Here is a 288358-nt window from a genome sequence, read left to right as displayed (position 1 = left end):
CCTCATCTTCCACAGTTTCGGTGGTGGCACTGGATCAGGCTTCTCCTCCCTCTTGATGGAACGTCTCTCTGTTGACTATGGCAAGAAGTCTAAGCTTGAGTTCGCCATCTACCCTGCCCCCCAGATCTCTACTGCTGTGGTTGAACCATATAACGCTATCCTCACCACCCACACCACACTGGAGCACTCAGACTGCGCCTTCATGGTGGACAATGAAGCCATCTACGACATCTGCCGCAGAAACCTGGACATTGAGCGCCCAACATACACTAACCTGAACCGTCTGATCGGTCAGATCGTGTCCTCCATCACAGCCTCTCTCAGGTTTGATGGTGCTCTGAATGTGGACTTGACAGAGTTCCAGACCAATCTGGTGCCCTACCCCCGTATCCACTTCCCCCTGGCCACCTATGCCCCCGTCATCTCTGCGGAGAAAGCTTACCACGAGCAGCTCTCTGTGTCTGAGATCACCAACGCTTGCTTTGAGCCGGCCAACCAGATGGTGAAATGTGACCCCAGACACGGCAAATACATGGCTTGCTGCCTGCTGTATCGTGGTGATGTGGTCCCCAAGGATGTCAATGCTGCTATTGCCACCATCAAGACCAAGCGCACCATCCAGTTTGTGGACTGGTGCCCAACAGGGTTCAAAGTTGGTATCAATTACCAACCACCGACTGTGGTTCCCGGTGGAGACCTGGCCAAGGTGCAGCGCGCTGTGTGCATGTTGAGTAACACCACCGCCATTGCCGAGGCCTGGGCTCGCCTGGACCACAAGTTTGACCTGATGTATGCCAAGCGTGCCTTTGTGCACTGGTATGTGGGTGAGGGTATGGAGGAAGGAGAGTTCTCTGAGGCCCGAGAGGACATGGCCGCCCTGGAGAAGGATTATGAAGAGGTCGGCACCGACAGCGTGGAAGGAGAGGGAGAAGGAGAGGAGGGGGAAGAGTATTAAATGGCTCCATTATGTAGCAGATAAAATGTTCCTTTTTATACACCTTTTAAATTAAATATTTTTATTACAATTTCTGCTGTTTGTATTTTCCTTATATTTATATAACATTATTACAAAATCACAAAAAGCTAAATATTATCTGTGAATATATGTACGTTTTTTATTCTCTCAGCTGTACATACATTTCATTACACATGTTGTTCTGATCCTAAATTATATCCTGTATTATACTCCAGAGCTGTACTCACTATTCTGCTGGTGAGGTCACTGTGTACATACATTACATTACTTATCCTGTACTGATCCTGAGTTATACCCTGTATTATACTCCAGAGCTGTACTCACTATTCTGCTGGTGAGGTCACTGTGTACATAATTACATTACTTATCCTGTACTGATCCTGAGTTATATCCTGTATTATACTCCAAAGCTGTACTCACTATTCTGCTGGTGAGGTCACTGTGTACATACATTACATTACTTATCCTGTACTGATCCTGAGTTATATCCTATACTCCAGAGCTGTACTCACTATTCTGCTGGTGAGGTCACTGTGTGTATACATTACATTACTTATCCTGTACTGATCCTGAGTTATATCCTGTATTATACTCCAGAGCTGTACTCACTATTCTGCTGGTGAGGTCACTGTGTACATACATTACATTACTTATCCTGTACTGATCCTGAGTTATATCCTGTAGATCTTTTATTAAAAAATATAAAACATTACAAAAAGAATAAACATCACCATAACAATAATACAAACAACATACACCTGCATAATATATACAATAATGAGTCCATATTAGTCCAAAAATGTCCAACCAAGTATCTTCTGGTCCAGCCTCATTCTCACCAAACACACCGCTATAATAACAACAACTACTAAACACTCTACAATAATAATAATACTTACAGTAATAATAATAACAACAATAATAACTAAAAACTGGTCCGGTTGCATTTCACCACCCAAAATAATAAATATGTGTCAAACCACCAACAAACACCGCAAACAGAAAAACAGAATATACAATGTTTTTTTTTATTGTTTTTTTTTTTTTTTTTGGCCCTGAGCTGGTCCCGCATCCCATGCCTCCAGTACATGATAACAGACGTCCATGAACCAGTCCAGGATTTTACTTATTTATTTTTTAAAATAAAAAGTCCCACACGGAATCCCCCCTCCCCCCATCTACCCACCACCCAACCTAACACTAAACCCCAACACAACCCGTAGAAAAAAAATACAATATATATACATATATACACATATACATAAATGTACAAAAAAAACAAATATATACAAAATAATACAAACTATACAAACCAAACAACAAACAACAATAAGGCTTTTCAATCACACAAACTCCTAAAGCTCAAGTTCAGTGCCTGCAAGCCCTATATCACCATATATCTACAGTACAAAACAAAAAGACTAATGTGCCAGCATCAGCCCACCACCAGGGGGAGACAACAGGCTAAGGCACTTTAAAGGCAGAGCCCCTCCACAGACGAGAGGCCCTGCCAGCACCCAGCCTCTCGTACTCCAGAGAACGCACCTTCACCAGGTCACCGAGAATGTTCCTAACCACCTCACCCACAGGGAGGATTTTACGCTGCGTCGACACTGAACACCGTGTGTTCCACATGTAATACCTGACCACTGAGCTGACTAGGAATAAAGTTCACCGGTCCCAGCCTCCAAGGTTTCTGAATGCCCCATAGGCCCATTCCGCATAGGAGAGACTGGCCAGCCGAGGCCAACCAATGGAAGCGCCCACCCTGTTGTAAACCTCCGTGTTAAAGGGACAATGAAGCAGAAAATGCTCCATGCTTTCCAGCATGTCTCCACACTCTTCGCGGGGACATCCCTGGTCATCAGAGCTCCTGCACTTCAGATTGTCCCTCACACACAATTTCCCATGGAAGCAGCGCCAAGTCAAGTCCCAAAACTTCAAGGGGATCCTGATAGAATTCAAAAGCTCTAAACCCACCTCCAGATCCCGACTTGGGCAGTCCTTGAGCGCCAATGGCCTCTGGAAATGAGAAGACAGGACCCTCTTGTCAAGGAATTTCCTCGACAGAGTCCTAATCTCCCACATCCCCAGACCCCACCGACGAATAACCTTCAGAACCAGGGTAGCATAAGCCGGGAGATGTCCGTGTGGTGTGCGAAGATCCTTCACTTGCCCTCCTGTCTCCCATTCCTGGAAGAAAGGCCGAAACCATCCCCTACAGGAGGATACCCACGGAGGAGCCCTCTCTGACCAGAGGTTTGCTATATTGGTCTTAAGAAAGGTATTCACTAGGAACACCACAGGGTTGACCATACACAACCCCCCTAGTCTCCTCGTACGGTAAGTAACCTCCCTCTTCACTAGGTTCAGTCTATTCCCCCATAACATTTGGAAGAACACACTGTAGACCCGGGTCCAAAGAGGTTCTGGCAACATGCATACACTGCCCAGATATATCAGCAAAGGGAGCAGGAATGTTTTCATCAGGTTAACCCTTTCCCGGAGGGTCAAAGACCAACCCTTCCACTGATCCACCTTCTGAGCGGCGATCTTAAGCCTGCTGTCCCAGTTTTGTTTGGGGTAATCCCCTTGGCCAAATTCGATGCCGAGGACTTTTGCGGATTCCTGGGGCTCTGGAAGGGCGTCCGGGAGATTAAAATCAGGATCTCCCCCTCCCAGCCAGAGACTCTCACACTTATCCTGATTGATCTTGGACCCGGATACCTCCAAGTAGCGGTCCACCTCTGACATCACCCATCTGCCCTCCTCTTGTGAGGAGACAAACACGGTGATATCATCAGCGTACGCTACCGCCCTCAGAGCCGAATCCGGCACCGCCAGGTCCATTCTCACCCCCGCCAACGGTCCACAATCAATCCTTCTAAGGAAAGGATCGATTGCAAACACGTACAGCAAAGGGCTCAAAGGACAACCCTGACGGACACCAGACCCAACCTCAAAAGAGCGGCCAATCCAACCATTCACAAGCGGGAAACTCTCTGCCCCTACATACAAGGTCTTAAGCCAATCAACAAAACCCCCTGGCAGGCCATATCTCAGAAGGACAGACCAGAGGTACTCATGGTTAACCCGATCAAACGCTTTTGCCTGATCCAAGGACAGCAAGTACCCCTTCCAGTGGCCAGCCCTACCCTGCTCCACAGCCTCTTGGACACTGAGCACAGCACTGAATGTACTGCGGCCCGGAACAGAGCAATGCTGAGCCCCCGAAAGGAGCCGGGGTGCAAACTCCACCAGCCGGTTAAACAGCACTTTTGCCAGAATCTTTCTGTCCGCATTGAGAAGTGCTATGGGACGCCAATTCTCAATGTGGGACGGGTCTTTACCCTTTGACAGGATGATCAGCGCCGACCTCCTCATTGACTTTGGCAGAGTGCCCGAGGATAGACACTCATTAAAAACCGCAGTCAAGAGGGGAACCAAAGTGTCCTTAAAGGTCTTATAGAACTCAGATGTTAAGCCATCCGGACCGGGTGACTTCTTTAGGGCAAGCCCATCAATAGCCATCCTGACTTCCTCTTCCCGGATCATCTCTGTCAAAACGTCAAGAGAGGGGTCTACTCCTGGTTCAGGGATGGTTTCAGCCAAGAAAGCTGATACCTTATCTCGATCTAGATCCTTCCTTCCCAAGAGGTGCAAGTAGAAGGATCTGACGACCTCCACGATCCCTGATCTGGACCTTTTCAAGGATCCCGTACTATCAATCAGTCCTGAGACCACTTTACTACTCACTGACATCTTGCAGTTTCTGTAAGGGTCGGGCGAGCGGTACTTCCCGTAATCCCTCTCAAAAACCAAAGATGCGTGCCTATCGTACTGGCACTTCATCAGCAAGGACTTCACTCTGGAGTAATCCTCTCGGCTACGTCGAGACAAGGTTCTCAAGTTTCTTCCTCAGGCCCTGGTACAAGCGGTACTTGTTTAGGCTTCTGAGGCCCGAGAGCTGGCGGAAGAATCTCGCAACCCTTTCCTTGAAGATCTCCCACCACTCTGACTTACTGTTACAAAGGCCCAGCAATGGTACCTGGCTCTGAAGAAAATTCTCAAAGGACTGTCTTATCTCCGCTTCTTCCAAGAGAGACAAATTCAGCTTCCAATAGCCTCTGCCCATTCGGGGGGTCTCTGTGACATTCAGAGAAAACAAAATCATACAGTGATCGGAGAACTCCACCTCAACAACAGACACTGCTGAAGAGACGGCTTCCTCCTTTAAATAAAACCTGTCTATCCTAAACCTACAACTACCCCTATGATAGGTGAATCCCGCGTGGCCTGGGGTGTGCCGGATGTGGACATCCACCAGGCGAGCCTCACTCGCTATGCTATTAAGGGCGACGCTATCATAAGTCAGCTTGTCTCTGGCACCTCCCCTGTCTTGGGGCCTCGTGACAGCATTAAAGTCCCCTCCAAAGACCACCTGCCGACTTGTAAAAAGATAGGGCTTGATCCTCATAAAGAGGCACTTCCGGTCCCACTTAGACTGTGGGCCGTAGATGTTAATAAGGCGAAGTTCTTGTCCCCTCATGAGGACATCTAAGATCAGGCACCTCCCCATTTCTAACTCGATAACCCGTCGGCATTCTACCGCTGCGGTAAAAAGGACCGCCACTCCGCTATACGGCTCGGCCCCAAGAGACCAGTAGGAGGGCCCATTCCTCCACTCTCTTTTAGCCTTGTAGATAGATGACATATCTGTTAGCCTGGTCTCCTGCAAAAATAAAATATCAGCATTAATATGGGCAAAAAAATCATAGGCAGCAAAACGAGCTGTATCTGACTTAATGCTGGCGACATTAATGGACGCCAGCGTCAACGGAGAGGGTGCCGCCATCAAGGGTGATTGAGTTAAACAGCTTTCTTTTTCCCACTCCCCTTCTCACCCTCCACATCAGAAGAACTCTTCACCCTCTTTAGAAAAATAGAAGTGTCCATCTCACCAGACGTCGTTTTACTTTCCTCGTCTCCGGATTCTAGGCCAGTCCCTTCCCCCGAGGACATAACCTCCCCAGGGGAAGAGGACTCGGCGCCCCCTGGAAGCCCCTCTGCCACCTCCCCCTCATCCTCCCCTTCCGAAGAAGAGGAGGAGATGTCCCTGAGGGGTCGGAATCGATTGGAAAGGCCAACTAGAGGGGAGTCAGTTTTGCCTTCCTTTGGCACCTGGACCAGGGTGGGAGAAGATCTTAAATCTCCCTTTTTTTTTTTACTTGTACCCCGCTTTCGTGTCTCCTTCTGCCATCCCACATCATCCTCCTCCACGCTATCTGAGGAGATGGCATTCATTCAGCTCGCCATCCCTCAGGGTCAGCAACTGCAAAATCACCTTCTCCAATAACATTAACCTCCATCCGCTCCCCAGTCATACACCCCGTACCCCCGTTTACCTTCTCATTCACACTGGCTGGACCAGAAACAGATAATCCGGCAAACGATGACGATGATGACATTTTTTCCCGTTTTGCCTCAGCATCACGGGGCACTAGGGCTGGGACAACCTCCGCTGGCCCTTTAAGGGACCGGGCAGCATGCTTGCCCGGTCTAGAGGAGGCCCCAGCCCTGTTCTTATTAGTGCCCTCCGCCTCATCAGCATCATCTCCAGTCTTTTCATGGCGCTGCTGATCAATGGGATCAGCGGCACCAATACAAAACAAACGTTTTTCTTCACTTTTGGGAGTGTCCGTTATGCCCTTTACTACCTCCGGCACTGAGTCACCCCCCTCTCCCACAGGGGAGCGAACTACAGCACCGGAGTCTGCCTCTATGCCCACTGCTGGGCCGCCCTCACTGTACGGCCTTTCGGCCGATGCCTTCTCTGCTCCATCCCTGCTACTGCAAACAGGCATGGAGCTCTGCGCCCTTTTAGTATCTGTACTCTCCCCGCACCTTTGCACCGAGTCCACCACAGAACACGGGCTGGGCTGGGTAACGGGGCTTGCACAATGAGCTGACCCTGCGGCCGACTCAGGGTTTACAGGGAGGGGGGTGTAGATGTAACTCACCACTTCTTGCTGCTTTGGCTTGGTCTTCTTTTTCTTCTTACCCCCAGGTGCCTCATTTGGGAGCTCATCTCCAAACATCAGGTTCTGAGGACACACTGGGGATTCCAGCATGCGGATCTGGGCCATTAGCGCCCCTCCCTGGTAGCTGCTGTCACTGTCCTCCCCCGAGTCGGCAGGTGATACTGCTGGTTGCTGTGCAGGGGGCCCACTGTACGGGGCCTGCTGCTGTTGCCGCAGGCCACCAGGTGGATCTGGCTGTTGTTCTTCCTCCATCTCCTCCGCATCATCCACCTGGCTCTCAGGTTGCAGCCCCATCAACCTTTTATTTTTATCTTCTTCTGTCACCCTGAAGCGCTCCTCATTTTCCAGTTTCTCTTTAAATGGACCACTCTTCTCCAATAATTCGGCTCTACTCTCCTCCAAAACTTGTATTTCAGACATGAGTCTCTTTATCTGCCCCTGGATCTCTGTCTTTTTCCTTTTTGGAGTAATCTTGGCCTTGGCACGGGCACACCGCAGTTCCTCTCGGAGCCTCCTGATGGCCTTACAGGCGTCTTCATACTCACAGAGGTGACTTTTTACCCGGGAGGTATAGGTGGAAATAGACTCCCGGGTCCTCAGCATTCCCCAGCCTTCCTCACTGAGGTCGGCTTCACCTCCGTGAGTACTCTGCCTTCTGTGCAAAAAGATTATTAGGTATTCAGTAAAGGTTTTCCATCCTCAGCATACCTAGATAAAAAAGAAAAAAACTCATCTGCATTAGCAATCGATTCATATTTCACATACCGTATTTTTCGCCCTATAGGACGCACCGGCGTATAAGACGCACCCAATTTATAGGTGCAAAATAAAAAAAAAATAAAGATTTTGAACCCAATAGTGGTCTTCAAACTGCGGACCTCCAGATGTTGCAAAACTACAACTCCCAGCATGCCTGGACAGCCGTTGGCTGTCCGGGCATGCTGGGAGTTGTAGTTTTGCAACATCTGGAGGTCCGCAGATTGAAGACCACTACATAGGAGGTAATACTCACGTGTCCCCGCCGCTCCGGACCCGTCACCGCTGTCCTGGATGTCGCTCCATCGCTGTCGCCGTCGCTCCGGAACGTCTCTGCTGCCGGCCGGGTATCCTCACTCTCCGTCGCCGCCATCACGTCGTTACGCACGCCGACACACGTACGCGACGATGTGATGACGAGGAAGGAGAGCGCCGGCCATACAGGGGATCCCTGAACGGAGAAGACACCGAGGAGGCAGGTAAGGTCCCTCCCGGTGTCCTGTAAGCACTAACCCGGCTATTCAGTTGGGCTGTTCGGGACCGCCGCGGTGAAATCGCGGCGGTCCCGAACAGCCCGACTGAACAGCCGGGTTAGTGTCACTTTCCCTTCAGATGCGGCAGTCAGCTTTGATCGCCACGTCTGAAGGGTTAATACAGGGCATCACCGCGATCGGTGATGTCCTGTATTAGCCACTGGTCCCGGCCGTTGATGGCCACAAGGACCGCCGCGATAGGGGTGTATTCGCCGTAAAAGACGCACCGACTTTTCTTTTGGGGAAGACAAAGTGCGTCTTATACGGCGAAAAATACGGTACTTAAAGGGGTACTCCGCTGCTCAGAGTTTGGAACAAACTGTTCCGAATGTTGGAGCTGGTGCCGGGAGCTTGTGATGTAATAGCCCCACCCCCTCATGACATCACCCCCCCCCTCAATGCAAGTCTATGGGAGGGGGCGTGACATCATGAGGGAGTGGGGCTATGACGTTACAAGCTCCCGGCGCCGGCTCCAGTGTTCGGAACATTTTTTCCAAATACTGAGCAGTGGAGTACCCCTTTAACCCCTTAACGACGCAGGACGTAAATGCACGTCCTGGTGAGCTGGTACTTAACGCACCAGGACGTACATTTACGTCCCACACATAACCGCGAGCATCGGAGCGATGCCCGGATCATACGCGGCAGGTCCCGGCTGCTGATAGCAGCCAGGGACCCGCCGGTAATGGCGGACATCCACTATCGCGCGGATGTCCGCCATTAACCACTCAGATGCCGTGATCATTACAGATCACAGCATCTGCAGCATTGCGGACACTAAAATGGATGATCGGATCGCCGCTGCCTTCCACGGGTCTTCTGCTCTGGTCTGCGATCGAACAGACCAGAGCAGAAGATGACCGAGAACACTGATCAGTGCTATGTCCTATGCATAGCACTGAACAGTATTAGCAATCAAATGATTGTTATAAATAGTCCCCTATGGGGACTATGAAAGTGTAAAAATAAAAGTAAAAAAAAGTTTTAAAAAATTTGAAAAAACCCTCCCCCAATAAAAATGTAAATTGTCCCATTTTCCCTATTTCACCCCCAAAAAGTGTAAAAACAAAAAAATATTTTATATACATATTTGGTATCGCCGCGTTCTTAAATATCCAAACTATTAAAATAAAATGTTAATGATACCGTACGGTGACTGGCGTGAATGTAAAAAAAAAATTCCAAAATAGCTGCTTTTTTTTTTTATAACATTTTATAAAAAAAAAAAATTATACAAAAATTATTGAAAGTTTTATGTAAGCAAATATGGTATCAATAAAAAGTAGAGATCACGGTGCAAATAATGAGCCCTGATACCGCCACTTCTACGAAAAAATGAAAAAGTAATAGGTCTTCAATATAGGGTGATTTTAACCCCTTAAGGACCCAGCCCAAATATACCTTAAGGACCCGGCCATTTTTTGAACATCTGACCACTGTCACTTTAAACATTAATAACTCTGGGATGCTTTTACCTTTCATTCTGATTCCGAGATTGTTTTTTCGTGACATATTCTACTTTATGTTAGTGGTAAAATTTTGTCGATACTTGCATCATTTCTTGGTGAAAAATTCCAAAATTTGATGAAAAAATGGAAAATTTAGCATTTTTTTTTTAACTTTGAAGCTCTCTGCTTGTAAGGAAAATGGATATTCCAAATAAATTATACATTGATTCACATATACAATATGTCTACTTTATATTTGCATCATAAAATTGATGTGTTTTTACTTTTGGAAGACATCAGAGGACTTCAAAGTTCAGCAGCAATTTTCCAATTTTTCACAAAATTTTCAAAATCGGAATTTTTCAGGGACCAGTTCAGTTTTGAAGTGGATTTGAAGGGCCTTCATATTAGTAATACCCCACAAATGACCCCATTATAAAAACTGCACCCCTCAAAGTATTCAAAATGACATTCAGTAAGTGTGTTAACCCTTTAGGTGTTTCACAGGAATAGCAGCAAAGTGAAGGAGAAAATTCAAAATCTTCATTTTTTACACTCGCATGTTCTTGTAGACCCAGTTTTTGAATTTTTACAAGGGGTAATAGATGAAAAATCCCCCCAAAATTTGTAACCCAATTTCTCTCGAGTAAGGAAATAGCTCATATGTGTATGTCAAGTGTTCGGCGGGTGCACTAGAGGGCTCAGAAGGGAAGGAGCGACAATAGGATTTTGGAGAGGGAATTTTGCTGAAATGGTTTTTGGGGGGCATGTCACATTTAGGAAGCCCCTATGGTGCCAGAACAGCAGAAAACCCCAACATGGCATACCATTTTGGAAACTAGACCCCTCAAGGCACGTAACAAGGGGTCCAGTGAGCCTTAACACCCCACAGGTGTTTGACGACTTTTCATTAAAGTCGTATGTGTAAATGAAAAAAAAAATTTTTTCACTAAAGTGCAGTTTTTCCCCCAAATTTACCATTTTTACAAAGGGTAATAGGAGAAAATGCCCCCCCAAATTTGTAACCCCATCTCTTCTGAGTATGGAAATACCCCATGTTAGGATGTAAAATGCTTTGCGGGCAAACTACAATGCTCAGAAGAGAAGGAGTCACATTTGGCTTTTTGAAAGCAACTTTTGCTGAAATGGTTTTTTGGGGGCATGTCGCATTTAGGAAGCCCCTGTGGTGCCAGAACAGCAAAAAATACCCACATGGCATACTATTTTGGAAACTACACCCCTCAAGGAACGTAACAAGGGGTCCGCTGAGCCTTAACACCCCACAGGTGTTTGACGACTTTTCGTTAAAGTTGGATGTGTAAATGAAAATTTTTTTTTTTTTTTACTAAAATGCAGTTTTTCCCCAAAATTTTACATTTTTACAAGGGGTAATAGGAGAAAATGACCCCCAAAATGTGTAACCCCATTTCTTCTGAGTATGGAAATACCCCATGTTAGGACGTAAAATGCTCTGCTGGCGAACTACAATGCTCAGAAGAGGAGGAGCGCCATTGAGCTTTTGGAAAGAGAATTAGTTTGGAATGGTAGTCAGGGGCCATGTGCGTTTACAAAGCCCCCCGTGGTGCCAGAACAGTGGAACCCCCCACATGTGACCCCATTTTGGAAACTACACCCCTCACAGAATTTAATAAGGGGTGCAGTGAGTATTTACACCCCACAGAACTTTGGAACAGTGGGGTGTGCAAATGAAAAAGTTTATTTTTCATTTTTACGGACCACTGTTCCAAAAATCTGTCAGACATCTGTGGGGCGTAAATTCTCAATGTACCCCTTATTACATTACGTGAGGGGTGTAGTTTCCAAAATGGGGTCACATGTGTCGGGGGTCCATTGTTCTGGCGCTATGGGGGCTTTGTAAACACATGTGGCCTTCAATTCCGGACAAATTTTCTCTACAAAATCCCAATGGCGCTCCTTCTCTTCTGAGCATTGTAGTTCGCCCGCAGAGCACTTTAAATTGACATATGGGGTATGTTCTTACTCAGAGGAGATGGGTTTACAAATTTGGGGGGCTTTTTTCCTATTTCCCGATGTGAAAATGAAAAATTTAGGGTAACACCAGCATTTTAGTGAAAAAATATAATTTTTTTCATTTTCCCATCCAACTTTAATGAAAATTCGTCAAACACCTGTGGGGTGTTCAGGCTCACTATACCCCTTGTCACGTTCGGTGAGGGGTGTAGTTTCCAAAATGGGGTCACATGTGGGTATTTTTTTTTTTTGCGTTTGTCAGAACCGCTGTAAAATCAGCCACCCCTGTGCAAATCACCAATTTAGGCCTCAAATGTACATGGTGCGCTCTCACTCCTGAGCCTTGTTGTGTGCCCGCAGAGCATTTTACGCCCACATCTGGGGTATTTCTGTACTCAGGAGAAATTGCGTTACAAATTTTGGGGGTCTTTTTTTCCTTTTACCGCTTGTGGAAATAAAAAGTATGGGGCAACACCAGCATGTTAGTGTAAAAAAATAAAAAAAATTTACACTAACAGGCTGGTGTAGCCCCCAACTTTTCCTTTTCACAAGCGGTAAAAGGAAAAAAAGCCCCCCAAAATTTGTAGTGTAATTTCTCCCGAGTACTGAGATACCCCATATGTGGCCCTAAACTGTTGCCTTGAAATACGACAGGGCTCCGAAGTAAGAGAGCACCATGCGCATTTGAGGACTAAATTAGGGATTGCATAGGGGTGGACATAGGGGTATTCTACGCCAGTGATTCCCAAACAGGGTGCCTCCAGCTGTTGCTAAACTCCCAGCATGCCTGGACAGTCAGTGGCTGTCCAGAAATGCTGGGAGTTGTTGTTTTGCAACAGCTGGAGGCTCCGTTTTGGAAACCCTGCCGTGCAAGACGTTTTAAATTGTTTATTGGGGGGGGGGGGCAGTGTAAGGGGTGTATATGTAGTGTTTTACCCTTTATTAGGTGTTAGTGTAGTGTAGTGTTTTTAGGGTACATTCACACTGGCAGGTTACGGTGAATTTCCCGCTAGGAGTTTGCACTGCGGCAAAGAATTTGCCGCAGCCCAAACTTGAAGCAGGAAATTTACTGTAAACCCGCCTATGTGAATGTACCCTGTACGTTCACATGGGGGGGCAAACCTCCAGCTGTTTCAAAACTACCACTCCCAGCATGTACTGACAGACCGTGCATGCTGGGAGTTGTAGTTTTGCAACAGCTGGAGGCACACTGGTTGGAAAACCTTCAGTTAGGTTCTGTTACCTAACTCAATATTTTCCAACCAGTGTGCCTCCAGCTGTTGCAAAACTACAACTCCCAGCATGTACTAATCACCGAAGGGCATGCTGGGAGATGTAGTTATGCAATAGCTGGAGGTACCCAACTACAACTCCCAGCATGCCGAGACAGCTGTTTGCTTTCTGGGCATGCTGGGAATTGCAGTTTTGCAACATCTGGAGAGCTACAGTTTTTAGACCACTGTACAGTGATCTCCAAACTGTGGACCTCCAGATGTTGCAAAACTACAACTCCCAGCATGTCCAGACAACAAACAGCTATGTGGGCATGCTAGGAGTTGTAGTTTTGCAACATCTTGAGGGATATAGTTTAGAGACCACTGTATAGTGGTCTCAAACTGCAGCCCTCCAGCTGTTGCAAAACTACATATTCCAGCATGCCCAAACAGCTGTCTGGGCATGCTGGGAGTTGTAGTTTTGCAACATCTGGAGGGCTACAGTTAGAGACCACGGTCTCAGACTGTAGCCCTCCAGATCTACTTACCGCCTTCCGTAGGATCCCGGCAGCCGTCCTCTTCAGACGCACGTGACGCCGCCCGCCGATCAACGTCGCCGCAGCCTCCGGACGGGTAAGTGGACGTCGGCGCCCGGTCCCCTTCAGTTCCCCGTTTTGCCCCGCATATTGTGGGAGGGCAGGACGGGGAAAACGAAAGTTAACCCCCCCCCCCGCCCCCGGTCTGCTATTGGTCGTCGCCTCTGACGATCAATAGCAGACCAATAGGAGGGATAGGAGGGGTGGCAACCCTGCCACCTCACTCCTATGCCTACAGGGGGATCGTGGGTGTCTTAGACAACCGCGATCCCCCTTCTATTCCGGGTCACCGGGTCACAATAGACCCGTATGACCCGGAATCGGCGCAAATCGCAAGTGTGAATTCACTTGCGATTTGCACCGATCGCCGACAGGGGGGGGGGGGGGGGTCTGATGACCCCCCTGGGCATTTGCACGGGGTGCCTGCTGATTGATATCAGCAGTCACCCCGGCCCGGTCCCCGCCCGGCGCGCGGCGGGGACCGAAATTCCCACGGGCGTATGGATACGCCCTGGGTCCTTAAGTACCAGGACGTCAAGGCGTATCCATACGCCCTAGGTCCTTAAGTGGTTAAATGTACTAATTTGGTTAAAAAGTTTGCGATTTTTTTTAAGCGCAACAGTAATAGAAAAGTATGTTATCATTGGTATAATTTTTATGTTACTGACCCACAGAATAAAGAACACATTTCATTTTTACCGTAAATTGTATAGCGTGAAAGCGAAACCTTCCAAAATTTGCAAAATTGCAGTTTTCTTTTTTATTTCCCCACACAAATAGTATTTTTTTGGTTGCGCCATACATTTTATGGTAAAGTGAGTGATGTCATTACAACGGAAAACTGGTCGCGCAAAAAACGAGCCCTCATACTAGTCTGTGGATGAAAATATAAAAGAGTTATGATTTTTTGAAGGCGAGGAGCAAAAAACAAAAACGTAAAAATAAAATTGTCTTTAAGGCCCAAATGGGCTGCGTCCTTAAGAGGTTAAATCCTGCTTCATTGTCAATAAAAATGTGCTCAAATGGTTTGAAATCATCACGATCTGTATCATTACTGTGTATATCTTTTAAAGGGGGACTCCGGTGGGAAAAACAATTTTTCTAATCAACTGGTGCCAGAAAGTTAAACAGATTTGTAAATTACTTCTTTTTAAAAATCTTAATTCTTCCAGAACTTATCAGGCTCCAGAGGAAGTTGTGTAGTTCTTTTCTGTATGACCACAGTGCTCTCTGCTGCCGCCTCTCTCCGTGTCAGGATGGAACTGTCCAGAGCAGGAGAGGTTTGCTATAGGGATTTGTTCCTGCAATAGATAGTTCCTGACACGGACAGAGGTGTCAGCAGGGAGCGCTTCCTGTGGAACACAGTAGCCAGGAGCAGTTGTGTGTGAAGCAGCTTTGGGTGTGTCCCTTTTTGTGTTTCTCCAGAGTTCCAGAGGCAGAGCAGGTGATTCACCAACCTTTCCCAGGGGTGTGGCAGGCTCCTTGGGAGAGTTTTCCCTGCATGGAGCCCCTGGCCTCCACTCCCCGTTCTTCCAGGCTGGCGGGGGGTGGAGAGAAAACAGCGACAGCCATTTTTCCGGCCGGAGGAAGAAGATCTGGCAGAGTCTGCAGCAATGCAGGCTCGGCTCCTCCGGCAATGGGTGCCAGCCAGAGATCCAGTGGAAGGAAGGCGAGGAGGCAAAGTATTGAGTTGTGGGCTGAGAGAGGGCCCGAAGAGTCCAGCGAGACCTACTGCTCCCGCATGACCGCACGGTTTGCGGAATACGACCGCTGCGGTAGGGAGCTTAGGTTGATGAGAGAGGACCTGCGTGGAGCCCAGAATCTGGCATGCTCTGGGTCCAAAAAGAATAAACTGGAACTGAAAAAGAGGATTGCAGCCCTGAAGAAAGACATTGCAAAGATGGAGGAGAGGAGAGCAGAGATCCTGGAGGGAAGCGGTCTCTTCAGGGAGAAGATGGAGAACCGGGATCGGTTTGCCGCCATGAAATCCCCAGGTAAGGTGGAGGTGGATGATGGGGAGAGTAGTGGCGGTGAAGAAAGAGAGGATGGTGGTGTTGGTGTAAAGGAGGAGGAGGTGGAGGAGAAGAAGTTGGAGGAAAGTGTACAGGTTGTGGAGGATGATGTATTGCCTGACCCTACTCCCTGTGACACCCAGACCACTAAGACTCAGGACAGCTACATAGAGCCGGCTCAGGTGGCACTACCGCTAAGCGATAGTGAGGATGATGATGTGGAGAGTGAGGCTGGGGGATTGCTGAGGGCTATAGTGATGCAGGAGTCCCCAGCCCACCTCCAGAATTTTACATTTGGTGATGACCAGTGTGATGACACATTAGTAAAAAGAAAGGCAAAAAAACAGAAGACCCAGGAAACTGTGCATTATGTGTTCCGTCCTTTCCAGCAGTCTGGGCCAGCTGCAAAGCTGGTTCAGGCTGCTGGGTCCTCTAAACTGCCAGACTCCGTTTCTGTGGTGGAACGGAGCCAGCATGGGGGATACAGCATGGCGTCAGTAAAAGCTGCAGACGCAATAGATGTGAAGCCCACCCATCCTGCCGGTAGGGAGGGGCAGGATGGGCTCATGGTGGGCAGCGCGAGTTATGCCCCTGGGTGCTCGGGGGGCGGTTCCCCGAGTACTGTGGGCATTACCGGCACTGCAGGGCACTCCCCTGTGAGGGGGGGGAGTGTCCGGGCGCCGGGATTATCCACAGAGCCTGTGAAGTCGGGTGAAGCAGCTGCTGGCGCTGTGGGAGGAGCTGGGGTGCGCCCGGTGGGGCAGTCCCAGAATCAGGATGTGATAGCAGCCATGAAGGAGAAGCCATCGGCGTCGACCCCAGCAGCGGCTAAGCCAGCACAAAGGGCTTTACTAAAGCCAGCCATACTACAAGTCCCAGCCAGCCCAGAATTTGTTAGTCAGGACAAGAATGTAGGATGTGATATTGATGGGTGTAGTAGTGTTGTGGGTGAGAGGAGTGTATGTGGGAGTGTCAGTGGAGTGAATGTTGATGGGAGTGGTAATAGTATGGCTGGAAATAAAGAGGTTGAGAGTTGTGGTGTGAATGGTGTTGTAAGTGGTTCTGGCTCTGGGTCTGGTCCGGCTGCCCCCCCGGCAGTGACTGCTCCCAGGAGCTATGCTAATGTCGCTGCCGGGGGTTCAGGGGGGTCCCCGTCTCCGTCCGGCCCTGGGGGCCATTTGCAACAGCGCCTCCTGGAGGCTCTACGCAGGGGTGACAGGTCGATCCAGGTAGAGGGAAGGGGTGAGGTCGACCTGTCTTTCTGGATAGAGAGGCATGGTTTGGGGGCTTTTCGAGAGAGAAATGGGGAGGTGGTCTGGTCCCTCCCGACACCCGGGCAGGACAATAACCGTAGGAATGTGGTCCGTCTGATTTGGAGGGGCGAGGATGCGTGCCCACCTCGCGCAAAAGTGGTTGAGCTCCTCCTTCAGATGGAATTCAGGGCGAATGACATCTTTGCCCTGATTCACCCCTATGGTTCGTCTGAGTTTGACGTCAGTTTCGTTCGGCCAGAGGGTCTTGAACTCTTCTGGTCGAACTACGAAGTGGCGAAGAACGAGCCCGGCTGGCGGGATTTCGCCGTAAAGGCGATTTCCCGTCAGAACTCTGTCAAGAAAGTGACCGTTTTGACCCGTAACGAGTCGCTTTCTTGTTATGACATCATGACCTGGCTTGGTCGGTATGGGGATGTGACGGACATGCCCAAGAAAAACTTAGATGAGCACGGGATCTGGTCCGGGGCTTGGACGTTTTCCGTCAAACTCAAGCGTTCAGGGAGTACAGTTGCCCACATTCCGTCAGCCGCCTTCCTTGGACGTGATAGGATCCAGGTCTTCTACCAGGGGCAGCCTAAGGTCTGTCACAGGTGTGGCAGCCCCACCCACTTTAGCGCAGCCTGTACTGTGCAGGTCTGTGCTTTGTGTGGTGGGGTGGGTCATCTGGCAGCATCCTGTAGGCAGATCCGCTGCCATCTGTGTGGTGTCCTCGGACACCCTTTCAGCCGTTGTCCTAGCGCCTTCGCCCGTGCAGCGGCCGCTCCGGCTGGGGAGAGCTGTGAAGTTGCCTCAGCTGGGGAGGGCACGGGCAGGGATGGGGGCGCAACAGGGCTAGTGAGGAGGAAAAAGGGCCCCGCCAAACTAAGGCGGGAGGAAAATCGGAGGAGGAGTAGGGAGCTGGAGAGTGCCCAGGTGGCGGGGGTAGCTCCGGCCCCTGCTCCTGAAGCTGGCCCTGTAACCACTGAAGCCCTGGAGGAGGACGTGCTGGATGAGGAGGTCAGGAGACTGCGCAAAAAGGAGGGCAATATGGCCGACACTTCCGATTCCTCCCACTATGAAAGTGTGGATGAGGAGAGTGGAGAGAGGCCTAAAAAGAAAGACAAGGGCAAAAGGAAAGGGAGAAAGAAGAGGTCAGAGCCCTCTGTTCCCTGTACTACGGGCCAGGTCCAAAACGGAAGCCTGATTGCCCCCCCTCTGATTGACCTGTCAAACCCGTACCTCGTCCTCGATACCATCTCCTCCCCCTCCTTGGAGGGGGAAGGTGAGGGCGGGGTGCCTAGGGAGAAGGAGCCTCTGGGGGGAACTGGGCCCTGTCCTATTAAGGCTTCTTCCTTGGAGGGCAGGGCTAGACCAGGGCCAGACGTAGACGGGGATCAAATGGACCAAACTGAATCAAAAAAAAGAACTAAGAGTGGTCCGGCCCTCTCATCTTCTTCGGGGGATGAGGGGGCTAAAAAGAAGGGAAAGAAAAAGTAAAGGGTGTGGCCGTCTAATTTAATCACCCTGTATGGCGGCACTCACCCCATTGACGCTGGCATCTATTAACTGTGCCAGCATAAAGTCAGATACGGCTAAATTCGCAGCCTTTGATTTTCTCGGCCGTATTGAAGCCGATATTTTCTTTTTACAAGAGACCAGGTTGTCAGATCTAGCCTCTCTGGTAAAAGCCAGAAGAGAGTGGAGGCGCGGTCCCTCCCACTGGTCTCTTGCGGCTGAGCCGTATAGTGGGGTGGCGGTCCTTTTTACCGCTCCTGTTGAATGCCGACGGGTTATTGAATTAGAAATGGGGAGGTGCCTGATCTTAGATGTCTTCATGAAGGGACAAGAGCTTCGGCTCATTAACATCTACGCCCCGCAAACTAAGCGGGGCCGTAAAGATCTCTTTATGAGGATTAAGCCCTTTCTTTTTACAAGTCGGCAAGTGATCTTTGGAGGGGACTTCAATAATGTCACGAGGTCCCAAGATAGGAGAGGCTCCAATAGTCCGCTGACTTGTGATAGTGTGGCACTGATTAGCATAACTAGAGAAGCTCGCTTAGAGGACGCCCACATCCGGAGCCCCTCGGGCCACGCGGGTTTCACCTATCATCAAGGTAGTCGCAGGTCTAGGATAGATAGGTTTTATTTAAAGGAGGAAGCCGTTTCTTCCGCAGTGTCCGTGGTTGAGGTGGAGTTCTCCGATCACTGTATGATTTTGTTTTCCCTGAATGTTTCAGAGACCCCCCGGATGGGAAAAGGTTATTGGAAGCTGAATTCGTCCCTCCTGGAGGAAGCGGAGATAAGACAGTCCTTTGAGGATTTTCTTCAGAGTCAGGTACCTTTACTGGGCCTTTGTAGTAGTAAGTCAGAGTGGTGGGAGATATTCAAGAAGCGGGTTGCGAGGTTCTTCCGCCAGCTCTCGAGCCTCAGGTCCCTAAACAGGTACCGCCTGTATCAGGGTCTGAGGAGGAAACTCGAGCTCCTTGTCTCGACTGGAGGTAGCCGGGAGGATATCTCCAGAGTGAAATCCTTGCTGATGAGGTGTCAGTACGATAGGCACGCATCTTTGGTTTTTGAGAGGGATTTCGGGAAGTACCGCTCGCCCGACCCTTACAGAAACTGTAAGATGTCAGTGAGTAGTAAAGTCATTTCAGGACTGATTGATAGTACAGGATCTCTGAATCGGTCCAGATCAGGGATCTTGGAGGTCGTCAGATCCTTCTACTCGCACCTCTTGGGGGGGAAGGATCTAGATCGAGACAGGATGTCGGCTTTCCTGGCTGAAACCATTCCTGAGCCAGGGGTAGACCCTTCTCTTGATGTTTTGGCAGAAGAAATCAGGGAAGAGGAAGTGAGACTGGCGATCGAGGGGCTCGCCCCTAAGAAGTCGCCAGGTCCGGATGGCTTAACATCCGAGTGGTACAGGACCTTTAAGGAGTCTTTAGCTCCCCTCTTGACTGAGGTATTCAATGAGTGTTTCTCCTCGGGCACTCTGCCAAAGTCAATGAGGAGGTCATCCCTGATTCTTCTGTCAAAGGGTAAAGATCCTAGCCGTATTGAGAATTGGAGGCCCATAGCTCTTCTCAATGTGGACAGGAAGCTTCTGGCTAAGATAGTGTTTAATCGGCTGGTGAAGTTTGCACCCCGGCTCCTTTCGGGGGCCCAGCACTGCTCTGTTCCAGGCCGAAGCACCTTAAGTGCTGTCCTTAGTGTCAGGGAGGCAGTGGAGCGGAGTAGTGCAGGTCTTTGGAAGGGGTACTTGCTGTCCTTGGATCAGTCCAAAGCATTTGATCGGGTGAACCACGAGTACCTCTGGTCCGTCCTCCTGAGATATGGCTTACCAACTACTTTTGTTAATTGGCTTAAGATCTTGTATGCAGGGGCAGAGAGTTTCCCGCTGGTGAACGGGTGGTCTGGCCGCTCTTTTGAGGTGGGATCCGGAGTCCGTCAGGGTTGTCCTTTGAGCCCGCTTTTATACGTGTTTGCAATCGATCCCTTCGTCCGGAGGGTAGATTGTGGGCCGTTGGCGGGAGTCGGGATGAGTCTGGCGGAGCTGGATGTCGCCCAGAGAGTGGTGGCGTACGCTGATGATGTCACCATTTTCGTCTCCTCGAGAGAGGAGGTCGATGTGGTGATGTCGGAGGTGGACTGCTACTCGGAGGCATCCGGGTCTAAGATCAACCGGGATAAGTGTGAGAGTCTCTGGCTGGGAGGGGGGGATCCCACGTTTGATCTCCCGGACACCCTCTCAGGGCCCCAAGAATCAGCAAAAGTCTTAGGCATCACATTCGGCCAGGATGATTATCCCACCAAAAACTGGGATGGTAAGCTCCAGGATGCCGCTCAGAAGGTGGACCAGTGGAAGGGTTGGTCTATGACCCTCAGGGAAAGGGTACACCTGATCAAATCGTACCTGCTCCCCTTGTTTATCTATCTGGGCAGCGTATGTATCTTGCCAGAGGCTTACTACACTAGGATCTACAGCCTGTTTTTCCAACTGTTATGGGGGAACAGGATGAACCTAGTCAAGAGGGAGGTTACGTACCGCACGAGGAGACTAGGGGGTTTATCTATGGTAAACCCTGTGGTGTTCTTTACGAACACCTTCTTGAAAGCCAACATCGCAAACCTCTGGTCAGAGAGGGCTTCTCCGTGGGTACTCTCCTGCAGGGAATGGTTTCGGCCTTTCTTCCAGGAATGGGAGAGAGGAGGGCGAGTGAAGGACCTCCGTACGCCCCATGGATATCTTCCGGCTTACGCTACCCCGACTCTGAAGGCGATACGTCGGTGGGGTCTGGGAGTGTGGGAGATCAGGACCCAGTCAAGGCAGTTCCTTGACAAACGGGTTCTGTTGACCCACTTCCAGAAGCCTCTGGCGCTCAGGGACTGCCCAGGTCGGGATCTGAGGGTGGGGTTGTATCTTTTGAACATGAAAAGGATCCCCCAGAAGTTTTGGGACTTGGCCTGGCGCTGCTTTCAGGGGAAGCTATATGTAAGGGACAACCTGAAGTGTAGGAACTCTGATGACCGGGGATGTCCCCGAGAAGAGTGCGGGGATACGCTGGAAAGCATGGACCACTTCCTGCTTCATTGTCCCTTTAATATAGGGGTTTACAACCGGGTGGGCGCTTCCATTGGCTGGAGTCAACTTGCCGGCCTTACCTATCCGGAGTGGGCTTATGGGGCATTCAGGTCCCTGGGTGGCCGAGACCGGGGCACTTTATTCTTAGTTAGTTTAGTGGTTAGGTACTACACGTGGAACGCACGGTGTTTAGTGTCAACCCAACAGAAAATCCTCTCCGAGGTTGAGGTCTGTAGGAATATCACCGGTGACCTTGGGAAGATTAGGTCTTTGGAGTATGGCAGTCTTGGTACCAGTAGGGCTTCTCTCCTGTGGAGAGGGTTTTCTTTTGATGTGCCCTAGGTACTAGGCCCTTAAGGTGAAGTACCTTATTTTGGCCAGGGATAGTGTATATATCTTAGGGTGAGTATAGGGTCAGTTTCATGAAGGGATAGTGATAGGGTTAGAGGTTGAAAGGGAGAGAAATTTCAATTTAATTTTATCAGGATTGCCATCCTTCTTCCTGGTGGGGGGCTATGCATGTCACCTTAGCCTTTTGTTTTGTTTTCTATGGATGGATTGTAAAGGGCTTGCAGGCAACCAAACTTGGGCCTTGTGGTTTTTGTGTATTGTATTGTTAATATTGCTTTGTTGTAGAATATGTATATATTGTTTTGTATATATTGGTCTGTTTACATTAGGTGGGTAGGGGTGTATTTTAGGTTGGGTGGGGGGTTTTTGGGGGGTGGTGGTGGTGTGTACCCAGGACTGGACTGTTGCAGTGGGTACTATTTTGGGGGTCCGGTATGGGTCAGTTGTGGACAAAAACTGTGACCTATGGACTCTGACTCATGTCCAGAGGGAGTGGTGGGTGATGGGATAGTTTAGTATAGGTTGGTTGTTTTTCTGTGTTAAGTTGTTTGTTATGTATATTCTGTATGATTTTATGTATAATTTTTTTTTTTTTTTTTTTTTTTTTTTTTTTAATATAATGTCATAATTATTTTGTGAGAAAGGCAGTCGGACCAGTTTTCAGTTATTATAGCATTGTGTTAAGAGTACACTATATTTATGTCTGTGTTTATGTTTGTGTCCCAGTGTGGATTAGTTTTAGTTTGTGGGTATATGTATGTGTGTTTGGGTGGGGGTGGGGGGGTGGGGGGGGGGGGTTGGAGGGTAGGGGAAGTTAAAAAAACAAAAAAGGAAAAAAAAAGAAAAATGTGTGTATGTGTGTATGTGTATGTATGTGGATATGTGTATGTATGTATGTATATATATATATATATATGTATATATATATATATAGTATATAAAAAAAGGGGAAAAAAAATATAGATGTATAAAAAAAAAATAATATATATTTTGTTATCCAAGTTGGATTATTTTTGTTACGGCAGCTAGCCATTTTTTTTTTTTTTTTTTTTTTATTTTTTTTTTTTTATTTTTTTTTATTTTTTATTTTTTTTATTTTTTATTTTTTTTTGTCTTGTTATTAGGGGGGGGGGCAGTGTGGTTATGTTTCCTAGTTTGGATATTTTTAGTTTTTGATCCCAGCGAGGAAAGCTTTATTTATGTTCATTAGGTATGTGTGTGTGTGTGTGTGTGTTGGACTATAGTAGGTAATGATTTATTTATTTATTTTTGGTTTATCTGGGCTGGCCGGTTTAAGTTGTTATTTTGAGATGAATAGTTTGTTGTTATGTTCAGTTTTGTTAATTTTGTTACAGTGAAATGAACTTGTTTTGTGTTTTGTACTTTTATAATAAAAAAGAGTGTCAGCAGAGAGCACTGTGGTCAGAATGGAAAAAAACTACACAACTTCCTGTGGAGCATACAGCAGCTGATAAGGTGATCCTGATGAAAGGATTAGGATTTTTATATAGAAGTAATTTACAAATCTGTTTAACTTTTCGGCTCCAGTTGATTTAACACGTAAAATTTGCTTTTCAACAGAGTATCGTGATGTCACCACTCGCCCCTGTGTGATGTACCCCCCTGACCCCGCTATGCAGGTCTATGGGAGGGGGCGTGACACCCGTCACGCCCCCTCCCATAGACTTGCATAGCGGGGGCGGGGAGTGATGTCACATGGGGGCCGAGTCGTGACGTCATGTGGTCGGCACCTGGCAGTTTGTGAGCTGGCAGCGCGGCGTGCAGCTCAAAGTGGTGGGCGGGCAGGACCCCCACGGTCAGTAATCTTATCCCCTATGCTTTGGATAGGGGACAAGATGTCTTAGGGCCGGAGTACCACTTTAAGAATGATGATAGAAGATATAACAATACACATTGTATATGCAGGTGTCTGGCAGCACGTGTTTGGGTTGCATGTCCAGATATCTCCATGCAATGTACAGTGGTCCCTCAAGTTACAATATTAATTGGTTCCAATTGTATGTTGAGACCAGAACTCTATGGAAACCTGGTAATTGGTTCTTTAATTGAGGATTAAAGCGTACCTGTCATAGTGCAAAAAAAAAAAGAAAAAAATTGATATGTTACTCAGGGCCCAATCCTGATCATGTGCATATAATTTTTATGTGTCTAGGACCTATATATCCAGAGATATAAGCATTTATCTGCTGGTGAGTTACTTTTTCATTGTGCAGGCTGGAGGGGGCGTGTCAGTCTGTCTCCCTCACAGGAGCAAGCCTGGGCAGTCAGCCAATCAGTACTTTCTACTCTGTAACCCTTTCCTCTCTGGTTTTATGCTGTGTCATGTTACACAGAGGAAGATGCTTGTAGCTTGCCTGCAGTAATCAGAAGACATTATGGTGAATTCATAACAGGATAAAATGTATAAATATAAGAATAGATCTTTATAAAATCAGTGCAAGGATGTTTTAGATAAAAGAACAGCATTTTTATGAATACATGTTCTATCTGTTTTATCTTCTCCTAGTAAAGCTGGATGCTAATCAGCATAGCTGTCACTAGGTGTGTCATTCATCTTTCACAGACTCCTGAATGTTTGATCAACTTCTTTGTCATTCAGGAGTCCGAGAAAGCTTTGACTATTTCAGCATGCTGGGAGTTGTAGTTTAGTAACAACTGAAACTGCAATGTTTGTAAATAACTGTGTTAGAGCAGTGTTGCCTCCAGCTGTTGTAAAACTACAGCTCCCAGCATGTCCACACATCCTTTATCTGTAGTTTTGCATACACAATAGAAATCTCCTATACTGTATACCGGTATGCTTTAGGGCCAGTATCCAGTATGCTGTAAAATCTCGACTAGTCTGTCTGGCTAAAAGACAGGCGACCCCTAGTGGCAGCTATTTTGAGCTTGAATTTCAGGTGAAAATTAAAATTTTTTTAACAGGTGTATATTGTGAAATGTCATATTATAATGAGTCCTGCAATGTATGAAAAGTTTTTAACAATGACAGTGCCTCTTTAAAGAAAAATAAGTAGATAACTAATACAGATAAAACAAATCCTTACATATAAAAGTAAGAAAGATCTGCTGGGAGCTGTAAATCACTGTCTATGTCAGTGTTTCCCAACCAGGGTGCCTCCAGCTGTTGCAAAACTATAAGGCTAGGTTCAGACTACGGAATTTCCGCTTACAATTCCGCTTTGAAATTGCAGGCGGAAATTCCGCTTGCTAAAATGTATAGTGCAGTGAATGGGTTTCCGTTCACAAATTCCCACTTCGGAATTTGTGAAGCGGAATTTGTGAACGGAAAATCCGCTTGAAAATTTCCGCCTGAAGAATGACGTTGCTCTTTCTTCAGGCGGAAATCCACGCGGAACACATTGCAGTATATTGGATACTGCAGTATCCGTGCAGTCCTAGCGCCGACTGATTCAGTCAGCACTGGCCGCATTCGGAATCTCCGGGCGGAAATTATCTGCCCGGAGATTCCGTAGTTTTAACCTAGCCTAACTCCCAGCATGCATGCTGGGAGTTTTAGTTTTGCAACAGCTGGAGGCACCCTCTTTGGGAAACACTGGTCTATGTAGAGGACAGAAGTTTCTTCTGGGTCTTTTACAGAACACACAATGTCCTAAAAAAAAAAAAGGAAAATGGAGCCGCCCTCACCTGATGTCCAAAAAAGCAGGTAACCCTGGCACAGGTAAAGAGTACAGAACATGTTATACCTCCCTGTACTGTAGGGGGCGCTACCAGACACCAGTCAGTGCTAACACTTCAGTAATACAGGTAAAGAGTACAGAACATGTAATACCTCCCTGTACTGTAGGGGGCGCTACCAGACACCAGTCAGTGCTAACACTTCAGTGATACAGGTAAAGAGTACAGAACATGTAATACCTCCCTGTACTGTAGGGGGCGCTACCAGACACCAGTCAGTGCATGCACTTCAGTAATACAGGTAAAGAGTACAGGACATGTAATACCTCCCTGTACTGTAGGGGGCGCTACCAGACACCAGTCAGTGCATACACTTCAGTAATACAGGTAAAGCGTACAGTACATGTAATACCTCCCTGTACTGTAGGGGGCGCTACCAGACACCAGTCAGTGCATACACTTCAGTAATACAGGTAAAGAGTACAGAACATGTAATACCACCCTGTACTGTAGGGAGCGCTACCAGACACCAGTCAGTGCGTGCACTTTAGGAATACAGGTAAAGAGTAGAGAACATGTAATACCTCCCTGTACTGTAGGGGGCGCTACCAGACACCAGTCAGTGCGTGCACTTTAGGAATACAGGTAAAGAGTAGAGAACATGTAATACCTCCCTGTACTGTAGGGGGCGCTACCAGACACCAGTCAGTGCGTGCACTTTAGGAATACAGGTAAAGAGTAGAGAACATGTAATACCTTCCTGTACTGTAGGGGGCGCTACCAGTCAGTGCATGCACTTCAGGAATACAGGAGTTTTACCAGTGAAGTGTCCATTCTGATTGGTCGGTTCTTCCATACATTGACACCATTCGCAGATTCCATAGCATTGTATGTAGAGTCTGGTTTCAAGTTACCAGAAAAGACCATTGTATGTTGAAACTATTGTATGTTGAGGCCATTGTAAGTTGAGGGATCACTGTATAGAGAAGATGGCTATGGGAATCAGTCTGGGATTCCCATAGCCGAGGCAGACACTATTAGCACGTAATATTCTGTATGGCAGCCTTCATTTCATCCGTTGAATGTTTGATACAATGTATGTGCAGGAGACGATCTGTCAGATGGAGCACGAGCTCAGAGGAGAACACAGAACCTTCCACCATGATTCTCAGAAAATACAGAAAACTTATTTTGTCTATTGGCGATTACTATAATCAGCCCTATGGATCAATGGGAACATGCATAAACATACATGAGAAAGAATAACATGTATGTTCCACTCAGCTTTTCTGAGATCCTGAAAAGCAGTTAAAGGGGTACTCCGGTGGAAAACTTTTTTTTTTTTATCAACTGATGCCAGAAAGCTAAACAGATGTGTAAATTACTTCTATTAAAAAAAATCTTAATCCTTCCAGTACTTATTAGCTGCTGAATACTACAGAGGAAATTATTTTCTTTTTGGAACACAGAGCTCTCTGCTGGCATCATGAGCACAGTGCTCTCTGCTGACATCATGAGCACAGTGCTCTCTGCTGATATCTCTGTCAGCAGAGAGCACTGTGGTCATGATGTCAGCAGAGAGCTTTGTGTTCCAAAAAGAAAATAATTTCCTCTGTAGTATTCAGCAGCTAATAAGTACTGGAAGGATTAAGATTTTTTAATAGAAGTCATTTACAAATCTGTTTTAACTTTCTGGCACCAGTTGATTAAAAAAAAAAAAAAAGTTTTCCACTGGAGTACCCCTTTAAATCATATTGATTATATTAAATTCATAGATAGACTGCACTACTGGAGATCCTACAGAGTCATAGTATCATTTGATCATCAGACTGTTATATGCATTCAACTTTCTGGGGACTCTGAAAGGATGCTGTGAATACTTAGAGACAAATGGAGCTCATATAGATCTAATCTTGTAAAATCTTCCTAAATCCATTTATATATTTTATTTATCCAACTTTTTGTGGGACTGTTAAAGGTCTCCCAGAAATTAACTCCAATCACCTTGATATTTATCCTGTGTGTGCAGGCTGAAAGACTATCTAAAAATTAACCATTCACCCAGCTTTCCGGAAACCCTGAAAGGTCACCCAAGCTGAACAATTGGGAAACATCATAATTTTTGCATTCATGTATAATTTGTGACACTGTTATCTAGGAGGTTTGAACTGTTACTTATTTTGCATTCCTCTAAAAGCGGACTTTACAGATATCTCATTTATTCTAGTGAGACCGTCTCATATTAAGAATCTATCCTTTTATTTATACTTAATTTCGCTCCTAGTAAGTTACTCTGACCTGTTACACTAACAAGTAGCTTAGTCAATATGGTTTTTTAATCATATACATATTTTTTTATCATTTCCATTGTGACTGGAGTCTCAGCCGGGTTTTTCTCTTTCTCCTGCAGTGACATCCTGCAGAATTTCTGCTGTTTAGATTTCGTCCACTATCACTTCACAAAGGGAGGAATTTATCATTATTGTCTTTGGTGGTTACAGTCAATAATCTTTCGCTGTGAAAATGCTGAGGTGTGTCAAATTTATAAAATGGCGCAAGGCATATGATAAACTTGTGTAAGCAATACACAGCTAGGGGAAATTACCTCAGCAAAGGCAATTTAAAACTGAAAGGAAAAGTGGCTGTGTTAACAGAGTACTCCGAGATAGAAAAATGTATCCCCAATTCTTAGGATAGGAGATAAGTATCTAAGGATAGGGGATCACGTGGAGGGGGGTCCGATTGTTGGAACCCTCTACAGTCTCCCACCTGGCACCCCGACTCTCCTTCTGAATGGGGCGTGTTGGCAGCTGCACAAAGCTGTGCCCAACACGCCCCCTCCATGCATGTCTATTGGAGAGCCGGAGCACTGCACTCGGGTGTCTCCAGTTCTCCTATAGAGCTGCATGGAGGGGGGCGTGTCGGCCATGGCTTTGTGCGGTGATCAACACAGCTATTCTCATGCAGAGAGCCATGATGCCGTGTGGGCATTCCTATAGAAGAGAATGAAGGGGGCGTGGCAACTTGCATCACCAGTCATCGGGCATGACGGGGTGCCTCAGTGGAGATCGCAGGGGTCTCCAGCGACAGGACCCCCGCAATCTAACATCTTTTCCCCTATCTTTTGGATAGGGGATAAGATTTTTTTTTAACAGAGTACCCCTTTAAGTGCTGTGTGTTGCAGTATTGCGTTGCTGACCCTATGCTAACCCATATAACTTTCTTATTTTTTCATATACAGGGCTGTATGAGGGCTACTTTTTTGCGCCATGATCTGTAGTTTTAACGGTACCACTTTTGCACATATGTGATTCTTTGCTCACTTTTTTTTGTGTTTTTTGCGAAGCGATGTGACCAAAAATCTGCAATTTTGGTATTTTTTTTTATTTTTACGCAGTTCATTGCACAGGATCATTAGCATTTTATTTTAATAGTTCGGATATTTCTGCACGTCCTGATATCAAATATGTTTATTTATTTGTTTTACTTTTTTTTATTTGTAATATGGGAAAAGGGGTAACTTGTTTTTTTAGGGGAGGGGCTTATTTACATGTAATAAAACTCAGGGTGTGCTGGAACTTGTAGTTATGTACCAAAAAAAAAAAGAGACACATTGTGTTCAGAACGCTGGGTTTGGGCAGCTGTGGTCGTGACGTCATGCCACCCCCCCCTCCATTCATGTCTATGGGAGGGGGCGTGACTGCCGTCACGCCCCCTCCCATAGACATGAGTGGAGGGGGGTGTGACATCACAACGGGGCGTGGCATGACGTCACGACCACAGCCGCCCAAACCCAGCGTTCTGAACATTATGTTCAGAACGCTGGGTTCGGGCGGCTGTGGTCGTAACGTCACGCCACGCCCCCTTGGGATGTCAAGCCCCCCTCCACTCCTGTCTATGGGCACATCTTGTCTATCTTGGCACAGAAATCACGGGTGGAGGGTGGGGGGTCTCGGCGGCCGTACCTCCGCGATCAGACATCCTATCCCCTATTCTTTGGATAGGGGTTAAAATGTCTAGGGGTGGAGATCCCCTTTAAGTAGTTTATACTAAAAAGGAACAGAAGATTTATGTGAAAAGATTTCGGAATCACAATCCTCCATACCGGAACGTCCCATCATCTCCCGTAAACTTTCTTCAGCCAAACGGGCACGCCTACTCGCGTCCAGTATTGAACTTACATATTCTGGGTCAGCTGACTTCAGAATATTACCCATCTCATAACCTCTTACAAAAAATGTATTCCGGCAGACTACAGTACAATACCCCGGCAATAGGACCAGACTAAAGATCTAATGATACTCTATGGACAGGGACTTAACACTCTCCTGACAGTCAGATAACCTTCTCGGCTGATCTCTACCTAAGGAAAAATTGCCCAGTTGCCCATAGCAACCAATCAGATTGCTTCTTTCATTTTTAACAAAGCCTCTGTAAAATGAAAGAAGCGATCTGATTGGTTGCTATGGGCAACTGGGCAACGTTTCTCTGAACAGGTTTTGATAAATGATGCCCAGTTGCCCATAGCAACCAATCAGATCTCCTCTTTCATTTTGTAGAGGCCTTGTTAAAAATGAAAGAAGCGAGCTGATTGGTTGCTATGGGCAACATTTCTGAACTCCCGCCACTGAACAAGTTTCCTATACTTGCTCCTTATATTTCCACCTTTGTAAAGGAATTTTAACACCTGTACAGATCTGGGCCGAATCTCTTCACACCCCATACACAGGGATTTTAACCCCTTAAGGACCACTCCCATAGACATGAATTGAGGGGGCATGGCTGTGACGCCACGATCACGGCCTCCAGCTCCGAGCGTTCTGAACAAAAGCACTGTAGTACCCCTTTAGTACCCTAAAGTTGCGGTTTATATACATACAGTTGTATGTGACATCTGGAGCGACCTAATATATATCTGTATTTGAACATCTGGTCCTTATGGACCTTAGTCCGGTGAAAAAAAAATTTATTTTAATCAACTTGTGCCAGAAAGTTGTACAGATTTATAAATTACTTACAGTTAATTAAAAAAAAATAATAATGTTTTCCACCGAAGTACCCCTTTAACGTTGTACGTTAAACCCCATAAGGGAATGAGATAGACCCTGGTTGTACCCAGTGAAGATCTGCCCCCTTCCTGATTGTTTTATCAGAAGCGGTGCACGCGCTAAGAAAGACCACTCAGACATCTGTCAGCTGAGTTGATTCTTTCTTCACAATACGGTTTGTAATTACGGTTCCGTATCCGTGGTCGACCACGTTTTTGCCTGCGGTCGGGAAACCGCATACGGCCGAAAAAGCAGCCGACCGGAGGCTGCGGTTCACTCCGGTCGGCTCATAGACATACATTAACTACGGTTCCCTATACAGCTGAGTGCGGGCGCCGCGATTAAGCCCCGCCCCCCTCCTCCCAGCCGTATACGGGAACCGTAATTACAAACCGTAGTGTGAACCCAGCCTTACAGAGGAAGCGACTACAGTTTTTTTTTTATAAATACGGTTATACAATGCTGTGTGCAGGAGGTTACGTGAATTGGGTGTGAAAACCGCTAATTGGTTAAAACTCCTATGTATTCCTCTAGAAAGTAACATTTCTTATCTCTGCTACATTCCAATGCCATTTTGATTCTCCATGGGAGGGGGAAGGAGCATTTCAGGTGAAGGAGGAGGGAGCAGTTCAGCTGGAGATGGGTCTCTGTATGCAGTTTAGGAAAAACAGACATTTTAATATATGTATACGTTCGTACATACAGTCATGGCCATAAATGTTGGCACCCCTGAAATTTTTCTAGAAAATGAAGTATTCCTCACAGAAAAGGATTGCAGTAACACATGTTTTGCTATACACATATTTATTTCCTTTGTGTGTATTGGAACCAAACCAAAAAAGGGAGGAAAAAAAGCAAATTGGACATAATGTCACCAAACTCCAAAAATGGGCTGGACAAAATTATTGGCACCCTTAACGTAATATTTGGTTGCACACCCTTTGGGATAAATAACTGAAATCAGTGGCTTCCTATAACCATCAATAAGCTTCTTACACCTCTCAGCCGGAATGTTGGTCCACTCTTCCTTTACAAACTGCTCCAGGTCTCTCTTATTGGAAGGCGCCTTTTCCCAACAGCAATTTTAAGATCCCTCCACAGGTGATCAAGGGGATTTAGATCTGGACTCATTGCTGCCACTCCAGAACTCTCCAGCGCTTTGTCGTCATCCATTTCTGGGGCTTTTTGACGTATGTTTGGGGTCATTGTCCTGCTGGAAGACCCAAGGTCTCGGATGCAAACCCAGCTTTCTGACACTGGGCTGTACAGTGCGACCCAAAATCCATTGGTAATCCTCAGATTTCATGATGTCTTGTACACATTCAAGGCCCCCAGTGCCAGAGGCAACAAAACAACCCAAAACATCACTGACCTCCACCATATGTCACTGTAGGTTCTGTGTTCTTTTCTTTGTAGGCCTCATTCTATTTTTGGTAAACAGTAGAATGATGCGCTTTACGAAAAAGCTCTGTCTTGGTCTCATCTGTCCACAAGACGTTTTCCCAGAAGGATTTTGGCTTACTCAAGTTCATTTTGGCAAAATGTAGTCTTGCTTTTTTATGCCTCTGTGTCGACGGATAGTTTGCACTGAAACTGATGCTCCCTGAGCCTGCAGGACAGCTTGAATATCTTTGGAACTTGTTTGGGGCTGCTTATCCACGATCCGGACTATCCTGCGTTGACACCTTTTCATCAATTTTTCTCTTCTGTCCACGACCAGGGAGATTATCTACAGTGCCATGGGTTGCAAACTTCTTGATAATGTTGCGCAAATCTAGATCTCTGGAGATGGACTTGTAACCTTGAGATGGTTGATATTTTTCCCACAATTTTGGTTTTCAAGTCCTCAGACAGTTCTCTTCTCCTCCTTCTGTTGCCCATGCTTAGTGTGGCACACACAGAAACACAATGCAAAGACTAAGTGAACTTCTCTCCTTTTTATCTGCTTTCAGGTGTGATTTTTATATTGCCCACACCTGCTACTTGCCCCAGGTGAGTTTAAAGGAGCATCACATGCTTGAAACAATCTTATTTTTCCACAATTTTGAAAGGGTGCCAATAATTTTGTGCAGATATGAGTCCACTACAGGGAATATGTGCAATATATGAGAATGTAGTGCATGATGGACTTAATAAATCACAACTTGGGAGTAATTGTGAGGAATGTTACATATTATTATATTTTTACAATTGTTGTTGATTTTTGTATATTATTATTTTTGCATCAATAAAGATTATTATTTATTTTTCTAAAAAAAATTGTGTATTGTGGTACATTGTGTGGGATTGTAACATAACACGTTGGGTCATACATTTATTTTCCACCTGCACTGATACATTGTAGCAAACTCTCAGTAGTGGAGAGAGATTTGTGTATATTTCAAATGTATCTGCCTGTCCTAAGATGCCATAAAAATCAATCATAAATAGCAAAACAGGCTGGGACAGGAAGTCAAAAGACTAATAGTAACACTATGCCAAAATGCTTTAAAAAAATCATTGTTTCCCTCTGTTTTGGTTTCTTTTCCCTCCTTATTCGCCCTTTTCCCTCTCCTCCTCCCTCCATCCAGCCCTTTTGTTGTGGCTCCCAGCTCTCTGCACTAAGGTCGCATTATGCGGTATTGTACCTGGTAACTGTTGTGTTGTGATTTGCATTATACAGAGGGCAGGGCTCTGAGGGGGGTCACCTGCCCCAGGCTCCTCTCCCCTCCCTCCTGTTACTATGGACTCTCCTAACACTAACTCCTATATATACAGAGGACAAGAGCAGAGAGAGAACACAACTCCTCCACATCCGAAGACATAACCCATCGGAGCCAGGAGATCTACATCCAACACCATGGTGAGCGCCCAATCTCATCTATCTGATCTCATCTGTACAATCTCGTATATCTGATCTCATCTGCAATCTCATCTATCTGATATCTACAATCTCATATATCTGATATCTACAATATCATCTATCTGATCTCATCTACAATCTCATCTATCTGATCTCATCTACAATCTCATCTATCTGATCTCATCTACAATCTCATCTATCTGATCTCATCTACAATCTCATCTATTTGATCTCATCTACAATCTCATATATCTGATCTCATCTACAATCTCATATATCTGATCTCATCTACAATCTCATCTATCTGATCTCATCTACAATCTCATCTATTTGATCTCATCTACAATCTCATATATCTGATCTCATCTACAATTTCATATCTCTGATCTCATCTACAATCTCATATCTGATCTCATCTACAATCTCATCTATTTGATCTCATCTACAATCTCATATATCTGATCTCATCTACAATCTCATCTATCTGATCTCATCTACAATCTCATCTATTTGATCTCATCTACAATCTCATCTATCTGATCTCATCTACAATTTCATATATCTGATCTCATCTACAATCTCATATCTGATCTCATCTACAATCTCATCTATTTGATCTCATCTACAATCTCATATATCTGATCTCATCTACAATCTCATCTATCTGATCTCATCTACAATCTCATCTATTTGATCTCATCTACAATCTCATATATCTGATCTCATCTACAATCTCATATCTGATCTCATCTACAATCTCATCTATTTGATCTCATCTACAATCTCATATATCTGATCTCATCTACAATCGCATCTATCTGATCTCATCTACAATCTCATCTATCTGATCTCATCTACAATCGCATCTATCTGATCTCATCTACAATCTCATCTATCTGATCTCATCTACAATTTCATCTATCTGATCTCATCTACAATCTCATATATCTGATCTCATCTAAAAATCTCATCTATTTGATCTCATCTGTGCAATCTCTTTTACTTGATCTCAAGTATACATGTTATATATGTCATTTGCTATATATATAATCGTACATACATTATGTGTATTATATGTGTGATTGTACAATGTGTGTATTATGTGTGATTGTACAATGGGTTTATTATATGTGTGATTGTACAATATGTGTATTATATGTGTAATTGTACAATGTGTGTATTATATGTGTGATTGTACAATGTGTGTATTATGTGTGATTGTACAATGTGTGTATTATATGTGTGATTGTACAATGTGTGTATTATGTGTGATTGTACAATGTGTGGATTATATGTGTGGTTGTACAATGTGTGGATTATATGTGTGATTGTACAATGTGTGTATTATATGTGTGATTGTACAATGTGTGTATTATGTGTGATTGTACAATGTGTGTATTATATGTGTGATTGTACAATGTGTGGATTATATGTGTGGTTGTACAATGTGTGTATTATATGTGTGATTGTACAATGTGTGTATTATATGTGTGATTGTACAATGTGTGTATTATATGTGTGATTGTACAATGTGTGTATTATATGTGTGATTGTACAATGTGTGTATTATATGTGTGATTGTACAATGTGTGTATTATATGTGTGATTGTACAATGTGTGTATTATATGTGTGATTGTCCAATGTGTGTATTATATGTGTGATTGTACAATGTGTGTATTATATGTGTGATTGTACAATGTGTGTATTATATGTGTGATTGTACAATGTGTGTATTATATGTGTGATTTTCCAATGTGTGTATTATATGTGTGATTGTACAATGTGTGTATTATATGTGTGATTACACAATGTGTGTATTATATGTGTGATTGTACAATGTGTGTATTATATGTGTGATTGTACAATGTGTGTATTATATGTGTGATTGTACAATGTGTGTATTATATGTGTGATTGTACAATGTGTGTATTATATGTGTGACCTTGTAATGAAATCTTAATATTTTTCTGCTGTTTCCCGTTGGTTTGTGACAATGTATCAGTTTTATCCGATCTGTGTTACCTCTGTACTGTTCTACATACTTCATTTCTGACCAGGTATTGACTAATTCTGATAGTCTGACCCTAATCCTATCCACCTTCCCCCATACAGAGGGAGTGCATCTCAGTCCACGTTGGCCAGGCTGGAGTCCAGATCGGCAATGCCTGCTGGGAGTTGTACTGCTTGGAGCATGGTATCCAGCCAGACGGGCAGATGCCCAGTGATAAGACCATCGGTGGAGGAGATGATTCCTTCAACACCTTCTTCAGTGAGACGGGGGCTGGTAAACATGTCCCCCGCGCTGTGTTTGTGGACCTGGAGCCCACTGTGATAGGTGAGTACATCAGCTCTGACTATGGCTGTTGGGTAGAAGAGATGTGGGTGAAGTTCTGGAGAGATGATTGGGACAGACAGTTCTGGATCTCACATAGAAACCTCTATTATTTCTGTCCTACAGATGAGGTGAGGACTGGAACCTACAGACAACTGTTCCACCCGGAGCAGCTCATCACCGGCAAGGAAGACGCCGCCAATAACTACGCCCGAGGCCATTATACCATTGGCAAGGAGATCATTGACCTGGTGCTGGACAGGACCCGCAAGCTGGTGAGTTCATTGAGATATTCATATATTCAGAAATGGTTAAACCTTCACAAAAATGTGACGACCTTTATGGTAGAATTTACGATAGTCTTGGAGGACAACCAACCAGGGTGTCATTTTTATCCTTGGTCATATGGCTGCTATATGTTATGAGTAACACTTTACACACCAGCTCCATACTCCAATCTGATGTTTTTCTTCTTTACATAACTTATGAAATATAACTTTCTTTGGTGTCTCTTCCATTAGGCCGATCAGTGCACAGGTCTCCAGGGCTTCCTCATCTTCCACAGTTTCGGTGGTGGCACTGGGTCAGGCTTCACCTCCCTCTTGATGGAACGTCTCTCTGTTGACTATGGCAAGAAGTCCAAGCTTGAGTTCGCCATCTACCCTGCCCCCCAGATCTCTACTGCTGTGGTTGAACCATATAACGCTATCCTCACCACCCACACCACACTGGAGCACTCAGACTGCGCCTTCATGGTGGACAATGAAGCCATCTATGACATCTGCCGCAGGAACCTGGACATTGAGCGCCCAACCTACACTAACCTGAACCGTCTGATCGGTCAGATCGTGTCCTCCATCACAGCCTCTCTCAGGTTTGATGGTGCTCTGAATGTGGACTTGACAGAGTTCCAGACCAATCTGGTGCCCTACCCCCGTATCCACTTCCCTCTGGCCACCTATGCTCCCGTCATCTCTGCAGAGAAAGCTTACCATGAGCAGCTCTCTGTGTCTGAGATCACCAACGCTTGCTTTGAGCCAGCCAACCAGATGGTGAAATGTGACCCCAGACACGGCAAATACATGGCTTGCTGCCTGCTGTATCGTGGTGACGTTGTCCCCAAGGATGTCAATGCTGCTATTGCCACCATCAAGACCAAGCGCACCATCCAGTTTGTGGACTGGTGCCCAACAGGGTTCAAAGTTGGTATCAATTACCAACCACCGACTGTGGTCCCTGGTGGAGACCTGGCCAAGGTGCAGCGCGCTGTGTGTATGTTGAGTAACACCACCGCCATTGCCGAGGCCTGGGCTCGCCTGGACCACAAGTTTGACCTGATGTATGCCAAGCGTGCCTTTGTGCACTGGTATGTGGGTGAGGGTATGGAGGAAGGAGAGTTCTCTGAGGCCCGAGAGGACATGGCCGCCCTGGAGAAGGATTATGAAGAGGTCGGTACCGACAGCGTGGAAGGAGAGGGAGAAGGAGAGGAGGGCGAAGAGTATTAAATGGCTCCATTATGTAGCAGATAAATTGTTACTTTTTTACACCTTTTAAATAAATATTTTGACTACAATTTCTGCTGTTTGTATTTTCCTTATACAATCTTATATAAACTTGATACAAAATAACAAAACGCTAAATAATATCTGTAAATATATGTGCATATTTTACTCCAGAGCTGCACTCACTATTCTGCTGGTGGGGTCACTGTGTACATACATTACATTACTTATTCTGTACTGATCCTGAGTTATATCTTGTATTATATTCCAGAGCTGTACTCACTATTCTTCTGGCGAGGTCACTGTGTACATACATTACATTACTTATCCTGTACTGATCCTGAGTTATATCCTGTATTATACTCCAGAGCTGTACTCACTATTCTGCTGGTGAGGTCACTGTGTACATACTAGGACTGGGCGGTATGACCAAATATGTGTCTCACGGTATTTTTTAACTTATCGCGGTTCTACGGTATATAACGGTATTCCACCCCCCCAAAAAAAAATTAAAAAAATGTCATTAGCAGCCCAGCGCTGCGCTGTCCCCATCGGGGTAAATACTCACATATCACCCGCAAGCGTCCTCCTGTTTGTTGCGTGCCGCCAGCGCTGACACTTTATACTGTACGCTATATCCTTATGCCCGGGCTGCAAAAGGTAAACAAAATAAACTTTAACGCACGTTCCTACGTTGGCCTTTACGCTCTTCCTGGGGACGGGAACGTCGGAGAGCCGTCAGCCTATCACCGAGCGTAAGGCCGACGTAGGAACGTGCGTTAAAGTTTATTTTGTTTACCTTTTGCAGCCCGGGCATAGGGATACAGCGTACAGTAGATCAGCGCTTGGGGGTGATATGTGAGTATTTACCCCAATAGGGACAGCGCTGCGTGGAGCTGATAATTAATTGGGGGGGGGGGGGGGGGCAGAACAGAGCTCGCGGGTCACATATGATTAGCTCCCCGATGTGGGGACAGTGCAGCGCTGGGCTGATAATTCATTCATTCCCGAGGGGTAGGGGCCAAACCGGTATTACGGTATGGGGAAAAATTCATATCGTGCAGGACAAAAATTTCAGTATTCGGTATGAACCGGTATACCGCCCCGCCCTAGTACATACATTACATTACTTATCCTGTACTGATCCTGAGTTATATCCTGTATTATACTCCAGTTTCCAGCAGAATACAAAGAGACAACAAAACTTCTGTATATAGGGATGTTACATAGTATTGATGAACATCCCCTTGCACACCTACCATTAATGGATGGTTGATGCATAATATTGCAATTGCAGGCTTCTATAAGATGAGTGAGTTGAGATAGTGTAGTGCACCATACTAGCTAGTATTGGTCATGCCCATGCTATTCAACCACACATGCTCCCAGCCTCTTCAACGTGCGCTACACAAATCCCCGTTTTACTCCAACAACACTAGGATGGATGTTTTACTTGATAACAGTCCAGAACAGTTTCCCAAACCGGGTGCCTCCAGATGCTACAAAACTACAACAGCCGTTGGCTGTCCGGGCATACTGGGAGTTGTAGTCTTGCAACAGCTGGAGATACCCTTTTTAGGAAACACTGGTCTGGAATTTGCCTAGACTACAACAATTATGTGCAACACCATACGATACACAGGGTGACATAGCTAGGTATCCAGGTAGGTAGGTAGCTAGGTTGTCAAGTAACTAGGTAGGAAGCAAGGTAGATAGACAGCTAGGTAGGTGTATAGCCAGGTAGGTATGTAGCTAGGTAGGTAGCACTCACATCCCCTGCACACAATGCCCAGGCCCAGCTGCCATATGGGCTCAGTCCCAGTATTGACCTCTTCAGCTCCTGCAGATGATTGCCGCTGGCTGATGCCATCCTGCCTGTAGGGGATGGGGTTGGCTGTAGAGCAGGGAACGCTAGGTAGGCTCTGGTCCTTCCCTCCATGCTGCCGGCCATATGTATATATTTACAGGACCATATAGAGGTATTTACCAGCTGTACACAGGATCTGTATACTATATAAGGGATTATATACAGAACCATATAGAGGTATATACCAGGTGAACACAGGATCTGCATACCATATAGGTGATTATATACAGGACCATATAGAGGTAGATACCAGCTGTACACAGGATCTGTATACCATATAAGTGATTACAGTTACATCTAGGGACTCACACTCATCTTTTTTCTTTTTGTCTCTATATGGCTCAGATCGCCATGATAACCTCTTCCATCCAAAACTCATATCTTTGGCATCTGCCAGACAAACGTGTTGAACTCTGCATTTTTCCAGTGCCTTTCCTCACGTCTAAACCAGTGTTTCTCAAGCACGATCCTCAAGTACCCCAAAATGGCCATGTTTTCAGGATTTCCTTAGTATTTCACAGGTGATATAATATTGGTCAGTGAATCAGGCATCATCCCCAGTTATATTACCTGTGAAAGACTAAGGAAATCCAAAAAACATGATCTGTTGGGGGTACTTGAGGACCATGCTTGAGAAACACTGCTCTAGACAATCTTCCCATCTATAGGTCCCAAATTGAAATAATGCCCGGACCCCAATGTGTTGCACAGAAAAAGTGGATAAGTGTGTAGATAGGTGGGTAGGTAGGTTGATTGCTATGTAGCTAGCTAGGTAGTTAGGTAGCCAGGTAGGTAGCTAGCTAGCTAAGTAGATAAACAGTTAGGTATGTAGTTAGGTACATTGCCAAGTAGATTGATAGCTAGGTAGGTAGCTATCTAGGTAGGTTATTACCTTGCTAGGTAGGTAGTCAGGTAGGTATGTAGCTAGATAGGTTGCCAGGCAGGTTGCTAGCCAGGTAGGTAGATATCAAGGTAGGTTATTACAGGATATAACTCAGGATCAGTACAGGATACGTACAGGATAAGTAATGTCATGTGTGTAATGTCATACAGCAGAATAGTGAGTGCAGCTCTGGAGAATAACACAGGATATAACTCAGGATCAGTACAGGATAAGTAATGTAATGTATGTACACAGTGACCCCACCAGCAGAATAGTGACTACAGCTCTGGAGTACAATACAAGATATAACTCAGGATCAGTACAGGATAAGTAATGTAATGTATATACAGTGACCTCACCAGCAGAATAGTGAGTCGAGCTCTGGAGAGAGGTTGTGTTCTGCTGAGCTCCTGAGACTTCCACAGAAGCAGAGATCCCATCAGCCCCTCCCCAGAAACCGCCCAGATGAGTAAAGGTTATTGGAAGCGGAATTCGTCCCTCCTGGAGGAAGCAGAGGTAAGACCATCCTTTGAGGATTTTCTTCAGAGTCAGGTACCTTTACTGGACCTATGTAGTAGTAAGTGAGAGTGGTGGGAGATGTTCAAGAAGCGGGTTGCGGGGTTCTTCCGCCAGCTCTCGAGCCTCAGGTCCCTGAACAGGTATCACTTGTATCAGGGTCTGAGGAGGAAACTCGAGCTTCTTGTCTCGACTGGAGGTAGCCGAGAGGATATCTCCAGAGTGAAGTCCTTACTGATGAGGTGTCAGTACGATAGGCACGCATCTTTGGTTTTTGAGAGGGATTTCAGGAAGTACCGCTCGCCCGACCCTTACAGAAACTGTAAGATGTCAGTGAGTAGTAAGATCATCTCGGGACTGATTGATAGTACGGGATCTCTGAATCGGTCCAGATCAGTGATCTTGGAGGTCGTCAGATCCTTCTACTCACACCTCTTGGGAAGGAAGAATCTAGATCGAGACAGGATGTCGGCTTTCCTGGCTGAAAGAGAGTTTCCCTCTGGTGAATGGGTGGTCTGGCCACTCTTTTGAGGTGGGGTCCGGAGTCCGTCAGGGTTGTCCTATGAGCCTGCTTTTATACGTGTTCGCAATCGATCCCTTCGTCCGGAGGGTAGATTGTGGGCCATTGGCGGGAGTCGGGATGAGTCTGGCGGAGCTGGATATCGCCCAGAGAGTGGTAGCGTATGCTGATGATGTCACCATTTTCGTGTCCTCGAAAGAGGAGGTCGATGTGGTGATGTCAGAGGTGGAACGCTACTCGGAGGCTTCCGGGTCTAAGATTAACCGGGATAAGTGTGAAAGTCTCTGGGAGATCCCACGTTTGATCTCCCGGACACCATTCCAGGGCCCCAAGAGTCAGCAAAAATTCTGGACATCACATTCAGCCAGGATGATTATCCCACCAAAAACTGGGATGGTAAGCTCCAGGATGCCACTCAGAAGGTGGACCAATGGAAGGGTTGATCTATGACCCTCAGGGAAAGGGTACACCTGATCAAATCGTACCTGCTCCCCTTGTTTATCTATCTGGGCAGCATATGTATCTTGCCAGAGGCCTACTACACTAGGATCTACAGCCTGTTTTTCCAACTGTTATGGGGGAACAGGATGAACCTAGTCAAGAGGGAAGTTACGTATCGCACAAGGAGACTAGGGGGTTTATCTATGGTAAACGCGGTGGTGTTCTTAACGAACACCTTCTTGAAAGCCAACATCTCAAATCTCTGGTCAGAGAGGGCTTCTCCATGGGTACACTCCTGCAGGGAGTGGTTTCGGCCTTTCTTCCAGGAATGGGAAACAGGAGGGCAAGTGAAGGACCTCCGTACACCCCATCGACATCTTCCGGCTTACTCTACCCCGACTCTGAAGGCAAAACATTGGTGGGGTCTGGGAGTGTGGGAGATCAGGACCCAGTCAAGGCAGTTCCTTGACAAACGGGTTCTGTTGACCCACTTCCAGAAGCCTCTGGTGCTCAGGGACTGCCCAGGTCGGGATCTGATGGTGGGGTTGTATCTTTTAAACATGAAAAGGATCCCCCAGAAGTTTTGGGACTTGGCCTGGCGCCGCTTTCAGGGGAAGCTATATGTGAGGTACAATTTGAAGTGTAGGAGATCTGATGACCGGGGATGTCCCCGAGAAGAGTGCGGGGACATGCTGGAAAGCATGGACCATTTCCTGCTTCATTGTCCCTTTAATATAGGGGTTTACAACCGGGTGGGCGCTTCCATCGGCTGGAGTCAAAATTGAACTTTTTGGCTGGAATGAGCAAAGGTACGCTTGGAGAAAAAGGGGAACAGAATTTAATGAAAAGAACCTCTGTCCAACTGTTAAGCATGGGGGTGGCTTAATCATGCTTTGGGGTTGTATTGCAGCCAGTGGCACCTGAATTTAAAGTTAAAGAGAGGATGGCTTCTACAAATGGATAATGATCCTAAACACACCTCAAAATCCACGGGGGATTACATCAAGAAGCGTAAACTGAAGGTTTTGCCATGGCCTTCACAATCTCCTGACCTTAACATAATTGAAAATCTATGGATAGACCTTAAAAGAGCAGCGCGTGACAGACAGCCCAGAAATCTCAAAGAACTGGAAGAATGGGCAAAGACACCTCAAACAAGAATTGAAAGACTCTTGGCTGGCTACAAAAAGCGTTTACAAGCTGTGATACTTGCCAAAGGGGGCAGTACAAGATATTAACTCTGCAGGGTGCCCAAACTTTTGCAGATGGCATTTTTTTGTTTTCTGTTATTTTGAAAGTGTAAATCATGGAAATAAAATCTAACTTTTGTTGACATATTATAAGAATGTCTAATCTGTAATGTGATGCCTTTTGGAGATTTTTCCATCTTTTCTTGGCTTCTTTACGCACATTAATACAAATTTTTACCTGGGGTGCCCAAACTTTTGATCCCCACTGTAGGTTATATGTATATAGTATGCATAGTAAATATTATATTTTTGTTTATTTCATTTGATATCTTGGTTTGTGTATTATATAGTGTTTTATATAGTGTTTATAGTAGTGATAGATGGCAGTCGAACCATTTTTTTTTTTTTTTTTTTGGTAGTAAAGATATGTATGTGTGTGTATAGTATTATTAATGTTATAAAAAGAAGAGAGAAAAAAAATTGGTGTGCAGTGAGAATGCTTGTTGTGTTTTCTGTTTGTAATATGTGATTTTCCCAAGTTTGGGTGTTTTTGAGTTGTAGATTTAGTTTTTTAAATGGTTTTGTGTGTGCATGTGTGTAGTATGTGTGCAATATAGTATTATTATTGGAAAAAAAATTTTTTGATTTTTTTTTAAGTTTCAAAAATAGAAAAGAAATCGTGTGCCGTGGGAGTGCTTGTTGTGTTTTTGTTGTGTTTTTGTAATGTGTGATTTTCCCAAGTTTGGGTGTTTTTTAGTTAAAGCTAAATAGTGCTATTTTTTATTTTATTTTTTATTTAATTGTTTTATTTTTTGCACATTAGGTATGCATGCATGTGAGGGTGTTTAGTTATGTATGGTGTAGTACTAGTAATTTTAGGAAAATTTGGGCTGGCCGTTTAGGCAGGATTTTTATTCTTTTATTTAAATGAAAAGTATGGGTTTATGTTATTTCATGTCGTTGTTTTCCGTTATGGAAAAGTTGTGTTGGTTTTGTGTTTGTTATGATTTATATTTTTCTAATAAAAGATTCACAGGATATAATGTAATGTATGTACATAGTGACCTCGCCAGCAGAATAGTGAGTACAGCTCTGGAGTATAATACAGGATATAACTCAGGATCAGTACAGGATCAGTAATGTAATGTATATACACTGTGACCCCACCAGCAGAATAGTGAGTACAGCTCTGGAGTATAATATAGGATATAACTCAGGATCAGTACAGGATAAGTAATGTAATGTATGTACACAGTGACCTCACCAGCAGAATAGTGAGTACAGCTCTGGAGTATAATACAGGATATAACTCAGGATCCGTACAGGATAAGTGATGTAATGTATGTACACAGTGATCTCACCAGCAGAATAGTGTGTACAGCTCTGGAATATAATACAGGATATAACTCAGGATCAGTACAGGATAAGTAATGTAATGTATGTACACAGTGACCCCACATGCAGAATAGTGAGAACAGCTCTGGAGTATAATACAGGATATGACTCTGGATCAGTACAGGATAAGTAATGTAATGTATGTACACAGTGACCCCATCAGCAGAATAGTGAGTACAGCTCTGGAGTATAATACAGGATATAAATCTAGATTTTCCTAGCTTGTGACGGAAAATATTAGTTATATGAAGACAGGAGACGAGTATCTTATGCATTATTCTTTCTTTAATAATGCCCATAGCAGAACAATTCAGCAATCAATTGAATATAAAAGAAAAAACTACAACTCCCAGCAGTCCCAGGACCACAGCAGCCACTCCTCGCCTGTAGCCCCTACATAAGGACTGCCCACATATAGATCCTCCTCTTTCTTCATGCGAATCAGAGCCGCACAGGAACCCGAACTCCAGCCAGACGTCCCCACCGCTCCTTGAATCTTCGGCCGGCCGGCCCGGAACTCAGGAAAACAAGGCCAAACGAAGGCCTTACTTCGTCCCAACGGGGACTGTAGTGAACCCAAGCAGTGCGTAATCAACAGGTCATCCGTAGTCAGGAAAACAGCCAATGTACTCAGTATCCTGAAAATAGAACAAAAATAGTAACAGGGTGGGTAGGGAGGGAAGATACTTGCCTCCTGTCTTCATATAACTAATATTTTCCATCACAAGCTAGGAAAATCTAGATTTATATATCAGACAGGAGGCTCATATCTTATGCAAGTTCAAAGCTAACAAGTAGCGAGACAGAACAAAACAAAAACCAGATATAGCATTCTAAAACCGACATGGAAACATGGCCCTCCGGCCTGAAGTAGAACCGGCGAAAGGTGGTCTCTGAAGACCAATCAGCCGCCATGAGCAAGTCAAAAAGGGAGCCCCCTGCTGCGACTATTTTAGTAGCCATAGCACCCCTAGAAGAATGAGCTCCAAACAGGGAGACGTCTATGCCCGCCATATCCATGGCAGAAAGCACCCATCGCGCCAGAGTAGTGGAAGTCACCGGATGGTGAGGTCTGAGGTAAGAGAGAAGAAGTTGAGAGAAATCCGGAGAAAGCAGATCTGCAGTCTGCGATTCGTTCGCCTGCAGGCAGCGAACCACGCAAAGCCGAGGGTGCGCAGGAAAAAATGGGTAAAACACCAAGTGGATACCCGTCTTGGTCCGTCGGACCACCGAAAACCTGACTCCCTGAGGCGAAAATTGACGCCTAGAGATGTCCAAAGCCTTCACATCTGAGACGCGTTTGATAGACACCAAACATAAAAGGACAGTCAGTTTATATGACAACAGTTTTAATGAAAGTACGTCATTGTCCTCCCATGCCGCAAACATATTGAGCAACCTGGAGACATCCCAGGTCGACTGATATCTAGGCCGAGGGGGATGCTTGAACTTTATGCCGCGCAAAAGCCTACACACCAGCGGATGTTTGCCCACTGGCAAAGAGTCCACTGGGCAATGGTAAGCCGCAATAGCCGATCGGTATACGTTGATGGAACTATAAGATTTGCCAGATTCAAAAGAATCTGACAAGTAGTTCACCACTACAGACACAGGTGCATGTATGGGATAAATCTGTCGTTGATCACACCAACGAACCGAGAGTCTCCAGGCTGATCGATAAGCCGATCTAGTCCCAGGGGCCCAGGCCAGGGCGAGGAGATCCCTAGCTGATCTTGAAAAGTCGTGATCCGCATCCGGGACCCCGAAACCAACCACGCTAGGAGAGGTAGGTTGCCCTCCACTACCAGAGGGTGGAGACCCCCGGTCGGGTTGGAGAGGAGCTGTGGAAATTGGGGTAGAAGTCTGGGATAATCCACAGCCATCCCCAGAAGAAGAGGGAACCACGGCTGTGTCGGCCACCAAGGTGTGATCAGCACAATCGTCGCTCTCTGGTTCATCGTATGTAGGAGAACCCTGGAGATCATCTGGAATGGGGAAACGCATAATGCGTTCCCTTGGGCCAGATGAGACGGAAAGCGTTGACTGCCGACGCCTCCGGGTCCGGCCTCCAGCTGAAAAAGCGAGGTAGTTGGTGATTGAGGCGAGAAGCGAAAAGATACGTGCATAATGGACCCCAAAGCTGCCTCAACCGTAGGAAAACGGACCGATCCAGCCGCCAGTCGCTGGAATCTAGTAAATAGCGAGAATTCCAATCGGCCACCGTGTTGGAGACCCCCGGAATGTACTCCGCTACAGGGATAATGTTGCGGTCTAGGCAGAAATGCCAGAAGTCCTTGGCAAGATCCGCTAGGATCCTGGACCTGGTGCCCCCTAGGCGGTTGACGTACTGAACCGCCGCCACGTTGTCCATGAGTAACAATACACAACAATTGGACGCCTGTGGCATGATGCTCTTGACGGCAAAAAATGCAGCCAGAAGTTCTAAGGCATTGATGTGCAGGTCGACCTCCGTGGCGGACCAAGTCCCTCCTGTGGAAGCCTCCCCGCACCGAGCACCCCAGCCGAGGCGGCTCGCGTCCGACTCTATGATGATGTCCGGACAGGAGTTGAATATGGTTTTGCCGTTCCACTCGACGGCATGACGAAGCCACCATTGCAACTCCTCGATAGCTGCCGGACAAAGGGGCACCTCGTCCGTGTATCTGAGGCCCTGGCGCAGATGCATGATCTTGAGTCTCTGAAGGGCCCTGTAGTGTAAAGGGCCGGGAAGATAGCTTGGATAGAGGCCGCTAGAAGCCCCACCAAACATGCTAGTATCCTTAAGGATAAGCACCCTTTGCGCAAGACTGTCCTGATCTCTTTGCGGATCAGGGCCAGTTTGGATTTGGGGAGGCGGAGAACGCACGGTTGGTGTCCACCAAGAAGCCAATCTCCTGCCACCATCTCCTGCTTTGGGACCAAAACCGACTTTTCTCGGTTGACTATGAAGCCCAGACCCTGCAGCAACGATACCGTCCACGACATGTGGAGGGAGGCCTGAGCTTTGGAGCGAGCCATGATGAGGAGGTCGTCTAGATAAATGATCACACGTACCCCTCTGCTCCTCAAAGATGCCACCACCGGTTTCATCAGTTTGGTGAAACACCACGGGGTGGACGAAAGGCCGAACGGAAGGCAAGTAAACTGCCACATGCGGTCTTTCCAGAGGAAACGAAGAAAATGTTGCGACTCTTGGTGGATAGGGACGGTGAGGTAGGCATCCTTCAAGTCTACCTTCACTAGCCAGTCTCCTGGTTGCAACAGATCGCGAAGGGAGTGAATTCCCTCCATCTTGAAATGGCGATACGTGACATGTTGGTTTAGGTCCCGAAGGTTTATGACTGGACGGTAACCGCCCCCTTTTTTCTTCACAAGGAAAAGGTTGCTTACGAATCCTAGGGAAGATAGATCGATCTCCCGGATCGCCTGTTTGGATCGGAGATCTTGGATCTCGTTGTCTATGAGAACAACGCTTTGTTTTGAAAATCGGATAGGGAGTCGTCGCACACCTAGAACCGGTAAGGATTGGAGTTCTATGTGAAATCCCGCTACTGTCTGAAGAATCGACGCGTCTGCCGTAATCGCAGACCAGGCGTGGGAAAAATACATCAGACGCCCCCCCACAGGCATGTGAGAATGTGGGATACAAGGTGCACTTACCGGTAGGAGGACGGGAACGGGGGTCCCACGTCCGCCACGTCCGCGCCAGGGTCGGCCTCTAGGTGGGAAGAAAGGCGACGGTTGTGCCATTGGGACGGTGTAGGACGGAGGAGCCTGGTGATATTGGTATTGGGCAGAGGGTCTGCCCTGTGGCCTATAGGAGGAGGTGCGGCCGGCAGATCGGCCTCTACCTCTGCCGGCCCGGGGAAAAATCTTACTGGTCCCCGATTTTTTTATTGAAGTCTGGGCTTTATCCAAGCCCGTAAACAGGCCGACAAACCTGTTAATGTCTTTCATTAGGTTGTCCCCAAAAAGCATCCCTGCTGCTGCAGGACCAGACTCGGTCTCAGCCAGGTGGGACAGCTGCGGGTCGAGGCGCATAAGAATCGACCGTCGCCGCTCAACCGAGCAGGTGGTGTTGGCAGTACCCACTAGACATATGGCCCTCTGGGCCCACCCACGGAGTTGACGGGTATCAACGGGTTGATCCGTCGTTGCGGCCTGCTCAGACAGGTTGAGTATCTTAGTGAGAGGGCCCATTAACCCCTTAAGGACCAAGGACGTACCGGTACGTCATTGGTCCTGCTCTTCTGATATAACGCGGGGTTACACAGTAACCCCGCGTCATATCATGGCGGGCCCGGCGTCATAGTGAAGCCGGGACCCGCCTCTAATAGCGCGCAGTGCCGATCGCGGCGCCGCGCGCTATTAACCCTTTAGCCGCGCGCTCAAAGCTGAGCCGCGCGGCTAAAAGTGAAAGTGAAAGTTCCCGGCTAGCTCAGTCGGGCTGTTCGGGATAGCCGCGGCTAATCGTGGCATCCCGAACAGCTGACAGGACAGCGGGAGGGCCCCTTCCTGCCTCCTCGCTGTCCGATCGCCGAATGACTGCTCAGTGCCTGAGATCCAGGCATGAGCAGTCATCCGGCAGATTCGTCGATCACTGGTTTCCTATGAGAAACCAGTGATCAACATAGAAGATCAGTGTGTGCAGTGTTATAGGTCCCTATGGGACCTATAACACTGCAAAAAAAAAGTGAAAAAAAAAAGTGAATAAAGATCATTTAACTCCTCCCCTATTAAAAGTTTGAATCACCCCCCTTTTCCAATAATAAAAAAAACACAGTGTAAATAAAGATAAAAATAAACATATGTGGTATCACCGCGTGCGGAAATGTCCGAATTATAAAAATATATCATTAATTAAACCGCTCGGTCAATGGCGTGCGCGCAAAAAAATTCCAAAGTCCAAAATAGTGCATTTTTGGTCACTTTTTATATCATTTAAAAATGAATAAAAAGTGATCAATAAGTCCTATCAATACAAAAATGGTACCGTTAAAAACTTCAGATCACGGCGCAAAAAATGAGTGCTCACACCGCCCCATACACGGAAAAATAAAAAAGTTATAGGGGTCAGAAGATGACAATTTTAAACGTATTAATTTTCCTGCATGTAGTTATGATTTTTTCCAGAAGTCCCACAAAATCAAACCTATATAAGTAGGGTATCATTTTAATCGTATGGACCTACAGAATACATATCAGGTGTCATTTTTACCGAAAAATGTACTACGTAGAAACGGAAGCCCCCAAAAGTTACAAAACAGCGTTTTTTTTTTCAATTTTGTCGCACAATGATTTTTTTTCCCGCTTCACCATAGATTTTTGGGCAAAATGACTGACGTCATTACAAAGTAGAATTGGTGGCGCAAAAAATAAGCCATCATATGGATTTTTAGGTGTAAATTTGAAAGAGTTATGATTTTTTAAAGGCAAGGAGCAAAAAACGAAAATGCAAAAACGGAAAAACCTCCGGTCCTTAAGGGGTTAAGTCCAAAATACGCTCTTGAATGGTTTTAAAAGAGCGTTCTATTCCCTTTTTAGGGAATTTACCCGATTTCATCAGATATTTCGTCAAGATGGGATCCACCTCGGGGGTTGCCACCACCTTATTGGGAATAAAGGGTCTAGGACACTCAGCCCTCAGCTTGTTACGGCTGGTCCTGTCCAGGGATTTACGAGCCCAGAGCTCCACATACTGGGCCACGTGGGGGAGCGGGGACCATTCGCCCGATCTTGGATGAGAGATCGAATCAGGATGAAAAAGGGGTTCAGCTAAGGAGTCTAGGATTACATTGCCCTGCGTAGCAGGGTTGGCGTCAGTGTCAAACGCCGTATCCCCAGCATCCTCATTAGTAGGAGTGGACTCATAGTCGTCAGACTCGCTGGATGAACCCGACGAATCCTCATCAGAGGAATCTACGTACGAGTCGGGTTTGGTCCGCCTAGCGGACCTGTGCCTCTTCTCTTGTAACTCCCTGAGGCCCAAGGGTCGAGTGGAGTCTGATGGATGCTGGGGTTGGCAGACCGGGGTAGGAGCTGCCTGGAGCACATTATTATCTTCCCCTGCCGGGGAGTCAGATGTCGCCAAGGTATGCTTCCTTTTATGGGAAACCTTGCCTTTTTTAATTGGTGGTTCTCCGCCCTGAAATGGCGGGATAGACATACCGGACACCGCTTGTTGCGATCCGGAGGGCACCATGGCGGAGGCCAGAGCCGCCTGAACTGATTTATTAATTAAATCCTGTATTTGATTGGCGGTCATGAATTGGGCAGAATCTAAAGAGGAACTCTCCCCTCTGAGGGGAACGGATGAAGGCTCCTCAGCCATGGTGAATGACAGGTTAATAGTAAGTCTGTTTTGATAAAAATCTGGAATACAGGTGTATAGGGTTAAATAATGCTGAACCTGAAGTGAGGAGAAGGAATAAATTCCTGTCCTAACAAAAAAGGGGCAAGGATCTACCTACAGGCAAATGCTGACACTGCTAAGTTCAGGCTCCGTCCTCCACACCGCTAGCGTTGCACTGGCGCAGCGGTGGGAGGCGAGTCTGAGAGTCCCTGCACCCAGGGACGAAGTCTCGCGAGACTACGTCCGACTGGGCCCCGATTGGAGCGCCTCCCAGTGACGTGGGCAAAACCCCGCCCCTCTCCGAGCGTAGGCCGCGAATGAAGACGCGACCGACACCTCGGAGGATCCGCCCCTTTCCCGCGCGTGCAAAAACGCGAAGAAGAAGGATGAGGAGAAGACTGAGGCGCAGGTAAAATGGCGCCGGAAGGGGGGGGGGGGGGAAGGGGCAGAAGGATCAGAGCGGTGAGAAGGGGAAAAAGAGAGAGAGAATAGAGGAGTGGAATACCGGCGCAAGGGAAAAACTAGCACCGGAGATGCCGCTGTCCGACAACAGAGGAAAAGTAAAACAATATGTGAAGGGGAGAAAGAGAATCGCTCCCACAACGCAAAAGACCTCTATAAAGCTATTATACGAGAAATAAAGGAAAAAACTATGTAATCACAGAAGTACTTAGCTTGTATGCTCTGCTATGAGCAGAGAGAAAGAGGCGGATCTATATGTGGGCAGTCCTTATATAGGGGCTACAGGTGAGGAGTGGCCGCTGTGGTCCTGGGACTGCTGGGAGTTGTAGTTTTTTGTTTTACATTGAATTGATTACTGAATTGTTCTGCTATGGGCATTATTAAAGAAAGAATAATGCATAAGATATGAGCCTCCTGTCTGATATATAACTCAGGATCAGTACAGGATAAGTAATGTAATGTATGTACACAGTGACCTCACCAGCAGAATAGTGAGTACAGCTCTGGAGTATAATACAGGATATAACTCAGGATCAGTACAGGATAAGTGTCACGATGCCGGCTGGCAGGAGGTGGATCCTCTGTGCCAGAGAGGGATTGGCGTGGACCGTGCTAGTGGACCGGTTCTAAGTTACTACTGGTGTTCACCAGAGCCCGCCGCAAAGCGGGATGGTCTTGCTGCGGCGGTAGTAACCAGGTCGTATCCACTAGCAACGGCTCAACCTCTCTGACTGCTGAAGATAGGCGCGGTACAAGGGAGTAGACAAAAGCAAGGTCGGACGTAGCAGAAGGTCGGGGCAGGCAGCAAGGATCGTAGTCAGGGGCAACGGCAGGAGGTCTGGAACACAGGCTAGGAACACACAAGGGAACGCTTTCACTAGGCACAAGGGCAACAAGATCCGGCGAGGGAGTGCAGGGGAAGTGAGGTATACATAGGGAGTGCACAGGTGAAGACACTATTGGAACCACTGCGCCAATCAGTGGCGCAGTGGCCCTTTAAATCGCAGAGACCCGGCGCGCGCGCGCCCTAGGGAGCGGGGCCGCGCGCGCCGGGACAGGACCGAGGGAGAGCGAGTCAGGTACGGAAGCCGGGATGCGCATCGCGAGCGGGCGCCACCCGCATCGCGAATCGCATCCCGGCTGGAGGCGGTATCGCAGCGCACCCGGTCAGTGGATCTGACCGGGGCGCTGCCGTAGCGAGGATGTTGTGAGCGCTCCGGGGAGGAGCGGGGACCCGGAGCGCTCGGCGTAACAATAAGTAATGTAATGTATGTACACAGTGACCTCACCAGCAGAATAGTGAGTACAGCTCAGGAGTATAATACAGGATATAACTCAGGATCAGTACAGGATAAGTAATGTAATGTATGTACACAGTGACCTCACCAGCAGAATAGTGAGTGCAGCTCTGGAGTATAATACAGGATATAACTCAGGATCAGTACAGGATAAGTAATGTAATGTATATACACAGTGATCTCACCAGCAGAATAGTGAGTACAGCTCTGGAGTATAATACAGGATATAACTCAGGATCAGTACAGGATAAGTAATGTAATGTATGTACACAGTGATCCCACCAGCAGAATAGTGAGTACAGCTCTGGAGTATAATACAGTATATAATTCAAGTAATTTACGTGAGTCAACATTTTACGGTGATGAGAGGTGGACATATTCGTAGACGTTGAGCACATTATGAGAGCATGAGATGGTATTGTCCACAGTTCACACTTGCCTTACCCATTATGGCTGTATGGTTGTGTATGTAGTTGTACCTGGGCTGAGGCCTCATGGTAATTTCTTGCCTCTTATTGGTGCTCGGAGTTTTGTCCTTGAGGTTTTACATTTGTCATCTGATACAGAAGCTTTGTTGATTCCTATTGATACATTTGTTGATACACTGTGACCAGCGAGCTGTTTCTACAACTACCACCACTGATACATTGCATCAAGTTCTCATACTTTTATTCATCATTCTTATTCTTCACAATAATCAGTCGCTACATTTCATGAATTGGAATGATTTGATTGTTCGTGGCTGGGGACATTGTGTCCTGGAGACATTTCACCAGCGTTACCTGGACAGCTTTCCGATCAATATATCCGGTTACGGGGACACTCCTGCCTCCCACATTATATAAGGGTCCACGTAAGCGTCAGTCATGACAGCAGTAGCTTAAGGCTCAGACTATCAACATCATGGTGAGTGACCCTATATGTGGTGGGATGTGCTGGTCCATACCATCTAGGAAGATGGGGGGTGGGGGGGAGAGATAGTTGAAACTGATACAAGCAAAAATCTTAATCCTTCCAGTACTTACCAGCTGCTGAATGCTCTAAAGGAAGTTGTGTAGTTCTTTACAGTCTGACCAAAGTGCTCCATGCTGACACCTCTGTCCATGTCAGGAACTGTCCAGAGCAGGAGATATTTGCTATGGGGATTTGCTCCTGCTCTGGACAGTTCCTGACATAGACAGAGGTGTCAGCAGAGAGCACTGTGGAGAGACAGAAAAGAACAACTCAACTTCCTCTGGAGCATTAAGCAGCTGATAAATAGAAGTAATTTACAGGTCTGTATAACTTTCTGGCACCAGTTGATTTAGAAAAATAATTTTTCCACCCTTTAAGTGTATAACTAAAATGATTACATTCTCATAAGAATTTTTTTCCTAAGTATTGGTTCTCACTACATCCTTTTAACTTTACAGAGGGAGTGCATCTCAGTCCATGTTGGTCAGGCTGGAGTTCAGATGGGAAATGCCTGCTGGGAGTTGTACTGCTTGGAGCATGGTATCCAGCCAGACGGGCAGATGCCCAGTGATAAGACCATCGGTGGAGGAGACGATTCCTTCAACACCTTCTTCAGTGAGACGGGGGCTGGTAAACATGTCCCCCGCGCTGTGTTTGTGGACCTGGAGCCCACTGTGATAGGTGAGTACATCAGCTCTGACTATGGCTGTTGGGTAGAAGAGATGTGGGTGAAGTTCTGGAGAGATGATTGGGACAGACAGTTCTGGATCTCACATAGAAACCTCTATTATTTCTGTCCTACAGATGAGGTGAGGACTGGAACCTACAGACAACTGTTCCACCCGGAGCAGCTCATCACCGGCAAGGAAGACGCCGCCAATAACTACGCCCGAGGCCATTACACCATTGGCAAGGAGATCATTGACCTGGTGCTGGACAGGACCCGCAAGCTGGTGCGTTCTTTCCTCATATATCGTTCTTGTATCTCATCCACATATCCCGACCTCATATGCAGTCTTTAAATCCTGTCATCATATCACGTCCTCATATCCCGACCCGTCCTCATATCCCGTCCTCTTATCCCATCATCATATCCTGACCTCATATCCCATCCTCATATTCCACCATTATATCCCATCCTCATATCCCATCCTCTTATCCTGGCCTCATATCCCGTCCTCATGTCCCCACCTCATATCCCGTTCTCATAGCCCAACATCATATCCTTTTCTCATATTCTGACCTCATATCCTAACCTCATAACTCATCCTCATATCCAGACCTCATATCCTATTCTCATATCCCAACTATACATCTCATCCTCATATCCCATCCTCATTTACCAAAGTCATATCCCGTCCTTATATCTTGTCCTCATATGCTGACCTCATATCCTGCCCTCATATCTCGACATCAAATCCCATCCTCTTATCCCGATTTCACATTAAAGGAAGATTTATCAAAACCCGAGCCATGGACCCAGTTGCCCATAGCAACCAATCAGATCGCTTCTTTCATTTTTACTAAGGGTTCTGCAAAATTAAAGAAACAATCTGATTGGTTGCTATAGGCAGGTTTTGACAGGGGTCAAGTGCTGGGAAAAATAACTGTGGGAACTCACTCAAGTTTTCTAATGAAGGGCTGGTCCTGCTAATGGGAAAGGTGTTGATGATGTGAAAAAAGTACAGGAACTCAGTTCCCACACATTCCTGCAGGACTTGACCCTTGAGTTTTGATAAATCTCCCCCTATGACCTCATATCCTGTCCTAATATCCTGCCCCCACACACTAACTATTCTCTGCACTTGCGTGCTGGACAAGTGGCGGGATGTGTAAAAGTCCTGGGCAATCTCTGCAGCCCAATAGTAACACGATCAGGAGGACATGTACCGGAAGTTACATAGACTTCAGAGCAAAAACCCCGACCCTCACATAAGGAAGTAGATTAGGGTTGAGTTAAAGGGGTACTCCGCTGCTCAACGTTTGGAACAAAATGTTCCAAATGCTTAGAGCCGGCGTCGGGAGCTCGTGACGTCATTGTCCTGCCCCTCATGATGTCACGCCCCGCCCCCTCAATGCAAGTCTATAGGAGGGGGCGTGACGGCTGTCACGCCCCCTCCCATAGACTTGCATTGAGGGGTGGGGCGTGACATCATGAGGCGCAGGACAATGACATCACGAACTCCCGGTACTGGCTCTCAGCATTCGGAACATTTTGTTCCAAACGCTGAGCAGCGGAGTACCCCTTTAACTCTACTATGTTTTTAGTTGACATATAAGTAACATGTGTTGCAAAATTTCTCCAGTCACATATATACAAACATACACATATACATACATACACACAGACATATATATATATATATATATATATATATATATATACACATACACACACAGGTTACATTACTTGTCCTGTAATATACATACACTCACATGTGGGGGAGATTTATCAAAACCTGTGGAGAGTCAACGTTGCTGAGTTGCCCATAGCAACCAATCAGGTTCCTTCTCACATTCTTAACAAGGCCTATGAAAAATGAAAGAAGCGATCTGATTGGTTGCTATGGGCAACTGGGCAATTTTGCCTCTCCACAGATTTTGATAAATCTCCCCCTATAGGGTACATTACGTATCTTTTGTCTGTGTATATATATATATATATATATATATATATATATATATATATATATATATATGGGATCTGAGGCTCCTCCACAGTCAGGGTTTCGGGGCTGTGGTTTCCATGACAATGAGATAACAAGATGCTTGTCTGTGGTGCAGTAGTAGTAGTAGTAGTAGGCCTAATAGCCAGGTAATCTATTACAGTGAGAAAGTAACATGGTGTGTGAGGTGAAAACAGACACATACATCTATCGAGTTCTGCTTTATATCCTGCAATGTTTAGTTAAAGGGGTACTCCGGTGGAAAACTTTTATTTATTTATTTTAAATCAACTGGTGCCAGAAAGTTAAACAGATTTGTAAATGACTTCCATTAAAAAAAATCTAAATCTTAATCCTTCCAGTATTTATTAGCTGCTGAATACTACAGAGGAAATTCTTTTCTTTTTGGAACACAGAGCTCTCTGCTGACATTACGAGCACAGTGCTCTCTGCTGACATCTCTGTCCATTTTAGGAACTGTCCAGAGCAGCATATGTTTGCTAAGGGGATTTTCTCCTACACTGGACAGTTCTTAAAATGGACAGAGATGTCAGCAGAGAGCACTGTGCTCGTGATGTCAGCAGAGAGCTCTGTGTTCCAAAAAGAAAAGAATTTCCTCTGTAGTATTCAGCAGCTAATAAGTACTGGAAGGATTAAGATTTTTTTAATATAAGTAATTTACAAATCTGTTTAACTTTCTGGCACCAGTTGATATCTTTTTTTTTTTTTTTTTAAGTTTCCACCGTCGTACCACTCCAGGACTTGATCCCGGCCCCTCCTGATGTCCTGTAGTAAGTTCACTATGACCACTTCCTCTGACAGAGAGTTCCATAGTCTCACTGCTCTTACAGTAAAGAAAAACCTTCTGCAGTGGTCGGACCCCCATCATCTCCTGCCTGGCACCCAGTGTTCTGAAGCCTTGTTGTGAGAACGAACTGAAGGAAGGAAGGAAGAAAGGGAGCACCCACCTGGAGATCTTGCTGTGTAGATTTATTCAAGGTTCAGATCACGAACCTCAGTATCCCATCACCCCGTGATCCGAGCAGAGCTGGAACGGCAGGAGCTGGCCAGCTCCTGCCGTTCCAGCTCTGCTCGGATCACGGAGTGAAGGGATGCTGATGCTCGTGATCTGAACCTTGAATAAATCTACACAGCAAGATCTCCAGGTGGGTGCTCCCTTTCTTCCTTCTTTCAGTTCATTGTGCATATGCTTTTACCTTTCCGTGTAGCACCACCAGATTGCCTGTTTTGCATTGCATCCACCTCCGTTTGCACAAAGATCCACGACTGTGGGTATGAAAAGGCTCCAATCGGCGCTTCTCCCGGGAGTTTCAGGAATATTAGTATGGCAAGGAACACTCGGATACTCGAGTGATGAAAGGACAATAAAATGTATTCACATAAAAAAGCTCTAGGACTACGCGTTTCAAGGGGAGTGACCCTCTCTTCATCAGGTCCTGATGAAGAGGGGGTCACTCCCCTTGAAACGCGTAGTCCTAGCTCTTTTTTTATGTGAATAAATTTTATTGTCCTTTCATCACTCGAGTATCCGAGTGTTCCTTGCCATACTAATATTCCTGGAACTCCCGGGAGAAGCGCCGATTGGAGCCTTTTCATACCCACAGTCGTGGATCTTTGTCCATTCTACCTGACCGACCTGAGACCTACTTCGGACGGGAGAGCTCCTGGCTGCACCCCGGCTAACCACCCTGATAACGGGCGAGAGGCTACTAAAGGTGAGCAGACTGTGATTAACCCACATTGCTCCTCCATTCTACCAGAATAACGGCACATTGCTGCGCACTTTTGTCTGTCTTTTTTTCCTTCATATAGTATCCACCTCCGTTTGCCACACAGTCAGTCAGCCTTCATTTGCTCTAAGCGCAAGCAGTGCCCAGCTGTTTTTCTTTTGTTGTTAAGTAGTTTGTTGTGAGAACATCAGCTCTTCCTTCGCTTAGAACAGCTGTTGCCGTCACGCACCCTCCATGTATCTCTATGGGTGAGCTGGAGATACAGCATACAGGCTCTCCCATAAAGATACATGGAGGGAGTGTGCTGACCACAGCTGTGTACGGTGGTCACCGAGTGGAGGTCACTCCATGCATGAGCAGAGCCAGGCTGCCAGGCAGGAGATTCTTTAGATAGGGGATAAGGTGTAATGTACCCGATTTCTCCTTTTAAACATTAACTAGAATGGCTTATCATGTTACCCAACTTCACGGGGTGAATACGATCTGTACCTGGTAATTCAACTAGTTAGTCATGTTCTAAGCCTCATTGTACTTCTAGTATGTTTAGTTGGTGGCTGGATGGCCAAGGATGCATGTTTTCATTGTCTTCGGGAGAAGAAGATAAAGCTTGTTGATGTTTATGCTGTGGACTAAAATTTACTGTACAAATGCTGTGTAATCTCTGTATATATATCTCATAGGCCGATCAGTGCACAGGTCTCCAGGGCTTCCTCATCTTCCACAGTTTCGGTGGTGGCACTGGATCAGGCTTCACCTCCCTCTTGATGGAACGTCTCTCTGTTGACTATGGCAAGAAGTCCAAGCTCGAATTTGCCATCTACCCAGCCCCCCAGATCTCCACTGCTGTGGTTGAACCATATAACTCTGTCCTCACCACCCACACCACACTGGAGCACTCAGACTGCGCCTTCATGGTGGACAATGAAGCCATCTACGACATCTGCCGCAGGAACCTGGACATTGAGCGCCCAACATACACTAATCTGAACCGTCTGATCGGTCAGATCGTGTCCTCCATCACAGCCTCTCTCAGGTTTGATGGTGCTCTGAATGTGGACTTGACAGAGTTCCAGACCAATCTGGTGCCCTACCCCCGTATCCACTTCCCCCTGGCCACCTATGCCCCCGTCATCTCTGCGGAGAAAGCTTACCACGAGCAGATCTCCGTGGCTGAGATCACCAACGCTTGCTTCGAGCCGGCCAACCAGATGGTGAAATGTGACCCTAGACACGGTAAATACATGGCTTGCTGCCTGCTGTACCGTGGTGATGTGGTCCCCAAGGATGTCAATGCTGCTATTGCCACCATCAAGACCAAGCGCTCCATCCAGTTTGTGGACTGGTGCCCAACAGGGTTCAAAGTTGGTATCAATTACCAACCACCGACTGTGGTTCCTGGTGGAGACCTGGCCAAGGTGCAGCGCGCTGTGTGCATGTTGAGTAACACCACCGCCATTGCCGAGGCCTGGGCTCGCCTGGACCACAAGTTTGACCTGATGTATGCCAAGCGTGCCTTTGTGCACTGGTATGTGGGTGAGGGTATGGAGGAAGGAGAGTTCTCTGAGGCCCGAGAGGACATGGCCGCCCTGGAGAAGGATTATGAAGAGGTCGGCACCGACAGCGTGGAAGGAGAGGGAGAAGGAGAGGAGGGGGAAGAGTATTAAATATTTATGCAATGATCTGTTGTATATCTGTAACACATATTTCCAGTAAATACATTCGGCTGAAGCTGCCACATTCTGTAATTTACGTTTTTTTCTTCTTTGTCAGTAACAATCGTCACCTTTCAGTTTTGGTTGAATATAAATGAGGTGACACCGTAAACATGTCGGTGCCCGCACCGCGATACAGAATGATACATTATTTCCTTCCTCTATGGTTGGACTGTTTCCCTTGGTTCGCAGTGAAGAAAATGGAAGTGGAATGTAAAATTAAGAAAATCTTAAGAGTTATTGGGACCGCGGCCTCCAGACACACTTGGCTGGTGGCCATGATAAATATTCAGCGGATAGAATTAAAATTCCTTCTTATCTAGATTAAAGCGCAAGGTTTACGCCAAATGAGCCAAGTTATTAATCCAGACTACCGAGAAGAAGAAATCCGCAGGAATACCCGTATGCTGTCCAGGCATGCTGGGAGTTGTAGTTTTGTAACACCTGGAGGTTAACAGAGACATGTCGTAAACTTTAATAGGTTGGGGTCTGGGTGTTCAGACCCCGACCGATCGCTAGAACGAGGTACACTATCAACATTTTGCATCATAGATCAGTGTTCCCCAACCTGTGGCAATACTACAATTCCCAGCATGCCCTCCAGTTATAGTGTTGCAATAACTGGAGAGCACCAGGCCGGGGAACACTGTTATATATGGTGTAAAGAAAAGAAAAAGACAGCCTGCAGGGGTCACTGTTGTGTATGGACAGAAAAGAAGGTCCTAAGGAAAACTGGGAAAGGGTAACAGTGACGCCTTCAGACGGCAAGGTGGTACTGCACATCTCTGACATTTTTTAAACACTGTTCTCAAGAAATACCGTAGATACATTTCCTTCTATGTGCTATGGACTGATGCGGAAAATACATACATTCTAAACACAGCTACATAGTTTATAAGTTTGAAAAAAGACCATAGTCCATCAGGTTCAATCTATATCCCTATTGTGTCCCTACTATGCTGACCCAAAGATGTAGACAGAGCATGCATTCTATGCTGGACAGGTCCCATTCACATGGAAAAAAATTCAGTAGCATATGTTTGCTATGGGGATTCTCTCCTACTCTGGACAGTTCCTAAAATGGACAGCAGAGGTCAGCAGAGAGCACTGTGGTCATGACATCAGAGGAAATGCATTTATTTTTTGGATTTCTCTTTAGTATACAGCCCCTAAAAAGTACTGGAAGGATTAAGATTTTTTAATAGAAGTGATTTACAAATCTGTTCAACTTTCTGGCACCAGTTGATTAAAAAAAAAAAATAGGCTTCCAAGGGAGTACCCCTTTAACAATGATCTCTACAAAAAAAATGCAGAAAAAAAACCTTCAGGGTGCGTTCACACGCTCTTTGTGGGTTTTCCGCAGCGTATTTGAAAGGGGCGGGCTCTTCTCGGCTGTCCATAGCAGATTGTCCGTGGCGGAATTTACGCTGCGGAAAATCCGCCTCAATCCCTACTGACTTCAATGGGGCTTGCGGCGGATCTGCTATGGACAGCCGAGAAGAGCCCGCCCCTTTCAAATATGCTGCGGAAAACCCACAAAAACAAAGAGCGTGTGAACACACCCTCAACAAACATGCATACAAGCAGTATTTTTTCTGGCATTTTTTTTTATCACCTAGAAAAGTCTATGGGAAGTGAAATGCCTCAATTTGTGGGGAAAAAATAAAAAACATACCCAGAGAATAAAAACCCATGTGGGTACGATGGCCGCAGTGTTTTTTTTTTTACAGTGTTTTTTTTTTAGCCGTCAGATCCAACAACATTTTTTTTTATATATGACTCAGTACCTAATCCTGACCATGTACATCTAATGTTTATTTGTCTAGCACCTTTATTTATTTATTTTATTACACTTTTAATTTACCTCACTAGTCTGAATTCCTCTCAAAGGGAGGGGGCGTGGCCTCACTGTGCAGGTCTCCGCCCCCTCCCTCAGTATGCTGTCTGCTCACATCTCCCCTAGCATTAGCAAAACTACAACTCCCAGCTTGTCCTCACTGACAGTAGCGGGACACAAGATGACAGTGGGAGGAGCCCTGCACTCACAGCTGTCAATCAAGGAAGTGTGTCCATGACATAGGAGATGACGCCTGGACACAGCAGGACTAGTATGTGTCCAAGCAGGCAGGGGGGTAGTTTTTTAACTGTTTTTTTTTTTTCAATTTTCTAATGAAAGCAATTGCAAAACCTATTGGATTTTTTTTTTTTTCAAAAACGCCACAAATGCCACGCAGCATTTTTTATGTTGGAAAAAAAAAAAAAAAAAAGAGTCAATAGGGATTTATGAAACACCAAACCCACTTGGTATTTTTTCCTTTTTTTTCCACTCATCTTTGGCGTTATTCTGTGGTTTTAGGCTCAGTGACAGTTTTCCAAAATCGCAGCATGTTGAGACAATGCCGTTTATTTGGACAAAAATCTTAGAAGCACAGGGGGGAATGGCATAAAAAAAAAAAAAAAAGGCCAAAACTATGACCCACTTGAAAAAAATTAAATTAAAAAAAATAACGCCACAAAAACTAAAAACTGCATATTTTTATTGAACAATAACAGGGAGTTTTTTTTTGTGTGTGAAGGTGTGTTTTTTTTATTTTAGGAAAATATATATGGAAATACAACCTAAGGGTATGTTCACACATACCCATATTTAATGCACAGGATTTTCTGCTGCCAATTTCAATGTAAATTGAATGACTGAACACAACTTCTAATCGGCAGTTACAAATCCTGTGCATAAAATCTGCGCAGGAATGTGGTATAACAACTTGGCTCCTTTCGCTTTATTGGAACTTAGCTGCAATACCGCACACAATCCTGGATAATCTCTCTAAAAACTGATTAAAAATGGATGCAAAAAAGCGCAAGGTGATGTAAAATTCCCATTGATTCTCCAACCCTTTTACATTGTCCTACAATAGTACAGTGGGGCAAAAAAGTATTTAGTCAGCCACCAATTGTGCAAGTTCTCCCACTTAAAAAGATGAGAGAGGCTGTAATTTTCATCATAGGTTATACCTCAACTATGAGAGACATAATGAGAAAAAAAAAATCCATAAAATCACATTGTCTGATTTAAAGAATTTATCTGCAAATTATGGTAGAAAATAAGTATTTGGTCACCTACAAAGAAGCAAGATTTCTGGCTCTCACAGACCTGTAACTTCTTCTTTAAGAGTCTCCTCTGTCCTCCACTCGTTACCTGTATTAATGGCTCCTGTTTGAACTTGTTATCAGTATAAAAGACACCTGTCCACAACCTCAAACAGTCACACTCCAAACTCCACTATGGCCAAGACCAAAGAGCTGTCGAAGGACACCAGAAACAAAATTGTAGACCTGCACCTGGCTGGGAATACTGAATCTGCAATAGGCAAGCAGCTTGGTGTGAAGAAATCAACTGTGGGAGCAATTATTAGAAAATGGAAGACATACAAGACCACTGATAATCTCCCTCGATCTGGGGCTCCACGCAAGATCTCACCCCGTGGTGTCAAAATGATCGCAAGAACGGTAAGCAAAAATACCAGAACCACACGGGGGACCTAGTGAATGACCTGCAGAGAGCTGGGACCAAAGTAACAAAGGATACCATCAGTAACACACTATGCCGCCAGGGACTCAAATCATGCAGTGCCAGATGTGTCCCCCTGCTTAAGCCAGTACATGTCCGGACCCGTCTGAAGTTTGCTAGAGAGCATTTGGATGATCCAGAAGAGGATTGGGAGAATGTCATATGGTCAGATGAAACCAAAGTAGAAGTTTTTGGTAAAAACTCAACTCGTCGTGTTTGGAGGAGAAAAAATGCTGAGTTGCAGCCAAAGAACACCATACCTACTGTGAAGAATGGGGTGGAAACATCATGCTTTAGGGCTGTTTTTCTGCTAAGGGACCAGGACGACTGATCCGTGTAAAGGAAAGAATAAATAGGACCATGTATCATAAGATCTCGAGTGAAAACCTCCTTCCATTAGCAAGGGTATTGAAGATGAAATGTGGCTGTGTCTTTCAGCATGACAATGATCCCAAACACCCTGCCTGGGCAATGAAGGAGTTGCTTTGTAAGAAGCATTTCAGGGTCCTGGAGTGGCCTATCCTGTCTCCAGATCTCAACCCCATAGAAAACCTTTGGAGGGAGTTGAAAGTCCGTGTTGCCCAGCGACAGCCCCAAAACATCACTGCTCTAGAGGAGATCTGCATGGAGGAATGGGCCAAAATACCAGCAACAGTGTGTGAAAACCTTGTGAAGACTTACAGAAAACGTTTGACCTCTGTCATTGCCAACAAAGGGGAAATAACAAAGTATTGAGATGAACTTTTGTTATTGACCAAATACTTATTTTCCACCATAATTTGCAAATAAATTCTTTAAAAATCAGACAATGTGATTTTATGGATTTTTTTCCTCATTCTGTCTCTCATAGTTGAGGTTATAACCTATGATGACAATTACAGCCTCTCATCTTTATAAGTGGGAGAACTTGTACAATTGGTGGCTGACTAAATACTTTTTTTGTCCCACTGTATATCTGACCTCTTAGATATGATGAAGAAGCTTCAGGATGGCAGCGTCATTGCTTCTCTTTCCGTTTCTGATCTGTAATGCAAACAAGTGTCAGAATATCAGATTTTCTAGATTACCGAATGTTGGATTAAAGGAAACACATTGTACATACCGTATTTTTCGTCATATATGACGCTCTGGCATATAAGACGAAAATCTAGAAAATAAAGATTCTGAACCAAATACAATGTAACAGTGGCGTTGCTAGGGTTGGTGTCACCCGGTGCGGTAGAAAATGGTGTCACCCCCATACCTCCCCCCTCCCCCCAGTAAGTTTTTAGCCTATTGTGACAGACACCACTGTTGTAGCGCATTGTGAGAAATTCCAGTATAATAATCAGATATACCAGTTGCCACAGAATGGGAAAGTGTTAAAGAAGTTTTCACCATTTAAATATACAGCTCCCAGAATTACTTAAAGGGGTACTCCACTGGAAAACATTTACTTTTATATCAACTGGTGCCAGAAAGTTAAACAGATTTTTAAATTACTTCTATTTAAAATCTTAATACTTACAGTACTTATAAGCTGGTGTATGCTCCACAGGAAGTTGTGTAGTTCTTTCCAGTCTGACCACAGTGCTATTTGCTGACACCTCTGTCCATGTCAGGAACTGTCCAGAGCAGGATAGGTTTGCTATGGGGATTTGCTCCTACTATGGACAGTTCTTGACATGGACAGAGGTGTCAGCACAGAGCACTGTGGTCAGACAGAAAAGAAATTAAAAAAGAAAATAACTTCCTGTGAATCGCTTATACAGCAGCTAATAAGTACTGGAAGGATTAAGATTTTTAAATAGAAGTAATTTATAAATCTGTTTAACTTTGTAGCACCAGTTGATTAAAAAAAAATGTTTTCCAGTAGAGTACCCCTTTATGCAGTGGTGAGGTTATGCTGGGAGTTGTGGTTTCACTGACCATAACTGTAGAACTGACAAGTGACTACAGCTCTGATAGGACATAGAGAGGAGAATGTACAATGATATCAGTGACGTCTTCTCTATAGTCTTCCCTTATCTAATTCAGATGGTACATACCGCCAGGTCCAGCTAAAACTTCTGTCTGTAGAATGTGACGCCCAGACGTCTCCTCACTATGTCAGCGCATTCTCATCCTCTATATGAAAACAATTATTATTATAAACCTGCCAGACACTGTATCCTCTAAATATAATACTACTATACACTATTCTCTTTGATTATAAACCTTCCATACACCGTACCCACTGAATATAATACTACCACACACTGTACATTCTGAATATAATACCAACACATACTGTACACTCTGAATATAAATCTGCCACATACTATACCCCTGAATATAATACTATCACATACTGTACCCTCTGAATATAAATCTGCCACATACTGTACCCCTGAATATAATACTATCACATACTGTACCCCTGAATATAATACTATCACATACTGTACCCTCTGAATATAATACCAACACATACTATACACTCTGAATATATTACTACCACCCACTGCGCCCTCTGAATATAATACTTAGAGATGAGCAAACTACAGTAAATTCAACTCGTCACAAACTTCTCGGCTCGGCAGTTGATGACTTTTCCTGCATAAATTAGTTCAGCTTTCAGGTGCTCCCGTGGGCTGGAAAAGGTGGATACAGTCCTAGGAGAATCTTTCCTATGAATGTATCCACCTTTTCCAGCCCACCGGAGCACCTGAAGGCTGAACTAATTTACGCAGGATAAGTCATCAACTGCTGAGCCGACAAGTTCGTTACGAATCAAATTTACTGTAAGTTCGCTCATCTCTAATAATACTACCCAAACTGCGCCCTCTGAATATAATACTACCACCCACTGTGCCCTCTGAATATAACACTACCACAAACTGCGCCCTCTGAATATAACGTTGCCATACAGTGCACCCTCTGAATATAATACCACAACCGCAGTAACACCCCTCAACATCCGTTAGCTGATGCTATTACCACGGGAGGGGGGTATTGGTGGTGTTGCTAGTGGATGATCGGGGTGCTACTACTGGGGGGGGTGTTGCTGAAGGATGATGAGGGTGCTACTGGCCATCCCCCCTGGCAGTATCACCCCCATCATCCATCGGCAGGATCATCCTCCTGGCAGGAGCACCGCCATCATCCACCATCAGGATCTGCTGATGGAGGTGCTGCTGGGGGGGGGGGGGGGTAGTTGCTGGCGGATGATGAGGGTGCTACTGCCAGGGGGGGGAGCATTAGGTAGGCAGCAGTTCCCCCACATTAGGTAGGTAGCAGTTTCCCCACATTAGGCAGCATAGATTCCCCACATTTGGTACCAGTTTCCCCACATTAGGTAGGTACCAGTTACCCCACATTAGGTAGCAATTTCCCCATATTAGGTAGCACAGATTCCCCACATTAGGTAGCAGTTTCCTCACATTCGGTAGCACAGATTCCCCACATTAGCTAGCATAGACTCCCCACATTAGGTATCATAGACTCCGCACATTAGGTAGTATATACTCCGCACATTAGGTAGCATATACTCCGCACATTAGGTAGTATATACTCCGCACATTAGGTAGCATAGACTCCCCACATTAGGCCGCAGGTTCCCTTGCAGGTTCCCCACAATGCGTCAAAGTCTCCCCCCACACACACACACACACATGCACACACACACAAAAAAAACCACATACAACACAGAGAGACACACACACAAACACACACAGTCAGAGAGACACACACTCACAGACAGACACACAGAGTCACACACACACAGAGTCACACACACACAGAGTCACACACAGAGTCACACACACACACACAGAGTCACACAAACACACAGTCACACACAGAGTCACACAAATACACAGAGTCACACACACACACTCAGAGAGTCACACAAACACACACAGTCACACACAGACACACACACACACACAGTCACACACACAAACATAGATAGAGACAGACACACACACTCACCCATCCAGCGCAGCGATCCTTCTCACCGGGCGCAATGCGAGTGACGTAACTGACGTCCCCCTGCGCGGCCATGCGGTGTGACGTAAGGCCGGCGCAGACGTGGGAGCGGAGGCCGGGCACAGTACTGGTGAAGGTGAGGGGGGGGCGTGATGACGGACGGGCGCACTGAAAGGGGGGGGGGTTGCTAACGGACGGGCGCACCGCACACACAGCACAGGGGGTGTGTGCTGACGGATGGGAGGCCGGTCGGGCACATAGGGGGGTGTCAGTGTAGCTGGGGAGGGGGTGTGGGTGCTGCGGAGCGTCTTGGTGTCACCCCATTAGGTTGGTGTCACCCGGTGCGGGCCGCACCCCCCGCACCCGGGTCGCAACGCCACTGCAATGTAAAGTATAGGACAGTGATCTTCAACCTGCGGACCATCAGATGTTGCAAAACTACAACTCCCAGCATGCCTGGACAGCCGTTGGCTGTCCGGGCATGCTGGGAGTTGTAGTTTTGCAACATCTGGAGGTCTGCAGGTTAAAGACCACCGGTATAGGAGGTAATACTCACGTGTCCCCGCCGCTGCCCTGAATGTCGCCCTCCATCGTTGTCGCCGTGTCCCCATCGCTCCGGAACGTCTCTGCTGCCCGGTATCCTCGCTCTCCGTCGCCGCCATCACGTCGCTACACACGCCGCTACGCACGCCGCTCCTATTGGATGACGGGACGGCATGCGCGACGACGTGATGAACTAGAAGGAGAGCTCCGACGATGCACGGGATCCCGGCTAGGAGCAGACACCGAGGAGGCAGGTAAGGTCCCTCCCGGTGTCCTCTAAGCTGTTCGGGACGCCGCGATTTCACCGCGGCGGTCCCGAACAGCGCGACTGAGCAGCGGGGTTAGTGTCACTTTCGCTTCAGACGCGGCGGTCAGCTTTGATCGCCGCGTCTGAAGGGTTAATACAGGGCATCACCGCGATCGGTGATGTCCTGTATTAGCCGCGGGTCCCGGCCGTTGATGGCCGCAGGGACCGCCGGTTTTAATGTGTATTTGCCGTATAAGACGCACCAACTTTTCCCCCCCAAGAAAAAGTGCGTCTTATACGGTGAAAAATACGGTACTTCCCGTGTCTCCGCTTTATTCTAATGATTGGGGGATTGTTATACCTGTTTGTCCAGTCTGTTGCAGAACTATGGTTACGACCTGACAAACACCTCTCAGCCCTGTGATAATAGAGCTGGAGTCACTTACAGCAAAATGGGCATGCTGGGAGTTGTAGTTTTTCAACAGCTGAAGGCACACTGGTTGGGAAACACTGGACTAAGGTAATCACTCAATTTTGTTGCAATTTCAATTGTTCCCTATGGGTGAAAAAAAATTACCATTTCTGAATATGCCTGACATGCTGGGAGTTGTAGTGTTGTGTCAGCGGGGTGCAATGCAGGGTAGCTGTTATAACCCAAGAGGCAGATGTTATTAACCCCTTCTTGTCGTGACACCAGGGTGGGGTTTAGCCTTAACAACCCGAAGGTAATACCGCTGTATCCTGGGCTAGGCACGGGGGCAATGAATACACCAACGCCAAGTTACGGACAATGGTAGCTTTATTGAGGGTGGACAGATGACACAGTCTATGCAGAACAGCCAATATCCCAAGGAGGTGACCTTGCAGGCTTGCTGGGACTTGCAGTATGTAGAGACACTTTAGTGCAGGCCACGGTGACTATATAGAAGACTTGACTTGACTGACTTGACAATTGACATGAAGATGACTTTGAGCTTACCTTAACCCCTTAAGGACTCAGGAGTTTTCAGTTTTTGCACTTTAGTTTTTTCCTCCTTACCTTTTAAAAATCATAACCCTTTCAATTTTCCACCTAAAAATCCATATTATGGCTTATTTTTTGCGTCGCCAATTCTACTTTGCAGTGACATTAGTCATTTTACCTAAAAATGCACGTCGAAAGGGAAAAAGAAATCATTGTGCGACAAAATCGAAGAAAAAATGCCATTTTGTAACTTTTGGGGGCTTCCGTTTCTACGCAGTGCATATTTCGGTAAAAATTACACCTTATCATTATTCTGTAGGTCCATACGGTTAAAATGATCCCCTACTTATATAGTTTTGATTTTGTCGCACTTCTGGAAAAAGTCATAACTACATGCAGGAAAATGTATACGTTTAAAAATGTCATCTTCTGACCCCTATAACTTTTTTATTTTTCCACGTACGGGGCGGTATGAGGACACATTTTTTGCACCGTGATCTGAAGTTTTTATCGGTATGATTTGATCTGACTTTTTGATCACTTTTTATTCATTTTTTAATGGTATAAAAATTATTTCACCGCGGCGGTCCCGAACAGCCCGACTGAGCAGCCGGGTCACTTTCACTTTCGCTTTAGAAGCGGCGGTCAGCTTTGACCGCCGCTTCTAAAGGGTTAATACCGCACATCGCCGCGATCGGCGATGTGTGGTATTAGCCGCGGGTCCCGGCCGTTGATGAGCGCCGGGACCGACGCAATATGATGCGGGATCGCGGCGCGATCCCGCTTCATATCGCAGGAGCCGGCGCAGGACGTAAATATACGTCCTGTGTCGTTAAGGGGTTAAAGGGGTACTCCTGCGCTAAGACATCTTATCCTCTATCCTGATAAGATGTCTGATCGTGGGGGTCCCGTCGCTGGGGACACCCTTGATCTTGCACGCAACACCCCGTTACAATCAGTTCCCGGAGCACGTTCTCTCCGGGCCTGATTACTGGCGATCAGGGGCGTGGCAGCTGTTACGCCCCTCCCATAGGCTTGCATTGAGGGGGCGGAGCGTGATGTTACACGGGGGCGGGGCCGTGACGTCACAATGCTTCGGCCCCCGTGATCAGTCCCCGGAGCAAACGTGATTCGGGGACTGATTGTAAAGGGGTGCTGTGTGCAAGATCATGGGGGTCCCCAGCGGCGGGACCCCCGTGATCATGCATCTTATCCCCGATCCATTGGATAGGGGATAAGATGTCTTAGTGCCGGAGTACCCCTTTAAGGCTGCAGACTTTAGGCTTGAGGCCTCCAATGCTCCGGACACTCTCAGACGTCTGCACTGGACCTCAGCAGGAATAGCAATGAGCTAAGAGAGAGATTGCAGCCCCTCCACTGGTTTTATATGGGGGCTGTGCAAGGAGCCCATAGGTCACTTGGGAGGTCACCTGGTCACTAGTGCCTCCTGGGTAACAATCACATGGTAACAGCTATTAAAGAAACAGTACATTTCATTATACAACTTATGTACATAGGGGAGAACACATAATGGGGGCCCTGGGGACATGGAGAGACTCTGCCTGACAGGGCTGGAGAAGTAGGGGACACACCATACTGTACTGGGCCACCACAGTAGCTTTGCAATAGCTGGAGAGTAACAGGTCAATGATCACTGGTCTACAGTAACTATGAAGTGTCTGTGCCTCACTCCTTGTCTCTGTACAATTATGTTACAGAGGTCTCTGTGGACTCCATAGTATGCCATTGGCTATGTGGGCATGCTGAGAGTTGTAGTTTTGCAACAGATGGAGATCAACAGGTTGGAGGATGACCTACAGTAACCATGAAGTATCTGTACCATTATGCTGCGGTGTACCAAAATTACAATTCCCGGCATGTTCAAACAGCTGTCCGGGCATGCTGGGAGTTATAGTTTTGCATCAGCTGGGGAGCCACAGAACGGGGAACACTGGAAAGAGGCAGAAAGTTGACCGGTTGCCCATAGCAACCAGATCCCTTTTTTCATTTTACAGAGACCTATTTTAAAAATGAAAGAAGCGATCTGATCAACTTTTCCTCTGGACAGGTTTTGATGAATCTCCCCCAATGAGAACTTAAGAATTGACATATAAGGCAATAAAATAAAAGTTGACTGTTCCTTTAAATTACCCCTGCAATGATAATAACTATCGTATTTTTCGCCGTATAAGACGCACTTTTTCTTCCCCAAAACAGGGGGGTAAAATTTGGTGCGTCTTATACGGCGAATACACACACCTATCGCGGTGGACACACACCCATCAAAGGCCGGGACCCGCGGCTAATACAGGACATCACTGATCGCGGTGATGCCCTGTATTAACCATTCAGACGCGGCGATCAAAGCTGACCACCGCGTCTGAAGCGAAAGTGACACTAACCCGGCTGCTCAGTCGGGCTGTTCGGGACCGCCGCGGTGAAATCGCGGCATCCCGAGCAGCTTACAAGACACCGTGAGGGACCTTACCTCCCTCCTCGGTGTCTGCTCCCCTGCATGGCCGGCGCTCTCCTTCGTCGTCACCACGTCGTTGCGCACGTCATGGCGGTGACGGAGAGCGTGGATCCCGGGGAAGAAGACGTCCGGAGCGTCGGGGACACCATGGGGATGCGGCGACAGCGGCGGGGACACGTGAGTATTATCTCCTACACCAGTGGTCTTCAACCTGCGGACCTCCAGATGTTGCAAAACTACAACTCCCAGCATACCCGGACAGCCAACGGCTGTCCGGGCATGCTGGGAGTTGTAGTTTTGCAACATCCGGAGGTCCACAGGTTGAAGATCACTGTTGGGTTCAGAATCTTTTTTTTTCTAGATTTTGCATCTTTAAAATTGGGTGCATCTTATATGCCGGTGCGTCCTATAGGGCGAAAAATACGGTATATACCTGTATACTTAATACGTAGTGGCCCGATATACTATTGTGAGCCTGACCTGCGATTGTCGGATTGTGCGACAAAATGTGAAAATTTTGCTCAGAGCTTTCTTGACCACTGAATCCCCATAGGAAATAGAATCACACAAGTCTGAGACAACATTCACACTAATAAAAACCCAACACTCTTAGTAACTCAGGGCCAATATTTACACTACTTTAGCTGTTTCCCTCTTTCAGCTCTTGGTGTTATTTCCTCAGTTTCGTCTCTTTTCCCTCCGTATTCGCCCTCTTCCCTCTCAGGGTTCCCTCTCCTCCTCCCTCCATCCTGTGTTGTGGCTCCCGACTCCCTGCGTCACATTGTGCGGTATTGTACTTGGTAACAGTTGTGTTGTGGTGCAGACGCTCCCGGGCTGTATTGTGTTATACAGAGGGCAGGGCTCTGAGGGGGGTCACCTGCCCCAGGCTCCTCTCTCCTCCCTCCTGTTACTATGGACTCTCCTAACACTAACTCCTATATATACAGAGGACAAGAGCAGAGAGAGAACACAACTCCTCCACATCCGAAGACATAACCCATCGGAGCCGGGAGACCTACATCCAACACCATGGTGAGCGCCCAATCTCATCTATCTGATCTCATCTGTACAATCTCGTATATCTGATCTCATCTGCAATCTCATCTATCTGATATCTACAATCTCATATATCTGATCTCATCTACAATCTCATCTATCTGATCTCATCTGTACAATCTCATCTATCTGATCTCATCTGTACAAGCTTATCTCTCTGATCTCATCTACAATCTCATCTATCTGATCTCATCTGTACAATCTCGTATGTCTGATCTCATCTGTACAATCTCATATATCTGATCTTATCTGTACAAGCTTATCTCTCTGATCTCATCTACAATCTCATCTATCTGATATCATCTACAATCTCATCTATCTGATCTCATCTGTACAATCTCGTATATCTGATCTCATCTGTACAATCTCATATATCTGATCTCATCTGTACAAGCTTATCTCTCTGATCTCATCTACAATCTCATCTATCTGATCTCATCTGTACAATCTCATCTATCTGATCTCATCTACAATCTCATCTATCTGATCTCATCTACAATCTCATCTATCTGATCTCACCTGTACAATCTCATATATCTGATCTCACCTGTACAATCTCATCTATCTGATCTCATCTGTACAATCTCATCAAGCTGATCTCATCTACAATCGCATACTGTCTGATCTCATCTGTATAATCTTAAATATCCAATCTCATCTACAATCTCATCTATCTGATCTCATCTGTACAATCTCATCTATCTGATCTCATCTGTACAATCTCATCTATCTGATCTCATCTACAATCTCATCTATCTGATCTCATCTACAATCTCATCTATCTGATCTCATCTACAGTGTCATCTATCTGCTCTCATCTACAATCTCATATATCTGATCTCATCTGTATAATCTCATGTATCCAATCTCATCTACAATCTCATATATCTGATCTCATCTACAGTCTCATCTATCTGATCTCATCTGTGCAATCTCATATATCCGATCTCATGTACAGTCTCATCTATCTGATCTCATCTGTACAATCTCATCTATCTGATCTCATCTACAATCTTATCTATCTGATCTCATCTACAATCCCATCTATTTGATCTCAAGTATACATGTTATATGTCGGACTGTAAAATCTAATGTATCATATGTGTTAAACAAGTCTCATCTATCAAATAATATCTTCCAATTTCATCTATCTGATCTAATCACTATAAACAATCACTTGTATCTGATGTCTTCTATACAGTCTCAACTATCTAATCTCATCTGTATTATCTCATCTGTAGAAATGTATCTGATATAACCTATGCAATCTCACCTGTCCAATCTCTCTCTATACAATCTGATGGGTTAGATCTTCTTTGTATAATATACAGTTTATATGTATCATATTACTGCCTGACTGCTCTTATTTATTCTCATGTTGTTGTCTTCTTCTATGTGATATTATACACTACTTTTCTATTATGTATGTGAATGTGCTAGTCTGTATGTCAGTCCTATCTATATAGTATGTGACTATAGAAGTCTATACTGCCCTATGTATATAGTATGTGACTATAGAAGTCTATACTGCCCTATGTATATAGTATGTGACTATAGAAGTCTATACTGCACTATGTATATAGTATGTGACTATAGAAGTCTATACTGCCCTGTCTATATAGTATGTGACTATAGAAGTCTATACTGCCCTATCTATGTAGTATGTGACTATAGAAGTCTATACTGCCCTATCTATGTAGTATGTGACTATAGAAGTCTATACTGCCCTATCTATATAGTATGTGACTATAGAAGTCTATACTGCCCTGTCTATGTAGTATGTGACTATAGAAGTCTATACTGCCCTATGTATATAGTATGTGACTATAGAAGTCTATACTGCCCTGTCTATGTAGTATGTGACTATAGAAGTCTATACTGCCCTATGTATATAGTATGTGACTATAGAAGTCTATACTGCCCTGTCTATATAGTATGTGACTATAGAAGTCTATACTGCCCTGTCTATATAGTATGTGACTATAGAAGTCTATACTGCCCTATGTATATAGTATGTGACTATAGAAGTCTATACTTCCCTATGTATATAGTATGTGACTATAGAAGTCTATACTGCCCTATCTATATAGTATGTGACTATAGAAGTCTATACTGCCCTGTCTATATAGTATGTGACTATAGAAGTCTATACTGCCCTGTCTATATAGTATGTGACTATAGAAGTCTATACTACCCTATGTATATAGTATGTGACTATAGAAGTCTATACTGCCCTATGTATATAGTATGTGACTATAGAAGTTTATACTGCCCTATGTATATAGTATGTGACTATAGAAGTCTATACTGCCCTGTCTATATAGTATGTGACTATAGAAGTCTATACTGCCCTACCTATGTAGTATGTGACTATAGAAGTCTATACTGCCCTATCTATATAGTATGTGACTATAGAAGTCTATACTGCCCTGTCTATATAGTATGTGACTATAGAAGTCTATACTGCCCTATCTATATAGTATGTGACTATAGAAGTCTATACTGCCCTATCTATGTAGTATGTGACTATAGAAGTCTATACTGCCCTGTCTATATAGTATGTGACTATAGAAGTCTAAACTGCCCTATGTAAATAGTATGTGACTATAGAAGTCTATACTGCCCTATGTATATAATGTGTGACTATATAAGTCTATATTGCCCTGTCTATATAGTATGTGACTATAGAAGTCTATACTGCCCTGTCTATATAGTATGTGACTATAGAAGTCTATACTGCCCTATGTATATAGTATGTGACTATAGAAGTCTATACTGCCCTATGTATATAGTATGTGACTATAGAAGTCTATACTGCCCTATGTATATAGTATGTGACTATAGAAGTCTATACTGCCCTGTCTATATAGTATGTGACTATAGAAGTCTATACTGCCCTATCTATGTAGTATGTGACTATAGAAGTCTATACTGCCCTATCTATGTAGTATGTGACTATAGAAGTCTATACTGCCCTATCTATATAGTATGTGACTATAGAAGTCTATACTGCCCTGTCTATGTAGTATGTGACTATAGAAGTCTATACTGCCCTATGTATATAGTATGTGACTATAGAAGTCTATACTGCCCTGTCTATGTAGTATGTGACTATAGAAGTCTATACTGCCCTATGTATATAGTATGTGACTATAGAAGTCTATACTGCCCTGTCTATATAGTATGTGACTATAGAAGTCTATACTGCCCTGTCTATATAGTATGTGACTATAGAAGTCTATACTGCCCTATGTATATAGTATGTGACTATAGAAGTCTATACTTCCCTATGTATATAGTATGTGACTATAGAAGTCTATACTGCCCTGTCTATATAGTATGTGACTATAGAAGTCTATACTACCCTATGTATATAGTATGTGACTATAGAAGTCTATACTGCCCTATGTATATAGTATGTGACTATAGAAGTTTATACTGCCCTATGTATATAGTATGTGACTATAGAAGTCTATACTGCCCTGTCTATATAGTATGTGACTATAGAAGTCTATACTGCCCTACCTATGTAGTATGTGACTATAGAAGTCTATACTGCCCTATCTATATAGTATGTGACTATAGAAGTCTATACTGCCCTGTCTATATAGTATGTGACTATAGAAGTCTATACTGCCCTATCTATATAGTATGTGACTATAGAAGTCTATACTGCCCTATCTATGTAGTATGTGACTATAGAAGTCTATACTGCCCTGTCTATATAGTATGTGACTATAGAAGTCTATACTGCCCTATCTATATAGTATGTGACTATAGAAGTCTATACTGCCCTATCTATGTAGTATGTGACTATAGAAGTCTATACTGCCCTGTCTATATAGTATGTGACTATAGAAGTCTAAACTGCCCTATGTAAATAGTATGTGACTATAGAAGTCTATACTGCCCTATGTATATAATGTGTGACTATATAAGTCTATATTGCCCTGTCTATATAGTATGTGACTATAGAAGTCTATACTGCCCTGTCTATATAATATGTGACTATAGAAGTCTATACTGCCCTATGTATATAGTATGTGACTATAGAAGTCTATACTGCCCTGTCTATATAGTATGTGACTATAGAAGTCTATACTGCCCTACCTATATAGTATGTGACTATAGAAGTCTATACTGCCCTATCTATATAGTATGTGACTATAGAAGTCTATACTGCCCTATGTATATAGTATGTGACTATAGAAGTCTATACTGCCCTATCTATGTAGTATGTGGCTATAGAAGTCTATACTGCCCTATCTATGTAGTATGTGACTATAGAAGTCTATACTGCCCTATCTATATAGTATGTGACTATAGAAGTCTATACTGCCCTGTCTATGTAGTATGTGACTATAGAAGTCTATACTGCCCTATGTATATAGTATGTGACTATAGAAGTCTATACTGCCCTGTCTATGTAGTATGTGACTATAGAAGTCTATACTGCCCTATGTATATAGTATGTGACTATAGAAGTCTATACTGCCCTGTCTATATAGTATGTGACTATAGAAGTCTATACTGCCCTGTCTATATAGTATGTGACTATAGAAGTCTATACTGCCCTATGTATATAGTATGTGACTATAGAAGTCTATACTGCCCTATGTATATAGTATGTGACTATAGAAGTCTATACTGCCCTATGTATATAGTATGTGACTATAGAAGTCTATACTGCCCTATGTATATAGTATGTGACTATAGAAGTCTATATTGCCCTATCTATATAGTATGTGACTATAGAAGTCTATACTGCCCTATCTATATAGTATGTGACTATAGAAGTCTATACTGCCCTATCTATGTAGTATGTGACTATAGAAGTCTATACTGCCCTGTCTATATAGTATGTGACTATAGAAGTCTATACTGCCCTATCTATATAGTATGTGACTATAGAAGTCTATACTGCCCTATCTATGTAGTATGTGACTATAGAAGTCTATACTGCCCTGTCTATATAGTATGTGACTATAGAAGTCTATACTGCCCTATCTATATAGTATGTGACTATAGAAGTCTATACTGCCCTATCTATGTAGTATGTGACTATAGAAGTCTATACTGCCCTGTCTATATAGTATGTGACTATAGAAGTCTATACTGCCCTATGTATATTGTATGTGACTATAGAAGTGTATACTGCCCTATGTATATAATATGTGACTATATAAGTCTATACTGCCCTATCTATATAGTATGTGACTATAGAAGTCTATACTGCCCTGTCTATATAGTATGTGACTATAGAAGTCTATACTGCCCTATCTATATAGTATGTGACTATAGAAGTCTATACTGCCCTATCTATATAGTATGTGACTATAGAAGTCTATACTGCCCTATGTATATAGTATGTGACTATAGAAGTCTATACTGCCCTATGTATATAGTATGTGACTATAGAAGTCTATACTGCCCTATGTATATAGTATGTGACTATAGAAGTCTATACTGCCCTATGTATGCATTTTGTGACTGTCATTCTATTCTGTCCTATATATACAGTGTATGTATGAATGTATGAATTTTATAACATAATTTTGCTTTAAATACACTTGGAAATGCAGATGCAGCAGACTCCCATTACTGTTAATGATGTTCACTGCATACTGGTCTTTACACAGTGATTTACCATGGTATATTGGCTATACTGTCCTAACCATAAGTTGTGGGACTATGTCAGTCTATAATATGCTTTCTATACTGTCCTATCTATATAAGGTAAAACTGGAGTCTATACTGTCCACTCTAAAATGTGGGTAACTGTGTCAGTTTATACTATCCTACAGTGTGACTATCTCATTCTTTACGGTCCTACCCTGTGTTGGTGTTTACTGAGCACTCACACTTCTAATTTATAATAAGAAAACATTCTCATGGCTCCTCATCCTAATCCTATCCACCTTCCCCCATACAGAGGGAGTGCATCTCAGTCCACGTTGGCCAGGCTGGAGTCCAGATCGGCAATGCCTGCTGGGAGTTGTACTGCTTGGAGCATGGTATCCAGCCAGACGGGCAGATGCCCAGTGATAAGACCATCGGTGGAGGAGACGATTCCTTCAACACCTTCTTCAGTGAGACGGGGGCTGGTAAACATGTCCCCCGCGCTGTGTTTGTGGACCTGGAGCCCACTGTGATAGGTGAGTACATCAGCTCTGACTATGGCTGTTGGGTAGAAGAGACGTGGGTGAAGTTCTGGAGAGATGATTGGGACAGACAGTTCTGGATCTCACATAGAAACCTCTATTATTTCTGTCCTACAGATGAGGTGAGGACTGGAACCTACAGACAACTGTTCCACCCGGAGCAGCTCATCACCGGCAAGGAAGACGCCGCCAATAACTACGCCCGAGGCCATTACACCATTGGCAAGGAGATCATTGACCTGGTGCTGGACAGGATCCGTAAGCTGGTGAGTTCATTGAGATATTCATGTATTCAGAAATGGTTAAACCTTCACAAAAATGTGACAGCATTTATGGTAGAATTTAGAAGATGGTCTTGAAGGACAACCAACCAGGGTGTAGTTTTTATCCTCAACTGGCCTTCCAGATATGGCTGCTCTATGTTATTAGCAACATCATTAGTGAAAACTTTACACAACATCTCCAGATTCCAATCTGATGTTTTTCTTCATTACGTAACATATGAAATATAACTTTCTTTTGTGTCTCTTCCATTAGGCCGATCAGTGCACAGGTCTCCAGGGCTTCCTCATCTTCCACAGTTTCGGTGGTGGCACTGGATCAGGCTTCACCTCCCTCTTGATGGAACGTCTCTCTGTTGACTATGGCAAGAAGTCCAAGCTCGAGTTCTCCATCTACCCTGCCCCCCAGATCTCTACTGCTGTGGTTGAACCATATAACGCTATCCTCACCACCCACACCACACTGGAGCACTCAGACTGCGCCTTCATGGTGGACAATGAAGCCATCTACGACATCTGCCGCAGAAACCTGGACATTGAGCGCCCAACATACACTAACCTGAACCGTCTGATCGGTCAGATCGTGTCCTCCATCACAGCCTCTCTCAGGTTTGATGGTGCTCTGAATGTGGACTTGACAGAGTTCCAGACCAATCTGGTGCCCTACCCCCGTATCCACTTCCCCCTGGCCACCTATGCTCCCGTCATCTCTGCAGAGAAAGCTTACCATGAGCAGCTCTCTGTGTCTGAGATCACCAATGCTTGCTTCGAGCCGGCCAACCAGATGGTGAAATGTGACCCCAGACACGGCAAATACATGGCTTGCTGTCTGCTGTACCGCGGTGATGTTGTCCCCAAGGATGTTAATGCTGCTATTGCCACCATCAAGACCAAGCGCACCATCCAGTTTGTGGACTGGTGCCCAACAGGGTTCAAAGTTGGTATCAATTACCAACCACCAACTGTGGTTCCCGGTGGAGACCTGGCCAAGGTGCAGCGCGCTGTGTGCATGTTGAGTAACACCACCGCCATTGCCGAGGCCTGGGCTCGCCTGGACCACAAGTTTGACCTGATGTATGCCAAGCGTGCCTTTGTGCACTGGTATGTGGGTGAGGGTATGGAGGAAGGAGAGTTCTCTGAGGCCCGAGAGGACATGGCCGCCCTGGAGAAGGATTATGAAGAGGTCGGCACCGACAGCGTGGAAGGAGAGGGAGAAGGAGAGGAGGGGGAAGAGTATTAAATGGCTCCATTACATAGCAGATAAAATGTTCAGCACCTTACAAATAAATATTTTTATTACGAGGCTTGCTTTTATTGCAAACATACAAAGTACGTGAATTTTACACTATAATATCTCGGCACATGCACAATCCTCAGTTACACTAGAAATATTATTCTGATGTCATGAGGGCTGTTCAAAAAGTCTCCACACACATATCTATCTATTTATCTATCAATCATATACAGGTAAATTGCAGATGTAATATCTCTGTAAAGGGAATTTGTTGTTGGATTCTCAAGTTTCATAATGGAAAAATAAAATAGATAAGGTTCCACATTGACCCCATTCTCTTTAGAGCAGAGAGCGGTTTATCTAGTGTGCTGCCCTCTTGGGGCTCATTTTATATGAAATTAAAGGGGTATTCCAGGAAATAACTTTTTTTTTTTATATCAACTGGCTCCAGGAAGTTAAACAGATATGTATATTACGTCTATTAAAAAATCTTAATCCTTTCAATAATTATCAGCTGCTGAAGGTGAGTTGTTGTTTTCTGTCTGGCAACAGTGCTCTCTGCTGACATCTCTGCTTGTCTCGGCAACTGCACAGAGTAGAATAGGTTTTCCCGAGACACGTGTCATCAGAGAGCACTTAGACAGAAAAGAATAACTCAACTTCAGAAGCTCATAAGTACTGAAAGGATTAAGATTTTTTAATAGAAGTAATTTACAAATCTGTTTAACTTTCTGGAGCCAGCTGATATATATATATATATATAAAAAAAGTTTTTTCCTGGATAACCCCTTTAAGATATTGGGTTACCCATAATAAATTGCAGACCTCCATGAGGCAAGACTACAACTACAACTCCTAGCATACCCAGACAGACAACTAGAAACATGAGCTGAATGTGTTCTACCCCTAGTGCCTCTATGTGAGTCCAGAATATGACACCGAGCTGTTATGTCCTCCTCACACAAGAGTCATACTGTGTAAAATAAGCCCTGGTCACATACATAATGACTAAAGACTAAACCTTTTTTTTCTCCAGACAGACCCCTTTTCTTTTGAGGGGGTTTAATCTGCAACAGTTTTCCCCCATATTTTTTGTATGGGACACTTATATCTGTTGATCATACCCTCCTGTAAACGTCTCTTCTCACGACTAAACAAATTATGGTAGCGGGGTGTGATGAGGGCAGATGTTGTTACCTTAGGGGCAGATGGCATTAACCCCTTGTATTTGTGTCGCCAGGGCGTGGTTTAGCCTAAAACCACCCGAAGGTATACCGCTGGATCCTGGGCTAGGCACGGGGGCAATAAAGACTCAGACGCAAAGTTATGGACAACGGTAGCTTTACTGAGGGTAGACAGATGGTAAAGTCTATACAGTGCAGCCAGGGCCCAAGGAGGTGACCAGTGACGCAGAGACCTTAAGGGCTTGCTGGGACTTGTAGTAGGACTGGAAAATTGAATGCAGACCACGCTGACTTGACAGATGACAGGGACTGACTGGACTTGACTCATAAAGCTGTGACTTTATCTTACTTGACTTGATGGCGGCTGCAGGACTGGACTTTGAGGTCTCCAACACTCTGGACACACACACTAGACAAGACTGCACTGGACCTCAGCAGAAGAGAGAGAAGATCCACCCAGGGCTTATATGGGGGAGACTAGCAGGGAGCCCATAGGTCACTCTTGGGGTCACATGGTCACTGGTACCTCCTGGGTAACAATCACATGACATAACTCTTAAAGATACAAGACATTTTATAATACAATACACTGCAGAACATATGTACAGGGGGGAAACAGGTACAAGGGGCCCTGGGGACACTGAAGGAGGCTGCCTGACAGGACAGCAAGGGTACGGGGCAACATCTCCTGTACTGGGCCACCACAACATTTGTAGTGCAATATAACTTATCCCCTATCCTTCAGATAGGGGTTAAGTTATAGATCATGGGGGGGTCCGAGCGCTGGGGCCCCCCGCGATCTCCTGGATGGGGACGCAGCAGTCTACTGGAAGTGCAGTGTCGTCCCCAGCAAAAAGCCGCGGCAGACATACCCCCTCCATATATCTCTATGGGGTACATGGAGGGGGCATGTCGGCCGCCATGTCATGCGGGGACAGAACACCCCCTTTTCAGCAGACTGCCGCGGCCCCGTCCAGGAGATTGTGGGGGGCTCCACCACCTTGATCTAAAACTTATCCCCTATCCGTAGGATATATAATGCACTACAAATGTGCTTTAACCTGTTAAGGACCCAGGGCGTACCTGTACGTCCTGAGTCCGCTCCCGATCTATAACACAGGGCCACGGCGGGTCGGGCCCGGCCTCTAACAAAGGTCGAAGAAATAAAGACAAAAAAGACAACCGGGAGGCAGCGCCTCGTGTATTACCCTTGGCAGGTGAGGGAACCAAAAAGTATGCTGAATGTACACCCAGGACTTAAGTCAGGGTGGCCGCTCACCTTAAAGTAGAAGAATTGCGCATATCACCCCTTGATTGGGGTACCAGATAGAGTTGGATGAGCTGCCGAGCCTGATGGTCACAGGAGCGTGTCAACGCCCTGTAGAAACTGGAATACTTGTGAGAAAAAAGACCAATGGATCCAGGCGCTGCTCTATCCATGTATACACAGGATGCAGGTAAGTGTTCTTAATCAAGCAATTTTATTGAACACAAAACAACAAAAGGATCATGACGCGTTTCGGGGTAAATTCCCCTTCCTCAGATGATCTCAGATCTCATCTGAGGAAGGGGAATTTACCCCGAAACGCATCAGGATCCTTTTGTTGTTTTGTGTTCAATAAAATTGCTTGATTAAGAACACTTACCTGCATCCTGTGTATACCTGGATAGAGCAGCGCCTGGATCCATTGGTCTTTTTTCTATCAAAGGTCGGGACCCGTGGCTAATAGCGCACGGCATTGATCGCGGTGCCGCATGCTATTAACCCTTTAGACGCGGCGTTCAAAGTTGAATGACGCGTCTAAAGGCGGGTCCCGGCCGTTGATGGCCGCAGGGAACGCCGCGATAGGGGTGTATTCGCCGTATAAGACGCACCGACTTTTTCCCCCCAGTTTTGGGGAAGAGAAAGTGCATCTTATACAGCGAAAAATACGGTATTTACTTTTTTTCATGATTTTGTGGTAAAATGATTGATGCCATTACAAAGTACAACTGTTGGTACAAAAAACAACAAGCCCTTATATGGGTCTGTAGTTGGAAAATTTAAAGTGTTATGACTAGTAGAATGTGAGGATGAAAAAGCTAATGTGCAAAAACGAAAATTGTCCTGGTCTCTTGGGGACTCAGGGAGTACCTGTACGTCCTGGTCCCGCTCCCACGATATAACATGGGGTCACGCGGTAACCCTGCGTCATATCGGGTCGGTCCCGGTGTCAAACGATCGCGGTGACACGCGCTATTAATCCTTTAAACATGGCGATCGGGCTGATCGGGACCACCGCAGTGAAACCGCGGTGTCCTAATCAGCTAGGACTCAAGCGGAGGGTCCGTTACCTGCCTCCGGCGTGTCCGATTGGCGATTGATTGCTTTCAGCCTGAGATCCAGGCTTGATCAATTGACCGCTGATAACACTGATCAATGCAATGCTATGGCTTTGCATTGAACAGTGCTGGCAATCAATGTACTGCATGTTATAGCCCCCTATGGGAGCTATAAAGAGTTAATAAATGTGACTTAACCCCTTCCCTAATGAAAGTTCAAATCACCCCCCTTTTCCCATTTAAAAAAAAAACTAAAACATGTAAATAAAAATAAATATAAACATATGTGGTATCGCCGCGTGCGTCAACGTCCGAACTATAAAAATATATTGTTAATAAACTGCACAGTCAATGGTGTATGCACAAAAAAATTTCCAAAGTCCAAAATAGCGTATTTTTGGTCACTTTTTATACCATAATTTTTTTCTATAAAAAGCGATCAAAAAGTCAGATCAAAACAAAAATAGTACCGATAAAAACTTCAGATCACAGTGAAAAAAATTAGCCCTTATACTGCCCCGTACACAGAAAAATTAAAAAGTTATAGCGGTCAGAATGTGTAGTTATGACAAAATCAAACCAATATAAGTAGGGGATCATTTTAATCATATGGACCTACAGAATAAAGATAAGGTGTCATTTTTACAGAAAAATACACTGCATAGAAACGGAAGCCCCAAAAATTTACAAAATGTTTTTTTTCTTCAATTTCGTCACACGATTTTTTTTTTGTTTCGCTGTAGATTTTTGTGTAAAATGACGGATGTCATTAGAATTGGTGATAAGCCATCATTTGGGTCTGCAGGTGCAAAATTGAAAGGGTTATGATTTATAAAAGGTGAGGAGGAAAAAACGAAACTGTAATAATGGATATTATGGGGGAGATTTATAAAACCTGTACTGGGTTGCAGTTGCCCACAGCAACCAGATTGCGTCTTTTATTTTTTAATAGGCCTGTGAAATAAAAGAAGCCGTCTGAGTGGTTGCTATGGGCAACTCAGCGCAGTCCCAGCTCTCTGTTATCACTGTGTTCACACTGCAGAACTCCAGCCCTGCCCCCATCCCCAGCTCAGCCAATCAGAGGCAGGAATGGGAGGCAGTGAGGCGGAGCCGGGCGCTGATTGGTTACCAGGTGGCGAAGTCTCGTGTGGTATTTTCTGGATGTTTCTTCTCAGCTGACGGTGACGTCACAGGTGATATAACAACAAGAAAACTGAGCGCAGCCTGGAGAGTGACAGCGGAGACAGCGGGAGGGCGACCGTGAGTATGACGTCATAACGATAGAGGAGGGGGCACCTGAATTATAACAGATAGAGGAGGGGGCACCTGAATTATAACATAGAGGAGGGGGGCACCTGAATTATAACAGATAGAGGAGGGGGGAACCTGAATTATTATTACAGATAGAGGAGGAGGAGGGGGGGGCACCTGGATTATTATTACAGATAGAGGAGGGGGGCACCTGGATTATTATTACAGATAGAGGAGGGGGGGAACCTGAATTATTATTACAGATAGAGGAGGGGGGGGGGGGCACCTGGATTATTATTACAGATAGAGGAGGGGGGAACCTGAATTATTATTACAGATAGAGGAGGGGGGGGGGGCACCTGGATTATTATTACAGATAGAGGAGGGGGGGGCACCTGGATTATTATTACAGATAGAGGGGGGGGGGGGGCACCTGGATTATTATTACAGATAGAGGAGGGGGGGGGGCACCTGGATTATTATTACAGATAGAGGAGGGGGGGGGCACCTGGATTATTATTACAGATAGAGGAGGGGGGGGGCACCTGGATTATTATTACAGATAGAGGAGGGGGGGCACCTGGATTATTATTACAGATAGAGGAGGGGGGGGCACCTGGATTATTATTACAGATAGAGGAGGGGGGGGGCACCTGGATTATTATTACAGATAGAGGAGGGGGGGGCACCTGGATTATTATTACAGATAGAGGAGGGGGGGGGCACCTGGATTATTATTACAGATAGAGGAGGGGGGGGGCACCTGGATTATTATTACAGATAGAGGAGGGGGGGGGCACCTGGATTATTATTACAGATAGAGGAGGGGGGGCACCTGGATTATTATTACAGATAGAGGAGGGGGGGGCACCTGAATTATAACAGATAGAGGAGGGGGGGCACCTAGATTATTATTACAGATAGAGGAGGGGGGGGGGCACCTGGATTATTATTACAGATAGAGGAGGGGGGGGGCACCTGGATTATTATTACAGATAGAGGAGGGGGGGGCACCTGGATTATTATTACAGATAGAGGAGGGGGGGGCACCTGGATTATTATTACAGATAGAGGAGGGGGGGGGGGCACCTGGATTATTATTACAGATAGAGGAGGGGGGGGCACCTGGATTATTATTACAGATAGAGGAGGGGGGGCACCTGGATTATTATTACAGATAGAGGAGGGGGGGGCACCTGGATTATTATTACAGATAGAGGAGGGGGGCACCTGGATTATTATTACAGATAGAGGAGGGGGGGCACCTGGATTATTATTACAGATAGAGGAGGGGGGGGGCACCTGGATTATTATTACAGATAGAGGAGGGGGGGGGCACCTGGATTATTATTACAGATAGAGGAGGGGGGGGGGCACCTGGATTATTATTACAGATAGAGGAGGGGGGGGGGGGCACCTGGATTAATATTACAGATAGAGGAGGGGGGGGCACCTGGATTATTATTACAGAAAGAGGAGGGGGGGCACCTGGATTATTATTACAGATAGAGGAGGGGGGGCACCTGGATTATTATTACAGATAGAGGAGGGGGGGGGGCACCTGGATTATTATTACAGAAAGAGGAGGGGGGGCACCTGGATTATTATTACAGATAGAGGAGGGGGGGGGGCACCTGGATTATTATTACAGAAAGAGGAGGGGGGCACCTGGATTATTATTACAGATAGAGGAGGGGGGGGCACCTGGATTATTATTACAGATAGAGGAGGGGGGGGCACCTGGATTATTATTACAGATAGAGGAGGGGGGGGGGCACCTGGATTATTATTACAGATAGAGGTGGTGGGGGGGGGGGGCACCTGGATTATTATTACAGAAAGAGGAGGGGGGGGGGGCACCTGGATTATTATTACAGATAGAGGAGGGGGGGCACCTGGATTATTATTACAGATAGAGGAGGGGGGGGCACCTGGATTATTATTACAGATAGAGGAGGGGGGGCACCTGGATTATTATTACAGATAGAGGAGGGGGGGGGCACCTGGATTATTATTACAGAGAGAGGAGGGGGGGCACCTGGATTATTATTACAGATAGAGGAGGGGGGGGGGCACCTGGATTATTATTACAGATAGAGGAGGGGGGGCACCTGGATTATTATTACAGATAGAGGAGGGGGGGCACCTGGATTATTATTACAGATAGAGGGGGGGGGGGCACCTGGATTATTATTACAGATAGAGGAGGGGGGGGCACCTGGATTATTAGAACAGATAGAGGAAGGGGGGGCACCTGGATTATTATAACAGATAGAGGAGGGGGGGGGGGGCACCTGGATTATTATTACAGATAGAGGAGGGGGGGCACCTGGATTATTATTACAGATAGAGGAGGGGGGGGCACCTGGATTATTATTACAGATAGAGGAGGGGGGCACCTGGATTATTATTACAGATAGAGGAGGGGGGGCACCTGGATTATTATTACAGATAGAGGAGGGGGGGGGCACCTGGATTATTATTACAAATAGAGGAGGAGGGGGGGCACCTGGATTATTATTACAGATAGAGGAGGGGGGGGCACCTGGATTATTATTACAGATAGAGGAGGGGGGGGGCACCTGGATTATTATTACAGATAGAGGAGGGGGGGGCACCTGGATTATTATTACAGATAGAGGAGGGGGGGGCACCTGGATTATTATTACAGATAGAGGAGGGGGGGGCACCTGGATTATTATTACAGATAGAGGAGGGGGGGGGGCACCTGGATTATTATTACAGATAGAGGAGGGGGGGGGGCACCTGGATTATTATTACAGATAGAGGAGGGGGGGGCACCTGGATTATTATTACAGATAGAGGAGGGGGGGCACCTGGATTATTATTACAGATAGAGGGGGGGGGGCACCTGGATTATTATAACAGATAGAGGAGGGGGGGCACCTGGATTATTATTACAGATAGAGGAGGGGGGGCACCTGGATTATTATTACAGATAGAGGGGGGGGCACCTGGATTATTATTACAGATAGAGGAGGGGGGGCACCTGGATTATTATTACAGATAGAGGGGGGGGGGGCACCTGGATTATTATAACAGATAGAGGAGGGGGGGCACCTGGATTATTATTACAGATAGAGGAGGGGGGCACCTGGATTATTATTACAGATAGAGGAGGGGGGGAGGGACACCTGGATTATTATTACAGATAGAGGAGGGGGGGGCACCTGGATTATTACAGATAGAGGATGAGGGGGCACCTAGATTATTATTACAGATAGAGGAGGGGGGGGCACCTGGATTATTATTACAGATAGAGGAGGGGGGGGGGCACCTGGATTATTATTACAGATAGAGGAGGGGGGGGGCACCTGGATTATTATTACAGATAGAGGAGGGGGGGGGGGCACCTGGATTATTACAGATAGAGGATGGGGGGGCACCTAGATTATTATTACAGATAGAGGAGGGGGGGGGCACCTAGATTATTATTACAGATAGAGGAGGGGGGGCACCTGTATTATTATTACAGATAGAGGAGGGGGGGGCACCTGTATTATTATTACAGATAGAGGAGGGGGGCACCTGGATTATTATTACAGATAGAGGAGGGGGGGCACCTGGATTATTATAACAGATAGAGGAGGGGGGGCACCTGGATTATTATTACAGATAGAGGAGGGGGGGCACCTGGATTATTATTACAGATAGAGGAGGGGGGGGCACCTGGATTATTATAACAGATAGAGGAGGGGGGGCACCTGGATTATTATTACAGATAGAGGAGGGGGGGAGGGACACCTGGATTATTATTACAGATAGAGGAGGGGGGGGCACCTGCATTATTACAGATAGAGGATGGGGGGGCACCTAGATTATTATTACAGATAGAGGAGGGGGGGGGCACCTGGATTATTATTACAGATAGAGGAGGGGGGGCACCTGGATTATTATTACAGATAGAGGAGGGGGGGGGGCACCTGGATTATTATTACAGATAGAGGAGGGGGGGGGGCACCTGGATTATTATTACAGATAGAGGAGGGGGGGGGGGCACCTGGATTATTACAGATAGAGGATGGGGGGGCACCTAGATTATTATTACAGATAGAGGAGGGGGGGGGCACCTAGATTATTATTACAGATAGAGGAGGGGGGGCACCTGTATTATTATTACAGATAGAGGAGGGGGGGGCACCTGTATTATTATTACAGATAGAGGAGGGGGGCACCTGGATTATTATTACAGATAGAGGAGGGGGGGCACCTGGATTATTATTACAGATAGAGGAGGGGGGGGGGGCACCTAGATTATTATTACAGATAGAGGAGGGGGGGCACCTGTATTATTATTACAGATAGAGGAGGGGGGGGCACCTGTATTATTATTACAGATAGAGGAGGGGGGGCACCTGTATTATTATTACAGATAGAGGAGGGGGGGGGGCACCTGGATTATTACAGATAGAGGAGGGGGGCACCTAGATTATTATTACAGATAGAGGAGGGGGGGGCACCTGGATTATTACAGATAGAGGATGGGGGGGGCACCTAGATTATTATTACAGATAGAGGAGGGGGGGGGCCCTAGATTATTACAGATAGAGGAGGGGGGGGCACCTAGATTATTATTACAGATAGAGGAGGGGGGTGTTCAGTCAATAAACCAAAAAAACATTATTGTTTTGTTCTGCGCATGCTCAGAAGTAAAAACGGAGGCAAGTGGATGACATTAAAGGCTAAACCGTTTTCCATAGACTTCAATGTTACATTTACTGTATCCATCTTTTTCTTCCGTTTTTTGACTGAAGTAAAAAATACGGCATGTGCTGTTTTTTCTGCTGTCAAAAAAATGGAAATGAGCGCAGACGGGTAAAAACGGATGTAAACGGATTGTAAAAAAATCCCATTGACATGAATGGGATTATTTTTTTTTAAACAGTTTTTAATCCGTTTACAGTCTGCAAGAACGGAACCGAAACGGGAATAAAAAAAAAAAAAAAACGTGGACAGACGGCCGTGTGAACGCACCCTAATTCTAAATTAGTAGGATAGTGAGTATCCTTAGTATGAACCATACAGAAGACGGTAAATATGGCCATCAGAGTTGTTACCAGGCTCCTGTCAGTAAGGAGTTAAGAGTTTTTGTTACAATGTCCCCCCCCCCTTCACTATGTGTTTGGCGTGTCCCCGGCATCACCGCCACGGCTCAGATAGCGGTTTGCAGTCAGGATTAACAGCAGTCTGTCCCATAGAGATAATCCACATGGGGGATTAGCCTCAGGCCGGGTTCACACCACGTGTTTGCAGTACAGTTCCCGTATACATTTTCAATTTGAAAACCGTACGGAACCGTATTGAAAACCGTACGCGTTGACTCTCCATTGAATAGCGTGCGTGTGTAATGGGAGATCAGAGAGCAACAGCCAAAGCTATGTATGCTACATGTCTATGTTGTAGAGCAGTGTTTTCCTAACAGCGTGCCTCCAGCTGTTGCAAAACTACAACTGCCAGCCTGCCCGGACAGCCAAAGGCTGTCCGGGCAGGCTGGCAGTTGTAGTTTTGCAACAGCTGGAGGCACCTTGGTTGGGAAACGCTGGTTTAGGGAATAGCGAATACTAGTACTGTATATACTCGAGTATAAGCCGAGTTTTTCAGCACAATTTTTCGTGCTGAAAACGTCCCCCTCGGCTGTCAATCCCTTCTCAGTGGTCTTCAACCTGCGGACCTCCAGATGTTGCAAAACTACAACTCCCAGCATGCCTGGACAGCCATCGGCTGTCCGGGCATGCTGGGAGGTGTAGTTTTGAAACCTCTGGAGGTCCGCAGATTGAAGACCACTGCGGCCTTCGTCATCATCCAGACCCCCCCTTTAGTTTTCTACTCACCTCCCCTCGGTGGGAAGGAAGAGTGAGCTGATCCGGGCCATCTATGCTGCAGGGACCGTCCGGTGGGGAGGGTGAGTCGACCGGCCTGTCCATTTTTCACCTGGGGGGGCCCTTTTCTCCGGGCCCGGCCCCGGACTAGTGACGACGTCGCACAGGGACACGCATGAACGTCTTTGTGCGTTGTTGTCAAGGCAACGTCACTAGTCCTGGGCCGGGCCCGGAGTGCGGAGAAGAGCCCCCCCCCGGTGAAAATGGACAGGCCGGAACGACTAACCTCCCCACCGGACGGTCCCTGCAGCCTAGATGGCCCGGACCAGCTCACCCTTCCTTCCCATCGAGGGGAGGTGAGTAGAAAACTAAAGGGGGGGTCTGGATGATGACGAAGGCCGCAGTGGTCTTCAACCTGCGGACCTCCAGAGGTTTCAAAACTACAACTCCCAGCATGCCCTGACAGCCGATGGCTGTCTGGGCATGCTGGGAGTTGTAGTTTTGCAACATCTGGAGGTCCACAGGTTGAAGACCACTGATGAAGGGATTGACAGGCGGTGATGATGATGACGGGGGTGTTAATGACGGGGGTCTGGATGATGACATGGGGGGGGGGATGATGTATTTCCCACCCTAGGCTTATAGTCAAGTCAATAATTTTTTTTTTTTTTTTTTTTTTTTTTTTTTTTTTGTTTCCTGGGTTTTTGAGGTGAAATTAGGGGCCTCGGCTTATATTCGGGTCGGCTGATACTCGAGTATATACGGTAAGACTGCAGTGCAGCTACATAGAGAATCTACTGCTGCCCAACATTTTCATGCATAACACACGAATCCTATTGATTCCAATAAAATCTGTTGTAATACCTCATTCCTCCTGTGTTGGCGCTGTTGGTAAATTACTGCCATCTTCACTCAAGGATTACATCCAATCACTCAGGGTCCCGGGGGTGGGGGGGTCTTATGTTTTGTATAGATTACACATAACAGGCTGTCCGGGCATGCTGGGAGTTGTACTTTTGCACCAGCTGGAGGCTCACACTTTTTGGAACACTGCTCGAAGATGTTTCAAATGTTTTTTTTTTTTTTTTTTAAAGCAACAGGCACACTTTTGAAGTCTATGTGTGACTATAGACTTGAATAGAGTCATAGAATCCCTCCTTGTAAGGCTGCGTTCACACCACGTTTTTGCAGTACAGTTCCCGTGTACGTTTTCAATGTGAAAACCGTACAAAACCGTATGCATTGACTCTCCATTGAAAGCTGTATGCCAAAGGATGTGTCAGGTTGCATCCGTTTTGCGTCTTGTACGGTTTTGTCCATTTTTTTTTTACCGTACCCAAAACTGTAGCCGACCACGGTTTTTGGTCCGGGTGAAAAACTGTATTGAAACTGTATACTGTATACTTTTTTTTTAAATGGGAGTCAACGGGAACCGTAGAAATCCGTATGTGCGTACAGTTCCATCTGGTTTGCACCATCCGGTTTTTGACTTTGCACCGTTTTTTTTCTTGGAATTTCAATCAAACAAGTGAAACTTTATTCATAATGGAGGGAAAAGTTAAAAACGTATACAGTTTTTTCTTAAAAAACTGATGCAAACGGACTTCATTTTTTAAACTGTATGCGGGTTAAAATTTGTACACACGTTTTGATACAGTTTAGTCCGATTTGGTGGAATCCGTTTTTTTAAAATCAAAAACCTGATACGGGAACTGTATTGCAAAAACGTGGTGTGAACCCAGCCTTATGGGCAGAGTGCCACCCTAAAGATGCAGCCAGGCAGGGTGGGGGCGTTCAGTGCTATCAGTGTGAGAATATGGCTTCCATCACCCCGGGGTAATCTCATGTTCTTCTTTATTAAATTTTAGGAGTGTTCAGAAGAGCAGCTGTGCTATGGCCTGACCCCCGATCAGTATCCCCGGCATCTACTTACATTCCAAGTCCTGTTCTCACAGCAGCTGCTGCAAAACATCCAAGGGATCTGTCCTGTATTGTTAGGACCTTGAAGAGAGGGTAAGTGCCAGCGGGGACCCTGCTGTGTTTTATGAGGTTCTTCAGCAGCTGAGGTGTGTATTATAATGTTGTTCAGCAGCGAAGATGTGTATTTTAAGGTTCTGCAGCAGCTGTGGTGTGTATTATAATGTACAGCAGCTAAGGTGTACTATGATGTTCTGAAGCAGATGAGGTATAGGTGTGTACTATGAGGTTCTGCAGCAGCTTAGATGTGTATTAGGATGCGTTGCAGCCAATGAGGTGTAGATTATGAACTGCTGCAGCCGAGGTGTGTACTATGAGGTTCTGCAGCAGCTTAGATGTGTATTAGGATGCTTTGCAGCAAATGAGGTGTATATTATGATCTGCAGCAGCTGAGGTGTGTACAGTGAGGTTTTGCAGCAGCCGAGGTGTGTATGATAATTTTGTGCAGCAGCTGAGGTGTGTATTATAATGTTGTTCAGCAGCTAAGATGTGTATTTTAAGGTTCTGCAGCAGCTGAGTCGTGTACTATGAGGCTCTGCAGCAGCTGCAGTATGTATTATAATGTGCAGCAGCTGAGGTGTACTATGAGGTTCTGCAGCAGATTAGGTATTTATTATAATGTGCAGCAGCCGAGGTGTGTACTATGAGGTTCTGCAGCAGCTTAGATGTGTATTAGGATGCTTTGCAGCAAATGAGTTGTATATTATGATCTGCAGCAGCTAAGGCAGTGTTTCCCAACCAGGGTGCCTCCAGCTGTTGCAAAACTACAACTCCCAGCTGTCCGGGCATTCTGGGAGTTGTAGTTTTGCAACAGCTGGAGGCACCCTGGTTAGGAAACACTGAGCTAAGGTGTGTACAGTGAGGTTTTGCAGCAGCTGAGGTGTGTGTGTGTTATGATGATCTGTAGTAGCTGAGATGTGTATTATTATGTTCTGCAAATGCTGAGGTGTGTATTATGAGTTCCTGCAGCAGCTGTGGTGTGCACTATGAAGTTCTGCAGCAGCTGAGGTGTATAGTATGAGTTTCTGCAGCAGCTGAGGTCCTTAGAACCTCTTTTTATAGAGAGAGGGATCAGTACCCGTCAGCGAATGAGCAGTTATCCCCGACCGTGTTCAGTGTCAGGCGGCTCCTGATGGAGGAGATAAGCAGTGTCTGTGGCGCCGCTCGTCTCTGTATAGTCCTCAGGATGGGATGTTTATTCATATATTATTCACCATCGTTACAATAAGGAATTTCCTGTATATCACATAATATATATATATATATATATATATATATATATATTAACACTTTCCTTCTCTCCGTCTCGGGGTGCGGCAGGAATCCCATGCTTTGCTTTCTTTTTTTTTTTTTTTTTACCAAATTTGTCCATAATGAAAAGAAACCTTTCCAGCTGTTCCTGGTGTAGGAGGAGATGTACTGTCTAAGGCTGGGTCCACACTACGTTTTGTCCCATACGGGAGCGCATACGGCAGGGGGGAGCTAAAAGCATGTCTAATTGTGTACTGCGCTGCATAGTATGTGTGCGCTATATAAATGAAGAATAATTAATATTGTCCATGCTAATTTACATTTATTCCTTATATTTTGTACCACTATCTATTAGGGCTGCATGGTATATCACAAAAGCAATGGAATCGCGATTTTTGCAAATTGCAAAATAGCGATACGGCCCCCCGGAAAAAGTTGCGATTATCTGCTCGAGCCGGCTCCCGTGTGCGGCTGTAGACGGGGGCCAGTCAGAGCAGGTAAAAACAAATTCAAACACTAAAAGTCAGTGTTTCCCAACCGGGGTGCCTCCAGCTGTTGCAAAACTACAACTCCCAGCATGCCCAGACAGCCTTTGGCTGTCCGGCCATGCTGGGAGTTGTAGTTTTGCAACAGCTGTAGGAACCCTGGTAGAGAAACCCTGTGCAAAGTAAGAGGCGCTGGGAGAAACATAAGAAAACCTTATGTTCACCTACTCCCGGTCCCTGCAGATGGCGTTCCTCTCCGTGCGGACGGTGTCTACTCCAGCCATTTGCTGGCCGTGACATGGGGGGAGAATGTAACGGTGTGACGGGGGAGAATGTGACGGGGGGGGGAGAATGTGACCGCAGGGGTGGGGGGAGAATGTGACCGCGGGGGGTGGGGGGAGAATGTGGCGTGGGGGGGGGATGTGACCGGGTGGGGGGGGGGTTTGAGAGAATGTGACCTGGGGGGGGGGGGGTATGTAATAGGTGGGAGAATGTGACCGGTGTGGGAAGATGTGACAGTGGGGAGAATGTGACCGGTGTGGGGGGGGAGAAGACGTGACGTGGGGAGAATGTGACCGGTATGGGGGGGGGGAGAAGACGTGACGTGGGGAGAATGTGACCTGGGTGGGGGGGGGGGAAGACGTGACGTGGGAAGAATGTGACCTGGGTGGGGGATGGGGAAGACGTGACGTGGGGAGAATGTGACTGGGGGGGGGGGGGGGGGGAAGACGTGACGTGGGGAGAATGTGACCGGGGTGGAGGGGGGTGAAGACGTGACGTGGGGAGAATGTGACCGGGGTGGGGGGGGTGAAGACGTGACGTGGGGAGAATGTGACCGGGGTGGAGGGGGGTGAAGACGTGACTGTGGGGAGAATGTGATCGGGGTGGGGGGGGGTGAAGACGTGACTTGGGGAAAATGTGACTGGGGCGGGGGGGGGGTGAAGACGTGACTTGGGGAAAATGTGACTGGGGCGGGGGGGGTGAAGACGTGACTTTCGGAGAATGTGACCGGGGTGGGGGGGGGGGGTGAAGACGTGACGTGGGGAGAATGTGACCGGAGGGGAGAGAATGTGACGTGGGAAGAATGTGACCGGGTGCGGGGAGGCGGGGGGGGAGAATGTGACAGGGGGGGGGAGAATGTGCCTGGGGGGGGGGGGTGGTCAGTAGGATAGAAATAAAAAAATGAAGGAGATGTGAAATGGGCGGTAGACATGAAATGGGTGGATAGATGTGGAATTGGGGAGATTGGACATGAACTGGGGGGAGGGGATTTCACCATTTGTTTATTATATCAAAATCACAATGTTTAGGCCCATAATCGCATTCGCACAGTTTCCCCATATCGTGCAGCCCTAATATCTATAGATCACGTCTTATAGGACGATCGATATACCCAAAATATCTGCACAGTAGATAGGATTACACCTTATTTCTTTAAAAAAAAAAAAAAGGGGGGGGTTTGTCCTGAGATCGATCATTTTACTTATAGCTGGGGACACCTCTCCAGATGCCGTCCTGACACTTCCCGGTCACAACCACCACTTCCAGGTTGCTGTAATGAGTCATCTTAAAAGAAACTGCCCACTCAGCCAATCAGTGACTGAGGCGGGACTCTATGGCGTCCACTCATTGGCCGCACAGGAACCCGGAAGTGAGAGGACCGTGAAGTGTTGGGACAGCATCTGCGGTGGGATCGGGATAGGTTTTCACACCTGCACCATTCTTTCTATTTATCTGGTCCGTCATAGGATGCAGACGTACCCTTATTTTTTTTTAACGGGGTCCACTGGGTTTCCCCTAATGGCGTCTGGTACATTACCAGAAAAATGCACAAAAAGGACATTTTGTCCCAAATTTTTGATGGCAGCTGTAACGCAGACATGGGCGTACAGGTATCTCACCCGATCTGATAATATACATTAAAGGGGTTAACCAGGAGGAGGAGGAAAAACAGAGCAGTTTTGCAACATCTGGAGGTCCGCAGGTTGAAGACCACTGCCCTAGTGGACAACATGTTTAGGGGCGGAGTACCCCTTTAACATTCAGCACAGCCAATGTTAGTCAATAGAGGGGGTAAGCCGCTGCCAGACTGTGGCTCTGATGGTGGCTTATTTCTTAGAACGTTAGAAATCAAACATGGCTCTTTCCTTCTTTCGCTGCAGAACTTCTGATCAGAAGTTCTGCAGCGCCCGCGGCCCACTGGCTTTCAGCACTTGCAGGGGGAGGTGACCGCTTCCATTCTCCGTCCTGCGCCTGCGGCTCACAACTCATTCATTTCCAGCGCTGCGGCTCACAGGAGGAAAAGGAGATCTGCGCCTGCGGGTAACATGATTAGTCCCCCGATGTGAGGACAGCGCTGCGGCTGATAGTTCATTCATTCGGTGGGGGGGGGAGGAAAAGCAGGACAGCGCCCGCGGGTCATATATGATTAGTTCCCCAGCGCACTGTGGCTGAGAATTCATTCCACAGGTGGCGGAATATGGGGGTAAGGGGAAATGAGTAAAAAAAAAAAAAAAAAAAACTGAAACCGCCGTAAGTTTGAAAAATACCGTGATACACATTTTTTTGTCATACCGCCATACACTAGCAACAGGCACACTTTTTAAAGGGGTATTCCAGGAAAAAGCTTTTTTATATATATCAACTGGCTCCGGAAAGTTAAACAGATTTGTAAATTACTTCTTGTAAAAAATCTTAATCCTTCCAATAGTTATTAGCTTCTGAAGTTTTCTGTCTAACTGCTCAATGATGATGTCACGTCACGGGAGCTGTGCATGATGGGAAAATATCCCCATTGGAACTGCACAGCTCCCGGGACGTGAGTCATCAGAAAGCAGTTAGACAGAAAACAGCAACTAAACTTCAGAAGCTAATAACTATTGGAAGGGTTAAGATTTTTTAATAGAAGTTATTTACAAATCTGTTTAACTTTCCGGAGCCAGTTGATATATAAAAAAAAGTTTTGGCCTGGAATACCCCTTTAACCCCTTAAGGACCGGGGTTTTTTCCGTTTTTGCATTTTCGTTTTTTGCTCCTTGCCTTTAAAAAATCATAACTCTTTCAATTTTGCACCTAAAAATCCATATGATGGCTTATTTTTTGCACCACCAATTCTACTTTGTAATGACGTCAGTCATTGTGCCCAAAAATCTACGGTGAAACGGGAAAAAAAATCATTGTGAGACAAAATTGAAAAAAAAAACGCCATTTTGTAACTTTTGGGGGCTTCCGTTTCTACGTAGTACATTTTTCGGTAAAAATGACACCTTACCTTTATTCTGTAGGTCCATATGATTAAAATGATACCCTACTTATACAGGTTTGAATTTGTCGCACTTCTGGAAAAAATCATAACTTCATGCAGAAAAATTTATACGTTTAAAATTGTCATCTTCTGACCCCTATAACTTTTTTATTTTTCCGTGTATGGGGCGGTATGAGGGCTCATTTTTTGCGCCGTGATCTGAAGTTTTTAACTGTACCATTTTTGCATTGATAGGACTTATTGATCGCTTTTTATTCATTTTTTCATGATATAAAAAGTGACCAAAAATGCACTATTTTGGACTTTGGAATTTTTTTGCGCGCACGCCATTGACCGTGCGGTTTAATTAACGATATATTTTTATAATTCGGACATTTCCGCACGCGGCGATACCATTTATGTTTATTTTTATTTTTATTTACACTGTGTTTTTTCTTTTATGGGAAAAGGGGGGTGATTCAAACTTTTAATAGGGAAGGGGTTAAATGATGTTTATTCACTTTTTTTTGCACTTTTTTTTTGCAGTGTTATAGGTCCCATAGGGACCTATAACACTGCACACACTGATCATTGTCCCATAGGGACCTATAACACTGCACACACTGATCATTGTCCCATAGGGACCTATAACACTGCACACACTGATCTTTTACATTGATCACTGGTTTCTCATAAGAAACCAGTGATCGATGATTCTGCCGCATGACTGCTCATGCCTGGATCTCAGGCACTGAGCTGTCATTCGGCGATCGGACAGCGAGGAGGCAGGTAGGGGCCCTCCCGCTGTCTTGTCAGCTGTTCGGGATGCCGCGATTTCACCGCGGCTATCCCGAACAGCCCACTGAGCTAGCCGGCATGCTTTCGGTTTCACTTTAGACGCGGCGTTCACCTTTGAACGCCGCGTCTAAAGGGTTAATAGCGCGCGGCACAGCGATCAATGCCGCGCGCTATTAGCCACGGGTCCCGGCCGTTGTTAGAGGCCGGGCCCGAACCGCTATGACGCGGGGCCACGCCGTGGCCCCGCGTTATAGATCGGGAGTGGACACATGACGTTCCAGTACGTCATGTGTCCTTAAGGGGTTAAGGTTGTTCTTTTCTGTCTAAGTGCTCTCTGATGACACGTGTCTCGGGAAACGCCCAGTTTAGAAGAGGTTTGCTATGGGGATTTGCTCCTAAACTGGGCGTTTCCCGAGACACGTGTCATCAGAGAGCACATAGACAGAAAAGAACAACCTTAACTTCAGAAGCTCATAAGTACTGAAAGGATTAAGATTTTTTTAATAGAAGTAATTTACAAATCTTCAAAAGGCAATGAAGGAATAGAATGAATCGGCAACTCACCAGTCTTCTCTTCTGAAAAAGTTCCTTTATTCAAAACATACTCACAGCATGAAATGCAAATAGGGAGAGGGATCGGTGCAGGGGGGGTAAAATGTAGTAGGCGACAGATTCTGTTTCACTCGTTATACGAGCTTCATCCGGCCATCCAGCCTTGGCCGGATGAAGCTCGTATAACGAGTGAAACAGAATCTGTCGCCTACTACATTTTCCCCCCCCTGCACCGATCCCTCTCCCTATTTGCATTTCATGCTGTGAGTATGTTTTGAATAAAGGAACTTTTTCAGAAGAGAAGACTGGTGAGTTGCCGATTCATTCTATTCCTTCATTGCCTTTTGAAGATATGAACTTTTTGCCAAGTATCAGAGCACCACCACATCTCTAACTATACTTCTCCATACAAGCGTCATACACGACTGCCCGCCAGAGCCTATAATAGCAGTGCCGAATATCACTTCTTTGCTTTATAATTTACAAATCTGTTTAACTTTCTGGAGCCAGTTGATATATATAAAAAGTTTTTTCCTGGATAACCCCTTTAAGTCTATATGTTGATATAGACGAATGAAGTTCAAGAATCCCTCCTCAGGGTAAGGCCGGGTTCACACCACGTTTTTGCAGTACAGTTCCCATATACGTTTTCAATGTAAAAACCGTACGGAACCGTATTGAAAACTGTACGCATTGACTCTCCATTGAAAACTGTACGCCAAATGATGCATCCAGTTGCATCTGTTTTGCGTCTTCTACAATTTTTTTCCTGTATCCAAAACCATAGTCTACCACGGTTTTTGGTCCGGGTGAAAAACTGTATTAAACCGTAAATCTTTTATTTATTTTTTCTAAGGGAGTCAATAGGAACTGTACAGAACCGTATGTGCGTACAGTTTCATCCGGTTTTCCCCATACAGTTTTTGACTTTGCACAGTTTTTTTTTTCTTGGAATTTCAATCAAACAAGTGAAACTTTATTCATAATGAAGTGAAAAGTTAAAAACGAATATGTTTTTTTCTTAAAAAACGGATGCAACCGGACATCATTTTTCAAACCGTATAAAAATTTGTACACACGTTTTGATACAGTTTAGTCCGGTTTTGAGGAATCAGTTTTTCATCAAAAACCTGATACGGGAAACTGTATTGCAAAAACGTGGTGTGAACCCAGCCTGAGAGGGTGCAAAGGGTTTATAAAGGAGGACGGAGGTGGTGTGAATGTCACGCTGCCCTACAAGAGACGTTGAGGAGGAATTACAGGCATTCCCTGCTCTGGGGCGGGGTACTTGGTCACATGCATTGGGATATGGTCCCGTTTTAGGTATTGGTCCCCACGCCTGTCCTAGTACTTGCGGTGAACATTACAAGGCTTTTATATCGATGTCCGTCACATCCCCTGGAAAGTCCAAGTCCCTAATAGCAGCTGTCTCCCTGCCTTGTTTGTCTGGTTGATCCGGATGGGCAGACATCCCATAAATAGGTCTTTGCCTACAGTATCACATGGTGCTTGGCATCTGACACAGTGAGAGAGATATTCTGGATGGGACACGAAGAGTAAACGCCCACTGCAGAGCGACGAGCGCAGGGTGTAAGGGGTTAACCGGAATCGGTGCTGCATTTACAATGCAAAATGCGTCTTATGTCCTGAAAAAAGAAAGTCAAGATGTCAGGTGCTCGTGTGTCAATCTACCGCCTGCTTTGTGTAATTCATACAAACAATAGGTTAAAGGGGTACTCCCGTGGAAAACTTTTTTTTTTTTTTTTTTTTAAATCAACTGGTGCCAGAAAGTTAAACAGATTTGTAAATCCATTCTATTAAAAAAATCTTAATCCTTCCAGTACTTTTTAGGGGCTGAATACTAAAGAGATGCATTGCCTTTGATGTCATGACCACAGTGCTCTCTGCTGACCTCTGCTGTCCATTTTAGGAACTGTCCAGAGCAGGAGATGTTTGCTATGGGGATTTTCTCCTGCTCTGGACAGTTTCTGAAATGGACAGCAGAGGTCAGCAGAGAGCACTGTGGCCATGACATCAGAGGAAATGCATAGATTTTTTGGGTTTCTCTTTAGTATACAGCCCCTAAAAAGTACTGGAAGGATTAAGATTTTTTAATAGAAGTGATTTACAAATCTGTTTAACTTTCTGGCACCAGTTGAATGATTTAAAAATAAAAGAGTTTTCCTCGGGAGTACCCTTTTAATAGATGTGTATCCTGCTGCTGCTGGGACCCTGAGTGATCAGCTGGGATCCTTGAGTGGCAGTAATTTTCCCCACAATGCCACCACAGGAGAAATGAGGTATTACAACAGTTTTCATTAAAATTAAAGGGGTACTCTGGAGAAAAAAAAATCTACTGGTGCCAGAAAGTTGTACAGATTTGTAAATACTTCTATATAAAAATCTTAATCCTTCCAGTACTTATTAGCTGCTGTATGCTCCACAGGAAGTTGTGTCGTTCTTTCCAGTCTGACCACAATTCTCTCTGCTGACACCTCTGTCCGTGTCAGGAACTGTCCAGAGCAGGAGAGGTTTGTTATGGGGATTTGCCCCTGCTCTGGACAATTCTTGACATGGACAGAGGTGTCAACAGAGAGCACTGTGGTCACACTGGAAAGAACTACACAACTTCCTGTGGAGCATGCATGTTACGCCTAGCGCTCCGGGTCCCCGCTCCTCCCCGGAGCGCTCACGGCGTCTCTTTCCCTGCAGCTCCCCGGTCAGTCCCGCTGACCGGGAGCGCTGCTCTCTCATGGCCGTTGGGGATGCGATTCGCACAGCGGGACGCGCCCGCTCGCGAATCGCATCCCAGGTCACTTACCCGTTCCCGTCTCCTGCGGTCATGTGCTGGCGCGCGCGGCTCCGCTCTCTAGGGCGCGCGCGCGCGCCAGCTCCCTGAGACTTAAAGGGCCAGTGCACCAATGATTGGTGCCTGGCCCAATTAGCTTAATTGGTTCCCACCTGTTCCCTGCTTATATCTAGTCTCCTCCCTTGCACTCCCTTGCCGGATCTTGTTGCCTTAGTGCCAGTGAAAGCGTTCTTTGTGTGTTTATACCCTGTGTACCAGAACTACTGCTATCTCCCCTGACTACGAACCTTGCCGCCTGCCCCCGACCTTCTGCTACGTCCGACTTTGCTTCTGCCTACTCCCTTGTACCTCGCCTATCTTCAGCAGCCAGAGAGGTGCCGTTGCTAGTGGATACGACCTGGTCACTACCGCCGCAGCAAGACCATCCCGCTTTGCGGCGGGCTCTGGTGAAAACCAGTAGTGTCTTAGAACCGGTCCACTAGCACGGTCCTCGCCATCCCTCTCTGGCACAGAGGATCCACCTCCTGCCAGCCGGCATCGTGACAGTAGATCCGGCCATGGATCCCGCTGAGGTTCCCCAGCAGTCCATCTCTGATCTCACCACGGTGGTCGCCCAGCAATCCCGACAGATCGCCCATCTATCCCACCGGCTGTCGGAAATGTCCACCATTGTGCACCAACTTCAGTCGCAACTGCAGCAGCAATCATCTCCTCCGCCACCTCCTGCACCCCTTCCGCAGCGAGTGGCCGCTCCTAGCCTCCGCCTGTCCTTGCCGGACAAATTTAATGGGGACTCTAAGTTTTGCCGTGGCTTTCTTTCGCAATGTTCCTTGCACTTGGAGATGATGTCGGATCAGTTTCCTACTGAAAGGTCTAGGGTGGCTTTCGTGGTCAGCCTTCTGTCTGGAAAGGCCCTGTCATGGGCCACACCGCTCTGGGACCGCGATGACCCCGTCACTGCCTCTGTACACTCCTTCTTCTCGGAAATTCGAAGCGTCTTTGAGGAACCTGCCCGAGCCTCTTCTGCTGAGACTGCCCTGCTGAACCTGGTCCAGGGTAATTCCTCCGTTGGCGAGTACGCCATACAATTCCGTACTCTTGCTTCTGAACTATCCTGGAATAATGAGGCTCTCTGCGCGACCTTTAAAAAAGGCCTATCCAGCAACATTAAAGATGTTCTGGCCGCACGAGAGACTCCTGCTAACCTGCATGAACTCATTCATCTAGCCACTCGCATTGACATGCGTTTTTCTGAGAGGCATCAAGAGCTCCGCCAGGAAAAAGACTTAGATCTCTGGACACCTCTCCCACAGTCTCCACTGCAATCTGCGCCTAGGCCTCCCGCCGAGGAGGCCATGCAAGTGGATCGGTCTCGCCTGACCCTGGAAGAGAGGAATCGCCGTAAGGAAGAGAATCTTTGTTTGTACTGTGCCAGTACTGAACATTTTCTGGTGGATTGCCCAATCCGTCCTCCACGTCTGGGAAACGCACGCTCGCACTCAGCTCTCGTGGGTGTGGCGTCTCTTGATGCCAAGTCGGCTTCTCCACGTCTCACGGTACCTGTTCGGATTTCCACTTCAGCCAGCTCTCCCCTCTCAGCCGTGGCCTGCCTGGACTCTGGAGCTTCTGGGAATTTTATTCGGGACTCCTTTGTGAATAAATTCCGTATTCCGGTGACCCGTCTTGTCAAGCCACTCCACATTTCCGCGGTCAACGGAGCCAGGTTGGACTGTACCATACGTTTCCGCACGGAGCCCCTTCTTATGAGCATCGGATCTCACCACGAGAGGATTGAACTTTTGGTCCTCCCCAATTGCACCTCGGAAATTCTCCTTGGACTTCCCTGGCTTCAACTTCATTCCCCAACCCTGGATTGGTCCACTGGGGAGATCAAGAGTTGGGGGTCCTCTTGTTCCAAGAACTGTCTAAAACCGGTTCCCAGTAACCCTTGCCGTAACTCTGTGGTTCCTCCTGTATCTGGTCCCCCTAAGGTCATTAAGGACTCTGCCTGCCACAGGAAATGCCCCTCCCCCCCTCCCAGTTCCATCAGGCAAGCTTCTGTGTCCCCTCATGGCCCTCGTCCTGGTGTCACACTGCCCCGTGCCAGGTCCCGCCCTCTGCCCTCTCTCCCCATTCCTACTCCTGCGGTTCTGCCTGCCGTTGAGGAATCCCTCCATCCTTTCCCGGTGTCCTCATCCCAGGGGAGGCAGTTACCCGATAAAGAGAAGGGGAGACCTAAGGGGGGGGGTACTGTTACGCCTAGCGCTCCGGGTCCCCGCTCCTCCCCGGAGCGCTCACGGCGTCTCTTTCCCTGCAGCTCCCCGGTCAGTCCCGCTGACCGGGAGCGCTGCTCTCTCATGGCCGTTGGGGATGCGATTCGCACAGCGGGACGCGCCCGCTCGCGAATCGCATCCCAGGTCACTTACCCGTTCCCGTCTCCTGCGGTCATGTGCTGGCGCGCGCGGCTCCGCTCTCTAGGGCGCGCGCGCGCCAGCTCCCTGAGACTTAAAGGGCCAGTGCACCAATGATTGGTGCCTGGCCCAATTAGCTTAATTGGTTCCCACCTGTTCCCTGCTTATATCTAGTCTCCTCCCTTGCACTCCCTTGCCGGATCTTGTTGCCTTAGTGCCAGTGAAAGCGTTCTTTGTGTGTTTATACCCTGTGTACCAGAACTACTGCTATCTCCCCTGACTACGAACCTTGCCGCCTGCCCCCGACCTTCTGCTACGTCCGACTTTGCTTCTGCCTACTCCCTTGTACCTCGCCTATCTTCAGCAGCCAGAGAGGTGCCGTTGCTAGTGGATACGACCTGGTCACTACCGCCGCAGCAAGACCATCCCGCTTTGCGGCGGGCTCTGGTGAAAACCAGTAGTGTCTTAGAACCGGTCCACTAGCACGGTCCTCGCCATCCCTCTCTGGCACAGAGGATCCACCTCCTGCCAGCCGGCATCGTGACAATGCAGCAGCTAAGTACTGGAAGGATTAAGATTTTTAAATAGAAGTAATTTACAAATCTGTTGAACTTTCTGACATCAGTTGATTTGAATTTTATTTTCCCCACCTCCGGACTACCCCTTTAATAGGATGTGTGGGTTATGCATAAGCAAATGTAGACCAGCTGTAGACCAGTGTTTTGCAAACTGTATGCCTCCAGCTGTTGCCAAACTACAACTCCCAGCATGCCTTTGGGAGTTGTAGTTTGACAACAGCTGGAGGCACCCTCTTTGGGAAAGTTCCTGGCAGTGCCACATTGAAGTGATACAATGAGACCCAATTTATAAAGGTTTTGTTTTATTCTACAACTTAAAAAAAAAATGGATATGCTTTAACCCCTTAACGACCAAGGGCGTAAGTATATGTCCTGGTGCGGAGGTACTTCGCGCACCAGGACGTTCATTCACATCCTGTACATGACCGCAAGCATCGGAGCGGTGCTCACGTCATACACTGCCGGCTATCAGCAGCCGGGGACTCGCCGGTAATGGGGGACATCAGCGATCGGATCTGATCATCTACAATGGCGGCAGGAGGTCCCCTAACCTGCCTCCGGCCGGCTCCTGGGGTTTTCTGCTCTGGTCTGAGATCGAGCAGACCAGAGCAGAAGATGACGGATAATACTGATCAGTGCTATGCCCTATGCATAGCACTGAACAGTATTAGAAATCAAATGATTGTGTAAAACAAAAGAAAGTACAAGAACCATTATAGTGCGCAAATTGACATCCATGTCTGCCTCAAGCGGTTGCAAAACTACAACTCCCAGCATGCCCGGACAGCCTTTGGCTGTCCGGGCATGCTGGGAGTTGTAGTTTTGCAATAGCTGTTGGCACACTGGTTGGAATAGGCTGATTTAGATACATATTGCGTCCCCATAGCTTCTTAGTGGGTTATCACAGAAGGAGGGTAAAGATAACAAACCACGTCAGCGCCCGTCATCTGATGAATGATTTTATGCGGCGGAGGACTGTGGCCCCTTTATCCTCTATTGTTGTCCCCGCTGGTATAAATAGAAGGCGACGTTGTGTTCCTGCGGTCAGGTTTGCATGTTCAGGTATCGCCTGCAGCTTCCAGTTTCGCTCATGAATTAGTAAAGATGGGCACAAGCTTCCAGGTGAGACTGGCATCATCATACCGCCTCACACCGCTCTCACCGCCAACCGTTGTGTTGTCCCCCCCCCCCCATCTTGTAGCATTGTACTGCTGTCTTCACCCCACACGCTATTTCTTCTCTACACAATTTTGCCATTGTTACGTACAAGACGCGGAGGACGTAATGCTATAGATGGGGGGAAGATCATTGTAGTCCACCGCAACAGCAATCTGACATCGGCCGCCTCAGGCAAAGGAAACATTAAAGGGGTACTCCAGTGGAAAACAATTGTTTTTCATATCAACTGGTGCCAGAAAGTTATACAGATTTGGAAATTACTTCTATATAAAAATCTTAATCCTTCCAGTACTTATTAGCTGCTGTATGCTACAGAGGACGTTGTGTAGTTCTTTCCAGTCTGACCACAGTGCTCTCTGCTGACACCTCTGTCCGTGTCAGGAACTGTCCAGAGTAGGAGCAAATCCCCATGGCAAACCTCTCCTGCTCTGGACAGTTCCTGACGTGGACAGAGGTGTCAGCAGAGAGCACTGTGGACTAGGGCTGGGTGGTATACCGGATGCCGTTTTTTTTTTTTCTCCGACGGTATGAATTTTGCGCTATACCGGTGGGGCCCCTCCCCCCACCCATGAATGAATTACAGAGCCCACGGCTCCGCTCTATCAGGGGAGAGCAGGATGAGATTCCTCATCTCCGCTCCCCCTGCAGTTTCAGGCCGGCTCCTCTCTGCAATCAGAGCCAGGGGAAAGCGCAGAAACTGCATCCCCTGGCTCTGATGTTTCCCGGAGCCCCGAGCCGGCTCCCTGCTCCAGTCCACCTCTCCCCTCTCTTCACCTACTTCAGGGAGTGTTCATAACAAGCGCCCGCTCCCCTTGGTCCTGCGGCGTAAGGCAGAGCATTGCGCCGCATTTGTTCTAGTTCCGGCGCCCGCTCCTGACGCCCCTAGTGCACGCCGCAGGACCGAGGGGAGCGAGCGCTTCAGGGGTGGACAGACCGCCTGTGAGGGGGCCCGCTGATCTCAACGCACGTGAGCTGCGCCGCTGCTGCTCACTGTTCTAAAGTGTCCGTGGCACATAATAGCGCAGTGGGCACTTTAGATCAATATTTCAAATTCCCTCCTGGCGGAAGCGTCAGCATCCTGCGCTGAACGCTTCCGCCAGAGAGGATCCTGTGTGCGGGCGGGAAGCGCCCACGTTACTGCACTGATGACAGGGGCACTTCCCAGCAGCCGCATCAGCGCATAGGTGAGGAGGAGGGGTTAATGGAAGCAGAGGGGTTAATGGAATAAGGAGCAGGATAGGATAAATGAAAGGAGCAGGGGGGTTAATGGGTGCAGGGGGGTAATGGAAGCGGGGGGTTAATGGAATGAGAGGCAGGATGGGGTTAATGGGTGTAGGGGGGTTAATGGGTGCAGGGGGGTGAATGGAGAGATTTTCGCTGCCCTGACTCCTCATCCCCTGTAGTGCAGAGCTGTGATAGACAGCAGCGGGGGAGTATACAGTACAATGCTGTTTCCCCAACCAGTGTGCCTCCAGCTATTGCAAAACTACAACTCCCAGCATGCCCAGACAGCTGCAGGCATGCTGGGAGTTGTAGTTTTGCTACAGCTGGAGGCACACTGGTTGGGGAAACCCTGATGTTCTGACACTTTAACAAGGCCCCCCCCCCCCCCCAAATACCGTTAAATACCGTGATACCGCCATAATTTAAAAAAATACCGTGATACACATTTTTGGTCATACCGCCCAGCTCTACTGTGGACAGACTGAAAAGAACTACATGACATACAGCAGCTGATAAGTACTGGAAGGATTAAGATTTTTTTTTTTTTTTTTTTATAAAAGTAGTTTGCAAATCTGTTAAAAATGTGAATATTTAGCTATCACTTAGTCCTTAGAGGACACAGAGCGTACGCGTGACCCCTTCCCTCCGATACAGGACTTTCAGCTCACTTTAAAGCCGATGAATAATGACTGCTATCAGCCCCTTTAGATTCTGTGATCATGGCATCTAAAAAGCATTAAAATACTGGTTGGGTGGGGGGGTTCCCACACAGTTTACGGCCGGAGGTCTCTCACCTGCCTCCGTGTCGTTCGATCATCACTCGGCTTATCCAGGCTGCTTCAGGCCTCATTTAAATCATCCCCCTTTTCCCATTTCTCCGATGAAATAATGTAAAAATAAAATAAAATACCCCATAAACCGCATGCAGAAATGTCTGAACTATTAAAATACAACGTTAATGAAACCGCACGGTAAATGGCGTAAACATAGAAAAAAAATTACAAAAAGTCCTGAAGTGCAAATTTTTTGGTCACTAAGTACATCTGAAAAGAAAGTGATCAAAAAATCCCATCTAAACAAAAAGCGCATCGATAATAACTACAGATCGCGGCACAAAAAAAGGAAAGTGAAATAGGGGTCAGTAGATTAGTAAGTATTTTAACCCCTTAAGGACTGAGCCCTTTTTCACCTTAAGGACTCGGCCATTTTTTGCACATCTGACCACTGTCACTTTAAACATTAATAACTCTGGAATGCTTTTAGTTATCATTCTGATTCCGAGATTGTTTTTTCGTGACATATTCTACTTTAACCCCTTAAGGACACATGACGTACTGGAACGTCATGTGTCCACTCCCGATCTATAACGCGGGGCCACGGCGTGGCCCCGCGTCATAGCGGTTCGGGCCCGGCCTCTAACAACGGCCGGGACCCGTGGCTAATAGCGCGCGGCATTGATCGCTGTGCCGCGCGCTATTAACCCTTTAGACGCGGCGTTCAAAGTTGAACGCCGCGTCTAAAGTGAAACCGAAAGCATGCCGGCTAGCTCAGTGGGCTGTTCGGGATAGCCGCGGTGAAATCGCGGCATCCCGAACAGCTGACAGGACAGCGGGAGGGCCCCTACCTGCCTCCTCGCTGTCCGATCGCCGAATGACTGCTCAGTGCCTGAGATCCAGGCATGAGCAGTCATGCGGCAGAATCATCGATCACTGGTTTCTTATGAGAAACCAGTGATCAATGTAAAAGATCAGTGTGTGCAGTGTTATAGGTCCCTATGGGACCTATAACACTGCAAAAAAAAAGTGCAAAAAAAAAGTGAATAAACATCATTTAACCCCTTCCCTATTAAAAGTTTGAATCACCCCCCTTTTCCCATAAAAGAAAAAACACAGTGTAAATAAAAATAAAAATAAACATAAATGGTATCGCCGCGTGCGGAAATGTCCGAATTATAAAAATATATCGTTAATTAAACCGCACGGTCAATGGCGTGCGCGCAAAAAAATTCCAAAGTCCAAAATAGTGCATTTTTGGTCACTTTCTATATCATGAAAAAATGAATAAAAAGGATCAATAAGTCCTATCAATGCAAAAATGATACCGTTAAAAACTTCAGATCACGGCGCAAAAAATGAGCCCTCATACCGCCCCATACACGGAAAAATAAAAAAGTTATAGGGGTCAGAAGATGACAATTTTAAACGTATAAATTTTTCTGCATGAAGTTATGATTTTTTCCAGAAGTGCGACAAATTCAAACCTGTATAAGTAGGGTATCATTTTAATCGTATGGACCTACAGAATAAAGATAAGGTGTCATTTTTACCGAAAAATGTACTACGTAGAAACGGAAGCCCCCAAAAGTTACAAAATGGCGGGTTTTTTTTCAATTTTGTCTCACAATGATTTTTTTTCCCGTTTCACCGTAGATTTTTGGGCACAATGACTGGTGGTGCAAAAAATAAGCCATCATATGGATTTTTAGGTGCAAAATTGAAAGAGTTATGATTTTTTAAAGGCAAGGAGCAAAAAACGAAAATGCAAAAACGGAAAAAACCCCGGTCCTTAAGGGGTTAACATAGTGGTAAAATTGTTTGGTAACTTGCATCCTTTCTTGGTGAAAAATCCCAAAATTTTATGAAAAATTTGAAAATTTTGCATTTTTCTAACTTTGAAGCTCTCTGCTTGTAAGGAAAATGGATATTCCAAATAATTATTTTTTTTATTCACATATACAATATGTCTACTTTATGTTTGCATCATAAAATTGATGAGTTTTTACTTTTGGAAGACACCAGAGGGCTTCAAAATTAAAAAGCTGTGTATCTTACCTTTCTTCTTGCTCACATCATTCTCCCAGCATAAGAAAGTGGGCGTTTCCCAGCAGGCTTGACATCACTGAAGCCTGCTGGGAGACCACTTTCGCCCTCACATGGTTGCAGTGCTGTGATAAATAGAAGACCTCAGGCTCTGTTTAGATTTTAGTCTGTACAGCTTTCAGTGAGGCTCTTTTCAGCTGTCAATCAAGCTCAGTGCAGAGAAGCACTTCCTGAGTTTGGTCTCCTGCCATTACAAGCAAAAGACCAAAATCGGAGATTTTGACCAGACGGAATATGTTCTGGCCAAGAAGGGAGACCCCTGGTGGCCAGAATTATACAGCAGAAAAACTAACATAAAACACACACACACATATATATATATATATATATATATATATATATATATATATATATATATATTATTATTATTTTTTTTTTTAGGGAAGCCAATTACGAAAGTTATTTATTTGGCATAAGGAATCAAATATTGAAAATCATGTTTAATGACAGTGCCCATTTTAAGCAGATATACTTTATGACTGACTATTGTCCCCTGAAATTAGACTTTTCATCTACGTATCCTGTCATAGACATCTGTAGATGTGTCAACCAGTAAAGATAGATCTGTAAATGGATCTATGGAGGGGATGAAATTGTCTTTATGTGCTTTCTGTTTCCTAAAATAATATGGCTGCCCGGTGAGATGAGGAGGGGAAGGTCACAGGGGAATTCAGAGATTCAGTCATCTACCATTTCTGTATCAGCATCACCATAATCACCACAGGATGTGTGTGTGTGTGTGTGTGTGTATCTATATATATATATATATATATATATATATATATATATATATATATATTCATATTCCAAGTAACACAGTGACATTGCTAACTGTATCCCTTTTCCTACTTTCCAGGGACTCGCCTGTCAATCATGGGAGACTATTATGAAATCCTCGGAGTTCCCCGAAACGCCACCCAGGATGATATAAAACGAGCGTAAGTTTACAACCCCAGGTCCCCCAGGACTGGTAGTAATGTAATAGATATAATACTGCCCCCATATGCACAAGAATATAACTACTATAATACTGCCTCCTGTATACGAGAATATAACTACTATACAGTGGTCCCTCAACATACGATGGTAATCCGTTCCAAATGGACCATCGTTTGTTGAAACCATCGTATGTTGAGGGATCCGTGCAATGTAAAGTATAGGACAGTGGTCTACAACCTGCGGACCTCCAGATGTTGCAAAACTACAACACCCAGCATTCCCGGACAGCCAACGGCTGTCCGGGCATGCTGGGAGTTGTAGTTTTGCAACATCTGGAGGTCCGCAGGTTGAAGACCATTGGTATTGGAGGTTATACTCACGTGTCCCCGCCGCTCCGGATGATCGTCACCGCTGCCCTGGATGTTGCCGTCCATCGCTGTCGCCGTGGTGTCCCCGACGCTCCAGCAAGGCCTCTGCTTCCCCGGCATCCTCGCTCTCCGTCGCCACCATCACGTCGTTACGCACGCCGCTCCTATTGGATGACAGGACGGCGTGCGCAGCGACGTGATGATGACGATAGAGAGCGCCGACAATGCAGGGGATCCTGAAGAAGACGCGCCGGAGCCCCGAGGACAGGTAAGTGATCGTCAGCGGACCACACCGGGCACCGTAAACGGCTATCCGGTGGCTGCTGAAGCAGTCTGCGCTGCCGGATAGCCGTTTATGCGATGGCCCCGACATACAAAAGCATAGTATGTTGATGCTGCCTTCAACATGCGATGGCCTCTGAGAGGCCATCGTATGTTGAAATGATCGTATGTCGGGGCCATCATAGGTCGGGGGGTGACTGTAATACTGTTCCTATATACAAGAATATAACTACTATAATACTGCTCCTATATACAAGAATATAACTACTATAATACTGCTCCTATATACAAGAATATAGCTACTATAATACTGCTCCTATATACAAGAATATAACTACTATAATACTGCCTCCTATATACAAGAATATATCTACTATAATACTGCTCCTATATACAAGAATATAACTACTATAATACTGCTCATATATACAAGAATATAACTACTATAATACTGCTCATATATACAAGAATATAACTACTATAATACTGCCCCCTATATACAAGAATATATCTACTATAATACTGCTCCTATACACAAGTATATGACTACTATAATACTGCTCCTATATACAGGAATATAACTACTATAATACTGCTCTTATATACAAGAATATAACTACTATAATACTGCTCCTATATACAAGAATATATCTACTATAATACTGCTCCTATATACAAGAATATAACTACTATAATACTGCTCCTATATACAAGAATATAACTACTATAATACTGCTCCTATATACAAGAATATAACTACTATAATACCGCTCCTATATACAAGAATATAACTACTATAATACTGCCTCCTATATACAAGAATATAACTACTATAATACTGATCCTATATACAAGAATATAACTACTATAATACTGCTCCTATGTACAAGAATATAAGTACTATAATACCGCTCCTATATACAAGAATATACCTACTATAATACTGTTAGGATTCGGATAGCTGGATGTGGATCCTCTGTGTCAGCGAGGGATTGGCGTGGACCGTGTCGGTGGACCGGTTCTAGGGTTGCTACTGGTTTTCACCAGAGCCCGCCGCAAAGCGGGATGGTCTTGCTGCGGCGGTAGCAACCAGGTCGTATCCAGCGGCAACGGCTCAACCTCGCTGACTGCTGAGAAGGCGTGGGACAGAAGGACTAGGCAGAGGCGAGGTCAGACGTAGCAGAAGGTCGGGGCAGGCGGCAAGGTTCGTAGTCAATAGCAATAGCAGAAGGTCTGGAAACACAGGCTTTGGACAACACTAAACGCTTTCTCTGGCACAAGGCAACAAGATCCGGCAAGGAAGTGAAGGGGAAGTGAGGTTATATAGACAGGGAAGAATATGACTACTATAATACTGCTCCTATATACAAGAATATAACTACTATAATACTGCTCCTATATACAAGAATATAACTACTATAATACTCCTCCTATATACAAGAATATAACTACTATAATACTGCTCCTATATACAAGAATATAACTACTATAATACTGCTCCTATATACAAGAATATAACTACTGTAATACTGCCTCCTATATACAAGAATATAACTACTATAATACTGCCTCCTAAATACAAGAATATAACTACTATAATACTGCTCCTATATATGCAAGAATATAACTACTATAATACTGCTCCTATATACAAGAATATAACTACTATAATACTGCTCCTATATACAAGAATATAACTACTATAATACTGCCTCTTATATACAAGAATATAACTACTATAATACTGCTCCTATATACAAGAATATAACTACTATAATACTGCTCCTATATACAAGAATATAACTACTATAATACTGCTCCTATATACAAGAATATAGCTACTATAATACTGCTCCTATATACAAGAATATAACTACTATAATACTGCTCCTATATACAAGAATATAACTACTATAATACTGCTCCTATGTTCAGTCCTCTTTGTTTTCTTCCTACCCAGATATCGGAAACTGGCACTGAAATGGCACCCAGATAAGAACCCAGATAACAAGGAGCTGGCAGAGAAGAAATTTAAAGACATTGCGGAAGCTTATGAGGTGCTATCAGATGGTACGGGGCTGAGCTGCTACTGCTTTATTGTGAAATGTATACGGGCAGGCGCTATGATGGCTGTGTACTTGACAAAGCTAAGCTGGTATTTATCTCCACCTTAACCCCTTCCCGCCATAGGACGTATGCATACGTCCTAGTGATCGCCAGCACTGCCACGGGCAGTGCAGGAGATCGGCGTCGGGACCCGGCTGTCAATCACAGCTGGAGTCCTACCGCAGCTGCCGGAGCCACGATCACGCCAGTCCCGGCAGCATTAACCCCATAGATGCTGTGATCAATCCTCATCACGGCATCTATGGTGTTGACCCCCTGTTCACCAAAGGGGGCAGCGCGATACCAACGCGGGTCAGCGTTGGTTACTATGGCAGCAGGAGGTCAGATGATGACCTCCTGTCTGCCTGTTACGGAAGCCTGTGAGAGCAAAGGCTGTACTGTGTGCAGCTGATCGAGTCATTCTGTGCTGCAGCATAGTATAACCTGTAAAAAGTGCAAAAAATAAATAAAAAAAGCCCTGTATTATCACCAAAAAAGACCTAAAACACGAATCGTATACATAATCGGTTTTGCCAGTCCGTAATAACGTGTACAATAGAACTATAATGTATTCACTGCAAAGTAGAATTGGTGACGCAAAAAATAAGCCATAATATGGATTTTTAGGTGGAAAATTGAAAGATTTTTGAAAGTTAAGGAGGAAAAAACGAAAGTGCAAAAAACTGAAAAACCCTGCGTCCTTAAGGGGTTAAAGATATTCACTAAAATGTGGTCTGTATTAGTAAAAAAAAAAAATATTCTGTTTTTTTTTTTTATTGTCAGTGAACAAACGTGAAACCTATGACCGTTATGGGAAAGCTGGATTTGCCGGACCTGGTAAGTTTTCTGCTTGTTACTGAAGCTCCTGTGCTGCCAATTGCCAACAGAGACTTAGCCAACCAAACTGTCACCTATACCCACAGTAACCAAAAAAGGATCTAATACAATAGAAATTTTGGGGCTCAAAGTCACAGATTAAGGAAATATAATTAGATAGTTTAGACAATTTATTAAAGTAGTGATAATCTACAATAAAACAATATGGTAATAAAATCATGATGCATAATAATGATTTGCAGCAGAGATGGTGGGGTATGGTGAGGTACATACACAACTGCATGACCTACACCAATTAGTGGTGACCCATTATCACTTTATGCTTATGGGACACTCTTGCTGCTCCATTTATGAGACATTTAATTACACTTCACTAACATTCTATATGTGGTCTTATTACAGTTTATAAGTTAAAGCGTTACTCTCATTAGTTAGAAAAAAAATGCTTAAATCAGTGTAGTAATGTAACCTAAGACCTTTAAGCATAATAATATGCATGTGATAATATATAAAATACATTTTGATCTGTGGATTCCTGTGCTCAGTCTTTCTCAGTCTTCTGCATTTATCTCAGAGGCTGGGGGTGTTTCCCCTGGAGTATGATGAGCTCCTCTCCTACCCCCTCCCCTTTTGTGAGATCTGCACAAACATTTTTTCATTTGCAAAGCTTGCTGCCTAAATGCATGCTCTATATAACTTTAATGCAGCCATGCATGCTCTATATAACTCTAATACAGCCATGTAAAACTATATGTGCAAGGACAGAAGAAAAACCTGCTTTTTGTGCCAAAAAATTAAGATTTTTACATTTTCACAGCTTTGTAACCAAGTACATGATTTTTATAACTGTAAAGCAGCCATGTGGAACCTTTTTGGTGCGCATACACAAGAGAGATAAAATGACCAAAGAGAAACCATTTTGCATATAAATAATAGTTTAGCACCTTTTATTGCTTGAAACTGTGCATGTGACTGTTTCTTAAAGACTGCAGCTGTCTTGATCTTGTCTCTGAGGCACAGAATGGTGATAACCACATAACCACACCTCTCTCCCCCTCCCGTCACATATTTTGGTCCTGTTTTTTTTTTTTTTTTTTTTTTTTAAAAAGGACCAAAAAGGCTGAATTTTCTGGGTTCATTCCAAAACTAAAAAGACAGAGACCCCCTAGTGGCCATTTAAAAAAACAAAACCTTTTAAGACCTGTAAGCATAATAATATGCATGTGATAATATATAAAATACCTTTTGATGTATGTATTCCTGTGCTCAGTCTTTCTCAGTCTTCTGCATTTCTCTCAGAAGCTGGGGGAGTTTCCCCTGGAGTATGATGAGCTCCTCTCCTAACCCCTCCCCTGTCATGAGATCTGCAAAAACATTTTTACATTTGCAAAGCTTACTGCCTAAATGTATGCTCTATATAACTCTAATGCAGCCATTTTTTTAAAACCCTTTCTTCACATCTTAAACAATCACATTTTTTTGTGAAGTATATTAGGAAAATGCTTTAGTTTTTTAAGGAAGTATTAAATGGAAAATAGTAATTTCTAATGACAGTAACGCTTTAACATTATATTATTTTGACTGTAGCAGCACACAAGGGCCTGTAGACTGCAAGTCATTTTTATGCTTCATGATTTTTATTACCATATTGTTTTATTGTAGATTATTACTATCTTAATACATTGTCTAAACTATCTAATTATATGTCCTTTATCTGTGACTTTAAGCCCCAAAATTTCTATTGTATTATTAGTTTCCTGCATGTATGATATTTTCCAGTACAAAATGTGTAATATATAAATACATGCTAACCAATAATAGGACATCATCTTCTGTGGATTACACTTAGTTTATTTAAATGGGCACTGTCAGATACAAAACATTTTGATACAATATAAAGCATGCAAAAGCAATATGTTTTGCTATTGCTTTCAACAGAAATTTTTCAGTATTTCATAGTGAAAAAGCCAGTCAAAAAAGTGGCCACTAGGGGTCCCCCTGCCTCCTGGGACATATACCAGTCCTGCAGTGTCCAGTGGTCATTGACATGTCATGGACACCATGAGTGATTGACAGGGTTGCAGGCAGGTCCAGTGCTGCTTGGAGTCAAAGCAGAGTGAGGGAGGAGGGGGAGGAGTCAACACAGTGAGGAGAAGAGAGGGACACGCCCCCTGCCTCTACATGGACAGAAACCTCACTGAGCAATGATGGCAAGTAAATATAGGTAATTATGAGAGAAATATAGGTCGTAGACTCATAAATTAGAGGTACATGATCAGGATGAGGTACTGAGCAACATATAACAGATTCTTTTCACATTTATTTAATTCCTTTTTCCTTTTTCTCAGAACCTTCAAGAACCTCCAACCCCAGATACCAAGGTTTTACCTATACATTCCGGAGCCCTGATGAAGTGTTCAGAGAGTTTTTCGGAGGCAGAGATCCTTTCTCAGATTTCTTTGGTAAGCTAAGTTTAGAACCAAAGTGCTGAGGTAGAAACTTTATATCAGCGCTTCTCAACCAGGGTGCCTCCAGCTGTTGCAAAACTACAACTCCCAGCATGCCCGGACTGTCCGGGCATGCTGGGAGTTGTAGTTTTACAACAGCTGGAGGCACACTGGTCGGGAAACGCTGCTTTATATATTCAGGATGCTGAGACTGGAATCAGATAAGTTGTGTCTATCATTCACGTCGCCTAAGAACCCTCCACGATATTGAGTCATCGATCATTCACATAGTTTTAACCCCTTTCCCTCCCTTTTAAGTACTATTATATCATGGGCGGGAGTCCTAAATATATTTGTCACAGGGGGTGTGGTTATCTGGGGAGGGATGATGATGTCACAGTAAGAGGGTGTGGTTATCGGAAGGGATGTCACAGAAAGGGGGTGTGGTTATCTGGGGAGGGATGATGTCACAGTAAGGGGGTGTGGTTATCTGGGGAGGGAGGGATGATGTCACAGTAAGGAGGTGTGGTTATCTGGGGAGGGATGATGATGTCAGAGTAAGAGGGTGTGGTTATCTGGGGAGGGATGATGATGTCACATTAAGAGGGTGTGGTTATCTGGGGAGGGAGGGATGATGTCACAGTAAGGTGTGGTTATCTGGGGAGGGAGGGATGATGTCACAGTAAGGGGTGTGGTTATCTGGGGAGGGAGGGATGGTGTCACAGTAAAGAGGTGTGGTTATCTGGGGAGGGATGGATGATGTCACAGTAAGGGGTGTGGTTATCTGGGGAGGGAGGGATGGTGTCACAGTAAAGAGGTGTGGTTATCTGGGGAGGGATGGATGATGTCACAGTAAGAGGGTGTGGTTATCTGGGGAGGGAGGGATGATGTCATAATAAGGAGGTGTGGTTATCTGGGGAGGGAGGGATGATGTCACAGTAAGGGGTGGGGTTATCTGGGGAGGGAGGGATGGTGTCACAGTAAAGAGGTGTGGTTATCTGGGGAGGGAGGATGATGTCACAGTAAGAGGGTGGGGTTATCTGGGGAGGAATGATGATGTCACAGTAAGAGGGTGTGGTTATCTGGGAAGGGATGATGTCACAGTAAAGAGGTGTGGTTATCTGGGGAGGGATGGATGATGTCACAGTAAGAGGGTGTGGTTATCTGGGGAGGGAGGATGATGTCACAGTAAGAGGGTGGGGTTATCTGGGGAGGGATGATGATGTCACAGTAAGAGGGTGTGGTTATCTGGGGAGGAATGATGATGTCACAGTAAGAGGGTGTGGTTATCTGGGAAGGGATGATGATGTCACAGTAAAAGGGTGTGGTTATCGGGGGAGGGATGATGATGTCACAGTAAGAGGGTGTGGTTATCTGGGGAGGGATGATGATGTCACAGTAAGAGGGTGTGGTTATCTGGGGAGGGATGATCAAGGCACAGTGAATTAGTTATACGTAATTTCATTAAGCTAATAGCGCCACCTTGTGTTGATCATGCTTCCTAACAGCTGTCTGTCCCTTTCTTTTAAGGTGATGACTTCTTGTTTCCTGGAATGCGCAGCGATGAGATGCGCCACACCCGCTCCGCGCCATTCTTCACAGAGGTTTTTCCCAGTAGCAGAGGTAAAGCTGAACCACAGTAAAGTGCAGTCTGTTTAGTCACATGTCCAGGGTCATGTAGCCGTGTTTGCGGCCATTTCAGCGATCCCTCAGTATTCTCACATATTAATAGAAATGAACCTTCCTTTACAGTTTTCTCATCATTTTCGTCTTTTGGAAGTGACGGGTTTGGTGTGTCTGGAAACGTCTGCTCTGTCTCCACTACAACCAAGTTTGTTAATGGGAAGAGGATAACAACCAAAAGGTGAGACCATGGCTCTACCCTGCGCCCCTAGGCCTCAAAGCAAAAACTGTATCTGGGCCCCTCCATGCGCCATTTATAATAACAAGTGCAGCAGAGGAGTCTTTGGCCATCCTCAGACACCTCTGCACCCCCCCATGTTCCATTTATAATAACAGGTGAAGCAGAGGAGTATTTGGCCATCCTCAGACACCTCTGCATACCCCCCCATGTTCCATTTATAATAACAGGTTCAGCAGGGGAGTCTTTGGCCATCTTCAGACCCCTCTGCACCCCCATATGTTCCATTTATAATAACAGGCGCAGCAGAGGAGTCTTTGGCCATCCTTGGATAATTCTGCACCCCCATGTTCAATTTATAATAACAGGTGCAGCAGAGGAGTCTTTGGCCATCCTTGGACACTTCTGCACCCCCATGTTCCATTTATAATAACAAGTACAGCAGAGGAGTCTTTGGCCATCCTCAGACACCTCTTCACCCCATAGCTAAACCTGTGCTTCCCAACCACGGTGCCTCCAGCTGTTGCAAAACTACAACTCCCAGCATGCCCGGACAGCCAACGGCTGTCCGGGCATGCTGGGAGTTGTAGTTTTGCAACAGCTTGAGACACCCTTGCTGGGAAGCCCTGAGCTAAACACTAATTCTGTGCGTGGGGTAACTGTATGTATAACTACCTTATCCAAACCTTCCTTACACCTTGTCAGGCTGCACCCCCTGCTGGGTTAGTACCTGCACAAACACACACTTTTTGTTTTGCTCCATTATAGTTAATGTATTCCAATGTAGCAGCAGCGTGACCTGGTACAAACTATTTCTCCCACAATGCCATTTGTTACCCCTAAGCTGTTAGGCATGTCGGAATCTTGTGAATTGTGATTGCAGCTCTGGATGTGAATAGAGTATAATGTATGATGAAAGTCCGTGCCAGTAATGTAAATTGTTTGCATAGTTACTATTCCCTATTTACTAGTTATATATATATATATATATATATATATATATATATATATATATATATATATATTAACCGTATGATCTTCCTTACAGGACTGTAGAAAATGGTGTAGAACGGGTGGAGGTAGAGGAGGACGGGCAGCTGAAGTCCATCCGGGTGAACGGTAAGGACCAATGAGAAGTGGCCGTGAAGTTCTGCAATAAAGACTAATAGATTGAGCACCATATAGATTTCTCTAGCCTTTTTTTTAAATAAAATGATGTAAACAAAAATAAATATAAACACATGTGGTATCGCAGCGCGCGTAAATGTCCGAACTATTATAAAATAATGTAAAGTAAACCGCACGGTCAATAGCGTAAACATAAAAAAAAAAATAAAGGCCAGAACTGCAGATTTTTTTGTCACTTCATATAACAGAAATAAATTATAAAAAGTCCCATCCACATAAAAATGGTACCGAGAAAATCTACAAAAAATGGCCCCCCCTCCCCTACAACTACCTATATGAAAAAATAAAAGACTAATAGGGGTCCGAAGAGGACGATTTTAAAGCATACCGATTATCTTACAAAAATGTATAATATTTTTATATTAGTAAAATCTAAATAAAATAAATTGGGTATCGTTGGAATCGTATGGACCTACAGAATGTACATAAAATGTCATATTTACAGAAAAGTGCTGTATGTAGAAAAGAGAGCTCCCAAAATTGGCTAAAAAAAAAGGTGTTTTTTTTTTCAATTTCGCCCACAAATTGTTGGTGCAAAAAAACAAGCCTCATGTGGGTCTGTAGGTGGGGAATTGAAAGCGTTATGATTATTATAAGGTGAGTAGGAAAAAATTAATGGGCAAAAATAAAGAATTGCGTCCTTATAGGGGTATTCCGGCCAAATACATCTTATCCCCTATACCCTTCTCCAGTCTCAGAAACCACTGTGTTTCCGGGGCTGGAGACGTGACTTCACGCCACACCCCCTTGTGACGTCACACCGCGCCCTCTCCATTCATGTCTATGGGAGGAGGCGTGACATCCATCACTCCCCCTCCCATAGACATGAACGGAGGGGGCGTGGTGTCACGTCTCCAGTCCCGGAAACACAGAGGTTTCCAAAACTGGAGAAGCAGCCCCACATAGAATGCGGGTGCTGCACGGAGATGATGGGGGGGTCCCCAGCGGCGGGCCCCCCCCCCCTTGATGAGACATCTTAATATGCTTTGGATAGGGGATAAGATGTATTTGGCCGGTGTACCCCTTTAAAGCTTGGTTGACACCCGATTCAATCAGTGATCCTGTCTTTTTACTTTTCTGTATTTCACAGGGGTAGAAGATGAACTCGCCCTAGCACTGGAGATGAGCAAACGGGATCACAAAAACGTGCCAACTCCCAGCACCACCCAGACCCGGGAGACTCCGCACAACCTCCACACGTCAACCCCGACCTTCATGGTGCTAGACAGCGACGACGAAGACGAGGATCTGCAGCTGGCAATGGCGTACAGCCTCTCAGAGATGGAAGCCGCGGGGCAGCACCGAGCAGGTGTGCGGAGTAAACTGAGAACAGGGAGAGGACAGGAGGCAGAGAGACAGCAGAGGGGTCAGGAAGAGCCACTGAGGCACCAGCAGGGGGCAGATAATCTGAGGCACCACCAGGGGGCAGATCATCTAAGTCAGCACCAAAGACATCAGGCAGAAGTTTTGAGACCACAAAGAGAAGTATCAGGGCAGGAGGAGGGTGAAGGAAGTGGAGGGGCACAGGATGACCCAAAAAAGGAAGACAAAGATGATAAAAAGAAGAGCAGATGCTACGTTTGTTAGCGGTTCTTGTGTTCTTTCAGCTCTCATAGAACTTTATTTTAAGCAGAAAAATCTAAATGTACCCCTGCAGAACATTGCAGCACTGGGATAAGTCAGCAGAGCATAGACATAGGAGACGACTCTGTGTTTTGATGTGCTTCCTCTTTTCGGTTGCCTCTTCCTTGCTCTGCGCTGCCCCCTATAGCTGATCTCTGCCCATGCTTCCACTCTGGCCGGTTGCTGCCGCTCTATCGCTATAGGGAGCAGGGGATGGGATTTCTGCTGATCTGCCAAAGTTAAATTGTGTCATATATATATATATTTTTTTTAATCCAAACTGTGACTAACCTGAAGCCGTAATTACCGCCGTGTTGCGCCAGTGTGGTGTTGCTTTTGTGCCAAAGGTCATGGTTTGGGCCCGTCTGGGCCTGAATATAAGCTATTTTTTTTACCCTTGATGCCTTAAAGGGAAAGTCCACAGCGCTGCCTTTATCTCTTTCTCATTCCTGAACCCCCCCCCCCCCCCCCCGGCGAATAACAAGACGACTTGCAGCTGAGTAGAAATTTTCCATGATGGTAATAGACATCTTTACCTTGTGCAGACATGTTGGGAGTTGTAGTTTTGCAACAGCTGGAAACACCCCTGGTTGGGAAACGGTGCCTTAGACTGTTTTAGTATATATGGAGGAAGCCTGGTTGTCCCTATGCATTTACAGTACCGGATCTATAATCCCCTGGAGATGAGCGTTACCATGTAAGATAGCCACTTATCTTCTATATCTATGGAAATACCTATTACAGGGCCAGCCGATAGAGAGATATATATATATATATATATATATATATATATATATATATATATATATATATATATAGAGATAGGATTTTGTGCATATAGCTGTATATTAACTCTATTAAAACATTATATGTAGAGATGAGCGAACTTACAGTACATTCGATTCGTCACGAACTTCTCGGCTTGGCAGTTGATGACTTATCCTGCATAAATTAGTTCAGCTTTCAGGTGCTCCGGTGGGCTGGAAAAGGTGGATACATTCCTAGGAAAGAGTCTCCTAGGACTGTATCCACCTTTTCCAGCCCACGGGAGCACCTGAAAGCTGAACAAATTTATGCAGGATAAGTCATCAACTGCCGAGCCGAGAAGTTCGTGACGAATCGAATTTACTGTAAGTTCGCTCATCTCTAATTATATGTGATAAAGTACTTTGACCACTAGGTGGCAGTGGGTTATTAAAATTACGTACACTGTATCATTGGTTTCACAAATACATGATTTGACCAATTTGCTTCAGTGTCTGTATATGAGACTTCCTTATCGCTGATACTGTAACAGGTATAATATGGTGTAAATACTAGTAGCACCCATGATACAGTGACGAGATAAAACTATCCACAACCTCCCCGACGTTTCACCAGAAATTCTGGCGTTATCAAGGTGCCCTTGATAAAGCTAGAATTTCTGGCGAAACGTTGGATAGGTTGTGGATAGAGTTTTATCTCATCACTATATCATAGGTGCTACTAGTATTTACACCATATTATACCTGTTACAGTATCAGCGATAAGGAAGTCTCATATACAGACACTGAAGCAAATTGGTCAAATCATGTATTTGAGAAACCAATGATACAGTGTACGTAATTTTAATAACACACTGCCACCTAGTGGTCAAAGTACTTTATCACAATTAATGTTTCAAGAGAGTTAATAAAAACTAAGTTTTGTTTAGGTAGTGGGGATCTTTAGTTTAGGGTTATCCTTGCAGGAGTATACCCCAAAGGTGTGTCCCTAAGACCTCCTGGGGACTTGTTGTTATTGATATAGCTGTATATAGCCAGCTGTAGTTATTTGTCAGATATCTGTGCAGATTCGGCCATTACTGGCAACAAATGGCGGAGCAGGTTTACTATTGCACCAGATTTCTGGTGTAACTTTTGCTCCCAAATAATGGTAACATTACTACATTTATTGAGGGCTTTAGATATGTTTTATACCTTGCTCAACAAGGGGAAGTAGGTTATCAGGAAAGAGGCACGGCTTAGCAGGGACTGGGGTATGGACAGGGTGTGGCTTAGCAGGGAAAGGGCATGGAAGGGGGTGGCTTAGTAGGGGCATGGACAGGGTGTGGCTTAGTAGGGGCATGGACAGGGTGTGGCTTAGTAGGGGCATGGACAGGGTGTGGCTTAGCAGGGGCATGGACAGGGTGTGGCTTAGCAGGGGCTGGGGTATGGACAGGGTGAGGCTTAGCAGGGACAGGGTGCCAAAACTTATAAGTGTCCGGCTGAGACACTGTGATAAATCTTAAGTGTAAGACCAGTGTTTTGCAACCAGTGTGTCTCCAGCTGTTGCAAAACAACAACTCCCAGCATGCCCGGACAGCCGTTGGCTGTCCGGGCATGCTAGAAGTTGTAGTTTTGCAACAGCTGGAGGCATGCTGTTTGCAAAACATTGTATTAGACATCAAAGGTAAATTTCCCTCGAAATCAATTGCTGCAGTTCGTCTTGTTATGGACTGCTCTGAATCTCAGTAGAACCTCTCCCCCCCTCTCGCTCTTCCTCCGATGACTTCTGATGAATTGCCTACTAAGTGTCTTGCTTTTCTCACTAGGTGTATTCTGAGAATGGACTCACATATCGTTCTGTTACCATGGCCGGCCTGGGGGGGAGCGAGGGGAGCACAGGCAAGCTATACCCCCCCAACACACTGCATCTTTCCTCTGCGCAGGTTTGGCATATGGGCCCTCACCTCCCCCACCCAATCCTACCCATAACCTGCACTACACTGGAATGAGACTTTCTTAATTTTTATTATTTTTTTTTTCTGGAAACCCCTGAGGGGAGGGAGATCTAGCACTTGGCGGATTTCAATGGGGCTGGACCCAAGGGACATTACATATTCGGGAATGCGTGGAGAGAAGCGTGTGTGATAAATATTTATATACCGAATGGGATGGAGCGTCCCATGTTATTTGCTTTTATGTATTTAAGGTGATTATCATGGACTATGGATTGATGTGACGGGATGAGGGGCGGAGAGTTGGTCACATGATAACAACTATGGAGGCTTCTGTAATGAACAAACCTTCTGAATAAACCTGACCACCTTTATTAGACATCCGCCTGTGTTCTTATGGTGACGACCTAGTGCGGCGGCTGGACGTTTAAATTGGCGCTGTCAGATTCAAAAACTTTTTATAGGTTGTACATCTTGGCAAAACATTAACCTTTCTAATATACTTCATAAGAAATGAATTAAAAATAAAAGACCACTAGGGGTCCCCATACCATCCAGAACATAATCCTGTCCGGCTGCAGCATCATCTTTGTCCCAGCTGAAGCACAAACAGGGACAAAGTCTGGTAAGTGAGAGTGGGTGGGACGCTCACTCCTGTCCTATCAGACTGCAGCATGAAAACAGAGAGGAGGAGGTTACAGAGCAGCCTGCAGTGATTGGATGAAGAGACCCAGCACGGTACAGCAGACTCATGGAGGAAGTGAATGCATGGTGAGTGAGGGCGGGCTCAGTGCTTGCCTCGGCCACACACCTACCTGAGCAGTGGATGTTGGAATGAGTGAGCAGCAGAACGGAGGGATTTGTGAGCCAAGTACAGAACATACAGAAGCTTTATATTTTTCTGTGGATATGACAGGAACGTTTTTTAAGGAATCTCTAGATAAAGAAGCATTTCAAGTTACATTTTTTTTGTCCATATCGTGCACACTCACCATCACTACCTGGTCATATTTATATATCGGCAGCCGCACCCATGTGTTTTATCACTGTAACTGGGTCATTTGATCACCAGTCTGACCCACAGAAAACCATAGTGTTCAATGTGTTAGAGGAAATGGAAAGTCCTGAGACAGAATTAAATCATCACCTGTCAGAGCCCTCCTGCTATTTTCTTCAGCTCTATCTGTATACTTCTGCTGATATCTCTATGGGATCAGTATATATAGATTAGTAGTCATACACCCTCCTCCCAGCTCTATCTGTATACTGCTGCTATTGCTATGGGATCAGGATATATATTAGTTATATACCTCTCCTTCAGTTCTATCTGTATACTTCTGCTATCTCTATAGGATCAGTATATATAGTAGTTATACACCTCCCCTCTATCTGTATACTGCTGCTATCTCTATAGGATCAGTATGTATAGTAGTTATACACCTCCCCTCCAGCTCTATCTGTATACTGCTGCTATCTCTATAGGATCAGTATATATAGTAGTAATACATCTCCCCTCCAGCTCTATCTGTATACTACTGCTATCTCTATAGGATCAGTATATATATAGTAGTTATACACCTCCCCTCTATCTGTATACTGCTGCTATCTCTATAGGATCAGTATGTATAGTAGTTATACACCTCCCCTCCAGCTCTATCTGTATACTGCTGCTATCTCTATAGGATCAGTATGTATAGTAGTTATACACCTCCCCTCCAGCTCTATCTGTATACTGCTGCTATCTCTATAGGATCAGTATGTATAGTAGTTATACATCTCCCCTCCAGCTCTATCTGTATGCTGCTGCTATCTCTATAGGATCAGGATATATAGTAGTTATACACCTCCCCTCCAGCTCTACCTGTATACTGCTGCTGCTATGTCTATAGGATCAGTATATATAGTAGTAATACACCTCCCCTCCAGCTCTATCTGTATATTGCTGCTATCTCTCTATGGATCAGGATATATAGTAGTTATACACCTCCCCTCCAGCTCTATTTGTATACTACTGCTATCTCTATGGGATCAGTATATATAGTAGTTATACACCTCCAGCTCTATCTGTATACTGCTGTTGCTATCTCTATAGGATCAGTATATATAGTAGTTATACACCTCCGGTCCAGCTCTATCTGTATACTGCTGCTATCTCTCTGGGATCAGTATATATAGTAGTTATACACCTCCCCTCCAGCTCTATTTGTATACTACTGCTATCTCTCTGGGATCAGTATATATAGTAGTTATGCACCTCTGGTCCAGCTCTATTTGTATACTGCTGCTGCTATCTCTATAGGATCAGGATATATAGTAGTTATACACCTCTCCTCCAGCTCTATCTGTATACTGCTGCTGCTATCTCTATAGGATCAGTATATATAGTAGTTATACACCTCCGGTCCAGCTCTATTTGTATACTGCTGCTATCTCTCTGGGATCAGTATATATAGTAGTAATACACCTCCCCTCCAGTTCTATCTGTATACTACTGCTATCTCTATAGGATCAGGATATATAGTAGTTATACACCTCCCCTCCAGCTCTATCTGAATACTACTGCTATCTCTCTGGGATCAGTATATATACTAGTTATACACCTCTGGTCCAGCTCTATTTGTATACTACTGCTATCGCTTTGGGATCAGGATATATACTAGTTATACACCTCCCCTCCAGCTCTATTTGTATACTGCTGCCCTCTCTCTGGGATCAGTATATATAGTAGTTATACACCTCCGGTCCAGCTCTATCTGTATACTGCTGCTATCTCTCTGGGATCAGTATATATACTAGTTATACACCTCCGGTCCAGCTCTATCTGTATACTGCTGCCACTATCTCTCCACAGCTACTATGTTACCCCAATTGTGCAGACATCTGAATTGTGATTATAGGTCAAATCCCTTTGGCCTCCTGGTAATACTTCGCATAACACATGTAAACAGCTCAGTGTGAACTGACCAGACAACTTACGTGAAAGTGAAGACAAGCGACATCTTTTGCATTTGCACAAACGGAACACAATAACTTTATTCACATCAATATACAAAATTAAAGTCTATTATATTTCTCTAGAAATGATTCTCTCTTTTTTTTATTTATTTTTTTTATTATTTTTTCCTTTATTTGGCGACGATGTAGGATGCGTGATGCTATAGAAAACAAGATGAGAGAGGTGTAAGGCCGGGCAGAGAAAGGGCTACCTCGTGTCAGACGGGCCTCCTCCCCCCACGCCAATCCCCAGCAGAGAATGCAGCATATCCAGATACAGAGAGAACAGGACAGAAGGGGGAGGGTCAGGGTCACAGGTCGCGGCTATGTCCCCCTCACACGACTACTACTACCAGACAGCAATTTTGGGTTCCCGTCTTCAATCCCTTCCTGTTTCGGTTCAAGATCCCTGCTTGCTGTCAGTGAACGGAAACATTCCTGACTGCTAATAAATGACATCGGCCTAAAGCAGAGGAGAGGTTTGTGCAGCTGAGGGTTTTGTCCTAAATACCATTTTTTTTTTTTTTTTTTTTTAAGATCTCTGCATGCTGCCAGTGAATTGACATGTTCTTGTTTACAGCCAGAGAATGAAAAAATGGTACGGACTTAAAGGGGTATTCTAGGAAAAAACTTTATATATATATATATATATATATATAATGATCTTCTCAAGTTAAGGTTGTTCTTTTCTGTCTAAGTGCTCTCTGATGACACCTATCTCGGGAAACGCCCAGTTTAGAAGCAAATCCCTATAGTAAACCTCTTCTAAACTGGGTGTTTCCCGAGACAGGTGTCATTAGAGAGCACTTAGACAGAAAAGAACAACCTTAACTTCAGAAGCTCATAAGTACTGAAAGGATTAAGATTTTTTTAATAAAAGTAATTTACAAATCTGTTTAACTTTCTGGAGCCAGTTGATATATAAAAAAAAGTTTTTTCCTGGGATACCCCTTTAAAGGACAAGTATCATGGAAAAATATAGGGCAGTGGTCTTCAAACTGTGGCCCTCCAGATGTTGCAAAACTACAATTCCCAGCATGCCCGAACAGCCAACGGCTGTCCGGGCATGCTGGGAGTTGTAGTTTTGAAACAGCTGGAGGGCTGCAGTTTGAAGACCGCTGATATGAGCGCTGGGGCCCCCTGTGATCTCCTGTTTGGTCCCCCGGCTCTCATTCACAGTGGTGCGTCACGACCCCCGCCCGAAGTGGAGGCCGCCACGCCCCCTCCATATAGCTCTATAGGAGAGTCGAAGATTGCCCAACGGTTCACCCATAGAGCTATATGGAGGGGGCTCAGTGGCCTCCACTTGGGGCGGGGGTCGTGACGCGCCACTGTGAAGGGGAGCCGGGGCTCCAAACAGGAGATCACAGGGGGCCCCAGCGCTAAGACCACCGCAATCTATCCTTCAGATATGGGATACGTTTTTTTCCATGATACTTGTCCTTTAAGGGGGGATTTTATCAAGACTGGAATTTCTTATACCAGTGTGTCCCAACCAGGGTGCCTTCAGCTGTTGCAAAGTTACAGCTCGCAGCATGTGTCCTGCATTGATCTGTATGAGCAATCAAACTGTGGCAAAACTACAACTCCCAGCATTCCTGGACAGCCAACAGCTTTTCGGGGAATGCTGGGAGCTGAAGTCTTGCAACAGCTGGAGGCATCCTGGTTGGAAAACACTGCCTTAGGGGACTTGTATGAGCAACCGTCTGAATATAGATCAATGCAAGAAACGTGCTGGGAGTTGTAGTTTTGCAACAGCTGGAGGCACCCTGGTTGGGAAACACTGCGCTAGCTGTTGCAAAACTACAACAACCAGCATGTGTCCTACATTGATCTGTATGAGCAATCAAATGATTGCTGATACAAGTCCCCTAGTTTCCCAACCTGGGCACCTCCAGCTGTTGTAAAACTACAACTCCCAGCATGTGTCCTGCATTGATCTATATTCAAACAGCTGGAGGCGCCCAGGCTGGGTAAATAGGGGACTTGTATCAGCAATCATTTGATTGCTCATACAGATCAATGTAGGACACATGCTGGTTGTTGTAGTTTTGCAGGGTGCCTCCAGCTGTTGCAAAAGTACAGCTCCCAGCATGCCCGTTTTTTTGAGCAAAAATAATAAATCCCACCTTTGTCTTGCTCACAACTGAGGATTTGCTATAACTGAATAAGGTCTCAGTGGTCTTCAACCTGCGGACCTCCAGATGTTTCACCAGGCATGCTGGAAGTTGTAGTTTTGCAACAGCTGGAGGCACACTGGTTGCCAGACATTGCATTGAAAATTATAAGTAAATTTCCCTCAAAATAAATTGCTGCAGCTAGTCTTGTTTTGCAACAGCTGGAGGCACACTCGTTGGAAAACGTAAATTTTGGTTTCTAATGGAGTCCAGTGGGTAGATGACTCAGTTCACAACAGATTCTAGGACTGGACCATTGTAGGCATTGATCCAATGCTTTCTTTCCAGAACAGTGCCGCAGCAGGACTCAGGTTGAATGTGGTATTACAACTTATCTCCATTCACAGCTGCAATACAGTGCAAAAACTGAGAACAAGGGTGGTGCCGTTTCTGGAATACCCCTTTAAATATATTGACGTGAATAGCTGCTTTCTTCCCAAAAAAACAGCGCCACACCAGTCCTCAGGTTGGATAAGGTATAACGACTCGCCTCCGTTCGCATTAATGAAAACCGCTGCAATGCCACGCAAAAACTGAGAAAAAGAATGGCGCAGTTTTTGGATTCCTATTGATGTAAATTTACCAGTATACATTAAATCTGCCTGCCGAAGCCGCGTCATTGTCTGTAATACACAATATAGTCATCTGCATATATATCACTTACGTGATCCCACCAGAGAGGGCGCTGTCACTGAACTCCACGTAGTATATATAAAGTCATTTTTTTTTGTAAATGCTGTGCTGATAATAAGGTTATGGATAAAGGGCTATAAACCACAGGGGGTATATATCATGCTCTAGAACGTTGCGCTACGGGTGCAGGACTCTTGATAATGGTTTGTATTTAAAGGGGTACTCCGCCCCTAAACTTCATATCCCCTATCCAAAGGATAAGGGATAATATGACTGATCGCAGGGGTCCGGCTGCTTGGACCCCTTGCGATCTCTGGCGCGACACCCCAGTCATCCGATGCACGGAGCGAACTCCACTCTGTGCCGGATGACGGGCGACCACAGCCTTCACGCCCCCTCTTTATGTACTAGCCGTCACGCCCCCTCCCATACACTTGAATGGAGGGGGCGTGGCATGGCATCAGAAGGATGGTGGGGGGGGGTCCCAGAGGCCAGAACCCCCGCGATCAGACATCTTATCCCCTATCCTTTGGATAGGGGATAAGATGTCCAGGGGCAGAGTACCCCTTTAAAGGGGTACTCCGGTGGAAAACTTTTTTTATTTATTTATTTTTTTAATCAACTGGCGCCAGAAAGTTAAACAGATTTGTAAATTACTTCTATTAAAAAATCTTAATCCTTCCAGTACTTATTAGCTGCTGAATACTACAGAGGAAATCCTCTTCTTTTTGGAACACAGTGCTCTCTGCTGACATCACGAGCACAGTGCTCTCTGCTGACACCTCTGTCCATTTTAGGAACTGTCCAGAGCAGCATATATTTGCTATGGGGATTTTCTCCTACTCTGGACAGTTCTTAAAATAGACAGAGATGTCAGCAGAGAGCACTGTGCTCATGTCAGCAGAGAGCACTGTGTTCCAATAAGACAATAATTTCCTCTGTGGTATTTAGCAGCTAATAAGTACTGGAAGTATTAAGATTTTTTAATAGAAGTAATTTACAAATCTGTTTAACTTTCTGGCATCAGTTGATTAAAAAAATAAATAATAATAAAATGTTTTCCACAGGAGTACCCCTTTAAGGATTTCACCCCAGAGAACTTAGGAGACTAAGAACCAGTTTGCTGCTGGGAAACATAAACAGACCTGACTACATAATAATGAGGTACTAGCAGCTCAGGAGTGAAGCATGGGGGACGAGGTAGCAAATTGTGGGCTAGAAATCAGGCAGTACTGGGGTCAAAAGCTCGGAAAGGCAGTAGGGGCATGGAAGGGCAGCCTTGGCTCCCTGGCATGATGAGCAGAGGGAACACCGAATGGGTATTTGAGGACAATTCAAGCTGCCATGTCCATAAGGCAGGTCCAGGTCACAACACAGAGGAGGAGCTCGCTCGCCGCCGTCTCATTGTGGGAGAGCCTTAAGAATCGCGTTCACTTCCTCTGCCACCGCTGTCAGGGCGAATTCAAATTGATCCTAGAAATGAGAGGAAAATAAAGTCACCAATTACCAGCAAAAATCTACAATAAAGAGAATATATCAGACATTAAAGGAGCACTCCAGAAGTGCTAGGTGTAGGGCAGAAGTGGGCGGAGCATGTCACAGAAAGTCTCTCTAAGGCAGTGATCTCAAACTGTGGCCCTCCAGACGTTGCAAAACTTCCACTCCCAGCATGCCCGGACAGTCAAAAGCCTGTCTGCCTTCTCCAGAGGATCCACACTGTCCCTAAAAGGTAAATCAAGGCTTCCCTTTTATCTCTTACCAGTAGTCTCAAACTGTGGTCCTCCAGATGTTGCAAAACTTCAACTCCCAGCATGCCCGGACAGCCGTTGGCTGTCCGGGCATGCTGGGAGTTGAAGTTTTGAAACATCTGGAAGGCCACAGTTTCAGACCACTGCTCTAAGACTGTGTTCACACTGCTGATTTTGTGTGGAATGTCCATCCGGAAAACACAGAACATTTGAATATCCGACGGGTGCTAGGACCGCTTGGAAAATGCGCCGTCTCATAGACTGCTCTTTCTGCGGATTCCACCCAGAAATGCATTGCTCTCTATGATACGGCGCATTTTCCGAGCGGTCCTAGCACCCGTCGGATCATTCAAATATTCTGTGTTTTCCGGGTGGACATTCCACACCAAATCAGCAGTGTGAACATGGCCTTAGAGCTGTGGTCTCAAACTATGGCCCTCCAGATGTTGCAAAACTTCAACTCCCAGCATGCCCAGACAAACAAAAGCCTGTCTGCCTTCTCCAGAGGATCCACACTGTCCCTAAAAGGTAAATCAAGGCTTCCCTTTCATCTCTTAGCAGTAGTCTCAAACTGTGGTCCTCCAAATGTTGCAAAACTGGGAGTTGAGGTTTTGCAACATCTGGAAGGCCACAGTTTCAGACCACTTCTCTAAGACAGTGTTCACACTGCTGATTTTGTGTGGAATGTCCACCCGAAAAGCACAGAATATTTGAATGATCCGACGGGAGCTAGTCCCGCTCGGAAAATGCGCCGTCTCATAGACGGCAATGCATTTCCGGGTGGAATCCGCAGAAAGAACAGACAAGTCTATTCTTTCTGCGGATGCTGCAATTGGGGGATAACCCCCAAGGGGTACCCTAAACTAGACAAAACCTGTAGTATACAGGTAGAGCTGGGAGGAGTCTGGGAACAAGCAGAAGGGATCTGATAGGTGATGGTCATCCTGTAGTTCACAGGAAGTCAGCTGACCCAGGACTGACCATTTCCTCGAACACGTTAAGCGCTGTGATTTTCTGTGGGTCAGTTTGCTGATCACATGACCCAGTTACAGTAAAACACAGGGATGCAGTTGTGCTGGGAGGAAACAGATGGTGCTGTAGGACTAGTTTTGGTAAGTGTGTATGATATAGGCAAAATAAAAAAAAATAAAAACTTGGAGGTACTCCGAGATATAAAAACTTAGCCCCTATCCCAATGATAGCGGATAAGTTATCTCTCGAACGGGGCCCCTGTCTTTGTTGAAATAGCGCGTGTTGACCACCGGACGAAGCAGCGGGCGCCAACCTCTTCCCCCCCCCCATGGATCCATTGCTATGGCAGAGCCGGATATTACCGTATGCAGCGCTCCGGCTCTCCCATAGAGATGATTTAAGGGGGCGTGGCAGCCGCCGCTTTGTGCATTGGTCGAGCACGCCCCCTTCCTCCAGGGGCCCAGTATGGGTGATCTAAAACTTATCCCCTATACTGTGGATAGGGGATAAGTTTTGCTATTCCGGAGTACTGCTTTAAGGCATCTTCTAGATACCATAATAATAGTCTTCTCAACTCCTGATCAAGGATCATCTTATGTCATCACATGACCAGCTCCATATTGCTGTCACATGATCCCTGATGATCAAACCCTAGATTGGAAGGGCCGTCAGGTAGTTTATACCTTGGTTCGCACCATCCCTGGCCTCTGGTCCCGGACATGTTCTAGTGAGGCAGCAATGTCGATCTCCTTAACTCCTGCAAAACAGAGAATAACATTATATGAAGATGCTGTTTCTTATTCTCCCTCCCCATACACTACGCTGGAGGACTGTAATACTCCTATTTCCCTTTAGGGTTGCTGCAGACAAAATATATTGAATATTAAAGGAGAACCCTCCCCCCCCCCCCCCCCCCCCCAATCTCCTGCTCGGGCACTCTGCTCTCCCTAGGAAGGTAAGACCCCTGCATGGAGCGGCGGCTGACACGCCCCCTCCATCTATCTCTATGGTAATCCCGGAGATAAACAAAAGAAGAAGAGGGGTGTTAGTGACTTTTAGGATGTAATGTTTCTCTATTATCCTGAATGTTCACATTGTACTTTACAGTTCTCTCACCTTTAGCCATGCGGTTCAGGACCATGTCTACGAGGATGTAGGTTCCAGTCCTCCCAGCTCCATCACTAAAGGGAAAAATCATATGTTATTTATTAGTGCATATAATATACAAAGTGCGCCTGTACTGTATGTACCGGGCTATAGTATAGCAGAGCAGTGCGCCTGTACTGTATGTACTGGGTTATAGTATAGCAGAGCGGTGCACCTGTACTGTATGTACCGGGCTATAGTATAGCAGAGCAGTGCACCTGTACTGTATGTACTGGGTTATAGTATAGCAGAGCAGTGCGCCTGTACTGTATGTACCGGGCTATAGTATAGCAGAGCGGTGCGCCTGTACTGTATGTACCGGGCTATAGTATAGCAGAGCAGTGCACCTGTACTGTATGTACTGGGTTATAGTATAGCAGAGCAGTGCGCCTGTACTGTATGTACCGGGCTATAGTATAGCAGAGCGGTGCGCCTGTACTGTATGTACCGGGCTATAGTATAGCAGAGCTGTGCGCCTGTACTGTATGTACTGGGTTATAGTATAGCAGAGCGGTGCACCTGTACTGTATGTACTGGGTTATAGTATAGCAGAGCGGTGCACCTGTACTGTATGTACTGGGTTATAGTATAGAAGAGCGGTGCACCTGTACTGTATGTACTGGGTTATAGTATAGCAGAGCGGTGCATCTGTACTGTATGTACTGGGTTATAGTATAGAAGAGCGGTGCACCTGTACTGTATGTACTGTGTTATGTTATAGCAGAGCGGTGCACCTGTACTGTATGTACTGGGTTATAGTATAGCAGAGCGGTGCACCTGTACTGTATGTACTGGGTTATAGTATAGAAGAGCGGTGCACCTGTACTGTATGTACTGGGTTATAGTATAGCAGAGCGGTGCATCTGTACTGTATGTACTGGGTTATAGTATAGAAGAGCGGTGCACCTGTACTGTATGTACTGGGTTATAGTATAGCAGAGCAGTGCACCTGTAGTGTATGTACTGGGTTATAGTATAGCAGAGCGGTGCACCTGTACTGTATGTACTGGGTTATAGTATAGCAGAGCGGTGCACCTGTACTGTATGTACTGGGTTATAGTATAGCAGAGTGGTGCAGCTGTACTGTATGTACTGGGTTATAGTATAGCATAGCAGTCGCACCTGAAGTGAATGTACTGGGTTATAGTATAGCAGAGCGGTGCACCTGTAGTGTATGTACTGGGTTATAGTATAACAGAGCAATGCACCTGTACTGTATGTACTGGGTTATAGTATAGCAGAGCGGTGCACCTGTACTGTATGTACTGGGTTATAGTATAGCAGAGCGGTGCACCTGTAGTGTATGTACTGGGTTATAGTATAGCAGAGTGGTGCAGCTGTACTGTATGTATCGGGTTATAGTATAGCAGAGCGGTCGCACCTGAAGTGTATGTACGGGGTTATGATATAGCAGAGCGGTGCACCTGTAGTGCATGTATTGGGTTATAGTATAGCAGAGCGGTGCACCTGTACTGGGTTATAGTAAAGCAGAGCGGTGCACCTGTACTGTATGTACTGGGTTATAGTATAGCAGAGCGGTGCACCTGAAGTGTATGTACGGGGTTATGTTATAGCAGAGCGGTGCACCTGAAGTGTATGTACGGGGTTATGTTATAGCAGAGCGGTGCACCTGTACTGTATGTACTGGGCTATAGTAAAGCAGAGCGGTGCACCTGTACTGTATGTACCAGGTTATAGTATAGCATAGCGGTCGCACTTGAAGTGTATGTACGGGGTTATGGTATAGCAGAGCGGTGCACCTGTACTGTATGTATTGGGTTATAGTATAGCAGAGCGGTGCACCTGTACTGTATGTACTGGGCTATAGTAAAGCAGAGCGGTGCACCTGTACTGTATGTACCAGGTTATAGTATAGCATAGCGGTCGCACCTGAAGTGTATGTACGGGGTTATAGTATAGCATAGCGGTCGCACCTGAAGTGTATGTACTGGGTTATAGTATAGCAGAGCGGTGCACCTGTAGTGTATGTACCGGGTTATAGTATAGCAGAGCGGTGCACCTGTACTGTATGTACCAGGTTATAGTATAGCATAGCGGTCGCACCTGAAGTGTATGTACTGGGTTATAGTATAGCAGAGCGGTGCACCTGTAGTGTATGTACCGGGTTATAGTATAGCAGAGCGGTGTACCTGAAGTGTATGTACGAGGTTATAGTATATAGTAATACCTGCAGTGTACAATTATGGGGCAGGATCGTCCTCGGAAAGACTTGTTAACCTTCCTGTAATACAAGAGAGATCATGTTTACACCAGTAACACAAGTGGGCGGTATTTTAATACTTTTGCCTCTTACTGAACCATCCATTGTAAGGCAGTTAGTCTCTCCACGTTGGGGGGGGGGGGTCGGGGTTCTGAAAGTTCAAAGAGTCTGTGAGGAAGAGGGGCGGTCATACCTCTATCTTACAAGGTATCACCTAATTCCGGCAGTGAGACAAGAGGGCAGAGGGCGCCCCCTGCAGGAGGAGGCACGTCTCACCTGCTCATGATCACTTTTGTGACTATGCAACTGAGACCAAAATTACAAGCTGCAAATCACAAAAATGACAAGGGCAGCCATGAGCTGAATCCCTAAAGACGCACAGAGGTAAGCGGAGCGGCCCTGAATGAATGTCGTGTCTGTGAAGAAACAAACAGGTGACCAAACAACAGAAGGAAATATATGTCACCTACCCCATTTTTAAGATTTCTGCTTGCGGTCACTGAATGGGAATATTTCTGTTTACATTTAGAACAGTGGGCATGCTGGGAGTTGTAGTTTTGCAACACCTGGAAAGCTACAGGCTGGGGATCACTGATCTAGAGCAGTGTTTTCCAACCAGGTTGCCTCCAGCTGTTGCAAAACTACAACTCCCAGCATGCCCAGACAGCCTTTGGCTGTCTGGGCATGCTGGGGGTTGTAGTTTTGCAACACCTGGAAATCCACAGGCTGAGAATCACTTATTTAGACCAGTGTACAGGTCTAGGAAACAGATCTCTCCTCTGTCTTAACGATTTGATACTATTTAACAGGGCTGGCTTAAATGTATAAGTCTTCAGTCCAGGCTTACAGAATGGATGCCACTGTAACAAATCCTCTGCTATGAGAAGTATTGGGGTATATTCAGATGATGCAGAAGCATCTGTGTCTGTCCCATTCATCTGAGGTTTGCAGGAATCCACCCTTGTATTACCAAGGATCTTCTGTCTTTTCTATGAACACCAGACGACCCCCAAACCTCCATAGATGACTGATCTTAGATGACCTCACCTGCGGAAGTCCAGCAAGGGTCGAGTGCTGCTGGGGATGCCCTCTGCTGGCCAGCTCAGGAAGTGAAACTGTGTGAGAGTTCGGGTCTCTTGAGTTTGGACGTTCTTCAGGTAAAAACTTCGAACCAAGAAATCTTCACACCAGATATGTTCAGACACAAGATTAACCTGGGGAGAAGAAGAACAATAAACAACCAACCAGGACCACGTACAGAACTCCTAGTGATCTCTAACCTATGGCTCTCCAGCTGTTTCAAACTACATGCCCTGATGGGAGTTGTAGTTTTTCAAAAGCTGGAAAGTCACAGGTTGGGAATCTCTGCCTTGAAGCGTACCTGTACTCTCAGGTAATTTTTTAGGATAAGCTGCCCCATATGTACAAGGGGCAGTACTGCTTTTGCTTGTAAATTGCATTTTCCACCAGTTCTCTGCAGGTTTCATCTCTAACCCTCAGTTGTTCCTGGGTTACTAGGTGTAGCTATCTGCTTTGATGTCTCTCATACACTGCACACACAGAACAGAAGAGGGGATCCTTCTCCCCTTTAAAGCATACCCTCAGAAGCAGCAGCAGCTTGGAGGACATTATAGAGCAGTACTAAGTAGTGTAAGCTGTGAATCCAGCACTAGGGTGAGCTCTTATACTCACTACAAGCTTTCTCTCTCTGTCACTGTCTCATTCTGCAGCTGCTCATGTCCCCTTCCCTTTCCCCCTAAGTGGTTGTAGATTAGCTGCTATGATGTCTCTTATACACTGTACACACAGAGGGAGAGATCCTGCTCCCCTATATAGCATATAGAAGCAGCAGCACGGATGACCATATAGAGTAGTACTGAGCAGTGTTAGTACTAAATCCAGCACTGGGTGAAATCTAATACTCACTACAAGCTGCTGCAGTCTTTGTGTGTGTCTTTCTCTCTGGTTTTGTCTTATTCTGCCGCTGCTAACTTCTCCTCCCTTCACCTTCCCTATAGACTTCTATGGGCAGCTGTGACCTGATTCCTCAGTGATGGTCTGCTTTGTTTCTGAAGAAGACTTTCAGCTATGATGAGTTTAGTAGATTGGTGTGTGGGGGGGGGGGGACATCTGGGACTTTTCATCTTGTTACAGAGATGCATACAGGATGTAAAGTGCTGGGACTGCGGCTTCACTAACCTCGTAGATGTGGTAGAGAGAGGAACCTTCATCAGGCCAGTAGCGGTCACACTGCTTTACTCCATCCTCCACTAGGGGGCTCAACATGACGATCACTGTGCAGCCATTTTCCCAAACCATCTACGTGAGAGAGAATATACGTGATCCCCGGGGTCATTACACATCTGCTGCTTTGCAGGTTAATAGCGGGACAGGGAAGACATTACAGCCCTGGAAGATGTATAGTAAAGAACATACCTGCCAGAAGTCAGCAATGGTGTGAGAGAGGGGCCCCTGGGTGGCGATGTAAGCCGGCATACGAGGGTCGTGTTCAATCTGTTACACAGATTCATAGTGTTATAGCACAAACTAACAATATAAAATATCTGCAATGATCAAATTCACAGTCCAGCCCTGGAAATGTTAACATAAAAATCTATCAGAAAGAACGGAGAACCTTCTAACTGTGGTACAAAATACAGCAAACAGTACACACAATACAATATACACAATACAATATACACAATACAATATACAGAATATAATATACACAATACAATACAATATACACAATACAAAATACACAATACAATATACACAATACAATATACACAATACAGTATACACAATACAATATACACAATACAGTATACACAATACAATATACACAATACAATATACACAATACAATATACACAATACAGTATACACAATACAATATACACAATACAGTATACACAATACAATATACACAATACAAAATACAGAATACAATATACACAATACAGTATACACAATACAATATACACAATACAATATACACAATACAATATACACAATACAATATACACAATACAGTATACACAATACAATATACACAATACAATATACACAATACAATATACACAATACAAAATACAGAATATAATACACACAATACAATATACACAATACAAAATACAGAATATAATATACACAATACAATATACACAATACAAAATACAGAATATAATATACACAATACAATATACACTCATCATCACCAGTAAGGGAAAGTCATGGAATGATGGAAATCACAGGATCGATAGACGTGGTAATAATATACAGATGATGAAAAAAGGAAGCAAAATATTAAAAAATATATATCTATCTATCAATCTATCTATCTCATATCTATCTATCTCCTATCTATCTATCTATCTCATATCTATCTATCTATCTATCTCATATCTATCTATCTATCTCATATCTATCTATCTCATATCTATCTCATATCTATCTATCTTATATCTATCTATCTATCTATCTATCTCATATCTATCTATCTCATATCTATCTCATATCTATATATCTCATATCTATCTATCTATCTCATATCTATCTATCTATCTCATATCTATCTATATATCTATCCCATATCTATCTATATATCTATCTATATTGGGGATCAAAAATGTGGGCACCCCAGGTAAAAATGTGTATTAATGTGCATAAAGAAGCCAAGGAAAGATGGAAAAATCTCCAAAAAGCATCAAATTACAGATTAGACATTCTTATAATATGTCAACAAAAGTTACATTTTATTTCCATCATTTACACTTTCAAAATAACCAGAAACAAAAAAATGGTTTGGGGTTCCCAAACTTTTGATCCCCACTGTATCTCTTATCTATCTATGTATCTCTATCTATCTTTCTATCGCATTTCTATCTATCTATCTATCTCATATCTATCTATCTTATATCTATCTCATATCTATCTCATATCTATCTATTTATCTCATATCTATCTATCTTATATCTATCTATCTCTATCTATTTATCTCATATCTATCTATCTATCTCATATCTATCTCTCTATCTATCTATCTATCTCATATCTATCTATCTATCTGTCCATCTATCTCATATCTATCTATCTATCTGCCTATCTATCTCATATCTATCTATCTATCTATCTATCTGTCTATCTCATATCTATCTATCTATCTATCTGTCTATCTATCTCATATCTGTCTATCTCATATCTATCTGTCTATCTCATATCTATCTGTCTATCTCATATCTATCTATCTCATATCTATCTATCTATCTCATATCTATCTATCTGTCTATCTCATATCTATCTATCTCATATCTATCTATCTCATATCTGTCTATCTCATATCTATCTGTCTATCTCATATCTATCTATCTCATATCTATCTATCTCATATCTATCTGTCTATCTCATATCTATCTATCTCATATCTATCTATCTCATATCTATCTGTCTATCTCATATCTATCAATCTCATATCTATCTATCTATCTCATATCTATCTATCTCATATCTATCTATCTCATATCTATCTGTCTATCTCATATCTATCTATCTCATATCTATCTATCTCATATCTATCTATCTCATATCTATCTCATATCTATCTATCTCATATCTATCTATCTATCTATCTATCTCATATCTATCTCATATCTATCTATCTCATATCTATCTATCTCATATCTATCTATCTCATATCTATCTATCTCATATCTATCTATCTCATATCTATCTATCAGCAGATATTTACAGATACATTGTTACAATCCCTATATAGTAATTCCTCTGTTATAGGTAAGTAAGGCCCCTTTTGTCTCTCATCCATGTTCATTATGGTGACAATCATTTCTAGGTAACACCCTGCCCTGGTATGGGCACTTGTTGGGGGTTGTAGTATTAGTAATTGGAGAACAACATGTGACTTAGAGTATCTCAGATTGACAGGAAGAATGAGTGAACATTACGTACGATGGGGCTGGCGTTGATGTAATCGCTGCGGGACGTGTTGTTATCGCTCCTCAGCTTTATACGAGCGTGGTCATCTAGGGGAAAGATACAGAGAGGTCGCAGTTATACAGGAAGATACTTACAATAGGAGCTTTTGGACATTATATACTGTAGAACAAAGAACGTAGATAGAGGGTAGGAGTACTACCTGATCCCGCAATAAATGGAGAAATTATATCCAGCTCGAAGAATAAACAAGTAGGAGAACTGGTGCTGAGGATGTGCCTAAAATTTAACTCTTACTAGGTACAATTAAAATATACAAATGCAATAAGTGCCCAAGTGTAACTAATGGCAAAAAAAAGTCCAATAAAACAATCACAAATCATTCACAAAGCTGGCGCCAGGAGCTCGTGACGTCATAGCCCCGCCCCATCATGACCTCATGCCTCGCCCCCTCAATGCAGGTCTATGGGAGGGGGCGAGACGCCCCCTCCCATAGACTTGCATTGAGGGGCGGGGCGTGACGTCATGAGGGGGCGGGGCTATGATGTCACGAGCTCCTGCCGCCGGCTCCAGCGCTCGGAACAGTTTGTTACAAACGCTGAGCAGCGGAGCACCCCTTTAACCCCTTAAGGACTCAGGGTTTTTCAGTTTTTGCACTTTCGATTTTTCCTCCTTACCTTTTAAAAATCATAACCCTTTCATTTTTCCTCCTAAAAATCCGTATTATGGCTTATTTTTTGCGCCACCAATTCTACTTTGCAGGGACATTAGTCATTTTACCCAAAAATTCACGGCGAAACGGGAAAAAAAATCATTGTGCGACAAAATCGAAGAAAAAACGCCATTTTGTAACTTTTGGGGGCTTCCGTTTCTACGCAGTGCATATTTCGGTAAAATGACACCTTATCATTATCCTGTAGGTCCATACGGTTAAAATGATTCCCTACTTATATAGGTTTGATTTTGTCGCACTTCTGGAAAAAATCATAACTACATGCAGGAAAATTTATATGTTTAAAAATGTCATCTTCTGACCCCTATAACTTTTTTATTTTTCCACGTACAGGGCGGTATGAGGGCTCATTTTTTTGCGCCGTGATCTGAAGTTTGTATCGGTATGATTTTTGTTTTGATCGGACTTTTTGATCACTTTTAATTAATTTTTTAATGGTATAAAAAGTGACCAAAAATACGCTTTTTTGGACTTTGGAATTTTTTTGCACGTACGCCATTGACCGTGCGGTTTAATTAATGATATATTTTTTATAGTTCGGACATTTACGCACGCGGCGATACCACATACGTTTATTTTTATTTACACTGTTTTATTTTTTTTTATGGGAAAAGGGGGGTGATTCAAACTTTTATTAGGGAAGGGGTTAAATGATCTTTATTAACACTTTTTTTTTACTTTTTTTTTGCAATGTTATAGCTCCCATAGGGACCTATAACACTGCACACACTGATCATTGTTATCCCATAGGGACCTATAACACTGCACACACTGATCTCTTATACTGATCATTGTTATCCCATAGGGACCTATAACACTGCACACACTGATCTCTTATACTGATCATTGTTATCCCATAGGGACCTATAACACTGCACACACTGATCTCTTATACTGATCATTGTTATCCCATAGGGACCTATAACACTGCACACACTGATCTCTTATACTGATCATTGTTATCCCATAGGGACCTATAACACTGCACACACTGATCTCTTATACTGATCATTGTTATCCCATAGGGACCTATAACACTGCACACACTGATCTCTTATACTGATCATTGTTATCCCATAGGGACCTATAACACTGCACACACTGATCTCTTATACTGATCATTGTTATCCCATAGGGACCTATAACACTGCACACACTGATCTCTTATACTGATCATTGTTATCCCATAGGGACCTATAACACTGCACACACTGATCTCCTATGCTGATCACTGGCGTGTATTAACACGCCTGTGATCAGTGATATCGGCGCTTGACTGCTCCTGCCTGGATCTCATTCGTCGATCGGACACCGAGGAGGCAGGTAAGGGCCCTCCCGGTCTCCTGTAAGCTGTTCGGGATGCCGCGATTTCACCGCGGCGGTCCCGAACAGCCCGACTGACTAGCCGGGATAGTTTCACTTTCACTTTAGAAGCGGCGGTCAGCTTTGACCGCTGCTTCTAAAGGGTTAATACCACACATCGCCGCGATCGGCGATGTGTGGTATTAGCCGCAGGTCCCGGCTGTTGATGAGCACCGGGGCCGACACGGTATGATGCGGGATCGCGGCGCGACCCTGCTTTATATCGCGGGAGCCGGCGCAGGACGTAAATATACGTCCTGCGTCGTTAAGGGGTTAAAGCGCGGTATGATAATGTTATTAGGCACTAGTGTTGAGCGCGAATATTCAAAATGCTAATGTTTACTGCGAACATCGACATTTCGCAAATATTTAGAATATAGTGATATATATTCGTAGTGACGAATATTCATTTTACATTTTTTTAATGCAAATTTATGCAAATATTTATACGAATATCGGCACTTCCAGACTGGACACTGATCCTTCCCTTCTTTTAGGTGAAAGATATAATTGCGAATTCATTATGAATTTTCACATGAAAAAAAAAAAAGAAATGAGAACTAACGTAGCGAATATGCGAATTTCGCGAACATAGGACAAATATTCGTCCATATATTCGCAAAATATGGCAAATTCGAATATGGCTCCTTACACATCACTATTAGGCACTGTATGGCAGTATTATGAAGGTGTTGTATGATACTGTTCTTTGGCACTAAATGGAAGTGTTATGAAGGCATTGTGTGATACTGGTATTTGTCACTATATGGCAGTATTAGCAAGGGGTTTTATGATATGGTTACTTGGCACTATATGGCAGTATTCTAAATGCATTGTAGGGTTCTTCTGTTTTAAAACTCTTGGTATAGAGGTATAATTTTGCCACAGTATATTGTGCTATTGTTTTGTCAGGGTTAAAGTGGTACTCCGGTGGCAAATTTTTTTTTAAATCAACTGGTGGCAGAAAGTTATACAGGTTTGTAAATTACTACTGTTTAATAATCTTAATCCTTCCAGTACTTATCATCTGCCGTATGCTCCACAGGAAGTTGTGTAGTTCTTTCCAGTCTGACCACAGTGCTCTCTGCTGACACCTCTGTCCAGGTCAGAAACTGTATGGAGCAGGAGCAAATCCCAATAGCAAACCTCTCCTGCTCTGGACAGTTCCTGACACGGACAGATGTGTCAGCAGAGAGCACTGTGGTCAGAGAGAAAAGAACTACACAACTTCCTGTGGAGCATACAGCAGCTGATAAGTACTGGAAGGATTAAGTTTATTAAACAGTAGTAATTTACAAATCTGTATAACTTTCTGCCACCGGTTGATTTGAAAACAATTTTTTCCCACTGGATTACCCCTTTAACGCTACGTTCACACGCGCGGATTTTTAAGCGGGTTTTGAAAGTGGGAAGGCTCTTCTCGGCTGTCCGCAGCCGATTTTCCGCGACGGAATGTACACTGTGGAAAATCCACCGCAAGCCCCATTGAAGTCAGTAGGGACTATGGCGGATTTTCCGCCGCGTAAAATCTGCTGCAGACAGCTGTGAAGAGCCCGCCCACTTTCAAATATGCAGCAGAAAACCCGCTAAAAAATCCGCGCATGTGAACGAACCCTAAGTCTCGATTATATTAGATTTGTAAATTGCCCTAATAATCCTGAATTCTAAAACAGCCTCCAACCATTAAACTAGGGAATAAAACTGCATAATGTGGGCAACAAAATGCAAGCCTTTCGCGCAAAGACCACCGGTAGCCCCTTTCACTTTATGAGGTCTCTGCAGCCATGCCGGGTGTACACCCATAAGTCCGGTCTTATTTGCAGGACATGGTGGTGAGGAATGGAGTGGACCTAATGGTAAAATATGACTCACAGGGTACAAAATCTACGTTCCTATTCTTCTTCAGGTTCGTATCATTCTTAGCGATAGAGCACGCGTTGGGCTCAGCCTGATATGCGCACAGGGCCTGCCACTCCTTGGCCAGGCGGTCTCTATTTCTCAGATGATCTTCCATGTAGGCCTGCGGAGGGTCATAAAAACATCAAATAGCACTAAATCACATGTACACAACTCACAAGAGATACTAGAGATATTGGGGAGAGGAGGGCAAGTGTTCTATCAATGAAAAGGAACCTTCCATCGCTTTTATGCTGCCTGAACCACGTCTCATTGGGACGGTCTGTGGTGGCCAATCTCTGCCCATCCAGCCAACGGTAGTTGCAAAACTACAACTCCCAGCATGCCCGGACAGCCAACGGCTGTCCGGGTATGCTGGGAGTTGTAGTTTTGCAACAGCTGGAGGCACCGCAGTTGGAAAACACTGCCCTATACTCAAACAGCTAGCGGGGCAAGGAAACAGCTGAACTGTGAAAAGTGGCGTACTCGGCGGGATGTGAAATTATCACAAACAGCGATACTCACCTGCTTGATTCCCCCCACCCCTACTATTCAGACGGTGCCGGTCCCCACTGATAAGTGCCTCCTGGTGACATCTTGACACTCGCTGGCCACAGTGCTGACTTTTCTAACTAGTGATTGGCTGAGTGGGCATTTCCTAGATGTGATATAGGAAGAGCCGATCAGTGAGCCAACTGCGTGTACCTCCAGCTGTTGCAAAACTACAACTCCCTGCATGCCTGAACAGCCATGATGGGAGTGTTCGTTGTAGTTTTGCAACAGCTGGAGGCACTCCAGTTTGGAAACACTGCCCTATAATTAAAGCTTACCTGTCATAGTGAGAAAAAAAAGTGATTTGTTACTCAGTACCTAATCCTGATCATGTACATATCACTTTTATGTGTCTAGGACCTATATATCCCTAACATATAGCATTTATATCTTGCTCACTTGCTTTTTGTTCTTTCCTTATGGAGGGGGCGGGTCCATCTCTCTCACTCACTGTGATGACTCATCTGCTCTGAGTCTAGGAGTCTGGCAGTCTGCAAATCACTGCACAGTAGTTTTTATTCATACATTTTCTATCTGGTTTTAATAAAGCTGGATGCTAATCAACATAGCTGTCACTGTGTGTGTCATTCAGCTTTTACAGACTCCTGAATGTCCGATCAGCTTCTTTGTCATTCAGGAATCAGAGAAAGCTTTGGCTGTTCAAGTATGCTGAGAGTTGTAGTTTTGCATTGCAACAGCTGGAGCTGCAGTGTTTGTAAACCACTGTGTTAGAGCAGTGTTGCCTTTAGCTGTTGCAAAACTACAACTCCCAGCATGCCCACACATCCATTGGCTGCAGTTTTGCAAGAGCTGGAGGCTACACAGCTGGAGAATACACAGCTCTAAACACAGTTTTACAAAGATTGTACCCCCAGCTGTTGCAAAACTACAACTCCTATCATGGTAGTTGTAGTTTAGGAACAGCTGAAGGCTGTAGTGGTGCAGTGGTGATCTCCTATGCTGGATACCAACACACTTTACGGCAGGTATCCAGTACGCTGCAAAGTACAGAGTAGTCTGTCTGCATAAAGACAGATGACCCCTAGTGGTGGCTATTTTCATTTTAGATTTTTTTGTAAAAATTAAAACATTTTTTTTATAAATGTATATGTAAAAAAAGTAATCTTGTCAGTAGTACTAGAAAATATAAAAAGTTTTTCATAATGACAGTGCCTCTTTAGGTGGGGCAAGGAGAAGCTGCCAGGAACCTTCCCGACGACCTGTAGTTCAGGCAGAATGTAAGCGATGACAGGTTTACTGTAGAAACGCCTGACAACATATAACAAAAGATTTCATCAATATACGTTTAAATGTTTATGATCAAATTGCGCTCACCAGGATCATGTGACCGGTGGAAATGTCCATGTTGGACTGCACGGGTTCCTCGCACCAGGATGGAGTACTGCTGTGGGAGCTAGGGCTGGGTTGGGGGACATCGCTGAATTGGGAAGACACGCTGCTGACCCGGGAGTTTTCTGCCGCTGCTCCAGATCCCTCGGTGCGACTGAAGAGAGATTTTCCAGCCATGTGCTGCCTGCAAAGATCCTGCGCACGGAAAGACAAAAGAGAAAAACATTTATCTTCACCAACATGAATATAAAAACCGAACAGGCTTTGGAAGAAATGAGAATGATAAACTCTGTGTATAAATGCTGAATTGTGAAAAAATGGCGTACCCGGCGGGATGTGAAATGGCCACATACAGCAATACAGTCTGCTTTTAAAGGTAACCTGTCATTGTTTTCATGCTGCCTGAACCACGAGTCATTGGGGCGGTCTGTGGTGGCTTATCTTTGCCCTGCCAGCCAAAGGTGGTTGCAAAAGGTGGTTGCAAAACTACAACTCCCAGCATGCCCGGACAGCTAAAAGCTGTCCGGGCATGCTGGGAGTTGTAGTTTTGCAACAGCTGGAGCCAAACCCAGTACTCAAACAGCTCGTGGGGCAAGGAAACAGCTGAACTGTGAAAAGTGGTGTACTTGGCGGGATGTTAAAGGACATCTGCAGCGGTACAAACACTTATCCCCTATCCTCAAGATAGGGGATAAGTGTTTGATCGCGGGGGGTCCGAACGCTGGGGCCCCCGGCGATCTCCTGTACGGGGCCGTGGCTCTCCCGTGCAGGGGGCGTGCCAGCCGCAGCATGACGTTGCGGCCGGCACGCCTCCTCCATACATCTCTATGGGAGAGGCGGGGAGGCAGCATTCGTGCCTCCCCGCATCCCCCATAGAACTGTATGGGGACGGGGAGGAGACAGGGCGTCACCGTCGACCTCTAGGTCGACGCTAAGTCACCATGGGCGCTAATGCCGGCGCCCCGCTAGGGAGATCAAGGGAGGTCCCAAACACTTATCCCCTATCCTGTGGATAGGGGATAAGTGTAATTCCGCTGCAGTTGTCCTTTAAATTATCATATCCAGTGATACTCAGGGATCAGGAAGGCAAGAATTGCTTTTTTTTCAGCCAGAGAGATGTTTTTTTTTAGTACCTAAAAATATTACACGAATAATATTACTAAGGCCCCTTTCACACTATAAAATTAATCCGTTGTTAAAGATCCGTTCAATGTTCCGTTATAAAAACCCTTAAAATCGTCCGTTAAAAGCCGTTACAAAATCCCATTATAGTCTATGGGATTTTTACATTATCCTTTTTAACCCGTCATAGCCTGTTATTAATAACGGACGTTATTTTGTGACGGGAGAATAGTGAATGCAGTATTTCTCCCGTTACTTTCTCCAGTCACAAAATAACGTCCGTTATTAATAACAGGCTATGATGGGTTAAATAGGATAATGTAAAAATCCCATAGACTATAATGGGATATTGTAACGAGCGTTTAAAGGACGATTTTCAGGGTTTTCGTAACGGAACATTATAACAGATTTTTTTAAACGGAAAATGTAGAGTGTGAAAGGGGCCTAACCCCTAAAGTGAAAATGTGTGGCATAGTACGTGTACAACATTGGCATCAGTGCAAAGTGCATCAGGTTTCACAAAATTGCTTTTGGAAAAACACGTAATGGAATTTATTATTTTATAAAAACATACGAAATATCACAGGGCAAAACCTATACATTCTGTCTGTAGAGATGTTTTATGGTATGAGGGTCTATTCTGTAACATTGTATGGAGTGTCATCAGACCTGTGCACTTTTCTAGCTGTGCCTGAAGATCATGGGCCCAATCCTACATCCGACTGATGGAATAACAGGCTGAGCCGCCTGATCTCATACATTAATAAAGGAGCTGAAAACTGATTTTCCAGGGAAGGTTCATTTACAGCAAATCCCTAATATCTACCTGCTCTTCCCTCCCTACTTTGTCAATAGAAAAACATGGCCATTGTGAAAGGCAGCCGCATAGTTTAACAGCCTTTCACTTTTCTTACTTTAGAGAATAACGGATCCGTAAACGGCATTAATATATATAATATAATATAACTACTATAATACTGCCCCTATAAACAAGAATATAACTACTATAATACTGCCCCTATATACAAGAATATAACTACTATAATACTGCTCCTATATACAAGAATATAACTACTATAGTACTGCTCCTATATACAAGAATATAACTACTATAATACTGCTCCTATATACAAGAATATAATTACTATAATACTGCTCCTATATACAAGAATATAACTACTATAATACTGCTCCTATATACAAGAATATAACTACTATAATACTGCTCCTATATACAAGAATATAGCTACTATAATACTGCACCCTATATACAAGAATATAACTACTATAATACTGCTCCTATATACAAGAATATAACTACTATAATACTGCTCCTATATACAAGAATATAACTACTATAATACTGCTCCTATATACAAGAATATAACTACTATAATACTGCTCCTATATACAAGAATATAACTACTATAATACTGCTTCTATATACAAGAATATAACTACTATAATACTGCCCTTATATACAAGAATATAACTACTATAATACTGCTCCTATATACAAGAATATAGCTACTATAATACTGCCTCCTATATACAAGAATATAACTACTATAATACTGCTCCTATATACAAGAATATAACTACTATAATACTGCCCCCTATATACAAGAATATACCTGCTATAATACTGCTCCTATATACAAGAATATAACTACTATAATACTGATCCTATATACAAGAATATAACTACTATAATACTGCTCCCTATATACAAGAATATAACTACTATAATACTGCTCCTATATACAAGAATATAACTACTATAATACTGCTCCTATATACAAGAATATAACTACTATAATACTGCTCATATATACAAGAATATAACTACTATAATACTCCTCATATATACAATATAACTACTATGATACTGCTCCTATATACAAGAATATAACTATTATAATACTGCTCCTATATACAATAATATAACTACTATAATACTGCTCCTATATACAAGAATATAACTACTATAATACTACTCCTATATACAAGAATATTACTACTATAATACTGCTCCTATATACAAGAATATAACTACTATAATACTACTCCTATATACAAGAATATAACTACTATAATACTGCCATCTATGTACAAGAATATAACTACTATAATACTGCCTCCTATATACAAGAATATAACTACTATAATACTGCCTCCTATATACAAGAATATAACTACTATAATACTGCTCCTATATACAAGAATATAACTACTATAATACTGCCTCCTATATACAAATATATAACTACTATAATACTGCCATCTATATACAAGAATATAACTACTATAATACTGCCCCTTACAGACAACAATGTAAATCTTTACCTGATATTCAAAAGTGGAGTCTCCAGCCCCTTCGGGCCCAAGCCCTGCGAGTCGCTCTTTTTCCCGCTGTTTGGCATGTTGTCGTAGACAGAAGATGACAGCTGAGGCGATGACGATTCCGGCTATGCAGGCCAGCGCGATGAAGATGAGGAGAACAAACCGGAATGTATCGCCAAAGTGAGAGGCGTGGGGGAACGTGGTGGTGGTGGCATTGCTCCTCTGTGTATGGAGAAGGACACAGGTTAATCATTTGTATAGGATAAGATGAATACCATTTATAGTAGGCTTTATAGAATAGGCTTTCTGTTTTTTTACACTTTGACACAAGGGGTCTCTATGGGACCACCATGACCTGCACATGGGAATTTGTCAATGTTCTATAAAGGAGTGTTCCGATGCCGGTACACCTATCCCCTATCCAACGAATAGGGGACAAGTGTTTGATCGCGAAGGGTCCGACCTCTGGGACTCCTGCACGGCACCCAGGCTCTCCCCAGTAACGAGGCGTGTTGACCCCTGTACGAAGCCGGAGAGACAGAGATACAGCATTTGGGTACCTCCAGCTCTCCCATAGAGATACATGGAGGGGCCATGTCGGCTGCTATTTCATGCAGGGTTGACGTCCTGTTCCTGGGGACTTCCGGGGTGCTGTGCAGGAGATCAGACACTAATCCTCTATCCTTTGGATAGGGGATAAGTGTTGCTGCACCGGAGTACCCCTTTAAAGGTGTACTCCGGTGGAAAACTTTGTTTTTTAAATCAACTGGTGCCAGAAAGGTTAACAGATTTGTAAATTACTTCTATTAAAAAATCTTAATCCTTCAAATACTTATCAGCTGCTGTATGCTTCAGAGGAAGTTGTGTAGTTCTTTCCAGTCTGACCACAGTGCTCTCTGCTGACACCTCCGGAGCAGGAGAGGTTTGCTATGGGGATTTACTCCTGCTCTGGACATTTCCTGACATGGACAGAGGTGTCAACAGAGAGCACTGTGGTCAGACAGAAAAGAAATTCAAAAAGAAAAGAACTTCCTGTCAGCAGCTGATAAGTGGAATGATTAAGATTTTTTAATAGAAGTACTTTACAAATCTGTTTAAACTTTAACCAATTGATTTAAAAAACATTTTTTCCCATCGGAGTACCCCTTTAAGTAGATTGTCCACTTGCATATATTTTATAGAAAATCTGATTACTAAAGCAATAAGAAATAAGGAAACCTAAGGAAAGCTGCTCAGCCCACAGCTATTCTTCTCGACAGCCACATATGCCTGTACTCCTAACGTGTTTTCAATCGAAAAAGGGCAATAAGCCGCTGTCAGAATCAGTCATGTTGGGATGTAAAATCTTACACAGTTTGCTGAAATCATCAGGTTTAGCCAGCTTTCCTCTAATGCAGTGTATTCCAACCAGGGTGCCATCAGCTGTTGCAAAACTACAACTCCCAGCATGCTGGGAGTTGTAGTTTTGCAACAGCAGGAGACACCCTGGTTGGGAAACTGTAACGGCTGGTGATGGAAAAGTGGATCCGCTGGACCAGTGTAGAAGATGACGTGGGCCGTACCAGGGAGTGAAGTCTAAGGTGCCGCTCCAAAGCCTGCCGCAAAGCGGGATGGACTTGCTGCGGCAGGCGGCACCCAGGTCGCTATCCCTGATCCAACTCGTCCACACAGGCTGCCGAGGTGTAGCATGGCACAGGAAGGATAAAGCAAGCTTGTAGTCAGGTCAGGCAAAAGGTCAGGGTTGGCGGCACAGGAGCGTGGTCAGGGACGTGGCAAGGTGGTCAGAGGCTGGTGGCACAGGAGCAAGGTCAGGAACTAGCAGGAAGGTACGGTACACGGATAATCACAACACACAGGAAATCGCTTTCTCTAAGGCTCTAGGAGACACAAAGATCCGGCGGGGTCAAGGGGAAGTCAGTCCCCTTTATAGGGTCAGCGCCCGTCAATTACCAATTACCGGCGCGCTGGCCCTTTAAATGTCAGAGAGACGGTTAGCGCGCACACTAGGGGACGGGTGCGCACGCGCCAACAAACAGGACGCACAGGAGCGTGGAGAGGTGAGTAGGGTCAGGAGACACGGGAGCAGACCGCAGCACCAGAGATGGGCAGAGGCAAGCGCCTGCCGCCGGAACACCGGACCACAGGAGCACCCATAACAGCAAGTGAGCGCCTGCGGCCGGGACACCGGACCGCAGGAGCGCTTGTAACAGAAACACTGCATTAGAGGAAAGTTGGACATCTCAGCTGGCATTAGTAATCAGATTTCTCGGAATCCTTATGCTGTGTTCAATGCAAATCTAATTTTTCAAAAGGCCAAATATAATGTTCTGTCCTTGATGTCATTATATTCTTATTAATTCTTCCTATTATTCATATTAATATATAAAAATAGTTAAACCCTATGATCGTCTCATGTCAGTCTACCGAAGAGGATGTGAATGAAGTTGGACATGACGAGAGGCATGGGCCTTCTAAAACTAGTGTTCCCCAACCTGTGGCTTTCAATATGTTGGAAAACTACAACTCCTATCATGGCCTGGCAGCCTTTGGCTGACGGGACATTATGAGAGTTTTATTGTTGCAACAGGGGTGGAGCCACAGGTTGGGGAACACTGGTTTTAAAGGCAGAGGAGGCCAGAGGAGAGTTTCATAGCAGAGAGCTGAGGTGGACGAAGTCTGTACTGAAGGATGTCCCATGCTCTGGAGGTCAACCAATATCCATTAGCCAGGAAGTTATGATACAGTAGAGAGAAACCACAAATATTGATTTCAGCTCTTGAGGATCAATGATGTCCATGATCCTGAAGATGATTAATAGAGGAGAGATCCATTGCGAAGAATGTCTTCCACTATGGAGGACCTCCGTGATCCTGAAGACCTATCATAGAGCAGAGAGCCACTGCAAAGAATGTCTCCAACTATGAAGGACCTCCATGATCCTGAAGACCTATAATAGAGAGGCACTGCAAAGAACATCTCCAACTATGAAGGACCTCCATGATCCCAAAGACCTATAATAGAGAGGCACTGCAAAGAACGTCTCCAACTATGAAGGACCTCCATGATCCCAAAGACCTATAACAGAGAGGCACTGCAAAGAACGTCTCCAACTATGAAGGACCTCCATGATCCTGAAGACCAATAATAGAGAGGCACTGCAAAGAACGTCTCCAACTATGAAGGACCTCCATGATCCTAAATAGGGATAGTCCGTGAATGAGATCCTCTTAAAAAGGCGCTGGTACCCAGGAATGGATGAAAAGTTTCTTTTATTTGCAACGCGTTTCGATCCCGAACCGGGATCTTCGTCAGGCATACAATACAATAAAATAAGGTTACATTTATAGTGTTAGGAAATTGATGACCACTTCCGGTCATCAATTTCCTAACACTATAAATGTAACCTTATTTTATTGTATTGTATGCCTGACGAAGATCCCGGTTCGGGATCGAAACGCGTTGCAAATAAAAGAAACTTTTCATCCATTCCTGGGTACCAGCGCCTTTTTAAGAGGATCTCATTCACGGACTATCCCTATTGCTATTTACCGGATTGACGAGCGTCTTACTGGGCTTGGTCCTCGTGGCAGCGGTTTCCCGTTTACCTCTACACTTTGATGCTACTACAGGTGTTGTGCTTTGAGCGCAACACCTAGGGGTAAGAACCCATCTTTATGTTCACTCCTTTCATTGTTTAAACGGTCCTCACTAGGGGCGCACCTCTTGTGTTTTTTTTTTGTTTGTATTAGTTATCCATGATCCTAAAGACCTATCATAGAGTAGAGAGCCACTGCAAAGAACGTCTCCAACTATGAAGGACCTCCATGATCCTGAAGACCTATCATAGAGCAGAGCGCCACTGCAATGAACGTCTCCCACTATAGAAGACCACCATGATCCTGAAGACCTAGTATAGAGAGCCACAGCAAAGAACGATTCCCACTATAGAGGACCACAATGATCCTGAAGACCTATAACAGAGAGCCACAGCAAAGAACGATTCCTACTATGGAGGACCTCCATGATCCTGAAGATCAATCATAGAGCAGAGAGCCACTGCCATGAACGTCTCCCACTATGGAGGAAATCTGTAATCCTGAAGACCTACAATAGAGAGCCACTGCAAAGAACGTCTTCCACTATGGAGGACCTCCATGATCCTGAAGACCTAGTATAGAGAGTCACAGCAAAGAACGATTCCCAATATGTAGGACCTCCATTATCCTGAAGATCTATCATAGAGCAGAGAGCCACAGCAAAGAACGATTCCCACAATGGAGGACCTCCATGATCCTGAAGATCAATCATAGAGCCACTCAGCCAGAGAGCCACTATGAAGAACGTCTCCCACTATGGAGGACCTTCATGATCCTGAAGACCTATAATAGTGAGCCACTGCGAAGAATGTCTTCCACTATGGAGGACCTCCATGATCCTGAAGACCTATCATAGAGAGCCATTGCAAAGAATGTCTACCACAATGGAGGACCTCCATGATCCTGAAGACCTATCATAGAGAGCCATTGCAAAGAACATCTACCACTATGTAGGACCTCCATGATCCTATAGATCTATCGCAGAGCAGAGAGCCACTGCAAAGTACGTCTCCCACTATAGAGGACCACCATGATCCTGAAGACCTATCATAGAGAGCCATTGCAAAGAATGTCTACCACTATGGAGGACCACCATAGTCCATGATCCTGAAGATCTATGAATAAGTAGACAGCCACTGCACAGAACATCTCCCACTTTGGAGGACCACTAATGTCTATGGTTCTTAAGAACTATTATAAAGAAGAGAGCAGCTGCTAAGAATTTCTCCCACCAGGGAGGTAAGATTACAAGTGTTCATTATCCAGAAGACCTATTGTAGACAATAATGTCAATGCCACTGTAAAAAAAAAAAAAAACATCTCCCACTATGTAGGTCCACAATGATCCTAAAGACCTACCATATTGTAGAAAGCAACTTGAAAGAATGTCTCCCACTCTGATGGACAACCAATGCCCATGATCCTGAAGACATATCATAGAGAAGAGAGCCACTGGGATAAATGTCTTCGAAAACAAACGTCTATGATTCTAAAGACCTATCATAGAGTAGAGAGCCCCTGCACATAACATCTCCCACTCTGGAGGACCACCGATGTCCATTGGTGGAATGAACGTCTCCATTGCTGGAGGACCAACAACGTCCATGCTCTCGTATAACTATCATATATGTATACAAATAATTGAAAGATGACAATTTTTCTTTACAAAAAAAATACAAAAACAAAAACTTTTCAAAATATTTTTTTTCGCTTTTTGTTTACACCGTGAGATAGAGGCCGTACAATTATACATGCGAAAACAATTCTGATATGAGTTGGATACAAAATACCAAACATTGACCCCCACGAAAGGCCTCGGGCTGTCCATATTATTTATCCTACACTATGTAAAGTAGTAATACATTGTATTAGAGTGCCAAAGTGAAAACAACATGACCTATTTACTCATACATTTCTATAACTATATATATATATATATTCCAGAATTTGTGTAAGCAGAACAACCCAATAATGCAGCAATACAATGGGTGCCGTCAGCACAGTCCAGGTCACGGTCTGTCAGTCCGATGCATGCAAAGAGGTTCCGCAGCACCACAAAAAAAGGTTCAAGCAGTGATTTTATTTTCCCATAAGGTAGTGATACGACGTTTCACCGGTCTCTCGCCGGCTTGAAAAAGCCGGTGGGAGACCGGTGAAACGTTGTATCACTTCCTTATGGGAAAATAAAATCACTACTTGAACCTTTTTTTGGGGTGCTGCGGAACCTCTTTGTATGTATGTATATATATATATATATATATATATATATATATATATATATATAGCTAAATATATCTATATCTACATATATCTATATCAATATATATATATATATATATATATATATATATATGCACCAGGCCTTCAATAGAACATTATTCTCCAAACTGTGAAACACTACAACTCCCAACATGCCCGGACAGCCAATAAATAAAGTTATATTTATTTCATATATAAATATAAATATATATATATATATATATAGATATATATATATCTATATATATATGTATATCATAACCATGCTGCACCAGGCCTTCAATAGACCAGTGTTCTCTAAACTGTGGACTTGTAGATGTTGCAAAACTACAACTCCCAGCATGCCCGGACAGCCAACGGCTGTCCGGGCATGCTGTAAGTTGTAGTTTTGCAACATCTGGAGGTCCACAGCTTGGGGACCACTGCAATAAAGGTTAAGGAGCCTTTTCAAGGTCAATGTGAACAGAGCCTAAGGTTCGACTCATCTGCCTTAACCCCATCTGGGGCTACAAGGGGCACAGGCTGCGCCGCTTTATATCAATCATTTTCGGAATGAACGAAGAATTTACGTTGTGTAAAAGGTAAAAAAAATAAAAATAAAAAAAAAGACAGGAGATAATGCAAAAAAAAAAAAAGCAAAATTGCAAAAAGCAAAAAAAAAAAAAGCAAAAAAAAGCTTTTCTCCATTTTGAGGCAACACCCTCCTGCACGGAGGACAGAAGTGGCGCGGAGATGTTCTCATACAACTTACCTAATGGCAGCTGAGGACAGGTCAACCTGAGCACCTCCTTACTCCAAGGGGAGGGGGGCCCGACGGCAATACTGGGATTTTAGGGCCCCCGCACCTCATTCATGTCACACAAAGCTCCACCGGGGGGGAGACACCGAGAGGGGGGGGGGGGAGCACAATAAGATGGGACAAATGAAGGAATCACATGTGATGGGAGGAAGCGGGAGGTGGGGGGATGGACATGGGGTCCGGGAAAAGTGAGAGGCGTCCGGGAGAGGCCGTGAATGAGAAGATCACAAGGATGGGGGAGATGATGATGATGATGACGGTGGACGGACAATACCCAGAGAGGGCACCAAAAAAAAAAAAGGACGGGCAAGTGAGGGTTGTGGAGCGGCGATGGAGGAGCGGAGATGGCTGGGAGCGGCAGGCAGGGTGTGTGGGTGTGGGATGGGGTCTCTCGTACCCTCTCCCTGCCACCGTAAGCTCCCTAGAACATCAGCTTCTCCGTCACAATCACAGCACTTGTCACATCAAAAGAGGTTGCCATGACAACAGCTCCATGTTACTGAAAAGAGGCGTGCACCCCCTCACAGGCGTCCTCCCTCCCCCCCACCCAAAGGCAGACACTACCCAGGATCGCCCCCCTTTCCTGCAGCTGGACGACACCCCCCCCCCCTCCACACACAACGGGAGCCCATCCCCCACATTAACCTGTGATCAATAAGATGAGACACGGACAACGAGACCGCAACGCTACATGGTAGACAGCGCTGTCACCGAGAGACGTATAACATCCTGAGCTGTCACATAGAGTGACATACAGGATTATACAGGGAAACATACATTACATAGAGAGACATACAGAATCACAGAGAGACATACAGCATCCGGAGCTGTCACATAGAGACACACAGCATCCTGAGCTGTCACATAGACATACAGCATCCTGTCTTGTCACATAGACATACAGCACCCTGAGCTGTCACATATAGAGACATACAGCATCCTGAGCTGTCACACAGACATACAGCATCCAGAGCTGTCACATAGACATACAGCATCCTGAGCGGTCACATAGACATACAGCATCCTGAGCTGTCACATAGAGACATACAGCATCCAGAGCTGTCACATAGAGACACATACAGCATCCTGAGCTGTCACATAGAGACATACAGCATCCTGAGCTGTCACATAGAGACATACAGCATCCTGAGCTGTCACATAGACATACAGCATCCAGAGCTGTCACATAGAGACACATACAGCATCCAGAGCTGTCACATAAAGACATACAGCATCCTGAGCTGTCACATAGAGACATATAGCATCCTGAGCTGTCACATAGAGACATACAGCATCCAGAGCTGTCACATAGACATACAGCATCCAGAGCTGTCACATAGACATACAGAATCCTGGGCAGTCACATAGACATACAGCATCCTGATCTGTCACATAGACATACAGCATCCTGAGCTGTCACATAGACATACAGCATCCAGAGCTGTCACATAGACATACAGCATCCTGAGCTGTCACATAGACATACAGAATCCTGGGCAGTCACATAGACCTACAGCATCCAGAGCTGTCACATAGACATACAGCATCCAGAGCTGTCACATAGACATACAGCATCCAGAGCTGTCACATAGACATACAGCATCCTAAGCTGTCACATAGAGACATACAGCATCCTGAGCTGTCACATAGACATACAGCATCCTGAGCTGTCACATAGACATACAGCATCCTGAGTTGTCACATAGACATACAGCATCCTGAGTTGTCACATAGACATACAGCATCTTGAGCTGTCACACAGAGAGACATACATCATCCTGAGCTGTCACATATAGATATACAGCACCCTGAGCTGTCACATAGAGACAAACAGCATCCAGAGCTGTCACATAGACATATAGCATCCTGAGCTGTCACATAGACATATAGCATCCTGAGCTGTCACATAGAAACATGCAGCCTCCTAAGGTGTCACATAGACATACAGCATCCTGAGTTGTCACATATAGAGACATACAGCATCCTGAGCTGTCACATAGAGACATACAGCATCCAGAGCTGTCACATAGACATATAGCATCCTGAACTGTCACATAGTGAGAAATACAGCATCCAGACCTGTCATATAGAGACCTACAGCTTCCTAAGCTGTCACATAGACATACAGCATCCTGAGCTGTCACATATAGAGACATACAGCATCCTGAGCTGTCACATATAGAGACATACAGCATCCTAAGCTGTCACATATAGAGACAAATAGCATCTAGAGCTGCCACATAGACATACAACATCCTGAGATTTTACACAGAGACATATAGCTTAATACAGAGAGACATACAACATCACAAAGACAGACATACAGCATTCTGAGCTGTCACATAGAGACATGCCCCCCCCCCCCCCCCCACAACGGGAGCCCATGCCCCACATTAACCTGTGATCAATAAGATGAGACATGGACAATGAGACCGCAACGCTACATGGTAGATAGCGCAGTCACCGAGAGACGTATAACATCCTGAGCTGTCACATAGAGTGACATACAGAATCATACAGGGAAACATACATTACATAGAGAGACATACAGAATCACAGAGAGACATACAGCATCCTGAGCTGTCACATATAGAGACATACAGCATCCTGAGCTGTCACATCGGCATACAGCATCCTGAGCTGTCACATAGGCATACAGCATCCTGAGCTGTCACATAGACATATAGCATCCTGTGCTGTCACACAGAGACATACAGCATCTTGGGCTGTTATATATAGAGACATACAGCATCCTGAACTGTCACATAGAGACATACAGCATCCTGGGCTGTCACATATAGAGACATACAGCCTTCTGAGCTGTCACATATAGAGACATACAGCATCCTGAGCTGTCACATATAGAGATATCCAGCATCCTGAGCTGTCACATATAGAGACATCCAGCATCCTGTGCTGTCACACATAGAGATATACAGCATCCTGGGCTGTCACATAGACATACAGCATCCTAAACTGTCACATATTGAGACATACAGCATCCTGAGCGGTCACATAGAGACATACAGCATCCTGAGCTGTCACATAGACATACAGCATCCAGAGCTGTCACATATAGAGACATACTTCATCCTGTGCTGTCACATACAGAGACATACAGCATCCTGAGCTGTTACATATAGAGACATACAGCATCCTGAGCTGTCACATAGACATACAGCATCCTGAGCTGTCACATAGAGACATACAGCATCCTGAGCTGTCACATAGAGACATACAGCATCCTGAGCTGTCACATAGAGACATACAGCATCCTGAGCTGTCACATAGACATACAGAATCCTGAGCTGTCACATAGACATGCAGCATCCTGAGCTGTCACATAGACATACAGCATCCTGAGCTGTCACATATAGAGACATACAGCATCCTGAGCTGTCACATAGAGACATACAGCATCCTGAGCTGTCACATATAGAGACATACAGCATCCTGCGCTGTCACATATAGAGACATACAGCATCCTGAGCTGTCACATATAGAGACATACAGCATCCTGCGCTGTCACATATAGAGACATACAGCATCCTGAGCTGTCACATAGAGACATACAGCATCCTGAGCTGTCACATAGAGACATACAGCATCCTGAGCTGTCACATATAGAGAGATACAGCATCCTGAGCTGTCACATATAGAGACATACAGCATCTTGGGCTGTCCCATATAGAGACATACAGCATCCAGAGCTGTCACACATAGAGACATACAGCATCTTGGGCTGTCACATATAGAGACATACAGCATCCTGCGCTGTCACATATAGAGACATACAGCATCCTGCGCTGTCACATATAGAGACATACAGCATCCTGCGCTGTCACATATAGAGACATACAGCATCCTGAGCTGTCACATATAGAGACATACAGCATCCTGTGCTGTCACATAGAGACATACAGCATCCTGAGCTGTCACATAGAGACATACAGCATCCTGAGCTGTCACATAGACATACAGAATCCTGAGCTGTCACATAGACATGCAGCATCCTGAGCTGTCACATAGACATACAGCATCCTGCGCTGTCACATATAGAGACATACAGAATCCTGAGCTGTCACATATAGAGACATACAGCATCCTGCGCTGTCACATATAGAGACATACAGCATCCTGTGCTGTCACACATAGAGACATACAGCATCTTGGGCTGTCACATATAGAGACATACAGCATCCTGCGCTGTCACATATAAAGACATACAGCATCCTGTGCTGTCACATATAGAGACATACAGCATCCTGAGCTGTCACATATAGAGACATACAGCATCCTGCGCTGTCACATATAGAGACATACAGCATCCTGAGCTGTCACATATAGAGATATACAGCATCCTGTGCTGTCACATATAGAGACATACAGCATCCTGCGCTGTCACATATAGAGACATACAGCATCCTGAGCTGTCACATAGAGACATACAGCATCCTGAGCTGTCACATAGAGACATACAGCATCCTGAGCTGTCACATATAGAGACATACAGCATCTTGGGCTGTCACATATAGAGACATACAGCATCCTGTGCTGTCACATATAGAGACATACAGCATCCTGAGCTGTCACATAGAGACATACAGCATCCTGAGCTGTCACATAGAGACATACAGCATCCTGAGCTGTCACATATAGAGACATACAACATCCTGAGCTGTCACATATAGAGACATACAGCATCTTGGGCTGTCACATATAGAGACATACAGCATCCTGTGCTGTCACATATAGTGACATACAGCATCCTGAGCAGTCACATATAGAGACATACAGCATCCTGAGCTGTCACACATAGAGACATACAGCATCCTGAGCTGTCACATATAGAGACATACAGCATCCTGCGCTGTCACATATAGAGACATACAGCATCCTGTGCTGTCACATAGAGACATACAGCATCCTGTGCTGTCACATAGAGACATACAGCATCCTGTGCTGTCACATAGAGACATACAGAATCTTGGGCTGTCACATAGAGACATACAGCATCCTGTGCTGTCACATAGATACATACAGCATCCTGCGCTGTCACATATAGAGACATACAGCATCCTGAGCTGTCACATAGAGAGACATACAGCATCCTGAGCTGTCACATAGAGACATACAGCATCCTGTGCTGTCACATAGAGACATACAGCATCCTGTGCTGTCACATATAGAGACATACAGCATCCTGCGCTGTCACATAGAGAGACATACAGCATCCTGAGCTGTCACATAGAGACATACAGCATCCTGTGCTGTCACATAGAGACATACAGCATCCTGTGCTGTCACATATAGAGACATACAGCATCCTGCGCTGTCACATATAGAGACATACAGCATCCTGAGCTGTCACATAGAGAGACATACAGCATCCTGAGCTGTCACATAGAGACATACAGCATCCTGTGCTGTCACATAGAGACATACAGCATCCTGTGCTGTCACATATAGAGACATACAGCATCCTGTGCTGTCACATATAGAGACATACAGCATCCTGAGCTGTCACATAGAGACATACAGCATCCTGAGCTGTCACATAGAGACATACAGCATCCTGAGCTGTCACATATAGAGACATACAACATCCTGAGCTGTCACATATAGAGACATACAGCATCTTGGGCTGTCACATATAGAGACATACAGCATCCTGTGCTGTCACATATAGTGACATACAGCATCCTGAGCAGTCACATATAGAGACATACAGCATCCTGAGCTGTCACACATAGAGACATACAGCATCCTGAGCTGTCACATATAGAGACATACAGCATCCTGCGCTGTCACATATAGAGACATACAGCATCCTGTGCTGTCACATAGAGACATACAGCATCCTGTGCTGTCACATAGAGACATACAGCATCCTGTGCTGTCACATAGAGACATACAGAATCTTGGGCTGTCACATAGAGACATACAGCATCCTGTGCTGTCACATAGATACATACAGCATCCTGCGCTGTCACATATAGAGACATACAGCATCCTGAGCTGTCACATAGAGAGACATACAGCATCCTGAGCTGTCACATAGAGACATACAGCATCCTGTGCTGTCACATAGAGACATACAGCATCCTGTGCTGTCACATATAGAGACATACAGCATCCTTAGCTGTCACATAGAGACATACACCATCCTGTGCTGTCACACATAGAGACATACAGAATCTTTGGCTGTCACATATAGAGACATACAGCATCCTGTGCTGTCACATATAGAGACATACAGCATCCTGTGCTGTCACATATAGAGACATACAGCATCCTTAGCTGTCACATAGAGACATACACCATCCTGTGCTGTCACACATAGAGACATACAGAATCTTTGGCTGTCACATATAAAGACATACAGCATCCTGTGCTGTCACATATAGAGACATACAGCATCCTGTGCTGTCACATATAGAGACATACAGCATCCTGAGCTGTCACATATAGAGACATACAGCATCCTGAGCTGTCACATATAGAGACATACAGAATCTTGGGCTGTCACATAGAGACATACAGAATCTTTGGCTGTCACATATAGAGACATCCAGCACGTCTCTATCTGCAGACACATGCAGGACCCCCGGAGAGACGTGCCGCCCCTCACTGACTGATTGAAGTCCTCATCACCATTATGTATTATGCAATCAGCCCAATAGGGAAATGGGACTTCCAAATTGGGTTGTCATGGCAACCTGATGATTTCTATGACAAAAACACCAATACGCAGTGTGATAGTTGTTTTGTAAAATATTATAATTCTCCTCTATTACTGAGGCTTCCAGAGACCTATAATGTGTCACAACATTCGGGGAGCGTAAAAGAGGTCGCACCACATAGATGTCTCCGAAAAAACAACCTGCAATTCTGCAGAATCTAAAACGTTCATTTATTCACAAGATACGTGGCACAAGCTTCATGTGATGGTTCGCAACGGGCTGCGTCCACCTCACCGCAGAGCAGGACAGCGTCCCCCCCACTGCCGTGACGTTTCGGGGGCTCCGCCCTCTCACCCATGTGTATGTGATTATATGTAACAGCTGTTTATTTACAGAGTGCGGTCATATGGCCTAGAGATCACATGATCTTCATGTATATATAGCCAGACGAGCTCACGTGAGGTAATGGGCGGAGCCTCCAAACATTGGGGCGGTCAAGAGGATTTTAGAAGGATGTGAATACAATTGACCAGGAGCGTACACAGATCTCACAGAGCACACAACGGACTGACCCCCAAAAAGAGTGTCCGACACACCCATGATTTCCTAATGCAGCCTTACTTCTTACCAAGAGTCCTCTGGGTGGAGTCTCATTACTGCACTTCACCTAAGGAATCCAACATAATCATCTGGATGGACTCCAGCAACCAGAAGCCTAAACTGCTGAGACTCATAAGTGGGTTGTCTACTATATATCCTGATCACACAGAGCTAGCAGCAGTATACAGATAGAGCTGGAGGTGTATAACTACTATATATATCCTGATCACACAGAGCTAGCAGCAGTATACAGATAGAGCTGGAGGGGAGGTGTATAACTACTATATATATCCTGATCACACAGAGCTAGCAGCAGTATACAGATAGAGCTGGAGGTGTATAACTACTATATATATCCTGATCACATAGAGAAAGCAGCAGTATACAGATAGAGCTGGAGGTGTATAACTACTATATATATCCTGATCACATAGAGCTAGCAGCAGCAGTATACAGATAGAGCTGGAGGTGTATAACTACTATATAACCTGATCACACAGAGCTAGCAGCAGCAGTATACAGATAGAGCTGGAGGGGAGGTGTATAACTACTATATATCCTGATCCATAGAGACAGCAGCAGCAGTATACAGATAGAGCTGAAGTAGAGGTGTATAAATACTATATATATCCTGATCTCATAGAGATAGCAGCAGTATACAGATAGAGCTGGAGGAGAGGTGTATAACTACTATATATTCTGATCCCATAGTGATAGCAGCAGCAGTATACAGATAGAGCTGGAGGAGAGGTGTATAACTACTATATATCCTGATCCATAGAGACAGCAGCAGCAGTATACAGATAGAGCTGGAGGAGAGGTGTATAACTACTATATATATCCTGATCCCATAGAGATAGCAGCAGTATACAGATAGAGCTGGAGGAGAGGTGTATAACTACTATATATATATCCTGATCCCATAGAGATAGCAGCAGTATACAGATAGAGCTGGAGTAGAGGTGTATAACTAATACAGATAGATCTGGGAGGGGAGGCTGACATCACACCGCTCAGCACACATGTAACATTCCCGGCTCCACTACATCTAATATACATCTACAGCTGCTTCGCTTATTGTTGTGTTCTTTCCATTGCACAGAAGGATAATGTTCTGCAGACACCATTAAGTAATCATGGTTCTGTCTGCGCTGGTCACAGGTCTGGTTTTCTGAAGTAGCTTCAGGGGAGGGGGGTGGGGAGGATCTGTGTATAATAACATGCCAACTCCCCCCCCCCCCCCCCCCCCCCCCATCCCCCGATAAGGTTATAATAATGTAGATTGGGAGCGAATGATGACAGAAAATCTCAAGGCGATAACCCTCAATGGGTTTATACTGAAAGGAGCTGTCAATCACAGGGGTCAGAGACAGATCCAGTACAGGGGTCAGAGACAGATCCAGTACAGGGGTCAGAGACGGATCCAGTACAGGGGTCAGAGACGGATCCAGAACAGGGGTCAGAGACGGATCCAGTACAGGGGTCAGAGACGGATCCAGTACAGGGGTCAGAGACAGATCCAGTACAGGGGTCAGAGACGGATCCAGTACAGGGGTCAGAGACGGATCCAGTACAGGGGTCAGAGACGGATCCAGTACAGGGGTCAGAGACAGATCCAGTACAGGGGTCAGAGACAGATCCAGTACAGGGGTCAGAGACAGATCCAGTACAGGGGTCAGAGACGGATCCAGTACAGGGGTCAGAGACGGATCCAGTACAGGGGTCAGAGACGGATCCAGTACAGGGGTCAAAGACGGATCCAGTACAGGGGTCAGAGACAGATCCAGTACAGGGGTCAGAGACAGATCCAGTGTAGGGGTCAGAGACAGATCCAGTACAGGGGTCAGAGACAGATCCAGTACAGGGGTCAGAGACAGATCCAGAACAGGGGTCAGAGACGGATCCAGTACAGGGGTCAGAGACGGATCCAGTACAGGGGTCTGAGACGGATCCAGTACAGGGGTCTGAGACGGATCCAGTACAGGGGTCTGAGACGGATCCAGTACAGGGGTCAGAGACAGATCCAGAACAGGGGTCAGAGACAGATCCAGAACAGGGGTCAGAGACGGATCCAGTACAGAAGTCAGAGACGGATCCAGTACAGGGGTCAGAGACAGATCCAGTACAGGGGTCAGAGACGGATCCAGTACAGGGGTCAGAGACGGATCCAGTACAGGGGTCAGAGACGGATCCAGTACAGGGGTCAGAGACGGATCCAGTACAGGGGTCAGAGACGGATCCAGTACAGGGGTCAGAGACAGATCCAGTACAGGGGTCAGAGACAGATCCAGTACAGGGGTCAGAGACAGATCCAGTACAGGGGTCAGAGACAGATCCAGTACAGGGGTCAGAGACACAACCAGTACAGGGGTCAGAGACAGATCCAGTACAGGGGTCAGAGACGGATCCAGTACAGAAGTCAGAGACGGATCCAGAACGGGTCAGAGACGGATCCAGTACAGGGGTCAGAGAGGGATCCAGAACAGGTGTCAGAGACAGATCCAGTACAGGGGTCAGAGACAGATCCAGTACAGGGGTCAGAGACAGATCCAGTACAGGGGTCAGAGACACAACCAGTACAGGGGTCAGAGACAGATCCAGAACAGAAGTCAGCGACAGATCCAGAACAGAAGTCAGAGACGGATCCAGTACAGAAGTCAGAGACGGATCCAGTACTGGGGTCAGAGACGGATCCAGTACAGGGGTCAGAGACAGATCCAGTACAGGGGTCAGAGACGGATCCAGTACAGGGGTCAGAGACGGATCCAGTACAGGGGTCAGAGACGGATCCAGTACAGGGGTCAGAGACGGATCCAGTACAGGGGTCAGAGACGGATCCAGTACAGGGGTCAGAGACAGATCCAGTACAGGGGTCAGAGACAGATCCAGTACAGGGGTCAGAGACAGATCCAGTACAGGGGTCAGAGACAGATCCAGTACAGGGGTCAGAGACACAACCAGTACAGGGGTCAGAGACAGATCCAGTACAGGGGTCAGAGACGGATCCAGTACAGAAGTCAGAGACGGATCCAGAACGGGTCAGAGACGGATCCAGTACAGGGGTCAGAGAGGGATCCAGAACAGGTGTCAGAGACAGATCCAGTACAGGGGTCAGAGACAGATCCAGTACAGGGGTCAGAGACAGATCCAGTACAGGGGTCAGAGACACAACCAGTACAGGGGTCAGAGACAGATCCAGAACAGAAGTCAGCGACAGATCCAGAACAGAAGTCAGAGACGGATCCAGTACAGAAGTCAGAGACAGAGCCAGTCCAGGGGTCAGAGACAGATTCAGTACAGGGGTCAGAGACGGATCCAGAACAGGGGTCAGAGACGGATCCAGTACAGGGGTCAGAGACGGATCCAGTACAGGGGTCAGAGACAGATCCAGAACAGGGGTCAGAGACGGATCCAGAACAGGGGTCAGAGACGGATCCAGTACAGGGGTCAGAGACGGATCCAGTACAGGGGTCAGAGACGGATCCAGTACAGGGGTCAGAGACGGATCCAGTACAGGGGTCAGAGACGGATCCAGTACAGGGGTCAGAGACGGATCCAGTACAGGGGTCAGAGACGGATCCAGTACAGGGGTCAGAGACTGATCCAGTACAGGGGTCAGAGACGGATCCAGTACAGGGGTCAGAGACGGATCCAGTACAGGGGTCAGAGACGGATCCAGTACAGGGGTCAGAGACGGATCCAGTACAGGGGTCAGAGACGGATCCAGTACAGAAGTCAGAGACGGATCCAGAACGGGTCAGAGACGGATCCAGTACAGGGGTCAGAGACGGATCCAGTACAGGGGCCAGAGACAGATCCAGTACAGGGGTCAGACCATATTTGGAGTTTGGTGACATTATGTCCAATTTGCTTTTTTCCCTCCCCTTTTTGGTTTAGTTCCAATACACACAAAGGGAATAAACATGTGTATACTGTATAGCAAAACATGTGTTACTGCAATCCTTTTCTGTGAGAAATACTTCATTTTCTAGAAAAATTTCAGGGGTGCCAACATTTCGGGCCATGACTGTGTAAGCATGTGATGTGTATAAGCATGTATATACGGTTATACAAGGGTGTATGTTTGTATGTATATGTGTATATTCTCTTATTTATGTATATATGTATAAGCATCGTATGTGTGTATGTATATAAGCATCTATGCACATATATAGGTATTATGTACAGCCAACGGCTGTCCGGGCATGCTGGGAGTTGTAGTTTTGCAACAGCTGGAGGCACCCTGGTTGGGAAACACTGGCCTATGGGGCCTCTTTAAAAACAATTCATAGGAGCCCATTAAGAAAATCAAGCAAATCTTATAATCCAGAAAATTAGATAATCCAGAAAATCTGATAATTAGGCAATCTGGTTAGAAGACACAGGTATAGTATGTATTTATGTAGATTATGTGTTATCATGTTATTCTGAGTCGCCCTCCGGAAGGTTCTCTAACCTTGTAGGTCACTTTTATACAACTATTTCCAGTGGTCGGACCCCCACAGATCAGCTTGTTGTTCTCTATCCTATGGATGACACCCTTAGGCTATGTTCACACGGACGAATTTCCATGCGGAATTAGTGCACACTGGAAGAGATTTATCAAAACCCGTCCAGAGGAAAAGTTGCTGAGTTGCCCATAGCAACCAATCAGATCACTGCTTTCATTTTCAAAAAAGGCCTCTGAAAAATGAAAGCAGCAATCTGATTGGTTGTTATGGGCAACTCAGCAACTTTTCCTCTGGACAGGTATTGATAAATCTCTGGCATTTTGCCCATGAATAATTACTCCCATAGACTTTTATGGGTTAAAAAAAAAATCACCATGTTTGTACAGATATTGGCGTTTTTTTGGCATTTGTTTCCCCCAATTCTTTAATAGAAAACCCTAAGTCACGTGATGAAAGAAACACATGACTTGTAATGAGGAAAACGCAAAGGATAAAATACACACCATGAAAAAAAAATGCATCTTGGGAGAAAAATATTAGAGAGCAGTTATTTTTAGTGTATAACTACTATATATCCTGATCCCATAGAGATAGAAGCAGCAGTATACAGATAGAGCTGGAGGAGAGGTGTATAACTACTATATATCCTGATCCCATAGAGATAGAAGCAGCAGTATACAGATAGAGCTGGAGGAGAGGTGTATAACTACTATATATCCTGATCCCATAGAGATAGAAGCAGCAGTATACAGATAGAGCTGGAGGGGAGGTGTATAACTACTATAAATCCTGATCCCATAGAGATAGAAGCAGCAGTATACAGATAGAGCTGGAGGGGAGGTGTATAACTACTATATATCCTGATCCCATAGAGATAGAAGCAGCAGTATACAGATAGAGCTGGAGGGGAGGTGTATAACTACTATAAATCCTGATCCCATAGAGATAGAAGCAGCAGTATACAGATAGAGCTGGAGGGGAGGTGTATAACTACTATATATCCTGATCCCATAGAGATAGAAGCAGCAGTATACAGATAGAGCTGGAGAGGAGGTGTATAACTACTATATATCTTGATCCCATAGAGATAGAAGCAGCAGTATACAGATAGAGCTGGAGGGGAGGTGTATAACTACTATATACCCTGATCCCATAGAGCTGGTAGCAGTATACAGATAGAGGTGGAGGGGAGGGGTCTGGGAGCTGCGGGAGAGATCTCATAGGGGATGATGTATTCTGTAGTTCATAGGAAGTCAGCTGATGCAATTACTTCTATAAAAAAAACTTAATCCTTCCAGTACTTATCAGCTGCTGTATACTACAGAGAAATTTGTAGTATGCTCTCTGCTGACTTCTGTAATTGTCAGGAACTGTCCAGATTAGAAGCAAATCCCCATAGAAATCATTTCCTGCTCTGGACAGTTCCTGACATGGACAGAGGTGTCAGCAGAGAGCACTGTGGTCAGACTGGAAAGAACTACACAACTTCCTGTGGAGCATACAGCAGCTGATAAGTACTAGAAGGGTTAAGATTTTAATCTGTTTAACTTTCTTGCACCAGTTGATTTGAAAACAATTTTTTTCCACCGGAGTTCCCCTTTAAGCACTGTGCTTTTCTGTGTGTCAGGCTGGTGATCAAATGACCTACTTACAGTAATGAAACACATGGATGGCTAAAAAAAAAATCCTCACCTGTCCGATGCCCGTCTGGACTATTTTTACCCCCGTCGCAGTTTGCATTCCTGACTTCACAGCCACTGAAAAAGGAAAGAAATTTAATGCAAATAAACATTTGGCAACAATTGGGATCAATTTGGGATCATTTAACAAATTTTGTTGTGAAATCCTCATTGCAGTTTGGAGCCCTGTCTCTATGGTGGGTATAACACTGCCCGGGGCACAGCTATAGGGGGTTCAGATGTGGTTGCTGTATCTAGGCCCTGGAGCCCAAGGAGGTCTCTCTCTGATGCATAGAAGGACTTATTAAAGGGGAACTCCGGTGGAAAACTTTATATATTTTTTTTTTATCAACTGGTGCCAGAAAGTTAAACAGATTTGTAAACTACTTCTATTAAAAAAAAAAAAAAATAATAATCCTTCCAGTACTTATTAGCTGCTGAATACTACAGAGGAAATTATTTTCTTTTTGGAACACAGAGCTCTCTGCTGACATCACAAGCACAGTGCTCTCTGCTGACATCTCTGTCCATTTTAGGAACTGTCCAGAGCAGCATATGTTTTCTATGGGGGTTTTCTCCTACTCTGGACAGTTCTTAAAATGGACAGAGAGGTCAGCAGAGAGCACTGTGCTCGTGATGTCAGCAGAGAGCTCTTGGTTCCAAAAAGAAAAGAATTTCCTCTGTAGTATTCAGCAGCTAATAAGTACTGGAAGGATTAAGATTTTTTTTTAATAGAAGTAATTTACAAATCTGTTTTTAACTTTCTGGCACCAGTTGATAAAAAAAAAAAAAAAAAAGATTTCCACCGGAGTTCCCCTTTAAGGAGACAACTTGTGGACACAGTTGGAAATTTTGTGGACGGGTTCTGTGAGCTTTCAAAAAAAATGCACTTCAGAATTATTATTATTTTTTGCTGATATAGTGCAGCATAGGCTATCATTAGAGAACAATACAGAGGTTCCTGTGTATGCCTTGTGCTTACCTTTTTTTAGCTGATGTGGCAGACATGAGTTTTCAGCCATATTGAATCTATTTAACCACTAAAATAACTTCCTAATGCTGCAGACATTTCCCATAAATCCTCTGGGGTGTGGAGTCTGATCACTGCATCTGTTTATCTAAGTAGTCTGCTTTTATTCACCTAGGTGAACTGATTAGACTTATAAGTGGGTTGGGGTCAGTTCACGTTATGTGTTTCGATTACATTGTGTAGTCTGAACTTGTAGTCATACATATTTGAGTAACGCATGCAGTACTCTCTGATTTCAGGGGACCCGCCAACCAGTCTATGGCAGGGTTTCCCAACCAGGGTGCCTCCAGCTGTTGCAAAACCACAACTCCCAGCATGCCTGGACAGCCAAAGGCTGTCCAGGCATGCTGGGAGTTGTAGTTTTGCAACAGCTGGAGGCACCCTGGTAGTGAAACACTGCTCCAATCAAGTTATCAGTATCCTCCACATGACAGCCCACATAGTTGAGGTTGAGTGCCCTTTAAAGGGGTACTCCGGTGGAAAACAAATGTTTTCAAATCAACTGGTGCCGGAAAGTTATACAGATTTGTAAATGACTTCTATTTAAAAATCTTAATCCTTCCAGTACTTATCAGCTGCTGTATGCTCCATAGGAAGTTGTGTAGTTCTTTCCAGTCTGACCACAGTGCTCTCTGCTGCCAACTCTGTCTGTGTCAGGAACTGTCGAGAGGAGGAGAAGTTTGCTATGGTGATTCGCTGTTCCTGACATGGACAGAGATGGCAGCAGAGAGCACTGTGGTCAGACTGGAAAGAACTACACAACTTCCTCCGTAGCATACAGCAGCTGATAAGTACTGGAAGGATTAAGATTTTTATATAGAAGTCATTTACAAATCTGTATCACTTACTGGCAACCGTTGATCTGAATTCTTAATTTTTTTCCCCCACCGGAGTACCCCTTTAAGACAACAACTGTGAAATTAGTGAGTTCATTAAAAAGACTGTTCTACACCATTGTTCCTCAACCTGTGGCTCCCCCAGCTGTTGGAAAACTACAACTCCCATCCCAGTCTTCGACTGTCAGGGTGTACTAGGGGTTGTAGTTTTGACAGAGGTTGGGGAACAATGTTCTGTGTAATCGCCAATCTCATAGCATGAATAGTGCGAGAAGTTATCAGCTCTGTAGCGCCATCATATGGTAGAGGATAAGTACTGCAAATATAACAGAATGGCACAGAATAATAATAATAATAATAATAAATTAGTAAAATAAATATTAATACAAGATAAGTAAGTAAATAAATAAATAACTAAACAAATAACCAAACAAATAAAGAAATAATAAAAAGAAGAAGAAGAGCTCACAATCTACTCACTTGCACGGTCAATAATGTTTGTTAGCGTCAGATTTTGGCGATTTTTTCGGATGCGGAATGTCACAGCGGACCGAGCCATACTGTAGGGAAAAGAGAGGAGATTGAACAATGCTATATAACTATTATATCCTGATCCCATAGCGATAGCAGCAGCAGTATACAGATAGAGCTGATGGGGAGGTGTATAACTATTATATCCTGATACCATAGCGATAGCAGCAGCAGTATACAGATAGAGAGAAAAAATGCCAGAAAAACTGCCACTGTTTTTCTCTGCATTTTGGCGTTTTTTCCTGGCGTTTTTTTTCTGGCGTTTTTTCTGGCATTTTTTTCTGGTGTTTTTACCTTTGTGTGGAATTTGCCTTTTTTGGCCCCTTTGGCGTTTTTTTCTAAATTTGTTGGGTACCAAGAAAAAAAAAAAGAAAAAAATTATGCAGTACGGATGAAAAAAAATGTATTTAATGACATCTTTATTTTTTATAACGGAATTTTAATAAATTTTTAACAATGTGTGTGTGTTTTACTTTTTTTTTCTCTATTTTTAATTTTTTAGGTATTACTACTACTTCCAACATGGAACACACTGTTCCATGATGGGAGTAGTAGTACCTACACTAATAGACAGATTGCCCCGGGTGTCACTCTTGGCACGCGATGCAATCGTCCATAATATAGCAGAGATGCGGAGCTTCTATGGGAGGAAAACGCCACGATTTCTATGCAAAAATCGCCAAACTTGGATTTGGAGGGCGTTTTTAAATACCAGCCTAGGAGCCCAAAATAGCTGAAAAACGCCCAAAGGATTTAAAAAAACACCAAACTGAAAAACGCCAAGTGGATCTGGCATTTTGTAGTTTACTATTGACTTGCAGCTAACATCTGGACGTGGCGCTTTTTCGGAGGGAAAAAACGCTGTGCGGGAAAATGGGTGTTTTTTATGGCATTTTTGCATGGAAATCCTCAGTGGAATTCCAGCCTAAAGGGGTACTCCGGTGGAAAAAAAAAATTTTTAAATCAACTGGTGCCAGAAAGTTAAACAGATTTGTAAATTACTTCTATTAAAAATTCTTTACCCTTCCAGTACTTTATAGCAGCTGTATGCTACAGAGGAAATTCTTTTCTTTTTGAATTTCTTTTTTGTCATGTCCACAGTGCTCTCTGCTGACACCTCTGTCCGTGTCAGGAACTTTCCAGAGTAGCATAGGTTTGCAATGAGGATTTTCTCCTGCTCCTGCTCAGGCATCAGGTGTCAGCAGAGAGCACTGTGGACAAGACAAAAAAGAAATTCAAAAATTCAATGAGGATTTTCTCCTGCTCCTGCTCAGGCATCAGGTGTCAGCAGAGAGCACTGTGGACAAGACAAAAAAGAAATTCAAAAATTCAATGAGGATTTTCTCCTGCTCCTGCTCAGGCATTAGGTGTCAGCAGAGAGCACTGTGGACAAGACAAAAAAGAAATTCAAAAAGAAAAGAATTTCCTCTGTAGCATACAGCTGCTAAAAAGTACTGGAAGGGTAAAGATTTTTTTAATAGAAGTCATTTACAAATCTGTTTCTGGCACCAGTTGATATGATAATGTTTTCCACTGGAGTACCTCTTTAAAGGAGTACTCCAGTACAATAAACGTATCCTCTATCCAAAGGCACCCCCCGCCATATCCCGAATGCCACCCCGGCAGTCCCCTGGAAGGGGGCACACCTACCCCTGCACACAGCGGCAGACAACACGCCTCCTCCATGTATCCAATAAAGATGTTGGCTGTGGCTTCCTGCGGGGGTCAGCACACCTCCTTCCTGGGGACTACTGGGGTTTTGTGCAGGAGATGGGGGGGGTCCCAGTGGTCGGACTCGATCTAGAACTTATCCCCTATCCTTTGGAGTACTCCATTTAGGCAGTACTGATAGGCCTTTCAGTAGCGGTTAGTCCTGTATGACGCTATGTCTAAGGAAGGAGCTGTGGGGGACCATGGCCAGGTAAGTATGTTTTTTTTTTCTATTCCCCCCTCAGCCCCAGCACCATGTATGTTTTTTTTTGTTTGTTTTTTTATTAAACACTGTATAGCCTCTTTAAAGGGGTTCTCCACTGCTCAGCTTTTGGAACAAACTGTTCCGAATGGTGGAGCCAGCGCCGGGAGCTCGTGAAGTCATAGCCCCGACCTCTCAATGCAAGTCTATGGGAGGGGGAGAGACTGTTTGTTCCAAACGCTGAGCACCCACTGGACTCCTAAATCCAGGATGAGTAGAGGGTCAGATTACTGAATGACAACTTATACTCAATCTTTTTATACAAAACTATATATCCGCCTGCTCAGCTCCTCCTGCCCTACAACATGTTGCCTACAGAATGGATACCATTTCATCTACAGCAGTGGTCTCAAACTGCGGCCCTCCACGATACTGCAACTAATACTGTTTTTGTCACAAATGGACGAAAGTGAGGTAAAAATGGCACATTTGACAGCAATGTACAGCGTGATGGCAATAAAACAAGAATTTTCTTCCTGCAATTTGGACTATGTGCAGAAAAAAGCTCTCGGCTATTCGTTGTGGTACTGCCATTAGCCACAACATGTGAAAATTGCCTTAAAGGGGTACTCCGGTGGAAAAAAATAATTCAAATCAACTGGTGCCAGAAAGTTATACAGATTTGCAAACTACTTCTATATTAAATAATCAGCTGCTGTATACTCCAGAAGAAGTTGTGTAGTTCTTTTTTGTCTGACCACAGTGCTCTCTGCTGAGACCTCTTTCCATGTCAGGAACTGTCTAGAGCAGGAGAGGTTTGCTATGGGGATTTGTACCTGCTCTGGACAGTTCCTGACAAGGACAGAGGTGTCAGCAGAGAGCACTGTGGTCAGACTGGAAAGAACTACACAACTTCTTCTGGAGCATAGAGAAGCTGATAAGTACTGAAAGGATTAAGATTTTTTTAATACAAGTAAATTACTAATTTGTATAACTTTCTGGAGCCAGATGTTATGAAAAAAAAATAGTTTTCCATCAGAATACCCCTTTAAAGAGAACACATTACAGCATTATTATGATCACAAAACCTCCTTACAATTCAGCCTATATGGAACCGCCATGGGGTTGACTACCACGCCTACTTATAGATCCCTTATCATGACTACAAAATATTTGTTTTCTCTATATGTACAGACTTACATTTGAATAGTGTGGGGGTGCGAGTGTTCATTATATATGTGTCCATTTACATTATTTGGAAAGCAGCGCTCAAGACCTTCATCAAAATAAAGAAACCCAACTGGCAGAGAGTGGTCTGTCTATTTTTTATCTCTGTTTTGTTTTATATGTTGTGACCAAAATAGATATCAAGATGGGATGGAAAAAATAGGGGGTGAACAGCGCCTTCTTGTCAAGAATATGTTCAAGTGTATGTATGTGTGAACAGTATTAAAGAGGTACTCCGCCCCTAGACATCTTATCCCCTATCCAAAGGATAGGGGATAAGATGTCTGATCGCGGGGGTCCCACCACTGGGACCCCCCTGATCTCTGTGTAGCACCCAGCGTTCGTTTAGCAGGCGGCGGGGGTCATGATGTCATGGCCACGCCCCCTGGTGACATCACTCCACGGCCCCTCAATGAAAGTCTATGGGAGGAGGCATGGCGGCCGCCATAGACTTTATCATAGACTTTCATTGAGAGGCCATGGTGTGAAGTAACAAGGGGGCGTGGCCATGACATCACAGCCCCCACCGCCTGCTCCAAGCATTTGAACAAAAAGTTCCGAATACTGGGCCAGCGGAGTACCCCTTTAATACACATAACAGATATGGAAGAATAAAACCGGCTATGGCATCTGGCAAGGGGTGCTAAAACTGCAGGTACCTTGCATGGCAGTCAAGTCATTCTATGCTTAAAGGGATAGTCAATTGGAAAAACATTTTTTTTAAATCAACTAGTGCCAGAAAGTTAAACAGATTTGTAAATTACTTCTATTAAAAAAATCTTAATCCTTCCAGTACTTATCAGCTGCTGTATGTTCCTCAGGAAGTTCTTTTCTTTTTGAATTTCCTTTCTGTCTGACCCCAGTGCTCTCTGCTGACACGTCTGTCCATGTCAGGAACTGTCCAGAGCAGGATAGGTTTTCTATGAGGATTTGCTTCTACTCTGGACAGTTCCTGACATGGACAGAGGTGTCAGCAGAGAGCACTGTGGTCAGGCAGAAAGGAAATTTAAAAAAGAAAAGAACTTCCTATGGATCATACAGCAGCTAAGAACTGAAAGGATTAAGATTTTTTAATATACGGTAAGTAATTTAAAATCTGTTTAACTTTCTGGCACCAGTTGATTTAAAAATGTTTTTTTCCAGTGGAGTACCCCTTTAAAAATGTACCTGTTAGCGTATTTAAAAGATTTTTGACATAGTCAAAAGTTTTGATCGGTCAGGGTCTCCCCTCCAATCGGGAGAATAAAAATCAGGAGAAGCATATATAGGGGACCGCCATGTACCACTCCTACTATAGTTTCCATATATTTGGTATAGAAACAAACAAGGGTGAATAGTGCCTTCGTGTCAAGAATATATATATATATATATATATATATATATATATATATATATATATATATATAAGTATGTGCAGGTGTGAACAGTCCCAATATACAAAACACCACCTCTGTAGAAACAGGACGCTCCATACCCATAGTAGTGCAGTACGGCTATGGGGACGTATCTTGGTGCAGACCTATTCCACTTATCCTAATGCTGTTATAAGATCAACATCCAGGTCTAAGGCCGACTATGGCATCTAACAATGGGTGCAAAAATCTGCAGGTACCTTGTTAGGTACATTTCTCCCTGTATTTCTTTCTTATTCTCATGTAGCATAATGACATGGGTGGAAGCCACGGGAAGGTAGTATACAGTGTATGTCAGATACACCTCTCTGTGACCAAAGGGAAGTCACGTGAGGCAATTTAAAGGGGTACTCCACTGGCCAGCATTTGGAACATTTAGTTCTGAACGCTGTGTGCACACTGCAGGGGTCGGCCACGCCTCATTGTGTCATCAGGCCACGCCCCCTCAATGCAAGTCTATGGGAGGGGGCGTGGCGGTCACCACGCCCCCTCCCATAGACTTGCATTGAGGGGGCGTGTCGACCGCATTGAGGGGTACTCCACTGGAAAACATTTTATTTTATTTTTTTATTTTTTTTATTTTTTTTGTTAATCAACTGGTGCCAGAAAGATAAACAGATTTGTAAATGATTTCTATTAAAAAATCTTAATCCTTCCAGTACTTATCAGCTGCTGTTATGATCCACAGGAAGTTCTTTTCTTTTTGAATTTCCTTTCTGTCTGACCACAGTTCTCTATGCTGTCACCTCTGTCAATTTTATACGAACTTTCCAGAGCAGTATAGGTTTTCTATGGGGATTTGCTCCTTCTATAAACAGTTCCTGACATGGGCAGAGGTGGCAGCAGAGAGCACTGTGGTCAGACTGGGAAGAACTACACAACTTCCTGTGGATCATTAAGATTTTTTTAAATAGAAGTAATTTACAAATCTGTTTAACTTTCTGGCACCAGTTCATAAAAAAAAAAAAAAAAAAAAAAAAAAATATATATATATATATATATATATATATTTCCAGTGGAGTACCCCTTTAACTCATTGAGAGTACCCCTGTACCCCTTTAACAATGCAAAATACTGTAGTGAAGGGGATGTAGTAAAATGAGTCATAGTATGTAACACTCTATATACTATGTTGTTTCCATTTCTGTGGAGTTTAGTTTGAAACTAGGTTAGAAATAGGTGAAAGGGCTGTCAAAAGAATGCCTCATACCTTAAAGGGGTACTCCGGAGGAAGAAAAAAAAAATATTTTCAAATTACCTGGTGCCAGAAATTTATACAGATTTGTAAATTACTTCTATATAAACCTTTCAGTACGTATCAGCTGCTGTATGCTCCAGAGGAAGTTGTGTAGTTCTTTCCAGTCTGACCACAGTGCTCTCTGCTGCCACCTCTGTCCATGTCAGGAACTGTCCAGAACAGGAGAGGTTTGCTATGGGGATTTGCTCCTGCTCTGGACAGCAGAGAGCACTGTGGTCAGACTGGAAAGATCCACACAACTTCCTCTGGAGCATACAGCAGCTGATTAGTATTGGAAGGATTAAGATTTTTTAATGGAAATAATTTACAAATCTGTATAACTTTCTGGCACCAGTTGATTTGAAAACACATTTTCCCTCCGGAGTACCCCTTTAAATGGGCACTTTCTTGCAAAATACCTATTGTAGAGACATATTAAAAGTTTTTACGGTCGGGGTGTGAGTGTTCAGACCCTGACCTATAAAGAAAATGAGCTCTGGGTCACATGATCTGGACGGCCTCACCAAGTAAGTCTATGGGGCCAACTTCCAGATCTCAAACACAGAGTGGAGAGAGAACACGCTAAGCGCGCACTTCTCCCAGGTCATTCTCGTGATCAGTCGGGGTCTGAACACTCCCTAGGACATGTCGAAATATATTTTTATTGACAGGTACACTTTAAAGGATATGTCCACCATTGCCCCTTAGCTACAGTAACAAAGAAACTTTACATATAGTTTTGATTAAAATTGCCAACTGTTGTGTGTATACAGCTTGTCTGCAGATGTTGTGTGTATACAGCTGGTCTGCAGATTTTGTGTGTATACAGCTTGTCTGCAGATGTTGTGTGTATACAGCTTGTCTGCAGATGTTGTGTGTATACAGCTTGTCTGCAGATGTTGTGTGTGTATACAGCTTGTCTGCAGATGTTGTGTGTATACAGCTTGTCTGCAGATGTGTGTATACAGCTGGTCTGCAGATGTTGTGTGTATACAGCTGGTCTGCAGATGTTGTGTGTATACAGCTTGTCTGCAGATGTTGTGTCTCCATGGGTATAAAGACTACAAACATTGTGTAGTCTGAACTTGCAGTCATACATGTTTAAAGGGGTACTCCAGTGTTCCAGCGTTCGGAACATTTTGCTCAGAACTCTGGGAACCGGAGGCCATGATTGTGACGTTACGGCCACGCCCCATTGTGATGCCACGCCCCTTCCAATCATGTCTATGGAAGGGGGCGTGTCGGCCGACACGCCCCCTCCCATAGACATGAATGGAGGCGGCGTGGCGTGACATCACGAGGGGGCGTGGCCGTGATGTCACAACCACTGCCGCAGGAACCTGGCGTTTGTTTAGAACGCCGGGTGCTGTGGGAGATTGCGGGGGGGACCCAGCAGCTGGACCCCTGAGATCAGACATCTTATCCCTACCCTTTGGATAGGGAATAAGATGTCTAGCAGTGGAGAACCCCTTTAAGGAATGCCAGCAGAACTCTCTATGGTAGTATTTCCCAATCAGGGTGCCTCCAGCTGTTGCAAAACCACAACTCCCAGCATGCTCGGACAGCCAAAGGATTTGGTCTATGGGTACCTCCAGAATCTTCAGGGGAGAGAATGGATTGGGTACCTGGGTTTCAACATGTCTGATGCTTTTGTTCTTAGGGAAGATAAGCATGCATGCTTAGTTAAAGGGGTACTCCGGTGAAAAATCAACTGGTGCCAGACAGTTATACAGATTTGTAAATTACTTCTAATTTCTTAACCCTTCCAGTACTTATCAGCTGCTGTATGCTCCAGAGGAAGTTCTGTTATTTTTTAATTTCTTTCCAGTCTGACCACAGTGCTCTCTGCTGCCACTTCTGTCCATGTCAGGAACTGTCCAGAGCAGGAGAGGTTTGTTATGGGGATTCGCTCCTACTCTGGACAGTTCCTGACATGGACAGAGGTGTCAGCAGAGAGCACTGTGGTTAGACTGAAAAGAACTACACAACTTCCTCTGGAGCATACAGCAGCTGATAAGTACTGGAAGGATTAAGATTTTTTTAAAAGAGATAATTTAGAAATCTGTTAATCTTTCTGGCACCAGTTGATTTAAAAGAAAAAAAAAAAGTTTTTTTCCCCCTCCGGAGTACCCCTTTAAGCTTTGGCAAACAGGGAACAGAACGGGGAAGACAAGACTGCTGAATCAGACTACACATGGGGTTTGTTTGTAGTCTGTAACTATAGAGACACATAAGTCTACCCATAAGCTGAATACACAAAGCAATAGCAGATTTTTAATCAAGATTACTTGCAAAGTTTCATTTTTTCTTATTTCTGATGCACTGGGAAAAAAACAATATGTAAAAAAAAGTATATTAAAGGGGTACTCCCGTGGAAAACTTTTTTAATCAACTGGTGCCAGAAAGTTAAACAGATTTGTAAATGACATATTAAAAAATCTTAATCCTTTCAGTACTTATGAGCTTCTGAAGTTGAGTTGTTCTTTTCTGTCTAAGTGTTCTCTGATGACACTTGTCTCGGGAACCGCCCAGTTTAGAAGCAAATCCCCATAGCAAACCTCTTCTAAACTGGGCGGTTCCCGAGACACGTGTCATCAGAGAGAAAAGAACAACCTTAACTTCAGAAGCTCATAAGTACTGAAAGGATTAAGATTTTTTAATAGAAGCACTTTACAAATCTGTTTAACTATCTGGAGCCAGTTGATATATAAAAAAAAAAAAGTTTTTTCCTGGATAACCCCTTCCACTACTTTTTAGAGGCTGTATACTACAGAGGAAATGCTTTACTTTTTAGATTTCTCTGACATCATGACCACAGTGTTCTCTGCTGACCTCTGCTGTCCATTTTAGAAACTGTCAAGAGCAGCATATGTTTTCTATGGGGATATTCTCCTTCTCTGGACAGTTCCTAAAATGGACAGCAGAGGTCAGCAGAGAGCACTGTGGACATGACATCAGAGAAATCTAAAAAGTAAAGCATTTCCTCTGTAGTATACAGCCCCTAAAAAGTACTGAAAGGATTGAGATTTTTTAATAGAAGTAATTTTCAAATCTGTTTCACTTTCTGGCACCAGTTTATTTAAAAAAAAAAAAAAAATTCCAAGGGAGTACCCCTTTAATGCTTTAAAGTGTATAGGCCATTTAAATTATTATTTTTTGACATGTCAAAAGTTTTAATCAGCTGATCAGAAGAACTGGTGGAGTGAAGGGTGCAGCAGTGCGCTTCGCTCCCCAACTCACAACGATCTCTGTCCAGCTTCTCTGGACGGCCCATGCAGACAATGGGGCTGCAGGATGGAGATCCCTGCGAGTTAAGGAGTGAAGCGCACTACGCACGCTTTTCCTCGTTCTCCTGATCGGTATGGATTTCAGCCATTAAGTCAAAGTTGTTGTTTTTTTACATGACAGGTACATTTTCATGGTTATCTTAAGAATAAGTTTACAATAGATCGATAGGTCAGATCATTTCCATTTGGACTGCATCAGGGGATGAGCGAATGTGTGAAAATGTATTTTGTCAATCTTTAAATGAGTATTCCAGGAAAAACCTTTTTTTTTTTATATCAACTGGCTCCAGAAAGTTAAACAGATTTGTAAATTACTTCTATTAAAAAAATCTTAATCCTTTCAATAATTATCAGCTGCTGAAGTTGAGTTGTTGTTTTCTGTCTGGCAACAGTGCTCTCTGCTGACATCTCTGCTTGTCTTGGGAACTGCACAGAGTAGAAGAGATTTGCTATGGGGATTTGCTTCTAAACAGGGCGGTTCCCGAGACAGGTGTCATCAGAGAGCACTTAGACAGAAAAGAACAACTCAACTTCAGCTGCTAATAAGTACTGAAAGGATTAAGATTTTTTTTAATAGAAGTCATTTACAAATCGGTTTAACTTTCTGGAGCCAGTTGATATATAAAAAATATTTTTTTCCTGGATAACCCCTTTAATACAGATCCTTATTTCAACCTCCATTGTCTTATGTAGGAAGATTAAAGGGGTACTCCGGCCCCAAGACATCTTATCCCCTATCCAAAGGATAGGGGATAAGATGTCTGATCGGGGGGGTCCCGCCGCTGGGGACCCCCGCAATCTAACATGCAGCACCCACCTGTAAGCATTGCAGGAAGCGCTGGAGGATCTCAGTGTTATGCCTCCCGACCACGGGGACGGAGTATCGTGATGTCACTACTCTGCTCCCGTGTCACATCACGCCCCGCCCCCTCAATGCAAGTCTATAGACTTGCATTGAGAGGGCAGAGTGTGACGTCACATGGGGCGGAGTAGTGACATCACGATACTCCGTCCCCGTGGTCGGGAGGCATAACACTGAGATCCTCCAGCGCTTCCTGCAATGCTTACAGGTGGGTGCTGCATGTTAGATTGCGGGGTCCCCAGCGGCGGGACCCCCCCGATCAGACATCTTATCCCCTATCCTTTGGATAGGGGATAAGATGTCTTGGGGCCGGAGTACCCCTTTAAAGGAAAACGGTCATCTGTTCACCCGCACTATAACTGGATACATTGGGTTATGGTGCAGGTGAATGGGAGACCGATGCGGGGTCTCGGACTGCTATACCTACCTGCAGTCCGGAACCCCGATCCTCCGGAGGTCCCCCTCGTTCAGCTCTGACTTGCGCTCTGGAGGCGGGCCCGCTGGCTGGATTTAAATATTCATAAGCGTTGGTCACGTGAGCGCTCAGTAGGCACAAACGCTCACGTGACCAGTGCTTAGGAATATTTAAATCCAGGCAGGGGGCCCACCTCCCGAGCGCAAGTCAGAGCTGAACGAGGGGGACCTCCGTGGTTCCGGCTGCAGGACCCCGCATTGGTCTCCTTTTCACCTGCACTATAACCCGATGTATCCACAGGTGACCGTTTTCCTTTAATGGGTTATCCAGGAATAGAAAAACAGAGCTGATTTCTTCCAAAAAACGTCCCTGTCATCAGGCTGTATGATATTGCAGCTCAGTTCCATTGAAGTTAAAGGGGTACTCTGCTGCTAGACATCTTATTTCCTATGCAATGGATAGGGCATAAGATGTCTGATCGAGGGGGTCCTGCTGCTGCCCCCCCGCCATCTCTCGCAGCACCAAGCATTCTAAACAAACACGGGTTCCTGCGGCAGTGGTCGTGACATCACTACCACGCCCCCTCATGATGTCACACCACGCTCCCTCCGTTCATGTTTATGGGAAGGGGTGTGTCTTTCGACATGCCACCTCCCATAGACATGAATGGAGGGGGCGTGGCTTGACGGCACATGGGGGGCGATCACGTCCTCCGATTCTGAGCGTTCTGAACAAAATGTTCATAACACCGGAGCACCCCTTTAATGAAGCCAAGCTGTAATACCCCACAGAACCTGAGAACAGGCGTGATGCTGTTTTTAAAAGAAATGTGCTCTGTTTTTCTGTTCTTGTAGAACTCCTTTCGAATTTGTGAAATTTCAAAGGGGTACTCCGGTGGAATTTTTTTATTTTATTTTTTTAATCAACTGGTGCCAGAAAGTTAAACAGATTTGTAAATGACTTCTATTAAAACATCTTAATCCTTCCAGTACTTATTAGCTGCTGAATACTACAGAGGAAATTATTTTCTTTTTGGAACACAGAGCTCTCTGCTGACATCACGAGCACAGTGCTCTCTGCTGACATCTCTGTCCATTTTAGGAACAGTCCAGAGCAGCATATGTTTGCTATGGGGATTTTCTCCTACTCCTACTGTGGTCATGATGTCAGCAGAGAGCTCTGTGTTCCAAAAAGAAAAGAATTTCCTCAGTAGTATTCAGCAGCTAATAAGTACTGGAAGGATTAAGATTTGTTAATAGAAGAAATTTACAAATATGTTTAACTTTCTGGCACCAGTTGATTTAAAAAAAAAAACTTTTCCACCGGAGTACCCCTTTAAGGATTCGCTCATCTCTAGATCCAGTCTAGAGAACATGTATATCATGCCTTGACTGTCTGGTCCAGTTATTTGTGCCTATTTCCATGACTGTTCGTCTATAGCTAAAATGATAGATTGTTCTTCCTCACCTGACGTTGATGAAGCTGGAAATGGACAAGTGGACGCTTCGGGCCAGGAAATCCAAGAGATGTAACCCATTATACAGGCTCAGAGGCCTACGGAGAAAGGCAGAGGGGTGCAGGTAAGCCCGGGGCTGTGGCCCTTCCCATTGTTACGTGACCTCCCCACCCCCCATAGATGTTCTTGGAGCTTTAGTGTCCTTATTGGGTCATTGTGTTGAATGATTTCAGGTTCACAGTCATCTGCAGCATTATGTAACTATATCCATACACTGCAAACATTGGGCCCCGGGACAAAAATGTGAGACCCTCTGTTACACACATCATTAGGAATTGGTGCTCCGCTGCTCCGCAGTCTATGGCAGGGTTTCCCAACCAGGGTGCCTCCAGCTGTTGCAAAACCACAACTCCCAGCATTAGAGATGAGCGAACTTACAGTAAATTCGATTCGTCACGAACTTCTCGGCTCAGGGTTTGACTTTAGCCTGCAGGAATGAGTTCAGCTTTCAGGTGCTCCGGTGGGCTGGAAAAGGTGGATACAGTCCTAGGAAAGAGTCTCCTAGGATTGTATCCACCTTTTCCAGCCCACCGGAGCACCGGAAAGCTGAACTCATTCATGCAGGCTAAAGGCAGCAACCGCCGAGCCGAGAAGTTTGTGACGAATCGAATTTACTGTAAGTTCGCTCATCTCTACCGAGCATGCCTGGACAGCCAGACATGTTATCCCCCATGATCAGACATGTTATCTCCTATCCTTTGGATAGCGGATAAGATATCCAGGGGCGGAGTACCCCTTTAAGAGGTTAAAGTTGTACTCCCGTGGAAAACTTTTTTTATTTTTAAATCAACTGGTGCCAGAAATTTAAACAGATTTGTAAATTACTTTTATTAAAAAATCTTAACCCTTCCAGTACTTTTTAGAGGCTGTATACTACAGAGGAAATGCTTTACTTTTTAGATTTCTCTGATGTCATGACCACAGTGCTCTCTGCTGACCTCTGCTGTCCATTTTAGGAACTGTCCAGAGCAGCATATGTTTTTTTATGGGGATTTTCTCCTTCTCTGGACAGTTCCTAAAATGGACAGCAGAGGTCAGCAGAGAGCACTGTGGTCATGACATCAGAAAAATCTAAAAAGTAAAGCATTTCCTCTGTAGTATACAGCCCCTAAAAAGTACTGGAAGGATTAAGATTTTTTTAATAGAAGTAATTTACAAATCTGTTTAACTCTCTGGCACCAGTTTATTTAAAAAAAAAAAAAGTTTTCCACGGGAGTACCCCTTTAAAGCAGATTTGTGTGAACTTGACTTGTCATGTCAGCTGTATTTTAAAAATCTGCCTCAAAATCTGGGTAAAAATCCACTTATATCCCCCCTCCCAAAGAAAAAAAAAAGTGTCGTTTTTTTTTTTTTTATTCACTAAAATTCTCGAGTTTCCATGGATTTTCTTTAAAATCTCCTGTGTGAATATAGCTTATAGCCATGATTCTGGGCAACTGGTTCTTCCACTACATAGTAAATATAGACAAATCTGAGTATTGGGTACTGCAACCACTCTATTAGCCAAAAAGGAGATTACAAAGATGGGCTGGTGTAATACTATGTTTTACCTGTAGTGGCCGCTGCAGCTCGCTGTGATGATAACCAGTAGAGATGAGCGAACTTACAGTAAATTCGATTCGTCACGAACTTCTCAGCTCGGCGGTTGCTGACTTTTCCTGCATAAATTAGTTCAGCTTTCCGGTGCTCCCGTGGGCTGGAAAAGGTGGATACAGTCCTAGGAGACTCTTTCCTAGAACTGTATCCACCTTTTCCAGCCCACCGGAGCACCGCAAAGCTGAACTAATTTATGCAGGAAAAGGCATCAACTGCTGAGCTGAGAAGTTCGTGACGAATTGAATTTACTGCAAGTACACTCATCTCTAATAACGAGCAGTGAGTTAGTGATCGTCTATATATCATCCATGGTAATTGAGCAGTAACATTGTCCCATGGAGCTGTATTACTATAATCCGATTGAATATACATATTAAATTATTCCGTGTAGGCAGGATAGTAATAATGGCGTATACAGCCATCATCCATCATACAGTCAAACTGTTCCGACCGCTGGAGCTTGTGATGTCATAGCCCCGCCCCCTCATGACGTCACGCCCGCCCCCTCAATGCAAGTCTATGGGAGGGGGCGTGACAGCCGTCACGCCCCCTCCCATAGACTTGCATTGAGGGGACGGGCGTGACATCATGAGGGGGCGGGGCTATAACGTCACGAGCTCCCGGCGCTGGCTCCAGCGTTCGGAACAGTTTGTTCCAAACGCCGAGCAAGGCGTACCCCTTTAAGTATTTATCAGCAAAATGTACCAAACCGGAACCATAGTGATCCTAAAATGGAGATGTGTCAGATACTGTGCATATCAGTGTTTCCCAAACAATGTGCCTCCAGCTGTTGCAAATCTACAACTCCCAGCATGCCCGGACAGCCGACGAGACTTTTGTTTTAGATCACTTTGCCTTGTTCTCTAAGGCTGGGTTCACACCACGTCTTTCAAATACGGTAACCGTGTACGGTTTTCCGCAAAAAAAAACGTATACGACCGTATCCGAAACCGTATGCATAGAGAATGCATTGTAAACCGTATTCCAAATGTTGTGTACGGTTGCATCCGTTTTGCCTCGGATACGGTTTTGCCGATTTTTCAACCGTAGGCAAAAACGCTGTCGACCACGTTTTTGCCTCCGGTTGGAAAACCGTATGCGAACCGTATGCGGTTCTTTTAACATTGTTGTCTATGAGAACCGTACACAGAATTTCAGAATACGGTTGTATACGGTTTTTCTAATCCGTTTTTGGAGTTGACACATGCGCAGATTGGAATTTCAATAGAACAATAGTAACTTTATTAAATTGCTGGAAAACTAATTCCAACAAAATAGCAAAACCGTTGGCAAAAACTGATGCAAACGGATAGAACCGTACGGGGAAAAACCGTATACATTTTAATTTGGAGTCATACGGTTGTATACGGTTTTTGCCATACGTTTTTTAGCGGAAAACCATATACGGTAACCGTATTTGAAAAACGTGGTGTGAACCCAGCCTAACCCAGTGTTTCCCAACCAGTGTATATCCAGCTGTAACAAAACTACTACTTCCAGTAGGACTGGGCGGTATGACCAAATATGTGTATCACGGTATTTTTGTAACTTATGGCGGTTCCTCGGTATATAACATTATTTCCCCCGCCCCCCCCCCCCCCAAAAAAATTAATTATCAGCCCAGCGCTGCGCTGTCCCCATCGGGGTAAATATATATCACCCGCAAGCGCTGCCCTCCTGGTCCTCCTGTTTGTTGCGTCCTCCGGCGCTGACACTCTATACTGTGCTGTATCCCTATGCCCGGGCTGCAAAAGGTAAACAAAATAAACTTTAATTCACCTCCCCCGTCGATCCGGACCCGCTTCCTAGGGAATGGAACGTCGGACAGCCGTCAGCCTATCACCAGCCGCAGCGATGTTCTGCCTCGGCTGGTGATAGGTTGAGCGCGCTGTCATGTAAGAAGCCGGCCGGCTCCTTATGTGCCTGCTCAGAGTGGAGCTGCTACAAGAAGACACATTGCGATGTGCGAGTCGCTGTGCCCATGCGCAGTTTCCTCGCACACATCGTGGTTGATCTCAGGCCTAGCTCTGGGGGCAGGGATTGCCGCTCTGAGCAGGCACATATGGAGACACATTGTAGGGTCCATCGTCAGCGGATCCGCAGCGTAAAATACGCTGCGGATTCCTCCGTGTGAATGAGCCCTTTTAATGCAGTGTTTCCCAACCAGTTTACCTCCAGCTGTTGCAAAACTACAACTCCCAGGATGTCCGGACAGCCGGGCACGCTGGGAGTTGTAGTTTTTATACCCTACAAATACGCCACTACAGCGTATAGGGTAAACCCACTAAGAATAAAAATATATGTAATAAAATAAATAAATAAAAAATCGAATAAAACCAATAAACATCAAATTAAGGCTGGGTCCACACTACGTTTTGTCCCATACGGGAGCGCATACGGCAGGGGGGAGCTAAAACCTCGCGCTCCCGTATGTGACCGTATGCGCTCCCGTATGTCATTCATTTCAATGAGCCGACCAGAGTGAAACGTTCGGTCCGGTCGGCTCATTTTTGCGCCGTATGCGCTTTTACAACCGGACCTAAAACCGTGGTTGACCACAGTTTTAGGTCCGGTTGTAAAAGCGCATACGGCGCAAAAATGAGCCGACCGGACCGAACGTTTCACTCCGGTCGGCTCATTGAAATGAATGACATACGGGAGCGCATGCGGTAACATACGGGAGCGCGAGCTTTTAGCTCCCCCCTGCCGTATGCGCTCCCGTATGGGACAAAACGTAGTGTGGACCCAGCCTAATAAAATATATAATTTTTATTTAGACTACAAAAAAAGAGTACATATATCATACACAAATGAAGAGATAGTATATAGCTATATAGCATACATAAAAATTATAATAATCAATAGCGCAATTTGATAATGTGTATAATTAATTATAAATAAAATATAATATATAAGCATAAAAAATGCAAAAGATGACAGAGACGGGAAAAAAGATAAAAACAAAAAAGTGTAAATGCGGGGGTCAATTCATCACCAATGGATCATAAAAAACACCTGTTGCTATAAAATATGTGCGGATAGTAACAATATATATAACATAAAAAGTATATAACAGTGTGAAATGTATATCAAACACAAGTGTATATAAGGTGCAATGTGTGGTGAAACGCGTTGGAGGTGATCGCAGGGACGTGGAATTTACCTTCTTTTTACATGTGGGGTCATGTATATATATTCTGACACCTTTACTCTCAGCACTTTATTTGTCTTGTTCTTTTTGCACTGATTTATTGCATTTATCTTACACATATTTTTTTGCCGCACATTGCACCTTATATACACTTGTGTTTGATATACATTTCACACTGTTATATACGGTACTTTTTATGTTATATATATTGTTACTATCCGCACATATTTTATAGCAACAGGTGTTTTTTATGATCCATTGGTGATCAATTGACCCCCGCATTTACACTTTTTTGTTTTTATCTTTTTTCCCGTCCCTGTCATCTTTTGCATTTTTTATGCTTATATATTATATTTTATTTATAATTAATTATACACATTATCAAATTGCGCTATTGATTATTATCATTTTTATGTATGCTATATAGCTATATACTATTTCTTCATTTGTGTATGATATATGTACTCTTTATTTTGTAGTCTAAATAAAAATGATATATTTTAGTAATTTGATGTTTATTGGTTTTATTAGATTTTTTATTTATTTATTTTATTACATATATTTTTATTCTTAGTGGCTTTACCCTATACGCTGTAGTGGCGTATTTGTAGGTTATATAGTTGTTGTTTTGGGTTTTCCCCAATTTTACTTAGACCACAGTATACAGGACTTTTTTAGGTTGGAGTTGTAGTTTTTGCAACAACTAGATGTGCACTGATTGGGAACCACCACTGTTGTAATCAGTGTAGTGTGGACCGCCCCCCCCCCCCTGACAGTAGTTTTTATTTTGTTTAAAGGGGTACTCCGCTGCTCAGCGTTTGGAATAAACCCCCTCCCCCCCCCCCCAACTAGACAGAAGTTCTTTAATGCTGTATTTCTCAATCAGTAAATCAGTGTGGCTTCGGCTGTTGCAGGCTGTCCGGGCATGCTGGGAGATGTAGTTTTGCCACATCTGGGGACACCCTGGTTGGGAAACACTGTTGTAGTCAGTGTAGTCTGGACCGACCCCCCCTGACAGTAGTTTTTATGTTCTTTAAAGTTGTACTCCGCTGCTCAGCGTTTGGAACAAACTGTTCCGAATGCTGGAGCCGGCGCTGGGAGCTCATGATGTCATAGCCCCGCCTCCTTGTGACATCACACCCCGCCCCCTCATTGCAAGTCTATGGGAGGGGCGTGCACGCCCCTCCCATAGACTTGCATTGAGGGGGCGGGGCGTGATGTCCCAAGGGGGCAGGGCTACGATGTCATGAGCTCCAGCGTTCGAAACATTTTGTTCCAAACGCTGAGCAGTGGGGTACCCCTTTAATGCAGTATTTCCCAATCATTGTGCCTCTAGCTGTTGCAAAACTACATGGCTGTCCGGGCAGGTTGGGAAACACTGATACATATGTCATGTTTATCAACAATTAATGGGAAATTCCAACAAGAGACATAGGATGAGCCCTAAATGTCTGCTAGGTAGGAGGGGGTCTCAGCATCTCTTCCATTCATATGCATGGGGTCCGCAGATATATCCGCCTGCTTTCTTTCAAAAAAAAAAATGGTTCCCTCAGCGCACTATATTGCCCCCTGGTTCTTTAATGCAGTATTTCCCAATCATTGTGCCTCTAGCTGCTGCAAAACGACATGGCTGTCCAGGCTGGTTGGGAAACACTGATACATATGTCATGTATATCAACAAGAGACATAGGATGTGCCCTTAAAGGGGTACTCCGTTGGAAAACATTTTTTTTTTTAAATCAACTGATGCCAGAAAGTGAAATAGTTTTGTAAATGACTTCTATTTAAAATCTTAATCCTTCCAGTACTTATCAGCTGCTGTATGCTCCACAGGAAGTTCTTTTCTTTTTGAATTTCCTTTCTGTCTGACCACAGTGCTCTCCGCCGACACCTCTGTCCGTGTCAGGAACTGTCTAGAGTAGGATAGGTTTGCTTTGGGGATTTGCTCCTACTCTGGACAGTTCCTGACACGGACAGAGGTGTCAGCAGAGAGCACTGTGGGTCAGGCAGAAAGGATATTTCAAAAAGAAAAGAACTTCCTGTGGAGCATACAGCAGCGGATAAGTACTGGAAGGATTAAGATTTATAAATGGAAGTAATTTACAATCTGTTTAAATTTCTGGCACCAGTTAATTTAATTTTTCTTTCTTTCTGCGGAGTACCCCTTTAATGTCTGCTAGGTAGGAGGGGGTCTCTGCATCTCTTCCATTCATATGCATGGTGTCCGCAGATTTATTTGAATTATTTGAATTAAATTATTTGAATGAATTAAAAAAAAAAAAAAAAAAAAAAAAAAAAGGTCCCTCAGCGCACTATACTGCCCCCTAGAGGCCTCTTAGCATTCTCCCTGTACATATGTCCACCATGTCTTATGTGTACGTTATATCTGTCACTGTTGCAGACTGCGGTGATTTTTCCTTCGGTTCCTTTACATTTGGACATGAATAATCTCTGTACCCCCCACCACCCCCTCCTCCAGCCTGCCCGTGTTCCCTGGCGCAGTCAGTACACTCCTTGGCGCTGCTCGGGAATAATTGCATAAAATTACAGCAATTACACTTATTGACTCTCATCATCTGATTCTGCTGCGCCCGGCAGTTCACAATCTGGACAGTATGTACCGCTCGTACAAGGCCCGGGTGAGGTGAAAGTGACATTTATTGGGCATGATATTCCCTCTGCAATATTTATTAGGTAGAAGATACATTCATATAAAGGGGGAAGGGTATGAAACCAAGAGGATATACATAGTAATGATGGCACTTATATCAGTCTCTTTTACAGTGCATTACAGGATATTATTATAGAATAATGTAGAGGTTCTTGTGTATGCCTTGTGCTTACCTGTTTTAGCTGATGTGGCAGGCATGGAGTTTTCAGCCAAACTGATTTGAAGTGAACACTGAAATGTTTCCTAATGCTGCCTACATTTCCCAAGAATTCCCTGGCTTTGCAGAGAGAGGGTGTGGGTCTCATCACTGCACCTGGTCATCTAATTAGGCTGCAGTTAACCCAGATGAAATAATTAGAATCATAAGTGGGTTGGTCTCAGTTCCCATTATGAGCGGTTTTGATGTGTTTTGAGAAATTTAGCAAAAGCAATTTGACCTATAATAACAATTGAAGGTGTTTTATGGAGATCTGAAGCCTTAAAGGGGTTATCCAGGAAAAAACTTTTTTATATATATCAACTGGCTCCAGAAAGTTTAACAGATTTGTAAATTACTTCTATTAAAACATCTTAATCCTTTCAGTACTTATGAGCTTCTGAAGTTAAGGTTGTTCTTTTCTGACTAAGTGCTCTCTGATGACACGTGTCTCGGAGACCGCCCAGTTTAGAAACAAATCCCCATAGCAAACCTCTTTTAAACTGGGCGGTTCCCGAGACACGTGTCATTAGAGAGCACTTAGTCAGAAAAGAACAACCTTAACTTCAGAAGCTCATAAGTACTGAAAGGATTAAGATTTTTTAATAGAAGTAATTTACAAATCTGTTTAACTTTCTGGAGCCAGTTGATATATAAAAAAAAAGTTTTTTCCTGGTTAACCCCTTTAAGGCTTCAGATCTCCATAAAACACCTTCAATTGTTATTATAGGTCAAATTGCTTTTGCTAAATTTCTCAAAACACATCAAAACCGCTCATAATGGGAACTGAGACCAACACACTTAAGGTTTTGTTCACACGTCAGTTTTTTTACGGCATGTTTGTAAAGAGTTACTGTTATTAAAAACAACTTTTGGGTCTCACAAATGCGACATAATGACCTATAAAATCGCTCCTGCTAACTCTATAGGATCAGTATATATACTAGATATACACCTCCCCTCCCAGCTCTCTCTCTATGGGATCAGGATATATAGTTGGTATACACCTCCCCTCCAGCTCTATCTGTATACACCTCCCCTCCAGCTCTATCTGTATACTGCTGCTGCTATTCTTTATGGGATCAGGATATAGTAGGTAAACACCTCCCCTCCAGCTCTATCTGTATACTGCTGCTGCTATTTCTATGTGATCAGGATATATAGTAGTTATACACCTCCCCTTCAGCTCTATCTGTATATTACTGATTTTGGAAAATGGTAGCCAAAACACAGTAAAAATGTGTAAAATACGCTGCGGATCCGCCGACGATCGACCCCTACATTGTGCCTCCACTGTGCCTGCTCATAGCGGCAATCGGACGCTACGAGCAGAAACACTACGATGTGCGAGTCGTCATGCGCACTCGCACACATCGTAGTTGCTCTCAGCCTAGCTCAGGCAGCGGCCGCGATGTGTGCGAGTACAATGCGCATGAGCGCATTGTGTCTGCTCGTGGCGGAGGATAGCTACTACGAGCAGACACAGCTTGAGGCACAATTTAGGGGTCCATTATCGGCGTATTTTATGCTGCGGATTCGTCCGTGTGAACGTACCCAAAGACTTCTGATTATAAGTCAAATCAATTTCACCTCATGGCAATATTTCTCTAAAAAAATTCACTATGAATGAAAAAATACATCAAAACTGCACATAATGTGAACTGCTCACAACCCATTTATGAGTCTAATCAGCTCACCTGCATGACCTCCAGCAAAGGCAGCCTAACTAGATGACCAGATACAGTGATCAGACTCCACACCTTCTCTCTGCAAAGCCTGAGGATTCATGGGAAATAATTTCAGAAATGGAATTGTGTCCAATAAAACAGGTGAGCACAAGGCATACACAAGAACCTCTACATTATTCTCCTATAGTAGCCTATGCTGTACTATATAAGCGGAGTACTTCTTTAAATGGGCACTGTTATTTAAACTATTTTTTGCTAAGACACTCATTATGGTAAATAAAAAATCTTTCTAGTATAGTTTGTTTAAGAAAATTTTTTTTTTTTAGTTTTCTATGTTTTTTATTTGTATTTAAAAAAGCTGCAACAGGGTGTCTCCCTACTTGTCCAGAGCACATTTCCCCCATCTCTTGCACAGACTTTGGACTCCTGCTGGCCTGGCAGAAGTCCAAAATCAGGAAATGCAGTCTGGAGTGCTAAGGGGGGGTGGGTGCAGTCTTAGCTAATCATAGCTCATTTCACACTGAACTGCTCTGGGCTGTGTGTAGCAGAGTGAGGGAGGAAGTTCTCCCCTGTATGGCTTCAGATGATGTCACGCCTGCTGGGGAACGCCCCTTCCCAGTCTGTGAATCTGACTGAGACTGAGCAGAAAATACAGAGCACTATCAAGGTAGAAAACTAACAAATAATAAAAATAAAGGCCGGGGGTGGTTTATCATGATGGGGGCAGTGACCTGGGAGGATTAAAAAATTTTACGAGATCTTGACAGGTACTCTTTAAGTCATAGGAAGGAGTCTCAGCACCTGGAACCAGACAGATTCAAACATATAAAATGCCACAAAATTGTAAAAGGATAAATATCCTATAAATGGTCATTTTAGATTTTATAAAGGACTCGCTCCTTAGCAATCAGTTGCCTAAAGTTTTTGGAAGTTTCCTTTCCTCTTAGGCCCCATTCACAAGGCAGAATCGGGCACAAAAATTCAGCTTTGAAATTCAAATGTTTTCAATGGGATTCTGCTGCACCATGCACACGGCAGAATTTCTGCATCAGGGACATCTGGCACGGAATTTGAAATTTCAGGCTGCAAAACTACAACTCCCAGAATGCCCGGACAGCCAAAGGCTGTCCGGGCATGCTGGGAGTTGTAGTTTTGCAACACCGCCTTGGTGGAATCCGCTCTGAAACGCATTGCTGTCTATGGAGAGGGTGCATTTCCGAGCGGTCCTAGTAGAGGCTTGCTGCCTACAGAATCTCCGGCCGGAAATTCGACCATGTGAAGAGAGCCTGATAGCCACTCCCCCCCCAGGCCTCGCGCCTGTGTGATGTCACCGGCACTTACTTCTGATCGGTGAGGATGTATCCATAGTCTTCTGTAGCTTCTTGGCTTTTCTGCTCAGAATCATCAGGCTTCCCCCCAGCGTCCTGAGAACTTTTCCTCTGTGACCCTTCGTGGATGGCGGCCAGCAGTCGAGCTTGTTGCTCTCCCATTGTCTGTGCGTCTGGTGCCAGGTGGGTGGTGATAGAGGCGGGGGTGGCGCTCATGAGGTCCTGATGATCAGCGTTAAGTGCCACAGAGGCTGGAGAGACGTCCTTAGGGACAATGTCCGGAGCTGGGAATGGCGGCTGAGCCCCAGAGGAATGCTGCATGTCTCCTTCTGAGATCTGAAAGACAGAAGAACACATATCACTGAAAAAATAGACATCAAAGACGGCCCTAATATCACCATGTTTTCTTAAAGGGGTATCTCGGCTTTATACATATTATCCCCTATTCAAAGGATAGGGGATAAGATGTATGATCGCAGGGGTCCCGCCGCTGGGGACCCCCGAGATCTTGGTGCAGCCCCCGGTATTCTGTGCCGGGCACTGCCTCCAAGGCGGGGACGTGATGTCATGGCCACGCCCCTAGTGATGTCACACCACGCCCCCTCCCATAGACATGAATGGAGGGGCATGGCGTGACGTCACTAGGGGCGTGGCTATGGATAAGACTAGGTGTTAAGATGCATAAAGCCGAAATACCCCTTTAAATAACCACACCAAGCTCTCTAAATCTCCAGCATCTGCCTAGCGATAACCCTGGGCCCATATCCCTGCATAACTTCATAAATATACTGATCGGGTCTATAGAAAAGTTGGATAATGCATTGCAAGGAAAACAAAAATCCACCCAGCTTTCCAAAAAAGTGGGGAATACAACTTAAAATAAGAGGATCAGCTATTGAATTCCATCAGTTACAAGTTTAATCTGGGAAAGCTGTGTGACAAATCTATCACAGTGAAATCACCCAGCTTCCCTGGGTTCAACAAAATCTGCTGAATTTGGCACAGATGCTGCAGATCTCGAAGCGGAAATGCTGCAGATTTTTTTGCCAGTGGAAAATCTGCAGCATTTCTGCTTCGAGATTCGCAGCAGAACATCTGTGCCAAATTCAGCAGATTTTGTTGAAAACAGCCAAAGGCTGTCTTGGCATGCTGGGAGTTGTAGTTTTGCAACAGCTGGAAGCACCCTGGTTGGGAAACACTGCCTTATATATAACCTAGGTCTCCAAATTGTTGCAAAACCATGACTCCCCACATACCGAGACAGCCAACAGATGTTCGGGCATGCTGGGAGTTGTTGTTTTGCAACAGTTGGCTATCCGGACATGCTGGGAGTTGTAGTTCTGCAACATCCACAGTTTGGAGACCAGTGATCTATAGCTAAGCCCCTGCATACAATAAATGACAGTATGATAAAACCGTACTCACTTGTTTCGGCAGGCTCCTGTCTCCATTTCTTGTTCCTGCAAACCCAACAAATGACACATCAGTCCTTAGAGTTTTCATCCGAATTTCGATAACTCTTCAATGGTATGTAAATCTAATTTTTACCCCAAGTTACATATTTCTTACCAAGATCATCTTATTTTTTTAAATGGTAACTCTCATTAAAAATAATTTTTGCTATTGCACTCCTTATGGTAAATAAAAAATATTTCTAATGTTGTTGGTTTTAAAAAATGAAGTTTTCTGTTTTATTTGTGTTTAAAAAACTGCCACTAGGTGTCTCCCTACTTGTCCACAGCACATTTGCCCCCCATCTCTTGCACAGACTTTGGACTCCTGCTGGCCTGGCAGAAGTTCAAAATCAGAAGATGCTGAGGGGTGTGTGTGCAGCCTTATCCAATCATAGCTCATCTCACACTGAACTGCTCTGGGCTGTGTAGCAGAGTGAAGGAGGAAGTTCTCCCTGTATGGCTTCAGATGATGTCACGACTGCTGGGGAACGCCCCTTCCCAGTCTGTGAATCTGACTGAGCAGAAAATACAGAGCGATATCAAGGGAGAAAACTAACAAATAATAAAAATAAAGGCCGGGGGTGGTTTATCATGATGGGGGCAGTGAACTGGGAGGATTATAAAATGTAACAAGATCCTGACAGGTACTCTTTTAACGCTAGGGCAACATGGCAACACAATTGTGAGACATAAAAATCATATTTAATGATTGCCAAATGATGCACTGATAGACGCTCGGAATCCAAATTTGATGGATTTCAGGTTCAAGGTTGCAAGTCGCATGTATCGACTGCAATGTATTATCTGCAAATACTTTTTTTCACTTTTACATCCCAACTGCAAGAAAGTTGCGCGACAGCAAGTTGCAGACAAATGGCACAAATTTTTCGATCACGTGACTTCCTATACATCCTGCATTAGGCCGGGTTCACATCACGTTTTTGCCGTACTGTTTTCAATCACTTTTTCTGAAGAAAACCGTATGGCAAAAAAACCGAATGGAATTGTATGGGAAAAGTAACCCCTATGCGTTTATAAACCTTATACTGTTTTTAAAAGTGCATACGGTTCCGTCAACCACGGTTTTGTCTCCGGTTTAAAAACCTTACTGCAATCGCATACGTTTTTTTTTTTACATGGACGTCAATGGAAAACGCACATGTATACGGTTCCATACAGGAAACCGTATACGGTTTTTACTTTGCACATGCGCATTTGCACCCTAAAGTCCCCACCCAACACCCCTCCCATTAAAAATGGACAAAATTTTCAAAAACATATGTTTTTATTTTTTTTTATAAAAACGGACGGAACTGTATGCACTTTTAAAAACTGTATACGGTTTAAAAACGCATACGGTTTACTTTTTCCCATACGGTTCCATAAGTTTGTTTTTTTTTGCCATACGGTTTTCTCTCGAAAAACTTATTGAAAACAGTATGGCAAAAACGTGGTGTGAACCCAGCCTTATATAGATAAGTGTTTCCCAACCAGGCTGCCTACGGCTATCGCAGAACTACAACTCCCAGCATGCCAGGACAGACTTTGGCTGTGCTGCATGCTGGGAGTTGTAGCATTGCAACAGCTGGAGGCACCCTGGTTGAGAAACACTTCTAGAGACACTACCTAATCCTCATCTCCTGCTGCTGTGATGGTGCTAGTGCAGTGTTTTCTAAACAGTGTGCCTCCAGCTGTTGCAAAACTACAACTTCCAGCATGCTAGGCATGCTAGGAGTTGTGGTTTTGCAACAGCTGGAGGAACGCTGTTTGGAAAACACTGTGTTCGTGTCAGTCTTTACTGTATTCCTAGCATTATACTCATGACCTATGAACTCTGTGCCCTTCTCACCTTGGTACTGGGGGGCATCATTCAGCATTTGGAGAAGGAAGGATAGTTGGTCCAGCTGCGATACACTGAGCAGCTTTAAGTCGACTCCGTATTTCTCCAGCACGCCGGCCAAGCTCTGCGCATCTAAGAAGCCGGCCATCTCCGGCGGTGATGGAGCCTCCACTGCGTTCTGAATCCCAAAGGAACCTGTGACATATAAGATGGATCACTCGATATCTCAGTCCAGACACAGCCATGAGTAATGGGTTGTGTTAGGAGAATAATGTACGCGCAGATCCCACCATCAATATCAGATGATAATCACCGGGGGTCCCGGACCCTTCACCCCATCTGTCACATTATAGGGAGCACTGAGTGATAAGATGAACCCAAGATTACATGGAAGGAAGAACCAGAAAGGACATCATCGTATAACGGATCTGCAATGTGTATGGCGGTGTTTCCCATCCGGGGGGGCCTCCAGCTGTTGCAAAACTACAACTCCCAGCATGCCCAGACAGCCAACGGCTGTCTGGGCATGCTGGGAGTTGTAGTTTTGCAACAGCTGGAACAGTGTCTCCCGGGCAGTTTGCCTCCAACTGTTGCAAAACTACAACTCCCAGCATGGCCGGAGAGGCTTTGGCTGACCATGCATGTTGGGAGTTGTAGTTTTGCAACAGCTGGAGGCACACTGGTTGGGAAACACCAGTGTATGGGGTTTACTTACATTTGTGATTACGCCATGTTTTTGTTCTGAAGCTTTTACGCATGTCGCATTTATGCTTTATTTACGCGCTTCTGATATGCGCCAGGCGCATCACGACACATTTGGGAAGGGGTATTCCGGCCTTAGACCTCTTATCCCTTCATGACGTCATGTCACGCCCCCTTCATTATTGTCTATGGGAGGGGACGTGGCGGCCGTCACACCCCCTCTTATAGACATGAATGGAGGGGTCGTGACGTCACAGCCACGCCCCCTCGGAAGCAGTGCCCGGCACAGAATGCCGGGTGTTGCGCGGAGATCTCGGGGGTCCCACTGGTGGGACCCCTGTGATCAGAGAGATTCCTAAGGCTGGAATATCCCTTTAATTTCTTATTCTGCTAGGTTTATTATATTCTGATTTCCGCAGATTGCCACTTTGTGCCAAAGTGTACCAGTCACATCCAAAATGTAAGAACAGACCAGATTGCAGTCAGAAAGTGGAAACATCACGCGTTTCTGTTGCGCCATTATAAGACAATTTGTGCTATAAACTGAAGAAAACCTTAAGGGGGTAATACTGTGGAAAACTTTTTTGTTTTTAAATCAACTGGTGCCAGAAAGTTAAACAGATTTGTAAATCACTTCTATTAAAAAATCTTAATCCTTCCAGTACTTTTTAGGGGCTGTATACTAAAGAGAAATCCAAAAAAAGAAATGCATTTCCTGTGATGTCCTGACCACAGTGCTCTCTGCTGACCTCTGCTGTCCATTTTAGGAACTGGAGAAAATCCCCATAGCAAACATTTGCTTCTCTGGACAGTTCCTAAAATGGACAGCAGAGGTCAGCAGAGAGCACTGTGGTCAGGACATCACAGGAAATGCATTTCTTTTTTTGGATTTCTCTTTAGTATACAGCCCCTAAAAAGTACTGGAAGGATTAAGATTTTTTAATAGAAGTGATTTACAAATCTGTTTAAAGGGGTACTCCGGTGAAAACCTTTTGTCTTTTAAATCAACTGGTGCCAGAAAGTTAAACAGATTTGTAAATTACTTCTATTAAAAAATCTTAATCCTTCCTGTACTTATTAGCTGCTGAATACTACAGAGGAAATTCTTTTCTTTTTGGAATGCTCTCTGATGACATCACGAGCACAGTTCTCTCTGCTGACGTTATTATAATAATAATAACACTTTATGTATTGTTGTCCTTAGTGGGATTTGAACCCAAGGCCCCAGCACTGAAAGGCAGCAGTGCTAACCACTGAGCCACCATGCTGCCCTTAGCATACATCTGCTATGCACGGTTGCTAAAATGGACAGAGATGTCAGCAGAGAGCACTGTGCTCGTGATGTCATCAGTGTTCCAAAAAGAAAGGAATTTCCTCTGTAGCATTCAGCAGCTAATAAGTACTGGAAGGACTAAGATTTTTTAATAGAAATAATTTACAAATATGTTTAACTTTCTGGCACCAGTTGATTTAAAAGAAAAAAGGTTTTCACCGGAGTACCCCTTTAACTTTCTGGCACCAGTTGGATAAAAAAAAAAAAAAAGTATTTCACGGTAATACCCCTTTAAGTAAATATTAATACTAAATATGTAGAAAATACACCCCACTTTAGGGTTTTCTGAGCGGCTTTGTTGGTTTTCGGTGCAAAATCAGTAAAAACCTGACAATAACATATAATATATATATACATATATATATACATATATATATATATATATATATATATATATATATATATATATTATATCTCAGAAAAACTCAAAACACGCAAAAAAAAAAAAACAACAAACAAAAAAACTACAAAAAGTGTCAACTTTCAGTTTCGTAAACCTGGGACAATGAATTAAAAGTAAACACGTTTTGTATTTGTAGAGTTCACATATTTACGTGTTTTGACATCTATATTTTGAATAGTTATTCCTTAATCGAAAATGAAACCAATACAAATGAAAAATACAGGCCACTGTAAGGCAAAATAGTGGTTATTTCTTATGTCTGTGTGTTCATAAGCAACAAATAATAGGAGGAATAATGAAATCCAACAGTAAAATCCAAGAAAAAAAAAAAAGGACGTCAAAATGGGAAATAATCTGCAACAACTTTGCTTGTTTAGAAAAACGGCCACATTATCTATGACTTCAAATTCAACTGAAAATACACTGTGGGAACATGGCCTTAGGGTACGTTTACATGTGAATTTAGCTGTGTATGCTGCTGCAGATTTTCTTACCTATTGAGTTCAATGCGTATGAAAATCAGCAGCAGGGAATCTGAAGCAAAATATGCACGTGTGAACGTACCCTAAGGCTATGTTTACGCAGGCCCCTTGACTTTATTGACTTTAAAGGGTCTACAGAAAATGCGCAAATCTGTCTCTAAGTCAATGGTTGCAAAATCTGCAGCAGATTTCCTGAAGCAAATACATTCAGAAAAATCTGTAGGAAACCCGTCTGTATGAACGGACCCAAAGGGTTTTTAGCTATTATTGACTTCAATGAGTAAGAGGAAAATTCGCAAATCTGCCTCTATTGCAGATTTTCTGCTGACCAATTGAAGTCAATAGTAGCAATTTACAAATCAACAGCAGATTTTCAGCAGCATATACGTTGTGGAAAATTTGCAGAAAATCGGCACGTGTTAACAGATCCCTAAAGGTCTGTTCACAATGAGCGGATTTCCTGCAGATTTTGCTATCATAGACTTCGATAGGTCTGCAGAAAATCCACAAATCTGCCTCTATTGTGAATTTCCGGTGATTCACTGAAGTCAATGGTAGCAAAATCCCACCCGAAATCTGCAGGTGTAAAAACACCCCTAAGATGTATTTTATATGAAAGCGTGGATATGCCCTAGAACCCGCGGATAAGCAACAGAACACATACCGCATACGTAAAAAAAAACACCGTAGCGATACACTATGAAATAATATACCTTTAATAACATATAGCTTTATGGGTTTATCCTGCACCTCACATAGAGAGACATGGGGGAGATTTATCAAAACGTGTCCAGAGTAAAAGTTGCCCAGTTGCCCATAGCAACCAATCAGATCGCTTCTTTCACTTTTAACAAGGCCTCTGAAAAATGAAAGAAGCCATCTGATTGGTTGCTAAGGGCAACTGGGCAACTTTTCCTCCCGACAGGTTTTGATAAATCTCCCCCACAGCGTCAGAAATGTCCTCCTTTCTTAGTCACCCATAGCAACCAATCACAGTTCAGCTTTCATTTTGCATTCTAGGCTTGAAGAATGAAACTCCTCTGTGATTGGTTGCTATGGGCGACAAAGACAGGAAATGTGTCATACTGCAGTGGAGCAGTTTCCTGTAGCAACCAATCCGATTCCGGTTTCCATTTTTCTGAGGCCCTTTTTTAAAAAAATCAAAGTTGGAATCTGATCGGTTGCTGAGGGGAACTGCTCCATTGATCCTTGACGCAAGCTTTGTGACCTATAGCAACCGATCGTAGATCAGCTTTCGTTTTGTATTCTAGTGTGGGGTTTGATTGGTTGCTATGGGCAACTAAGACTTTTTGTCATAAACCACTTTCCCATAAACAAACAGAATGACTTAGGACAGTGGTCTTCGACCTGCGGACCTCCAGATGTTGCAAAACTACAACTCCCAGCATGCCCGGACAGCCAACGGCTGTCCGGGCATGCTGGGAGTTGTAGTTTTGCAACATCTGGAGGTCCGCAGGTTGGAGACCACTGACTTGGACATCCCAATATAACACCTAGGTGACCCTAATCTACCAATGGGGGGCACTGACCTCTGATTGTCCGTCCTCCTTCCTCGAGATTTTCCGTCTTACGAATCTGGTCGGTGTCCGGCGTGCGGTTAATCTGGCTTAACCTCTCGATCCTCTCAGAACTTTCTGATACGTCATCTGCTAGTTCGGAGTCCAGGCTATCTCGGGGAAGCTTTCTCCGTAATTCTGACCAAGAATGATGGATATCACTGGGCACCTGTAGTGGGGTGTCCCGTCCTCCCTCGTACCTCCCATAGATAAGTCTCCGGCTTCCATCCGGCCAGGTGTGGGTAGCAGCGAAGACGTGTTGAGGTTGGTTCCTCACACGACTCAGGTCCTGATAGCTTGGCTAAGGAGAGACGTAAAGAAGTCCACATAAAACTCCGTCCTGATATGATACAGTGACCCCCCGACCTACGATGGCCCCGACATATGATGAAATCGACATACGATGCTTTTTTATGTCGGGGCCATCGCATTAAGTGCTATCCGGCAGCGCCAAATGCTTAAGCTGCTGCCGGATAGCAGCTTAATGTTCCCCGTGTGGTGCGGTAAGTATTACGTACCCCTCCACGATGCTCCGGGGTGCCCTCCGGGTCCAGCGCTGGTCTTCCGGTGACTTCTCGGCCCTCTCCGATGACGTCAATACGCTGCTGCGCACGTCATCCAATAGGAATGGCGTACGCAGCGGCGTAATGACGTCGCTACGCAGGCCCAGTAAGGCCTTGCGGAAGACAGAAGAGGACCGGAGAAGACAGAAGAGGACCGGAGAAGACAGCAGAGGACCGGAGAAGACAGCGGAGAGCCCAGCGGAGGCCGGGGTCACCATCGGGAGTGGCGGGGACACCATCTCGAGCGGCGGGGACAGGCGAGTACAGCTTCCTATACTTTACATTGCACGAATCCCTCAACATACGATGAATTCGACAAACGATGGCTCGTTTGGAACGAATTACCATCGTATGTTGAGGGACCACTGTATTCAGATCCTGTGTAATGCAACAATGACCATGGGTCCAAAGATGACTGACGGCCACTTGTATGGGAATGTAACTATCCATACACATAAGATAGCTATGAGCCGAACACTAAGGCTAGGTTGAGACTACAGAATTTCCGACAGAAATTCCGTTTTAAAATTTCCGCTTGCTAAAAAGTACATGCGAGTCAATGGGATTTCCGTGCACCTGTTCATACTTCGGATTTTTTCACTCGGAATTGGCGTGCCTAATTTCCGCTAGAAAATTTCCGCATGAAGAAAGGAGGTGCTCTTTCTTCAGACGGATTTCCGCCGCAGAATCTCATTGACTTCAATGGGACTCTCATTTCCCGGCGGATTTTTTTTCGTAGGCAGATTGCAAGCGGATTACATGCGGAAAATCCGTACGGATTTGAGTCAGAAATTCAAACATGATCAGCACACTGGTTCTTGGACCAGCCCACATTGAAAAAATTGACTGACCTGGTTTGGGTCATGTGATCACATGGTCCAAAAGGGGCTGAACTTGGCTCTTAGCACTCCCACTGTTTTCTGCTTGTAATTGAAGCGGAAATTTAAGGCGGATTTGGTGGCGTCATTTCCGTGCAGAATAGTGGCGGATTACTCGCGGAAGTGACAAAATTACGCATGAAACTGAAAAACGCCTTTGGAGGCGGAAAATAGTCGCGGAAAATTTTGCAGGCAGACAGTCAGAAATTCCGTAGTCTGAACCTAGCCTAATTCAGCCTACAGCTACCGATTCCCCCATACGCCTGCTCGAGGGTAAGTCAGGGTGCATGCACACCACGTTTTCACTGTACGGGTGCCGGATCCGGCTGGGGGAGGGGAAAACCGTGCGCTCCCGTACCCCAGCCGGATCGGTGCTGAAATCCATTGACTTTAATGAGCCGACCGGAGTCACCGTTTTACTCCGGTTGGCTCATTTTTTGACCCGTATCCGGTTTTCTGACTGGACCTCAAAACGTAGTATACTACGTTTAGAGGTCCGGTCAGAAAACCGGATATGGATCAAAAATGAGCCGACCGGAGTAAAACGGTGACTCCGGTCGGCTCATTAAAGTCAATGGATTTCAGCACCGATCCGGCTGGGGTACGGGAGTGCACGGTTTTCCCCTCCCCCAGCCGGATCCGGCACCCGTACAGTGAAAACGTGCATGCACCCTCACTGCCAGACACCTCTGAAAGGGGTACTTCGGTGGAAAACTAGCCCACAATTTGCTACCTCGTCCCATATGCTTCACTCCTGAGCTGCTAGTACCTCATTATTATGTAGTCAGGTCTCTTTATGTTTCCCAGCAGCAAACTAGTTCTTAGTCTCCTAAGTTCTCTGGGGTGAAATCCTTATAGGGGTACTCCGGTTGAAAACTTTTAATTTTTTTTTATTTTTTTAATCAACTGGTGCCAGAAAGTTAAACAGATTTGTAAATTACTTCTATTAAAAATTCTTAATCCTTCCAGTACTTATTAGCCCCTGAATACTACAGAGGAAATTATTTTCTTTTTGGAACACAGAGCTCTCTGCTGACACCTCTGTCCATTTTAAGAACTGTCCAGAGTTGGAGAAAATCCCCATAGAAAACATACGCTGCTCTGGACAGTTTCTAAAATGGCCAGAGATGTCAGCAGAGAGCACTGTGCGCTTGATGTCAGCAGAGAGCTCTGTGTTCCAAAAAGAAAAGAATTTCCTCTGTAGTATTCAGCAGCTAATAAGTACAGGAAGGATTCATATGTTTTAATAGAAGTCATTTACAAATCTGTTTAACTTTCTGGCACCAGTTGATTAAAAAAAAAAAAAAAAGTTTTCCACCGGAGTCCCCCTTGAAGGCTTCTTATTTTCCTGAGAACAAAAAGAATTGGACAGTTGGAATCCATGATGCCTGAATGAACTCTACCTTGATATCTGACATCAGAGCAGGGTCAGGACGCCCCCACCATTTACATTAGATGATCAGCTGATCCCCCTAAAATCAGTAAGTTTGGTAAATATATGTCTAATGTATATGGACAGCTCCGTTGTAGTCATTCAATAGGATCGGCAACAAACCGAGTGACCAACCTGAAGACCTACCCAGCCAAATATTACCCATCTGCGCCATCAATCTGTCTATAGAAAGGATCAACAGAGATTTTCCAGAAATATTCAACATTCTAAATTTGAGAAAGTCCATTCTTCTGATACAGAGCTCCACATCGCCTACACATGATGCGGAATGGTGCTTATTTTTTATTTTTTTTTGCCTTTATAAAAACAGAAAACCAGCAATTCCTCTGATGACATTCTTTTTTGTTTTACATTTTTCTTTTTTTTAATATAAAGTCATTTTTTTTCAATAGAGAAACTCAAAAAATGCAACAAAGACAACACAATAATGGCAGAGCAAAACACTGTTGGTATACAGCACATTAATAATTCATTACAGAGATAACATCTGGCAAAACAGACAGCAAAAAAATAAAATAAAATGAAACTTAAACTTAACAACCCTGTGATAAAAAGAAACAGCCACAGTTTAGTAGGCAGAAGTGTTACCCCCTATGTTTTGTGTTTTTCAGGGGCTGGGGGTGCGTTTTTTTTCCTGCAGCCAGATGTTACTTTATAGCGAATTATTAAACTCACTATATACAAAACATTTTTAAAGTGGCATTATTGTATTGCCTTTGTGCTTTTGATGTAAAGCAATAGCCCCAACCCAGTGTTTCCCAACCAGGGTGCCTCCAGATGTTGCAAAACTACAACTTCCAGCATGCTCGGACAGCCTTTGGCTGTCCAGGCATGCTGGGAGCTGTAGTTATGCAACAGATGGGGGCACCCTGGTTGGATAACACTGCTTCAATCCACTGCTCTCCAGGCATGCAGGAAGTTGTAGTTTTGAAACAGCTGGAGAGCCGCATCTTGGAGAACAGTGACCTATAGCAATAGTCTCCAACCCAGTGTTTCCCAACCAAGGTGCCTCCAGCTGTTGCAAAACTACAATTCCCAGCATGCCCGGACAGCCTTTAGCACCCTGGTTGGAAAACACTGCTCCAGGTATGCTGGGAGTTGTAGTTTTGCAACAGCTGGAGGCACTCTGGTTGGGAAACACTGGGTTGGAGACTATTGCTTTAGGTCACTGTTCTCCAAGATGCGGCTCTCCAGCTGTTTCAAAACTACAACTTCCTGCATGCCTGGACAGCCTGGAGAGCAGTGAATTGAAGCAGTGTTATCCAACCAGGGTACCTCCAGCTGTTGCAAAACTACAGCTCCCAGCATGCCCGGACAGCCTTTAGCACCCTAGTTGGGAAACATTGCTCCCATTGCTCTCCAGGCTGTCCAGGCATGCAGGGAGTTGTAGTTTTGAAACAGCTGGAGGCACCCTGGGTGGAATACACTGGATTGAACCCATTTCTCTCCAAGCTGTCCGGGCATGCTGGCAGTTGTTTGCAACAGCTGGAGGCGCACTCGATGGGAAACACCGGGTTGAACACATAGCTCGCCAGGCATGCTGGAAGCTGCAATTTTGAAACAGCTGGAGTGCCGCACCTTGGAGAACACTGATCTAAAGCAACAGTCTCCAACCCAGTGTTTCCCAACCAGGGTGACTCAAGCTGTTGCAAAAACTACAACTCCCAGCATGTCCGGACAGCCAAAGGCTGTCCGGGCATGCTGGGAGTTGTAGTTTTGCAACAACTGAAGGCACTCGGGTTGGGAAACACTGCTCAAGCTATGCTGGGAGTTGTAGTTTTGCAACAATTGGAGGCACTCGGGTTGGGAAACACTGCTCAAGCTATGCTGGGAGTTGTAGTTTTGCAACAAATGGAGGCACTCGGGTTGGGAAACACTGCTCCAGGTATGCTGGGAGTTGTAGTTTTGCAACAACTGAAGGCACTCGGGTTGGGAAACACTGCTCAAGCTATGCTGGGAGTTGTAGTTTTGCAACAATTGGAGGCACTCGGGTTGGGAAACACTGCTCCAGGTATGCTGGGAGTTGTAGTTTTGCAACAGCTGGAAAGCCGCACCTTGGAGAACAGTGATCTAAAGCAATAGTCTCCAACCCAGTGTTTCCCAACCAAGGTGCCTCCAGCTATTGCAAAACTACAATTCCCAGCATTCCCGGACAGCCTTTAGCACCCTGGTTGGAAAACACTGCTCAAGGTATGCTGGGAGTTGTAGTTTTGCAACAGCTGGAGGCACCCTGGTTGGGAAACACTGCACTCATTGCTCTCCAGGCTGTCCGGGCATGCTGATAGTTGTAATTTTGAAACAGCTGGAGAGCCGCACTTTGGAGAACAGTGATCTAAAGCATCAGTCTCCAACTCAGTGTTTCCCAAACAGGGTGCCTCCAGCTGTTGCAAAAACTACAACTCCCAGCATGCTGGGAGTTGTAGTTTTGTAACAACTGGAGGCACTCAGGTTGGGAAACACTGCTCCAGGTACGCTGGGAGTTGTAGTTTTGCAACAGCTGGAGCCACTCAGATTGGGAAACACTGCTCCAGGTACGCTGGGAGTTGTAGGTTTGCAACAGCTGGAGCCACTCAGGTTGGGAAACACTGCTCCAGGTATTCTGGGAGTTGTAGTTTTGCAACAACTGGAGGCACTCAGGTTGGGAATCACTGCTCCAGGTATGCTGGGAGTTGTAGTTTTGCATCAGCTGGAGGCACTCAGGTTGGGAAACACTGCTCCAGGTATGCTGGGAGTTGTAGTTTTGCAACAGCTGGAGCCACTCAGGTTGGGAAACACTGCTCCAGGTATTCTGGGAGTTGTAGTTTTGCAACAATTGGAGGCACTCAGGTTGGGAAACACTGTTCCAGGTATGCTGGGAGTTGTTGTTTTGCAACAACTGGAGGCACTCAGGTTGGGAAACACTGCTCAAGCTATGCTGGGAGTTGTAGTTTTGCGACAGCTGGAGATGGAGTGGGGGTCACAGACACATTTATTCTTTTTTTTCCATATTTCAATATGAAGCAGAAAGCATATGTGACATTTCTTGTAACCCTTCCCCTCCGTGTGTTTCATGATGGCGTCTGGCAGAAAGTGATGCAGAGGCAATGACTCATCCAGACATTATCTGCCTCCTGCCTGTACACTGCAGGCCCTGACGTCTCCCCGGAGTCACCTCACAACAATATGTTCTGTAATCTGCAAACACTCCGCCATTTACTGTGCGCTTACTAACTGCGCTCGGCTGGTTTTTAATTTGAGAGATGGGGAAGAGATACGGCGAGTCGGAATGACGGCGCAACTAGGAAGCGGGCGTACAGTGAGCGGTATTACGTTACTCCACAACTCAATACAAGACAGCGAGATGACTGGATGATTATCCAAGCTTAAAGGTCCCTAACTTATATTGTGTGCAGCTGTATGTTTGTCAGTATATTGTTCCCTCCAGAAGAATAGTGAGTGCAGCTCTGGAGTATAATACAGGATATAACTCAGGATCAGTACAGGATAAGTAATGTAATGTATGTGCACAGTGACCTCACCAGCAGAATAGTGAGTACAGCTCTGGAGTATAATACAGGATATAACTCAGGATCAGTACAGGATAAGTAATGTAATGTAATGTACACAGTGATCTCACCAGCAGAATAGTGAGTACAGATCTGGAGTATAATACAGGATATAACTCAGGATCAGTACAGGATAAGTAATGTAATGTATATACACAGTGACCCCACCAGCAGAATAGTGAGTACAGATCTGGGGTATAATACAGGATATAACACAGGATCAGTACAGGATAAGTAATGTAATGTATGTACACAGTGACCTCACCAGCAGAATAGTGAGTACAGCTCTGGAGTATAATACAGGATATAACTCAGGATCAGTACAGGATAAGTAATGTAATGTATGTACACAGTGACCTCACCAGCAGAATAGTGAGTACAGCTCTGGAGTATAATACAGGATATAACACAGGATCAGTACAGGATAAGTAATGTAATGTATGTACACAGTGACCTCACTAGCAGAATAGTGAGTACAGCTACTATCCACAATAAACAAGTATGCTGCAGCACACAGTTGTAGTGAAAACGATAGATAGCCTTTATTCCATTCCAGAAGTGCAATGCTTCAGCTGCCTGTGCAGCCTTTTCAAGCACAAGAGCAAAGTGACCAAAGCAGTGGTATATATATATATAGTAATACACAAATAGTTAATCACAACAATTTATATATGAGTGAATGACATTGATACACAATAGGGCATATATAAATGCAATTAAAACAAGTGATTCCTGGGTTTCATTATAAAATAGTGTAAATCAACTCTAATTAGGAGGGGAGAGGCGGAGGGCGGTTGCACTCACCTACATTGAGAGAACTGTAAATATAGTAATCACGGACACAGCGCGCCCGTACTGTACATGCGCAAAGCTGTGCGGCTTTGAGCTGCCTAGCTACATAGCCGACAGTGTGTCTAAGAGACCACATGCGTATGGGCACATAGTTCTGGGATGAGCAGTAGCCAATAGAGAAGCTACAGTAGGGATCAATTTGTATTAATGTGCATAAAGAAGCCAAGGAAAGATGGAAAAATCTCCTAAAGGCATCAAATTACAGATTAGACATTCTTATAATATGTCAACAAAAGTTAGATTTTATTACCATCATTTACACTTTCAAAATAACAGAAAACAAAAAAATGGCGTCTGCAAAAGTTTGGGCACCCTGCAGAGTTAATATCTTGTACTGCCCCCTTTGGCAAGTATCACAGCTTGTAAACGCTTTTTGTAGCCAGCCAAGAGTCTTTCAATTCTTGTTTGAGGTATATTTGCCCATTCTTCCTTACAAAAGTCTTCCAGTTCTTTGAGATTTCTGGGCTGTCTGTCACGCACTGCTCTTTTAAGGTCTATCCATAGATTTTCAATTATGTTGAGGTCAGGAGATTATGAAGGCCATGGCAAAACCTTCAGTTTACTCCTCTTGATGTAATCATCTGTGGATTTCGAGTTGTGTTTACCATACAACCCCAAAGCATGATTGATCCACCCCCATGCTTAACAGTTGGACAGAGGTTCTTTTCATTAAATTCTGTTCCCCTTCTTCTCCAAATGTACCTTTGCTCATTCCGGCCAAAAAGTTCAATTTTAACCTCATCGGTCCACAGAACTTGTTTCCAAAATGCATCAGCCTTGTCTATATGTTCATTTGCAAAGTTCAAATGCTGATTTTTGTGGTGAGGACGTAGAAGAGGTTTTCTTCTGATGACTCTTCCATGAAGACCATAGTTGTACAAGTATCTCTTTATAGTGGAATAGTGTACCACAACTCCAGTGTCTGCCAGATCTTTCTGGAGGGATTGTGCAGTCAAACATGGGTTTTGAATTGTTTTTCTCACAATCCTGCGAGCTGTTCTGTCTGATATTTTTCTTGGTCTTCCAGATCTTGCTTTAATTTCCACTGTTCCCGATGACTGCCATTTCTTAATTACATTCCAAACAGAGGATATTGACATCTGAAAACGTTTTGCTATCTTCTTATAGCCTTCTCCAGCTTTGTGAGTGTCAACTATTTTCAGTTTCAGATTTCTAGACAACTGCTTAGAAGAACCCATGGTGCTGATTGTTGGGGCAAGGTCAGATGAGTCTGGGCATTTAAAACCTTTGAGATTGACATCACCTGGTCTTCCCAGATGATGATTGAGAACAATCCATGACACTGGCAGGTCTCAGCTTTGCAAAGGGGGCAGTGCATGCTATAAACTCTGCAGGGTGCACAAACTTTTGCAGACGTCATTTTGATTAATATGAACACCTGCACTTGATTTACACTATTTTAGAATAAAACCTGTTTTTATATTGTAGATGTATGCAATTTTTTTGTACAGACACCAGGAATCACTTGTTTTAATTGCATTTAAATATGCTCTATTATGTATCAATGTTGTTCACTAACTTTATGCATTTTATTTGCACTTTTAATATTATTAATTCTTGTCATTAACTATTTGTGTATTGCCATATATATACCACTGCTTTGGTCACTTTGCTCTTGTGTTTTAAAGAGGCTGCACGTGTAGCTGAAGCGCTGCACTTTTGGAATGAAATAAAGGCTACCTATCGTTATTACTACAACTGTGTGCTGCAGCATACTTGTTTATTGTGGATTTATATTGGCTCCGGACCTAAGCCTCACTGCTGCTTGTACCATCCATCTATTATTTCCTGATGTGCTGCTCACCCTGGGTTTATTCTATCTATTTAGATTCTTTTTATCTATCTATCTATCTCATATCTATCTATTTATATATGTCATATCTATCTATCTCATATCTATCTATCTCATATCTATCTATCTCATATCTATCTATCTCATATCTATCTCCTATCTATCTATCTCATATCTATCTATCTATCTCATATCTATCTCATATCTATCTATCTATCTATCTAGCTCATATATATATATATATATATCTATCTATCTCATATCTTTCTATCTCATAGCTATCTATCTATCTCATATCTATCTATCTCATATCTATCTATCTATATCATATCTATCTATCTATCTCCTATCTATCTATCTATCTCATATCTATCTATCTATCTATCTATCTCATATCTATCTATCTATCTCATATATATCTCATATCTATCTATCTCATATCTATCTTATATCTATCTATCTCAGACCTATTTATTTATCTATCTATCTATCTATTTCATATCTATCTATCTATCTATCTCCTATCTATCTATCTCCTATCTATCTATCTCATATCTATCTATCTCATATCTATCTATCTCATATCTATCTATCTCATATCTATCTATCTCATATCTATCTATCTCATATCTATCTATCTATCTCATATCTATCTATCTCATATCTATCTATCTCATATCTATCTATCTCATATCTATCTATCTCATATCTATCTATCTATCTATCTAGCTCATATATATATCTATCTATCTCATATCTTTCTATCTCATAGCTATCTATCTATCTCATATCTATCTATCTCATATCTATCTATCTATCTATCTATCTCATATCTATCTATCTATCTCATATCTATCTCTCATATCTATCTCTCATATCTATCTATCTATCTATCTATCTATCTATCTCCTGGACAATGTTGTTCCCATAGCAGTTCCCTAGGTTTGGCACCCTCCTCCTTTAGGGCCACACATTACATTCTTTATGTATAATAAAAGCTTCTTGGCTTGTGCCCACCTGAGAATTGGCCGACTGTAAACCCAGCAGTAAGTATGTCAGGTAGTGATCCAACAGAGGAGATAAGTTCTGCTTGAAGTTTCCCGGAAGCCTTTGTGTCAGAGGTGAAGGATCTGATGAGGAGACCCGAGGTCTGTAGTACTGCAGGGTATCGGCCTGGTTGCTCCATCTCTGCAGAGGTCCTGGACCGGCCCCCGTAAGCCGCTGGATTGACCGCCCAGGTGAAAGGGGCAAAGAAGACCTTAACAGAAGGGGATTACAGTATTATCTTTCTACATACATTAAACACAATGAAGGTTATTTAGGTCTTGCTGTATTTGAACGACTAGACCTTTGCAGCTCTTATGTATCCGTTGACAAACCATTCATCGGGGCCCCTGATCCCACAATGGGCCACATGCATGAGACTATAACTTTGTATTGAATCACAAAATATTTATTCATATTTATTCATCTCCATTCATTTCCTAATAAACCTTTACTGACACTTTTAGGTTACATTCCACAATATCCTATATTAAAGGGGTTATCCAGGAAAAAACTTTTTATATATATATATATCAACTGGCTCCAGAAAGTTAAACAGATTTGTAAATTACTTCTATTAAAAAATCTTAATCCTTTCAGTACTTATGAGCTTCTGAAGTTAAGGTTGTTCTTTTCTGTCCAAGTGCTCTCTGATGACACGTGTCTCGGGAACCGCCCAGTTTAGAAGCAAATCCCCATAGCAAACCTCTTCTAAACTGGGCGGCTCCCGAGACAAGTGTCATCAGAGAGCACATAGACAGAAAAGAACAACCTTAACTTCAGAAGCTCATAAGTACTGAAAGGATTAAGATTTTTTAACAGAAGTAATTTACAAATCTGTTTAACTTTCTGGAGCCAGTTGATATATATATATATAAAAAAGTTTTTTCCTGGATAACCCCTTTAAAGGGATTGTCCAGTGGTAGTATTTTCATCTAACTTTAAAGGGGTTCTCCACTGGAAAACAATTTTTTTTTAAATCAACTGGTGCCACAAAGTTAAACAGATTTGTAAATTACTTCTATTTAAAAATCTTAACCAATCCAGTACTTATCAGCTGCTGTATGCTCCACAGGAAGTTGTATTTTTTTTCTGGAGTTCTTTCCAGTCTGACTGACCACAGTGCTCTCTGCTGACACCTCTGTCCGTATCAGGAACTGTCCAGAGCAGGAGAGGTTTGCTATGGGGATTTGCTTGTACTCTGGACAGTTCCTGACACGGACAGAGGTGTCAGCAGAGAGCACTGTGGTCAGACTGGAAAGAATTCCAGAAAGAAATACAACTTCCTTTGCAGCATACAGCAGCTGGTAAGTACTGGAAGGATTAAGATTTTTTAATAGAAGTAATTTACAAATCTGTTTAACTTTCTGGCAACATGATTAAATTATGAAATATGAAACACTAGCATGTAAGGGGGAAAAAAAAGCAATAGTTAAGGATTAGGAAGATTTGGAATGGTTGGAGAGGAGAATAGAGAGAGAAACAATTAAATAAATATGAATCCTGACAAATAAAAAAATCCTATTTTAAATCTTTTTTATTTTCTCCCCCCCCCCCCCCCAAGAGTCGGTTGTTAAGAAGGGGTGGGTGGGTAATGAAATAGGAAAAAAAAAATTCGGATTCCGTGTGTATTTCTGTCTATGGATGTGATATGATTTTTGAAAATAAAGATGAAAAAAAAAACAAAAAAAAAAACTTTCTAGCACCAGTTGTTTAAAAAAATTTTTTTCCACTGGAGTACCCCTTTAAAAGTCTCTTAAAAAATATATATTTTTTAATTACCTCCTGCGCTCCAGCAGTGCCTCCGGCACTGCTGGAGCGCAGGAGGTAAGTAAAAAAAAATATATTTTTTAAGAGACTTTTAAAGGGTTACTCCAGTGGAAAAGATTTTTTTTTTTTTTTTTTTAAAACAACTGGTGCTAGAAAGTTGTTTTTTTTTTTATCTTTATTTTCAAAAAACATATCACATCCATAGACAGAAACACACACGGAATCCACATTTTTTTTTTCCTATTTCACTACCCAAACCAACCACCCACCCCTCCTTAACAACCGACTCTCGGGGGGAAAAAAAAATAAAAATTAAAATAGGATTTTTTAAATTTCCAGGATTCATATTTAATTATTTGTTTCTCTCTCTATTCTCCTCTCCAACCATGCCAAATCTTCCTAATCCTTAACTGTTGCTTTTCCCCCCCCCTTACATGCTAGTGTTTCATATTTCATAATTTAATCATGTTGCCAGAAAGTTAAACAGATTTGTAAATTACTTCTATTAAAAAATCTTAATCCTTCCAGTACTTACCAGCTGCTGTATGCTGCAAAGGAAGTTGTATTTCTTTCTGGAATTCTTTCCAATCTGACCACAGTGCTCTCTGCTGACACCTCTGTCCATGTCAGGAACTGTCCAGAGTACAAGCAAATCCCCATAGCAAACCTTTCCTGCTCTGGACAGTTTCTGATACGGACAGAGGTGTCAGCAGAGAGCACTGTGGTCAGACTGGAAAGAACTACACAACTTCCTGTGGAGCATACAGCAGCTGATAAGTACTGGATTGGTTAAGATTTTTAAACAGAAGTAATTTACAAATCTGTTTAACTTTGTGGCACCAGTTGATTTTTTTTTTTTTTTTTTTTTTAATCTTTATTTTCAAAAAACATATCACATCCATATACAGAAACACACACGGAATCCACTTTTTTTTTTTTTTCCTATTTCACTACCCAAAAACCACCCACCCCTCCTTAACAACCGACTCTCGGGGGGAAGAAAATAAAAAAAAAATTAAAATAGGATTTTTAAATTTTCCAGGATTCATATTTAATTATTTGTTTCTCTCTCTATTCTTCTCTCCAACCATGCCAAATCTTCCTAATCCTTAACTGTTGCTTTTTTTTCAACTGGTGCTAGAAAGATTTTTTTAGTTTTTTTTTAAGTAAGGAGATAAGTAAAAAAAAAATTTTTTTTTTTTTTATAGAGACTTTTAAGTGAGCAAAGTTGGGAAAGAAATTCTTCCCGCTGGATAACTGTGTTGCTATAGAGATTGGTATTTGGCTGCAGACGTGAGGGACCGAAAGTGTCTCTTCATTTGTCAGGAGAAATCATCGCTGCAGAAAATAACTAGACAGAACTTCTACATTTGGAGAAGACGTCACCTGTGAGTCACCGGATTTATAGCGGAGCTGTCACCTCTCCTGATGCGTCTCTTCTAATAAACCTTTGTATTTCCCCAGAGATGACAATTCTGGATTATATGTCCTCTGCTGCGCCGTTTCCTTAATCTTCTTGGAATTGTAAGAATAAGATCCCATCTACATGGCGACTTTTTTTGGGGGGATGACTTATTGATGCTAATGGAGCTACGGCTGCACCTTAAAGGGGTTATCCAGGAAAAAAACTTATATATATATATATATATATATATATATATATATATATATATATATATCTCAACTGGCTCCAGAAAGTTAAACAGATTTGTAAATTACTTCTATTAAAAAATCTTAATCCTTTCAGTACTTATGAGCCGCTGAAGTTGAGTTGTTCTTTTCTGTCTAAGTGCTCTCTGATGACACCTGTCTCGGGAACTGTCCAGAGTAGAAGCAAATCCCCATAGAAAATCCTCTTCTACTCTGTGCAGTTCCTGAGACAAGCACAGATGTGAGCAGAGAGCACTGTTGCCAGACAGAAAAGAACAACTCAACTTCAGCCGCTGATAATTATTGGAAGGATTAAGATTTTTTTAATAGAAGTAATTTACAAATCTGTTTAACTTTCCGGAGCCAGTTGATATAAGAAAAAAAAAAAGTTTTTTCCTGGAATACCCCTTTAAAAACATTCAGAACTATAAAAAAAAAAAAAAAAAAAAAAAACATAGCTATGATAGCATTAAAGGTTTTCGGTTGAAAAAGACATAAAAAATTGGAGGAAAAAGAAATTACAACCGTTTGCCAGATCTAAGTGGGAGTTTTATCAAAACCCGTCCAGAGGAAAAGTTGCCGAGTTGCCCATAGCAACCAATCAGATTGCTACTTTCACATTCAACAAGGCCTCTGCAAAATGAAAGTAGCGATCTGATTGGTTGCTATGGGCAACTGGGCAACTTTTCCTCTGGACGGGTTTTGATAAATCTTCCCCTAAAAGGCTAAAGCAATGATTATGGTGGCATTTATCATTGTTTTTGCACATTTTTGGGGGCTTCTTTTGAGTGGGTTATGTTTCAGCTCGATGGGCAGATACTGTGTGCATCTATTTATGATTGTTTCTGTGAAATTTTTTGTAGTTTGCACTTATTTTATTATTTTTCAGGAAAGTAATGTCCATCACACAGTGTATGATGCTTTAAGGATTTATTAGGCATGAAATCAGATGCAGAGCAAATCGCCTACACGTTTCGGGTAATGCTACCCTTAATCATGGCAATGATGCCATGATTAAGGGTAGCATTACCCGAAACGCGTAGGTTTCCTGCTCTGTATCTGATTTTATGCCTAATAAATCCTAAAAGCATCGTACACTGTGTGCTGGACATTCTATTCCTGTATGCTGAAGTTCGGCGGGACACGCCAACCCGCGCACACGTGTAACAGCGGGAGGTTTGGAGCTGTCTACCTCTACCCCTCATTTTATTATTTTGGTATTTTTGCACTTGGGGGTGTTTAATAAACTGGTGCACTCTTGCTAAACTGTGTACGCTGTGTGTTTTTATTTTGCACATTTTTTATGAGCCAAAGCCATTATCTAATTTTGCACCATTTTCAAGCTGTCATTTTTTTGGGGGGTATGTATTTGTGTGTTTGTGTGGGTTGGGTTGGATGAGTTTGCGCAGATTATTGCACAATTTTTTTCACAAATGTACTCCAGGTTTTTATAGCTTTTTTTTTTTTTTTTTACACTATTCAGGAGCGTCCTGTCATTTGCGTCAATTTTTTTTTTTTAACAATGTGCCCCACATAATGAATTTTGTGCATGATAATTCTAACCCAAACACGCGCTTGTGCAGCAAGTTTCGCACCGCACAAAAGTCTGGGCTCATGACAAATACCGCGGCTAAGTGTTTGAAAATAAATTCGGCGCATTTACCACCTGCGTAAATATTATTTTTGCGCAAGTATACTCCACCCCCTAGTTAGTTGTTGAGCGTTTTCTCCCCCGTTGTGTATCCTTTAAAAAATATACGCAATGTATGTATTAAGTTGCATTCAAAGAGGTGTATAAAAGGTGCGCAAATGAAAAGTAAAAATGTGCAAATTTTAACACAAACGATCAATCCCATCTCCCCATCCAATGTTGTGTACATGTTACCCACAATCGAAAACAAAACCTTCACAAGAGACAACAAGAGGAATTTCAGATCAATATGTTTTTGAGAGGTGGGTCATCCATCACTGTATACAGCTCCATTTAAGCTGTATGTATCTGGGGATTGAAAAGCGATGCCTGTTTTTTTTTTGGGAGGGGGAAGAAGTGAAGAAAAGATTTTATATCTTCTTGACTGGTATTGATTTTGTTCAGTGAGAATCCCGAAACAGAGACAGCAGCAATTGTCAGTGGTCCCCAAACTGTAGCCCTTCAGATTTAGCAAAACTACAACTCCCAGCATGCCCGGACAGCCGTTGGCTGTCCGGGCATGCTGGGAGGTGTAGTTTTGCAACATCTGGAGGGCCACAGTTTGGAGTCATCACCATTTCCGAAGACGGATTAGAAAGAGTCTTACCTGTCCTCATCCAGGAGGTCGAGCGGCTCCTTGGACTTGTGCTGTGGGATTCGTCCCATCTCATGAGCCATCACGCGTTGCGTCACATCATCCTTCCATGACAGCCCTGCAGCCACAAGCACAAAGACCCTTCATCGATCACATCCATTGACTAGATTCCCCCCCCCCTTTGGGTTTATACATAACATAAGATTAGGCTCAGTTACCCGAAAGAGAGAACCCTACCCCCCCCCCCCCCCCACCCCATACTTCACTGTAGGGATGATATTGGGCCGGTGATGGGCAGTGCCTGGTCTCCCCCAGACATGATGCTGCCCCCACCATGATCACTGTAGGGATGGTATTGGGCAAGTGATGGGTAGTGCCTGGTTTCCCCCAGACATGATGCTGCCCCCCACCATGATCACTGTAGGGATGGTATTGGGCAGGTGCTGGGCAGTGCCTGGTTTCCCCCAGACATGATGCTGCCCCCACCATGATCACTGTAGGGATGGTATTGGGCAGGTGCTGGGCAGTGCCTGGTTTCCCCCAGACATGATGCTGCCCCCACCATGATCACTGTAGGGATGGTATTGGGCAGGCGATGGGCAGTGCCTGGTATCCTCCAGATATGATGCTGCCCCCACCATGATCACTGTAGGGATGGTATTGGGCAGGGGATGGGGAGTACCTGGTTTCCTCCAGACATGATGCTGCCCCCACCATGATCACTGTAGGGATGGTATTGGGCAGGTGCTGGGCAGTGCCTGGTTTCCTCCAGACATGATGCTGCCCCCACCATGATCACTGTAGGGATGGTATTAGGCAGGTGATTGGCAGTACCTGGTTTCCTCCAGACATGATGCTGCCCCACCATGATCACTGTAGGGATGGCATTGGGCAGGTGATGGGCAGTGCCTGGTTTCCTCCAGACATGATGCTACCCCCACCATGATCACTGTAGGGATGGTATTGGGCAGGTGATGGGCAGTACCTGGTTTCCTACAGACATGATGCTACCCCCACCATGATCACTGTAGGGATGGTATTGGGCAGGTGCTGGGCAGTGCCTGGTTTCCTCCAGACATGATGCTGCCCCCACCATGATCACTGTAGGGATGGTATTAGGCAGGTGATTGGCAGTACCTGGTTTCCTCCAGACATGATGCTGCCCCACCATGATCACTGTAGGGATGGCATTGGGCAGGTGATGGGCAGTGCCTGGTTTCCTCCAGACATGATGCTACCCCCACCATGATCACTGTAGGGATGGTATTGGGCAGGTGATGGGCAGTACCTGGTTTCCTACAGACATGATGCTACCCCCACCATGATCACTGTAGGGATGGTATTGGGCAGGTGATGGGCAGTGCCTGGTTTCCTCCAGACATGATGCTGTCCCCACCATGATCACTGTAGGGATGGTATTGGACAGGTGATGGGCAGTACCTGGTGTCCTCCAGACATGATGCTACCCCCACCATGATCACTGTAGGGATGGTATTGGGCAGGTGATGGGAAGTGCCTGGTTTCCTCCAGACATGATGCTGTCCCCACCATGATCTCTGTATGGATGGTATTGGGCAGGTGATGGGCAGTGCCTGGTTTCCCCCAGACATGATGCTGTCCCCACCATGATCACTGTAGGGATGGTATTGGGCAGGTCATGGGCAGTGCCTGGTTTCCTCCAGACATGATGCTGCCCCCACCATGATCACTGTAGGGATGGTATTGGGCAGGTGATGGGCAGTACCTGGTTTCCCCCAGACATGATGCTGTCCCCACCATGATCACTGTAGGGATGGTATTGTCTATTGCTGAGAAGGCTTCTTTCTTTCATAAAGCCCAGATTGTGGAGGCTGCAATGATGGTTCTGGACCTTCTGGAAGTTTCTCCTATCTGCACACAGAATCAGTGCAGCAGCATACAGATATATTTTTCCCCTTCTCCAGATCGGTGCCTCCAAACAATCCTGTCTCTGAGCTCTACAGGCAGTTCTTTCTACCTCACAGCTTGGTGTTTGCTCTGCTATACCGTGTCAGCTGTGAGACCTTATATAGACAAGGCTGAGTCTTGTCTGATCAGCTGAATTCACCAGAGGTGACTCCAACCAATGTGGAGAAACATTTCAGAGATGATCAAGAGAAACGGGAGGAGCCGGAGCTAAATATCACGTGTTATAGAAAAGGGTCTGAATACTTATGTTTTTGCTTTTAAATTTTTTTTTTACTTTGGGGTATTGAGTGCAGAATGATGGGGGAAACTTTCTTTTTTTTATTTATTTATATTATTATTTTTTATTTATTATAATTTTTTTAAATAAATAAATATATATATATATATATATATATATATATATATATATATATATTTTATTTCAGCACATTTATTGGTCCTAAATATATTTTGATTTGTTGGTTCCCTTGCCTGTATCTTCATGATTTCCCAACTGATGTGCCTCCAGCTGCTGCAAAACTACAATTCCCAGCATGCCCGGACAGCCAACGGCTGTCCGGGCATGCTGGGAATTGTAGTTTTGCAACAGCTGGAGGCACCCTGGTTGGAAAAACATCAATGTATACATTTTATAGGGAAACTTTTTTTTGGGCATACACAATAGTATACTTGATAATTTTTGCACACAGCAAAATGAAATTAACCGTAATGGTAAAAAAGAAAAACGCAAAGAAGCTGACATATCCAGCGTAACCGTGGTCTGGGATTCATTCATATTAGGGCATACCTTTTGCCGTCAGTCTTCGTAGCACCGCCTGCAGCTGCTGCAGCGTACCCGGTGTCACCTGGAAATGGCCCACGTCCCTCTCAGACCGCTCGCGGCACTGACCGAATAAACCATCTGGAACCAAAAGGGCAAATATTAGGCGTACATAGAATTTGGCACATTCTATAAAAACGTAATGGTGACACAAAAACATCAAGATAATTTGCGCACATTAAAGAGGTTGTCTGGTGAAAAAAAACACCTGTGCATAGTGTTTAAAAAGTATAATAAAGCAACTTACTAATATAATGCCACAGTGCTGAGATATCTCTATATCAGCTGCGCTGCTTCCCTGTTGATGTCACAGGTTATGAAGGCAAGTCTGCTGTGTCCCTTCTTCCCCCCCTACTCTACTGTCAGCCCAGGACAAGACCAGCGATGTGAAGAGGGGGAGCTAGTATTCCTGCTCATTAGGTTTATGACTCATTAGATAAGTCAGCAGGAAATTATTCTCAGTACTATAGTTTCTGTTAGAACCAGCTCTCCGATGCCTTATCCAATGAATCCTATTGAGCTGTAATACCAGCTCCCCCCTTCATATCACTGGTCTCGTCCCTGGTTGACAGGAGGGGAGGGGGAGGAGGGATAAAGCAGGCTTGCTTTCAGAGCCTGTGAAGTGACGTCACAGCTTACAGGGGAAACAGCACAGCTAATAGGAAAGATCTCCGCACTGTGGCTAATAACACTATGAAGGAGATTTATCATTCTTTTCAAACATCAGGAAGAAGACAGCGCAGCACCAACAGGCACATAAACAATAGTGAAGCCACACACAAAAAAAAAAAAAACGTCTCGGTACGTTACCCATCCCAAAATGTGCATGAAGCTGTATTACTATAGATGATTCTTTTTTTTTAAGGAAAACAGTTTGTGCCACATATGGGTTATTTACATAGTCTGTAAAAATTCTTACACAATTATGTTGTGCCTTGTTCTATTTTAACACAACATTCATTTTAAAATTTGGTGGGTACGCCAGCATGTACGTGTCCTAAAATTAACAAGGTGTGCAGTGTGTATTTTCGACCTTAAAATTAATAGTTATTAGTTATATAATAATTTTTTTCTATACCGTATTTATCGGCGTATAACACGCACTTTTGTAGGCTAAAATTTTTAGCCTAAAGTCTATGTGCGTGTTATACGCTGATACACCCCCAGGAAAGGCAGGGGGAGAGAGGCCATCGCATGACGTCAGTGCGCCGCGCCGTGCATAGCAACGACGCAGGGGATGCGCGCCGGAGGCCTGCAGCAGCGCGGACCCGACCCCGGCAACAGGTAATTATGCCACCGGGGATGGGGGGAGGCAACTGGGCAGCGGCGCCGGCAATAGGTGCCGCTGCCCCTTCTCTCCCCCTGGCTGTCGGCGCCGCTTCTCTTCTCCTGGCTATCGGCGCCGGCAATGGGGCGCCGGCACCGATAGTCAGGGGGACAGAACGGGCAGCGGCGCCGATAGCCAGGGGGAGAGAAGGGCCGGCAGCAGCGCTCTAGACCCCAGGAAAGGCAGGGGGAGAGAAGCGGGCAGCGACGGCCTCTCTCCCCCTGCCTTTCCTGGGGGTGTATCGGGGTATATACATGCACACACACGCACCCTCATTTTACCATGGATATTTGGGTAAAAAACTTTTTTTATCCAAATATCCTTGGTAAAATGAGGGTGCGTGTTATAGGCCGGTGCGTGGTATACCCCGATAAATAGGGTAATTAACATTAATGTAGTAGCTTTGTTTCATTATGCAGAACAAGAACAGTTGTTTAAGTGGGTGTTAAAGGGGTTATCCAGGAAAAAACTTTTTTATATATATCAACTGGCTCCAGAAAGTTAAACAGATTTGTAAATTACTTCTATTAAAAAATCTTAATCCTTTCAGTACTTATGATCTGCTGAAGTTGAGTTGTTCTTTTCCATCTAAGTGCTCTCTGATGACACGTGTCTCGGGAACCGCCCAGTTTAGAAGCAAATCCCCATAGCAAACCTCTTCTTCTCTGTGCAGTTCCCGAGACAAGCAGAGAGCACTGTTTCCAGACAGAAAACAACAACTCAACTTCAGCAGCTGATAATTATTGGAAGGATTAAGATTTTTTAATAGAAGCAATTTACAAATCTGTTTAACTTTCTGGAGCCAGTTGATATAAGAAAAAAAGTTTTTCCTGGAATACCCCTTTAATGTCCTTTTCTACAGACTGTAAGCCAGGTTGGACCTGGAATACATATGCGACTTTTAAACAGAGATACAACTTTTTTCTTCATAAATAGCGACTATTTGATGAATACATGACCACTGCAAAGTAAAAAAAAAATAAAAAATACTACGTGAGCAGATTTCAGAAATGTGCTTTGGAATAAGAAAAAATCAAAATCAAGTCTCAGCGAGTATAGAAAAGTACGTGTGACTTTTTTATGCAAAAAAAATAATTACTGTGGAGCTTGATAAATCTCCTTCTATATTAGTAAGCTGCTTTAGTAAATTTTTCAACACCGTACAGAGGTTGTTTCTTTTGCTGGTCAACCCCTTGGCAACATCTTACTTTTATGCTGAGATATTAAAGGGGTACTCTGGGGTACTGACCTAGGTGGCACGGACATAGGTGGCAGCAGAGAGCACTGTGGTCAGGTCACTCCTGAGGAAGCTGCGAGTCAGTGTAGCGGAACGTGTGGAGTCTGCTGCCCCCCATGCCGTGGCGACTTATTTCCAGCCATTCTATCTATTTCATTGGTACACATAACCCAACCGCTCAGTTATATTCAGGTTTACAGGTGGTATGTTCTGGTACTTGTATCTCCTCCTGCAGCGCCCCGGTCTGTCCCTCTGACTGGGAGCGCTGCCACAGTGCCGCTGGCGGGGATGCGATCCGCGTGGCGGCATAAGTCCGCCCGCGGGTCGCATCCCGTTCCTCTTACCTCCCTCTGCCCTCTGTGTCCTCCCGGCGCGCGCGGCCCAACTCTCTAGGGCGCGCGTGCGCCGGCTCTCTTAAATTTAAAGGGCCAGTGCACCATTAATTGGTGCCTGGCCCAATTACCGTGTTTCCTATAAAACATCTTGTTGCCTTTTTCCCCTCTGAAAGCGTTTAGTGTGTTCCCAAGCCAGTGTTCCAGACCTTCTGCTGTTGCCCCTGACTACGATCCTTGCTGCCTGCCCTGACCTTCTGCTACGTCCGACCTTGCTCTTGCCTAATCCCTTGTACCGCGCCTGTCTCAGCTGTCAGTGGGGTTGAGTTGCTATCGGGTGAAATGACCTGGGGGTTACCTGCCGTTTCAAGTCCATCCCGCTTTGCGACGGGCTCTGGTGAAAATCAGTAACCCCTTAGACTCCGTTCCCCTGGTACGGCCCACGCCATCACCCCACTGACACAGAGGATCCACCACCAGTATCCTCACTGCATACCTATCCGGATCCTGACAGTACTCAGGTGGCTTCACATTAGTAGTTTATTTCATTTTGGTATATTGTACACTTGTTTCTTTGTACATTGCATTTCTCAGTAGAGTTTTTTTTGGTATTCACACACAATATATACAATTCTTTCTCATTTCTTTTTGTATTGTATTGTGGGGTGCTGACACAATTATTATTTCCTATATATTTTTTGTACTTTGATGTATGAATTGATTTGTATCTTATTTTAGTTGCTGGGAATTTTTCCCGTAGATTACTGATATCCGGCATGGGGTTGGGGGTATGTAGGACTACAGTCCTCCCCTGGGTTCTTGTATGTTTTAAGTGTTTTTAATGTGTGTGTACTATTTTTTCATTTCCAATAAAAGTTTTTCCATTTTTGTAATAATTTTTGGGTGTGCATCCTTGTTATAGTAGCCAGCTTTTTCTTTTCTTTTTATACACAGGTAATTTTTGGCTACAGTTTGCACCCCTTTTCACTTGGGGTTGTGCCCATCATTCTTTTTTTATGGAAAGAACTACACAACTTCCTCTGGAGCATACAGCAGCTGATAAGTACTGGAAAGATTAAGATTAACACATCTGTATAACTTTCTGGCACCAGTTGATTTGAAAACTTTTTATTTTCCGCCGGAGTACCCCTTTACTCTGTTGGAAAACTTTTTTTTTTTTATTTAAATCAACTGGTGCCAGAAAGGTAAACAAATTTGTAAATTAATTCTATATAAAAATCTTAATCTTTCCAGTTCTTTTTAGTGACTGTATACTACAGAGGAAATGCTTTTCTTTTTGGATTTCTCTTCTGTCACGGCCACGGTGCTCTCTGCTGACCTCTGCTGTCTATTTTAGGAACTGTCAAGAGCAGCAAATGTTTGCTAAGGGGATATTCTCCTGCTCTGGACAGTTCCTAAAATGGACAGCAGAGGTCAGCAGAGAGCACTGCGGTCGTGACTGAAGAGAAATCCAAAAAGAAAAGCATTTCCTCTGTAGTATACAGCCGCTAATAAGTACTGGAAGGATTAAGATTTTTTAATAGAAGTAATTTACAAATCTAAAATATAATAAATGTATCACTCGCCCTGGTGGAGACTGTGGTCTACTATACCCTGCTGCGTTTACGCCAGTACGTTTTCCTGTACGACGTACAAAAATGAGTAATAAAATATAAATATAATAGGAGCACGCGCTGGGAGATAGCTGAGAGGAATGACAATAGATAAAAAACAATAGATAAAAAACAGGTAATCTTAAAGGGGTACTCCGCCCCTGGCATCTTATCCCCTATCCAAAGGACAGGGGATAAGATGTTATATCGCCGCGGTCCCGCTGTTGGGGATCCCGGGGATCACCGCTGCGGCACCCCGCCATCATTACTGCACAGAGTGAGTTTGCTCTGTGCGTAATGACGGGCCATACAGGGGCCGGAGCAGCGTCACGTCATGGCTCCGCCCCTCATGACATCACAGTCCGTCCCCTTAATGCAAGTCTATGGCAGGGGGCGTGACGACCGCCATGCCCCCTCCCATAGACTTGTATTGACGGGGGCGGGCCGTGACGTCATGAGGGGCGGAGCCGTGACGTAACGATGCTCTGGTCCCTGTATTGTCCGTCATTACGTGCAGAGCGATCTCGCTCTGCGCAGTAATGATAGCGGGGTGCTGCAGCAGCGATCCCCGGGGTCCCCAGCAGCGGGACCCCAGCGATCTGACATCTTATCCCCTATCCTTTGGATAGGGGATAAGATGTCTAGGGGCGGAGTACCCCTTTAAGGTAGGACATCACCTCTGTTTTTTATCTATTGTCATTCCTCTCAGCTATCTCCCAGCGCGTACTCCTATCATATCTATATTTCATTTACAAATCTGTATAACTTTCTGGCACCAGTTGATTTGAAAACTTTTTATTTTCCACCGGAGTACCCCTTTAAGGTCTCAAAGCCCGAGGCTGCATTACTAAGAGATTCTGATAGCAACAATCTGCATGTGCAGCATTGTCATGGAGACCTATCACCAAATACAGCAAAATGTACTTTCTACCTGGTTGCAGCTTAGTGTCTCTAGCGTCTAGATGCGTTTACATCAGCGCAACGCAGATACCAGAGAATCCAACCAGGCTGGAAGTGAATAGGCCGCAGCACACGCACGGGCCCCGCCGCCCCTTTTATTGGTTATTGATGACCAATCCTAAGGACAGACCATCAAAAATGAACCTTGAGGCTGTGTTCACACATGAAGATTAATTAGCAAGACTGCTGAAAGTTAAACACTATTTTATTTAAATAGCTGTAAAAGTAGCTCAATTGTATTGCCATAAAACTGCGCTATTTAAACCTGTAATTAAACCTGTAATTAAACGCCACAAAGGCCTAAAGGGTTTTCTTCCGGACTACTTGATTGATGACCTATGCTTTGAAGTAAATGGGAGCTGAGCTGTGGTGACCCAGTGCGGCCATGACACGCGTATTGCATATGTGGATGCAGCGGCTCTGGCTAATAGCTGATCAGGAGGGGTTCCAGGTGGTGGACCCCGCTGATCAGATATTAATGGCCTATCCTGAGGACAGGTCATCATTTAAAAAAGTTCTGGAAAACTATCTTTAACCTTATCCATGCTGAACAACAGAGTATTTAAAGGGGTACTCCCGTGGAGTTTAACTGGTGCCAGAAAGTTAAACTGATTTGTAAATTACTTCTATTAAAAAATCTTAATCCTTCCAGTACTTTTTAGGGGCTGTATACTACAGAGGAAATGCTTTTCTTTTAGGAACACTGACATCACGACCACAGTGCTCTCTGCTGACATCTCTGTCCATTTTTGGAACTGTCCAGAGTAGGAGAAAATCCCCATAGCAAACATTTGCTGCTCCTAAAATGGACAGAGATGTCAGTAGAGAGCAATGTGGTCATGACATCAGAGAAATACAAAAAGAAAAGAACTTCCTCTGTAGTATACAGCCCATAAAATGTATTGGAAGGATTAAGATTTTTTAATAGAAGTAATTTACAAATCTGTTTAGGGGTTCAACAGATTTGTAAATGACTTCTATTATCAGATTTGTTAAACAGATTTGTAAATGACTTCTATTATCCTTTCAGTGCTTATGAGCTGCTGAAGTTGAGTTGTTCTTTTCTGTCTAAGTGCTCTCTGCTGACACATGTCTCGGGAACTGTCCAGAGTAGAAGCAAATCCCAATAGAAAACCTCTTCTACTCTGTGCAGTTCCCGAGACAAGCAGAGATGTCAGCACAGAGCACTGTTGCAAGACAGAAAAGAACAACTCAACTTCAGCAGCTGATAATTATTAGAAGAATTAAGATTTTTTAATAGAAGTCATTTAGAAATCTGTTTAACTTTCTGGAGCCTGTTGAGATTTAAAAAGATTTTTCCTGGAATACCCCTTTAATTTCATTCAGATTATTCTGATTTAATCCCGATGTTGCAAAACTCCCAGCATGCCCGTTTGCTGTACGGCATGCTGGGAGTTGTAGTTTTGCAATATGGGCACTTCATGCTGTGGCCACTCCATGTGCCAATGTATAGGACCTCGATATGGCATCATATCTCCTCTAGAAGCAAGGTACCAGTGGTCACCAAACAGTGGATCTCCAGTTGTTGCAAAACTACAACTTCCAGCATGCCCAGACAGCCAATGGCTGTCTGGGCATGCTGGTAGTTGTAGTTTTGAAACAGACAGAGGTTCACAGCTTGAAGACCTAGACTCTACACTCATCCATGGGTAATATCCTCTACTATGTAGGCACTGTATGGCACCGCTATTTTGGCACTATATGGCAATAGGTTGGAAGCACTGTAATCTGTTATACCAGCACCATGTAGGCACTATATAGCAGTATGTTAGCATTACTTGACCACAGTGTGTTAATAGGGGAGGGGGTCATTAATGGACAGACTGGTTCTCAATTTTAGGTAACCCATTTCATACAGATTTGCATTTCGGACACTTACCTTGTACACAGACCTCCTCCTTGGAACAAAGGTGCAGGTCAAAGAGACAGCCTAGGGAAAAGACGAGACAGAAAGGGGGAGAAATAAGACATGTCACATACATGAGTGTGTTTATACCTTTAAAGGGGTACTCCGCTTCTATCCAAAGTATATAGGGGGGGGGGTTGTTTCCGCGCAGTACCTGGCATTCTAAACAGTAGGGGATTTTTATCAAAACCCATCCAGAGGAAAAGTTGCTGAGTTGCCCATAGCAACCAATCAGATCACTGCTTTCATTTTTGAAAAGGCCTCTGCAAAATGAAAGAAGCGATCTGATTGGTTGCTATGGGCAACTCAGCAACTTTTCCTCTGGACAGATTTTGATAAATCTCCCCCTGTATGTTTACAATGCTGGGTTCAGGGGCCATGATGTAACGCCATGCCCCATCCTATAGACATGAATGGAGGGGATGTGGTGTGACATACTGTTAAGAACGCCAGGTGCTGCACTGAGATTGCGGGGGGGTCCCAGTGGCAGGACCCCTGCGATCAGACATCTTATCCCCTATCATTTGAATAGGAGCTAAGATGTCTAGGGGCAGAGTACTCCTTTAAAGGGGTACTCAACCCCTAGACATCTTATCCCCTATCCAAAGGATAGGGGATAAGATGTCTGATCGCGGGGGTCCCGCCGCTGGGGACCCCCGCAATATAGCATGCGGAACCCACCTGTTTCTTGTCCGGAAGCGCTGGAGGGTCTGGGTCCCGACCACGGGAACGGAAGTTCCACCCCCGTGTGACGTCACGCCCCTTCCCCTCAATGCAAGTCTATGGGAGGGGGGCGTGACGGCGCTTCCGGACAAGAAACAGGTGGGTGCCGCATGCTATATTGCGGGGGTAACCAGCGGCGGGACCCCCGCGATCAGATATCTTATCCCCTATCCTTTGGATAAGGGGGATAAGATGTCTAGGGGTGGAGTACCCCATTAAGGATGCAGGGATTTTTAATTTTTGTTTGTTTTTTCTTCTCCTCATCTTCTAACACCAAAACGCTTTCAATTTTCCACCTACAGACCCATATGAGGCTTGCTTTATTGCGTCGCCAATTGTACTTTGTAATGACATCAGTCATTTCACCACAAAAAAAATACAAAAAAACTGCTAAATCAAAAAATAATTATTTGTGGGGCAAAACTGAAAGAACAAAACAAAACAACAAAACACAATTTTTTTACTTTCGAGGGCATCCATTTCTACTCAGCGCATTTTCGCCAGAATTTCTTACTTACTTATTCTGTAAGTCCGTATGATTACAATGATAATCATAGGTTTTGTTTTATTTTACTACTTTTCAAAAATGATAACGGGGGAGATTTATCAAAACCTGTGCAGAGGAAGAGTGGTGCAGTTGCCCATAGCAACCAATCAGATTGCTTCTTTCATTTTCCACAGGCCTCTAAAGAGGCCTGTGGAAAATGAAAGAAGCAATCTGATTGGTTGCTATGGGCAACTGCACCACTCTTCCTCTGCACAGGTTTTTATAAATCTACCCCAACGTTTTGTACGAAAATGAGTATGCCTAAAATTGTCCTCCTCTGACCCCTATAACTTTTTTTTCGCATACAGAACTGCATGAGGGACATTTTGTGCATCATGACCCGTAGTTTTTATCGGTATCATTTTTGTTTTGATGGGAATTATTGATCACTTATAAAAAAAAATTCTGCTATATGAACTTCAAGTGACCAAAAATCTGCAATTCTGGATTTGGTAATTTTTTTTCCATTTATACCGTTCACCGTGCGGTTTAATAAACATAATGGGGGAGATTTATCAAAACCTGTGCAGAGGAAGAGTGGTGCAGTTGCCCATAGCAACCAATCAGATTGCTTCTTTCATTTTCCACAGGCCTCTTTAGAGGCCTGTGGAAAATGAAAGAAGCAATCTGATTGGTTGCTATGGGCAACTGCACCACTCTTCCTCTGCACAGGTTTTGATAAATCTCCCCCAATATTTTTTCAGTTTGGGCATTTCGCGGCGATACCACATACGTTTAGTTTTGTTCACATTATTTTATTTGAAAAATGGGAAAAGGGGGGAGGGCGTGATTCAAACTTATTCACATTTATTAAAATTTTTTACATAGTGAACTATTACATGCAATTTTGCTGAGTTTGCTTAATACGAAGGCTCGCGACATCACGGCTGCTCGCCCTCGTGATGTCACGGCCACGCCCTCTCAATGCAAGTCTATGGGAGGGGGCGTGCCGACGTTGTCACACCCCCTCCCATAGACTTGCATTGAGGGGGCGTGGCCATGATATCACAAGTGGGGCGTGACCGTGACGTCACGAGCCTCTGCCCCACATCGCCAGTCATCTGGCATGGAGCGAAGTTTGCTCCGTGCATTGGATGACTGGGGTGCCGCAGCGAGATCCCAGCGGCGGGACCCCCGCGATCAGACATCTTATCCCCTATTCTTTGGATAGGGGATAAGATGTCTAGGGATGGAGAATTCCTTTAAGCCTGTGTTAAGGCTAGGTTCACACAACCCGTTAAAGGGGTAGTCCAGTGGTGAAAAACTTATCCCTTATCCTAAGGATAGGGGATAAGTTTGAGATCGCGGGGGGGGTCCGACCGCTGGGGCCCTCTGCGATCTCTCTGTACGGGGGCCAGGCTCTCCGGCCAGATAGCGGGTGTCGACCTCCGCACGAAGCGGCGGCCAACACGCCCCCTCAATACATCTCTATGGCAGAGCCGGAGATTGCCGAAGGCAGCGCTTCGGCTCTGCCATAGAGTTGTATTGAGGGGGCGTGTCGGCCGCCTCTTCGTGCGGAGGTCGACACGCCCCCTTCCAGCGGGCTGTCGGGGCTCCGTACAGGAGATCGTACAGCACCAGCGGTCGGACCCCCCGCGATCTCAAACTTATCCCCTATCCTTAGGATAGGGGATAAGTTGTTCACCACTGGGTTCACCACTGGACTACTCCTTTAAGGGTTCGATCAGCTCTTTTATTTCTTGAGTCGATCGGACCCTGAAACGGGTCAGATACAAATGGCCACTGCAGGGTCCCGAAGGCCCCCATTCACTTGCATGTGGCCCATCGGTGATCCGGTAATGTTACAGGAATTTAGCAGAGAAAAAAATTAGTGCTTGCGCCATTCTTTTTCTCCAATACAAAGCGGAGGGTCTGATACCCGATGCCCAGTTCTACCCTCATCCATCCACATCATCCATATACTTCACGTCGTCCATCTTCTTCCTGATTCTTTTCTTACACCCTGCTGCTGTACTTAAAGCAGATCATTCAGGTCTGCATTTGAGAGCGGCAGAGAGAAGGGATGATAGTTTTTTATGATTTTCTTCGATCTTCATGTAAAAAACTGTTTCAGGGTCTATTCACACATACAGTATTCTGTGCAGATTTGATGAGCAGGATTTGGAGCTGTATTCACGCATTTAGTTTACATTGTAATCTGCAGCATCATATCCTGTGCATCAAATACTGTACGTGTGAATAGACCAACAAAGTGTTTTCTAGGAAAATTAAAAAAAAAGGGCCCTTTTTTTATTTTTGGCCGGAAACAGGTTTGCTCCTGACCATGGCACGTATATGGACTGAAAGTGAATGGTGCTGAGGTGCAATACCAGAAGCAATCAATGGACAAGAGTGGAGTTGTTTCTGAAAAAATATGTCAAATCACTGACCCCTATAAATGCTGCCACGGACCATAGAGAAAGCCTGTGAGTCCTGCTTCCCTGCCCACTCAAAGAGAAAGCCTGTGAGTCCTGCTTCCCTGCCCACTCATAGAGAAAGCCTGTGAGTCCTGCTTCCCTGTCCACTCATGGAGAAAGCCTGTGAGTCCTGCTTCGCTGCCCACTCATGAAGAAAGCCTGTGAGTCCTGCTTCCCTGTCCACTCATTGAGAATGCCTGTGAGTCCTGCTTCCCTGCCCACTCATTGAGAAAGCCTGTGAGTCCTGCTTCCCTGCCCACTCATAGAGAAAGCCTGTGAGTCCTGCTTCCCTGCCCACTCACAGAGAAAGCCTCTGAGTCCTGCTTCCCTGCCCGTTCATAGAGAAAGCCTGTGAGTCCTGCTTCCCTGTCCACTCATAGAGAAAGCCTGTAAGTCCTACTTCCCTGCCCACTCATAGAGAAAGCCTGTGAGTCGTCCTGCTTCCCTGCCCACTCATAGAGAAAGCATGTGAGTCTTGCTTCCCTGCCCACTCATATAGAAAGCCTGTGATTCCTGCTTCCCTGTCCACTCATATAGAAAGCCTGTGAGACCTGCTTCCCTGCCCACTCATAGAGAAAGCCTGTGAGTCTTGCTTCCCTGCCCACTCATATAGAAAGCCTGTGAGTCCTGCTTCCCTGTCCACTCATAGAGAAAGCCTGTAAGTCCTGCTTCCCTGCCCACTCATAGAGAAAGCCTGTGAGTCGTCCTGCTTCCCTGCCCACTCATAGAGAAAGCCTGTGAGTCCTGCTTCCTCCACCCACTCATAAAGAAAGCCTGTGAGTCCTGCTTCCTCCACCCAAATATAGAGAAAGCCTGTGAGTCCTGCTTCCTCCACCCAATTATAGAGAATGCCTGTGAGTCCTGCTTCCCTGCCCACTCACAGAGAAAGCCTGTGAGTCCTGCTTCCCTGCCCACTCATAGAGAAAGCCTGTGAGTCCTGCTTCCCTGCCCACTCATAGAGAAAGCCTGTGAGTCCTGCTTCCCTGCCCACTCATAGAGAAAGCCTGTAAGTCCTGCTTCCCTGCCCACTCATAGATAAAGCCTGTGAGTCATCCTGCTTCCCTGCCCACTCATAGAGAAAGCCTGTGAGTCCTGCTTCCTCCACCCACTCATAAAGAAAGCCTGTGAGTCCTGCTTCCTCCACCCAAATATAGAGAAAGCCTGTGAGTCCTGCTTCCTCCACCCAATTATAGAGAATGCCTGTGAGTCCTGCTTCCCTGCCCACTCACAGAGAAAGTCTGTGAGTCCTGCTTCCCTGCCCACTCATAGAGAAAGCCTGTGAGTCCTGCTTCCCTGCCCACTCATAGAGAAAGCCTGTGAGTCCTGCTTTCTCCGCCCACTCATAGAGAAAGCCTGTGAGTCCTGCTTCCCTGCCCACTCATAGATAAAGCCTGTGAGTCATCCTGCTTCCCTGCCCACTCATAGATAAAGCCTGTGAGTCATCCTGCTTCCCTGCCCACTCATAGAGAAAGCCTGTGAGTCCTGCTTCCTCCACCCACTCATAAAGAAAGCCTGTGAGTCCTGCTTCCTCCACCCAAATATAGAGAAAGCCTGTGAGTCCTGCTTCCTCCACCCAATTATAGAGAATGCCTGTGAGTCCTGCTTCCCTGCCCACTCACAGAGAAAGTCTGTGAGTCCTGCTTCCCTGCCCACTCATAGAGAAAGCCTGTGAGTCCAGCTTCCCTGCCCACTCATAGAGAAAGCCTGTGAGTCCTGCTTCCCTGCCCACTCATAGAGAAAACCTGTTAGTCCTGCTTCCTCCACCCAAATATAGAGAAAGCCTGTGAGTCCTGCTTCCTCCACCCGAATGTAGAGAAAGCCTGTGAGTCCTGCTTCCTCCACCCAATTATAGAGAATGCCTGTGAGTATTGCATCCCCGTCTACTCAGAGAAAGCCTGTGAGTCCTGCTTCCCTGTCCACTCATAGAGAAAGCCTGTGAGTCGTCCTGCTTCCCTGCCCACTCATAGAGAAAGCCTGTGAGTCTTGCTTCCCTGCCCACTCATATAGAAAGCCTGTGAGTCCTGCTTCCCTGTCCATTCATATAGAAAGCCTGTGAGTCCTGCTTCCCTGCCCACTCATATAGAAAGCCTGTGAGTCTTGCTTCCCTGCCCACTCATAGAGAAAGCCTGTGTGTCCTACTTCCCTGCCCACTCATAGAGAAAGCCTGTGAGTCGTCCTGCTTCCCTGCCCACTCATAGAGAAAGCCTGTGAGGCTTGCTTCCCTGCCCACTCATATAGAAAGCCTGTGAGTCCTGCTTCCCTGTCCACTCATATAGAAAGCCTGTGAGTCCTGCTTCCCTGCCCACTCATAGAGAAAGCCTGTGAGTCTTGCTTCCCTGCCCACTCATATAGAAAGCCTGTGAGTCCTGCTTCCCTGTCCACTCATAGAGAAAGCCTGTGAGTCCTGCTTCCTCCACCCACTCATAAAGAAAGCCTGTGAGTCCTGCTTCCTCCACCCAAATATAGAGAAAGCCTGTGAGTCCTGCTTCCTCCACCCAATTATAGAGAATGTCTGTGAGTCCTGCTTCCCTGCCCACTCACAGAGAAAACCTGTGAGTCCTGCTTCCCTGCCCACTCATAGAGAAAGCCTGTGAGTCCTGCTTCCCTGCCCACTCATAGAGAAAGCCTGTGAGCCCTGCTTCCTCCGCCCACTCATAGAGAAAGCCTGTGAGTCCTGCTTCCCTGCCCACTCATAGAGAAAGCCTGTAAGTCCTGCTTCCCTGCCCACTCATAGAGAAAACCTGTGAGTCCTGCTTCCTCCACCCACTCATAAAGAAAGCCTGTGAGTCCTGCTTCCTCCACCCAAATATAGAGAAAGCCTGTGAGTCCTGCTTCCTCCACCCAATTATAGAGAATGCCTGTGAGTCCTGCTTCCTCCAGCCAAATATAGAGAAAGCCTGTGAGTCCTGCTTCCTCCCCCCAAATATAGAGAAAGCCTGTGAGTCCTGCTTCCTCCACCCAATCATAGAGAATGCCTGTGAGTATTGCATCCCCGTCTACTCATAGAGAAAGCATGTGAGTCCTGCTTCCCTGCCCACTCATAGAGAACTGGAATACTTGTGAGAAAAAAGACCAATGGATCCAGGCGCTGCTCTATCCAGGTATACACAGGATGCAGGTAAGTGTTCTTAATCAAGCAATTTTATTGAACACAAAATAACAAAAGGATCATGACGCGTTTCGGGGTAAATTCCCCTTCCTCAGAGATCATCTGAGGAAGGGGAATTTACCCCGAAACGCGTCATGATCCTTTTGTTATTTTGTGTTCAATAAAATTGCTTGATTAAGAACACTTACCTGCATCCTGTGTATACCTGGATAGAGCAGCGCCTGGATCCATTGGTCTTTTTTCTCACAAGTATTCCAGTTTCTACAGGGCGTTGACACGCTCCTGTGACCATCAGGCTCGGCAGCTCATCCAACTCTATCTGGTACCCCAATCAAGGGGTGATATGCGCAATTCTTCTACTTTAAGGTGAGCGGCCACCCTGACTTAAGTCCTGGGTGTACATTCAGCATACTTTTTGGTTCCCTCACCTGCCAAGGGTAATACACGAGGCGCTGCCTCCCGGTTGTCTTTTTTGTCTTTATTTCTTCACTCATAGAGAAAGCCTGTGAGTCCTACTCCCCCCACCCACTCATAGACAAAGCCTGTGAGTCCTGCTTTCCCATCTACAGGAGAAACAGGACTCATAGGTTTTCTCTGTTAATAGACAGGGCATGCTGGGAGTTGCAGTTTTGTAACAGCTGGAGAGACACATGATGGAGATCTAAAGTTATAGTCTCCAACCTGCTGCTCTACAGAAGGTTGTCTGGGCATGCTGGGATTTATAGTTTGGCAACAACGTATGTATGAACCATTGTCCTTTATCCTATGTCTATGTATATACAGTAGATATATACATATATATATACACACACACATATATATATATATATATATATGTGTATATATATATTTATATATATATATATATATATATATATATATAATCCCTATATACTATATACACCTCTCTGACCCCATCAAAAGCTCTCAGAAAGCATAAAACACCCGACTGATCCTTCAATAATATATTAATACATGTATCCAGATCAACGAGAACATTGACACAAAGAAACAAAAAAACAATGATGTGAGGGGGATGGGTGAGATTGTGTGAAGTCTGTCCGGGTGAATTACCCGGCTCCTTCGTACGTCAGGACATACTCGTCTCTACTTGACGTAGCGGATGATGATGGCCCTCGCTGACGTCAACCCCGGCTTCCAGATGAATGGGAGGTGAATCTATCGATGAAAATCCCACAGAGCGCAGGAATACAATGTCGCCTTGTTATATCATCCAACAATACAGGCTACAGAACCGCTCGGCTCTGCTACATCGTATTCCAACCGTAACTAGTGAATATTACAGAATGATCTGTATTAGATGCACTGGTTCTGTATAAGAACACTATGTATCTCCGAGATAATAAAGCTGGGATGAGCTATGGCACCCGCTTCCTCCATGTAGGGGCTCGGGGGGATAATCATCGGTGGATACGATCACCCACACAGGCGCTACGCACGCCGGAATACATCTAATTGTAAAGGCCATCTTCGATATTTGACGTGGGATGAGTCACAAGAGGAAGAGGGGGGTGGAGAAAGCAGGCATGAGTAACGTCAGTGTCTGAAAAACACCGCACACACATGACATACATATCATAAAGCAATAAAGGGCTGAGTTTTTCAACCGGTGTGCCTCCAGCTGTTGCAAAACTACAACTCCCAGCATGCCCGGACAGCCTTCGGCTGTCCGGGCATGCTGGGAGTTGTAGTTTTGCAACAGCTGGAGGCACACTACACTGGTTGGGAAACACAGCTTCTTCCCCATAAAGACAGCTCTGAAAGTTTCGGCCACTAGGTGTCTCACTTCTATGCAATCTGCTCCCGACTGCCTGTCCTCAGGGAGAATTTGTCTCTGGCAACAGAAGTGGGAATCGGGGTTACCATGTGCCATGAGCCGGTCTGCCTGCTGAAGATGATCCACACTGTTTCTCAAAGGTAAATCAAGGCTTCCCTTTCCCGTCATATTTGGCGTGGGATGAGTCACAAGAGGAAGAGGGGGTGGACAAAGCAGGCATGAGTAATGTCAGTGTCTAAATCAGCATACACCGCACACGCATGACATATATATCATAGAACAATAAGTGTCTAAATAGAAAATTGTAGAGAAATGACTCTCTACCTCTGTGTTTCCCAACCAATGTGCCTCCAGCTGTTGCAAAACTACAACTCCCAGGATGGCATGAGTAATGTCAGTGTCTAAATCAGCATACACCGCACACGCATGAAATATATATATATATATATATATATATCACAGAGCAATAAAGGCCGATATAAGTGTCTAAATAGAAAAGTAGAAAGAAATGACTCTCTATCCCTGTGTTTCCCAACCAGTGTGCCTCCAGCTGTTGTAAAACTACAACTCCCAGCATGCCCCGACAGCCAAAGGCTGTCCGGGCATGCTGGGAGTTGTAGTTTTGCAAACAGCTGGAGGCACACTGGTTGGAAAAAAAAACAGCTTCTGCCCCATGAAGACAGCTCTGAAAGTTTTGGCCACTAGGTGTCTCATTTCCATGCAATCTGCTCCCCACTGCATATTCTCAGGGAGAATTTGTCTCTGGCAACAGAAGTGGGGACTGAGGTTACCATGTGCTATGTACCATTAGCCAGTCTGCCTGCTGAAGATGATCCACACTGTTTCTCAAAGGTAAATCAAGGCTTCCCTTTCCCATCATATTTGGCGTGGGATGAGTCACAAGAGGAAGAGGGGGTGGAGAAAGCAGGCATGAGTAACGTCAGTGTCTGAATCAGCATACACCGCACACGCGTGACATATATATCATAGAACAATAAGTGTCTAAATAGAAAATTGTAGAGAAATTACTCTCTACCTCTGTGTTTCCCAACCAATGTGCCTCCAGCTGTTGCAAAACTACAACTCCCAGGATGGCATGCTGGAAGTTGTAGTTTTGCAACAGCTAGAGGCACACTGGTTGAGGAATACAGCTTCTACCCCATTAAAACAGCTCTACAAGTCTTGGCCATTAGGTCTGAAAGTCTTGGCCACTAGGTCTGAAAGTCTTGGCCACTAGGTGTCTCACTTCTATGCAATCTGCTCCCCACTGCCTGTCCTCAGGGAGAATTTGTCTCTTGCAACAAAAGTGGGGACCAGGGTTACCAAGTGCCATGTTACGTGAGCCAGTCTGCCTGCTAAAGATGATCCACACTGTTTCTTAAAGGTAAATCAAGGCTTCCCTTTCATCTGTCACCACCTCTGGCAGTCCGGACATGTTTGCAACAGCTGGAAGAACGTTGGTTGGGAAACACTGGTATGCATTATATATCTATGTCTGTTGCTATAGGGTTTTTAACAAAAAAAAAAAAACCTTTAAAAAAGCTCACTAAGGAACTAGTTACATTCTTTCCATACAAGTCTATGGAGAGAGGAAGGGGCGAGAAGGGAGATAGGAGGGGGATTAATTGAAGAGTGCCATGAGCAAAATTTGCAAAGAAGGTACAAAACTTTACTGGGAGCATTAAATCTCCTCCCGTTGCTGGATACACAACACACACTGCTCAGTACTGCTCTATAACGTCCTCCATGCTTCTGCAGCAGCTTTTTAGGGTTTGCTATAGAAATATATAAAGGCAGGATCCTCTGCTAGCAAAGGCGTAACCTGTAGCTTCTGGGCACCGATGTAAAATCTGGCAACTGGGCCCCATGTGCCAAATACAATACTGGTCTCTTATGGGGCAGATGTGCTTTGAGGCCTCCTTAGGCACCAGGGCTCCGGTGCAACTGCCCCTTCTGCACCCCCTATAGTTACGCCGTTGTCTGCTAGCCTACACCTGCTAGATCCGGGGCAGGAGCAGACATCTGCCGAAAAATGCCAAATTATATATCCTGGCGAGAAATAGCGCTACTCTTCATGTACAAAGACAAAGCTCATGCCGAAAAGTTACCTGAAACGACAGCTACACTCTAAGGTTCTGGAGACTTTCTGCGAGAATTTGCGCCATTTGATGCAAATTTTCAGTATTAGGTTTGTATAGACTTTTACTGTTTGATGGTAAACAAGAACGTTCCCATTCAATTGTCTTAAAAATGGGATTTAAGGGGGTTGTCTGAAGTAAGGGAGGACCCCGATCCCTTAAAGCAGTGGTCTTCAACCTGCGGACCTCCAGATGTTGCAAAACTACAACTCCCAGCATGCCCGGACAGCCGTTGGCTGTCCGGGCATGCTGGGAGTTGTAGTTTTGCAACATCTGGAGGTCCGCAGGTTGGAGACCACTGCCTTAAAGAGTCCCTGTCATCAAACTAAATTTTGCCGGCAAGAAAAAGTGGGCATTCCCCAGCAGGCGCGACATCACTGAAGCCTGTGAGAGCTGTGCCCCCCATGCCCCGCACGCACTTCCTAAATTTGGTCTCCTGCCAGCCGGGAGGAGACCAGACTAACTGTTTGACTTGCAGCAGGGAACAGAACATAGCCACCTAGTGGCCGTTTTATCAATCACATTAAAAACATATAAAGGTTGAAAATTTTAACAGCAAGTAAATAGCAAAGTGTCTTATAATTACATAAGGAACAATATATTAAAAGTTTAGTTTGGTGACAGGTACTCTTTAAGCATCTGAGCACGCTTCCTGCTCCACCAATCACTGGTTGATGCCGGTCATCTCTGTGGTCAACGATTTTCCGAGACCTCCCCAGGAAGCACCTCTCTGCCAGGACCAGGCACCATTGCATGTGCCACATCAAAATTGTATGTGTTCACTGACCAAGAGGCTATGGGCCCCCACTTCTGCCCTCATGACCAAATGACAAGTCCACCCCTCACCCTTTATTTTGGCCAACCGAGTACACCAGGAGCAGAATTCCATGAATAAGCCAAATTCCTACAAGAACAGTGCAGTACAGCCAAGTCTTCTTCTAACTAGGGCTGACGTCTGATGTCAGGGACCTTTAGGGTTGGGGGGCCCACAGTGGGAATGGGGTACAAGAGCCCACATGTACCAAGAGCCGGTGTGCTATTATCCACTCTTACAGACCTTTACTATATATGTAGGTACTGTTTATTTTTATGTATATTTAAATATAATTTTATTTTATTTTATTTATTTATATTGTTTGATTTCTTGTTTTATAAAATTCAATGTTTATCAAAAACTATTTAACACATTTTATAAATACATTTATAAATACAAAAATAATAAAAATAAATACATAAAGAAACAAATAATAAATAAATAAACATATAAATAAATAAATGAATAAATAAATAAAAAGTGTAATTAAAGTATAATCGTTACTTGGCCTGGGAAACTTTGTAGGTAGTTTTATCCGTTATTTATTTATTTTTTGTTTGTTTGCTTACGGTATTTTATAAATTGAAATGTTTCTAAATAAAAAAAAGTGTATAAATAAATAAATTTAAAAAAAGGGTAATAATAAAAGGGAATAATATAAAATACAAATTCTACACGTTTCTAATGTATTTTGCGTTTCGATTCTTTAATGTTCGGAGCTTAAAGTTTGCTACAATTCTATCCAACCTCAGTCTACCATCTCTCTGCGTTCCTGATTGTAGTTTTGCAACAGCTGGAGGCACATTGGTTGGGAAACATTGATATGCAGTATATATCTATTGCTATTGGTTGTTTACTATACAGTATATGTTTTTGCATTGCATTGTCTACTGGGAGTTTACGGTAGTCTGCTGCTCTATCCCCCATGCTTTACACTGTTTTTTTGCTTGTTTACATTTGCTGCTGTGTATAAGCACAAGCTCAGAGGGACATCAGCTACAAATAACTAAACCCCCAGAAAGATAAAAAAAAAAGGGGGGGAACTGACCCATCAATGCAAAATATTATTTTAAATGATTATTATTATTAATAATAAAATAAAGATAATAATAATAAATAATAGTAATAATAATAATAAAATAAAAATAATACATAATAATATTATTAAAGATAATAATAAATAATAAAATAAAGATAATAATAATAAATAATAGTAATAATAATAATAAAATAAAGATAATAAATAATAATAATATTAATAAAATAAAGATAATAATAAATAATAATAATAAAATAAAGATAATAAATAATAATAAAGATAATAATAATAAATAATAGTAATAATAATAAAATAAAGCTAATAAATAATAATAATAATATTAATAAAATAAATCTAATAATAAATAATAATATTAATAAAATAAAGATAATAAATAATAATAATAAAGATAATAATAAATAATAGTAATAATAATAAAATAAAGATATTAAATAATAATAATAATAATAATAATATTAATAAAATAAAGATAATAATAAATAATAAAATAAAGATAATAATAATAATAAATAATAATATTGAATTACTGTATAATTGGACACAACACATGACGTCACAGTTTCCGGGTTTACATAGGACTGCTGCTAACTCTACTCATATCTGACCTCAGTTAGAGTTATTGTGATGAACAAAGGAAACATTGAATGCTCAACATCAGCTCTGCTACATATGTACAGTGAAACCCTATGTCCAGGGTGCCTCCAGCTGTTGCAAAACTACAACTCCCAGAATGCCCGGACAGCCAACGGCTGTGAATTGTAGTTTTGCTTAAGAGCCGCAGGTTGGAAAAGACTGATCTACAGCAATAGGGGAAGATTTATCAAAACCTGTGCAGAGCAAAAGTTGCCCAGTTGCCCATAGCAACCAATCAGATCACTTCTTTCACTTTGCAGAGGCCTTGTTAAAAATGAAACAAGCGATCTGATTGGTTGCTATGGGCAACTGGGCAACTTTTGCTCTGCACAGGTTTTGATAAATCTCCCCTATAGTCTCCAACCTGTTGCTGTCCCGAAGGCAGTTAGGACATGCTGGGAGTTGTAGTTTCACTATGGTATAATGGTTGGTAACACATCACAACTCAGGGGAGCCCCCCACAAAACCTGGAACCAGAGATTGGCCTCTAGTGAGTGACGGGCACCATAGTAGTTACTACAGCTGGTATTGTCTATAGTTACTATTCTTTATTTTTACATCATCATCATCATCATATTCCGTACCATCACCGTTATCATTATCACCATCATCACCATATTCAGTACCAACACCGTTATCAATTATCACCATCATCACCATATTCAGTACCATCTAGATCATCATTATCATTATCACCATCATCACCATAATCAGCCCCACCACCATTATCATCATCATTATAATTATCACAATCTTCACCATATTCAGTACCATTATCATAATCATGATCATTACCATCATCAGTACCACCCCTATCATCATCACCATTTTCAAAACCATCATTATCACGACTATCATCACCATCATCACTTTCATATTCACCACCCTTATCAATGTATACCACCACCATCATCATCATCACCACCACTACCATCACTACCACTATCATCACTATCACTATCATCACTACCACCACCATCACTCCCACAATCGTCACTACCACCATCATCATCACCACTATCATCATCATCACTACCACCACCATCACTACAACTATCATCACTACCACCACCATCACTACCACTATCATCACTACGACTATCATCACTACCACCATCATCACCACCATCACTATCACCACCATCACTACCACCACCATCACTACCACCATCATCACTCCCACCATCGTCACTATCACTATCATCACTATCACCACCATCACTACCACTATCATCACTACCACTATCATCACTACCACCATCATCACCACCATCACTACCACCACTACCATCACTACCACCACCATCACTACCACTATCATCACTACCACCACCATCACTACCACCACCATCACTACCACTATCATCACTACCACCATCATCACCACCATCACTACCACCACTACCACTACCATCACTACCACCACCATCACTACCACTATCATCACTACCACTATCATCACTACCACTATCATCACTACCACCATCATCACCACCATCACTACCACTACCATCACTACCACCACCATCACTACCACTATCATCACTACCACCACCATCACTACCACCATCATCACCACCATCGCTACCACTACCATCACTACCACTATCATCACTACCACCACCATCACTACCACTATCATCACTACCACCACCATCACTACCACTATCATCACTACCACCACCATCACTACCACTATCATCACTACCACCATCATCACCACCATCACTACCACCACCATCACTACCATCACTACCACTACCATCACTACCACCACCATCACTACCACCACCATCACTACCACCACCATCACTACCACTATCATCACTACCACTATCATCACTACCACCATCATCACCACAATCACTACCACTACCATCACTACCACTATCATCACTACCACTATCATCACAACCACCACCATCACTACCATCATCATCACTACCACTATAATAACTAACACCACCATTACTCCACTATCATCACAACCACCACCATCACTACCACCATCATCACTACCACCATCATCACTACCACCACCATCACTACCAATACTATCACTACCACTATCATCACTACCACCACCATCACTACCTCCATTATCACTACCACCATCATCACTACCACCATCATCACTACCACCATCATCACTACCTCCATTATCACTACCACCATCATCACTACCACTACCATCACTACCACCACCATCACTACCACCACCATCACTACCACCATCATCACTACCACCACCATCACTACCACCACCATCACTACCACCATCATCACTACCACCACCATCACTACCACCACCATCACTACCACCACCATCACTACCACCATCATCACTACCACCACCATCATCACTACCACCATCATCACTACCACCACCATCATCACTACCACCACCATCACTACCACTACCATCATCACTACCACCATCATCACTACCACCACCATCACTACCACTATCATCACTACCACCACCATCACTACCACCACCATCACTACCACTACCATCATCACTACCACCATCATCACTACCACCATCATCACTACCACCACCATCACTACCACCATCATCACTACCACCACCATCACTACCACCACCATCACTACCACCATCATCACTACCACCACCATCATCACTACCACCATCATCACTACCACCACCATCATCACTACCACCACCATCACTACCACTACCATCATCACTACCACCACCATCACTACCACCATCATCACTACCACCATCATCACTACCACTACCATCATCACTACCACCACCATCACTACCACCATCATCACTACCACCATCATCACTACCACCATCATCACTACCACCATCATCACTACCACTACCATCATCACTACCACTACCATCATCACTACCACCACCATCACTACCACTATCACTACTACCACCACCATAGAGACATGACCATGTATATGAATAGGATCTTGAGGAAGTTCTCAACAGCCAAGGGGTCAATGTGTAGTAATCTCTGGGGTCTTCAGATGGAAGATAAAGAGGTTCTGCAGCAGCCATGTATGATATGTGGGCAGCATAAAGAGGACAGCAGGCGAAGAGTGAAGATCCTCATCATCCACAATAACATCATCACAACAACACTCCGGACAAACTTGCGGAGGGGCAGTCACTGCCCGGTCTATAGGGGGCGCTACTTCCCTTTCTATCCCCCAGAGACACAGAGTACTTTCTATAAACAAGGATGAGTGGGAGGATCCTGAAGAGGTTCTGCAGCAGCCCGACCGATGATGTGGCTACAGCTGCCCCGCCTCCCCCGGTACTCACCGTGGCTCCGGGCCCCCAGGCCCCTGTGATGGCAGCAGCAGGTGAGGAGCAGGAGGGAGAACACTGTCCCCGCAGACAGCCGCATCCTGGTGTACGAGGGGCCCCCACCCCGGAGCCGCCCTATACCACGGGGGACATAGTGACCCCGAAACCGACACCCGGAGATCAGCGGCGGCCGCTCAGCACCACGGACAGCGGCGAGAGTGACAGCAACCGGAGACTGCGCGCCCAGACCCCGCCCTCCGACACGGGCACGCCCACGGACACGCCCCTCCAGCACTAGAAAACGCCCCCACAGCCGGAGAATGTAACTGATAACGCGTCATAACGAATCAGGAGCGATCACAACCGATCAATATATGTAATATATATGTATATACCAACCGATCAATATATGTAATATATAAGTGTATATACCAACCGATCAATATATGTAATATATATATGTGTATATACCAGCTGATCAATATATGTAATATATATGTGTATATACCAACAGATCAATATATGTAATATATATGTGTATATACCAGCTGATCAATATATGTAATTATATATGTGTATATACCAATCAATCAATATATGTAATATATATGTGTATATACCAACCGATCAATATATGTAATATATATATGTATATACCAACCGATCAATATATGTAATATATATGTGTATATACCAATCAATCAATATATGTAATATATATGTGTATATACCAACCGATCAATATATGTAATATATATGTGTATATACCAGCTGATCAATATATGTAATATATATGTATATACCAACCGATCAATATATGTAATATATATGTATATACCAACCGATCAATATATGTAATATATATGTATATACCAACCGATCAATATATGTAATATATATGTGTATACCAACCGATTAATATATGTAATATATACATGTATATACCAACCGATCAATATATGTAATATATATGTGTATATACCAACCGATCAATATATGTAATATATATGTGTATATACCAACAGATCAATATATGTAATATATATGTGTATACCAACAGATCAATATATGTAATATATATATGTGTATATACCAACCGATCAATATATGTAATATATATGTGTATACCAACCGATCAATATATGTAATATATATGTGTATACCAACCGATCAATATATGTAATATATATGAGTATACCAACCAATCAACATATGTAATATATATGTATATACCAACAGATCAATATATGTAATATATATGAGTATACCAACCGATCAATATATGTAATATATATGTGTATATACCAACCGATCAATATATGTAATATATATATGTGTATATACCAGCTGATCAATATATGTAATATATATGTGTATATACCAACAGATCAATATATGTAATATATATGTGTATATACCAACAGATCAATATATGTAATATATATGTGTATATACCAACCGATCAATATATGTAATATATATGTATATACCAACCGATCAATATATGTAATATATATGTATATACCAACCGATCAATATATGTAATATATATGTATATACCAACCGATCAATATATGTAATATATACATGTATATACCAACCGATCAATATATGTAATATATATGTGTATATACCAACCGATCAATATATGTAATATATACATGTATATACCAACCGATCAATATATGTAATTTATATGTATATACCAACCGATCAATATATGTAATATATATGTATATACCAACCGATCAATATATGTAATATATATGTGTATATACCAACAGATCAATATATGTAATATATATGTGTATACCAACCGATCAATATATGTAATATATATGAGTATACCAACAGATCAATATATGTAATATATATATGTGTATATACCAGCTGATCAATATATGTAATATATATGTGTATATACCAACCGATCAATATATGTAATATATATGTGTATATACCAACCGATCAATATATGTAATATATATGTATATACCAACCGATCAATATATGTAATATATATGTGTATATACCAACCGATCAACATATGTAATATATATGTATATACCAACCGATCAATATATGTAATATATATGTGTATACCAACAGATCAATATATGTAATATATATGTGTATACCAACAGATCAATATATGTAATATATATGTGTATATACCAACCGATCAATATATGTAATATATATGTGTATATACCAACAGATCAATATATGTAATATATATGTGTATATACCAACCGATCAATATATGTAATATATATGTGTATATACCAACCGATCAATATATGTAATATATATGAGTATATACCAACCGATCAATATATGTAATATATATGAGTATACCAACAGATCAATATATGTAATATATATGTGTATATACCAACCGATCAATATATGTAATATATATGTGTATATACCAGCTGATCAATATATGTAATATATATGTGTATATACCAACAGATCAATATATGTAATATATATGTGTATATACCAACCGATCAATATATGTAATATATATATGTGTATATACCAACCGATCAATATATGTAATATATATATGTGTATATACCAGCTGATCAATATATGTAATATATATGTGTATATACCAACAGATCAATATATGTAATATATATGTGTATATACCAACAGATCAATATATGTAATATATATGTGTATATACCAACAGATCAATATATGTAATATATATGTGTATATACCATTCTCTCTGCACAGGTTTTGACAAATCTCCCACTATATGTAATAATGTAATATATATGTGTGTAAAAACCAGCTAATATATATATATGTGTGTGTGCATATAAAAATGTGTGTGTGTGTATATATATACAGTATATATGTATACAGTGGTCCCTCAAGTTACAATATTAATTGGTTCCGGGACGACCATTGTATGTTGAAACCATTGTATATTGAGACCAAAACTCTATGGAAACCTGGTAATTGGTTCTATAGGCCCAAAATGTCATCCAAAAATAGGAAAAAGTGAGGATTAAAGAAAAATAATTAGATAACTAATATAGATAAAGCAAATCCTTCCATATAAAAGTAATAAAGATCTGCTGGGAGCTGTAATCACTGTCTATTTCAGTGTTTCCATAGCAGGGAGCCTACAGCTGTTGAAAAACTACAACTCCCAGCATGCCCGGACAGCCAAAGGCTGTCCGGGCATGCTGGGAGTTGTAGTTTTGCAACAGCTGGGGCGCTCTGCTTGGGAAACACTGGTCTATGTAGAGGACAGGAGCTTCTTCAGGGTCCTGTACAGTACACGCAATGTCCTAAAAAAGTAACATGGAGCCGCCCTCACCTGGTGTCCAAAGGAGCAGGTAACCCTGGTACAGGTAAAGAGTACAGAACATGTAATACCTCCCTGTACTGTAGGGGGCGCTACCAGACACCAGTCAGTGCATACACTTCAGTAATACAGGTAAAGAGTAGTACAGAACATGTAATACCTCCCTGTACTGTAGGGGGCGCTACCAGACACCAGTCAGTGCATACACTTCAGTAATACAGGTAAAGACTACAGAACATGTAATACCTCACTGTACTGTAGGGGGCGCTACCAGACACCAGTCAGTGCATACACTTCAGTAATATAGGTAAAGAGTACAGAACATGTAATACCTCCCTGTACTGTAGGAGGCGCTACCAGACACCAGTCAGTGCATACACTTCAGTAATACAGGTAAAGAGTACAGAACATGTAATACCTCCCTGTACTGTAGGAGGCGCTACCAGACACTAGTCAGTGCATACACTTCAGTAATACAGGTAAAGAGTACAGAACATGTAATACCTCCCTGTACTGTAGGAGGAGCTACCAGACACCAGTCAGTGCATACACTTCAGTAACACAGGTAAAGAGTACAGAACATGTAATACCTCCCTGTACTGTAGGAGGCACTACCAGACACCAGTCAGTGCATACACTTCAGTAATACAGGTAAAGAGTAGTCCCGAACATGTGATACCTCCCTGTACTGTAGGAGGCACTACCAGACACCAGTCAGTGCATGCACTTCAGTAATACAGGTAAAGAGTAGTACAGAACATGTAATACCTCCCTGTACTGTAGGGGGCACTACCAGACACCAGTCAGTGCATACACTTCAGTAATACAGGTAAAGAGTAGTACAGAACAAGTAATACCTCCCTGTACTGTAGGGGGCACTACCAGACAGCCAGTCAGTGCATACACTTCCGTAATACAGGTAAAGAGTACAGAATATGTAATACCTCCCTGTACTGTAGGAGGCACTACCAGACACCAGTCAGTGCATACACTTCAGTAATACAGGTAAAGAGTACAGAACATGTAATACCTCCCTGTACTGTAGGAGGCGCTACCAGACACTAGTCAGTCGATACACTTCAGTAACACAGGTAAAGCGTAGTACAGAACATGTAATACCTCCCTATACTGTAGGGGGCGCTACCAGACACCAGTCAGTGCATACACTTCAGTAATACAGGTAAAGAGTACAGAACATGTAATACCTCCCTGTACTGTAGGGGGCGCTACCAGACACCAGTCAGTCCATACACTTCAGTAGTACAGGTAAAGAGTACAGAACATGTAATACCTCCCTGTACTGTAGGGGGCGCTACCAGAAACCAGTCAGTGCATACACTTCAGTAATACAGGTAAAGAGTACAGAACATGTAATACCTCCCTGTACTGTAGGGGGCGCTACCAGAAACCAGTCAGTGCACTTTAGGAATACACTGGTTTTACCAGTGAATGCCAATTCTGATTGGTCGGTTCTTTCAGCCATTGACAGGTATCACAGATCTGGACTGTCTGTACATTGTATGTTGAGTCTGGTTTCAAGTTACAATGGTCCAGAAAAGACCATTGTATGTTGAAACTATTGCATATTGAGGCCATTGTAAGTTGAGGGATCACTATATGTGTGTGTGTGTGTGGCTAAGTAGGTAGCCAAGTAGGTAACTAGATAGGTAGGCAGCCAAGTAGGTAGATAGACAGGTAGACAGCCATGTGGGTAAGTACATAGACTGCCAGGTAGGTTGCTAGGTGGGTAGCTAGATAGTTATGTAAATTGATAGCCAGTTAGGTGGCTAGATAGCCAGGTAGGTAGCTAGATTTGTAGACCAATAGGTAAATAACTTGCTAGGTAGGTTGTTAGCTAGCTAGGTATATACCTACAAAGGGACCCCCAATAATGAAAGCAAAAACAAGTAGTAAGGTACAATTGTGACAATCTTTATTGAAAATTCATGATAAACAGAAAACAAGAAACCCCAATGACACCCATAAAAAACACATGACACAAGACAGTTAAAATTACACGGGGGAGTGATGCCGGTGATCAGCTATACATAAATTAGGATTCCCAAAATGGGTCATCTGTATGATGCACCACAGAAAATATATGTAATCCAATTCATATATGTACACTTTAGTATATTCAATCCAATATATAATATGGAGGCACACTCTGGGGGTAGGGATAGGGGTGGTAAACACGGTATATGAAGAAATTAGCAGCTTATGATGATTACAATGTAAACATTAACCTAATGTAGCAGCTATGAATGGATGGAAAGTGCTAAATGCAATAAATAAACAAATTCATACAAGTTGATAGCACAGACCACGGACCGTAATTGTCACTAAATCATAGCCACAATAACTAAAACCCCAGAAAGTGTCCCATATAGTAACAGAATGTAATTAACAGTTAAGGCTCATAAAGTGTCCAATGCAAAACAAAGTGCACATGTGCTGTAAACATCAGGAACTTACATATGCCGGTGCACGTAGCTGGTCACCCGCGCTCCCCCACCTCACCCTCCGACACGTTTGGCTGACCTGCTTTGTCCAGGAGCGGTGAGGTGGGAGTGCGGAGACCTCTATATATATATATATATATGACTCTAATAGTGCCCGAGTACTTACACGTGTGGGCCGCATTGCATGGCGCTCCGAGAGCACACACCGGAAGCGGCCGTGGGGCGGAAGTGTGTGTTCGCATCATCACAGAGGCCGCATACTGCAGCGTCTTGCGATGGTGCGAAGGCACCTCCCGCCCCCCGCGCGCCACCCCCACATGCGCACGGAGCGCTCAACCACACGACACCATGTTGAAAGAGGGCAAAACTAAGGGCAAACTATGTATAGTGTCTCTGAAATAAGATGTAAATGTGACATCATAGCGATGACAGGACAGGATTAATTATAGATACATATCTGAAATAGCAACATGTTTGGAGCCCAGGACTGATACTAAATATGAATTAATAATAGGGACATCTCACAATGTATGTGGACCACATCCACTGAATATATAGACAACACTATTTAAAGGGTACCTCTCATCAAAAAAACTTTTGATATATTATAGATTCTTGTTTGCAGAATAACTAACCAATTGCATGTTATTAAAAAATATGCTTCTTTCTATTAAATTTTCCATTTTGAAAAAATGACCACTAGGGGTCTCCCTACCAGTCCTGGCAGCAAGCATTTCAGACTCATGCTGGAGTCCTAAACACTCAGAGCTGCCAGCCTGCTTTGTTCACAGCCAAACAGGCTGTGAACAAAGCAGGCTGGCAGCTCTGAGCGTTCTCCTTTGTGAACAAAGCAGACTGGCAGCTCGTGGTGTTTAGGACTCCAGCAGGAGTCTGAAATGCTTGCTGCCAGGACTGGTAGGGAGACCCCTAGTGGTCAATTCTTCAAAGTGGAAAATTAAATAGAAAGAAGCATATTTTTTAATAACATGCAATTGGAAAGTTATTCTGTATACATTAATCTATAATATATATATAAAAAAAAATTTGATGAGAGGTACCCTTTAACAAATGCATGAAGATACTAATGTGTTCTATGGGTGGAGATATAATATCTCCTCTATATGTAAATAATATAGACAATAAAAAATTATATATCTAAATGTGTATAAATAAATTAATAGTGTGTGTAAATAAAAAGATTATATATTCAAATTCATTAAATTGAGTATGAAAAATGTACAAAAATATCTAAATATATATAGCGAAGACTAATAATACATAAATATGTGTAATCAATAAATAAGGATTTACATATAAATAAATAAATATGTGAATATATTAATTTAAATGTACATAAATGAATAATTAATGAATGAATTAATGAAGGTGTTAAAAAATGAATGTTGGTAAGTGAATACGTGAAATTAAAATAAATAAATAATAATTGTATAGATTACAAGATTAATAAATAATAAAACCTGATTTTTTTTTTTAATGAAGTGTGGTGAATGTAGTAAAATAAATAAGGATAAAAATGTGATCATGAATTCGTGATGGAAAAGTGTAACTAAAAGTGAGGAATTGTAATTAATAATGCCGTATACTGTGTGCGAAATAAATAATGAATAGGTGAGGAAAAACAAAATATATACACGCAAGTGAGCAATAAACCATAAAAAATCTAACTAAAGTGAGAAAAAAACTAAACAAAAAAAAACCCACAATTGATACCATAGAAATGGATTGTATCTATGAATGTCCAGAAACAAATTGAGGAGAGATCTCATATCAAAAAGCCTCATTCTTGAGCCTTAATGGGGGTAAAGAGATAAATAGATGTCGACATCCTTCTCAAATGGAGATATTTACAGTAACCTATAATATGAAAAAATAAATAGATAAAAATTAGAATTATATCATATTAAACTGCCCCTTTTAATGTATTCAGTCTAATCGGTAATAACCTCTTGGCCACCTGGTTATGAAAAAGATTCCGCACTCCCACCATTAACACAAAAAAAATGTTAAAAGATAATTAAAAATCTCCGTAAATAGGACCCAGAGTCAAAGTGGTTAATAAGAAACTAGAAAAACCTAACTGTTTATTTAAACCACATGGTGACATGGTTTTCAGCATTCAACTGGAGAGTTTCTTCATAAAATTCCCTCCTCTCGAGCCCATGTGAACTCTGTCTGTGCCTCTGAAGTATAGTCATTTCTCCTGACAATGGTGTACTCTTCTGAAATGGCGTGGTATGGGTTTCAGCTTTTGCATTTCTTCCACATCCTCCAAATCTATTCTCGCAGCTTTTTTTTATGTCCCTCATGTGCTCCAAGGCTCTCACCCTCAACTCTCTGGATGTCATTCCAATATATATATTAGGTCACAAGGACACGTGGCATAGTATATTACTGACATGGTTCTGCAGTTACTTGGATGAACAATTTTGTATTCACAATCCTTCTTGGAGTTGGAAAAAGTTTGGGTCTTCACCATTTGTGGACACGCCGAACACGTTCCACATGGGTATGATCCCCATTTAGGTCCCTGGGATGAGAAGACGAATTGAGATCTGGGTGGTACAAAATGACTAACATATCCTTTATAGTCTTGGAGCGTCTTGCTGTCAATAAGGTCTTGGTGGTCAGAGTCCCTTCAAATCCCTATCCTGTGTCAAGACTGGCCAGTACTTCTCTACCACTTTTCTCATGTCGTACCATTTTGTATGATCATTTGTAATCAACCTTAGTTGCCCATAATTTTTTTGAGTTCTCTTGGGATTCAATAGTTGTCGTCTATTCAGTGCTTTGGCCTTGATCTACCCGTTAGCAATGTCTCTGGGTTTGCAGCCTCTTTGAAGAAACCGTTGTTCCAATTGTCTGGATTGTTGATCATATTCCTGTTCCTGGTCACAAATCCTTCTGGTTCTGACAAATTGGCCATATGGAATGGCGTGAATTGTATGTGTCGGGTGAGAAGATTTTGCGTGTAAAAGGGAATTCACGCTCGTATCTTTCCGAAAAAACGTAGTATGTAAATGTCCGTTTGTATCAGTGAAAATTCTGATGTCCAAAAAGTCTATTGAGTCCGTTTTGATGACATGGGTTAATCGGATATCCAGACCATTATGAGCCTTGCCAGATGAACAAAATATCATCGATAAATCGCATCCAAGACACAATATGACCATTCTCCATACCTTCATTGGTCAAGATGTTCCTTTGTTCCCAATAGCCAAAAAATTAATTTGCATAGGATGGGGCACATGTCGCGCCCATAGCCACTCCCCTCATCTGTAGAAAGTATCTATCCTTGAACAAAAAGAAATTGTGGTGAAGTACAAACTTCAGTAAGCATAGCAGTAAATCAAGTAAATCACCATCCAATGCTCGAATTTCTAAAAAATATTTGCTAGCCATCAAGCCATGATCATCATTAATGAAGGTATATAACGACTCCACGTCACAACATACCAAAAACATATCAGGTTCAATCAATACTCCATCGAGTCTCTGCAGCACTTCTCCGGAGTCTTTAACCCCTTAAGGACCCAGCCAATTTTCAGTGTAGGACCCGGCCATTTTTTTCATATCTGACCATTGTCACTTTGAGTATTAATAACTCTGGAATGCTTTTACCTTTCATTCTGATTCCGAGATCGTTTTTTCGTGACATATTCTACTTTTATGTTAATGGTAAATTTTCATCAATACTTTTTGCATCATAAAGTTGACATGTTTTTACTTTTGGAAGACATCAGAGGCTTCAAAGTTCAGCAGCAATTTTCCAATTTTTCACAAAATTTTCAAAATCAGAATTTTTTAGGGACCAGTTCAGTTTTGAAGTGGATTTGAAGAGCCTTCATATTAGAAATACCCCACAAATGACCCCATTATAAAAACTGCACCCCTCAAAGTATTCAAAATGACATTCAGTAAGTGTGTTAACCCTTTAGGTGTTTCACAGGAATATTCGCATGCTCTTGTAGAGCTTTTGAATTTTTGCAAGGGGTAATAGGAGATAAAGCCCCCCAAATTTCTCTTGAGTAAGGAAATACCTCACATGTGTATGTCAAGTGTTCGGTGGGCGCAGTAGAGGGCTCAGAAGGATAGCAGCAACAATGGGATTTTGGAGAGTGAATTTTGATTAAATGGTTTTTGGGGGGCATGTCACATTTAGGAAGCCCCTATGGTGCCAGAACACCGCCCCCCCCCACATGGCATACCATTTTGGAAACTATACCCCTCAAAACACGTAACAAGGGGTATAGTGAGCCTTAACACCCCACAGGTGTTTGACGACTTTTCGTTAAAGTCGGATGTTTAAATGAAAAAAAAAAGTGAATTTTCCCCCCCAAATTTACCATTTTTACAAAAGGTAATGGGAGAAAATGCCCCCCAAAATTTGTAACCCCATCTCTTTTGAGTATGGAAATACCCCATGTTAGGACGTAAAATGCTCTGCAGGCGAACTACAATGCTCAGAAGAGAAGGAGTCACATTTGGCTTTTGGAAAGCAAATTTTGCTAAAATGGTTTTTGGTGGGCATGTCGCGTTTAGGAAGCCCCTGTGGTGCCAGAACAGCAAAAAAAAACAAAAAACACATGGCATACTATTTTGGAAGCTACACCCAACTACACCCAATTTCTCTCGAGTAAGGAAATACCTCATATGTGTATGTCAAGTGTTCAGTGGGCGCAGTAGAGGTCTCAGAAGGGCAGGAGCAACAATGGGATTTTGGAGAGTGAATTTTGATGTCACATTTAGGAAGCCCCTATGGTGCCAGAACAGCAGAATCCCCCCCCCCCCCACATGGCATACCCTTTTGGAAACTACACCCCTCAAGGAACGTAACAAGGGGTACAGTGAGCCTTAACACCTCACAGGTGTTTTACGAATTTTTGTAAAAGTTGGATGTGTAAATGAAAAAATAAAATTTCACTAAGATGCTGGTTTTTCCCCACATTTTACATTTTTGCAAGCGGTAATAGGAGAAAATGACCCCCAAAATTTGTAACACTATTTCTTCTGAGTATGGAAATACCCCATGAGTGGACGTCAAGTGCTCTGCTGTCGAACTACAATGCTCAGAAGAGGAGGAGCGCCATTGAGCTTTTGGAGAGTGAATTTGTTTGGAATGGAAGTCAGGGGCCATGTGCGTTTACAAAGCCCCCGGTGGTGCCAGAACAGTGGACCCCTCACATGTGACCCCATTTTGGAAACTACACCCCTCACAGAATTTAATAAGGGGTGCAGTGAGTATTTACACCCCACTGGCATTTGACAGATCTTTGGAACAGTAGGCTGTGCAAATGAAAAATTACATTTTTCATTTTCACAGACCACTGTTCCAAACATCTGTCAGACACCTGTGGCGCGTAAATGCTCACTGTACCCCTTATTACATTAGATGAGGGGTGTAGTTTCCAAAATGGAGTCACATTGTTATGGCACTATGGGGGCTTTGTAAACACACGTGGCTTTCAATTCTGGACAAATTTTGTTTTCAAAAGCCCAATGGCGCTCCTTCTCTTCTGAGCATTGTAGTTTGCCCGCAGAGCACTTTACATCCACATATGGGGTATGGTCTTACTCAGAAGAAACGGGGTTACAAATTTTGGGGGGCTTTTTTCCTATTTTCCCTTGTGAAAATGAAAAATTTTGGGTAACACCAGCATTTTAGTGAGAAAAAATCATTTTTTCATTTTCCCATTCAACTTTAATGAAAATTCTTAAAACACCTGTGGAGTGTTAATGCTCACTATACCCCTTGTTATGTTCCGTGAGGGGTGTAGTTTCCAAAATGGGGTCACATGTGGATATTTATTTTTTTGTGTTTATGTCAGAATCGCTGTAAAATCAGCCACCCCTGTGCAAATCACCAATTTAGGCCTCAAATGTGCATAATGCGCTCTCACTCTTGAGCCTTGTTGTGTGCCCGCAGAGCATTTTACGCCCACATATGGGGTATTTCCGTACTCAGGCGAAATTGCGTTACAAATTTTTTTTTTTTTTTTTTTCCTTTTTAACGCTTGTGAAAATAAAAGGTATGGGGCAACACCAGCATGTTAGTGTAAAGTTTTTTTATTTTTTACACTAACAAGCTGGTGTAGCCCCCAACTTTTCCTTTTCATAAGGGGTAAAGGGAGAAAAAGCCCCCCAAATTTTGCAGTGCAATTTCTCACGGGTACGGCGATACCTCATATGTGGCCCTAAACTGTTTCCGTGAAATACGAGAGGGCTCCGAAGTGAGAGAGCGCCATGCGCATTTGAGGACTGAATTAGGGACTTGCATAGGGGTGGACATAGGGGTATTCTACGCCAGTGATTCCCAAACAGGGTGCCTCCAGCTGTTGCTTAACTCCCAGCAAGCCTGGACAGTCAGTGGCTGTCCGGAAATGCTAGGAGTTGTTGTTTTGCAACAGCTGGAGGCTCCGTTTTGGAAACACTGCCGTACAATAAGTTTTACATTTTTATTGGGGGGGGGGGGGGGCAGTGTAAGGGGGTGTATATGTAGTGTTTTACCCTTTATTATGTGTTAGTGTAGTGTTTTTAGGACTTACTGTAAACCTGCCTGTGTGAATGTACCCTGGGGGCAAACCTCCAGCTGTTTCAAAATGACAACTCCCAGCATGTACTGACAGACCGTGCATGCTGGGAGCTGTACTTTTGCAACAGCTGGAGGCACACTGGTTGGAAAACCTTCAGTTAGGTTCTGTTGCCTAACTCAGTATTTTCCAACCAGTGTGTCTTCAGCTGTTGCAAAACGACAACTCCCAGCATGTACTGATCGCCGAAGAGCATGCTGGGAGATAAAGCTATGCAACAGCTGGAGGTACGCAACTACAACACCCAGCATGGCGAGACAGCTGTTTGGGCATGCTGGGATTTGCAGTTTTGCAACATCTGGAGAGCTACAGTTTAGAGACCACTGTACAGTGTTCTCCAAACTGGGGCCCTCCAGATGTTGCAAAACTACAAATCCCAGCATGCCCAGACAGCAATCAGCTGTGTGGGCATACTAGGAGTTGCAGTTTTGCAAGATCTGGAGGGCTGCAGTTTAGAGACCACTATAGTGGTCTCAAACTGTAGCACTCCAGCTGTTGCAAAACTACAAATCCCAGCATGCCCAAACAGCTGTCTCGCCATGCTGGGAGTTGTAGTTTTGCAACATCTGGAGAGCTACAGTTTAGAGACCACTGTATAGTGGTCTCAAACTGTTGCCCTCCAGATGTTGCTAAGCAACTCACCAGCTTCCGTAAGATCCAGGGAGCCGCATCGTTGTCCTCTGCTGCTGCCAATCTCCACCGTTGCTCGTAGCCTCCGCCGCTGCCGATGGGAAAGTGGACTTCGGTGCTGATCCCCGTTGGTTTCCCCGTCCTGCCCCACCTATTGTGGGTGGGCAGGACGGGGAAACCAAAAGTTAACCCCCCGCCCCCGATCTGCTATTGGTCGTCACTTCTATACGACAAATAGCAGGGATAGGAGGGGTGGCACCCCTGCCACCTCACTCCTATCCCTCCTTATCCTCCTTATTTTCCGGGTCACCGAGTCACCATAGACCCGTATGACCTGGAATTGCGCAAATCGCAGGTGTGAATTCTGATGACCCCCATGGGCATTTGCGCGGGGTGCCTGCTGATCGATATCAGCAGTCACCCTGGTCCGGTCCCCGCCCGGCACGCCCGGTCCCCGCCCGGCACGCGGTGGGGACCGAAATTCCCATGGCAGTACATGTGTGTCATGGGTCCTTAACTACCAGGGTCCCATGATGTACCGGTACGACACGGGTCCTGAACAGGTTTATATACAATGGAAGGTCTCTGACACATGGTTGTAAGTAGTCAAGAAATTTGCAAACTGGCTCACACAATCCTCCTCTCCCCGACACAATTGGTCAGCCAGGTGGTTCGTCAATGCTCTTATGTACCTTGGGGAGAAGGTACAGTGTAGGTATTACAGGTATTTCGACCATTAGGCCTTCCATCGTTTTTTTTCAAAATAATCCCTTGTTCAAAAGCTTGTTGCAGTTCATGTTGAAATTTGTTCAGTGGGTTTGAGGTCAGGCGTTTGTAGCAATTATGATCATTCAGTTGTCTAAACTCCTCTTCCTCATACTTGTCCACTGACCAAATGACAATATTTCCACGCTTATCGGCTGGTTTGAATACCACATCTTTCATTCTTTTTAAATCGCCTAAGGCTCTCCTTTGATCTTTAGTCAGGTTATCGAATTTTTTGTTTGATGGGATTTGTTCCAGCTCTTCCATCACTAGCCTTACAAACATTTCTACTGCTGGACTCAAAGATAACGATGGAAAAGTGCTTGATTTTTTGGCAATAAATGATGGAAACTTACCTTCTTGTGTGTCATCAAGTTGTTCCATTAGAAGGTCCTCTAGCGCCCTGAGCGCTTCCAGTTCCTCCGCTGCTGTAAATACATGAGATGTAGATTGTTTAAAATGATAGCTAGGTAGCCTTTTAGGTAGGTAAACATTCAGGTGTCAGGTGTCTCCAGCTGTTACCAAACTAAACTCCCAGCATGCTGGGAGTTGTAGTTTTGCAACAACTGGAGGCACCCTGGTTGGAAAACACTGCTACATGTAGATGGGATAATCCCGCAGACATTCCTGTGTACACTATAAGGATTTCAGCCTCAGTGAATTGGACCTGAAAGCAATAGAGACAAAATGTACAATGGATGTGATGATGTGAGGCGCCACTTTACTGGGTCACCCAGTCCCTATGTAAATCCCTGGCAATACTGTGTCTGCAACGTATTCTTACGGAGAGCGGCATTTACATTCATGGCGCCATTATCGATTCTTCAGTATACCAGGAAATAGCCACTGGTCTCTGATGGAGTTGTTCCAGCCGAGCAGGTCTCTGCTGGTGGTGTTCCAGCCAAGCAGGTCACTGATGGTGGTGTTCCTGCTGAGCAGGTCACTGATGGTGGTGTTTCAGCCTCGCAGGTCTCTGATGGTGGTGTTCCAGCCAAGCAGGTCTCTGATGGTGGTGTTCCAGCCCAGTAGGTCTCTGATGGGGGTGTTCCAGCCAAGCAGGTCTCTGATGGTGGTGTTCCAGCCAAGCAGGTCTCTGCTTGTGGTGTCCCAGCAAAGCAGGTCACAGATGGTGGTGTTTCAGCCTGGCAGGTCTCTGATGGTGGTGTTCCTGCTTGTGATCCTGCTCATCTGGTCACTGCTGGTGGTTAATCTTCTGCTGTGCTGGTGGTGGTAATGCTACTTAGCAGCTACATGGATGGATCTCCATAGCATGCTGGTGGTGTTGGTAATCACACGCAGCATGTTGGTGTTGGTGGCAATGATGATGGCTATGCTGACCCATCCAAGGAGCTGTCTGATGATGTTTATATATCCCATAGGTCTGGTGTCAGCAGCTGAACTGTGAGGGCGATCTAGGTGAGCTTCTCACGGATGAAGCTGATCCAGATGGAGGGATCGCTGTTGCTATAGATCCAGCTAAGAAGCTCACTAATGGTGTTAATCCAGCTCACCATCTCACTGGCTGTGATCACCCAGTCAAGCAGGGATATGGTGGTGATCCAGATGATCAAGTCATTGGTGGTGGCCATGCATGACAGCAGGTCACTGATGGTATTAGCAAACCAGATCACATGGTAAACAGTAGCTATGAACCAGTGCAGCAGGTTGCTGTTGATGGTAACACAGCTTAGCAGGTAGATGAGCAGGTTCCTGTGTGTACTATAAGGATTTCAACCTCTGTGAATTGGACCTGAAATCAATAGAGACACAATGTACTATGGATGTGATGTTGTGCGGCACCACTTTACTGGGTCACCCAGTCCTTATGTAAATCCCTGGCAATCCTGTGTCTGCAACATATTCTTACGGAGGGCGGCATTTACATTCATGGCGCCATTATCGATTCTTCAGTATACCAGGAAACAGCCACTGGTCTCTGATGGCGGTGTTCTAGCCCAGCAGGTCTCTGATGGTGGTGTTCATGTTGAGCAGGTCTCTGATGGTGGTGTTCCAGCCAAGCAGGTCACTGATGGAGGTGTTTCAGCCTGGCAGGTCTCTGATGGTGGTGTTGCAGCCAAGTAGGTCTCTGATGGTGGTATTCCAGCCAAGCAGGTCTCTGATGGTGGTGTTCCTGCCAAGCAGATCACAGATGGTGGGGTTTCAGCCTGGCAGGTCTCTGATGGTGGTGTTCCTGCTTGTGATCCTGCCCATCTGGTCACTGCTGGTGGTAAATCTGCTGCTGTGCTGGGGGCGGTAATGCTACTGAGCAGCTCCATGGATGGATCTCCATAGCATGCTGGAGGTGTTGGTAATCACACGCAGCATGTTGGTGTTGGTGGCAATGATGATGGCTATGCTGACCCATCCAAGGAGCGGTCTGATGATGTTAATATATTCCATAGGTCTGGTGATGCTGGTGACTATCCAACTTGCCATAACCCAAGTCAGCAGCTGAACTGTGAGGGCGATCACGGATGAAGCTGATCCAGATGGAGGGATCGCTGGTGGTATAGATCCAGCTAAGCAGCTCGTTGGTGTTGTTAATCCAGCTCACCATCTCACTGGCTGTGATCATCCAGTCTAGCAGGGATCTGCTGGAGATGGTGGTGATCCAGATGATCAAGTCATTGGTTTTGGCCAGGCATGACAGCAGGTCACTGATGGTATTAGCAAACCAGATCACATGGTGAACAGTAGCTATGAACCAGTGCAGCAGGTTGCTGTTGATGGTAACACAGCTTAGCAGGTAGATGAGCAGGTTCCTGTGTGTACTATAAGGATTTCCACCTCAGTGAATTGGACCTGAAATCAATAGAGACACAATGTACCATAGATGTGATGTTGTGCGGTGCCACTTTACTGGGTCACCCAGTCCTTATGTAAATCCCTGGCAATCCTGTGTCTGCAACATATTCTTACGAAGGGCGGCATTTACATTCATTGCGCCATTATCGATTCTTCAGTATACCAGAAAACAGCCACTGGTCTCTGATGGCGGTGTTCTAGCCCAGCAGGTCTCTGATGGTGGTGTTCCAGCCGAGCAGGTCTCTGATGATGGTTTTCCAGCCAAGCAGGTCACTGATGGTGGTGTTTCAGCCAAGCAGGTCACTGATGGTGGTGTTTAAGCCTGGCAGGTCTCTGATGGTGGTGTTCCTGCTTGTGATCCTGCTCATCTGGTCACTGCTGGTGGTAAATCTGCTGCTGTACTGGTGGTGGTAATGCTACTGAGCAGCTCCATGGATGGATCTCCATAGCATGCTGGTGGTGTTGGTAATCACACGCAGCATGTTGGTGTTGGTGGCAATGATGATGGCTATGCTGACCCATACAAGGAGCTGTCTGATGATGTTAATATATTCCATAGGTCTGGTGATGCTGGTGACTATCCAACTTGCCATAAGCCAAGTCAGCAGCTGAACTGTGAGGGCGATCTAGGTGAGCTTCTCACGGAGGAAGCTGATCCAGATGGAGGGATCACTGGTGGTATAGATCCAGCTAAGCAGCTCGCTGATGGTGTTAATCCAGCTCACCGTCTCACTGGCTGTGATCATCCAGTCAAGCAGGGATCTGCTGGTGATGGTGGTGATCCAGATGATCAAGTCATTGGTGGTGGCCATGCATGACAGCAGGTCACTGATGGCATTAGCACACCAGATCATATAGTGAACAGTAGCTATGAACCAGTGCAGCAGGTTGCTGTTGATGGTAACACAGCTTAGCAGGTAGATGAGCAGGTTCCTGTGTGTACTAAAAGGATTTCGACCTCTGTGAATTGGACCTTAAAGCAATAGAGACACAATGTACCATGGATGTGATGATGTGCGGCGCCGCTTAACTGGGTCACCCAGTCCTTATGTAAATCCCTGGCAATCCTGTGTCTGCAACGTATTCTTAAAGAGGGCAGGATTTACATTCTTGGCGCCATTATCGATTCTTCAGTAAACCAGGAAACAGCCAATGGTCTCTGATGGTGGTATTCCGGCCCAGCAGGTCTCTGATGGTGGTGTTCCTGCCAAGCAGGTCTCTGATGGTGGTGTTCTGACCCAGCAGGTCTCTGATGGTGGTGGTCCAGCCAAGCAGGTCACAGATGGTGGTGTTTCAGCCTGGCAGGTCTCTGATGTTGGTGTTCCTGCTTTTGATCCTGCTCATCTGGTCACTGCTGGTGGTAAATCTGCTGCTGTGCTGGTGGTGGTAATGCTACTGAGCAGCTCCATGGATGGATCTCCATAGCATGCTGGTGGTGTTGGTAATCACACGCAGCATGTTGGTGTTGGTGGCAATGATGATGGCTATGCTGACCCATTCAAGGAGCTGTCTGATGATGTTAATATAGTCCATAGGTCTGGTGATGCTGGTAACTATCCAACTTGCCATAACCCAAGTCAGCAGCTGAACTGTGAGGGCGATCTAGGTGAGCTTCTCACGAATGAAGGGGATCCAGATGGAGGGATCGCTGGTGGTATAGATTAAGCTAAGAAGCTCGCTGGTGGTGTTAATCCAGCTCACCGTCTCACTGGCTGTGATCATCCAGTCAAGCAGGGATATGGTGGTGATCCAGATGATCAAGTCATTGGTGGTGGCCATACATGACAGCAGGTCACTTATGGTATTAGCAAACCAGATCACATGGTGAACAGTAACTATGAATAGAGACACAATGGACCACTGATGTGATGATGTGCGGCGCCACTTTACTGGGTCACCCAGTCCTTATGTAAATCCCTGGCAATCTTGTGTCTGCAACGTATTCTTACGGAGGGCGGCATTTACATTCATGGTGCCATTATCGATTCTTCAGTATACCAGGAAACAGCCAATGGTCTCTGATGGTGGTGTTCCGGCCCAGCAGGTCTCTGATGGTGGTGTTCCAGCCAAGCAGGTCACTGATGGTGGTGTTCCTGCTGAGCATGTCACTGATGGTGGTGTTTCAGCCTGGCAGGTCTCTGATGGTGGTGTTCCAGCCAAACAGGTCTCTGATGGTGATGTTCCAGCCAAGCAGGTTTCTGATGGTGGTGTTCCTGCCGAGCAGGTCACAAATGGTGGTGTTTCAGCCTGGCAGGTCTCTGATGGTGGTGTTCCTGCTTATGATCCTGCTCATCTGGTCACTGCTGGTGGTAAATCTGCTGCTGTGCAGGTGGTGGTAATGCTACTGAGCAGCTCCATGGATGGATCTCCATAGCATCCTGGTGGTGTTGATAATCACACACAGCATGTTGGTGTTAATGATGATGGCTATGCTGACCCATCCAAGGAGCTGTCTGGTGATGCTGGTGACTATCCAACTTGCCATAACCCAAGTCAGCAGCTGAACTGTGAGGGCGATCCAGGTGGAGAGATCGCTGGTGGTATAGATCCAGCTAAGAAGCTCACTGGTGCTGGTGGTGTTAATCCAGCTCACCATCTCACTGGCTGTGATCATCCAGTCAAGCAGGGATCTGCTGGAGATGGTGGTGATCCTCATGATCAAGTCATTGGTGGTGGCCATGCATGACAGCAGGTCACTGATGGTATTAGCAAACCAGATCACATGGTGAACAGTAGCTATGATCCAGTGCAGCAGGTTGGTGTTGATGGTAACACAGCTTAGCAGGTAGATGAGCAGGTTCCTGTGTCTACTAGAAGGATTTCAACCTCAGTGAATTGGACCTGAAAGCAATAGAGACACAATGTACTATGGATGTGATCATGTGAGGCGTGGCTTTACTGGGTCACCCAGTCCTTATGTAAATCCCTGGCAACCCTGTGTCTGCAACGTTTTCTTATGGAGGGCGGCATTTACATTCATGGTGCCAGTATCGATTCTTCAGTATACCAGAAAACAGCCAATGGTCTCTGATGGCGGTGTCCTGGCCCAGCAGGTCTCTGATGGTGGTGTTCCAGCCGAGCAGCTTTGATGGTGGTGTTCCAGCCAAACAGGTCACTGATGGTGGTGTTCCAGCCAAGCAGGTCATTGATGGTGATGTTTCAGCCTGGCAGGTCTCTGATGGTGGTGTTCCAGCCAAGCAGGTCTTTGATGGTGGCGTCTCAGCCTGGCAGGTCTCTAATGGTGGTGTTCCAGCCAATCAGGTCTCTGATGGTGGTGTTCCAGCCAAGCAGGTCTCTGATGGTGGTGTTCCAGCCAAGCAGGTCCCTGATGGTGGTGTTCCAGCCAAGCAGGTCTCTGATGGTGGTGTTCCTGCCAAGCAGGTCCCAAATGGTGGTGTTTCAGCCTGGAAGGTCTCTGATGGTGGTGTTCCTGCTTGTGATCCTGCTCATCTGGTCACTGCTGGTGGTAAATCTGCTGCTGTGCTGGTGGTGGTAATGCTACTGAGCAGCTCCATGGATGGATCTCCATAGCATGCTGGTGGTGTTGGTAATCACACGCAGCATGTTGGTGTTGGTGGCAATGATGATGGTTATGCTGACCCATCCAAGGAGCTGTCTGATGATGTTAATATATTCCATAGGTCTGGTGATGCTGGTGACTATCCAACTTGCCATAACCCAAGTCAGCAGCTGAACTGTGAGGGCGATCCAGGTGAGCTTCTCACGGATGAAGCTCATTCAGATGGAGGGATCGCTGATGGTATAGATCCAGCTAAGAACCTCACTGGTGCTGGTGGTATTAATCCAGCTCACCATCTCACTGGCTGTGATCTTCCAATCAAGCAGGGATCTGCTGGTGATGGTGGTGATCCAGATGATCAAGTCATTGGTGGTGGCCATGCATGACAGCAGGTCACTGATGGTATTAGCAAACCAGATCACATTGTGAACAGTAGCTATGAACCAGTGCAGCAGGTTGCTGTTGATGGTAACACAGCTTAGCAGGTAGATAAGCAGGTTCCTGTGTGTACTATATTGATTTCAACCTCAGTGAATTGGACCTGAAAGCAATAGAGACACAATGAACTATGGATGTGATGATGTGCGGTGCCACTTTACAGGGTCACCCAGTCCTTATGTAAATCCCTGGCAATCCTGTGTCTGCAACATATTCTTACGGAGGGCAGCATTTACACTCATGGCGCCATTATCGATTCTTCAGTATACCAGGAAACAGCCAATGGTCTCTGATGGCGGTGTTCTAGCCCAGCAGGTCTCTGATGGTGGTGTTCCAGCTGAGCATGTCTCTGATGGTGGTGTTCCAGCCAAGTAGGTCACTGATGGTGGTGTTCCAGCCAAGCAGGTCACTGTTGGGAGTGTTTCAGCCTGGCAGGTCTCTGATGGTGGTGTTCCAGCAAAGCAGGTCTCTGATGAAGGTGTTCCAGCCAAGCAGGTCTCTGATGGGGGTGTTCCTGCCTAGCAGATCACAGATGGTGGTGTTTCAACCTGGCAGGTCTCTGATGGTGGTGTTCCTGCTTGTGATCCTGCTCATCTAGTCCATCTAGTCACTGCTGGTGGTAAATGTGCTGCTGTGCTGGTGGTGGTAATGCTACTGAGCAGCTCCATGGATGGATCTCCATAGCATCCTGATGGTGTTGGTAATCACATGCAGCATGTTGGTGTTGGTGGCAATGATGATGGCTATGCTGACCCATCCAAGGAGCTGTCTGATGATGTTAATATATTCAATAGGTCTGGTGATGCTGGTGACTATTCAACTTGCCATAACCCCAGTCAGCAGCTGAACTATGAGGGCGATCCAGGTGAGCTTCCCACGGATGAAGCCATCCAGATGGAGGGATCACTGGTGGTAAAGATCCAGCTAAGAAGCTCACTGGTGCTGATGGTGATAATCCAGCTTACCATCTCACTGGCTGTGATCATCCAGTCAAGCAGGGATCTGCTGGTGATTGTGTTGATCCAGATGATCAAGTCATTGGTGGTGGCCATGCATGACAGCAGGTCACTGATGGTATTAGCAAACCAGATCACATGGTGAACAGTAGCTATGAACCAGTGCAGCAGGTTGCTGTTGATGGTAACACAGCTTAGCATGTAGATGAGCAGGCTACTAAAAGTGCTGATCTGGCAGAGCCGGTTTATGATGGTGGCAGCCCCGCCCTGCAGGTTGCTGGTGATGGAATTCTAGCTGATCAGGTCGCTGCATCGGAACCCCCTGCAACTGGGCCAGCAGGTGAGGGGTCCTCCACAGATCTGGGACACCTGTCCCGAATCCCTGAGCGACCTCAATTGTCAACACTGAGTGCCCTTTAAGACGCACACAGTGTTGAACGTGCGCTCAGCTGTGGCACCTGACGTGACTGGAAGGAGCCCGCGGCTCCGTTCTGTCACTCCAGCTCCGGGCTTCCTGTGCGGCAGCGGATCTGCAGAGGCTGTCCACAAAGGAAGCAAAAAGAAGAGAGGACAGGAGCTGCAGGGGAAGGAAGGAGAGGTGAGTGGTGTATTTTTGTTTTTTCCATAGAGCTGTGTGAGGGGGCATTATTGCATGGGGGCAATGGGAAGGGACCTTATTACGCATAGGGGCCATGTGAGGGGCATTATTATGCCTGGGGGGCCATGTTAGGGGGCATTACTCATTGGGGCCATGTAAAGGGGCATTATTATATATGGGGGCAATGTACGGGGGTATTATAATGTATGGGGGCAATGTGAAGAGACATTATAATATATATTGCAATGTATGGGGGCATTATAATGTATGGGGGCCATCTGAGGCGGCATTATTATATATGGGGGCACTATAATGTATGGGAGCCATGTGAGGGGGCATTATTATTTATGGGGGGCAATTTACAGGGATATTTTAATGTGAAGGGGCAATGGGAGGGGGTATAATATTGTGTGGGGACAATGTTGGGACCTAATACTATACAGGAGCACGGAGGGGTCCAATTCTATATGGGTCAGTGTAATACATAGCAGTTTCTATAGAGGTGAGAATTGTGCTGTAGAATGTTTGTCTGTCAGATTCGATGGAGACGAGTTGTGGTCGGGAGACGTCTTCATGATGACCTAGGACAGATGGAGAAGAAAGAGAAAAGTGAGCGACTCCGATCCCAGAAGACGCCCCCTGTGAGAAGGTAACTGTAATTATTTATACGGTCTGCAGCCCCTGTGTACAGCTCAGATCTACTTCTTTATAGGGGTTATTGATCTTTTGTACAGTGGTTTTCAATAACAATATAGCAGTATTAGCTAGTGGTAATGGTAGTGGTCATGGTGTTGCAGAATTATAAGTCCCTTGTATGGTGGTGTTATTAGTAATACTGGTCTATGTATAGTGGCTTAGTGAGGTGGGGGGGGGGGCAATACTGCAAGCTGTGTAAGGGGCCCCAAATTTTCTGATGCCAGCCATGGGCGGTGGTGTTATTACTCACCAGGACAATGGTGGCATTTCTGCTCCTGATACTCCTGCTCCTGAAGTGACACTGGTTGCTGGTGCTGGTATTCCAGCTGGGAACTACGCCCTGGCATCACAAACACAAGGGGTTAATTCCATCTGCCCCCAAGGCCAGTATTCTGTCCAAGTTCCACTCAAATTCTGCAAAACTGCTTTTCTGTGCGGGATTTGAACAGAATGGCAGAAATTCCACCATGTGAACATAGCCAGAGGGTGGGGTCCTCGAAGAAGTACTCCTATGCCCCAGCCTTCTGAACATCTGGTTCAGAAGGCTTGGAGCAGTGGCCGCGGTTGCAACGTCACATCAATGGACATTAATGGAGGGGGTGTGGCCATGACGGCAATGGAGGGGGCGTTGCCTTGACAGCAATGGAGGGGGCATGGCCGTGACGTCTCAAGGGGGTGTGGCCGTGACACTGCTCGAAGCCTTCTGAACAGGATGTTCCCCTTTAAAGGGGAACTCCGGTGGTAAATTTTTTTGACTACATGGCATCTTCTTTGCAATATACATGTGTTATATGTTTTGGCAGCATGTGTGGGTTTTTCTTACCTGTTTGTTTGGCAGGAAGTTGTGTAGTTCAGAGGGTTTTCTTTTACTGTTGTCCACAGTTCTGAGTCTGTTGTGGACAAGATGTCACAGCTTTTTTTTTTTCTCTGTCTGCATTAGAGGAATAAGCCACGCCCCCTCATCCAGCTGAGTACACAGCTCCTCCCCCCCCCGCTCTGTATTCTAAGGACGCAGGTCTGCACAGGAGAAGGACCTCACAGAGGAGATAAGAGTTATCTGAAGGGGAGGATGAGGAGGTGCCCGGGCCGGGGATGTATGGAGGCAGGGGAAGAAATCTCATACTGGGAATGATCTCTATGGGGGAGATTTATCAAAACCCGTGCAGAGGAAAACTTGCCCACTTGCCCATAGCAACCAATCAGCTTGCTGCTTTCATTTTTCACAGGCCTTCATAAAAATGAAAGCAGCAAGCTGATTGGTTGCTATGGGCAACTGGGCAAGTTTTCCTCTGCACAGGTTTTGATAAATCTCCCCCTATATGTGAAGGGGGAGGGGGGGACTCCTGAATGACACATGCTGGGAGTTGTAGTCCCTGTTGTGTGTGTGTGTGTGTGTGTGTGTGTGTGTATGCTAGTGTTTACAAACCAGTGTGCCTCCAGCTGTTGCAAAACTACAACTCCTAGCATGCCCAAAGGCTTTCAGGAGACTACAGAGGCAGCATGCTGGTGTTATACCACAAACTGAAGACTTGGAGTTGTAGTCCCTTTTGTGTGTGTATGCCAGTGTATCCCAACCAGAGCTGATTATATTAGTGTGCTGTGTATAAGGGGGCTGACCCGGGAAAATAGTAGGATGGGTAAAGGGCAGAACAAAAAAAAAAAAGGAGCCGCCCCCAAACCAGCAAGGCATGTGGCATGCTGGGATTTGTAGTTTTCAGCACAGCAAGAAACAGGAAATAGAAGCAAAGATAGGAAAACAAAGTGGGGGATAAAAAGACAACAAAGAACGGAAATAGAGTAGGCTAAACAACAAGAAGAGAAATGAAACAAAACAAATGGGGTAAGTCACAAACGGAAAAACACGTTGACCACCAGAGTACCCCTTTAAGGTCCCTAGTTCCTTTATGACAAGAGCACTACTATAAATGGAATATTATAGCCGGGGGCCCTGTTCCTTATTTTGCACTTGGGTCCAGGAGACACCAGTTACCCCACTGGTCAGGTAGTCAGTAGTGTGCTGGTCTCTGATGACAGGCTTGCTGTCTGTTTCCAGTAGTAACCGGCAGAGATACTGACTCTGTCCAGCTTCAGGTGCATGTGGGTCCATAGGTGGGCCACTTGTCTGACCCAGCCCTCAGTGTAAAGGGGCACTCCGCTGGAAAACATTTTCTTTTCTTCTTGAATTTCCTTTCTGTCTGACCACAGTGCTCTCTGCTGACACCTCTGTCATTTTTAGGAACAGTCCAGAGTAGGAGAAAATCCCCATGGCAAACCTCTCCAACTTTCGGACACCAGTTGATTTAAAAATAATGTTTTCCAGAGGAGTACCCCTTTAACAAGCATACTTACCTAGATCATCTACCTTACCTAGAGCATACCTACCTAGATCTTCTTAGGCTTCATAACCCAATAGGTCCAGTACAAAATAAAAGCACAGAGTCCATTGGTTGCTATGGGCAGCAGACCCCTTTTCCTTTGGACCAGCTTTGCTAAATCAGCATATTACACTTAGTAGAGCCCAGAGGACCCCTGTAACACATCTACAGTGACCCCCCCTCCCCCGACCTACGATGGCCCCGACATACGATCATTTCAACATACGATGGTCTCTCAGAGGCAGCATCAACATACGATGCTTTTGTATGTCGGGCCCATCCCATAAACGGCTATCCGGCAGCGCAGACTGCTTCAGCTGCCACCGGATAGCCGTTTACGGTGCCCCGTGTGCTCCGCTGACGATCACTTACCTGTCCTCGGGGCTCCGGCGCGTCCTCTTCGGGGTCCCCTCCATCGTCGGCGCTCTATCGTCGTCATCACGTCGCTGCGCACGCCGTCCCGTCATCCAATAGAAGCGGCGTGCGTAGCAACGTGATGGCGGCGACGGAGAGCGAGGATGCCGGGGAAGCAGATTCCTTGCCGGAGCATCGGGGACACCCCGGGGACGCGGCGGCAGCGATGGAAGGCGACATCCAGGGCAGCGGTGACGAGCGGTGACGGTCCGGAGCGGCAGGGACACGTGAGTATAACCTCGAATACCAGTGGTCTTCAACCTGCGGACCTCCAGATGTTGTAAAACTACAACTCCCAGCATGCCCGGACAGCCATTGGCTGTCCGGGCATGCTGGGTGTTGTAGTTTTGCAACATCTGGAGGTCGGCAGGTTGTAGACCACTGTCCTATACTTTACATTGCACCGATCCCTCAACATACGATGGTTTCAACAAACGATGGTCCATTTGGAACGGATTACCATCGTATGTTGAGGGACCACTGTAGTACAGGATCATCTTCCATCCATTGATGCGGAGTGCCATGCCCAGGGCCGCTGTGCAGCTGAGCTCTCCTCCTCCGGTCGTGTCGGCCTTATCGATGAGTTTCATTTGTTAATCTGGATCCGGCCCGAGTTCCTCCAATGACACAACCCCCCGTCCATATTGGATTGTCATTACTGTGTAGCCCGGGGCTGGGCCTCAGCTGGGCCATTCTTATGGGTGCAGAGGCTTTTCTGTGGGTACGACAGCCCAACCTCTGGGCCGACATTTCATCCGTATTACCGTATAGATATCGCAGTGGATAAAAGCTACTACCAAGGGCCAGATTTTCAGGATCTTTTAACCTTTGCATTGCTGCTGATAAAATATAGCCAGGTGCATAGCCGTGGGGGTGAGGGTCATAACTTGGATCCTAGTGGCCTATGCAGCCTTACTACCACCCACACAGGACGCCATAACGGCTAGGTCTACACTTGTTGTTGTTTTTTTTTTTTTTTTGCAAAAACGCCCCAAATACTGCACAGAATTTTTTTCGACGATTTAAGTGAAGTTAGGCTGGGTTCACACCACGTTTTTCAAATACAGTAACCGTATACGGTTTTCCGCAAAAAAACGTATCCGACCGTATCCGAAATCGTATGCATAGAGAATGCATTGTAGACCGTATTCCAAATGCTGTGTACGGTTGCATCCGTTTGGCCTCGGATACGGTTTTGTCGATTTTTCAACCGTGGGCAAAAACGCTGTCGACCACGTTTTTACCTCCGGTTGGAAAACCGTATGCGAACCGTATGCGTTTCTTTTAACATTGTTGCCTATGAGAACCGTACACAGAATTTCAGAATACGGTTGCACGCGGTTTTTCTAATCCGTTTTTTGGAGTTGACACATGCGCAGATTGGAATTTCAATAGAACAATAGTAACTTTATTAAATTGCTGGAAAACTAATTCCAACAAAATAGCAAAACCGTTGGCAAAAACTGATGCAAACGGATAGATACGGTTGCATCCAGTTTTTTCCATACGTTTTTTAGTGGAAAACCGTATACGGTAACCGTATTTGAAAAACGTGGTGTGAACCCAGCCTTAGCCAGATATAGCCAGTTATAAAGGATTTTTCAAACGTCAAACAACATGGCGAATTTTTCACCCATCTTTGGCGTTTTTCTTTGGTTTTGGGCTCAATGGCAGTTGTTCGTTTTTTGTAATTTCTCTCCCATAGTAAGAACACTTTATTGTATCTTTTTTATTTTTATTTTTTTAAATCAGAGAAAAAACAAACAAAAAAAAACTTTTTTTTAAAATCAACTGGTACTAGAAAGTTAAACAGATTTGTAAATGACTTCTATGTAAAAATCTTAATCCTTCCAGTACTTATCAGTGCTGTATACTACAGAGGAAGTTCTTTTATTTTTGAATTTCCTTTCTGTCTGACCACAGTGCTCTCTGCTGCCACCTCTGTCTGTGTCAGGAACTGTCCAGAGCAGGAGAGATTTGCCTCACGGACTCAGGTGTCAGCAGAGAGCACTGTGGTCAGACCGACAACTTCCAACTTCCTCTGGAGCATACAGAAGCTGATAAGTACTGGAAGGATTAAGATTTTTTTTAATAGAAGTAATTTACAAATATGTTTTACTTTCTGGCACCTGTTAGTTTGAATTTTTTTTCCCCAAAGGAGTACCCCTTTAAATTATTTTCTCCTACTCTGCACAGTTCCTAACATAAACAGAGGTATCAGCAGAGAGCACTTTGGTCAGACAGGAAAGGACTACACAACTTCCTCTAGAGCACACAGCAGCTGATAAGGAAGGGTGATTTTTTTGAAAAAATAAAATAAAATGGATTATCCCTTTAAAGAGGTCCCATGCCTAGAAGTACAGAACAGCTTATAGCCTATCCATAGGTTGTGGCCTCCTGCGATGTCCTGTACGGAAACCCCGGCTCTCCCCCAGAGCAGCGCGTTACGACCCCGGCCTAAAGTGGGGGCTGCCATGCCACCTCCATATATCTCAATGGGAGAACTATTCGGCCACAGCAGTCGGACCCCCAGCAATCTAAAACGTAACCCCTATTATGCGTATAGGGTATACGTTTTTTTTGTACTTCTAGGCATGGGACTTCTCCTTTAACTCCTTGGGGACGGAGCCCATTATAACCCTAAGGACGGGAGCATATTTTGCAATTCTGACCACTGTCACTTTAAACATTAATAACTCTGGGATGCTTTTACTTTTCATTCCGATTCCGAGATTGTTTTTTCGTGACATATTCTACTTTATGTTAGTGGTAAATTTTTGTCGATACTTGCATCATTTCTTGGTGAAAAATTCCAAAATTTGATGAAAAAATTAAAAATTTTGCATTTTTCTAACTTTGTAGCTCTCTGCTTGTAAGGAAAATAAACATTCTAAATAAATAATATTTTGATTCACATATACAATATGTCTACTTTATGTTTGCATCATAAAATTGACGTGTTTTTACTTTTGGAAAACATCAGAGGGCTTAAAAGTTCAGAAGCAATTTTCCAATTTTTCACAAAATTTTCAAAATCGGAATTTTTTAGGGGCCAGTTCAGTTTTGAAGTGGATTTGAAGGGCCTTCATATTAGAAATAGCCCATAAATGACCCCATTATAAAAACTGCACCCCTCAAAGTATTCAAAATGACATTCAGTAAGTTTGTTAACCCTTTAGTTGTTTCACAGGAATAGCAGCAAAGTGAAGGAGAAAATTCTAAATCTCAATTTTTTACACTCGCATGTTCTTGTAGACCCAGTTTTTGAAATTTTACAAGGGGTAAAAGGAGAAAAAGCCCCCTAAAATTTGTAATCCAATTGCTCTTGAGTAAGGAAATACCTCATATGTGGATGTCAAGTGTTCGGCGGGCGCAGTAGAGGACTCAGAAGGGAAGGAGCGACAATGGGATTTTGGAGAGTGAGTTTTTCTGAAATGGTTTTTGGGGGCCATGTCACATTTAGGAAGCCCCTATGGTGCCAGAACAGCAAAAAAAAAAAAAAAAAAAAAAAAACACATGGCATACTATTTTGGAAACTACACCCCTCAAGGCACGTAACAAGGGGTCCGGTGAGCCTTAACACCCCACAGGTGTTTGACGACTTTTCGTTAAATTCGGATGTGTAAATGAAAAAAAAAAAATGTCACTAAAGTGCAGGTTTTTTCCCCAAATTTACCATTTCTACGAAGGGTAATGGGAGAAAAATCCCCCTAAAATTTGTAACGCAATTTCTAACGAGTACGGAGATACCCCATATGTGGCCCTAAACTGTTGCCTTGAAATACGACAGGGCTCTGAAGTGAGAGAGCGCCATGCGCATTTGAGGACTAAATTAGGGATTTTCAGTAGGGGTGGACCCGGTTACAAGGACGGGGCTTGTCTCCACCAAAACCCTACGGCAGTGTTTCCCAAACAGGGTGCCTCCAGCTGTTGCAAGACTCCCAGCCTGCCAGGACAGTCTATGGCTGTCCGGCAACATTGGGAGTTGTGGTTTTGCCACAGCTGGAGGCGCCGTTTAGGAAACACTGCCGTATGAGACGTTTTTCATTTTTATTGGGGGGGCGGGGGGGGGGGCGACGTGTAAGGGGGTGTATGTGTAGTGTTTTACTTTTTATTATTTGTTAGTGTAGTGTAGTGTTTTTAGGGGGGGCACCCCAAGGGGGGGGGGGGCACCCCAAACCTTCAGCTGTGGCAAAATGACAACTCCCAGAATGCACTGACAGACCGTACATGCTGGGAGTTGTAGTTTTACAATAGCTGTAGGCACACTGGTGGGGAACCACTGAGTTAGAAAACAGACTCTAGCTCAGTGATTCCAACCCATGTGCCTCCAGCTGTTGCAAGACTACAACTCCCAGCATGTATGGTCTGTCAGTGCACTCTGGGAGTTGTAGTTTTGCAACAGCTGGAGGCACACGGGCTGGAATCACTGAGTTAGGAAACAGACTCTAGCTCAGTGTTTCCCAAACAGTGTGCCTACAGCTGTTGCAAAACTACAATTCCCAGCATGCCCGTACAGTCAGGGATGCTGGGCATGTAGTTCTGCAATATCTGGCCCTTCAGATGTTGCAGAACTACAACTCCCAGCATGCCTGGACAGTCTGGGCATGCTAGGAGTTGTAGTTATGCAACAACTGGGGAAGAACAGTGGCCTCCAAACTGTAACCCTCCAGATGTTGCAAAACTACAACTCCAAGCATGCACAGGACTGTCCAGGCATGCTGGGAGTTGTAGTTCTGCAACATCTGAAGGGCCAGATATTGCAGAACTACACGCCCAGCATCCCTGACTTCTGGGCATGCTGGGAGTTGTAGTTTTGCAACATCTGGAGGGCTACAGTTTGGAGACCACCATATAGTGGTCTCCAAACTGTGACCCTCCAGATGTTGCAAAACTACAACTCCCAGCATGCCCAGACAGCCTTTGGCTGTCTGGGCATGCTGGGAGTTGTAGTTTTGCAGCTTTTAGAAGGCCACAGTGAAGATCACTTATCGCGATCTTCACTGCAGCCTTCTCAACCGCACTTTCTGGCCGCCGCTCCTCCTGCTGCCGCTGCTGCTCGTCGATGCCGCCTCCGCCGCCAATGCCGGTCCGGGTAAGCCGGGCCATGTCCCCCCCTCGCCACCCGTGTTCCCCCCGCTCTGTACCGACTTCGATCGGTGCGCAGAGCGGGGGGAAATGAACTGTAACCCCCTGCCCCCCTCCTGCCATTGGTGGTCAGCCTGACCGACCAATGGCAGGGGATTGGAGGGGGTGCCACCTCGCTCCTATTCTTTAGGCTGGTCGGAGCTGTCTCTGACAGTTCCGATCAGTCTTATTTTCCGGGAGATCCGGTCACCAGTGACCCGATTTGCCCGGATCGCGGCAAATCGCAGGTCTGAATTGACCTGCGATTTGCTGCGATCGCCGATATTGGGGGGTCTCAGGACTCCCCTAGGCATTGCCACGGGATGCCTGCTGATAGATATCAGCAGGCATCCCGGTCCGATCACCGCCCGGCGAGCGACAGTGATCGGAAATACGGAGAGCGTATGGATACGCCCTCCATCCTTAAGTGACGGGACGCGAGGGCGCATGCATACGCTCTTCGTTCCCAAGGAGTTAAAGCCATATAACTGGATGTAGCAGAGCTGAACTTGTTCATTAACCTGTGTTATATAAATGTCTCCTAATCAATAAGCTCTTGGACGCAAACAACTTCTCTTTTATTACGTCCCCAAAATTACTTAGCATCAGCCTCTCGTACAACAGACCCGACACACGTATGTTCCATGCGGGTTCCCTTCAGCGCCGTGGGCCGCACTTCAGACCCCCGCTGGGTATTCTCTGCATACAGGCCTAAGTGCATCTGTAGATTTGGCTCCAGGACAGCCTGAGGCCAGATGAGTTTTAGTTACAGTCCAGAGTTCTTGAAGAACTAGTTTTTTGCACAAGACATAGCCGGATGCACACAAAAACCAGATGCGGGGTCGACCACATCATGGCATCTGTGTTTAGGGGTCATGCTGTACTTCATGGTCTCAGGGATGCGGACCCTTCCTCTCCCTCTTAGAGGTTTAGAGTTGGACTGAATTTTAGGAGGCCATAACTATTGTCTTGAATTGAGTTGGCCCCTTCTTGGGGACTGATTTGGTTTCAGTCTTCCCGAGCACTGCCGAGGCCCGTGGTCTCCAAACTGTACACCTCCAGCTGTTGCAAAACTACAACTCCCAGCATGCCCGGACAGCCAACGGCTGTCCGGGCAAGCTGGGAGTTGTAGTTTTGCAACAGCTGGAGGTCTACAGTTTGGAGACCACTAGCCTAGGTCTATGCCCCAGGTCTCTCATTTGAAGAATCTTCCCCAATAATACTACTAATGCAATGTTACTCTAATGTGCTGGCCTGTCTAGCCCCACCTAGTGGACACACATCAAAACCTGTCCAGAGGAAAGGTTGCCCATAGCAACCAATCAGATCACTTCTTTCATTTTACAGAGGCCCTTTCAAAAGTGAAAGAAGTGATCTGATTGGTTGCTATGGGCAACTCAGCACGTTTCTTCTAGACAGATTTTGATAAATCTCCCCTACAGTGGGGGAGATTTATCAAAACCTGTGTGATGTCCCAGTACGGGATATGTTCCTACAGTCCTGTCAGGTTGAGTCCCTGTACGTCCTCAGGGCTCACCTGCAGTGTTCCCCCATAATGTGTATAAGTTATATATTAAAGGGGTTATTCCAGGAAAAAAACTTTTTTTTTAAATATATTCACTGGCTCCAGAAAGTTAAACAGATTTGTAAATTACTTCTATTAAAAAAATCTTAATCCTTTCAGTACTTATGAGCTTCTGAAGTTAAGGTTGTTTTCTGTCTAAGTGCTCTCTGATGACACCTGTCATCCCAGTTTAGAAGCAAATCCCCATAGCAAACCTCTTCTAAACTGGGCGTTTCCCGAGACAGGTGTCATCAGAGAGCACTTAGACAGAAAAGAACAACCTTAACTTCAGAAGCTCATAAGTACTGAAAGGATTAAGAATTTGTAATAGAAGTAATTTACAAATCTGTTTAACTTTCTGGACAACTGGAAATCTGTTTAACTTTCGCCAGTTGATATATAAAAAAAAGTTTTTTCCTGGAATACCCCTTTAAGGGTAAAGGACTTTTGATATGGTCACATGATTGTTAGTCACATGATAAGGGTTGTCACATGTTCAAGTCATATGTTTTGTTACCCAGAGAGCACCAGGTGACCCGCAGTTGGCCTATGGACTCCTTGCTCAGCCCCCCCTTTATAAGAGGGGGAGGTACTACATCCTTCGGGTGTTTACATAAGCAAACCACACCCTGGCGTCACGAACACTAAGGGGTTAACTCCATCTATCCTTGGGCAGCACCATCTGCCCCTACACTCTCATCGCACCCCCCGTGGCTCACCAAACCTGTGTAAAGGAAAAGTTTCCCAGTTTCCCATAGCAACCAATCAGAATATTTTTGTTATTTTTTTCAAAGACCTTTTTTACAAAGTAAATAAACAATCTGGTTGCTACAGGCAACTGGTCGAGTTTTTCTCTGCACAGGTTTTGATAAATCTCCCGAAATGTCCACTAGGACGCAACCACAGGTATCCCACCGCAAAAAAGAAACAATGGGGGAGATTTATCAAAACCTGTGCAGAGGAAAGTTGCCCAGTTGCCCATAGCAACCAATCAGATCGCTTCTTTCATTTTAAAGAGACCACTGAAAAATCCAATCAGATTGGTTGCTATGGGCAACTGGGCAATTTTTCCTCTGAACAGTTTTTTGATAAGTAGGAAACGCCATTAGTCTGATGTCTTACAAAGCGGAGAAAAAAAATAAAAAACACCATCAAGGGGAATTGATCGTTGGCTTTTGTCTTCATTTTGGTTTATATTTTTTACCTAATTATTTACATGGGCAGATTTGTGCAAAATTTTTGGGAATATTAAACAGCCCTGAATCTCAAGTGATTTTTGCAAAACTTACTTGGTAGATGTTTTTCGCTGGTTGCACATAGAGTGGTCAGAAGTGTACAGCCGCCACGCCCCCTCCCATAGACTTGCATTGAGGGGGCAGGGTGTGACGTCACGAGGGGGCGGGGCTATGACGTCACGAGCTCCCGGCTCCAGCGGTTAGAATAGTTTGTTCCAAACACTGAGCAGCGGAGTACCCCTTTAAGGTAAATTTCACTCAGGAATTCTGTTGTGGCTATTGTTTTTATTGGGACCCTGCTGCACTGTGCACACGACCGAATCATCTCCGAAATTCTGATTCCGGCATTTGTAGAAAGAACTAAAATGTCAATTCTTTCTACGGAATCCGCTCAGAAATCGTCGTCTATGGAGCAGCGCATTTCTAAAGCAGTCTTAGCGCTGGAATTTTTTTGCCGGCACTCACTGTCTTTGGAATGTTCCCAGAAATTTTCCAATTCCCCGGGCAGACATTTCGCTGTGTGAACCTAGCCTTAAAAGGGTACTCCGCTGCTCAGCACTTGGAACAAACTGTTCCGAACGCTGGAGCAGGTGCCGGGAACTCGTGACGTCATAGCCCCACCTTCTCATGACATCACACCCCGCCCCCCTCAATGCAAGTCTATGGGAGGGGGCGTGACTCCCCTCCTATAGACATGAATGGAGGGAGCGTGGCTTGACATCACATCCCCAGTCCTGGAATCCCGGAGGTTCCCGAAACTAGAGGCGCAGTCCCCACATAGAATGCGGGTGCTGCAGGGAGATCGCGGGGGGTCCCAGCAGCGGGCCCCCCATGATCAGACATCTTATCCCCTATTCTTTGGATAGGGTATAAAATGTTTTTGCCCGGAATACCCCTTTAAGTTCAGAATTGGAAACCGAAAAGCAACCTGATCTTGCATTTTCACCCTATGACTCTGTTCACATGACGCACTGGCCCTGATTTACTAAGAGTGTTGTGTAGGTTTCTTTGTGGATTTTAATTGCCCACAATTAATTTTTTCACAGTATTTACTAAGGTTTCCCTACATTTTGATCCTTTTTACACCTGCTCTTATCTGTTGGGTTTTTCTCAGCTCAAATCCACCACATTTTCTGTGAATAAAGAGAGTGTCCAGCGCAGATAGATCGGATGAATTCTTTACGAGGAATGACTAAGGCTCAACGTTCGGGCCGAAACCCGTCTGTATGTTCTCCATGTGCTGAAGCAAGATTAATAAAGAATTCATCCGATCTATCTGCGCTGGACACTCTCTTTATTCACATTACTGTGTTGCAGGCGTTGCACACGCCAGTCCAGGCTCTACGGGCTTGGGAGAGAGCTGGACTTTCATCTGCTTGATGTCACCACTAGAGATGAGCGAACTTACAGTAAATTCGATTCGTCACGAACTTCTCTGCTCGGCAGTTGATGGCTTTTCCTGCATAAATGAGTTCAGCTTTCAGGTGCTCCCTTGGACTGGAAAAGGTGGATACAGTCCTAGGAGACTCTTTCCTAGGACTGTATCCACCTTTTCCAGCCCACCGGAGCACCGGAAAGCTGAACTAATTTATGCAGGATAAGTCATCAACTGCCGAGCCGAGAAGTTCGTGACGAATCGAATTTACTGTAAGTTCGCTCATCTCTAGTCAACTCATTTTCTGTAGGAACCTAAGGCTGCTTTCACACTATAAAAATACCTCCGTTATAAACATCCGTCATAGAAACCCTGGAATTCGGCCATTAGAAAATCCCATTATAGTCTATGGGATTTTTCCAATAGCCGTTTTTAACCCGCTATCGCCCGGTATTAATAACTGACGTTATTTTGAGACGGGCGAATGAACAGAAGAAATAGCGAATGCACTATTTCTCCCGTTACTATCGCCCGTCACAAAATAATGGCCGTTATTAATACCGGGCGATAGCGGGTTAAAAACGGCTATTGGAAAAATCCCATAGACTATAATGGGATTTTGTAACGGCCGATTTCCAGGGTTTTTATGACGGATGTTTATAACGGAGGTATTTTTATAGTGTGAAAGCAGCCTTAGTAAATACGTTGGGCTTTTGTGAAAAAGTCGGGGGACACGCCCCCTTTCCACGACGGTCACGCCACTTTTTCAGCCCGTAATTTTCTGCCAGAAATTTTTTTTTTTTAAACTCTGGCATGTGAACATAACCCAACAGAATCAGCTCTGCTACATCTGTACAGCAGTCCCTCAAGTTACAATATTAATAGGTTCCAGGACGACCATTGTATGTTGAAACCATTGTATGTTGAGACCCGAACTTTATGGAAACCTGGTAATTGGTTCTAAAGGCACCAAAATGTCATCCAAAAATAGGAAAAAGTGAGGACTAAAGAAAAATAAGTAGAAAACTAATATAGATAAAGCAAATCCTTACATATAAAAGTAATAAAGATCTGCTGGGAGCTGTAAATCACTGTCTATGTCAGTGTTTCCCAACTAAGGTACCTCCAGCTGCTGCAAAACTAAAACTCCCAGCATTCCCGGACAGCCTTCGGCTGTCCGGGCATGCTGGGATTTTTAGTTTTGCAACAGCTGGAGGCACCCTAGTAGGGGAAAACTGGTCTATGTAGAGGACAGGAGGTCCTGTACAGTACACGCAATGTCCTAAAAAAAGTAACATGGAGTCTCCCTCACCTGGTGCCCAAAGGAGCAGGTAACCCTGGTACAGGTAAAGAGTACAGAACATGTAATACCTCCCTGTACTGTAGGGAGCGCTACCAGACACCAGTCAGTGCATACACTTCAGTAATACAGGTAAAGAGTACAGAACATGTAATACCTCCCTGTACTGTAGGGGGCGCTACCAGACACCAATCAGTGTATACACTTCAGTAATACAGGTAAAGAGCACAGAACATGTAATACCTCCCTGTACTGTAGGGGGCGCTACCAGACACCAGTCAGTGCATGCACTTCAGTAATACAGGTAAAGAGCACAGAACATGTAATACCTCCCTGTACTGTAGGGGGCGCTACCAGACACCAGTCAGTGCATACGCTTCAGTAATACAGGGGTTTTACCAGTGAATGCCCATTCTGATTGGTCAGTTCTTCCAGCCATTGACACATTTCACAGATCTGGACTGTCCGTAGTATTATATGTTGAGTCTGGTTTCAACTTACAATGGTCCAGAAAAGATCATTGTATGTTGAAACTATTATATGTTGAGGCCATTGTAAGTTGAGGGATCACTGTATATGAGATATGAAACACAGAGCTATAATATCCTATATCGGGAGATTTTACTCTGAACCCAGCAGGATCTACATCGAGTGGAAATCCGTGTGATCCCCTATAGATTCCGAGATATAGATCCATGAATGACGCCCACACGTAGCAGGACGCCGGCAGGATGCGAGTTCAGGGGGAAAAAAAATCTAATTTTGGTGCCTGGAAGGAATTACTGTACTATTCCATCTCTGTAGCAGCGACATTACAGGCGGCTTTATTGGAATTGCTGCGCTCGGCTTCCTAGGACTCTGGAGAGGTTATCTGGTCTGATTATTGGAGAATAAAAATAAAGTCAATCGCCATTTGACTCTCCAGTCATCACTTCCTCCTCCCTCCTTATAGAACACTTGGAAAAATCCTACATTTCTCATTACGTTATATATTTCTCTCACCGGTGGCTTCGTAGTTTATAGATCTCGATGTAAAACTGATCAGCTATCCGTGACCTCCTATGGAGACTGTTCTTATACTCCGCAGCCAGTCTGAAGAGGCGGAGCTACAGTGTAAAGCAAGGAGGCTACATGGAGCCATAACTAAAATCAAAACTGCCAAAAATTAAAGGGGTACTCCAGTGAAAATCCTTTAGTTTTTTTAAATCAACTGGTGCCAGAAAGTTAAACAGATTTGTAAATTACATCTATTTAAACATCTTAAAGGGCACCTCTCATCAAAAAAACTTTTGATATATTATAGATTAATGTATGCAGAATAACTTTACAATTTCATGTTATTAAAAAAATATGCTTCTTTCTATTTAATTTTCCACTTTGAAGAAATGACCACTAGGGGTCTCCCTACCAGTCCTGGCAGCAAGCATTTCAGACTCATGCTGGAGTCCTAAACACTACGAGCTGCCAGTCTGCTTTGTTCACAAAGGAGAACACTCAGAGCTGCCAGCCTGCTTTGTTCACAGCCTGTTTGGCTGTGAACAAAGCAGGCTGGCAGCTCTGAGTGTTTAGGACTCCAGCATGAGTCAGAAATGCTTGCTGACAGGACTGATCGGGAAAAATACAATAGAAAGAAGCATATTTTTCATTAACGTGCTATTGGAAAGTTATTCAACATTCATTCATCTAAAATATATCAAAAGTTTATTTGATGAGAGGTACCCTTTAATCCTTCCAGTACTTATCAGCAGCTGTATGCTCAATAGGAAGTTGTGTAGTTCTTTTCTGTCTGATGACAGTGCTCTCTGCTGACACCTCTGTCCATGTCAGGAACTGTCCAGAGTAGGAGCAAATCCCCATAGCAAAACCTATCCTGCTCTGGACAGTTCCTGACATGGACAGAGGTGTCAGCAGAGAGCACTGTGGGCAGACTGGAAAGATCTATATAACTTTCTCTGGAGCATACAACAGCTGACTCATAACATTATTTTATAGACCGATGGTCTTTAAACTATGGAGTTGTAGTTTCGCAACAGCTGGAGGTCCACAGTTTGGAGACCACTGTTATAGTTCGTTTAAAGTGGTACTCCACTGGAAGACATTTTCTTTAACTTTTTGGCACCAGTTGATTTAAAACAGATTTATAAAATACTTCTAATAAAAATCCCAATCCTTCCAGTACTTTTTAGATGATGTATACTACAGAGGAAGTTCTTTTCTTTTTGAATTTCCTTGCTGTCTAACAAAATGCTCTCTGCTGACACCATGTGTCCATGTCAGGAACTGTCCAGTGCAGGAGAGGTTTGCTATGGGGATTTGCTACTCTGGACAGTTCCTGACATGGACAGAGGTGGCAGCAAAGAGCACTGTAGTCAGACAGAAAGGAAATAAAAAAAAAAGTAAAGAACTTCCTGTGGATCATACAGCAGCTGATAAGTATTGGAAGGATTAAGATTTTTTAAATAGAAGTAATTTTACTTTCTGGAACCGGTTTATTTAAAAGAAAATGTTTTCCAGTGGAGAACCCCTTTAAAGTTGAATACCTTTCTCAGACAGCAATTTCTGGCACATTTATTTATAATATCTGTGGCCTGAAACTGAAAAAAAAAAAAAAAAAAAAACGGATTTCATCTTCACACTGTTCATTTGGTGGTAAAACTAACAATTTTTATTTTGCATGTCACTATGATAGCAGCAAACTTCTGTTAATTGCCGCTTTTTTTTATTACTTTTAAAAATGAAAACTTACCGTATTTTTCGCCGTATAAGACGAAAAAGTCTGTGCGTCTTATACGGCGAATACACACCTATCGCGGCGGTCCCTGCGGCCATCAATGGCCGGGACCCGCGGCTAATACAGGACATCACCGATCGCGGTGATGCCCTGTATTAACCCTTCAGACGCGGCAATCAAAGCTGACCGCCGCGTCTGAAGGGAAAGTGACACTAACCCGGGTGCTCAGTCGGGCTGTTCAGTCGGACTGTTCGGTGAAATCGCGGCGGTCCCGAACAGCCCGACTGAATAGCCAGGTTAGTGCTTACAGGACACCGGGAGGGACCTTACCTGCCCCCTCGGTGTCTTCTCCGTTCAGGGATCCCCTGTATGGCCGGCGCTCTCCTTCCTCGTCATCACGTCGTCGCATACGTGCGTCGGCGTGCGTAAGGACGTGATGGCGGCGACGGAGAGCGAGGATACCCGGCCGGCAGCAGAGACGTTCCGGAGCGACGGGGACACGGCGACAGCGATGGAGTGACATCCAGGGCAGCGGTGACGGGTCCGGAGCGGCGGGGACACGTGAGTATTACCTCCTATGCAGTGGTCTTCAATCTGCGGACCTCCAGATGTTGCAAAACTACAACTCCCAGCATGCCCGGACAGCCAACGGCTGTCCAGGCATGCTGGGAGTTGTAGTTTTGCAACATCTGGAGGTCCGCAGGTTGAAGACCACTATTGGGTTCAAAATCTTTTTTTTTTTTTAGATTTTGCACCTAAAAATAGGGTGCATCTTATACGCCGGTGCGTCCTATAGGACGAAAAAAAAGGTAAATTCTTTATATCCCCATATTGTGACGAGGATAACTTTTTTTTTTTTTTTTTAAGTTTATTTATCTATTTTTTTGTTCATCTGCAGGGATGTGTGGTGGCTTATTTTTATTCAATTTTTTTCTGGGATGTTACACAAAAAAATAAATAAATTGCCATTTGGTATTTTTCCCCCTCATTTATTTACCCATGCTATTTAAATAACACTTTATTTTAATAGGTCAGCCTTTTTTCATTTATTTATTTTTTTACGGGGAGGGGTGGGTCTGGACACATTTGGCCAGATTTTTGTTAAAATTTTATCAACTAAAAAAAAAAAAAAAAAAGTGTAGTCCTGGGGGAATTTGATAAGCAACCATTAGATTGCTTACACTGGTCAAGGCAACACTATTGCACTGCATTAATCAGTGTAATCGGTGCTCTGCTAGTACAGTCTACGTCAGGCTATGTTCACACGGCGAAATTTCGGCACATTAGGGAGGATTTATTAAAATTTGCCCGTGGCAACTCTGAAACATTAAAGCAGCGATCTGATTGGTTGCTATGGGCAACTGGGCAAATTTTCTCTGCACAGGTTTTGGGAAATCTCCCCCATTGTGTTTTAATGGGGATTCCGCTGTCCCATTCACAAGGCAGAATTTCCGCTGTGAAAATTTCAAATCGCAGATCTGCCGCGGAATCCCATTTAACTCATGGGGCTTTGAATAGGTTTTGAGTACACAGAAATTCCGCAAAAAGAGGTTGGAATTTGAGTGGAATTGCAGTTTGAACATAGCCTCAAGCAGACTTTATTAGTAGAGGCTACAGGGCAGGCATGGAAACCTTATTAGGCCTACAAATGCCATGGTTACCCATCAACATGTGTGACACCTATCAGATCACCCTTTACATGCCGAAATCACTATTGACCACGGCATGAAGATGGTTAAACTGCCAGCATCGGACTAAAGTCCAATCACCCAACTCTCTCAGAAACAGATATAACTAAGACTCGGTTATATAGATAAAGCATATGTTCACGAAATTTACAGTAAGTGTGAACATACCCTAAAACAGTGTTTCCCAACCAGGGTGCCTCCAGCTGTTGCAAAACTACAACTCCCGGCATGCCCAGACGGTTTTTGGTGCGCATATATATATATATATATATATATATATATATATATATATATAATGTGTGTGTGTGTGTGTGTGTGTGTGCGCGCGCGCACGCGCGCACGCACCATTTTTAACTCCTTAACGACCATGGACATAAATGTACGTCCTGCTTTGGGGGGACTTCGCGCACCAGGACGTACATTTATGTCCTGTGTATGAACGCGAGCATCGGAACGGTGCTTGCGTCATACACAGTAGGTTCCGGCTGCTAGCAGCAGCAGGGGACCCGCCCGTAATGGCTGACATCCGCGATCGCGCGGATGTCCGCTATTAACCCCTCAGATGCCGTGATCAATACAGATTGATCCGATGCGATGCGATTATCCCGCATGGCGGCCGGAGGTCCCCTCACCTGCCTCCGGCCGTCTTCCGGGTCTTCTGCTCTGGTCTGAGATCGAGCAGACCAGAGCAGAAGATCACTGATAATACTGATCGGTGTTATGTCCTATGCATAGCACTGAACAGTATTAGCAATCAAATGATTGCTATAAATAGTCCCCTATGGGGACATAAAAAGAGTTAAAAAAAAAAGTGGAAAAATGGGAAGAAAAAAAGTTAAAAAAAAAAAAAAGTTAAAAATCCCCTCCCCCAATAAAAATTAAAATTGTCAGTTTTTCCCATTTTACCCCCAAAAAGTGTAAAAATTTTTTTTTATAAACTTATTTGGTATCGCCGCGTGCATAAATGTCCAAACTATCAAAATATAATGTTAATGATCCCGTACGGTCAATGGCGTAAACGTAAAAAATAAAAAAAAATGTCCAAAAATGCAGCTTTTTTGTCACATTTTATAAAAAAATAAAAGCATAAAAATGTATCTAAACGTTTTATATATACAAATGTGGTAACGATAAAAAGTACAGATGACGGCGCATAAAATGAGCCATTATACCGCCCTATATACGGAAAAATGAAAAAGTTATAGGTGGTCAAAATAGGGCGATTTTAGATGACTGATTTTGTACAAAAAGTTTTTGATTTTTTTTCAAGCGGTACAAATATATAAAAGTATCTAGCCATGGGTATCATTTTAATCGTATTGACCCACAGAATAAAGAACACGTTTCATTTTTACCGTAAAGTGTACAGTGTGAAAACAAAACCCTCCAAAATGTGCAAAATTGTGGTTTTCATTAAAATTTCCTCCCTAAAAAAATTTTTTGGGGGGGCGGGGGGAGTTCGCCATAGATTTTATGGTAAAATGAGAGATTTCATTACAAAGTACAATTGGTCACGCAAAAAAACAAGCCCTTATATGGGTCTGTAGATGGAAAAATAAAAGTTATGGATTTTAAAAGGCGAGGAGGAAAAAAAAATAAAAAAGCAAAAATAAAATTGGCCTGGTCTTTAAGGTTAAAATGGACTTGGTCCTTAAGGGGTTAATATATTTTTCTGCAATATTATTATTATTATTTTTATATACCGTATATACTCGAGTATAAGCCGACCCGAATATAAGCCGAGGCCCCTAATTTCACCCCAAAAACCCAGGAAAAGCTATTGACTCGACTATAAGCCTAGGGTAGGAAATACATCATCCCCCCCTGTCATCATCCAGACCCCCGTCATTAACACCCTCATCATCACCCTGTCATCATCCCACACCCCCCCTTCATCATCACCGCCTGTCATCATCCCACACCCCCTTCATCATCACTATCTGTCATCATCCTCCCGTCATCATCCAGACCCCCGTCATTAACAACCTCATCATCACCCTGTCATCATCCCCCTCTTCATCATTACCCTGTCATCATCACCGCCTGTCATCATCACCGCCTGTCATCATTCCACACCCCCTTCATCATCACTGCCTGTCATCATCCCCCTGTCATCATTCCACACCCCCTTCATCATCATTGCCTGTCATCATCCCCCTGTCATCATCCCACACCCCCTTCATCATCACTGCCTGTCATCATCCTCCTGTCATCATCCCACACCCCCCCTTCATCATCACCATTTGTCATCATCCCACATCTGTCCATCTTCACCGGG

General features: G+C 44.5%; 6 protein-coding genes across 14 annotated transcripts in view; 5 read left to right on the top strand and 1 right to left on the bottom strand.

Annotated features, from left to right (window-relative positions):
- LOC130284716 (tubulin alpha-1A chain-like) overlaps window positions 1–1011 on the top strand; it is a 4978-nt gene extending 3967 nt beyond the window's left edge. Inside the window, exon 4 of the mRNA XM_056535385.1 lies at window positions 1–1011. This exon is cut by the window's left edge and continues 29 nt beyond it. Within this exon, the coding sequence (XP_056391360.1) occupies window positions 1–955 (955 nt within the window). The 3' untranslated portion in view covers window positions 956–1011.
- Window positions 1012–30047: 29036 nt separating this feature from the next.
- On the top strand, window positions 30048–37222 carry LOC130284720 (tubulin alpha-1A chain-like). Of its 3 annotated transcripts, none has more exons than XM_056535392.1 (5): window positions 30048–30110; window positions 33221–33304; window positions 35418–35640; window positions 35764–35912; window positions 36159–37222. In XM_056535392.1, exons 2-5 carry the CDS (start codon window positions 33302–33304, stop codon window positions 37140–37142), a joined length of 1359 nt encoding a protein of 452 aa, XP_056391367.1. In that variant the 5' UTR covers window positions 30048–30110; window positions 33221–33301; the 3' UTR covers window positions 37143–37222. The 3 variants fall into 3 exon arrangements, with proteins under 3 accessions (XP_056391367.1, XP_056391366.1, XP_056391368.1); XM_056535391.1 differs by lacking the exon at window positions 30048–30110 and adding an exon at window positions 33001–33092 and having other exon boundaries at window positions 33220–33304; XM_056535393.1 differs by lacking the exon at window positions 30048–30110 and adding an exon at window positions 33063–33080 and having other exon boundaries at window positions 33220–33304.
- Window positions 37223–52774: 15552 nt separating this feature from the next.
- LOC130284719 (tubulin alpha-1A chain-like) lies at window positions 52775–59163 on the top strand. The gene is made up of 4 exons (XM_056535389.1): window positions 52775–52969; window positions 53476–53698; window positions 53822–53970; window positions 58115–59163. The coding sequence occupies exons 1-4, from the start codon at window positions 52967–52969 to the stop codon at window positions 59096–59098; spliced, it is 1359 nt and encodes a 452-aa protein (XP_056391364.1). The 5' UTR covers window positions 52775–52966; the 3' UTR covers window positions 59099–59163.
- Window positions 59164–70043: 10880 nt separating this feature from the next.
- LOC130284718 (tubulin alpha-1A chain-like) lies at window positions 70044–79635 on the top strand. 2 transcript variants are annotated; one of them, XM_056535388.1, is made up of 5 exons: window positions 70044–70062; window positions 71840–71924; window positions 77881–78103; window positions 78227–78375; window positions 78647–79635. In XM_056535388.1, the coding sequence occupies exons 2-5, from the start codon at window positions 71922–71924 to the stop codon at window positions 79628–79630; spliced, it is 1359 nt and encodes a 452-aa protein (XP_056391363.1). In that variant the 5' UTR covers window positions 70044–70062; window positions 71840–71921; the 3' UTR covers window positions 79631–79635. The 2 variants fall into 2 exon arrangements, with proteins under 2 accessions (XP_056391363.1, XP_056391362.1); XM_056535387.1 differs by lacking the exon at window positions 70044–70062 and having other exon boundaries at window positions 71761–71924.
- A 4600-nt stretch (window positions 79636–84235) lies between these two features.
- Window positions 84236–124336, top strand: DNAJB2 (DnaJ heat shock protein family (Hsp40) member B2). 5 transcript variants are annotated; one of them, XM_056535380.1, is made up of 11 exons: window positions 84236–84390; window positions 92090–92234; window positions 110465–110546; window positions 113158–113267; window positions 114087–114140; window positions 116489–116602; window positions 118118–118210; window positions 118340–118451; window positions 119497–119567; window positions 120727–120945; window positions 123832–124336. In XM_056535380.1, exons 3-11 carry the CDS (start codon window positions 110482–110484, stop codon window positions 123840–123842), a joined length of 849 nt encoding a protein of 282 aa, XP_056391355.1. In that variant the 5' UTR covers window positions 84236–84390; window positions 92090–92234; window positions 110465–110481; the 3' UTR covers window positions 123843–124336. The 5 variants fall into 5 exon arrangements, with proteins under 5 accessions (XP_056391355.1, XP_056391351.1, XP_056391354.1 ...); XM_056535376.1 differs by lacking the exon at window positions 123832–124336 and having other exon boundaries at window positions 120727–122031; XM_056535377.1 differs by lacking the exons at window positions 84236–84390; window positions 123832–124336 and adding an exon at window positions 90967–90985 and having other exon boundaries at window positions 120727–122031.
- A 6429-nt stretch (window positions 124337–130765) lies between these two features.
- PTPRN (protein tyrosine phosphatase receptor type N) lies at window positions 130766–245719 on the bottom strand. Of its 2 annotated transcripts, XM_056534275.1 has the most exons (23): window positions 245481–245719; window positions 228902–228952; window positions 221500–221613; window positions 218778–218883; window positions 213034–213274; window positions 202886–203213; window positions 198425–198610; window positions 196547–196581; window positions 195135–195457; window positions 184443–184529; window positions 172573–172652; window positions 170240–170304; window positions 150163–150381; window positions 146680–146889; window positions 144769–144916; window positions 140817–140890; window positions 138285–138362; window positions 138048–138167; window positions 136896–137062; window positions 135816–135869; window positions 133598–133662; window positions 133165–133238; window positions 130766–131234 (listed from the first exon to the last, which is right to left on the bottom strand). In XM_056534275.1, the coding sequence occupies exons 1-23, from the start codon at window positions 245563–245565 to the stop codon at window positions 131163–131165; spliced, it is 2982 nt and encodes a 993-aa protein (XP_056390250.1). In that variant the 5' UTR covers window positions 245566–245719; the 3' UTR covers window positions 130766–131162. The 2 variants fall into 2 exon arrangements, with proteins under 2 accessions (XP_056390250.1, XP_056390251.1); XM_056534276.1 differs by lacking the exon at window positions 184443–184529 and having other exon boundaries at window positions 245481–245718.
- Window positions 245720–288358: the final 42639 nt, after the last annotated feature.

The sequence above is a fragment of the Hyla sarda genome, chromosome 8, assembly GCF_029499605.1.
Source record: "Hyla sarda isolate aHylSar1 chromosome 8, aHylSar1.hap1, whole genome shotgun sequence".
NCBI classification, from domain to species: domain Eukaryota; kingdom Metazoa; phylum Chordata; class Amphibia; order Anura; family Hylidae; genus Hyla; species Hyla sarda.
The sequence above is the reverse complement of the archived record's forward strand: the minus strand, read 5'-3'. Positions and strand labels throughout refer to the sequence as shown.

Bases quoted from the DNA above. Each gene is read 5' to 3' on its own strand.
- LOC130284720 (XM_056535392.1), top strand. The intron at 35,641-35,763 runs GTGAGTACATCA...TCTGTCCTACAG, and splicing joins CCTGGAGCCCACTGTGATAG to ATGAGGTGAGGACTGGAACC. The intron at 35,913-36,158 runs GTGAGTTCATTG...CTCTTCCATTAG, and splicing joins TGGACAGGACCCGCAAGCTG to GCCGATCAGTGCACAGGTCT.
- LOC130284719 (XM_056535389.1), top strand. The intron at 53,699-53,821 runs GTGAGTACATCA...TCTGTCCTACAG, and splicing joins CCTGGAGCCCACTGTGATAG to ATGAGGTGAGGACTGGAACC. The intron at 53,971-58,114 runs GTGCGTTCTTTC...TATATCTCATAG, and splicing joins TGGACAGGACCCGCAAGCTG to GCCGATCAGTGCACAGGTCT.
- LOC130284718 (XM_056535388.1), top strand. The intron at 78,104-78,226 runs GTGAGTACATCA...TCTGTCCTACAG, and splicing joins CCTGGAGCCCACTGTGATAG to ATGAGGTGAGGACTGGAACC. The intron at 78,376-78,646 runs GTGAGTTCATTG...CTCTTCCATTAG, and splicing joins TGGACAGGATCCGTAAGCTG to GCCGATCAGTGCACAGGTCT.
- DNAJB2 (XM_056535378.1), top strand. From the start codon at position 110,482: ATGGGAGACTATTATGAAATCCTCGGAGTTCCCCGAAACGCCACCCAG. The intron at 118,452-119,496 runs GTGAGACCATGG...TCTTCCTTACAG, and splicing joins AAGAGGATAACAACCAAAAG to GACTGTAGAAAATGGTGTAG. The intron at 119,568-120,726 runs GTAAGGACCAAT...TGTATTTCACAG, and splicing joins GAAGTCCATCCGGGTGAACG to GGGTAGAAGATGAACTCGCC.
- PTPRN (XM_056534275.1), bottom strand. From the start codon at position 245,565: ATGCGGCTGTCTGCGGGGACAGTGTTCTCCCTCCTGCTCCTCACCTGC. The intron at 213,275-218,777 runs GTAAGACTCTTT...CCTTCTGTTAAG, and splicing joins GACCTCCTGGATGAGGACAG to GTCTTCTTTGCCCCTTTCAC. The intron at 135,870-136,895 runs GTGAGGTCATCT...CTTGTATTACAG, and splicing joins CCCTTGCTGGACTTCCGCAG to GAAGGTTAACAAGTCTTTCC.